At 35.7% G+C, this 235695-nt stretch overlaps 1 protein-coding gene across 6 annotated transcripts; it reads right to left on the bottom strand.

Moving 5' to 3' along the window:
* Positions 1-45067: 45067 nt before the first annotated feature.
* On the bottom strand, positions 45068-224321 carry LOC142336312 (brefeldin A-inhibited guanine nucleotide-exchange protein 3-like). 6 transcript variants are annotated; one of them, XM_075385052.1, is made up of 33 exons: positions 223298-224321; positions 220463-220731; positions 219872-219940; positions 218759-218965; positions 217655-218063; positions 215333-215492; positions 201106-201360; positions 199112-199399; positions 196634-196782; positions 191590-191781; positions 178614-178849; positions 172892-173302; positions 171247-171940; positions 161550-161879; positions 160800-160942; positions 133191-133342; positions 118291-118570; positions 116973-117857; positions 116584-116726; positions 105893-106131; positions 103149-103163; positions 101614-101766; positions 101170-101309; positions 80287-80640; positions 79422-79827; positions 79036-79279; positions 56782-57093; positions 56429-56672; positions 55868-55983; positions 53924-54169; positions 51624-51762; positions 51326-51346; positions 45068-46102 (listed from the first exon to the last, which is right to left on the bottom strand). In XM_075385052.1, the coding sequence occupies exons 1-33, from the start codon at positions 223380-223382 to the stop codon at positions 45854-45856; spliced, it is 8235 nt and encodes a 2744-aa protein (XP_075241167.1). In that variant the 5' UTR covers positions 223383-224321; the 3' UTR covers positions 45068-45853. The 6 variants fall into 6 exon arrangements, with proteins under 6 accessions (XP_075241167.1, XP_075241171.1, XP_075241170.1 ...); XM_075385056.1 differs by having other exon boundaries at positions 199190-199399; XM_075385055.1 differs by having other exon boundaries at positions 160827-160942; positions 223298-224320.
* Between the last annotated feature and the right edge of the window lie 11374 nt (positions 224322-235695).

Raw genomic sequence — 235695 nt, 5'->3', positions numbered from 1 at the left:
CAATTGTGAAAAAGTCAATTTTTATATGTAGGATTTGAATGAAATCACAAAAATCGCATCTCTCAAAAACTTTTATTAAAAAGTTTTTGCTTTCATAACCATATAATAAAAACGGTTTTTGAATGCGGAAGTGTCGATATTTATATGTAGGACTTAAATGGAAAAAATCTCAACTCTCATATAGTTCAAAAACGCTTTTGCGTTCATAACCATGAGGTAAAAAAGGCATTTAAATGTGGAATAGTCAGTTTTGATATGTAGGAAGATAACTGAAATAATAAAAGTCACATCTATATATTTACAAAAAGTTTTTGCTTTTCTAATTGTATTGTGAAAAAGGTTTTTAAATGTGAACAACCCGTTTTATATATATATATATATATATATATATATATATATATATATAGGATTTAACTGGAATAAGAAAAAATCACATCTCTCATATAGCTATCAAAAGTTTTTGCTTTCATAACCATGTAGTGAAAAAATGTTTTTTAAATGAGAAAAGGTCACTTTTTACATGCAGTGCTTAACTGGAAGAAAAAATCACATCTCTTATATAATTAAAAAACGTTTTTGTTTTCTAACCATGTAGTAAAAAGGCATTTAAATGTGAAATAGTCAATTTTGATATGTAGGATTTAAATGAAGTAAGAGAAATCTTATCTCACATATAGTTTTTTGCTTTCAAACGGCATAGTGAAACCAGGTTTTTAAATGTGAAAAAGTCATCTTTTATATGTAGGATATGTTGGAAGTCACAGAACTCATATCTCTCATAATGTTGATTTCATAACCATAAAATAAAACAAAGCTTTTAAAATTTAAGAAGTCAATTTTTATGGATAGCATTTAACTGGAATATGAAAAATCATATCTCGCAAAATCGTATACTTACAAAAAGTTTTTGCTTGCATAACCATATAGTGAAAAAAGATTTTGAATGGCAAAAAGTCAATTTTACATGCAGGGCCTAACGGGATTAAAAAACTCACATCTCATATGTAGTTACAAAACGTTTTTGTTTGCTTAACCATGTAGTAAAAAAAGCATTTAAATGTGAAAAAGTCAATTTTGATATGTAGCATTTAACTGAAATAATAAAAATCAAATCTCTCATAGCTACAAAAATTTTTTGCTTTCCTAATTATATAGTGAAAAAGGCTTTTCAATAAGAAAAAGTCGTTATATATATTTATATATATATATATATATATATATATAAATATATATATATATATATATATATATATATATATATATATATATATATACATATATATAGAGTTTAACTGGAATAAGAAAAATCACATCTCTCATATACTTACAAAAATTTTTTGCTTCAATAACCATATTGTGGAAAAAAGTTTGAAATGGGCAAAGGTCAATTTTTACATGCAGGGCTTAACGGCAATAAAAACTCACATCTTTTATATAGTTACAAAACGTTTTGTTTGCTTAACCATGTAATAAAAAAGGTATTAAAATGTGAAATAGTCAATTTTGGATATTTAGTATTCAAATGAAATAAAAAAATCTCATCTCGCATAGTTTTTGCTTTCTTAGCTGCATAGTAAAACAAGGTTTTTATATGAGAAAATGTCAATTTTAGTACGTAGTAATTAACTGGAATAAGAAAAATCACATCTCTCATATAGCTACCAAAAGTTTTGCTTCCATAACCATGTAGTGAAAAAAGGTTTTTAAATGAGAAAAGGTCACTTTTTACATGCAGTGCTTAACTGGAAGAAAAAATCACATCTCTTATATAATTAAAAAACGTTTTTGTTTTCTAACCATGTAGTAAAAAGGCATTTAAATGTGAAATAGTCAATTTTGATATGTAGGATTTAAATGAAGTAAGAGAAATCTTATCTCACATATAGTTTTTTGCTTTCAAACGGCATAGTGAAACCAGGTTTTTAAATGTGAAAAAGTCATCTTTTATATGTACGATATGTTGGAAGTCACAGAACTCATATCTCTCATAATGTTGATTTCATAACCATAAAATAAAACAAAGCTTTTAAAATTTAAGAAGTCAATTTTTATGGATAGCATTTAACTGGAATATGAAAAATCATATCTCGCAAAATCATATACTTACAAAAAGTTTTTGCTTGCATAACCATATAGTGAAAAAAGATTTTGAATTGCAAAAAGTCAATTTTACATGCAGGGCCTAACGGGATTAAAAACTCACATCTCATATATAGTTACAAAACGTTTTTTGTTTTCTTAACCATGTAGTAAAAAGGCATTTCAATGTGAAATAGTCAATTCTGGATATGTAGGGTTTGAACGAAATCACAAAAATTGCATCTCTCAAAAACTTTTATTAAAAAGTTTTTGCTTTCATAACCATATAATAAAAACGGTTTTTGAATGCGGAAGTGTCGATATTTATATGTAGGACTTAAATGGAAAAAATCTCAACTCTCATATAGTTCAAAAAACGCTTTTGCGTTCATAACCATGAGGTAAAAAAGGCATTTAAATGTGGAATAGTCAGTTTTGATATGTAGGAAGATAACTGAAATAATAAAAGTCACATCTATATATTTACAAAAAGTTTTTGCTTTTCTAATTGTATTGTGAAAAAGGTTTTTAAATGTGAAAAAACCCGTTTTATATATATATATATATATATATATATATATAGGATTTAACTGGAATAAGAAAAAATCACATCTCTCATATAGCTATCAAAAGTTTTTGCTTTCATAACCATGTAGTGAAAAAATGTTTTTTAAATGAGAAAAGGTCACTTTTTACATGCAGTGCTTAACTGGAAGAAAAAATCACATCTCTTATATAATTAAAAAACGTTTTTGTTTTCTAACCATGTAGTAAAAAGGCATTTAAATGTGAAATAGTCAATTTTGATATGTAGGATTTAAATGAAGTAAGAGAAATCTTATCTCACATATAGTTTTTGCTTTCAAACGGCATAGTGAAACCAGGTTTTTAAATGTGAAAAAGTCGTCTTTTATATGTAGGATATGTTGGAAGTCACAGAACTCATATCTCTCATAATGTTGATTTCATAACCATAAAATAAAACAAAGCTTTTAAAATTTAAGAAGTCAATTTTTATGGATAGCATTTAACTGGAATATGAAAAATCATATCTCGCAAAATCGTATACTTACAAAAGTTTTTGCTTGCATAACCATATAGTGAAAAAAGATTTTGAATGGCAAAAAGTCAATTTTACATGCAGGGCCTAACGGGATTAAAAACTCACATCTCATATGTAGTTACAAAACGTTTTTGTTTGCTTAACCATGTAGTAAAAAAAGCATTTAAATGTGAAAAAGTCAATTTTGATATGTAGCATTTAACTGAAATAATAAAAATCAAATCTCTCATAGCTACAAAAATTTTTTGCTTTCCTAATTATATAGTGAAAAAGGCTTTTCAATAAGAAAAAGTCGTTATATATATTTATATATATATATATATATATATATATATATATAAATATATATATATATATATATATATATATATATATATACATATATATAGAGTTTAACTGGAATAAGAAAAATCACATCTCTCATATACTTACAAAAATTTTTTGCTTCAATAACCATATTGTGGAAAAAGGTTTGAAATGGGCAAAGGTCAATTTTTACATGCAGGGCTTAACGGCAATAAAAACTCACATCTTTTATATAGTTACAAAACGTTTTGTTTGCTTAACCATGTAATAAAAAAGGTATTAAAATGTGAAATAGTCAATTTTTGGATATTTAGTATTCAAATGAAATAAAAAAATCTCATCTCGCATAGTTTTTGCTTTCTTAGCTGCATAGTAAAACAAGGTTTTTATATGAGAAAATGTCAATTTTAGTACGTAGTAATTAACTGGAATAAGAAAAATCACATCTCTCATATAGCTACCAAAAGTTTTGCTTCCATAACCATGTAGTGAAAAAAGGTTTTTAAATGAGAAAAGGTCACTTTTTACATGCAGTGCTTAACTGGAAGAAAAAATCACATCTCTTATATAATTAAAAAAACGTTTTTGTTTTCTAACCATGTAGTAAAAAAGGCATTTAAATGTGAAATAGTCAATTTTGATATGTAGGATTTAAATGAAGTAAGAGAAATCTTATCTCACATATAGTTTTTGCTTTCAAACGGCATAGTGAAACCAGGTTTTTAAATGTGAAAAAGTCATCTTTTATATGTAGGATATGTTGGAAGTCACAGAACTCATATCTCTCATAATGTTGATTTCATAACCATAAAATAAAACAAAGCTTTTAAAATTTAAGAAGTCAATTTTTATGGATAGCATTTAACTGGAATATGAAAAATCATATCTCGCAAAATCATATACTTACAAAAAGTTTTTGCTTGCATAACCATATAGTGAAAAAAGATTTTGAATGGCAAAAAGTCAATTTTACATGCAGGGCCTAACGGGATTAAAAACTCACATCTCATATGTAGTTACAAAACGTTTTTGTTTGCTTAACCATGTAGTAAAAAAAGCATTTAAATGTGAAAAAGTCAATTTTGATATGTAGCATTTAACTGAAATAATAAAAATCAAATCTCTCATAGCTACAAAAATTTTTTGCTTTCCTAATTATATAGTGAAAAAGGCTTTTCAATAAGAAAAAGTCGTTATATATATTTATATATATATATATATATATATATATATAAATATATATATATATATATATATATATATATATATATATATATATACATATATATAGAGTTTAACTGGAATAAGAAAAATCACATCTCTCATATACTTACAAAAATTTTTTGCTTCAATAACCATATTGTGGAAAAAGGTTTGAAATGGGCAAAGGTCAATTTTTACATGCAGGGCTTAACGGCAATAAAAACTCACATCTTTTATATAGTTACAAAACGTTTTGTTTGCTTAACCATGTAATAAAAAAGGTATTAAAATGTGAAATAGTCAATTTTGGATATTTAGTATTCAAATGAAATAAAAAAAATCTCATCTCGCATAGTTTTTGCTTTCTTAGCTGCATAGTAAAACAAGGTTTTTATATGAGAAAATGTCAATTTTAGTACGTAGTAATTAACTGGAATAAGAAAAATTACATCTCTCATATAGTTGCTCTCATGAGCATAAAATAAAAAAAGCTTTTTAAATGTTACGAAGTCAATTTTTTATATAGTATTTACCTGGAATAAGAAAAGTAACATCTCGGTTTTTAAATGTGAAAAAGTCATCTTTTATACATAGGATATGTTGGAAGTCACAGAAATCACATCTCTCATATAGTTGCTTTTATAATCATAAATTAAAAAAAAGTTTTTAAAGGTTAAGAAATCAATTTTTTTATATAGGATTTAACTGGAATAAGAAAAATCACGTCTCTCATATACATACAGAAAGTTTTTGCTTGCATAACCACATAGTAAAAAAAGGTTGAAATGAGAAAAGGTCGATTTTTACATGCAGGGCTTAACTGGAATAAAAACTCACATCTCATATATAATTACAAAACGTTTTTGTTTTCTAACCATGTAGTAAAAAAGCATTTAAATGTGAAATAGTCAATTTTGATATGTGTGATTTAAATGAAGTAAGAAAATCTCATCTCACATATAGTTTTTGCTTTCAAACGGCATAGTGAAACCAGGTTTTTAATTGTGAAAAAGTCATCTTTTATATGTAGGATATGTTGTCACACAACTCATATCTCTCATAATGTTGATTTCATAACCATAAAATAAAACAAAGCTTTTAAAGTTTAAGAAGTCAATTTTTATAGATGGCATTTAACTGGAATATGAAAAATCATATCTCGCATATACTTACAAAAAGTTTTTGCTTGCATAACCATATAGTGAAAAAAGATTTTGAATGGCAAAAAGTCAATTTTACATGCAGGGCCTAACGGGACTAAAAACTCACATCTCATATGTAGTTACAAAACGTTTTTGTTTGCTTAACCATGTAGTAACAAAGGCATTTAAATGTGAAATAGTCAATTTTGATATGTAGCATTTAACTGAAATATTAAAAATCAAATCTCTCATAGCTACAAAATTTTTTTGCTTTCCTAATTATATAGTGAAAAATGTTTTTCAATAAGAAAAAGTCGTTATATATATATATATATATATATATATATATATATATATATAGAGTTTAACTGGAATAAGAAAAATCACATCTCTCATATACTTACAAAAAGTTTTTGCTCAAATAACCATATTGTGGAAAAAGGTTTGAAATGGGTAAAGGTCAATTTTTACATGCAGGGCTTAACGGGAATAAAAACTCACATCTTTTATATAGCTACAAAACGTTTTGTTTGCTTAACCATGTAGTAAAAAAGGTATTTAAATGTGAAATAGTCAATTTTGGATATTTAGTATTCAAATGAATTAAAAAAATCTCATCTCGCATAGTTTTTGCTTTCTTAGCTGCATAGTAAAACAAGGTTTTTAAATGAGAAAATGTCAATTTTTGTACGTAGTAATTAATTGGAATAAGAAAAATTATATCTCTCATATAGTTGCTCTCATAAACATGAAATAAAAAAAAGCTTTTTAATGTTACGAAGTCAATTTTATATATAGTATTTACCTGGAATAAGAAAAGTAACATCTCGGTTTTTAAATGTGAAAAAGTCATCTTTTATATGTAGGATATGTTGGAAGTCACAGAAATCACATCTCTCATATAGTTGCTTTTATATTCATAAAATAAAAAAAAGGTTAAGAAATCAATTTTTTTATATAGGAATTAACTGGAATAACAAAAATCACGTCTCTCATATACATACAAAAAGTTTTTGCTTGCATAACCACATAGTGAAAAAGGTTTGAAATGGGAAAAGGTCGATTTTTACATGCAGGGCTTAACTGGAATAAAAACTCACATCTCATATATAGTTACAAAACGTTTTTGTTTTCTTAACCATGTAGTAAAAAGGCATTTCAATGTGAAATAGTCAATTCTGGATATGTAGGGTTTGAACGAAATCACAAAAATTGCATCTCTCAAAAACTTTTATTAAAAAGTTTTTGCTTTCATAACCATATAATAAAAAACGGTTTTTGAATGCGGAAGTGTCGATATTTATATGTAGGACTTAACTGGAAAAAATCTCAACTCTCATTTAGTTCAAAAACGCTTTTGCGTTCATAACCATGCAGTAAAAAGGCATTTAAATGTGGAATAGTCACTTTTGATATGTAGGATTTAACTGAAATAATAAAGTCACATCTATATAATTACAAAAAGTTTTTGCTTTTCTAATTGCATCGTGAAAAACGTTTTTAAATGTGAAAAATCCGTTATATATAAATATATATATATATATATATATATATATATATATAGGATTTAACGGGAATAAGAAAAATCACATCTCTCATATAGCTACCAAAAGTTTTGCTTCCATAACCATGTAGTGAAAAAAGGTTTTTAAATGAGAAAAGGTCCTTTTTTACATGCAGGGTTTAGCTGGAAGAAAAAATCACATCTCTCATATAATTACAAAACGTTTTTGTTTTCTAACCATGTCGTAAAAAGGCATTTAAATGTGAAATAGTCAATTTTGATATGTAGGATTTAAATGAAGTAAGAGAAATCTCATCTCACATATAGTTTTTGCTTTCAAATTGCATAGTAAAAACAGGTTTTTAAATGTGAAAAAGTCATCTTTTATATGTAGGATATGTTGGAAGTCACAGATCTCCTAAATCTCATAATGTTGACTTCATAACCATAAAATAAAACAAAACTTTTAAAGTTTAAGAAGTCAATTTTTATATAGTTTTTAACTGGAATGAGAAAAATAACATTTCTTATATATCTACAAAAATTTTTGCTTCCATTACCATATAGTGAAAAAAGTTTTTAATTGTAAAAAAGTCAATTTTATCTCTAAAATTCAACTTGACTAAAAAATCACATCTCTCATATAGCTACAGAAAAGTTCTTGCTATAACAACCATATATCAATAAAAAGTTTACAATTGTGAAAAAGTCAATTTTTATATGTAGGATTTGAATGAAATCACAAAAATCGCATCTCTCAAAAACTTTTATTAAAAAGTTTTTACTTTCATAACCATATAATAAAAAACGGTTTTTGAATGCGGAAGTGTCGATATTTATATGTAGGACTTAAATGGAAAAAATCTCAACTCTCATATAGTTCAAAAACGCTTTTGCGTTCATAACCATGCAGTAAAAAGGCATATAAATGTGGAATAGTCAATTTTGATATGTAGGATTTCACTGAAATAATAAAAGTCACATCTATATATTTACAAAAAGTTTTTGCTTTTCTAATTGTATTGTGAAAAAGGTTTTTAAATGTGAAAAATCCGTTATATATATATATATATATATATATATATATATATATATATAGGATTTAACTGGAATAAGAAAAATCACATCTCTCATATAGCTACCAAAAGTTTTTGCTTCCGTAACCATGTAGTGAAAAAATGTTTTTAAATGAGAAAAGGTCACTTTTTACATGCAGTGCTTAACTGGAAGAAAAAATCACATCTCTTATATAATTACAAAACGTTTTTGTTTTCTAACCATGTAGTAAAAAGGCATTTAAATGTGAAATAGTCAATTTTGATATGTAGGATTTAAATGAAATAAGAGAAATCTCATCTCACATATAGTTCTTGCTTTCAAACGGCATAGTGAAACCAGGTTTTTAAATGTGAAAAAGTCATCTTTTATATGTAGGATATGTTGGAAGTCACAGAACTCATATCTCTCATAATGTTGATTTCATAACCATAAAAAAAAACAAAGCTTTTAAAGTTTAAGAAGTCAATTTTTATATATAGTTTTTAACTGGAATAAGAAAAATAACATCTCTTATATACTTACAAAAATATTTGATTCCCTTGCCATATAGTGAAAGAGGCTTTTAATTGTTAAAAAGTCAATTTTTATCTCTAAAATTCAACTGGACTAAAAAATCACAACTCTCATATAGCTACAGAAAAGTTCTTGCTTTAGTAACCAAATATCAATAAAAGGTTTTTAATTGTGAAAATATCAGTTTTTATATGTAGGATTTGAATGAAGTCACAAAAATCGCATCTCTCAAAAACTTTTTAAAAAAGTTTTTGCTTTCATAACCATATAATAAATAACGGTTTTTGAATGCCGAAATGTCGATATTTATATGTAGGACTTAACTGGAAAAAATCTCAACTCTCATATAGTTCAAAAACGTTTTTGCGTTCATAACCATGCAGTAAAAAAGGCATTTAAATGTGGAATAGTCAATTTTGATATGTAGGACTTAACTGAAATAATAAAAGTCACATTTATATTTTTACAAAAAGTTTTTGCTTTTCTAATTGTATAGTGAAAAAGGTTTTTAAATGTGAAAAATTCGTTTATATATATATATATATATATATATATATATATATATATATATATGATTTAACTGGAATAAGAAAAATCACATCTCTCATATAGCTAACAAAATTTTTTGATTCCATAACCAAGTAGTGAAAGTGTTTTTGAATGAGAAAAGGCCAATTTTTACATGCAGGGCTTAACTGGAAGAAAAAATCACATCTCTTATAAAATCACAAAACGTTTTAGTTTTCTAACCAAACCATGTCGTAAAAAAGTATTTAAATGTGAAATAGTCAATTTTGATATGTAGGATTTAAATGAAGTAAGAGAAATCTCATCTCACATAAAGTTTTTGCTTTCAAATTGCATAGTAAAACCAGGTTTTTAAATGTGAAAAAGTCATCTTTTATGTGTAGGATATGTTGGAAGTCACAGATCTCCTATCTCTCATAATGTTGACTTCATAACCATAAAATAAAACAAAACATTTAAAGTTTCAGAAGTCAATTTTTATGTATAGTTTTTAACTGGGATAAAAAAATAACATCTCCTATATACTTACCAAAACTTTTGCTTCCATTACCATATAGTGAAAAAGGTTTTTAATTGTTAAAAAGTCAATTTTTATCTCTAAAATTCAACTGGACTGAAAAATCACATCTCTCATATAGCTACAGAAAAGTTCTTGCTTTAATAACCATATATCAATAAAAAGTTTAGAATTGTGAGAAAGTCATTTTTTATATGTAGGATTTGAATGAAATCACAAAAATCGCATCTCTCAAAAACTTTTATTAAAAAGTTTTTGCTTTCATAACCATATAATAAAAAACGGTTTTTGAATGCGGAAATGTCGATATTTATATGTAGGACTTAACTGAAAAAAATCTCAACCCTCATATAGTTCAAGAACACTTTTGCGTTCATAACCATGCAGTAAAAAAGGCATTTAATAGTGGAATAGTCAAATTTGATATGTAGGGTTTAACTGAAATAATAAAAGTCACAACTATATATTTACAAAAAGTTTTTGCTTCTCTAATTGTATTGTGAAAAAGGTTTTTAAATGTGAAAAATCCGTTATATATATATATATATATATATATATATATATATATATATATATATATAGGATTTAACTGGAATAAGAAATATCACATCTCTCATATAGCTACCAAAAAATTTTGCTTCCAAAACCATGTAGTGAAAAAAGGTTTTTAAATGAAAACAGGTCACTTTTTACATGCAAGGCCTAACTGGAAGAAAAAATCACATCTCTTACATAATTAAAAAACGTTTTCGTTTTCTAACCATGTAGTAAAAAGGCATTTAGGCATTTAAATGTGAAATAGTCAAATTTGATATGTAGGATTTAAATGAAATAAGAGAAATCTCATTTCACATACAGTTTTCGCTTTCAAACTGCATAGTAAAACCAGGTTTTTAAATGTGAAAAAGTCATCTTTTATATGTAGGATATGATGGAAGTCACAGAACTCCTATCTCTCATAATGTTGATTTCATAACCATAAAATAAAACAAAGCTTTTAAAGTTTAAGAAGTCATTTTTTATATATAGTTTTTAACTGGAATAAGAAAAATAACATCTCTTATATACATACAAAAGTATTTGCTTCCATTGCCATATAGTGAAAAAGATTTTTTTAATTGCTAAAAAGTCAATTTTTATCTCTAAAATTCAACTGGACTAAAAAATCTCAACTCTCATATAGCTACAGAAAAGTTCTTGCTTTAATAACCAAATATCAAGAAAAGGTTTTTAATTGTGAAAAAGTCAGTTTTGATATGTAGGATTTGAATGAAATCACAAAAATCGCATCTCTCAAAAACTTTAATAAAAAGTTTTTGCTTTCATAACCATATAATAAATAACGGTTTTTGAATGCCGAAATGTCGATATTTATATGTAGGACTTAACTGGAAAAAATCTCAGCTCTCATATAGTTCAAAAACGTTTTTGCGTTCATAACCATGCAGTAAAAAAGACATTTAAATGTGGAATAGTCAATTTCGATATGTAGGATTTAACTGAAATAATAAAAGTCACATCTATATATTTACAAAAAGTTTTTGTTTTTCTAATTGTATTGTGAAAAAAGATTTGAATGTGAAAAATCCGTTTCATATATATATATTTATATATATATATATATATATATATATATATATATATAGGAATCAACTGGAAAAAGAAAAATCACATCTCTCATATAGCTACCAAAAGTTTTTGCTTCCATAACCAAGTAGTGAAAAAAGATTTTTAAATGAGAAAAGGTCACTTTTTACATGCAGGGCTTAACTGGAAGAAAAATCACATCTCTTATAAAATCACAAAACGTTTTTGTTTTCTAACCATGTGGTAAAAAGGCACTTAAATGTGGAATAGTCAATTTTGATATGTAGGATTTAACTGAAATAATAAAATTCACATCTATATATTTACAAAAAGTTTTTGCTTTTCTAATTGTATTGTGAAAAAGGTTTTTAAATGTGAAAAATCCGTTTTATATATATATATATATATATATATATATATATATATTTATATATATATATATATATATTTATATATATATATAAAACGGATTTTTCACATTTAAAAACCTTAAGAATATAAGAGATGTTATTTTTCTTATTCCAGTTAAATCCTATATATATATATATATATATATATATATATATAGGATTTAACTGGAATAAGAAAAATAACATCTCTTTTATACTTCAAAAATTTTTGCTTCCATTACCATTTAGTGAAAAAGGTTTTTAATTGTTAAAAAGTCAATTTTTATCACTAAAATTCAACTGGACTAAAAACTCACATTTCTCATATAGCCACAGAAAAGTTCTTGCTTTAATACCATATATCAATAAAAGGTTTTTAATTTTGAAAAACTCAATTTTTATGTGTAGGATTTGAATGAAATCACGAAAATCGCATCTCTCAAAAAATTTATTAAAAAGTTTTTGCTTTCATAGCCATATAATAAAAAACAGTTTTTGAATGCGGAAATGTCGATATTTATATGTAGGACTTAACTGGAAAAAATCTCAACTCTCATATAGTTAAAAAACATTTTTCCCTTCATAACCATGCAGTAAAAAGGCATTTAAATGTGCAATAGTCATATTTGATATGTAGGGTTTAACTGAAATAATAAAAGTCACATCTATATATTTACAAAAAGTTTTTGCTTTTCTAATTGTATAGTGAAAAGGGTTTTTAAATGTGAAAAAGTCAATTTTTATACGTAAGAATTAACTGGAACGAGAAAAATCACATCTCTCATATAGCTACAGAAAAGTTCTTGCTTTAATAACCATATATCAAAAAAAATTGTTAATTTGGAAAAAGTCAGTTTTTGTGTGTAGGATTTGAATGAAATCACAAAAATCGCATCTCTGAAAAACATTTACTCAAAAGTTTTTGCTTTCATAGCCATATAATAAAAAACGGTTTTTGAATGCGGAAATTTCGATATTTATATGTAGGACTTAACTGGACAAAATCTCAACTCTCATATAGTTCAAAAACATTTTTCCCTTCATAATCATGCAGTAAAAAGGCATTTAAATGTGGAATAGTCAAATTTGATATGTAGGATTCAATTGAAATAATAAAAGTCACATCTATATATTTACAAAAAGTTTTTGCTTTTCTAATTGTATAGTGAAAAAGGTTTTTAAATGTGAAAAATCCGTTTTAAATACATACATATATATATATATATATATATATATATATATATATATATATATATATATAGGATTTAACTGGAATAAGAAAAATCACATCTCTCATATAGCTACCAAAATTTTTGCTTCCATAACCATGTAGTTGGGGAAAAAGGTTCTTAAATGAGAAAAGGTCACTTTCTACATGCAGGGCTCAACTGGAAGAAAAAATCACATCTCTTATATAAGTACAAAACGATTTTGTTTTTCTAACCATGTAGTAAAGGGCTTTTAAATGTGAAATATTCAAATTTGATATGTAGGATTTAAATGAAATAAGAAAAATCTAATCTCACATATAGTTTTTGCTTTCAAACTGCATAGTAAAACCAGGTTTTTAAATGTGAAAAAGTTATCTTTTATATGTGGGATATGTTGGAAGTCACAGAACTCCTATCTCTCATAATGTCAATTTCATAACCATAAAATAAAACAAAGCTTTTAAAGGTTAGGAAGTCAATTTTTATATATAGTTTTTAACTGGAATAAAAAAAATAACATCTCTTATATACTTACAAAAATATTTGATTCCCTTGGCATATAGTGAAAGAGGTTTTTAATTGTTAAAAAGTCAATTTTTATCTCTAAAATTCAACTGGACTAAAAAATCACAACTCTCATATAGCTAAAGAAAAGTTCTTGCTTTAAAAGTCATCTTTTATATGTAGGATATGTTGGAAGTCACAGAACTCATATCTCTCATAATGTTGATTTCATAACCATAAAATAAAACAAAGCTTTTAAAGGTTAAGAAGTCAATTTTTATAGATAGCATTTAACTGGAATATGAAAAATCACATCTCGCATATACTTACAAAAAGTTTTTGCTTGCATTACCATATAGTGAAAAAAAATTTTGAATGGCAAAAAGTCATTCAAAATCTTTTTTCACTATACAGAAAGTTTTTGCTTGCGTAACCATATAGTGAAAAACGATTTTGAATGGCAAAAAGTCAATTTTTACATGCAGGGCCTAACGGGACTAAAAACTCACATCTCTTATATAGTTACAAAACGTTTTTGTTTTCTTAATCATGTAGTAAAAAAGGCATTTAAATGTGAAATAGTCTATTATAATTTAAATGAAATATGTAGGATTTAAAGGAAATAAGAAAAAATCTCATCTCGCATAGTTTTTGCTTTTATAACTGCGTAGTAAAACCAAGCTTTTAAATAAGAAAATGTCAATATTTAAACGTAGGAATGAACTGGAATGAGAAAAATCACCTCTCTCATATAGTTGCTCTTATAAACATAATATTAAAGCTTTTTAAAGGTTAAGAAGTTCATTTTTAAATATATAGTATATTACTGGAATAACAAAAATAACATCTCTCATATACTTACAAGAATTTTTACTTCCATAACCATATAGTAAAAAAGTTTTTAAATGTCAAAAAGCCAATTTTTGTCTGTAATATGTTACTGGACTAAAAAAATCACAGCTCTCATATAGTCACAAAAAGTTTTTGCTTTAATAACCATATATCAAAAAAAGCTTTGTGATTGTGAAAAAGTCAGTTTCTAAATGTAGGATTTGATTGAAATCATAAAAAGTTGCATCTCTCAAAAATTTTTTGCTTTCATAACCATAAATTAAAAAACTGTTTTTGAAAGCGGAAATGTCGATGTTTATATGTAGGATTTAACTGGAAAAAATCTCTCAACTCTCATATAGTTCAAAAACGTTTTTGCGTTCATAACCATGCACTAGAAAGGCATGTAAATGTGAAAGAGTCAATTTCGACATGTATATTTTAACAGAAAAAATTAAAAGTCACATCTCCTATATATTTACAAAAAGTTTTTGCGTTCCTAATTGTATAGTGAAAAAGGTTTTTGAATGTGAAAAATCCGTTCTTTATATATATATATATATATATATATATATAGGATTTAACTGGAATAAGAAAAATCACATCCCTCATATAGCTACCAAAAGTTTTTGTTTCCATAACCATGTAGTTGGGGAAAAAAGGTTCTTAAATGAGAAAAGGTCAATTTTTACATGCAAGGCTTAACTGGAAGAAAAAATCACATCACTTATATAATTAGAAAACGTTTTTGTTCTGCTAACCATGTAGTAAAAAGACATTTAAATGTGAAATAGTCAATTTTGATATGTAGTATTTAGATGAAATAGGAGAAATCTCATCTCGCATATAGTTTTTGCTTTCGAAACTGCATGGCAAAAACAAGATTTTTAAATATGAAAAAGTCAATTTTTCCACGTAGGAATTAACTGTAATGATAAAAATGACATCTCTCATATAGTTGCTTTCAACCACAAAATAAAAAAAAGTTTTTCAAGGTTATGAAGTCAATTTTCATAATAGGATTTAACTTGAAGAAGAAAAATATCATCTCTTATATACTTACAAAAAGTTTTCGCTTATATAAACAAATAGTAAAAAAGGTTTTTAAATGTTAAAAAGCCAATTTTAATCTGTAAAATTTTACTGGACTCAAAAATCACATCTCGTATAGTTACAAAAAAATCTTGCTTTCATAACCATATATCAAAAAATGATTTTTAATTGTGAAAAAGTCATTTTGTATATGTATGATTTAAATGAAATTACAGAAATCGCATCCCCAGAAAGGTTAATAAAAGTTTTTGCTTGCATAACCATATAAAAAAAATTTTAAATGTAGAAAACTCGATATTCATATAAAGGACTTCACTGGAAAAAACTCACAACTCTCTAGAGTTAAAAAAAAGTTTTTGCTTTCATAGCTGTTTAGTAAAAAAAAGGCATTTAAATATGAAATAGTCAATTTTGATATGTAGGATTTAACTGGAATAATAAAAATCACATCTCTCATAGCTACAACAAGTTTTTGTTTTCCTAATTATTTAGTGAAAAAGGTTTTAAAAAGTGACAAAGTCATCTTTTATGTACAGGAAATGTTGAAAGTCACAGAAATCACATCTATCAAATAGTTGCTTTCATAGCGATAAAATAAAAAAAATTAAAGGTTAAGAAGTCAATTTTTAAATACAGGATTTAACTGGAATAAGAAAAGTCACATCTCTAATGTTCTTACAAAAAGTTTTGGCTTCCGTAACTAGATTGTGAAAAAGGTTTTTAAATGTGAAAAAGTCAGTTTTTACATGCAAGGCTTAACTGGAATAAAAAACTCACCTCTCTTATATAGTAAGGAAAGGTTTTTGTTTTTCTAACAATGTTGTTAAAAAGGCATTTGAATGTGGAATATTCATTTTTGATATGTAGGATTTAATTGAATTTAAAAAATTTTTTATTCATATTTTGCTTATTACTGCTTTCTGCTTTCATAATTTTATAGTTAAACTTTCATAGTAAAACAAGGTTTTAAATGTGAAAAAGTTAATTTTTATACGTAAGAATTAACTGGAATGAGAAAAATCACACCTCTCATATAGTCACAAAAAGTTTTTGCTTCTATAATTATACAGTTATAAAGGTTTTAAATGATGAGAAAGTTTTTTTTAGGTAGAATTGATTTCGAATCACAAAAGTCATGTTCCTCAATTTGTTAGATTAAATTTTTGTTTGAATAACCATATAATAATAACAGGTTTTTTCTGTTAAAATGTTCTGAATTGCCATCGTTCAGTGATACCTTCAATTTATTGAATATATATTGAAAAATATATTCAATATATATTGAAATTTTATAGGAAACACTTTCCTGAATTATGGAAGGCTTGAACACTGGTATCTCTAAACACGTTCTAGCATTATGATTCTTTTTTTCTTTAGAATTTTCTATACACAAGGAATATTGAGCACAAATATTTAATTGAACATGATCGAAAACGTATCTATAAGTAAGTTTTACTAATTACAAAAACTTCTGTTTGCACACCTTTGTTGAAGTTTTTCTAGCAATCGAAAAAATCCATCAGGGAGTTCTCCGACATTCGCTTCCTGGGCTGCCCCAGTTATGTGGTGTTTCGAATTGAATTTCTTTGGATTGTGGTGGTGTTTGGAGGTTTAAACTCGACAAAACGTTGCAATCAAATTACCGATCTCCGTTGCACACAGAGAACTGCCGTTGTTGACCGAGTCCATCAAAAAGAGAAGGACTCGGAGTGGGAGTGATTGAGATACTGAGGTCAGTTGCAGGTGTTTTTGGCTAACTTAGGGGATTGTGACTGTCTTGTGTTTCAGATGATGATTTGATTCCCCATATATCAGCCAAGTCATCGCTTGTTCGATAAATTCCAAATTGGTTTTCGAAAAGAGGAACGCAATCGCAATCACACCGATAGAAAAGTCTTCTGACATACTGACACTTTCGTCAACGTGTCCACATCGTGGTGTTCGAAGGCAGTTTGGGTTTTGGGTGGCAAAAATGCGCCAGAAGTAATTACGCTGCTTTCAGAAGGTTCTGTTTCGTTCGATAAAACAACAATTGCCTTGATGAAATTTTTCGGAATTGAACAGCGCTGGTAATCTGACCAAAATTCTCCTACTTTTTTTCTGTTGAAAAAGAACTACAGGATTTTTGTATAAAGACTGTAAACAAATGTTCCTTCACACAAAATTGAGGATTCAGCAAGAGTTTTAACGTAGTTTGATCGCGTAAAAATCCACAAAAAAATTAATACAACTCTTTAGCGAGCGAAACAAAGTAAAATGATTTAAAGGAAACAAGTCTCAAACAGCCTAGGCCTTAGTTTTCAATTTCGTACGTCTATTATGTGTATATGGCTTGCGTTTTTATTATGGATTTTTCCGAGTGTGGTCCACAAAGTTAATAAAATTCTTATCTAGTTGCTCTACACGTGTGTTCACAATTATTGTAGCTATATGAGGGTTAATAAAAATAGGATCTTATTAAAAAGTGTTAACATGTGGTTCTAATTGAACTGAGTTCTTGTGTATAGTGTTCGCAATTTACTTTAGTTTATAGAAACCTTAACTAAGGTCACATCTCTTATATAGTATGGAAACGTTTTTGTTTTTCTAACAATGTTTTTATAAAGGCTTTTAAATGTGAAATAGTCAATTTTGATATGTAGGATTTAATTGAAATAAGAAAAATCTCATCTCGCTCATAGTTTTTGCTTTCATAACTCCATTGTAAAACAAGGTTTTTAAATGTGAAAAAATCAATTTTTATACGTAAGATTTAACTGGAATGAGAAAAATCACATCTCTCATATAGTTACAAAAAAAACTGCTTCTATAATTATACAGTTATAAAGGTTTTAAATGATGGGAAAATGTTTTTTTTATGTAGGATTGATTTCGAATCACAAAAGTCATGTTCCTCAATTTGTTAGATTAATTTTTTGTTTGAATAACCATATACTAATAACAGGTTTTTTAAGTTCAAAATTAAATTTCTCTGTGTAATATTCATTGAAAAAACATGTTCCGCAACATGTTTTTTTGATAATCATACGAAAAAATTCCTTAATTGTCATTGTTCACTGATATTTTCAATTTTTGAAATTATATAAGAAACACTTTCCTGAATTATGGAAGGCTTGAAAACTGGTTTCTCTGAACACGTTTTAGCATGATAACTATTTATCTTTAAAGTTGTTTTCTTTAGACAAGGAAAATTGAGCACAAATATTTAATTGAACATGATGGAAAACATTTTTATAAGTAACTTTTACAAATTACAAAAACTTTTGTTTGCACACCCTTGTTGAAGTTTTTCTAGCAATCAAAAAAATCCATCAGGGAGTTCTCCGACATTCGCTTCCTGGGCTGCCCCAGTTATGTGGTGTTTCGAATTGAATTTCTTTGGATTGTGGCGGTGTTTGGAGGTTTAAACTCGACAAAATGTTGCAATCAAATTACCGATCTCCGTTGCACAGAGAGAACTGCCGTTGGTGAGCGAGTTGCAGGTGTTACTGGTTCACTTAGGGGATTGTGACTGTCTTGTGTTTCAGATGATGATTTGATTCCCCATATATCAGCCAAGTCATCGCTTGCTCGATAAATTCCAAATTGGTTTTCGAAAAGAGGAACGCAATCTCAATCACACCAATAGAAAAGTCTTCTGACATACTGACACTTTCGTCAACGTGTCCACATCGTGGTGTTCGAAGGCAGTTTGGGTTTTGGGTGGCAAAAATGCGCCAGAAGTAATTACGCTGCTTTCAGAAGGTTCTGTTTCATTCGATAAAACAGCAATTGCCTTGATGAAATTTTTCGGAATTGAACAGCGCTGGTAATCTGTCCAAAATTCTCCTACTTTTTCTCTGTTGAAAAAGAACTACAACATTTTTGTATAAAGACTGCAAACAAGTGTTCTTTCACATTGAGGACTCACAAAATTGAGGATTCAGCAAGAGTTTTAACGTAGTTTGATCAAATAAAAATCCACACAAAAATTAATATAACTGTTTAGCGAGCGAAACAAAGTAAAATAATTTAAAGGAAACAAGTCTCAAACAACCTAGGCCTTGGTTTTCAATTTTGTACGTCTATTATGTGTATATGGCTTGCGTATTTAATATGGATTAGACCGCGTGTGGTCTACAAAGTCAATAAAATTCTTATCTAGTCGCTCTACACGTGTGTTCATATTTATTGTAGGTATATGAGGGTAAATAAATCTAGGGTCTTATTAAAAAGTGTTAACATGTGGTACTAATTAAACTGAATTTTTGTGTATATTGTTCGCAATTCACTTTAGTTTATACAAACGTTATCTAAGTTCACTTTTGTTTTACCCAAGTTTTACAATTTTCGCTGTTTTTAGGCGTACTTGAAAGGTAATAAAAATAGGGTCACATTAGACAGTTTTAACATTTGGTACTAATTAAGTTTAATTCTTGTGCATTGTGTTTGCTTTTTAGATCGGTACATACAAACATTATCTGAGGTCACAATTGCTTTACACAAGTTTTACAATACTCACTGTTAACGGGCGTACATGAAGTGTAATAAAACTCTCATCTAAAGTCACCTTTGTAAAATATTCTTATGTGTTCCTAATTAAGTTCAATTCTGGTTCATAGTGTTTGCTTTCACCTTACTATAAACAACACTTATCTAACTTCATGAGTTCGCATGCACAGTTTTGTGTTTATTAGACATAACCGAGTACGCCCTAGGCCTACTTGAGTCTGAATTTCCAGTCATTTCATTGAATTACTTGAATGGTTACATTGTGATTTAAACCCAATTTGCCACCACCATTAGTTTGAATAGTCAAATACATGAACACTTGAACGCTATGAGAGCAAGCTGCTCAATGCTTTTACTTCAACTGAAGATACCGAATATGGAGATCGCTACTTTAATGTTTCCAAAACTGATAACCGTTTGATTAGGCCAACTCTGAAAACATACGGAAAGACAGAAACACACTTTTTTCTGAAATTTTTCAAAAAGAGTTCGAACAAAGATTCTATCTATCCTTCTAAGAATTTGGAAGATGGGTAAAAACAGCAGACAAAATTGTTGGTTGAGATAAACTTTCCACAGGGTACTGAGGGTACAAAAAGTCCATAGGGTACTGAGTTTTGACTCTGGATTAGCAAATTTGTGCATTATTACCGTCAGAACAGATTCGGCAATATACATCTCTATGGGTATAAATTGATTGTTCCAAGGGGTCGGCAATTACAACTTGTTTGTTTCTTTTACATAGAAGAAGCCTGTGTGTAACAGAGCTAATCGAATGTGAAGCATTTACAACGAGAAAAGTATCTGGTCCAAGTTTTTGCGGAAAAGTGTTGTCGGCGAATACACTACGGAATTTGTATTTTAGTTCTCTGGATTTTTGAATGAGGGCATTGATGTCATTTTCATTCACTAGATGGTTAGAATGTGATTCTTTGAAACCCGGCGCGCAAAATCCACAAAAATTTTGCTGTTTTTTTCTACAATAACGATAGTTCAGTGTTGTTGGGCAAGTCAGCAGAAAACTTCAGGTCAACCGAAGTTGAGCAATTTGTTAGCTTGGGATGAGTAAAATCGTGAGAAGCTGTTGAGTACTGGTCATTTCAAAAACCATATTAAAATGCATTGCGTATTCCGTCAAAATTATGCCATGATCATTGTCAATGTAGGCTAAATCTGATATTGTATTGAAGTACGGACGCTGATCATCATTTGCTGATAATGGCCTATCTTCCAGTGGTTTACCATTTCCATCGACATAAATCTGTTCCAAATCAAATTTGCGGAACTGAAATGGATTCTGCCTGTTGTTACTACGAAAAACTTCGTCTGTGTTCAAACGTGTTGCTATCTTCGGATTGGCTACCTTGCAAAATTGTCTTCTTGATTCCAACTGCGAAGACAAGTAGAATTCAAAAATGTATTTGTAAGAGTTTCAAGATAAGGATAGGAAGCCGGGCTAGTGAGCAAAATTGTTTTAGTGCTCGAATAACGTCATCGTTCAAAGTCATCATGCGCACATACAAATTTGCTTTGATAATTTTTACTTCATAATGCTTAACAGCTTGATCTGACATAATCACAAAATCATCAATAGATCTTATGAAAGCAATCTAAAGAGTTGCACCACTCAGTAGATGCCTGTCGCATGTGAGCAAGTCAACAGCAACTTTTCCAAAAAAAGTGCATTCGTTTGACTGTCTGACTGAAAGCTTTCTTCTATTTAGTTCAGTGCTTGATTGCGCTCTCGGGTTTTCCTCATACGAATAGCTTAGTCAAGCCAACCACTTGTTTTTGCAATTTCATTATGTGAAAACTCAGTTTCAATAAAAAAAATTTGAGCATAATTTCCTTTTGCTTTTGATGCTTTTAGTCCGTTGGCTGACACTGCACATTCAGGGAACAGTGAATGCAGCCTGTTTTTGGAGCATCAGTTTTAGTCTTATCTGCAGCAGCTGCGCCGTCATACATAAAATTTGCTTCGGACGAATGAACAATTTTACATTTTACTCCATTAATGTAATTCTGTCGCCAGCGACTTCAAATGCCAACATTGGACCATTGGGGACAAACAACAAGTGTTCTTTCACACAAAGTGTTCTTTTTTGAGGATTCAGCAAGAGTTTTAACGTAGTTTGATCGGGTAATAATCCACAAAAATTTTAATACAACTGTTTAGCGAGCGAAACAAAGTAAAATGATATAAAGGAAACAAGTCTCAAACACCCTAGGCCTTGGTTTTCAATTTTGTACGTCTATTATGTGTATATGGCTTGCGTATTTATTATGGATTAGACCGCGTGTGGTCTACAAAGTCAATAAAATTCTTATCTAGTTGCTCTACACGTGTGTTCACAATTATTGTAGCTATGTGAAGGTTAATAAAAATAGGGTCTTATTAAAAAGTGTTAACATGTGGTTCTAATTGAACTGAGTTCTTGTAAATAGTGTTCGCGATTTACTTTATTTTATACAAACCCTATCTAAGTCCACGTTTGTTTTACCCGAGTTTTACAATTTTCGCTGTTTTTAGGCGTACTTGAAAGGTAATAAAAATAGGGTCACATTAGACAGTTTTAACATTTGGTACTAATTAAGTTGAATTCTTGTGCATTGTGTTTGCTTTTTAGATCGGTACATACAAACATTATCTGAGGTCACAATTGCTTTACACAAGTTTTACAATACTCACTGTTAACGGGCGTACATGAAGTGTAATAAAACTCTCATCTAAAGTCACCTTTGTAAAATATTCTTATGTGTTCCTAATTAAGTTCAATTCTGGTTCATATTGTTTGCTTTCACCTTACTATAAACAACACTTATCTAACTTCATGTGTTCGCATGCACAGTTTTGTGTTTATTAGACATAACCGAGTACGCCCTAGGCCTACTTGAGTCTGCATTTCCAGTCATTTTGATTGAATTACTTGATTGATTACATTGTGATTTAAACCCAATTTGCCACCACCATTAGTTTGAATAGTCAAATACATGAACACTTGAACGCTATGAGAGCAAGCTGCTCAATGCTTTTACTTCAACTGAAGATACCGAATATGGAGATCGCTACTTTAACGTTTCCCAAAACGATAAGCGTTTGATTAGGCCAATGCTGAAAACTTACGAAAAGACAGGAAATTATTTTTTTCTGAAATTGTTCAAATAAGAGTTCCAGCAAAGATTCTATCTATCTTTGAAAGAATTTGGGAGCTGGGAAAAAACAGCAGACAAAATTCTTGGTTGAGAAGAACTTTCCACAAGGTACTGAGATTTCCAAAGGCTTCTTGCTTCAGAAGAAATTTCCATAGGGTACTGAGGGTACAAAATAACTATAGGGTACTGAGTTTTGACTCTGGATTGGCAAATTTGTGCATTATTACCGTGAGAACAGAATCGGCGACATACATCTCTATGGTTATAAATTGACAGTCCCAAGGGGTCGGCAACTACAACTTGTTTGTCTCTATTACAAAGAAGAAACTTGTGTCTGCCAGAGCTGTTTGTATGTGAATCATTTACAATGAGAAAAGTATTTGCTTCAAGTTGTTGGCATCGAATACACCATGGAATTTTTATTTTAGTTCTCTGCATTTTTTAATGAAGGCATTGATGTCATCTTCATCCATTAGATGGTTAATATGTGATTCTTTGAAACCGGGCGCGCAAAATCCCCAAAGTTCTGCTGGCTTTTTCTCCAATAATGATAGTTCAGTATTGTTGGGCAAGTCAGCAGAAAACTTCAGCTCAACCGCATTTGAGCAGTTTGTTAGCTTGGGATGATTAATATCGTGAGAAGATTGTTGAGTATTGGTCATTTCAAAAACCATATTAAAATGCTTTGCGTATTCCGTCAAAATTATGCCATGATCACTGTCAATGTAGGCTAAATCTGATATTGTATTGAATTAGGGACGATGACAATCAGTTGTTGATAATGGACTATCTTCTACTAGTTTTTTATATCCATCAACATAAAGCTGTTCCAAATCAAATTTGCGGAACTGAAATGGCTTTTGTCTGTTGTTACCACGAAAAACTTCGTCTGTGTTCAGACATGTTGCTAATCTTCGGATTGGTTCCCTTGCAAAATTGTTTTCTTGATTCCAACTGCGAAGACAAGTAGAAGCCAAAAATGTTTCTTTAAGGGTTTCAAGATAAGGATAGGAGGCCGGGCTAGTGAGCAAAGTTTTTTTTAGTGGCCGAATAACGTCATCGTTCAAAGTCATCATGCGCACATACAAATTTGCTTTGATAATTTTTACTTCATAATGCTTAACGGCATGATCTGACATAATCACAAAATCATCAATAGATCTTATGAAAACAATCTAAAGAGTTGCACCACACAGTAGATGCCTGTCACTTGTGAACAAGTGGAGAGCAACTTTTCCATAAAAGGTGCATTCGTTTGACTGTCTGACTAAAAGTTTTCTTCTATTTACTTCAGCAGTTGATTAGGCTCTCGGGTTTTCCTCATACTTTATTAATAGCTTTATTAATCTAACCGCGTTTTTTTGCGATTTGTTTATGTGAAAAATCAGTTTCAATAGAAAACTTTTGCGCATAATTTTCATTTGCATTTGATATTTTTAGTCCGTTGGCTGACACGGTACACTCAGGGAACAGTGAATGCAGCCCATTTTTGCAAAGGTGTGGAGCATCAGTTTTAGGCATATCTGAAGCAGCTGCGCCGTCATACATTAAGTTTGCTTAGGACGAAAGAATAATTTTACATTTGTTTTGAGGTAAATCAATCAATTGAATTATGTCGCCAGCGACTTCAAATTCCAACAATTGACCATTGGGGCAATACAGCGGACCCAATTTTTGGCGAAAGATTCCACCAAATGTGACTAGGAGAGAAGGTTTTTCCAATCAACGGAGGGAGCTGTGAGTTGCCTACGTTGGTGAAAAATTAGCGATCACCTTTCACCATTGCAAGAAAATCTGATCGACTTCTTTATAGAGCTCATGACACAGAAATGAAAGAGTTTTTGCGCTTTATTGTTGACTTATTTGAACAGCTTCGAATATGTTTTCTGGGTTGTTGTTGGCATTGTCATCGTTGCTGCGCTCCCCTCCTGTTTGATTTCTGAAGGTATTTGACACTGTGTTTTTCAAGGCTCGTTTTGATGATTTTTTCTGTGAAACTACATCTACAAGTTCAAGAACACCCTGCTTTGAAAGCTCTCTCATGATAATTTTTGCAGCTGGTAGAATAAACCGTCGAGCCAGTGGTAAAACAACGCGTCCAAATCCCGCAGCTAAAGCCCCTAACCCACTTCCCCTTCGTCTTTAGTGTCCGGAGAAATGAGGTAAAGAAGTTACCTGATAGCCATAATAGGAACCCCCTCTAGTCGGTAATTTTTTTGAATTGAAAGATTCTTATAACTCTACTTGTTTCCAAAAAGAACCAAATGTCCTGTTAGAAGCTTTATAGAAAATGCTTGTATATTATTTGATAAAAGTTTCTTGTAGTCTAAATTTCAAAAAACATTTCGATGTGGTTTCAAGTTCGCACACGCTACCGTTTTTCAGACGTCGTTTCGAATCAATGGCACACAAAAACGGAGCTTTAGCCTCCCCCACATACTGATATTCAATAATGCTTGTGTAAATGAATATTAGGCGCTTTTCCAACAAATCAGCAGAGAACTCTCCAAATTACGTCTGTGTCTTATCACTTTTAGTCAATTTAGTTGCAGTAATTGTAACCATTTTGTAAACAATGTGCACACCATGTCCATTTTGAATTCCTGTAAAACACACAGTGCTTGGCATTACCTCACTAGGAAAAATGTTTCCCTCATATTTACCAAAAATTGTTGCGTATTTTCCAGTACTCTTGATTTCTCCAACAAAAAAGTGTAGTCCAACTGTTCGCTTTATAGTGAGAATTTGATTAACATTGTTGAAATTTCCAGACATGAAGGACAAGTTTTTTCATTGTAAGGCCGAGAAGTGACAGTAGCATCAGACGAGTTTTTTGCAAGTCTTCGAATCACTTAAGATTGTATGCTTTCAAATCTGCGTTCATGAAATGCTCCAACAGCCGGAGAGTTGAATTTCATCATGGAAAAAATTGCGAAAAAAGCCAGGTTCTTCGACCCAAATATGTGGATAGAAGCTGATTAAAATCCATGCACAGTGAACTCATCGCCAAAACGGTTTCTACTCATTTTCTTCTTTCCGTTCACGAAGAGGCTGGAATTCCGAATGTTATAATTTTCCTTCTATTTGTTCCTTGTTTGCATATAAGGGAATATGATGATGGCAATAATGTCAGAATGTCTGTTATCTCAAAAACTTTGTCAGTAAACGATTGTTCGTAGCCCTACTGAAAGCTTTTTTTTTAACAATTCTGACAAAATCTCCAACAAAGAAGCTAGGTTTTTTTGGAAGAATTTTTGATCAGCAGTCAGGGGCACAAACCTCGGTACGTCTTTTTTGTAACATTGTTTGGCGCAAACTTAACTAACCCTGTATGCACGTGAGTTTATTGTTTTCACAACGTCTTATTTCACAAAATCAATTTAAGAATTAGTCTATTTTCCTTCTATGTACCTATGGATGATGTTTATCAGTGAACAAATAATCTGGTCGCCAAAAACGACTTTATTCACTAAGAGTTCTAAACAAATGAACTAATCTTGAGTCGCAGAGTCTTTTGAAAACTCCGAGAACATTTTTTCCCTTATCGACCCATACTTTTTTGGTTTGTTTATTTTTAGTCCTTTTTTGAATGCAGCTGCTTCTGTTGCATATTTTTTGTTTTCATAGGCTCTAAGGTATCGTGCGAGACAATCAACTGCTACCAAGAAGGTCCTTAACATTGAGATTGTATTTTGCAAGGATGTCAACATATGCCAAATCCAGAGACCGATTTTATTAAAATCTTTCGCAATAACCTTAAGTCTGTGAAATTGCATTCGAATCCAGCGGGATTTTGTGAAAGACCGTTTGGCATCTAAATAACACTTGACTTTTGCTTATAACAGTTTGCTTTGTTTTTGTAATCTTTTTGCGCTTCCAAACGATTCAGGAGCTCTTTTGTAGAGTTGCTCTAAAGCTTGCTCTACAAGTTAGTAGTTCTCTCAGAAGTCGAAACGAGACCAGTTTTTCTAATTGGTCTCTTTATTGTTTTTCATTTTGTTTTGTTTCTTTTTTCTGCTGAGATTTGTTTTGGGGTACCACGTTCTGTTTGCGGTCTTCGTTGCATTGGGAAAAATTCTTGTTCGCTTACATAGTTTTCCAAAATTTGGCGTAAGTGTTTGAGACGAAATCAAGTTTAAGCAGAATAACTAGCAAGATTCTTCCATCAAAACTATCAAGATGCCTCCTGATCTATTTGTTGGTTGGCTGCGCAAATTCTACAAAAAGATGAAACTTCTACATCAGTGTTTTTATCGTCAATAAACTATTTGGCTCCGCTCCCCAATAGTTATTATGTTTGATTGGAGGATTAGATCAAGTACTGTTTCCGCACGTTTGATTTTGTGACCGTCTTTTAATTTTAAGTTTTTGATTCAATTGTTGGTTTTTTGTGACAATTGGATGAATTTCGCTGTCATCACGAGAACGACACAATTTTTCCTATTCTCGTTCAAGTATTGTTGGACCTGTTTGGACCCTTCTATCTACTTTTCCTGCTTTCTTTTCACTTATTTGCTGGTTTTGTTGCATAGGGATAACTGAATAGCTTTGATTCTATATCGTGGCTTTTCAATAATTTTGCTCTTTTGTTGTTGCTTCGCTATAAACATTCGTTTTGTAATTAAAATAAACTCCTCTGTATGCATTATGATGCACTCATTTAAACATAACACGAAAGTCTAACCGTTTTTAACAGTTCTGATGCTCTACTAAGAGCGCTCTTCTTTTCCCCTTAAACTTGTTTAAACAAAGTTCTTCCAAATGGTTTTTCGTGAATGTCTATTAGTTTTTCATTAATTGCAGCATTACCGTTGACTACGTTGAGAAAGCACTTGCAGAGTAATTGAATAAGATTTTTAGAAGCTATCTTTATCAATTCTTTAAAGTTGGTGTCGCTTGACTGAAGCATTTGCCGCAGCATACATAGTTTTCTCTTTCTCATAGGTTAAATTTGTAATTATAGATGGTCCTGATGGCAGAGCATTAACATAAAGCGTCCGATGGGTCTAAAACAATTAATAAATCACCAAAATTTGTTTGATAGCTAGCTCGCATCTTTCTTTTAAAAATTGTGGGCTGCTGAGCTGACGACCAATTAAAGCAATATGCTGCACATCACGGGGAGTTTTGAATAAAGATATAAGTGTGGTATTAAGATCAATAGTTCCAGACAACTTGCTCTCTTGGAACAAATTATGTTTCACGTGAATAACACTTATTTTTTTATTCTGACCCCCTGTAGCTATGTTGGAAACTTTGTTGTTGAAAATGTCTTCACAAGAGTAAACAAACACTTAAAGGCAATTATCCAGGTCTGTAACTTGTTCAATATTAGAATATTTTAAAAACCGTATGTTCAGTTTTCTCTCCAAGGCATGAAATTTACGTTGCTCGTGCTAGTAGAAATAAAAAGACTGAAAATTAGGTGCAGATGTATTTTGAACAAACATTTTGAAAATCAGTTCTCCACTACACGAAGGACCGCACGCTGCCATAAACAATCTGTCTCTAGTTGAATTTATTTTGTTCATAATGTTGGATTCGGAAGAGCGTATCGAACAGTACAAGAAAGATGTGAAAACCAAAATGTTGACTCTTTACACTCAAGGCCGAAAAACACCAACTTTAAAAGAGAAACAACGATAAGAAACAGTATGATGACAATTTGTGCAAAATACACGACTTCAGATCTAGTTAGTCCTGAATTACAAAACCGCCAAGACTGTCTTGTTTGATTGATGTATTCGGAGACTAGATCAGTTATTCCTCCACCTGAATCTATTTGATCCTCGTGCAAACTCATTCAAAAAAAGGTTTCTCAAAATATTGAAACAAGAAAGCATAAGTTAGCTGGTAAACTTTTGGTTAGTCAACAAAAAAATAAATATGTTCTAAATTTGGAGCTTTGTCTGCTTTTTTGTAGGTCACGATGTAACTGGCTTTCACGCCACAATCTTTCTCGTAGTAAACAATCGAGTCCTGAATATTCTCATTGGTCAGAGACATCTGAACTGCTACTGGACGCTTGGGCCTAGGTAAAGGGGTTAGTCTCAAACTTCGCATTTTCTCAAGCATAGACATGGTAGAGTTGAAAGTACTCCAGTAGTGATAAAATTTTTTGAAACCTTCAATTTCAACTCTACTGCAAACAATTCGTTGATCTCTCAGTACAGTTTGTCCCCGACTATTAATCGTTTCTTCTTTAACAAATGCTACAGATAACTGATTTTCAGCCGTTATGCAACTGTACACGGTCCAACTGGGAGCTAAATCCACTTGAAGTAAAGATTGGGCTGTTTTCTTCGGACCGGCGATTCTTTCTTCAGCCAATGATAAAACAGCCTGGCTGTCTTTTCAGCACAGTTTCTGCTTTTTTGTGTGCCACTTATTGAATGAAAATAGCAAACTGGGGTCTCCCAATACAGCAACAAACTTATTGGACATAGCAGGCTCTCTAGGTTCGTCAATACTTTCTGAAGTAGTTTCATTTTCGACTCAATTGATTCAATTGTTGGTTTTTTGTGACAATTGGATGAATTTCGCTGTCATCACGAGAAGGACACAATTTTTCCTCTTCTCGTTCAAGTATTGTTGGACCTGTTTGGACCCTTCTATCTACTTTTCCTGCTTTCTTTTCACTTATTTGCTGGTTTTGTTGCATAGGGATAACTGAATAGCTTTGATCCGATATCGTGGCTTTTCAATAATTTTGCTCTTTTGTTGTTGCTTCGCTATAAACATTCGTTTTGTAATTAAAATAAACTCCTCTGTATGTATTATGATGCACTCATTTAAACATAACACGAAAGTCTAAGCGTTTTTAACAGTTCTGATGCTCTACTAAGAGCGCTCTTCTTTTCCCCTTAAACTTGTTTAAACAAAGTTCTTCCAAATGGTTTTTCGTGAATGTCTATTAGTTTTTCATTAATTGCAGCATTACCGTTGACTACGTTGAGAAAGCACTTGCAGAGTAATTGAATAAGATTTTTAGAAGCTATCTTTATCAATTCTTTAAAGTTGGTGTCGCTTGACTGAAGCATTTGCCGCAGCATACATAGTTTTCTCTTTCTCATAGGTTAAATTTGTAATTATAGATGGTCCTGATGGCAGAGCATTAACATAAAGCGTCCGATGGGTCTAAAACAATTAATAAATCACCAAAATTTGTTTGATAGCTAGCTCGTATCTTTCTTTTAAAAATTGTGGGCTGCTGAGCTGACGACCAATTAAAGCAATATGCTGCACATCACGGGGAGTTTTGAATAAAGATATATGTGTGGTATGAAGATCAATAGTTCCAGACAACTTGCTCTCTTGGAACAAATTATGTTTCACGTGAATAACACTTATTTTTTTTATTCTGACCCCCTGTAGCTATGTTGGAAACTTTGTTGTTGAAAATGTCTTCACAAGAGTAAACAAACGCTTAAAGGCAATTATCCAGGTCTGTAACTTGTTCAATATTAGAATATTTTAAAAACCGTATGTTCAGTTTTCTCTCCAAGGCATGAAATTTACGTTGCTCGTGCTAGTAGAAATAAAAAGACTGAAAATTAGGTGCAGATGTATTTTGAACAAACATTTTGAAAATCAGTTCTCCACAACACGAAGGACCGCACGCTGCCATAAACAATCTGTCTCTAGTTGAATTTATTTTGTTCATAATGTTGGATTCGGAAGAGCGTATCGAACAGTACAAGAAAGATGTGAAAACCAAAATGTTGACTCTTTACACTCAAGGCCGAAAAACACCAACTTTAAAAGAGAAACAACGATAAGAAACAGTATGATGACAATTTGTGCAAAATACACGACTTCAGATCTAGTTAGTCCTGAATTACAAAACCGCCAAGACTGTCTTGTTTGATTGATGTATTCGGAGACTAGATCAGTTATTCCTCCACCTGAATCTATTTGATCCTCGTGCAAACTCATTCAAAAAAAGGTTTCTCAAAATATTGAAAGAAGAAAGCATAAGTTAGCTGGTAAACTTTTGGTTAGTCAACAAAAAAATAAATATGTTCTAAATTTGGAGCTTTGTCTGCTTTTTTGTAGGTCACGATGTAACTGGCTTTCACGCCACAATCTTTCTCGTAGTAAACAATCGAGTCCTGAATTTTCTCATTGGTCAGAGACATCTGAACTGCTACTGGACGCTTGGGCCTAGGTAAAGGGGTTAGTCTCAAACTTCGCATTTTCTCAAGCATAGACATGGTAGAGTTGAAAGTACTCCAGTAGTGATAAAATTTTTTGAAACCTTCAATTTCAACTCTACTGCAAACAATTCGTTGATCTCTCAGTACGGTTTGTCCTCGACTATTAATCGTTTCTTCTTTAACAAATGCTACAGATAACTGATTTTCAGCCGTTATGCAACTGTACACTTCCAACTGGGAGCTAAATCCACTTGAAGTAAAGATTGGGCTGTTTTCTTCGGACCGGCGATTCTTTCTTCAGCCAATGATAAAACAGCCTGGCTGTCTTTTCAGCACAGTTTCTGCTTTTTTGTCGTTGTGTGCCACTTATTGAATGAAAATAGCAAACTGGGGTCTCCCAATACAGCAACAAACTTATTGGACATAGCAGGCTCTCTAGGTTCGTCACTACTTTCTGAAGTAGTTTCATTTTCGACTCAATTGATTCAATTGTTGGTTTTTTGTGACAATTGGATGAATTTCGCTGTCATCACGAGAAGGACACAATTTTTCCTCTTCTCGTTCAAGTATTGTTGGACCTGTTTGGACCCTTCTATCTACTTTTCCTGCTTTCTTTTCACTTATTTGCTGGTTTTGTTGCATAGGGATAACTGAATAGCTTTGATTCGATATCGTGGCTTTTCAATATTTTTGCTCTTTTGTTGTTGCTTCGCTATAAACATTCGTTTTGTAATTAAAATAAACTCCTCTGTATGTATTATGATGCACTCATTTAAACATAACACGAAAGTCTAACCGTTTTTAACAGTTCTGATGCTCTACTAAGAGCGCTCTTCTTTTCCCCTTAAACTTGTTTAAACAAAGTTCTTCCAAATGGTTTTTCGTGAATGTCTATTAGTTTTTCATTAATTGCAGCATTACCGTTGACTACGTTGAGAAAGCACTTGCAGAGTAATTGAATAAGATTTTTAGAAGCTATCTTTATCAATTCTTTAAAGTTGGTGTCGCTTGACTGAAGCATTTGCCGCAGCATACATAGTTTTCTCTTTCTCATAGGTTAAATTTGTAATTATAGATGGTCCTGATGGCAGAGCATTAACATAAAGCGTCCGATGGGTCTAAAACAATTAATAAATCACCAAAATTTGTTTGATAGCTAGCTCGCATCTTTCTTTTAAAAATTGTGGGCTGCTGAGCTGACGACCAATTAAAGCAATATGCTGCACATCACGGGGAGTTTTGAATAAAGATATATGTGTGGTATGAAGATCAATAGTTCCAGACAACTTGCTCTCTTGGAACAAATTATGTTTCACGTGAATAACACTTATTTTTTTATTCTGACCCCCTGTAGCTATGTTGGAAACTTTGTTGTTGAAAATGTCTTCACAAGAGTAAACAAACACTTAAAGGCAATTATCCAGGTATGTAACTTGTTCAATATTAGAATATTTTAAAAACCGTATGTTCAGTTTTCTCTCCAAGGCATGAAATTTACGTTGCTCGTGCTAGTAGAAATAAAAAGACTGAAAATTAGGTGCAGATGTATTTTGAACAAACATTTTGAAAATCAGTTCTCCACAACACGAAGGACCGCACGCTGCCATAAACAATCTGTCTCTAGTTGAATTTATTTTGTTCATAATGTTGGATTCGGAAGAGCGTATCGAACAGTACAAGAAAGATGTGAAAACCAAAATGTTGACTCTTTACAGTCAAGGCCGAAAAACACCAACTTTAAAAGAGAAACAACGATAAGAAACAGTATGATGACAATTTGTGCAAAATACACGACTTCAGATCTAGTTAGTCCTGAATTACAAAACCGCCAAGACTGTCTTTTTTGATTGATGTATTCGGAGACTAGATCAGTTATTCCTCCACCTGAATCTATTTGATCCTCGAGCAAACTCATTCAATAAAAGGTTTCTCAAAATATTGAAACAAGAAAGCATATGTTAGCTGGTAAACATTTGGTTAGTCAACAAAAAAATAAATATGTTCTAAATTTGGAGCTTTCTCTGCTTTTTTGTAGGTCACGATGTAACTGGCTTTCACGCCACAATCTTTCTCGTAGTAAACAATCGAGTCCTGAAGATTCTCATTGGTCAGAGACATCTGAACTGCTACTGGACGCTTGGGCCTAGGTAAAGGGGTTAGTCTCAAACTTCCCGTTTTCTCAAGCATAGACATGGTAGAGTTGAAAGTACTCCAGTAGTGATAAAATTTTTTGAAACCTTCAATTTCAACTCTTCTGCAAACAATTCGTTGATCTCTCAGTACAGTTTGTCCTCGACTATTAATCCTTTCTTCTTTAACAAATGCTACAGATAACTGATTTTCAACCGTTATGCAACTGTACACGGTCCAACTGGGAGCTAAATCCACTTGAAGTAAAGATTGGGCTGTTTTCTTCGGACCTGCGATTCTTTCTTCAGCCAATGATCAAACAGCCTGGCTGTCTTTTTAGCACAGTTTCTGCTTTTTTGTCGTTGTGTGCCACTTATTGAATGCAAATAGCAAACTGGGGTCTCCCACAACAGCAACAAACTTATTGGACATAGCAGGCTCTCTAGGTTCGTCACTACTTTCTGAAGTAGTTTCATTTTCGACTCAATTGATTCAATTGTTGGTTTTTTGTGACAATTGGATGAATTTCGCTGTCATCACGAGAAGGACACAATTTTTCCTCTTCTCGTTCAAGTGTTGTTGGATCTGTTTGGACCCTTCTATCTACTTTTCCTGCTTTCTCTTCACTTATTTGCTGGTTTTGTTGCATAGGGATAACTGAATAGCCTCGATTCTATATCGTGGCTTTTCAATAATTTTGCTCTTTTGTTGTTGCTTCGCTATAAACATTCGTTTTGTAATTAAAATAAACTCCTCTGTATGCATTATGATGCACTCATTTAAACATAACACGAAAGTCTAACCGTTTTTAACAGTTCTGATGCTCTAATAAGATTGCTCTTCTTTTCCCCTTAAACTTGTTTAAACAAAGTTCTTCCAATTGGTTTTTCGTGAATGTCTATTGGTTTTTCATTAATTGCAGCATTACCGTTGACTACGTTGAGAAAGCACTTGCAGAGTAATTAAATAAGATTTTTAGAAGCTATCTTTATCAATTCTTTAAAGTTGGTGTCGCTTGACTGAGGCATTTGCCGCAGCATACATAGTTTTCTCTTTCTCATAGGTTAAATTTGTAATTATAGATGGTCCTGGTGGCAGAGCATTAACATAAAGCGTCCGATGGGTCTAAAACAATTAATAAATCACCAAAATTTGTTTGATAGCTAGCTCGTATCTTTCTTTTAAAAATTGTGGGCTATTGAGCTGACGACCAATTAAAGCAATATGCTGCACATCACGTGGAGTTTTGAATAAAGATATATGTGTGGTATTAAGATCAATAGTTCCAGACAACTTGCTCTCTTGGAACAAATTATGTTTCACGTGAACAACACTTATTTTTTTATTCCGACCCCCTGTAGCTATGTTGGAAACTTTGTTGTTGAAAATGTCTTCACAAGAGTAATCAAACACTTAAAGGCAATTATCCAGGTCTGTAACTTGTTCAATATTAGAATATTTTAAAAACGTATATTCAGTTTTCTCTCCAAGGCATGAAATTTATGTTGCTCGTGCTAGTAGAAACAAAAAGACTGAAAATTAGGTGCAGATGTATTTTGAACAAACATTTTGAAAATCAGTTCTCCACAACACGAAGGACCGCACGCTGCCATAAACAATCTGTCTCTAGTTGAATTTATTTTGTTCATAATGTTGGATTCGGAAGAGCGTATCGAACAGTACAAGAAAGATGTGAAAACCAAAATGTTGACTCTTTACAGTCAAGGCCGAAAAACACCAACTTTAAAAGAGAAACAACGATAAGAAACAGTATGATGACAATTTGTGCAAAATACACGACTTCAGATCTAGTTAGTCCTGAATTACAAAACCGCCAAGACTGTCTTTTTTGATTGATGTATTCGGAGACTAGATCAGTTATTCCTCCACCTGAATCTATTTGATCCTCGAGCAAACTCATTCAATAAAAGGTTTCTCAAAATATTGAAACAAGAAAGCATATGTTAGCTGGTAAACATTTGGTTAGTCAACAAAAAAATAAATATGTTCTAAATTTGGAGCTTTCTCTGCTTTTTTGTAGGTCACGATGTAACTGGCTTTCACGCCACAATCTTTCTCGTAGTAAACAATCGAGTCCTGAAGATTCTCATTGGTCAGAGACATCTGAACTGCTACTGGACGCTTGGGCCTAGGTAAAGGGGTTAGTCTCAAACTTCGCGTTTTCTCAAGCATAGACATGGTAGAGTTGAAAGTACTCCAGTAGTGATAAAATTTTTTGAAACCTTCAATTTCAACTCTTCTGCAAACAATTCGTTGATCTCTCAGTACAGTTTGTCCTCGACTATTAATCCTTTCTTCTTTAACAAATGCTACAGATAACTGATTTTCAACCGTTATGCAACTGTACACGGTCCAACTGGGAGCTAAATCCACTTGAAGTAAAGATTGGGCTGTTTTCTTCGGACCTGCGATTCTTTCTTCAGCCAATGATCAAACAGCCTGGCTGTCTTTTTAGCACAGTTTCTGCTTTTTTGTCGTTGTGTGCCACTTATTGAATGCAAATAGCAAACTGGGGTCTCCCACAACAGCAACAAACTTATTGGACATAGCAGGCTCTCTAGGTTCGTCACTACTTTCTGAAGTAGTTTCATTTTCGACTCAATTGATTCAATTGTTGGTTTTTTGTGACAATTGGATGAATTTCGCTGTCATCACGAGAAGGACACAATTTTTCCTCTTCTCGTTCAAGTGTTGTTGGATCTGTTTGGACCCTTCTATCTACTTTTCCTGCTTTCTCTTCACTTATTTGCTGGTTTTGTTGCATAGGGATAACTGAATAGCTTTGATTCTATATCGTGGCTTTTCAATAATTTTGCTCTTTTGTTGTTGCTTCGCTATAAACATTCGTTTTGTAATTAAAATAAACTCCTCTGTATGCATTATGATGCACTCATTTAAACATAACACGAAAGTCTAACCGTTTTTAACAGTTCTGATGCTCTAATAAGAGTGCTCTTCTTTTCCCCTTAAACTTGTTTAAACAAAGTTCTTCCAATTGGTTTTTCGTGAATGTCTATTGGTTTTTCATTAATTGCAGCATTACCGTTGACTACGTTGAGAAAGCACTTGCAGAGTAATTGAATAAGATTTTTAGAAGCTATCTTTATCAATTCTTTAAAGTTGGTGTCGCTTGACTGAGGCATTTGCCGCAGCATACATAGTTTTCTCTTTCTCATAGGTTAAATTTGTAATTATAGATGGTCCTGGTGGCAGAGCATTAACATAAAGCGTCCGATGGGTCTAAAACAATTAATAAATCACCAAAATTTGTTTGATAGCTAGCTCGTATCTTTCTTTTAAAAATTGTGGGCTATTGAGCTGACGACCAATTAAAGTAATATGCTGCACATCACTTGGAGTTTTGAATAAAGATATATGTGTGGTATTAAGATCAATAGTTCCAGACAACTTGCTCTCTTGGAACAAATTATGTTTCACGTGAACAACACTTATTTTTTTATTCCGACTCCCTGTAGCTATGTTGGAAACTTTGTTGTTGAAAATGTCTTCACAAGAGTAATCAAACACTTAAAGGCAATTATCCAGGTCTGTAACTTGTTCAATATTAGAATATTTTAAAAACGTATATTCAGTTTTCTCTCCAAGGCATGAAATTTATGTTGCTCGTGCTAGTAGAAACAAAAAGACTAAAAATTAGGTGCAGATGTATTTTGAACAAACATTTTGAAAATCAGTTCTCCACAACACGAAGGACCGCACGCTGCCATAAACAATCTGTCTCTAGTTGAATTTATTTTGTTCATAATGTTGGATTCGGAAGAGCGTATCGAACAGTACAAGAAAGATGTGAAAACCAAAATGTTGACTCTTTACAGTCAAGGCCGAAAAACACCAACTTTAAAAGAGAAACAACGATAAGAAACAGTATGATGACAATTTGTGCAAAATACACGACTTCAGATCTAGTTAGTCCTGAATTACAAAACCGCCAAGACTGTCTTTTTTGATTGATGTATTCGGAGACTAGATCAGTTATTCCTCCACCTGAATCTATTTGATCCTCGAGCAAACTCATTCAATAAAAGGTTTCTCAAAATATTGAAACAAGAAAGCATATGTTAGCTGGTAAACTTTTGGTTAGTCAACAAAAAAATAAATATGTTCTAAATTTGGAGCTTTCTCTGCTTTTTTTTAGGTCACGATGTAACTGGCTTTCACGCCACAATCTTTCTCGTAGTAAACAATCGAGTCCTGAAGATTCTCATTGGTCAGAGACATCTGAACTGCTACTGGACGCTTGGGCCTAGGTAAAGGGGTTAGTCTCAAACTTCGCGTTTTCTCAAGCATAGACATGGTAGAGTTGAAAGTACTCCAGTAGTGATAAAATTTTTTGAAACCTTCAATTTCAACTCTTCTGCAAACAATTCGTTGATCTCTCAGTACAGTTTGTCCTCGACTATTAATCCTTTCTTCTTTAACAAATGCTACAGATAACTGATTTTCAACCGTTATGCAACTGTACACGGTCCAACTGGGAGCTAAATCCACTTGAAGTAAAGATTGGGCTGTTTTCTTCGGACCTGCGATTCTTTCTTCAGCCAATGATCAAACAGCCTGGCTGTCTTTTTAGCACAGTTTCTGCTTTTTTGTCGTTGTGCGCCACTTATTGAATGCAAATAGCAAACTGGGGTCTCCCAATACAGCAACAAACTTATTGGACATAGCAGGCTCTCTAGGTTCGTCACTACTTTCTGAAGTAGTTTCTGCAAGTTCTTTGCTTTTCCGTCCCTTTTGAATAAAATTTTGATAAAAGGAAGCGAAGAACTATGCTGTGACAAATTTATTGAAAAAAACATTAGGGGTAGTCACCGTTATCCCAGTCCAAACCATGAAGAAATTCTGAGACCAAACGATAAGATTTTTGTTCCTTCAATGATAGCTTGTTGAACGCAGCCAGAAGCAGAAACGGCACTGTTTCTGTGTAGTTTTCAGTAAAAACTTCAAATAATTTTTATGATAAAACCAGATTTTTTATGCAAAAGTCTTGAAAAACCCACACGCTGATTCAGCATTCCAGTGAAGTGAGTAAGTTCCGTCACGTGACCAAGAATCTTGTTCGATACTGGGCAGGGTAGGACATACGAATAACCCCGTCCCTTCTAACTGTCTTCAAAGACAAACCCAGAGGCGTCATGAATAATTGCATCTAATCTTATAATTTTGTAAGATTTGAAGTATTTGTCAAGCGAGGAATTATAAATGCCAATCAAACATTGATTGGCTTCTTGTGAACCCAATCATGGAAAAGAAAGGATATCTCATGTCAAGTTATGCATTTGAGAAGAAAGCATAGTGGAACTACATAAGGACGCTGGTAGGAACTAAAAATTTCAGTTTGCTTTAAAACTTAGTATAATAGAGCTTAGGGTTCCCATATAGCTGCACAATAGATACACGAGTTGTAAAATGAAGCCCTTAACCATCAGATTGCGGAAATTTGGGCCAGCCCTCTTGGTGGACACATCCTAAATTCGATTTACAATCAGCAGTAAGTTGAGTCAAAGTCAATCGTTAAGTCACGGTAAGATTAAATAAAATGTATAGTTAAAATTTATGGTTCATCAAGTCAACCCATTTTTATTTAGTCTCGTCAATACTTTTCCAATCAACCGTTGGAATCGTTGTCGTTGCGAAAATGAATTCCGGAGAGCCATAAATAGGAAAAATTGAACATGTGCTCCGATTGGAAGCGGAGATTGAATTAAATTGGACCATCAGTTATCTGAACGAAAAAAAAAACATTTAGGACTCAAATAACTTTATGGTGGATGCTTTTACTGGTGGTTTATTCCTTAGACCGGTGGATGTTTCATTAGCTATAAAGACTCCCAGGATAATGTCAGTCGAAACCGGTTAGATCGTTTCAATATACAGTCTTTGTTCGTTGGGGTAGTTTTCCAAAATAATTTCCCCCAACCTGAGATTTTTTTATAACCGAAGAAAATGAAATCCACTTAGGAAATACAGTTTTCAACGACAGTGGTGCAACGCAAATAGAGAATGTCGGCACACAAAGCGAACCACAAAATGCTGAGTCCAGCAAGGACATGCATACAGGTTTGGCACAGGAAATGCAAAATGTTAAAGAGTTTTTGACGTAGCTCCGGGCACAGTTCTTTTTATGCCAGATACCCCATGAAAACTGCAATCAGCACGCCAAAATAAGATATCTTGGTTGGTGATCAGAGCACGGCGCTTGGTTCAATTCCAAATCAATTTGGGCGTGTTCAAAATACAAAGAGCAGTTGGGCAGCCGTCGGACAAGTGTTCATCTCCCAATAAAGTCCGAAAGTAACAAATTGCCCGAGGCGTTGACACTAATGAGTTCGTACGTGCCAACCTGTCGCTTTGTTCCAATCAAATTCAGAGTAAGATGGTCTCAATTGCTATCAAATATTCTTGTTGAATGCGTTTTGGCTCCAGACGAGACAAATTGACAAAAACTTTTAGCGGTTTCAAAATGCGTTCTACGTGCTTGCAACCAAGGAGGCAAAGAACAAAAGCTCAGTCAAGACCAACGTCACCAAGAACATTTTGATCATTCGAACACCGGAAAATATGGGAAGCTTTTGTCAGAAGCTACCTCATGAAACAATAAAAAAGACAGACAAAGAACAGCAATGAAGAAGTAACGGTAAGAGTGAAACGTTGTGCTTACGAGGTCAATTTGGCCGAGCTGCTAAAGTTTTAGCTTCTGAACGTCTCGCACAAAGCTCCGATAACAAAGCTACACTCAAAGCACTGGAGAAGTAACACTCGAAAAAACCGTTAGCCGGTGTCAGTATACCTGACAACATTGCATCCAATGCGTTCCAATTTAGTGAAAACGTAGTTTTTGAACAACTGAAGACATTCAGCAAGCACGTTGCAGCCGTTCCCTCTAAGATGTTTCCAGAACACCTTCAGCACGCAGTAGGCTGCACTGCTGCTGATCGGTCTGAGTTTGCTCTGAAAGCGATAACAAAGTTTGTAAGTTTTGGTAGCAGGGGACTCTTTCCTGATTTTTATTCCAACGCACTCTGCTGCGCTTCACTCAATTTTATCCAAAAACAAAGGTGGGGTTCGTCCGATAGCAGTTGGCAAAGTGTTGCGACGCCTCACAGCAAAATGCCTGGCAAGTGAAGCTAAATCAGAAGCAGTTGAGTTGTTTGATAGTCTGCAATTGGGAGTCGGCGTTAGCGGGGGCGCCGAACCAATCATTCATTTGTCAAACATTACAAAAATTACATACGATATTATAGATAGTGCTCAGTCGTACGAAGGCGTTCTTCAAATTGGGTTCCAAAGCGCTTTTCACTCAGTCAAGCGTTCATTATTAAAAAACGACTTGTGAATTAAAAAAACGACACTATTAAAAACGACTTGTAATTTTAATCCTGGAAATGCAGCCTTCACCAGTTTCTGCTACTCCCAGCACACACCACTCTTCAATAGCAATGCAAGCATTCAAAATGAATCGGGTATTCAGCAGGGTGATCCGCGGGGACCGTTATTGTTCTCCTCGAGGTGGCCAATCATACAGAAGATCGAGACTTCATTTTCGAGTTTGTTACATCACACTTGGTACTTAGATGATTGTTTTATTGCTGGGTCTGATGATCAGATCAACCAAACACCTGAAATCGTAGCCAACGAAGGTCCTGAGAGAGGTATAATATTGAGAAAAGGCAATTGTGAGCTGTGGTCAAATAAAGATTTACCCTCCGTTGATCAGGCAGTAAGAAGGAATTTGGGAAACGGTTTTGAAATTCTGGGCGCTGCGGTTGGTTCTCAATGATCCTCACATCAACGATCTTCAATGTGCATTAGGTATCCTTCTTTAGTGTTTTTAACACCAAAACTAGTATGCTCTTTACGAACTAACACTCCATCAAACGAGATGCTCGAAGTATTGAAAAGTTTTGATGACGGCCAACAAGAAGTGTATGATCTAGTTGTCGGCCCATTTATTGGTGATGACGCATCGAAAAAATCTTCCCTACCTATCGTTTTGCCGGAACTAGGCGCAAGACAGTCACAGGAGCAATACAAAGGAGCGTTTGTTGGCTGAATTATAGCCTCAGACGATCTGGTCAACAAAATAAAGAGTAGACGTCCCTCTGGAAGTGACATTTTACAAAGTTACACAAGTGTCTGAACCGTTCATTCTATATTCGCAAACCAAGGATGATCCAAGAAGCACTTGATAAAAATAAACTTGCTGCACGTCAACCAGGGAAAAAGCACTCCAATCACTATGCCTGCCTCGTTCTGGCGCGTGGCTTGCTACGACTCCAATACTAGCTCTACACCTTTCGGCTAAGGGATTTCAATTCAGTGTCAAGTATAGGCTCGAGACCGCTGTATAAGTAAGAAAGAAAATGTCCTTATTGCACGTCAGGTACATTTGACACATTGGGTGACTATGCAGTTGCCTGCCATGGAAGGGGAGATGCGATTTCAAGGCACGATAGAATTTGCGACCGTATAGCTTCCGCTTGTTCAGCAGCAAATTTGGCCCCTGTAATTGAAAAACCTAATCTCGTTGCGGAAAACAACTCACGCCCAGGAGACGTCTATCTGCTTTCTTGAAAATCTGGCCAATCTACTGCTCTAGACATAACCGTGACGTCTTCTCTGCAATCGAACATTAATTCTGAGACGGCAGAGAAGACTGGGCATGAAATTGAAGCTGCTGAGAATAGCTGAAGATTAAAAAATGCTCAGTATGAAAATAGCTGTCGTCAACAAGGAATGTTGCGACCCTATTACGTGGGACGCAATGTGTAGATAACTATTCCTCGACACTTGTGTTGAGCTGAATCAATCTCTTGATGAGTTAGAAACAGGTCCAGAACAATTATTGAACTCATCCAATGAGAAGGGAGCCTTTTCTTTAGCAATATCATCCAGCAGGAAGGGAGTTCTGCTCACTTCAAGTTCAATATCGCGAGCAAATTAAAAAACGTGAATTAAAAGGCTGGAGGAGAGAGGTGGAAACGTCAAAGATCGGAGAAAACATCAAGATTGGCAAAAAGAAACAGTCAGCTAACATTTGAATTTTAGACCAAGATAAACCAAGATTATTTAATAATGGAGACCACGCCGATTGCAATGAATTTTTATTTTTTCGGAAAAAAAATTCTTTAATCCTCACCTAATCCGAGAGCCGAACTTAAGTGCTGTAATACTTTTTACAGGAGCTATTATACTAAACGTCAAAAGTAGGCCAGCTGTAAAGTGCTACATCAATTTAAATTGATAGTGCGTGCTATCTCAATTTTATAAGGTAGATAAAAGTGTATTAACTCAATTTGTAGTACATCAAGTTAACAAAGTTGCTACTCCAGAAGAGCTTTGGTGTAACGGTAGCATAGCTGGCCGCGGTTGTGGAGATAGTAGGTTAGAGGCCTCTAAGCTATAATTCATAGCTGTATATGGAGTCAGCTAATACCACAGTTGGTTTGTTACAAAATCTCAGGTGTAAAGTCCGAGAAGCAATTTTTTTCGCTGTTTCAAATAGCCGCGAAGCGAAAGCTTCTATTATTGGGGACATCGTGATGTTTACAAACCAAAAATTGGATTGTAATTGTGCGCTGTGTTTTTTTAAGATGTTTTCACACATTTTTCAATGACTGATCTTCTAAAACGGGTAAAACCCAGCAGGAATTAAGTTGCAATAGAGGCCCAAAGTGGGCTTTAGTAGTCCTTCAAGTGCCTAGATTTGTGCAGCTGCTGCGATGGCCTTAATTTAAGGTTAAAAAGTCATTTTTAGGAGTTTTGAGCTCAAAATAGTGCAGTTTTTATTGTTTTTTTTGTGATTTTTTGAGTTTTTTGTTTAATTAGTCTTAAACTGAAGTTTTGGAGAGTTAATAAAGGTCTTTTGTGAGACACTATTACTTGCTATGATTACTTAAAAGCTATATGTTTTGGTACTACAAACACAAACATGCAAAATTTTTGCAATTTTCTTCAAGTTTTTTGAAATTTTTTGTCAATTTCCAGCCTCAATTGCCAAGGAATCTCCTTTAAGGTTTGTTAATAGGTCACTGCATAGTTTCTGGTAACAATAAAATGGTTTTCAAAAGTTTGATAAAGGTCTGCAAATTTTTTCAGGTTTTCCTAATATTTTTTGTCAATTTTTGATTTCTGTCCAGCCTCAAGTGCCAGAAAACGAATTCCACGGTGTGACAAAAAATTACTGCATGTTTCTTAGTATTTATGGATTTGATACCAACCAATTAACATTTCGAAAGTTAAAAATTTTGCTAAAATTTAGTTTTTTAAAAACATTTTGTTCTGTTTTTATTGCCTCGGGAGCCAGCTAACCTCCTACAGGATTTGTTCGTATGATATCACAAAATTGCTAGGGGCAATGAAGTGGTTTTGAACATTTTAGTAGAACGAAGTTCTAGTTTTTGATGAAATTTGAGAAAATTTCATAAAATTACCTAGGCTTTTACCGTGTTTATCGATCTTTGTGAGCTAATTAATTCTTTAATGCTTGGAATTGGGTTATTAGATAGCCTCTATAGACGCAGAAATTGGGTCTTTCCCATTATAGCACCGCCATGAAAATATAGCCCCCCATTATGGTACAATTACCATGATTGGGGGGGCTATAGGTTATCTGACCACTAAGCTGGGGGGGGGATATAATGGGCATGACCCCAGAAATGAATCTGAAAATAATATTGTGATTTTCAGCAACATTGCATTTAAAATTGCACTTCATATCAATTTTTTTGAGTTTTTCTGTCATTTTCTAAATCTTAAATTCGGGGTAAACGCTTTAAGAGTTTAAACAATGACTATGTTTTTGTTTAGTCTATTTGATTATTTGTTTCTCAACTTTTTGGGACGATTTTGTGATTTCGTTGGCCTTGTTCAATTGATCTGCTGGTCTGGTAGAGTACTTCTAAGTTCTTTATTGAATTCGTTGGATTGTATTTCAGGACTTAACCTGCTATGTGATTTTAATTCGTCGTCTCCATCGATGAATCTTACGACCTGACTTCTTGGAATTGACTTTTTCAATGACTTCTTTTGCTTTGCAGTTAAAATTTGTGTGCGTGACGTCAATTCTGCTTTTAGGTCAATTGCGTGACTTACTTTACTCAAAAAATGACTTCTGAAACCACCTATGGAACTTAAAATTTTTCGAACATTTACTAGTTAAAGATCAATAGTGTGCATCTAAGTAGTCTCAAAATTATATGCCCTTATTCTTGAGTATTAGTCTTGAGTTTTTGATTTCGAATATGGACTTTGAAGAAGCATTTTTAGGGCTTTTACCTTATAAACCGTATGTGTCTCATAAAAATGACAGTCCCAATCTAACCCAAAAAGGTTGACTGGTGGTCGATTTGTCTATCTAATTTCTTTAGTTGTTTCAATTCATGGAAGGCCAGCGACAAGCGTCTATCGCTGCTATTTGCCGGCAATCTGGCGGCTATGTTTATCTCTCAGCGAGAGAGAAAAGTAAGTCTATAAAGTATTAAGTATAAGTAAGGTATTATTAACACACCAGGATTCGGCACATCGGTTGACGGAGAGCAAATGAATGCTTCTCTAATTTCGGAGTCCGAAACTAGCATACCATCAAACATTTACGTTTAAAAAACAGATAAAAGTAAAACTGAATTAAGATAAACCAGAATTAATCAGACTGAAGTCACAAACAGAATACAAATATATTCACATAAATTTTCAATAATAATGATTTGATTATTCGAATTGCTCTTACTCTTCTTTATATATAAACACACAAACATTGAGTTGACCTTACTAAGTTCATTGCACTTCGATAGGAGTCAAAACGCACAAATTTAAAAACGGCAGAACCCAAAACAAAGCTATTTAATAAATTTTAAATCAACATATTTACATACTATATCCACAGATATACCCTAGGAAATATTAAGCATTTAATGATCACCAAAAAATACGCGACAACTATACTAAATAGTCTTTAATATAAGTTTGAATCTCCAATTTAAAATACACTGCAATCGTTGAAATATTTAACAAGCTGATTGTGATAGCGGAAAGCCCTTATATCTTTTCACTCAATTTGAGGCAGAAACTTCGAACGAAATATTAATCACTGATATACACACAAAGTATAGGTAAATATACACAAAATTTAAATGACGAAGCGAACCTATGAAGATACCTAACTAGACCTGGCAACTGAGAATTAATGGATCTTATCCACTGGAATCGTTGTCTAAATTCGACTGAACTGTCTCGCTTTGTTCGCTGATTGATGATACAAATCAATGAGAATTTTAAATAAGCGAAAGGCTCTAAAGAATGAATATTTGTTCACATGAAATTCCGGATAAAGTTTATTCGAGCTATTTCGTCTTGTTTTGCAAATTTTTGATTTCTTTTACGCAATATCGCTGTATTTACACGAAGTTGTATATGCGTGATATTCTGTTCATGTAGTCAAAGACAGCCTGTCTTACCAGGGGGTTGGTCACGTGACACATGAGCTGGTTTATGACTGGGAATGTAACTGGGAGGAGGTCTTTAAACAGAGCGTCATTCGGGAACTGGATCAGTTGGATCATCCCCGTAATCATTTCGGTCCATGCCTGGATTTTCGCATCGGAGTCTTTTATGATTGAACTCTTCTGCTGCTGCGAAATTTCCATCTGTAAAAAGACAAAGTCAGATTCACAAACAGCCGTTCATCCAGCTGGATATCCAAATAAATACATACCCGGCAGATTGCCGGAAAATAGCCGCTGTTGATTCCCATAACCACAATTGGGATTGATAGATAAAAAAAAAACAAAATTGATTTTTGTAGAAAAACAATGTTAAAGTGCGAACTATTATGATGTCATTTTGTAGTTGAACAAACTCCTGTATCATAGAGACACGATACAGGAGCTAGTATCAATACCAACAAGCATTAAAGATGGTAACTAAGACTTACAAGAAACAAAATCGAGAAACGGGCATCTAAAACTGGGTTTTATGGGTTTATCGCGTTTCTATTTCTGATTTCGTTTTTTGATACTGGCTCTGTTCATATTGAATTACTTTGCTGCGCAACTGCTGTCTAAAAGCACTTTCAGCAGAATGAGAGAAGAGTGAAACTAGCTTAGAGAAGTCAAAAACATTTCACGCAAAATTTTGAACATGCTGTGAACTAAAATAAAGTGAAAAATTTTTATTCGACGAAAAAAAAGTTCTGACGTACAGCTCGACAAGTCCTGACGTACAACTCAAAAATTTTCATTGGCCAAACAAAAAAACTAGACCTAGAACCGACGAGTGAATTGGGAAAACCATTTCTAAAAAAATCAGATCAAAAAACAAAAAAAACAGAAAATCAATGTCAAAATGCCGCTAGCGAGAATAAAAACCACAAGCGAGCATTGTAAATTCGATTCTTACAAAAAACTAGACCTAGAACGGACTATGAGTGAATTCGAAAAACCATTTCCAATAAATCAGATCAAAATTTTAAACATAACCGACTAACGTCGGGCGACTAACGTTGCTCTCAAACGACCGGCGAGCGGTTGGCTTGGTCAGTAGCTAGCCACGGGGGGGGGGGGGGGGGGGGGGTGCACCGGGGGCTGATGGGGGCAGCACACTGGGTGGGGGGGGGGGGCAAAAGCGCGGTGGGGGGGGGGGTGGAGCCAATAGTGGGGGTGGGGGGTCAACAAAGGGGGGGGGGTGTCAACCTCTAAGAACCGCCCCTCACACCATAAGTATAAGTATAAGTCTCCAAGACAGTTTGAGCTGAAACAAACCTGAAAGGCTCTAAGAGCACATAATGCCCGCTGGGCGCTACCTGTTTATCCCGTTTTTGAGGACGAAAAGTCAAAAGCGTCAGACGAAAAATTGGTCAAGCGAAAAATCGCATAAAAAAAAAGACCGACAGGACTAATATAATTGCTACAAACTTCGTTTGAGCGCAATTAAAAAAAACAGAAAATCAAAGTCAAAATGCCGCTTGTTGACAAAAAAAGCATTAGTGAGAAAGATAAATTTGGTTCAAATAAAACACTAGGCCTAGAATGAACTACGAATGGATTGGGAAAACCATTTAAAGAAATCGGATCCAAAAAATCGAAAAAACAGTGAAAATCAAGGTGAAATTGCCGCATAAGAACAAAAAACCACTGACGAGAAAGCAATTTTTTTCAAACGCCGCTTTCTCACTCTGCTTTAGAATTAGAGCAAAAAATTCAAGCTGCAAAACCACTATCTTTTTCACTCCATTTCCTGTTTCGGCGTGACCAAAATCACTACTCCAATTTGACTTCATAAATCATGAAAATGTGTGAACAGATCTTAAAAAAAGACAGCGCCCCAATACAATCCAAATTCTTTGAATTGCAATAGGAGCACTATAACAGCCGGCTGAGAAGCTGAGGCGGCTATTAAGAAAACTGGCTGTCAAAATTGTTGATAAAAATATGTATTAAATTAAAAACTATCAATAAAAATTAATTCAGTGTCGAAAACGAGTAGGTTGCCATCGCAATGGGAGTTTACAATTACTCCATAAATGGAGGACGTTTGTCATCATTTATTAAAGAAGAAATTGAATTGCGTTAGAGTGAACCTAGTAAGGACTAATGTCTCAAGGTTATCAAGGCATTTTCATTTGAGTTAGCCAGACCGTTCAATTACAAAATGCAAAATATGTAATTATTTTGAAATGTGAGGATGCAAACGTCCCAGAAGACTCCGTGAAAACGTGTCAAAAAGAGCAACACATGATGGCAAGATTAAAATTCATCAAAAATCTTCAGAAACAAATGCTACCTAAGTCGCTATAGAAACGATAGTTGAACGCTGACGCAGATAAATTGAAGACAATTACGCCACACGAAAAAAGTAAATAAGAACTGTTATTTTTGAGGCTAACACAAAACCACAACAAGAGCAGCAAAGACGTTCGAAACTCAGAAATCCACAAAGACAAAAAATAGTTTAAAAGCGATATGGTTTCAAGTCTTTAATTCATGTCTATCTAATAATCAACCGATGACGGTTACCAATAATGACATTAAGTCATTAGGCAAACTAAACGAACAATAAAAATGGGGCAAAAAACTGCTAATATTTTTTGAAAACAATATGTCAAAGTTATAAAAAACTTTAGACATGAATTGAAACAATTAATTTGATTAAATTAAACCTCCATAGCAATCGATGAGACCTGTCACTGATAAGATTGAGGGATAAGATAACAACTACACGCAAAATTTTAAAACCGCCAATCGTGAAAAAAATATCGAAAACTGTACAAGACTAAAAAAAATTGCTGATATGTTTTACAGACAAAATGTGACAAAGTAGTTAAAAGCTTTGGATATGAATTAAAACTACTACATCGATTCTATTAGGACTGATCAATGCGCCAATATGATCAGTCATTAATGAGACTGAAAAACAGGGCAAGAAAAAGAACTACAACAACGGTCAAAACTCGAAAAATTAAAAGAAATATATCGATATTCCATTAAAACAAACAGTGTCTGAGTCATATAAAACCATTAATTGCTCTTTGATTACTTCAAAAATACGACTATGCATTATTAGAACCCAAGTATGACATTTCGAAACCATGAGTTAAGAAAATCGGGAGAAAAACATCGAAAATGGAAGTCAGGTTACTGTACGTGAAACAAATAGCATTAAAAAACCGAAAATGTGTTGAAACACCCATTTCTCACTCCAGTCTGAAAGCAGCTGGGACAAAATCATGCATCAACCGTACTTCCTTTTTCGCACCCTTTACTACACCAGCTTGACTAAAATCACCACTCTAATTTGACTTCTCATTGACATGAAAAGTTTACAGATCTAAAACAGACAGCGCCCCAATTCAATCGAAATCCTTTGGATTGTAAAAAAAGGAGAGCGCATAAATAATAGCCGTTGAGAGGCTGACGACGGCTATTAATGAACATTTAAAGAACCGACTCTTCGCAAACGACGGGTTGGGGGTATTTTTATGATAGCCAGCTTCCACTAGGGGAGGATAGTTTACTTTGCTCAGCTAATGTTTCCTTCGACAACTTAGATCGATCTGATAAAAAAGCGAGGACGTTATTTAAGAGCAATTAATGGCATATGTTGGACGTATAAAAGTACAGATCTTTCATGCTTTCGACTTAATTGCTGGTGCTTATATGGACAACAAATTTCGGCTTCGTTTTTCACATCTACAGCATTATTGCTGCTTAAAAACATATTTAAAAAATTTTCTATGAAGGTGAACCTCTTTGGAAAAAAGGACTTTTTTCGGACAAAGCTTTGCCAATTTTCTAATTTACCCAAGTTTTGATTGTTCTCTTAAGCGGCAATTAGATGATGACAAAATCTTTTTATCATCCCAATCTCCTATAAACATTTATATTTTTGCCAGCAGTAAGAGCTCTAGATGGGCTTTGAGGTACCGTGAAAATCGGACATCGTATATACAATTTCAATTTATGAATTACATGTGACTGGCCTTCAAAAGCAGTCGTTTTCACTTCTACAGTGATCAACTAGTGCAAGCGTTTTTGATGTCAAACACATCTCCCACTCCTTTTCCATAATAATGGAAGCAAAAGACAAACAATACCGCAGGCCATGTATTATTCAAAACATTTTCTATTCTTGGGTTAAGCCCTACTATCACAGACTTAAAAGAACGCAAAATTTTTGTTTTCTTCATCGACCACAGAGTTTTAGAGAGCGTGGCGGAGGTTGGAAGGGGAGTGTTGGAGGCGGGGTTTGAGTGGGGGGGGGGGGGCAAACTTTTAAGATTAAGAACCTCTCTTCACACTATGAAATTGTCTCCTCAAAAGAGTATGTGAATCACATACTTAGAGACTGGTAAGGTGTAAGGATCTAAGAGAGCCGCTCAACCAGTCTATGCCCTCCGGCCTGTTTATCCCATTTTTGAGGACAAAAGTTAAAGGTTTGGACGACAAATTGGTCAAGCGAAAAATTGCATAAAAAGACCGCATGACTAATATAATTGCTACAAAAAACTTCGTTTGAGAGTAATTAACAAGATAAATGCCGAAAGCACAGACAATACAATTGCAGACAAGATTTTCGACACTTCATAGGTGTGTGGCATTAAATATTAATACTATTCTTTAAACTGCCCGCGAGGAGCAAGATTAAAATCGGACGTATGAAAAAAATTTCGACAATACCGCAGGCCTTGTATCATTCAAAAAATTTCCTTTCCATTCTTGTGTTAAGCCCTACTATCTTAAGCTTAACCCTACGCTTAATCAAAGCAATCAAGATTATTGACAGCACATTTTTCGCACCGACCGAATATGAGGAGCACATCACATCGGATTTAAAGCATCAGTTAGCCGGCCTTGCCTCTGTTTCCCGTTTCATATTTAGATTTGAATTGAGATGATACACTCATTCAATAATCATACGCTCATTCTGTGTCTTTTTTAACAAAAAAAACAATGATGGTCTCCTGCAGCCTGCCGAATAAAAATTTTAATACAATTATAACTATTGCAATAAGAGCCTTCCTAAAGCACTGATTTGATGGATTGGCTGTCTGTATATACGAATGAAAGCATGATCATGTGGTACTTCTTGTATCATATACATGGAAAAACGCGATATTCATTAAGGAAACATTCTAAACATTTGTAGCCTTAAAACCCAATATGTCTCAGATCATGCAAGGATATAAAATGCAATTAGTCTGAACTTGAGTCAAACAGTATAGAGCTGGCAGGTTAGTTTAAAAATTAACGGTCAATCTTGGTTAAAATGATAACTGCAATTTGATGACAAACAATTTGGTTAAGAGGAATCAGATACCGTTAAAAATTAAAATGAGTTTAAAACACAAGACATGCTTTATAAGCGAGACATACCGAAATATCATCAAATTCATCCTAAACAACAATTACGTGTTGATTGAGCTATATTAATATCTTTCGTCTTGTCATGATATTTACTTCAAGGCTCCCAGTTCTGTTGAAGGTTTACGAAACTCGCCTAACTCATTCCAGTACGAGACCTCAAGTTCAACATGAACTTGTTTCTAATGAATGCAATTATTTACTTCTATCTTTTAAGTACAGCAGCTTCCAAGCACACAAGGGGTTCTCTAAACATAAATGGCCACAACTGCTCTCAAAACTCTCAAAGCGAGATGTGAAGCAATTATACCTGTTGGTAGTTGTCATCGGGTGACTTGTTAGGGTCGTATACAGGGTCCTTCATCTCCTGGAATGGCTTCCTCACAAACACAGAACGAGAGTGCTGTACTTTCCTCTTCTTGTACTCCTTCATCAGATTCTTAATAGTCCTAAACACAACCACAAATACACTTCACAATTGCCGCCTTAGATAGTTCAGCCACATTTAGTGAGACAGTTTAGCAGTAATTCAAATGAGCGCAACGGGGAGTGAGAGAATGTAGAGCAAGAAATGGTGGCCACAACCATCTGCAATTCCTTTAGATATTATGAGCATTTCTTCTTCTTCTTCTTTCTTTCAGGCGACTTTTGCAGCATTAAAAAAGTCGATGCTGATATTAGGACCGACCCCACCATCTTAGTAGTTTCAGCAGGTCCCCAGTGTAGCGAAGGAAATGGTCTGGGGAGTCTTCTTGTCCGGCTATTTCGCGTCTCTTGGCCTCTCCTCTTTGGCAGGTGACCAGGTGGTCAAATGTGTCGATTTCCCCGCAATCCTTGCAGTTGGGCTCGTCTGCGGCGCCGATGCGGGAGAGTATGGCCTGGCAGAGGGAGGTTTCTCGGGTGAGGATCTGGTTGACATTCACCTCTTCTCTTCGATTTCGTGCTTTCTTCGTCCTTGAGATCTTAGTGAGCTCCTTCCACTTTCCATAGAAATTCTTGTCTGCTTCTTTTCTCTCACGTCTGACGGCTGCTCGTGTTGTTTGATACGTTATTGGCCGGTGGTCTTGAGGTAGTCTAGCAGCTTTATTTGCTTGTGTGTCATTGTGTTCATTTCTTTCCAATCCGCAATGTGATGGGACCCACACGAACACCACTCTGTGGAGTTGGTTGAGCAATTGCCAGATTCTGACTCCTGTCTGTGTGTCCTTGTGTTCGGGGCCCGACATCAGCTTTTCAAGTGCTGATTTGGAATCATTCATCAGGCGGATACTGGAGCCGTGTTCAGGTCTCAGTTCGACTTTGTATGACAGAGCAGTCTCAATTGCAGTCAGTTCTGCTTGAAAAGTAGGAGCAGAGCTTCCTGCAGCGCTTCTGATGGTGGTTCCGAAAAACAGTGTCTCAACCACACAACCGCTTCCTCCGTTTCTTACTCCTTCCGCGGAGCCGTCTGTCCCGATGGTGATATCGTCAGGTGGAAGATCTGAGAGGAGCTTTTCTGTCATTTGGACTCGTCTTTCTTTAGACATTCGCTTGAGGTCGTTCTCGGCCACGACTAGTGGATTGGCGTCTTCCCATGGCGGGTACTCGTATAGGCATGGTTCTCTTTCAGTTGAGTCAAGGGTCTTGGTACACTGAAATTCAGTGGCCATCCTCCGCCAACATCCTCTTTAGGGGCGCCTCGGGTCTGTCTTCTCCTCATGTCCTCGTTTCCAAGATTCATCTGAACGGCTCTTCAATCTTGGCCTTGTTTGGCGTTTGGCGGTCTCATGGGCAGGAGCTTCAGGTTCCAGGCATAGTAGGCGTTCCCTCAGCAGCGTAGCTCTTTCTTGTGCCACATGTCGGAGAGGAGGGAGATCCGCACATGCAAGGACTGCTTCCGAGTTTGCTACTGCTAGGCACCCGGTCACTACCTGGCACATTTGTTTTGTTGACTCTCCATGGCGTCTCTGGTTGTCGGTTGGGCGTTGGAGAGCCAGACGCCTGAGCCGTAATCTGCGATTGATCTCGTCGTCGTGATATAGGCTGTTCTTAAATGCCTCTGGGTGGTGCCTTTGGATCGGCCTGAGATGGCTTCTAGGGCCCTCCATCTCGCAGCTATCTTCTTCTTGAGATCTTTCGCATGTGCTGCGAATTTCAGTTGGCAGTCCAGCTTCAGACCCAGGAAGACCGGGCTATGATGGTCGGGTGCCTGTTTCAGGAGATAGTCCGTCGCTTTCTGGAGTTTCCAGTTCCCTTCTGGGAGCCGGAACGTAGACGGCATCTCCTTGCTCTTTTATGAGCATTTCCATGCATTCCTTGATTGGGTAATAGGATGGTGCATTTGATGTTTGAATTCTATTGGTTGAAACCCTTCAACCAATGTTCAATTTTCCCAAAAAGAAAAACTATTGAAGGGATAAAAAGTAGGGATAGAACCAGTTGGTTTAATAAAGTCTTTCAGCCCGCAATTAACTTCAAACTTAGTAGGCAAAATTTAAAATATTAAAAGATAAAGTACCGCTTTCTCTCAGCTAATATTACTGTTTAACAGGGTATGAAAATATAGTTCGCGCAAACAATTGAGCAGCAAATTTATAGAGGCTACATTTTCAACAGTGAAAAGGTAATGACCTGTTAGTGGCAACGGTGTACATCTTGGTAGAGTCCTCGTAGAAGTCACCCGCAGAGCCATGATTGAGGGCAGTCACGGAGTTGTAGGCGCCATTGAGAGCAGAAGTGGAGGATGAGGTGCCGGGGTGCTGCAGTCCCAGTGGCGTCGTTCCCCACTCCATCGATTCCCTCTTGTTGGGTGCTCTGATCTCCAGGGGCTCATCCTCCTCTATAGGGACAATCTCTCCACTGCTCAGACCAAAGTCCCTATCGGCACAACCATTTTGTCCATTAGGATATCAAAAACAAAAAAGCGATTGAAAAGGAACAAATTACAGCGTCGTTTACATCTCCCTAACGTAAATAAGGGTGCTTCAAACACTCGTTTTCCTTAAATAGTTTTCAAATTGATGTGATGCTTGCACAAAAAAGCTCACAGTACTAATCGATTCAAAAGTTTCCTGTATAGATTACACTTTAAGTAATTTATCAAGAAATTCTAAAAGTGTTTCCGTTTTGAATTCTGGCATCATAGATAACTGTAGTTGCAAATATGGCACTGGAATTTTTCGGCATTTTAAAAATTTAAAGAAGCAAAGGTGCTTTTTATTGGTGCGTGTAGGTAATGTCGCCAAATGGCATCGTAGCTCAGCGACTTATTTCTCGAAACACGCACGGGCTAGTTTCAAAATTTCTAAAGTCTGCAATGCCTGAAATTACAACGCAAAAAACTCCTATTTGCATAGGTAGAAATTAAAATATTCTCACGAACTTCAGCAGAGTACGTAATCTATACTAAAACAAAATCTGAACTTTTCCACGCAGAAGATGGTCAAAATTCACTAAAACATAGCCGGCAGAATGCCGGAAAATAGCCGCGATAGACGCTTGTGGCCTTCCATGTATTGAAACAACTAAAGAAACAAGATAGGCAGATTGACTAAAAGTCCTTTAGTAGACCACTAGATTTTTTGGGTTAGATACGTACTGTCGTCTTTATGATACACATACGGTCTATAAGGAAAAGGCCTTAAAAAAGCATTTTCAAAATTGATTTTCGAAATCAAAAACTCAAGACTAATACTCAAGAATTAGGGCATATAGTTTTGGCACTACTTAGATAAACACTATTGATCTTTAACTAGTAAATGTTCATAAAATAAAGTTCCATATGTAAGCTCAGAAGTTATTTTTTTGAGTGAGGTAAGTCACGCAATCGACCTAAAAGCAGAAAAGTCGTCACGCAGACAAATATTAACAGCAAAGCAGTAGAAGTCACTGAAGTCATTGAAAAAGTCAGGGTAAGACGAAAAAAAATCTGTTACAAAAATCTGTTAGACGAAGTAAAAAACATAGAAGGTCAAGTCCTGACGTACAGTTCAAAGAATTTTCATTGACTAAACAAAAAACAGACTCAGAACGGACTATGAGTGAATTGGGAAAATAATTTCCAAAAAATCAGATAAAAACAGAAAAAAACAGAAAATCAATAAAAATGCCACAAATGTACAAAAATCCAGTAGCGAGAAATAGAAACTTGATTCTAACAAAAACTATGCTTAGAATGAACGATGAATGGATTGGAAAAAACATTCAGAAAAAAAAACCAATCCAAAAAGTCGAAAAAAAACAAAAACAATTGAAGTGAAATTGCCGCATGTGAACAAAAAACCACTAGCGAGAAAGCGAACTTTTGCTCAAACACCGTTATCTCACTCTACTTTAAAATTAGAGCGAAAAAAATTCACGTCGCAAAACCACTCGCTTTTTCGCGCCACTTCCTGTTTCGGCGTGACCAAAATCACTACTCCAATTTGACTTCAAAAATCATGAAAATGTGTGAACAGATCTTAAAAAAAAGACAGCGCCCCAATACAATTCAAATTCTTTGAATTGTAAAAAAAATTAGGAGCGCAATAATAGCCGCCTGGAATTGCTGACGAGGCTATTAATTACTATATATACCTGAAGAGTGATGACTTTTTGGTCTTGGGCACATTTGTCTCGTCTGGGATGAGAAGGAAGAGAGGCTGGCTTGATATCCTCTCCAGGTCCATGTCTCCTTGCTTGTCCAGGTGCATCTAAAACACAGTTCACAATTCAGTGCACAGCCAGAATTGTGTTTGGATTTTTGTGAATGATAACAGAGCTGAAGCTCAGTTTAACCACAAAAAGCAAATAGGATGAAAAACCTCAACGACAGATTTTCAGACAGCATGGATAGTATAGCTTTGTCGCCGCTACTTCCTCGAAAGTTTGGGTCAATATTCTCTTTTTGGTAGCAAATTCCAGATAATGATAAGTTTTGCAAGACATATTATATATCACTTACAATTATACCATCACGGACTCACAACGAGCTAGATGCAAGCTCACTTACTGCAAGCCATACAACCTGTTTCAACTCTCTTTCTTTGTTTTATACCTCAGGATTGCTTTAATTGCTTAAACTGAATTTTGGAGGTGACACAACACAGCTGATAAACGCTAAAACTGAGCTCCATTAACAAAAGGAACACTGATTACCTGTACATAGATGGCACAAATCTCAGCACACATGGCGTACATTCTCTTCACAATCCATTCCATACCAGAGGACACACCCACGCACTGGCCACCAGCAGTGCCTGATGCCCCAATGCTATTTACGCTACTCTTGCTGTCTGATGACGTCAGAGCACCACCTAGTGGACCCTCTTCTATCTCCTCTGGAGGAGCAAAACTCAGTTCAGGAGCTGGCTGATGACCGGACCCCGAAGAAGCTTGGAGCCTAGCAAACAATCAGTAAACATTTAATAGATTTCAAGTGCAAATTTTCCCAATTTTGAACGCATTCAACAAACAAGTTGCTTCCACAGCACTATGTAAACAAATCTTACCTTTTGAGCCTGTCCATCATATCTTGTCTGTTCTCCTGTGGAGACTTGCCCGCTCCCGAAACAGCCACTGCACTCCTCCCTGCAGAGGTTGAGTTGATCAGATTGAAGTTGGACGACCCATCTTCCTGGGTGTGATTAAGTGACAGGACAGGAGAGAGGAGGTCAGGGGTGGTGCTGGAGTACTCGCTGCTAACCTCACTCACTGACCGTCTGCTCTCAACGGGGTGGTTGTTGTGACTACATTGATAAAAGGGTGGCGTAGTTGCGGTTGCAGGTAGATAGTTCAATAATGGTTCCAATTTCAAAGTCGCCCTAAAAGGACAGAACACAAATTTGCAACTACTGCTTAAAAGTAAACTAAAAAGATCTAAGTGTGAAAATCGGATCTCTTACTAACGTAAGAAGACTTAACTGGTGAAGTAATAGGAAAAAATAATGCGAAAGGTCGATCATCATTACACTGATTTCCGCAAAAAATCAATTGCCACAAGAATGGAAAGCCAACGCGCAATCAGGTGCTTACGCAGATCGTAAGAAGAGAATAACACTATAATTATTTTTAAAAGCAATCTCTAACGAAGCCTCATTGAACAGTTCTCATGTATATAGCAAACATCGGGTATTAAACAGAAGTGTAATATAATGTGTAATAGAAAAAAGTTGCTTTTGATGAGTTTTCCATATTCCAATGTGCCTAAACATTTATCGCAGATCACGATTGCATCGACCGCATTCATGACCCCACTCAGAGAAATGGCTAACAAGATTAGATTTAAATTCAGATGGTAGACGATACAGAGAATTTTATACAGAACAATAATTTAATCACTATACCACCTTGGGCACCATACTAGTCAAATGACACTACAAGAGGTGCCCAGAGAAAAAACGTGCAATACCTAATGAAACATATCAAAAAAATCTTTATTATCCAAATAATATGCCCTAAGTTTAGTTCGAATCGATATTAACAAGATATTAAGAAAGGAACATTGCATCAAAATGTTTCAAAACTTAACAAGACGCGCGCGAGTGTACGTAGCACGGCATCTTCCAAAATACGTCTCCTGTTTGTCAAACAATTTTCTTTGTTCTGAGACGTAAGGCTCGTTTGTCTATCAAAGTTTCGAAGCTCCAACCTGAAACAGTTTTTCGGTAGCAACCTTGAATACTTTTATTTTGAAAAAAAAAGCCATTCGGAACCCTCACGGCTGATAAAACTTCATCCGATGAAAAACCAATTGCGTTTTCAATTATATTAGAATATTTTCACGGAAACTTCGCTTGAGAAGTTTGAAAAGAGCAACAGTAGCAAATTATTAGTTAACGAAGAAAATGAAAATTAAATTAAAAATTAAGGTTAATTACTATCAAGTTTTGTTTTTTGTCAAAAAGTTAATTTTAAATTGTTTTTATTTTATGTGTCCTTTATTCGCACTCTTGCGAATTTTGTACAATTTAAAGCAAATTAACATTTTTTTTCTTTCTTCAATTTTCACGTTACAAATCGAAAAAAAATGAAATTTTAAAACTGGAAATATCAGCTTTTTGTGCGTCAACGCTGGTTGATTTTGCAGTTTAGTGATTCCATATTTCAATCAATTTTGGATCAATCAGGAGAACGTATTATTAAAAGTACGAAAAGATCAGTCGAGAAGAACGGAGCAGTGTTGAAAAACATCTTTTCTTCATTTTTTCTCGGACTATTTTTTTTATTACTAAGCTTCCATAAGTGATCAGTTCAATTAACAGTCACATTGAAAACTTATTAATTAAATAAATACATGGTTTTGGAAAGTATTTTGCGTAAATAAAGAATTTTTCTACTTCGCTAAAAAAAATTACCTTTACATAGTATTTGGATTATAAACATTGAATTTATAAACATTTTTATAAACATTGATTTATAAAAATTGATTTCATCCTCCAAATTTCCCATTAATTCGGATATGAGGCGAAATAGACCGCTAATCAATATGATGATCACAGCTCGACAGCGCAAGCATCAAAGTTAAAAATAAAAATCGAAAAACAATAAAATTTTTGTTCCGTTCTTCCCTCAGTTGGTTACTTTCCATGTTCTATTATTGAAAAGATCTTAAAGAACCATTTCACACATATTCATACGCAAATCAAACTTTCTATAAATAAGGTGTACAGCGTCGGTGTAGGACTGCAAAATAGACGCAATTTAGGACTAAAATAATTGTCGTATAGCCTCAAATAGTAAAATAAGAATTATGCCTGAGTAGAGAGCAATTCGCTTGACTAAGGGAATAAGTTAAAAGAAGATTAATTCACCAACATATATGAACAAAGTATATTTATATACAGTCTACAATTGTCTTTTAAGTTTTGTTTTTATTTTACTACTGACCCAATGATCTTGCTGATTTCTTGTTCCGTTGATTGTCTCCATTCGTAGTTGATCCAAGATCCACCAAATCGTCAAAGTTGATGAACCAAACAAAATTTATAAGCAAATACTGAATAGGAAATGTAGTTTGAATTTAGTCACAAAAGTTAGCAAGGAAGCGAGGCTCAGGTGGTTGATTACACCGTAAAACAAATTATATTACCCTTTTTAATGAAGTACCAATTTCAGAGCATTCATTTAGTAGAAACACATAAAAAGTAATATGGGTATGTGATTCTGATTAAATCTGTATGCATGAACAAAATAGGAAAGGATGCTGAGGAGAGGGTTGGTAATTCCAAGTTCATGCTCCATGCGGTACGTATTACCAAAACAAAAGAAACAGAGTTCTGACGTCAAGGGTTTGATTGGCTAAACTTAAGGCATATGGAAAAGTAGGATAAAAGGAGGACTCTGAAAAATTCAAACTCAGTGTTGCGGACTTTTTGGAGCTTCAACAACGGACTTGGCCCTCTCTACAGATACCCTCTCCAGAAGACTTCAATTCAATCTTCTAGCTGCAACTCTTTTCTTCTTCCTGGTCCAGTAGCCAACAGCAGAAGTGAGGTTGCCCCCTTGCAGAGGAGAAGCACAGGAACCCGGGAGAATACCAGAAGAGCGCGAGGCTCAGCAGAAGCACTTGCTCCGAGAACGTGTTTGAGCACGCGATAGGCAATCTTACAGTGGTGGTCCCAGAGAGGCTACTGTGAGGAAGAAGGAGACAATTTCCAGCTTCAGATGGCACAACCAGGAGCTGGAGCGGGAGGAGGTGGCGGTGCTGCAGTGGCTCCAGCGGCAGGAGGCCCCCAAGCCCAAGTACCCCGCAAGTTCCCGTCGAAGTTCTTCAACTCTTTCGACCGTAGGGCGAGACACTTCCATGCTGTCTGTCAAGCGAACGGGTGGAATGACGCTCAGTCAAGAGGAATTCTGCCAACACGCTTGACTGGTCATGCAATTGACGAGTACTACATACTCCCGGCGCAGTTCCTGCAACAGGAAGCAGGACGCCCAGCACCAACACTCCAGATTCAACTCAATGAGTTGAGGAACAGGATCGGAGACTACCCGAACCTTAGGATGGCCAGGGCAGAATTCAAGAGTCTGCAACAAGGGGAGTCGGAGAAGATTGTGGACTTCTACCGAAGAGTGAGGAAAGTTAGTGAATAGGCCAAGGCAGCTCTAGCGGAAGATGCAAGGGACTTGGCTGCGAAAGAGACCTTCATAGAGGGATTGGTGGACCAGACGTGAGGGGGCACTTACTGCGGGAAGAACCCGCAACGCTGAATGCAGCATACCAGAGAGCACTAAATCTTGAAGCAGTGACCAAGGTTGAAGCTCAGAGGTACCGCCGCCGTGGTTTTGGTGTACGATATATGGACGTTGAGGGCACAGACTTGGGAAACAGTACTGCTCTAGATTCGATTCAATCATCGCTTGTGCAGTCCCTTAAGATGCAGGAGGAAATGATGCAGGTCATGAAGAATGGGTTCCAGGCAATGAAACCTCAGCGACCAGAAAGGAGCGAAAGGGCAAAACAAGACATTGAGTGCTATGCGTGCCATGAGAAAGGGCACTATTCTCGAAACTGCCCAAATAATAAGGAGCATTTAAACGAGGCTCGGCCGGGGCGAGAACATAATCCACACAGGACTGCTCCGGCCAGCAATCTGTCACCCGTTTTTGTCCTAAAACGACCCGGATCCTCGAAAGCAACGTCAGTAGGAGAAAGTAGCGGCCCATCGATACTAGTGAAAGCCAATATTGGTGGAGCTGAAAGAAGAGCTGTAGTGGACACCGGCAGTGAGGTAAACCTCATGTCCAAGGAGATAGCAGAACAGTACCCCGTACCACTACAGAAGTATGACTGGACAGTGTACCAGGCGGAGGGAAAGCAGATCCGACTCCTGGGTAAAAAGACCTTGCCAGTTTGCATGGGCGGCAAGTTTGTGTGCAATGCAGACTTTCTGGTAGCCCCGATGCTGCCAGTGGACATCATTCTTGGCACAGCTTTCCTTAAGCCCAATCAATGTTCGATCGACTTCCACCCGGGTCGATTATTCACCGGTACTACTGAATCGAGTGCTGTGGCATTCGATTGTGTATTCAAGACCGAAGTGATTGCCAACACTATCGACCGGGGGCCAAGTGAGATGAGTGGCTTCGAAGGGGGATTCTTGAACGCCAGATGCCTAAACGCGATAGAAATAGCACCCTACGGGAGACTATCTGTGGAGATTGAGATCTCGGAGAGCGGGGTAAACATGTCTCAAGGAAACTTTCTGGTCTCGAAAATGAATTGGCCCAAGAAGTCATTACTGACTATTCCTGAAATTTACTCGTGTGATGGCGGTGGCCATGGCAAAATAGTCATAGAAAACCACACAGAAACAAGAGTGAAGATCGAAGCGGGTGCCCTAATCGCCAAAGTTAGGAAAACCGCATGGCCGAAGAACCGAGAGGATCTAGAAGACACTAACTGGCTCTTCGAGTAGTTTTACGAATTCGAGAGTCCCACCCCCAATCGGTTTGCGTACCAAAACCGTGATTATGTTTCTGAACAACGCCGCAGAACGCAGAATGCCAATGGTAAAACTGATGCCCAATTTGCCCGAAACAGAGAAGAATTTAGTAGAAAATGACAACGCACTTGGACTCCATTTCAAATTATTCGGAAAACGATCAGGGGCAGTTTTTCATTGGGACAGGGGTTCAATACATGTTATTACATTAACCCCTGGTTTCAGCAGGGAGAAAAGGTATTGTACACAGATCTTTGGCGCTTGTTTTCGAACCTTCGAACCAAAGCCGAACGATACCACACAATGGAGCTGAATTGAGGAGAAGGACCTGAAGCTCCTTGGATTGAACATGGAGATCGTACACGATTTCATCATCAGATTATTTGGCGTTTCTGAGGTTAGATTTTGGATCATCCCTGACCAGTCACCTGAAGTTTTGAAGGAAGATTCAATAAAGGGAGCCCCTGCAGTGCTCTCCACAATCAGCGAAGATGCTCAGTTCAACGCTGACGTAGACAAAATCACGGAGGCACTCCTTGAGAACACAAAGGGGCCAACAACCAACAGAAAAACGTAGTGGAGCAGATTGTCTACAATTTTAGAGCCAATTTTGCAAAGGATGACAATGAATTGGGCCTGACCAACCTAGTTGAGCACAACATTGACATCAGCGACAACGCGCCAATCGAGCTACCGGCTTAAAAGACCACCCCGGCTAAGCTGGCAGAGATTAAGAAACAAGTGCAACAGATGCTCGATTTGGACATCATCCAACCGTCAAAAAGCGATTGGAGTGCTCCAGTGGTCTATGTGGGAAAGAAGGATGGCACTTCACCTTTCTGTGTAGATTTCCGCAAACCCAACGCGATCACCAAAAAGGACGCATTTCCATTGCCATTAATTGATCAGATCTTGGATTGCTTGGAAGGGGCCCAATTTTACAGCTCCTTGGACCTAGCAGCGGGCTACTGGCAAGTACCACTCACTGAGAGTGCTAGACCAAAAACAGCCTTCTCAACGCCAGATGGGGGCCACTATGAGTACAAGCGGCTACCCTTCGGACTGTGCAATGCGCCTGCAACTTTCCAGCGACTCATGAATCAATTGTTCAAAGAAGAGTTGTATGATTTTGTGACCATCTTTCTTGATGATGTCCTCATCTACAGCCAGAACCTGGAAGAGCACCTCAGACACCTCAAAATTGTTATGGAGAGACTAGCGTCAGCCGGATTGAAACTGAAGCCCTCGAAATGCAAGCTGATTCAAACAGCAGTGTCCTACCTTGGATATCACATTGGAGCGGATGGAATATGGCCAGATGAGGAGAAACTGAACGCCCTATCCAAGTGGCCTGAACCCACTAATACAACGGAAGTACGGTCATTTGTTGGCTTTTGTAGCTACTACAGACGATTTGTTAAAGACTTTGCGGGTATAGCGAAGCCCCTACATGAGCTTACTATAAAGCACCAGCAATTCTATTGGAACGAGAATTGTCAGCGTTCCTTTGAAGATCTGAAGAATAGACTCATCGGAGCACCAATTTTGAGCCATCCAAATTACGACCGACCTTTTGTTTTGGAAACTGACGCTAGCAACAACAGCATTGCAGCTGTTCTGTCGAATCTAGACAGCAATACGGAGAATCCACTTGCTTTCGCTAGTCGCGTGCTGACTCCAACAGAAGTAAACTACAGTACAACGAAAAGAGAAGCGTTGGCGGTTGTTCAAGCAGTAAAGTGGTTCCGCTCCTATTTGCTGGGTATCCCCTTTATACTTCGGACAGACCACGCTAGTTTACAATGGCTCTTTCGTCAGAATGCTGACGGAATGACATACAGAATGATCGAGGTGTTGCAAGAGTTTGACTTCCAAGTAGTTCACAGGCCTGGTGAGAAACATGGCAATGCAGACGCTCTTTCTCGGCAAACAACAAGGGAACCTGAGTGGCAGGAGGGCGAGGAAGAGGCAACAACTGGACCTTGTCCGGAACCCACGAACTTGGAGACGGCAATAGCTAAATTGCGAGAACCAGAGGTTTTTCTTTTGTCGATAACGCAGCATTCGGAAGAAAACGTGACCTCAGTGGAACTCAAAGCTAGCAGTGATGAAGTCAGGGCAAAACAGAGGGAAGACTTAGCTATTGCCACGATTCTGCAAAAAGCTACGGTACCACTGAATGACAGACAGTACAACTGCAGTACTTTTGGAGTAAACCCAATGACGAGGGAACAGGCTCAGAAGCTGGGACCTGAAGTCCTCGGGTTGTGGAATAATTGTTAGCAATTCATGATGAAGGATGGTATACTCATACGAAAGTGTGATAACCCTTGCAAAGACGGCTATCAAGAACTTATCGTTGTACCACAAGTTACAAAGCGCAGCGTACTAGAACAACTGCACGACTCCAAGGTAACAGGAGGGCACGTTGCCTTACACAAGACACTTGGTAGAACTCGACAACGGTTCTGGTGGCCCATGATGAGAAGAGACATTGATAATTGGACCAAAGTTGCAAACCATGTGCAGCGCGATCGACAGCTGGCAAAAATTTGAAAGCCGAGTTGCAACCAATCACAGTGGGTGTACGGTTCGCGAAAGTGGCTGCCGACATCCTGGGATCAGTAACGCGTAACCGAGACACGGGAAACAAATACATCTTGGTCATAACTGATTATTTTACGAAATACGTAATCACTGTCCCTCTCTCAACAATAACAGCGGCAGATGTGGCAAAAGCATTCGTTGAGAAGTGGGTTTTGCGTTTTTGGAGCTTCCGATTCGTTGCATACAGATCAAGGAACCAATTTCTGCAGTGAACTCATGACTGAAGTGTGCACCCTCCTAAACATAGAAAGATCTCGGACATCTCCATACCACCCACAAGGAAATGGGCAAGTAGAGCGCCACAATAGAGTTCTGGCAGATGTGATCAGCAAATACTGCTCAGAAAATCCAAAGGAATGGGAGTCAATCCTCCCATACGTAGAGTTCGTGTACAACACAACTATCCACAAGTCGACAGGAGAAACCCCTTTCTCGCTAGTGTTTGGAGACGAGGCCGTCTACCCTATTGACTTAATGTTCTCCAAGCCACCAGACACAGAACTTACAGTACACGAGTACACTCAACTTTTGGACGAGAAGTTTCGGAAAGCCCACATGTGTGCTCGTGAGACCCTAGGCGCACTACAACAAAGACAGAGGGATAAGTTTTTCAAGAGAACGTACGGAAAACCTTATCAGAAAGACGACAAGGTGTGGCTCTTCCCTCAACTGGCAAAGTCAAAGAAGTTCTACCTACCATGGCCTGGCCCCTATACCGTTGTACGAAAAATTAATGAAGTAAATTACGAAATTTGTTCCGAGAAGAACAAAAAGAAAAGTCAGATTGTGCACTATAACAGACTGAAGCCCTTCAAAGCACGATCAGAAAATGAGGATCAGCATCTTCGTCGATCCTCGCGAATTGCAGAAAGACTAACAACTGAACGTTACGATGCGGACCATTTGCCAAGTAGCGACGATAAATATGATGCATTACTGCAGCGTAATCGGAGGATCCACAGGAGAGTTAGGGAGCCTGTATACGACATGTGGGACGACGATAACATTGGTGGGGACATACAAGATATTTTCGCTGAACCACCCCAAATTATGGCTCCGATTCCAGAAAACAATGACGACAAAGAGCCAGCAACCAACGAAGTCTAGCACGGGCAGGAGGTAACAATTGATGAAACTGGAGAGCAACCGGTGATTGTTGCAGACGAACCGAACTACATTAACGATGATGAACAGTACCGATATCCGAGAAGAACACGACGACCAGTCGACAGAATGGGACTGTAAAACTTTTATATGTTGCATGATAAATTATTATGATTACAATATCAATGCAGAAATAACGAATGCGAATATGATACTAATTTTATATAGTGTAATCAATCTACATTTTAAAAAAATGGAGTAGTATTTTGAAGGCATGAAGTAGTATTATACAAAGTGCTAGGTCAAAGTAACCAACCAATCACAAACAGTACCAATCCTATTGGTTAGTTTTCAACTTGAATAGTATAAATAGCGGGCCTTTGCCTTTCAAAATCATTTCTCTGAGTTACTTTGTCTCGGCTTTACCTCTTTTCCTGCTTGATAAAACTTTGTGAGTGCTAAAATGCTGCGAAATCTTCTCATATACTGGCTGATTCTCTTCAAGACGGTGACTTCCTTCAAGACGATTGGCTAGAGGCAGGAGTGGTGTTCATCCCAGATACGACGGTGTTTGTGGCCTCTTCTTTCAAGACGATGAGATTTGTACCCTTTCCAGAACTCCCACGCATCGACGTTACCCAACTACAACTCGCAAGACACAACCTCGCGCAGGATGTGACCCAACAATGGGACGGAAACTACAAAGGACGCATTTGCTCTTCCACGGTTGTCACGGAGAGTTACGGAAACTTGACTGCTAGTGCTGTTAATGAACTAGAAAACGAATATCAACAGGATTATCAGCTATTCAAGGACCGGATGTCATTGTTTAGCAACCATTCCAATGTGGTACATGAGGAAACGAGGCAAAAGAGACAAGTCAACGTGCTATTGGCGGCAGGAGCGGCACTCATCCTGGGTCCGAAGCTGGAGGCAGTAGGCTGTAAACTCTTCTCTATATTCGGTTTATGCAAATCAAAAGAAGCAAGGCACATAGAGAAACTGCATGAAGAAAACAAGAGAAGCAAATGGAACGTGGACTGGCTAAACATTCAAACGGGAAGTTCAGTCAAAATTCTGAGTGCTGAGGAGCTCGCTACGCGCACTCGTGTTGAGACCATCAGAAACAATACCGACAGAAACTTAGAGTTGCTTGTCACCCAAATCAATAATATGGGGAAAGAGTGGGAACGCATGAGTGGTTGGGGGTGCAGGATAACCCAAGCGTATCGAGATGGGCTGAAAGTTAACTTGTAGATCGAGAATCTGCTAAGAATTATATCCGAACTACAGAGGCAAGTTCTCTTTGCACGTGCCATTGTGACCAACCTGAGATATGTGCTAAGCGATGCCCTAGTTTCTCTAACCAAAGGGCTATTACCGGCCAGCTTGTTACCGCCACCGCAAATTAGGGACATTGTGTCAAAGATGGAACAAACGGGATGGTTCCCCGCAAACAGCAACAGCGAGATGTCTGCATATTACGAATTCGAACTTGTAAAAAGCGCCGAAATAACATCCAAAGGACTCCATATTGAACTCGAAATTCCATTTCATTACTCCTAACAAAATACCAAGTCTATCGGACTGTGGCGATTCCACAACCACTGAACAGCGGAAAGACGGCAACAGTTTACGATTTTCAGAAAGAGTACTTTGTCGTCTCCCCACGGCAAGAATTCTTTGGGGAATTGGATAGATCTGAATTAGTCAAATGCCATGGTACTGACCGTTTTCGGTTCTGCAAAAATCCGTTTGCTCTAACAAGATCAGCGAAGAGCTCGTGTCTTAGCAGCCTCTTTTTTGACCAAAAGACTGACGCGATGAAATCGGAGATCTTAAAGCCGTCAAATTGACACTTAACCATCTACCGGACAAAAATATTGATGCCGAAAAACTACTTCAATTGGCAGAACCCTTCATACAGCATCAAAAGATGCAACGTCAGGACTACAGCGAGAAGCTTAAGCAACACGGGATAGTTCCCTTCAACAGTTTTATATTCCTAGCTATCCTGTTGGCAGTTGGTTTGGGTGTTGCTTGTGGTCACTGAAAGCTGCTAGGAAGACTTCGGCGATTTCTTGCGAAGAAACTTAAACAAGAGTCATCGGCAGTAGAAAGAGTCACATTCAGCAAAAGTAATGAGAAGGAAGAGTCTGTAGTTGAACTTCCTGCAGGGAAGCTACTCTTCTACCCAAAGATCTAAATTTTTAAAGTTGCTTAATTTTTATTTGCTTGATTACTGCTATTCAGGAGAATAGCAAGACTAGATGAGGGGTATGTAGGACTGCAAAATAGGCGCAATTTAGGACTAAATTAATTGTCGTATAGCCTCAAATAGTAAAATAAGAATTATGCCTGAGTAGAGCGCAATTCGCTTGACTAAGGGAATAAGTTAAAAGAAGATTAATTCACCAACATTTATGAACGAAGTATATTTATATACAGTCTACAATTGTCTTTCAAGTTTTGTTTTTATTTTACTACTGACCCAATGATCTTGCTGATTTCTTGCTCCGTTGATTGTCTCCATTCGTAGTTGATCCAAGATCCACCAAATCGTCAAAGTTGATAAACCAAACAAAATTTATAAGCAAATACTGAATAGGAAATGTAGTTTGAATTTAGTCACAAAAGTTAGCAAGGAAGCGAGGCTCAGGTGGTTGATTACACCGTAAAACAAATTATATTACCCTTTTTAATGGAGTACCAATTTCATAGCCCTCATTTAGTAGAAACACATATGTGCAATTTATTAAAAAGGAATATGGGTATGTGATTCTGCTTAAATCTGTATGCATGAACAAAATAGGAAAGGATGCTGAGGAGAGGGTTGGCAATTCCGACTTCATGCTCCATGCGGTACGTATTACCGAAACAAAATAAGCAGAGTTCTGACGTAAAGACTTTTGATTGGCTAAACTTAAGGCATATGGAAAAGTAGGATAAAAGGAGGACTCTGAAAAATTCAAAATCAGTGTTGCGGACTTTTTGGAGCTTCAACAACGGACTTGGCCCTCTCTCCAGCTACCCTCTCCAGAAGACTTCAATTCAATCTTCTAGCTGCAACTCTTTTCTTCTTCCTGGTCCAGTAGCCAACAGCAGAAGTGGGGTTGCCCCCTTGCAGAGGAGAAGCACAGGAACCCGGGAGAATACAAGAGCGCGAGGCTCAGCAGAGGTACTTGCTCCCGAGAACGTGCTTGAGCACGCGATAGGCAACCTTACAGTCGGTTGGCGCAACATTTTCAAGAATGATATGAATATCCACTTTTACGGTAGGTGCCCTACTTGAATGTTGTAGGTGCAATGCCTGATGTATCAGTGGATTTGTTCCTTGCTGGATTATAACTTTTATTAATGATTTTTAATTGTATTATTTACATCCACTTAGGAATATAAAATGTCATTATTATTTTCAGTTTCATTAAAAAAGGAATTATAAACAGTCTTAGTAAACGAAACTATGGGGTTTGAGTATACGTTCTTTAAAATCTTTCAGTCGGTTTTTCATTCTAAAATTATGTGTTCTTCTTTAGTTTCTGTTAGCATCTCTCTTATCTTTTAACGTTCCAATAAAACCAAATTATCCATTTGAATTAGGATTAAATATAAGTTAAACTAATAATCATCTCAATAAACTCTTAATTTACCATAAATACAATTATTTTCAAATACGTCAATAAAAATGAACTTGTCCGGCTTTACATAAAACCAGTCCTTATAAATAATATTTAGTAATTTAGCCCTTTATTCAAACAAATATATAGGTTACTATTCTTTCTAATACTTTGTCATTCAGTTGAAAACATCTCTTGCGGTTATTATGTCTACCTCATTAATAGCATTCCTTCATTGTCTTCTCTTCTGTTGGTATATCATCAATGCATCATATAAATTTATTTTTATTTTGCCTCGTCTGATCTGGTTAAATGGTAATATCAGGAGCATTCAAATTATTAACATCACAAATGATATCTTCATGTTGATCACCTGTCGGCCTCATTCTATATCATCTAATTTATCAAATTAAAAATGATTAAGGAATATATTCTTTAAAAGGTAAGTTTTACCACATTCACTTGAACACGATATCATACATCTAAACTATAAGGTATAAGGTTAATGCCAACATCATTATCTTTGTCTTCATAATTGTCTGTCTTTATCTTCACCTTTATATCTACGTTGGATAACAAAATGAAAACGTATTGATTAATATAATAACCAATATAGACAAGATATACCATATACAAACAACAGGCGCCAAAATATGATACACCATTTGATTGTATTATTTCATCGACGTAATTGCTGCGTAGTGGACTAGATCCTAGATGAATGTACTAATTTTGAAGAAATGGAGGAGTCTCAACTACGTAACTATCAAACTAGTACCAATTTTTAACTTTTCCGTTGATATGAATAAAACCCAATATGTTCCATTACTTATGGTTTATTCTTAATATTGTACTTTTTCATAAAGTCTGCCAAAGTTAAAACTTTTTTAATAGAGAAAAATTATTCGGTTTTTTTGATTTTGTCTTGTAGTCTTTTTGGTAGTTGTAGGAAATATTTTTAAACAATCGCTCCATATAAATATCAAACTTTAAAATTTGAAAAAACTAAAAAAATTCATACTTGACAAGAAGGCTCGGTAATGTGCGTACGCACATAAAGTTCCCACCCCGCTCATCCACATTCTTGACTTAATTGGCTACCAAATGATGAAGAGAAAGAAAACTTTCAAAAACAAACACATCGTTCAATAAACAACCAATGAAATACGATAAAGCCACGCTGGAGATCGATGAAAGTTCTTGATAATAAAATTACTAGAAAGGACAAAAATAAAAATAAAAAACAAAGATGATTTACAACCAAAACTATAATAAAACCTATAAAAACATAATAACTAAACCTATAAAAAAATCATAACAGAATCAAACTCGCATCAGATAAAAACCAAAAACAATTTAACCTATACTTCATTAGAAAAGATATGGGACCTGTCCAATGCGAAGGGTTAACAGGTCGACAAAAAAGAGCCAATAGGTGCGAAGTTCAAAAAAACTTTTCCATTTTTGAAAACAGTTAATTTCACAGCCATTAATGTCATTAGATATCAACTGAAACCATTAAATTGTTCATTCAATTGCGCAAAATTTCAAAGCCAATGGGATCAACGATTTTAATCGTTATAATTGAAAAAGAAACCAAAAATCCTTTGAAATGTACAAATATATAAAAATCTAACATTTTATAAAATCTCGTAGTAGCAGTAGTAACAAAGCCTAGAAACAAATGTTTGAAGTTAAAATCGTTACAAATTATAGCTCAATGGAAACTGGTTGTGACCTGTGTTACAAATCGGCCGGAAAACTAATTAAAAAGGACGTAAAAAACCGAAATTTAACTTTGAAAACAAATATTTTCAAAAGTCACAACAGACTTAGGATTACAACAAAAAGCGATGGATTAAGTTTCAACCCCTCAGGAAGCCGATTGGGCCTGTTAATAATGAGACTAAATCACGAGCCCGCAAAAACTACAAATTCATAAAGAAGCCAAAACTTCAAACAATTTTACAACATGACACTGTTCAAGGCACTATTATTGTAAGATGTTACCTGCAAGAACTGTAAATCATCAACTTTACTTCATACTAACATCAATGAGCTACTTAGACATGGCAACAAAAAGAAACCCAAAAACTGAACAGTATAGAAATCTCGAAATTTGTTTTTGAAACTAAATGGTCGAAGCAAGCAATCACAACGTATAACCAAGCGAGGAAAAATGTTCGAATCAAAAAAGTAATTGAGACTTCAAATGAGTGAGATTGAGTTACATGTTGACGAAAATAAAAGCAAAAAGGAATCAGATGAAAAAACTCTTTTTTTATTTAATTTGAAAGTCGTTAAAACAAACAGCTATAAACTGAAATCTTCAAATAATGAGTGAAACGTATTGGGGAAGCCATTAAGATCTATCGTAATCGGATATATGGCGTACAACAACGAAAAGAAAGACAAACTTCGGCAAAATAAAAAACCCACAAAGTTTTGCAAGATAACTGTGTCTCAGCCCCAAAAATGCAGACACAATTCAACAAAAACAATTTAAATATCCAGATACGCCTTTTTCCAACGTTGCGAATTTTCCGTACAATGCTTTCCTTTATTTGGACTTGCCAATAATGTGATAATTTGACAAGGAAACAAAATGAACTCATAAAATATGCAATTATGATAAAAAATAAAAGTAAAATTGAAAACTTGTAGTACCAATAAAAAGAAACAATTATTTGAATAAAAAATCGTTACCGACAATAATTTACAAATCACAGAAAGTCGGTTTCCGCCTATTTTTATTGAGACTGCGCCCGAAGTTAAGAGAAATGAGAAAAAATAGTGGCAAAGTTCAAATGTTCACCGATATTTTCTCAAAAAATCATATTCATAACTGACATTAGATAACAACTGAAAGAAATGTCTAAGTTTTTTTATATCTCCTAAAAACTAACTGGATCTTTTATTAGGGAAATTAAATCATTGAACTACAAAAATCATAAGAAATGAAGTCAAAACGCACGAAAATAGTTGGTCAAAGTCAAAATAAACCATGAGCCTAATTCTGAAACTATAAAATAATCTCGTTGGGTCTCGTTTATTTGAACAGTATCTTTCATTAATTGAGCCCTGATTTGAAATTCTTGTCCGTAATTTACATAAATATTTACATAGCGGAAATTTTTTGAAAATGTCGCACCACATTAAAATCTTTAAAAAATTTATCATAAGGATCCACGGTGAGATCAAGATCAGCCAGATATTGTTGAAATGGTTGCGAAATAGATCAATTCAAAAAAAAAATTTTTTCAGTTCGTCAAAATTAAATATTGCATTTTGTTCAATTATCGACTTTAAATTTGCAAAAAAAACTGGCGAAGTTATAATTCCAGAAGACTCGGAGTAGACCCTTTAAGCAAACGGGAGTACAACTAGCTTTTTTGAGATTAAGACGAATATGACCGCAGTTTAAAGGTGTCTACTTCCAGCAAATTTTAAGCAGATGGGCTAAAAAAAGTATTTTTTTTTCGACGAAAAAAGTCTGAAGTTTGAAAAATTTAGCGTAAATTTTAGGCAAAAAACTGGGATCTAACAATCCAGAAACCCTCCTCTATCTTTAGAGATAAAATCAATAAGACTACAGTTACAGTTAACAATTTTAACATATTTTTAGCAATATTGACGAAATTTTGGTCAAAATTGGCAAAAAAGTTTGTCAAAACTGTGAAAAAAAAACAGCTGAATTACGTCTAATATTCACAAAACTTTAAACCTCGATAACTCCCTGTAAAAAACGTAATTCGAAAACAAATCTTCTAAATTCTATATTCTAGGATATACATGCTTCTTTATGATACCGCTCACAACTCTACGATTATATTGATCGGCCAAAATTGTCTGAACAAAAAACCCATTTGAGTATATAGTTCCTCCCCCCTCAGAGAGGGGTCGGAATAATTAGTCATCATAGTGTATATGGAGCAATACGATCAGTTAATATATATTTTGTTAAACAATACGTCGAGTTATATGTTAAAGAAAACATTATTGTATATTTTGAAGATAACAGTGAGTGTGAAGGATATTTTGGTGATAAAGATAAAATAATCTGAGACTTTTCGGGATGTATACTTGTTTTATATGATATCGGATGAAATTTAGAGAAATCGATAGGCCAGTAATTTAAGACTGGTATACAAGAAATACAATTGATTCTTGTGTTTTATAAACCTGCAGAAATCATATGTATTTCCTGTTTCATATTATAACACAATTTATGTTTCATGATAAAAATGATACTTCATTCTTTAAAAATTTCAACGATACATTCAATTTTAAACATACACGTTTCGAACAAAATGAGATAGCTAACTAGCTAATGGTTATATTTGACAAGATCTTGTCTACAGATGGTTTGGTGATCATGAAAACAAGAAATTGGAGCTGATCTACTTAGTTATGATATCACAAAAAGAACAAACTTCTTTGCAAATAGTGAAAACGAAGATAATGAAGAACCACTTAGTTACAATTTAAGCCAGACTGCTAGAAGACAGCTGTATTAATAAAAAGAATGAACTTGAAGAACAGTGGACAGAAAGACAGATGTAATAAACATAACCGATTAAACGTCGGATGAATTGCTCTCGAACGACTAGTGGGAGCTCTAATCAATTGCAGCCTGCTTCAGTCGGGGGGGGGGGGGGGGGGGAGGCGGGAGGGAGAGGGAGCTCCCACATTAGAGGTTAACATATACCACTATTAAGATTAAAAGTAAAAAATGGCACCAGTTTCGGCGCACTTTTCATTTGACTTTTAGTATTAAATTGCCTCCAATTGAATTCAGCTGCTTGAAATTGTGATTGAGAGAGAACTTTAGATCACGCGAAACGCAAAAAGTCAAGGGCGTAAAAGTCACTCGAAAAGCCAAAACTGTTAAGCAAAAATTTTGCGTAACAAAAGACTTGCACGTTTAAAATAATTGCTATCAACTGCGTTCAAGAGCAATTAATAAACATAGCCAGCAGATTGCCGGAATAGATGCGAAAGAATAGGCCTGCGTGCCATATAATAGAGATAGAAACAGATAAAGATCTAAATTGAAAAAAAAGATCGACGCCGCTCAAAAAACTAGGCTAAAAAACATTCAGCGATAAATTAATAAAGCTTGTTAAAATTCATTCCGCAGAAGCCTCTTATTAGGGACCTTTACTGCACAAATGAGTTCCTTTGATCTTAAACAAATTCAATTTAAACTTAAGTTTTAAAGTGCAAAAGTCATTCTATTGAGTGAGGTAAGTCACGTATGATCAAAATCTAATCACCTAAATAACCTAAAAACTTTTGCTAAAGCGAGTGAGAAATAACGTCACGCGCGCAAATGCCGTTAGTGAGAGGAAGTCAATCAGAAAATTTGACTTTTTCAGCTTTGCTGTGTGAACAAATGTAAACGAAAAAAGAGCGTCAGACGACGAAACAAAAAAGATTGCAGGACAAGTCCTGAAATACAATCCAATTAATTGAATGAAGGACAGACCTAATGAACCTGATCAGCAGATCAATTGAACGATCCCAGCCAACAAGACAAAATCTCAAAATTTGAGATACTAAAAGAATCAAACAAACTAACCAAAAACGATCATTGCTAAAACCCTTGAAGCTTTTAACTTGAAGGCCATATATGACTCATTTCAAAATGCTCATAAACTCACGCAAACACCTTGAAAGAGATGAATCTGCCACTAAAAGTATTTAAACTGGACAAATATGACAAATGCATCAATAAACTAAGAGAAAATTTAAAAATTTCCAAAAATAGGACTATAAAAAGGTCAAAACATTTTTTTGACTATGGAGTTCTGTTTTGTAAACCGTCTACAACATTTAAAATGTTTAAAGATAGTTAAACTCAGAGAATGACAAAAAAAATTGAAACATTTGAAAACAATCAAAAGTTTTAAATTGCAAGCTTTATTTAAAAAATTCCCTACAATCGCAAAATTAAAAAATTGGAAACTACTTTATTGCCCCTAGAAACTATGTAGTAACATACTATCAAACCCTATAGGAGGTTTCCTGGCCACTGAATAAAAATTTAAAATTTAAAGAAAAAAATTGCAACTTTGTCAAAAAATTGGTAAAAGATATTAAAATGTTAAATACAATTCCATTGCCAAAAAATATTTTCTGTAAACTGTTAGCAAATCCTAGATGAGGCTTCTTGCCTCCTGGGTCTGCAAAAACTTGAATAATGACAATAAGTGTCAGAAAACTCGAAAAAAAAAACAAGTTTGGTTAAAAAGAAATTGGTAAAATTCATGAAATTAAAATGTTTAAAACCATTTCATTACCACTAGAAACTATGCAATAACCTATTATTAAAACCCAGAGGAGCTTTTTGACATCAAAGTCTGAGACAACTCAAAAAATTATACAAATTTTCAAACAATTTGAAAAAATTAGTATAAATTACCGTGTTTATGTTTGGAGTAGCAATAGATATAGCACTTAAAGTGGCCGTAAAAAGCAATTACGTCTTGCAAAGGACCTTATCAACTTTAATAAACCTCAATTTCAGACTGGTCTAACAAAAAATCCAAAAATGACGAAAAAGTGCTAAGGATTTCATTATTTTAGGCTCAAAAACTCCCAAAAATGACCTTTTAACCTTGAATTACGGCCTTCCCAGTAGCTTCACCACTCTGAGTGCTTGCGGGACTACTAAACGCGGGCCTCTAATGAAACTTGATGCCCGCTGAGCTTTACTTGTTTATCCCGTTTTGAAAGCTCAAAGTCATGAAAACAGGTGTGAAAACATCTTACAAAAACAAAAAAAAGACAGAGCACGAATACATTCCAATTCTTGGATTGTAAAAACCAAGAGCACCTCAGCTTACAGCTTCGAAGCTATAAAAAATGAACTTGAGGAACTGTGGACAGGATTTAGTTACATTAATAGAGAACAAAGATTTTGATAAAGATGTTAGTGATTTTAGGCTTAACCATTTAAATTAGGCAGACTCTGCTACTGGTTTACCCACTGAGAAATTGACTTCATTAAAGCTTGGTTGATAGAAGAACTAATAAGCTAAATAAAGACAATTTTTTAAAATTAGAAGAAGTTGAAGTTTAAAAGTCATTAATAAATAAGTGAGATTTTGGTTGTGCATAAATAAGATCACGAGGGTGGGATTTAGTGAGCAATATAATTGTTTTGAAGGTAGGAAACAAAATCTTAGCTATCAACAACCGTTTGTGCATTATAGTCAAAAACATAAGTCTAATATTATAAACCATAATGGTTGTAATGGGAAACATTTGCTTTTTTTTCTAAAAAAAATTGTTGTTTTTGAATCTGTGAATAACCAAGTAACTGATCACCAAAGTTGCATATACATGGATCAAGGCACCTGTTACGTAAATCAGTGAACTTGCTACACAGATGAAAACCGGAAGCGTAAATGTAATATAAAGATAAAAATTGTGTTGATGTATGTAAAAATATACGCAAAGTGTGTCTTGCGATGAAAAATGAATGTCTTCAACGTAGTTCAATATTAAGTAGTAGTGAAGGAAATACTGCACATATTAAAAACAAAAATGGTTATACTAATACACATAAGTGTACTAAATGCTGTGACTTAATACTAAGATTAGAACCTAAGGGAATTAATATTGTTGATATTTTGTCAAGTTGAGTGTAAATTTGCAAATGTACTTTGTTCTCCTTTGCTAGATTCCTTTGCTATTTTCTTATCCACTTAGCGTCAACTATTTTAGTTGAAAGATTGAGTCTTCCTCTACATTGTTTTACAATAACACTATTATAAACTATGTTTATTTACTAATTTACAATTTTAGCTAGTTTTGTTTAGTTATTTTTTTGCCATTTTGTTTATATTTTACTACTCTAGGTTGTTCTCTTTTTCTTTCTTTTAGCTATTTTACGATTTCAACTTTTTTGGGTATTTTTCTATTTTAGCTATATTGACTAATTTTTGGGAATTATTTTAGATAATATCTTTATTTTAGATAATTTCACAATTTTTTTTTACTAATTTAGCTATTTTTTATTACTTTCAGAATTTGCCTTTCATGCATGAGTATGATCAAGCTTAAGCATTGAATGTGTAAAATTGGTCTATCGTGCTTTTCAGCATGATATTTATCTTTTTCTAAAATTGTAAAAAGCCATTTTTCGTGTTTCTCCGAAATTGCGAAAATGGCTATTTTTATGTTCTCCTCAAAATTGTTAATAACAGTTTTTAATTGTTTTCCCAAAATGGCCACTTTTTAATGTTTTTCTACAATTGTAAAAATGGAAGAACGTGGTAAAATTATATGGCAAAACGTAAGAACGGCCATTTAGGTGTTAAACGTAAAAAAGCCATTTTATAGTGTTTTTCTAAAATTGTAAAAATGGCTATTTTTACTGTTTTCCTAAATTTATAAAAATACCTGTCCTAAACTTATAAATATAGATTGCCAAAATAGCTGCTAAACAGACTTACGCGATGTAGAATATAGATAGCAAAAGATGCATCATTGAGTTAATGTAGTCGCTAATCATCTTAAAGACTATAACGTTTTCAAACTAAAAATTTCTTTCAAAAAAATTATATTTGGGATTCGTTTTGGTCGTCAGACTATTATTAATAAAAATGAACATTATATAGGAGACTTATATTGACCCTGAAAGGGATTAGCGTGATCTCAATTGACCATAATGAAATTGGATGTCATTTGGAGAGCGAGGTAAGTCAATTATTATCAATAAAAGTTATCACATTTCAGCTTAAAAACCACCACAAATTAGTTGAAGAAATGACGTCACGCACATAAAATCAGCAAAAGAGAAGTGGAATACCGGCATGAAAAAATTTCCTCTCGAAGTATGCGGCGTGAAATGTAAAACCAAAAAAAGCGTCGGACGACTAAACAAAAAACATAGCCGAAAGAGAGAGAGAGAGAGAGAAACACTAAATAATTTAGGCTATATCTATACCTGCAAAGTTGTAAGCTGAGCATAGCTTTATTGCGCTGATTTTGGATTTTGGTTTTTTACAATTCAAAGAATTTGAATTGTATTGGGGCGCTGTCTTTTTTTTTAAGATCTGTTCACACATTTTCATGATTTTTGAAGTCAAATTGGAGTAGTGATTTTGGTCACGCCGAAACAGGAAATGGAGCGACAAAGCGAGTGGTTTTGCGGCGTGAATTTTTTTCGCTCTAATTTTAAAGTAGAGTGAGAAAACGGTGTTTGAACAAAAATTCGGTTTCTCGGTAGTGGTTTTTTGTTCACATGCGGCAATTTCACTCTGATTTTTTGCTGTTTTTTCAATTTTTTGGATCGGATTTTTTTTCTAAATGGTTTTCCCGATCATTCACAGCTCATTCTAGGCCTAGCTTTTTGTTCGAATTAAATTTTCAATTCTCGCTAGTGGTTTTTTTGTTCACATGCGGCATTTTGACATTGATTTTCTGTTTATTTCTTTTTTTTTGTTCTGATTTTTTTTTAAATGGTTTTTTATCAATTCACTCATAGTCCATTCTAGGTCTAGTTTTTCTGTTTAGTCAATGAAAATTCTTTGAATTGTACGTCAGGACTTGTCCTGCTAGGTTTTTTATTTCGTCTGACGCTCTTTTTCGAGAGAAATGACGTCACGCGCGCAAACGCCGTTAGTGAGAGGAATAGATTCAGAAAATTTGACTTCTTAAGCTTTGCTGTGTGCACATGTAAAACGAAAACAAAAACGTCAGACAACGAAATAAAAAAACCAAAATCCAAAATCAGCGCAATAAAGCTACGCTCAGCTTACAACTTTGCAGGTATAGATATAGCCTTATTTTTTAAGTGTTTTTCTAAATAGCAAAAATGGCTATTGTTTTTTTTCAAAAATTGTGTATCAGGCCAGTGACGGTAAATATAGGAATTTAGTAATATTCGCCGAAGTGGGCGTGTGCTAGATTCGTATATTTACCATTACTACTCTTTAGCGCTTCGCGTCTATTAAAAAAGTAATTTATCAAAACATCTCACTTGATAAAGTTCTGAGGCAGTTTGTCTGCCGATCTGATACACATCTCAGTTAGGACGTGCATGTAGAATGTGAAGCTGGCGCCGACTTGTCTGTACAAATTTGCAGCAACGTCAATCTTGGCCACTTTCTGGATTAAGAACTTGAGACCTGGTCGGACGTCGAAGTCTGCCGCCATCTTGTAGGAATCCAACAGACACTCCAACAAGATGTTCACCTGCTTCTTGTTCAGATTGTCCAAGAACACTGAAATGATATCCATCTCTTTAGAGTCAGTAATAGGTCTCATTAGGGATTACGTAGCCAAATTATAAAGGGCTTAGAATTAATATATTCAAATATCGAGTTGGAGTCTTATCCCAAACCCCCACAGAATCATGTATCTCACCTGGAAGGGAGGATGACTCATCCCCTGCTTCGTCTGACCTTGCTCGTGACCCTGAAATCTGGCTGGCCTCCTCGATAGGCAGCAAGTTCTGCTCAGTTTCGGTTGCTTCGCTCTTGGAACCAGACAGCAAAAGCAAGCCAAGAGTCTGCAGTAGCAACTGATGTGAAACCAATCCTACAACAATGTTTCGAAAGGGAACCCGCAAGGTGGACTGAGGTGATTGATTCTGATTGGTTGTCGATTTTGAGGCTTGTTTACTGTCTGAAGATTGATTATTGGAAGCCGAGTTCGTAGTTGGAGGGTAGATGATGAAAATGAAGGATCTCGTTTCGTCCACGTCAGGTTCCAACTTGGCATTGTCATCATTCGCCATTGCGTTGACATATTGTGAATCCAGAAGAAAAACCTAAAATATTGATTATTAAAAAGTATATCGGATCAACTTTCCTGTTATTTAAGAGGAATCAAGCTGACACTCAGAAAATTGTACGACAGCAACAAAACAACAGACATCTCCAGGGTGAAACTATTATTTTAACTAGCCCATAACTTGCAAACTAAGAGAAGGAACTTTCCGTACATACGTCAAAAAATTAAAAGTAAACTTGAAACTCAAAACCGCACTCAAAACGACAGATTAGAATAGTTGATAGTCATGACACTTCGTAAAACCCTATTTTCATAAATGCTTAGCCAATCAGCTTCAAGGAACCGAATACATCCATTAAAATTTGTCAATATATTTCATTTGACAAAATAGTCTACCATAAACACTGTCCAGTAGATTTGAATTCACTTTTATTTCAAATAGAACTTCGCGGAAAGCGATTTGACTCCAAAATTATCACATCTCGATCTACTTCACCTGTTTGGCCAACTGCTGCAACCTCAGACACTCCATTTCTGAGCAATCTCTCCTTGCAGCAACCTTCACCACCCCAATATCCCCGTTGAAATCTATGGACCCAGGATGAAAGTGCTCCATCAATTTCTTGGCAAAACAGAGGGATATGTTGACAGCCTGTCTCAGTCCATTGCAGGAGATGGTCCACATTTGTTCCGTAAAATTTGGTCCGGCTGATACGAGCAGGTGTTTTATGCACGAACAGCCAAGTCGTGCAACTGACTCGTTCGGCTGTCCAATACATTCGACGAGGAGATCCAACAGTTGAGTGAGCATAAGGGGCACGTGAGTCAGAGGAATCTTGTCGTGGACAAACTAAACATCAATAACCAAAAATTGACAGGCGACTCAATTTTTAGTAAATTTAACAGTGCTAACAATTGTGAACGTAGAAATCTTGAGCGTGAAAATCAACTTTACATTTGGAAAAGAGGGAGGGGAGGGAGGGGGGCAGTACTTAATGCCCCCGTATTTTAGCAGGTTATCTCTCAAGATAAAATATCGATGGTCAGACGAAATATCGGTAAAACGATCAATCTCATTAAAGATAACCGAATAACGTCCAGCGAAATTCTCTCAAACAATCATGGAGCGGTTGGTTTGGCTTCGGTAGCAGCTGGTCCAGCTCAGCCACTTCATGCTTTCGGGCTTTACCTGTTTATCCCGTTTTTGAGAACGTAAAGCTAAAATGGTCAGACGAAAAACCGGTCAGCAAAAAATGGACCAATATTGCCGCATACTTAGATTAAGAACAATTTAAAGCGTGCGCCAATTCAATTGAAGAAAACAGATGTATCTTGGTGACTTCTGCAAATGTCATTACAATAGGCCAATTAGTTTAAGAAATTGATTGAGCAAGTTTGAGAATAGAGTTTTCCGAAGTCTCCGCATTCCCAATAAAACTGCACATAAAACCGTTATCAACACCTCAATTCGACCGCGTACCCATCGGAAACAGTCTTTACAAGAGCAAGGAGGGTTTCCTGGAAGACAAAAACAACCCATCAAATAGAATATTATATTTAAGATATCAGCGTGGCATTGATATAAAGCTACTCTTGATCCCTATATTTTAATGCTGAGAATTGTTCGGACTGATAGGGCAAATATCTAAGTCATAAACCAAATTGATCGAGTGTATCATGAACATGAAGCTCGTCAAGGTACAACGTTATATTATCCTTTTTTACATTATACCTCCAAAGAGAATTGGCAAGCAGCCAAGCTTTATTATTATTTTACCCTTTATTATTCCTATTATTATTCCTATTATTACCCGTGATAATAGGAAATCTTAAATAACGTTGAAGGGTTTGAGAGTAGACCTAAAGTGACCTTACTCCTTCCAATAAGATTTGATATAAAAGCAGAAATGTATAGAAAGATCGTTCTGAACAAGTGATTATAGGAAAGCTTTAATAAAATAAAGAAAACTTGAAGTTTTAAAGTAAAACTTGCGTGAAATTAAACCACGCACCGCAGCTCAAAACTTACTTCTCCTTTCAATACGATATGAAGTGACGTCCATAAAAGCAGCAGAAAAGCAAAGAAAGAGCGTCATGAACCCGCGATAAAAACCCCTTTTTCAAATGTACACCGTGAAAAAATTAAAAATGAAAAAGAACCTCATACAACGAAACGAATAAAATAATCTAGCAGTACAGCAAAACATTCAATAGACTACACAAACAACTATACCTAAAATAACTGCAAATCAACTTTGAAAATCACTTCAAAAAACGGTGATAATTACAATACCGCGAGTAAACGAAAAGACCATCCAGAGAAGGAGTGTCCCAACATTTTCAAACTTGGAGTGATTAAATTTCACTCCGCTAAACCACTCAATTTTCAGCCACAATTCAAGAAATCATCATAAACTAATTTTTGAATGATGATAAAGCCCAAATTTATAGCTAGCTTTGGCTTAGTGAGGCTAGCTTATGAGAGGGGGATCAGCGACAGCAGAAAAAAGGCGCGGAGTCCAAACTATAAAAACATAGCTGGCAGATCGCCAGAAAATAGCCGCAATAGCTTCGTAGATCTGCAGTCTCAAAAAACAGTAAAAAGACAGACTAAAAAGAAATTTCTTTTTATTAAATCAGATGCTATATTTTGATTAAGAATCTGCTTAACTTATTGCTGCTTCTATCAGCTGCTCTCTAAATTTCAATTAGAGTGACACGCACTCTCTTGACCTCATCTCTCAGAATTGAAGTAAAGAAATGTCACGTAGTAAGTCATTGTTGAGAGTGACCTAAGTCACGCGTGACCAAAAACTTAATCACGCAAATGAACAAAAAACGAGTGAAAAATGACGTCGCGCACGCAATTCAGTTGAAATTGCATGAACGAATGAACAAAAAGCAGATTTGAAGTGATGACGTCAAATGGTCGTAACAAAAAACTTAACGACGAAAGAAAACATAAACCGACAAATGTCGGAAGAATTGCTCTTGAACGACAGGCGAGGCAATTTAATTCATGGTCTTTAGTATAGATCAGTTTTTCTTTATGGGTGCAAAAAACCTCGACCCCACCGGGATTCGAACCACTGACCTCCCGATCCATGGCCACCCTCACTAACCACTGCCCTCACTAACCACTGCCTAATTGTTTTATTTGTTTATCCAGTTTTGGAGGACATAAAGTTAAAACCATCAGAAAAAAATCGATCAAGCGAAAAATTTCATGATATAGCCGGCAGACTGCCAAAAATAGCTGTGATACAGATTTATGTGATGCATAATATAGATTGCAAAAGATACAGAATTGAATTGATGCAGTTGCCTACCTTTTTAAAGACAAACTTTTTCAAACTAGAAAGTTTTCAAAAATTCAAATTCTTTAAACTATTTTGGTTGCCATGCTTCGTTATTAACATAGATAATTATGAAGGAGTCCTATATTGATCTTTTAAGTGTTAAGGAGTCATCTCAAGTGTCACGCCCCTATTTCGTTCCTTATAGTTTCGTGATGATATTCCTTAAATATCCATAAATAAGTGCTTTATATTAATTAAATATTCAATTAGTTTCAAGGCCATATATAGCCAGTATTTCCATCTAGGCCTGTAACCCCTAATTTGTTTATGTTTACGAGAAACAACCGCAGATTGACAGTTTTACTAGCAAACACTTCAAGTGCCTAAAAGCCTCAATATTTACTTTTTTGAGTTTCTTGATGATAAATTCACATAATCAGTAAATAACTTTATGAGAGATTATGTACTTGGTGAAGTAATTATTCTGATAAAGTAGGTGCTAATACGGAATTGTATATGTACTGAACAAACACCAAGAGACGTACAAAAGCCGGAAATTGCCCAACTTGTAAATCAGTAAATATTTGCGAAGGACCAATACAACTCGAGGCACAGTCCTGCGGAACCCACTATCACCAGAACACCGGAGAACCAGCCTAAAAATCAGTTGCCTATCACCTTATAAAACTTGATAAACTTGAGAAACTTCTTGCTAAAGTTATTGAATAATTATTGCTAAAATTAATTAAAGATTGAACTGGAAATTCTCTTGAAAACCTCCAAGTTTGGTAAACTTAGTTACAGAAGAAACAGCGACTAACTAAACACTAAAATGCAAGGCAAACTAGTGGATATATCACGCATCCGAACCGCTCAATAAAAGGCTATTACTAGCTAATTTTATTCAAAATATATCTGCTAAAAATCGTACTGTGAAACATCAAAATAAGTCCTTGTAAAATGGCAATTATTCAAGTTAATTACTCCTCATATAAACCTCAATAACACCACGAGGACCACTACTAAAAATCAGTGCGTAACATGGTGACAGGAGTTATTAACTGTTTTTCAGTTTAACGGACCAATAATTCGATTAATTCCTTGATATTTTCGACATTTCCTTTCTTTATTCTGTTGTTTTCTTTCTTCTCTTCTTCTTCATTACTTTAAGAGCCTCCAATCATCCAGAACCACATCCAACACTTCCTTTCCGAGCAAGATGATAACACAAAAAGCAGTAACAAAGGAAAGAATGGGTGGAAACTGTGTTTGTATCTCTGTGGACTAAATGCAACGGCAATGCAAAAGTGTTCGAGTGCACAATAACTGGAACAAACTCAACCACAGCCGCCACAACGGACAAAAACAACACAGGGTATTTGCAAACGAGGATATTGTGAGTAAATGAATTTGTAAAATTAATTTTGGTGCTTTATTTATGTCAATTTATAAAGAACAAATTCTCCCCGCTATTAATAATTGCCGAGCTTCCCCCAATTTTGTTGAACATATTGAAGGAAACCACATTAATTATACCCAAAACAACAGTAAAACGCAAGCTCAGATAGTAACCGCTTTCTCCTCTTCATTTTATAAGTCCATTGTAATTTATGTGCTAGATAAAGATGATAAACGTGTTGCAATTTATTGGACAGCAAAAAGTCTAAATCAAAAAGTTCGCAAATTTGGCCTTATTCGTAACAAATTTCAATCTGACAGAGATATTAACCTTGATAACATCATCACTGATTATCAGATAACATCAGAATAATAAATTACTGAAACCATCACTTAATTATTAACTAAAAAGAGGGCAAAACAAAGTTTAAACAAAAAATAAAAAACAATCATATTTTATTTCCCCGCCCAGCTCCGGAGGTTAATGAATCAAACAGTGACTTCGGTCAATTATGCTGTTGCCTATTTGAGTGCAGCTTCCACAAGGCCTGTGCGGTCGTGGTCCCCACGAATTTTCCTAAACTAAGGGGCACTCTTTAGAGGTGAGACTTCGGCGGCCCATACGGCTTCAACGATATAAGTCTGACGATTCGACCGGAGCTTTAGGAATAGGTTTATAAGCAGCCCACCTTTATTACTTTCTGAACGAATGGTTTCAGTAGTTTCTTTTCTGATATTCTTGTGCTATTCATTTAACTGTTTTCATCTCTTAAAACCCCTTAATCTCTCCATTAAGTTAAGTTAAGTGTGCTATTTAATACTTTAGAACGAAAGTAAGACTGATTGAACGAAAAGTATATAATCTAATCGGGTAAAAAGCAAAATGGCACACGCGCAGATCAACATCACGCCTTTTTCCGGATCAGAAACGGACAATTTTAACGAGTTTGAACAACTAATAACAGGTGCAATCGGAGTTGCAGCAATCGCAAACGCGCAACAAGCGAACTTTCTGCAATTACATTTAAAAGGAGACGCTTTACGATACTTCTTAACCCTACCAGAGGCTACCAGACTAGTCTTTGAAGACAGTATAACAGCTCTAAGAAAGATTCACGCAGGATGACTTGAGAGAGATCAGAATCAAAAGTTTAATCCAAAAACAGACACTGTTAAAAATTTCTTAGTAAAGTTAAGAACTGAAGCCAATAAAGCATATCCAGCACCTGAAATAGTAGTAGCGCCAGCCGGAGCAGGTGACCCAGAAGCTCGTAGATTCGAAAGAGAGACAGCAGCAAGAGATTCTGCCCTACAGATGTCAGAAAATCGAAAAAATGAGCAAATAAAGCGCTTCTTTATTAAGTCTATGCCAAATTGGCTGAAGCCTAAGCTTCTAGAAAGGCCAGATACAGATACCATTGATCAATTATGCACCTTAGCTAGCCAACAAATTGCAATAAGGGAGATGTGTAACAGAGAAGAGTAGTTTGACGACGGATTCAATGAAATAACGGAAACAAACACTGATAAAATGTTAAAAGCAATAACTGTTATTTCAAATAATCAAAAAGAACTTCAGCAGAAACTTGAGCAGAGAACAGCACCTAAAAATGAGCCACCAGAACAAGGCCCAGTAAATATTTTTACACCACATTATCCACAGCAAGTTTATAAACAAAGTTATAGACAAAATTTCCGCCCTCAATACCAAAATTATCGACCAAATTACCCTCAATACCAGTCTAATTATCGTCCAGTTCAACAAAATTATCGGCCCCAGCAACAGTATGCCCCTCGTGCTAATAATTACCGAGAGTTTAGACCAAAATTTAATGCCCCTAGACCGTTTCATTATAACGAACAGCCACAAACTCGTAATTAATGGACCGAACCTTCAGATAGTCCCCCATTTGTTCATCCAGCTTATGTTAATAGACCTGTTTATCGGTTCCCAACAAAAAATACCCCACAAAACCTTCTTAGACAGGGTATAGTTTACGATAGTCCAGCTCCAGCACAAAACCGATATAGTATTCAACAAGCAAACCAGTTTAATCATGCAAGTATTCCTCAAAGCAGAAATATGAGAGGTATGAATTTCCCATTTAATCAACAAAAAAACTAATAAAGCCACCCAACTTTAAAAAACAAAATAAAAACTCAGTTAACCATTATAACGAAAGCACGTCTAGTCCTAGTTTAGATAAAGTAATAGAGCCAGTTTATATTAAAAGTAACAAAAAGCGTAGAAAACGCAAAAGTAATAATAATAAAAGTAAAGTTAATAATTCTGTGCAACTCCCAACACAAGTACCTCAATCCGCACCAAAGCAAACACCACATGTTCAGCAATTATTCAGCATTGTCCCACCTTTAGGCAGAACATTGTCCTATGTTAAAGTTAAATTTAATGGAGAATTAGAAAGACGCGCACTAGTTGATACAGGAGCATTTGCAAATGTGATAAGTCGTGAATTCTACAAGGAAATAATTAACACAAATATTAACTCAATAACAGAAATAGAAAAACCTGATCTAGATAAAGTTAAAATGGCAAACGGCAACATAGTTAAAATTGATAAAGCAATTAAAATTACATTTAAATTGGGCACACAAACATTTACAGAAGATTTCCTTGTATTAATTGTCACAACTCCCGTAATCCTAGGCAACCCATTCTTCGTTAAACATAAAGTTAGCATCTGCCCAGGACAAAGTTACATTAAATTCCCTGATCAAACACTACAAATAAATGAAATAAAGCCAGAAAAGCAACCCAGAAGAGTTGTAAAACGGAAAAAATTCGGAGTTTATACACAGAAAAAGCAAGTCTTACAGCCAAACCAACAAGCAGTATTAGAATGCAAGCTTTATGACAAACTAGAATCATTCACTTACCTCTGTGGGGTAATAATTCCAAACGAAATATTTGAAAAAGACAGTGAAGTAATATTAACATCCTCTTTAAGTAAAGTTGCTGAAAACAACATCCTGTACATCTACGTCCTGAACATTACTGATCACCCAATTAACATAAATAAAGGCGAAGAAATAACCAAATTCTCGTTCTTAACGTCTGATCAAGCAGAAAAGTTGTTAGAAGTAGATCCTCAATTAATAAATGTAGCAAAAATGAGTGAAAATTATTTAACAGAAATAAATCAACTAATTCAAGTTACAGACACCCCAAAAAGAAAGGCTCAACCAGCGAAACCAGCACCAGAATATGAAAAACTATGGTTCCCAACGCCTGAAACGTGCCCAGATCCGACAAACTTGTCGCCTTTGCAGAGAGATATTTATGAGCAACTGCTAAAACTGCAAGAAATGGAGAAATTAGATCCAAAGGGTAATAATCAGGATAAAATAACATTTTTGAGCAAGTTTCCGTGGGAAAAATCAGCCCTCAATGATGAACAAAAAGCAGTAGTAGGCGAACTACTAGTTGAATTGAGTGATATCTTTGCGAAACACAGATTTGACGTCGGATATAATACAGATTTAAAAATAAAGTTAACTCCAGAAAGAAGCATACCAATTTACGAACAAGGCCCTCCAACACCCGTCCATTTGAGAAATGAGCTACAAGTAGAGCTCGCACTAATGCATTATTACGGACTGATAACAACTTTGTCTCAATCAAGATATAGTAGTCCACTTTTCGCACAACGAAAGAATTCAGGAAGACTTAAGACTATTAATTGACTTGAGAAAAGTAAACCACTTGTTGAAAAATGACTACGTGAATACGAATTTCCCGATTTCAAACACGAGTGACGCAATAAACTACTTTGCCGGAAAAAAATGGTTTACGAAACTTGACTGTTCTCAAGCATACCACTGTGTGCAAATGGCAGACGATGTATCAGTGCAACTGCTAGCATTTAACTTTGCTTCGAGAACCTATGCATATAAATGTCTTGCACAAGGATTGAATAAGTCAGTAACAGGATTCAATTCCTTTATTAGACATTACTTGGATCCATGTTTAGCATCAGGAAACTGTACCCAGTTTATGGATGATATTGGAAATGCAGTAACAAATTTTGAACAATTGGTACCCTCTTTACGAGAAATTTTTACGTGTATACGTCAATCTGGATTGAAACTGTCGCCCGAAAAGTGTGAAATAGCAACAGATACGATGAAATTCCTTGGAAATAACATCAGTGCAGAAGGAATATCACCAGAAAAATCAAAAATAACTAATTTTCTTGATAAATTCAAAATGCCAAAAACAACAAAGCAAGTAAAACGACTAATTGGCTTCACGCAATTCTTCCGTAATTGCATACCTAATCTAGGTGAAAAACTAATGTCATTTTACAAGCTCCTTAAGAAGGATGCAGTAATAGAAACCACAGAAGAACATGTAAAGGCATTAGGAGTAATAAAGAAAGATTTAATGGAAGCAACGAATGTAACTTTGCGATTGCCAAAACCAGGGCTACAGTATGTAATTCTTTGTGATGCTAGTTACCACGGTGCAGGTTTTGTACTAATGGTGGAAGACTACGTAAACGAAACAGGAAAGAAAGAAAAGAAAACATACGCTCCCGTATCGTTTGGATCGCATTTGTTTAATGCTACGCAATTAAAGTTCTCAATTTATTACAAAGAGTTCCTAGCCTTGTACTATGCACTGGATTACTTTTCACACTACATTTGGGGATCAAGCAAACAAGTAATTATACTCACCGACAACAAAAGCCTTACACAATTCTTTCAGTCAAAAGTAATACCGCCATCTCTTTGGAATTGTTTAGACAGAATACTCGCCTTTAATATAGTAATTGCTCACATTCCTGGACGCGCTAATTACGCAGCGGATTTTCTCTCGCGAATGGAAAATGACAAAACAGCAACAATGTCTTTAAAGTTAACAGATAGAATTCCAGTCAGAGAAATAGAAATAGATACTGAAGCACAAAATCCTGATATTGAACTGAACGTATTATTTGACACTGAAAACTTTAGTAATGAAATTAATAACGATGAACTTGATGTACTTAAAAAGCTTGGATATTATGAAGATTACAAAAAACGTCAAAGTAACTCACCAATCACAGAAATACAAGGGCTATTTAAACTAAAAAGAAAAACAGAAATAAATTCAATTGAGTACCCAAATCCATTAGATGAGTTTCCAGACCTTACAGACAACTTAATTAGCCTTAACTTAGCAGATGAGCAGCAAAAAGATGCAGACATTAGAACAGTAATAAGCTGGATTCAACAACATAATCAACAACCAGATTTAAAGTATGCTTCAACCAATTTAAAAAAGTATCACAAACATTTAAACAGATTAATTCTTGAAGGGAATGTCTTATACCGGAATTTTTATGATGATACTGGAAAAGTACTTCATAAACAATTCTGTGTACCTAAGCATTTGTGGAAAGAGACTATATATAGGCTCCATAATTCACAAACAGCAGGTCACTTAGGCATTAAAGCAACAATTCAAGAATTCAGAAAGCGATTCTATTACCCAGGCTTCACCGAACATTTCATAAGTTTCATCAAAAACTGCCTCACTTGTCTTCAACTTAACAGAGTACCAAAAAGCCATATTACACCAAAGTTACAACCAGTCAGTTCACTACAATCATATCCAGGAGATATGCTCCAAATTGATTTAGTAGGCCCCCTAAAGTCATCGCAGTATAAGTATGTTTTGAGTGCAATAGATGTCTTCACAAAGTACCTATTCGCAGTTCCATTAACAAATGGATACGCTGACACAGTAGCCCGAGAACTAGTAAAGGTGTTCTTCCAACACAGCTACATTCCTCAAACAATACTTAGTGACTTAGGAACTAACTTTACTTCTGAATTAATGTCAGAATTAGCAAGTTTACTAGAAGTAAAGTTAAAACATGCCTCACTAAAGCACCCTCAGACTATTGGAGCAGTAGAACGATCTCACGGACCACTGAAACGAATTCTGAAACTTAATACAGAAGAACAATGGAAAGACTGGCATAAATATGTTCCTCTTGCAACCTTTATTCATAATACTTCATATCATTCAGCGACAAATTGTTGTCCTTCAACTTTATTCTATGGCAGAGAACCCATCAAACCCCTTGACATACGGTTCTCCAGAAAAGTAATGGAGGCAGTAGCAGTAAATTCTGATTTCGTTAATGAACTGCAAGACGCCATGATGCAAAATTATGGAGAAAACAAAGAAAAATTAACGACTGCTTACCTGAAGTACAAAAAGTATTATGATCAAAAAGCATCAGCTAAACCGATTCTGGAGAAATCATTCTGTTTACTTTTAAACCCTAAGCTACTAGAACAATCAACAGTAATCGCTTCCCAAGTTCAGAAATGGCTACCGCTTTATAAAGTGGAAAAAGTCCTTACTGACTCTAACTACATCATTCGAAAAGTAAACACGAATTACACCCAATGTGTTAATCGAATCAGATTGAAACCAATCCAACCAAGTGAAACTCCTGAAGATCTCGAAGTTATCAACCCTGTAAACTTTCAACCTGATCCGTCGAGAAGACAACACATGGAACCTGACCTATTTGATAAACATCTCCCAGAATTAATCAATGAGCAAGAAACAGAGATACAACAATCCAAGAAAGTGAAACAAGATCCAGTCAGAGTGACCATAAATGTTCCCCTAGGTGGACCATTAGCAGGACCAGCAGTAGCAGCACCTCCAGCAGCACCACCGGCCCCACCAAGAATAGTAGCACCAGCAGTTAGACCACGAACTGCCCCCCCAGTCCATCTTCCAGTATTTGATTCCTCAAGTTCAGACGAAGCAATCCCAAATTTATTTGATGAAAATAGCAGTTCAGATGAAAATTTAGCTGACCTAAACCTGGACGCAGAACAAATTGCCCGAATACCAGTTAATCCGTTAATTGCTGACGAAATTAGACCTCAAGAACCAGAAGTTCGCGTTCCTCTTGTATCATCCTCATCAGACGATGAAATGTTTCTACCAGCTCAACAGCCACAGCCGTCAATAGTACCATTTGATATTGAATCGCCTCCAGAAACACACGAAGAGCAATTTGCTTTAACTGATAGAAAAATAAGAGCGCGACCTTATAATCCTAAACGAAAACCAGAGAAAAGTGCATTCAAACCACTAGACTACCAACGGCGAAAAAATGTACGCGGATTTAAATTTGATAGAGAAATAATGTTGCATAAAGAAGATAGAACAAACCCTTACCTAACCAACCAAGTTAGAAGATCAGGCAGTCCTAGACCAAAAAATGCACGTGCCAGACTGGAACAAGAAGAAAAACGTGAAGCAATAAAAGCATCAGCACAAGCAGCACAACAGTCAAATACACCAAGCAGAGAGACAAAACTGGAGCAAGTTAGAGCAAGTATAGCAAAATATTCAGGGAGAAAGCCCAGCAGTTCAGCAAATAAACCAGTAACTAGATCTCAATCGAAAAAATCTTCACCAGGCTCATCTAATCAAAATTTAAACCATTTTAGTCAAGAAATAAATGCAACATATCTAAGTTCTCCAACAGATATCTTATATTCACCACACTCTTTTGCACACTGTATATCAGCAGACCTTGCAATGGCAAAGGGATTAGCCCGACAAGTCAAAAGCTGGTACCCAGCAGCCCCAAGTGCAATTAGACTTAGATATCCACCTGATATTGGCTCAGTTTTAATCTACTTCGACCCTATTTCTGAACGTTATATCTTCAGTTTAGTTACCAAATTCAGATACTACCACAAACCCACTTACGAATCAGTATTAGCAAGTCTCTATGAACTGAGAGAAATAGTAATAGATGCAGGAATTACACACTTAAGCCTTCCAAAACTCGCCAGTGGCTATGATAAATTAGATTTTAACATCATTTTTGAGCTTATATGTCAAGTCTTCGACCCTCTACCCATAACAATCTATATCCATTAGTATGTACAGACCCAGTACAGTCTAGCAGCACCCTTCATCCGCCCCAAAAGCCCAACAAGCCTGAGCAACTTAGCCCTAAAGCCCAAAAATTGCCAAAAAACCGAAAATTTTTGACCTCAAAATCCAGTTATTTTGATATATCTCCAAAACTACTTGTCCGAACCTGGATTAACCTATTGTTCTGAAAAGCCCTTATCCAGCAGAAGCGATTCCAGCTATTATTGACCCCATTCGACCCGTTCTAAGTACCAAAAACTTAGCCTAAAATCGACCCTTCCGAAATTCCTAGGTTCAACTCAGAAAAACAGTCATAAAATTGTGAAAAATGCCCCGATCACCCCAAACTTTTGCGCTGCAGCATTTTTCAAGCCGAAGAACCGACATGCAAATTTTGAAGCGATTTGGAGAACTTTAAAAATCGAGTGACGCTGGAGCCCTCAATTTTTGACACTTTTCGAATCCGCTCGAATTCAATGATAACTCGCACAAAAAACCCCCAATTGACCCATTTTATAGCCCTAGACCATCCTACTGCTCACGCTTGACATGCCAGTACCCAAAAATCCCGTCAAAAATCAATAAAAGTTGAGTTATGACAAAAATACCGAACCCTACCAAAGTGTGCTAAAATTGATTAAAATGTAGTGTAAATTATATCCCAAAAATATGCCAAAAACTGTCCCAAATGCCTCCAGCAGCTACTCCCAGCTGCCAACCACATGGTACAACCTCAAACAACCGCTAAAACCCAATATTTCCAAGTATATGTTGAAAAATGACGAAAAAACGAAAATTGCGCTTCTGCTTCAATTCACTGCTTCAAAAATTTTGTCATTTTATCTCCCACATGACCCGATTGAAGCCACTTATACCCCCTACAACCCTAGTGCAACCCCCCACTAGCTTTGTAGTACCATGAAAACCAGTCCCAGCTCATCCCAGTATCAACCATGAAGACTTAAACCCAAATAAGCTCTGAAATTGCCACAAATTTGTCAGGAAAAATCCAGTTATTTCCCATTAGAGTCAAAAATATTAACTTCTGACAAAAATTAACCATACCATCAGCACTCCCACATCTATATCTCTCAGAATATGCACTCCCAGCCCCCTAGTGCCAATACAAGCTGAGAAAAGACTGCCAAAGTAACGAAAATCACAAAAAATCGAGTGTAATTTCCAGAAAAAGTGACCAAAAATGCATCTTAATAACCGAATATGCCCAATTTTATTGTTAATTCAGTTAGCCCTACTCATAAGCAGTCCAACCATAGCAATATCAATCATTTTGAACAAGTTTTTCATAACCTCATAGCCAATAACCTATCCCCTATCTGAGCCTTTTCAAAAAACCCAGGTTCACTGCAGCAAAAACGTTATAACTCGCGAAAAAATAGTTGAAACTGCCCAAATTTTTGCGCTGCAGGGTGTTTTGAGCCGATAAGCGATTCACCAATTTTGAGCTCAATCGGAGCATTTTAAAAATTGAGTGACGCTGGGCCCCTCAATTTTGGAGACTTTTTGAAAATTCACGCACATGTTCATAAAATCCAAAATATTGATCGAAAACCCGATATTATTAGCTTAAAACATCCGCATGCTCAAGCTCTACACGCTCATATCAAAAATATTGAAAATTTTTAAGTAAAATGTTGAAATAATAGTAAAAAACTGAAGCCTACCAAACTCTTCTCAAATTTGCCAAAATAGAGCCAAAATTAGACTATAAAAATAGTATCAAATAGCCGAATTATGAGCCCATATCCAATATTCAGTCTCCCTAGTAGTTGTCGAAGCCTAATAAATCCATACAATTGCATAGAAATTTATAAATGTTGAAAAAAGTGAAAAAATCGAAAATTGCACATATTTCACAAAATTTGTTCCGAAATTCTAAAGTGAAAAACCCAATATATTATAGTCAAATAATGCATTAAACCACACCAATAGCTGCCACCAACATCGTACTCACTAGTATGACCCACGATTACCGCCAAAAATCAATCATCTTCAATCCATGTCAACTTATGCACAAAACATGATGCATCACAAGTAAAAATTCAGTAAATTTCACAGAAAATCTGGCATAAAACCTAAGTTACTCAACTCCAAACCTACCAAAATGCTACCTCTGATAGCCACAGATATCAGTAACAACAGTTAGCACCTGATTTAGGCCACTAGAGAATCACCAGACTGACACATGTCTCAAAGAAGCTCAATTAGTGGAAAAATCATGCTTGAAAATTTGCATTTTGGACCCAAAAATCAACGTTATGACCCGATAAATAGCTTCAAACCCTATAATTCAGTAACATACATTAGTACCAAGCACAGACAGTACCATTTTAACCATTCAATACCGAAAATGTATGAACAGTGAAGACTTATTTAGATCGAAATTTGATGATTCAAAAATAGCCAGGTTCAGATCACGAAAACAATCATAACTTTGCGAAAAATGCTTAAATTGCGCCACATTTTTGCGCTGCAGGGTTTTTTGAGCCCTGGAAACGATCTACCAAATTTGAGCCCAATCGGAGCAATTTAAAAATTGAGTGACGCTGGAGCCCTCAATTTTTCGTTTTTTCAGACATCAGTAAAAAAGTTGACCAAAAAGTGTCCAAAAACCTGAATTTATTGCATAGTTATTCCCCACCGATGTCTACTGAGTGGGCCAAGCCAAAAAATTTGCCCAAAGTTCAATCAAAATTGAAAAATTCACATATTTACCACACCAGCCCTGATGCGGAAAAATCACCAAAATTACGAAAAAATTACATGTGAAAATTAGTACCAAATACTCTTCCAAACCAGTTCAAATTACACACAAGCGCTGCTAACAACCAGATTAAGTATCTAGAACCATTAGAACCAGTCTATGATCAATAATTGACAAGTAAATTAAAGTTAATGCCCAAAAATCAAAAAAGTCGTTATGTCACCAAAATTTCACTTTCACAAATATGTCATTATAAAGTCACACACTGCAATAAAAATGTAACCACACGTTCACACACTTCACAGCTGCTAGTCCCAACAGTCAAAACCAATTAACAAAGCTAAAATTGACAAATAATAAGTAAAAACTCACCTACAGATGAAACTAAACTACATGATGAATATAATTGCACCGACACTAGTCAATTCTCATCGGCGCTATCCTCAGCTACGGTACCACCACCACTAGTACACTGACCGGACTGACCCCTTGTCCTAGTAGAACGAGTTACGTACCGCTCAGCATCGTCCAACCTGTTTAAATGTCATCATAATAAATAAAAAGCCTCAAAATTATATGAAAAGCACGATAAATATTCACAAAAACAGTTAAATACTCACTTTGGAAAGTCCACAATTGGCTCACAATGGTACCGATACTCATTGTCGATGAACTTCCCGATGCACTGGATCAGTACAGCAGGAGCGGTGGTTTTAGCATTGATTGAATGCCTGTAACACACCCAGCCGCCCCCCATTTCCTCAGTATACTGCCAATAAATATTGACGTTGCATCCCAGGAAAGAAGCCATACCGACAAACTAAACAACAAAACCTCAAAGAGTACCTACCTACACATGCACATATCAAAATTACCAGTAATTACGACAAAACTTTACCCAGAACTCGGCCAACGACCCATTATCTTCACTCTCAGCAATCTCATACTCCGACACAAAGTACCCTAACTGGTCCTTTACAAGCTCAGAGAACCCAGGCGAACGCATCTTGGCCACAATAGCCAAGCGTAGAGCGCGAACATTATGCTTGGGAACCTTCTTGTCTGCAACAAACCAAACAAACGTGAATTAAAGTAACAAAACTTAGTGAAAATTGCGACAAAACACAACAAATACCTGACTTCCGACCAGTTAAAGTGTAGTACAGAGCACTGAGAGCACACAGACCACCAACTTCGGCCCTCACACCAGCCGCACCAAGCAACTTTGGAGTTTTAAATGACACTATGTCCACATGCTCAGCATAAATGTCATTGTAAAACTCGTACCCCAATTCGGCACACACATTTGCACGCAGATTTGCACGGAAAAAAGTGCAATGCACCTCTTTACCGCGCATCTTCTTCACGAAACATGGCACACACTAACAACTAGCTCTAAACAATAAGCATACACCACTCCACAATTAATAATACATGTAACAAACTAAAGAAAAACAAATAAAAATATCAATAAATATTATAAATATATGCAATTACCTCTCAACAGCGGCCTGCAATCCCCCCATCGACCGTGGAAAGAAGAACCCAGCAGCTTTCAGGCAATCGACTTGTGACCGCACACGAGTAATGTGCTTTGCAGAAGCACTAAACCCGACATGAAGCGAAGACAACTCCTGAGACACCATCTGCTGAGCTGGAATTTCCTTCTCCTGAACTTGCATCTCGCTGCCCACCTTCACTTTCACTTTGTACATCAACACCTCCCGATGTACGGCCAATTCTGATGTTCCCACGTTCTTTGTCCCCAGTACCATATGTTCTGCTTTGTCCCGATAAGTTCGTCGCTCCTCAGATGACCGAACAAATGATGGATACATCCATTCAGACTGAGTCAACGACTTGCTTCGCAAGAAAGTCAGAAAATCCTCATACTGGGCAACATCCATGATTCACAATAACTATCTGAAAGTTTCAAAATTGAGTCAAACTAGTTAGTAAGCGAGCAAAAAACTAAAGTGTTAAGTCAAAAATGAACAATCACAGGAATGAAAACACACAAACAGAACAAATTACGCAATAAATGCCAAGGACATTTAAATACCATGCTATAATGACCGCTAATAGTTAATAACACATGCCGCAAAACACACAACAACGCTTTGAACACACAATTACAACCTTCACTAGCATTCACTTATTTACTACGCCTCTCTAATTCTTCCTTTTGTCCCCTACTTATATCCTCAACCCCCCCCCCCCACAAAACAAGTCTTGATATATTAATTACTACCATATTCCTAGCACCATGTACGAAGTATATTAGTAGCACCAGTCAATATTACATGTAAAACTACAATATTAAAGTCAGTCCTAACAGTCCTTACACAGTTATATTAATATTAATATTACACAATATTACAGCTATTAATATAGTTAAATAAAATAAAAATAAATAATAAGTCACACTGAATCTTCCTCGACAGCCTCCCCTGATCTTCCCACTTCCCTCCTCCTCCTCCTCCTTCGATTTGCCCACACTCCCAACAATCCAGATACTAACGATAATAATAAAAAGAATACTAATATAATAATAACCCACCACTCAGTCCCACCACTCCCACTGTCAATAACTACATTATCTACTGCTGTCATATTACATTTCGGATGGATCAACCTCGACCAGTGAACAGCGTTCCTTCCGACAAACCTGGTCCCATTTGTGCAACATCCAATAATTAAAGAAGAAACAGTGATATTAAAGCACATGGTGCAATATTGTGGGCAAAATAATCTGAAAAACTCGAAAAAACATGTAAAGACTGCATAATTCGACCCCCCCAACCACTACCCCCATCATCACACACCCATCATTCAACCAAATAACCACACGTCAACATGTTTAAACACCATATTCAGTAGCAATATCAATAAATACACACATCAGCACACATCACCTAAAAGTAAAGTACACCTGAAATAAATAAACATCACATAAACAAGTGCCATATTGAGAAAACTAGACCTAGAAGCTTGAATCCAGTAGACAAACGAATGAAAGGAACCACCCTAACATGTGATAACAGCAATAGTTGGTCATAAAACCAAAAATATTGCAAAAGTTTCACAAAATCGAGTTCCATTTGAATATTTGACCACTGAGGGAAACTTTCAGCCAAACATTCAGAGAATAAAACATATTGCTGTCCATGAACTGCACATACAGCACCACAAGTTTCCGTTCATTATATACTCGAGAGGCAGACAAATTGCCAAAGCTAGTGAAAGACAATGAAAAACGAAACTGAAGAGCTCGTACAAAGAGTGATGAAAATTGTTTTCCCTAGACATTTTTCCTTTCTCCCCGAACAGGACCTTAAGCGTCAAAATGAAGGACAATAAAGGAAAGCAGCTCCTGGCCTTGCTCAGAGTGAGCAGACTGACCTAAAACATATCATCCAGCAAAGAGTGAAGTAACTACCATGCATCGATACAATGCAGTAATCCATAAAGGCTTCAAGGAAAGCCAAAAGGCGGAAAAGTATTGCACGAGTAACATGCATCTCTGTAGTTCCTACTCCCGACGACAGCATTACGACTGACAACCACCTGGACAAAGCAATTGACGACCAGAAGTGAAAAAGAGACATCAGTTTTGTTCATAGGGAGAGCAATCTTCAAGTTTTCCTTCAACTCTTCAACTGTCCAACTACAAAGTGCATCTTCAACTTGAAACAGACAAATTTGATACAGAAGACGAACAAACTACCACAGAAGACGATGAACCGGACCACCAAGCTCAACCCCGAGATGAAAGTATTCTTTAAGTTCAAGAAAATCTTATATAGTTCGACAAGTATTATTCTTTTAACAGTTAAAATATCCCTTCATTCAATAAGTTCTATAAATCAGTGCTCTATCCATGAAAACAACTAGTGCTTTAAACCATTCATTCAACCAGTATCCTTCTTATCCTGCTTTTAACAGTTTAGAGCCATTATTCAAATAAATAACCATGATTATTTCCAGTGCTAATTCAATGTCCCCTCTTAATCTTAACTTTCAACTTATGTCTTCACTCTTTACTCTGAAATTAGCGCACTTTACCTTCTTTAATGTTTCTTTAACGCCCTTTATCTTGTCTTAATTTTCTTCATCTTAACTTTATCTTAACTTAAACTTTATTTCTCTTAACTTCTTTAATTTTCTTTAACTTAAATGCTTTCGTTCAAAACTCTTTTCTAAGAAAACATAAATTGGGTGGCTCCACTAAAATATGTTTATAACCTCATATTCGTGCAGATTATTTGTTTTATAGAAAAATTGTAAAACCCCAGTTCTTTCACTAAAATTTTCATGGAAAATTTTCATAAAGTCGGGTAGTGTCACGCCCCTATTTCGTTCCTTATAGTTTCGTGATGATATTCCTTAAATATCCATAAATAAGTGCTTTATATTAATTAAATATTCAATTAGTTTCAAGGCCATATATAGCCAGTATTTCCATCTAGGCCTGTAACCCCTAATTTGTTTATGTTTACGAGAAACAACCGCAGATTGACAGTTTTACTAGCAAACACTTCAAGTGCCTAAAAGCCTCAATATTTACTTTTTTGAGTTTCTTGATGATAAATTCACATAATCAGTAAATAACTTTATGAGAGATTATGTACTTGGTGAAGTAATTATTCTGATAAAGTAGGTGCTAATACGGAATTGTATATGTACTGAACAAACACCAAGAGACGTACAAAAGCCGGAAATTGCCCAACTTGTAAATCAGTAAATATTTGCGAAGGACCAATACAACTCAAGGCACAGTCCTGCGGAACCCACTATCACCAGAACACCGGAGAACCAGCCTAAAAATCAGTTGCCTATCACCTTATAAAACTTGATAAACTTGAGAAACTTCTTGCTAAAGTTATTGAATAATTATTGCTAAAATTAATTAAAGATTGAACTGGAAATTCTCTTGAAAACCTCCAAGTTTGGTAAACTTAGTTACAAAAGAAACAGCGACTAACTAAACACTAAAATGCATGGCAAACTAGTGGATATATCACGCATCCGAACCGCTCAATAAAAGGCTATTACTAGCTAATTTTATTCAAAATAAATCTGCTAAAAATCGAACTGTGAAACATCAAAATAAGTCCTTGTAAAATGGCAATTATTCAAGTTAATTACTCCTCATATAAACCTCAATAACACCACGAGGACCACTACTAAAAATCAGTGCGTAACATCAAGTGACCTTAATGAAATTAGAAGTCAATTAGAGAGCACACAGTTCAGCTTAAAACACACCGCCAATTAGTTTAAAAATCACGTCACTCACATAAAATCAGCAAAAAAGCAGTGAAATAACGGCATGAAAAGATCAATAAAACTGCTCTTTAGGCGTTTGCGACGTGAAAAATGTAAAACATTAACGACAAACAACCGACTAACGTCCAGCGAACTGCTCTCAAACGACCGGCGAGCAGTTGGCTTCGTCAGTAGCTAGCCACCGGGAGGGGGATGCACCGAGGGGCTGGTGGGGAGGGGGGGGGTCTTCAACCTCTAAGAACCGCCCTTCACACCATAAGTCTCCAATACAGATTCTGCGAATCGCATACTTGGAGACTAGTGAGCAGAAGGGCTCTAAGAGCACTTAATGCCCGCTGGCCGCTACCTGTTTATCCCGTTTTTGAGAACGAAAAGTCAAATGGGTCAGACGAAGAATCGGTCACGCGAAAAATCGCCTAAAAAGACAGACAGGACTGATATAATTGCTACAAACTTCGATTAAGAGCAATTAAAGAGCGTCAGTGGACGAAGCAAAAACAAAAACCAAAATCACTGCAAATTAGCTCTTCTCAGATTACATCGTTACAGCTATAAAAATAAAGGCCGCAGGACTAATATTAGTGCCACAAACTTCGTTGCCGTCAGAAGGCTGCATGTTTCCGACCTATCAAGAACGTACAATGAGCAACTCATATATCAAGTTGAAGTCAAATATCAATGACAATTTACATTGCTGGATATTAGTAAATATTGAATACTGTGCGTTAAGAGGTGAAATCTCACATGGTTGATGTGGTCGACAACTAGATCGGTGGATAGTCCAGTGGCATGTCTGAAGTTAGCCACTGCTGTCTCCCAGAAGCCCCTCACACAGGATCCTCTCCTCAGCCACGAGTGCAACATCGGAAGCAACAGATGAGTCACTAAAAACAAGGTGCGTGAAAACAGAGTAGATCCTTTTGAGAGATCTTTTCTGTTTTGGTCCAAGTAGCTTTCGTGACGGCCCAGTTGCAAATCAACAGATGCGACTTCTACATTACATTACAGTGAAAAAAAAGACGTTTTGATTGACCGAAAACGTTTATGCCCACTAAGCGCGGGGATTATTACGCCAGGATTAAGGTTTTTTTAGTTTTGACTAAACACTAATGTGGGAGAGAGAGAAGAGATGAAACAATGCCTAATATCATAAGAGCCTAGAGCTTATGTAGTGAGGTCGTCTCGTACCAGCAAACACTGCAAATTCTGGTCCAGGTACAGCAGCTGCAGCTTTGAGCAGTTCGAAGAGAAGTCCCAGTGTCTGAGGTTGGTACTCTTTTGGGCAAGTTGTCACAGCTCCAGTCAATCCCTCCAACAGAAGGTACCACACTCTTACTATTCCTGCAACACACAACTTACCATTTCTCCAATAAGCGCAAAATAAACTTTTCCCAAGAAACATTAGTAAAAGTAAATTTTTAAGTTTCTGGAAGGAAAACATCCAGTTTAAGTTTAAATTGAGAGTCTTCAAAGTTAAGCTTGTCTACGAAGAAACAATGGAAGTGTGGTTTTCGAACTGTTGATCTTTAGTAAATAGTCTTTATTTGTTGACCTTTTCCGTTTTGCCCCCCCTCCCCCCCCCCCCCCCCCCCATCAATTTTGCACCCTCGGTTTATATCTGTTACAGAATTTGAAAGGCTTTAAATACTATTTACATCTACATATACGGATAATACACACATAAAATACCACACATAGCGAAGTTTTGGAATTATTACATAAAACTTAATTTCTAAATAAGAGTAGTTTAGTTCGGGCGAAAAATCAAGCGTGAAAAGTCACTCAAGAACTGAAATCAAATGCTCTAAAAGAAAACGGCCAAGCAAAAAATTGTGCATAAAAAAGACACACAAGTTTACAATAATTGTTTTAAACTTCATTCGAGAGCAATTAAAATATGGCACGTGAGCGTGGTGGTTGCAAATAAAATGCACGCAAAAAGGTCCAATTCATTTTCATTTAATTGGGTTCCAATAGTAACTATCGGTTTTGTTTTCAAGAGGAAAATGTAAATTTCTGGACGCGCAAATCGACTGGTATACATGGCTATGGGGGGGGGGGGGGGGATAACGGAAAAGATCCGACAACAAAAGCAGAAAACAACTTGCAAGAATTGCTTTTCATTAAATTTTTATCGCAAAAAGTTTTTTTTCGCTTTTCTTTAAATACGAAAACGAACCAAATTAAACCCAGCCTCACATCAATCATTACGAAGCAAGTAGTTTCTTTTAAAAAGATATATCGCACTTGTGAAGGTTATCCGCTTTGAATTATATCAACGCGCCAAACTGACTGAAATGAAAGAAAACTAAAAGGCAATTAGTAAGCCCCGTCCCGCAGCTTTCTAGTTGCTTACTAAAAAAACAGGTAGCATATTAAAATTTACGTATATCATGCCTTTTAACAAGTTTGGTTTTCCAACTCAGTTCTTATGTAATCTCTGTAAATGACAGTCCAATTAAATTTATAGAACAATTGAAAATCGCATAGTTAAGTACTGCTACTATATAGTAATCTCAGTTGAAACTTGCTGCGAACATCATCAAAAAATTGATGATATGGAAAACTTTAAAAAAATGACCAGTTAAACTTGGTTAAATAGCTCCGAAAGCAACAAAATGCACTCTTTGAATCTCTCTAGAACAGTGAATACTTTTGTACAGAAGATTACTTTCTCCAGAAAACAGTTGAATGAAAGCGCATATTTATTCATTTCTACGAACCTGTTGAGCGTTTTCCTGAAATACGTTTCATGTCAGCAATCACAGGGCAGTGATCTATTTACATAGCAGTTATGCCACGTACGCAGAAATTTGGTTAAATAGCTGTGGTTAACTAGAGTTCAAGATTAGAATGCCAAGATGCACTTCAGAAAAAAAAACAAATCTAAAATGAGCCAACACAAGGTGAAACATCCGCTGAAAGAGAAAGCTTTAATATATAAAAAAAAGCTTTTAAAAAGTATAGACCTCAGAAACCTTAGAATGTTCGACAAATCTACGGGCTCTGTTTTAGAGTGCTATATTTCTTGTTCCTTTTGACGAGAAGTTCGATTTATCTTATTACATGTCTCAAAATCGGCGGGAGATGATATAAAAGGCTATTCCGGAAATGATCGAGTTTTCTGGGACGTTTTATTTTGAAATTTTTTGAAATTTTAATGCTTTCTTTTGTCGCAGATAGTTCATCGCTTATCTGCTCATTTTACATTGGTTTTCACTGATTTCTTCAATGTCTAACAAACTTTCGTTCAATACATTAAACTATTATTTGTGAAAGCGGCCTGGATCGAAAGAACTTTCATTCATTCTTTGAACAATTGATCAAATCTGCTGTACAATTCTTTCATACAGCGAAAAAAGACGTACAACCCGAAAAAATTTGGTAATGCAAGCTGAGAGCAATTAACAACCAGCTTCGTTTGAGAGCAATTGAAAATCGCTCAAAGGGGGCAAAAAAAAGTAAAAATGCACTTAAAAATACCTAAAGCCTTTTTTATTTAAGCTGTTCTAACGACACAGTGACGTACTAAAAATCACTACCCTACTAAAACCACTTTGACCGAAAAAGTTTACGTTAAAACGGAAAACTGCTTCAAAGAAGGCGCAAGTTCAAATAATAAAAGAAAATAGCCAAAAAAGAATAATTACAAGTTTACAAACAAAAACGTTCTTTCATGCTATCCAGATCAGAAAACTATTCAAACAATAGAAGGCGAGCCTTAAAAAGCTCAAAAACATCTCTTAGAATTTTTTTAGAAGAAACACTCATTAGAAGAAAAAACTGTTCATAAGAAAGACAACAAGATAAATTTCTCAACTTTTTGTCAAATTTCATAGAACAAAATTCCCCTCTGGCAAAACCTTACAATTATTAATAGAAAATGCCGGCAAGCAATAAGCTTCAACTCAGTTATCAAAAAAGCACCGAAACAAAAAAATGTTACCACAAAGCTTTGCTACGAAAATATTATGACAAAAATAACAACTCAGTCTACAATAACTTCTTAGATAACATTGAAAATTGAAAACAGCGTGAACAGAAAAACTTCATCGCTTAGCAAACATCTTTGACACCTATATTTTCCGCTTTGGTTCAAAAGAAGGCAAGAGCGAATTAAACACACACACATTCTCTCTCTCTCTATCTATCTCTCTCCCCCAACTCTTCAAATTGGTGCACCAAAAAAAGGTTTTCAAAATTAATTCACTCTGAACTTTTATTCACTCCCTAAAAATTACTCAAACTGTAACAAATTTCTCAAATTATTCAGAATCTGAGAAAAATTCCTTTGTATCGAAAGGCTTTAATCAATTTGTGATAGGAAATGCCGAAGTTCATTGAGCTTAAATTCAGTTGCAAAAAAACTAACAAAAACATTAAAATTCAACATAACCGGCAGATTACTGGAATAGCTGCATAAAAACAACTTGAAAAAGTCGCAGGTGAACAAAAAGAATCACTCGGTTAGCAAAAATTGTTTTACACCTACGTTTTTAAGAAGGTACGAGGAAATTAAAAACTATCTTTTCTCTGCTCTTCTACTTTGTTCAGCTGAACTTTTGCTCTTTTTTTGTTCAACCACATAGACATGACCGACTAAACGTCGGAAGAATTGCTCTCGAACGACAAGTGGGAGCTCTAATCAATTGCAGCCTGCTTCAGTTGGGGAGGGGGGGCGAAATGGGACTAAGAAGTTCAATAGTGGGCTTCAAATAACCACATTAGAGGTTAAAATATACCACAATTAAGATTTAAAGTGAAAAATGGCCCCAGTTTTGGCGCAATTTTCATTTGGTTTTAGTAGTAAATTGCCGCCAATTGAGTTCAGCTGCTTGAAATTTTGATTGAGAGAGAATTTTAGATCACGCGAAACGCAAAAAGTTAAGGGCGTAAAAGTCACTCGAAAAGTCAAAACGGTCAGGCGAAACGGTCAAGGCACACACGTTTACAATAATTGCTATGAACTTCGTTCAAGAGCAATTTAAAAACCATAAGCCTCTTCAAGTCTTAAAAAGCGCCCCAATAGAACTGAAAAAGACAAAGAAAAAGAAAGATCCCTATGACGGATACACGTCAGCAGTTATTCAAATTTTGCTGACAAAACAAATGAACAACACGAACTGACGCCATCAATCTATCATAGTTAATTTTTCTTCCAGGAGCAGAAACTTCTTTCGACATTTCGCCTCGAAATAAAGACTTAACTGCAAGATAATAGATACGACGCAATCTACAGGAACAACGCAATGGGATCAATTTATCAACAACCAACTTTTGAATTTGTTTGTTCGCTGGAATATGTTATTTTAACATTTAAGAATTATTTGAATGCCGACTCGTATCAACAACAAATACTGTTAGTTATCCGCAATGTTTAGTTTAAATCTAATGAGCACAAAATTTGAATCAGCCAGATCACTAACTATATGCAATTTTGACTTAAAAAATTGAAACCTTTGCCCACCTGTTTCATCATCCATCTGTTCTAAATCAGACGGCATGAACACACCATACACTACATTCACAGTCTGACTACATCTTATGCCTCCTCCACTATCTTCAGCTGTCGTATCGTCATTTACGCCACTATTCCTATCAACCCCTGGCTCATTGGAGGCTTTTCTTTCTGATGACTGCACCTCTTTCGAATTGCCACTGCTGGCGCCAGCTTCAACTGCCAGACGGGATGTCAATTTTACCGACCTGGAATCATTGTGAGAAACAAACTCACTTTATATAGAGGAACAAGAAGCACAAATTAATTTAGAAATGGGATTAATTATTTCGATACTCAGCATATTTATGCTTTTTAATAAGAATATTATTCTAAAATAATAGTCAACGCATAGTACAAATACTTCAACATTAAACATACAGTTCGATCGTGCTTTATGAGCAAAACAGCTGCACATAAAAATTTTAGCCTTACATTTCTAAGTTCAAAATACATCATGTGGAAATCAGCCGAGCACCTCTTAAAACGCTTAAACCAAGGTACTTCAAAATCCAGTGTCCCTAAGAATCGTTTTCACAAGAAATTCAATGTTCACAATTTTCTCAACTTTTGAACATTTGAAGTCGATTCACGTTTTCCCATTTGGAAAGATGAAAGCAATGAATACGTTATTTACCCTTTCTCCATTTTTCCCTCATTAAATTTGTTAGATCTTCTTCAACATCATGTTCGCTTCAAACTCATTATAATGCGAAGAGACATGTTAGTAACCACTGACTTCTATAATGCGATGAATTTTGAATCACCCTTAATTCGGCTTTCCCACTCAATCTCAAGCAGGCGCATTCTCTGATCTTCAAATTTTTCAAAAAAACCAACAGATTCTAATACATTTCCATTTTCTGATGCATTTTTTTATAGAACACAGACTATCTCCACTTGTTCAAAATCAAAATTCGATCACCATGGTTATCAGATAAAAGTTTATGACATCTTTCTACTCAGAATGTGCCATTATCAGAGCATTAGAAAACAAATTCTCGTTCGCCGAGCAGAAAATAGAAGTCTCCAAAGAATTCAAACAACACCCACTAGCGGTGAGACTTGATAAGTTAAAAATCTGACTATTCTCGAATTCAACAAAGCTACTGTCATTGGATCGGAGCAAACAATCGGTTGCAAGCATAAAATGGATTCAAACTTATCCTTAAAATGCAACTAGCGCATAAAGTACTCGATGAGGTCCAAACTTCTAACCTGATAGCTTCCAAAAAAAGAACACTTTATTAACCAAAACAGTCATAACAAGTAATAGAGGGTTTAACAATTGTTATAATACTGCCTGGAGTGTGGTTATTTATTTTAGTACATAAGTGTAATTAAATTAAATTTAATTAATTCTTAGCTCGACCAGTTAGTGTTGATTCTTGAGTCATGGTTTAGTAAACTTTTTTAAATCTGATAGATTTCCAACTAACCGACCCATAAGTTGTATATTGTTTATTATCAAAAAAAGATTTAATATAAAACTTTTTCAATTCTTTTGTGAAAGTTTTTTTCTTTTCCAAACCCCTTAATTCTTTAGGAAGTGAATTCCAATCCTTTGATGCAGTTTTTAAAATTGAACGTTCTAATTTTTGAGTGTGGCATATAGAGTCAAAAAATAATTCACAGCTTCTAAGGTTTTGTCTGATGCACCAAGTGGGCAAGGTTGTGACATCTAAAGGATTAAACGCGGGTAAAAGAGTTTCTCAGTTTCCACAGAAAAGTGGTTCTTTTCAATTTGATTAAATATTCAACAGGGAGAATAGAATGCTTTATCTTGAGATCTTTTGTTGAGTCCGTTCTATTTCTAGAGTAACAAGCACGAATGGCCCAATTTAGTTGCTTTTCAAGCGATATAAGCAAATTTTTGTCTATTGATTGAATTAACAGTAATGAATAGTGTAGATGGCTGATAACAAATGCGTTCAGAACCGTTTTCATTAGAAACGTTGGTATCCGATTACGGAGTGTATAAATTGTTTTAATTCCATCCGCCATTTTCTTTAAAAGATGCTTCACTTCGTCTTGGAAACTGAGATTTTTGTCAATATGTACCCCAAGATACTTGACGCTTTTGGACTTTGTAATAATTTCGTTCCCGATTTTTATTGATTCAGATTCGCTGAAATTTCTGTTGCGGCTGAATAGTATGAATTCAGTTTTTGATGGATTCAATTGTAGTTTTAGACTTGTGAAATACTTGGTCAGCAAAATTACACTTTTTTCTATAATCGTTTTGCACTCTCGTTGTATAGGAGCGGAAGCAAGGAGTAATGTATCATCTGCATACTAACCACCTCGCAGTTTTTATCGATTTGATCTCCTAGATCGTTAATATAAATATTAAACAACAGAGGACCAAGCACTGTCCCCTGAGGCACATCACGTTCTAGAATAATCTCATCTGAATTTACGTTATTAATCAGAACTTTGTTTTCTCTCCGAGATGAAACTTTCTATTAGTTTTATGGTTTTAGAGTAAACACCTAATCTTCCTAGCTTTTTTAAAAGGATAACATGGTTTATTGAGTCAAATGCTTTTGAAAGGTCTAGAAAGGCAGCAGCTACAATTTTGTTTTGATCTGTTTTATGTCTTATAAATTCAGTAGTGTAAACGAGAGCGTCAGTTGTTGAATGTATTGAGAGCGACTTAGTAGTTTGTTTTTTTTGTAAGTACTCTGTCAGTTGCTCTTTGATTAAGATTTCAATAACTTTTGAAATGCAGGGTGTTATTGATATAGGTCTGTAATTGTCTGGTTCCTTGGTGTTACATCAGCGGTTTTCAGAATCTCAGGGAAGGTAGAGTTGTTTATGCATTCATTTATAATGAAACATAGATGTTTTTTGACTACAGAAACTGCATCTTTTAAGGCCCAAGGGAGTAGCGCTGAGGGTCCCTGTGGTTTGTTTCTATTGAGCTTCTTAATGCACTGTAAGCATTCAAATTCTGTAATACATCTAACAGAAAAAGTTTTGGCTGATCTACCCGCAAAGTCTTCGATATTTTCGCAAGTTTCATCTTGTAATATGAACTTTCCTAGCTGTGAAAACCTGTAGTTAAGATGGTTTGCAATTTTTTTGGGCTCGGTGACATAATCATTGAAGACATTTCTTAAACTGTAGATATGGCTTCTTGTTCTAGTTGAGTTTCTGATTTCATTCATAAGGTTCCAACGTTTTCTGCTATTATTAGATGACATAACTAATGACTGATAGAATTTATTGAAATCACTGTTAGATGAGCAGAACAATTTCTGTTTCAATTCGGAGATGGTTTTGAAATTTTTCGATTTTAAACTAGAGTCACACTCTTTTTGTAATTCTTCGTTTCTCTCTTTCAACCAAGTTTGTGAACGAGCAAAGCATGATTTGTCGTTTCTGATGAACACATTTTTAGTGGCGCGTGTTTTTGCAGTACTCTAGTGAAAATTTTGGTGAAAGATTTAAGCATTTCATTTGCATTATTTTGTTGGTATATGACAGACCAGTTTGCTTTTTTCAAATCATCAAAAAATTTTTCTTTGTTATATGTATTTCGGTCATAGATTTTTTTCTTCTCTACCAGTTTTAATGGGTTTGTTTCTTCTTTCAGTATAGTACACAGGGAAAATGATAAGATAGAATTGGAGTGTCGCACACAATGGTTTTTTTTACTTAAATATCGGAAATAAAGTAATCGATTAACGTTGCAGTCTTGCCCGCCTTGCAAATACGAGTTGCCTCAGTTTTGTTTTGTATTTCTAGATGGTATGGTAATAAAATTGAGTCTAACTTCTCCTTTTCCCTTGAGTTTAGAAAATTAATGTTGTAATCACCCATGAGTATTATATTATGACCTTTGACTATTGCATTATCAATGTTTGTAGCCAATTGTTCCAGAAAGATTTCCGTTTTGTTTTTGTTGGGAGAATAAGTGACATTAAGATTGTGTTTTGAGTTTTCCGGTTGTTTACTTTCATTTCTGCCCATATACTTTCAAAGTCAACTGAGAACTTATTTAGAGCCTTTCTCAATTTTGGGGAAAAGATTTTTGGTATAAGCAGCATTACACCTCCGCCCTTTTTTGAAATGCCCTCTTTCGCTCGGTCAAATCTAAAACACACATACTGGTCTTTCTTAGGGTTATAAAAGTCATCATGATAGTTGCTAGTGAGCCATGTCTCTGTAAAACAAAAAATAGTGTTCTCTGGCAGTTCTCCAACAATTTCATTTAATGCCCGTCTTTTATTTACAATGCTTCGACAGTTAACCTGGAAAATTTTAAGGTTTTTTTGTCCGCATTGCATTTTGTTTTAGCCTCTGCAAACAACACAATTGGGCCGGGATTCAACTATGTCGCCACAGCTGATCATTAAGATTAGGATGAATAATGCGTACAGTATGTTGCAGTTTATTACTAAAAGAGTAAGCACTTCTATTGGAAATCTTTTTTTCAATGCCAATACATTTTTTAAGCTTAGCGTTTTTGAATTGTATCAGTGTTCCTCTGTTCTTATTGCTGTCGCGGGAAATCTTGAGGACAACAATAAGAAACAAAGGAAAATAAAAACTTTTGGTCGAGCTAAGACAAAGAAAGAAAGCATTTAAAAATACAATATTGTGCGGTTACCTACATAGGGAACCGATCAGATACTTTACACTAAAAGCCATAACTGCTGTTAGAACCATTGAATTTATAAGCATAAGAGTTAGCGCGATAAGGCAACTGATTATTGTAAGGATTATTATGAGTAATTTACTGCTCTTTGGAAAAGTTGGTACCTGTTTTGTCTGGTAAATTGAGCTCTTACAAGTTTCAATGGTTGCATCGCTTGCGTATTATCAGTGGCTCCTGATTGAGGAGCCCCATAGGACTGAGCAATTCGACCATTGGATGATAGCAACAAGTGAGAAAGTAGCCAGTTTTTCAATAATGGAACGCCATGCTGATAATTGAAATGAACATTGTCATAGAACAAACAACTATAGCTCGTTGAGTCACCAGTTTTTATTGCAGCGCTTTTAACATAATCGTTTAGGGGCAAAATTTTAAGCCGATCAACGTTGTAATAGTTATCATGAAGTAATGAATGAAATTTATCTATAATATTGTTCTTCTGAGTGTTATGTTCAAGATCTTTTAAAGGTGGTATTTCACAGAGTACAAATGTTTCTGGTGTGAATTTTTCAACGCAAAGATTAACCAGTTGTTTGAATTCTTCAAAATTTACTTCAGCAGATTTAGACGTATGTTTCAGCACGTTATTGGTTCCGTCTTGTAAGACCAAAGTTTTCAATTTTTTTGCCTCGTAATCCTTCAGTACTCTCAATTTTTCATTTGTTGTTGACCCCCGATAAGCATGCACCCCAATATCAGCAGGTATTGTTGTATCTCGCTCTAGTTTTCCAATAATGCTGCTCCCAATAACTAAATTTTCGTTAACATCCTTAATTGAAATTTTTTGGAAATCTCTTACTTGTTCACTGTTGTCTGTTTGGATAGCTACTTCGACCATAGCATGTTCCCTATTGTCTTGACCACTTACCACCTTGTTGTCCAGTAATTTTTCCGCCAGCTGAGTGATAACTTTTTCAATAAACGTTTCCTTTTCTTGTAATTTTTTGAAATATCAATATATATATATATATATATATTTTGTACATGTCTTGTTTATTTAAGCTCAGGAAAGCTTTTTCGTCAAGAAGAGCCATAGCTTTTTAAGTGTTACAGTATCGTCCGTTTTCAGATGTAGGAAAGGGTTGCTTAAAGCTTGTTAAACATTCAAAGATACGTTTATAGATAGGGACTAATCTTCAATAGAGAAGTTTGCGTTCGTGACGCAATCTTACGCAGAGCATTTTAACACATCTTGCGCTTTTAAATGTACGATTTCTATGCTGCTAAGATGAAAAGTACTCATCAAAAATAAGAGGTTGGTTAACGATCTGGATATCTTGGTTCCATAGTAACGACTAAAACATCACTAACTAATATAAGAAGAATGGGTCTAGAAAAATATAAACCGACTAACGTCGGACAAATTGATCTTCAGAGGGCGCTGCAGCCTATATTTTCTATAGATGCAAAAAAATCCGTCCAAGGAGGTGTTCGAACCTCCAACCTACGTCGTTATCTCTAAATATTTAACCATTCGATTATCAGGCCCTTGTGCTACATTATCATACAATGGCTTTTGCTTTATTATCAGCGGTTTTAGAAATGTTCTAGAGTAAAATGTCCAAGCAAAAACTTTACATGAAAGAAACAAAAGCTCGAAATAGTTGCTTCAAACGTCCTCCAAGAACAAACATAGAAGAACGACTACCGGAAAACAGACGCGATAGACGGTTGTGGCCTACCATGGATTGAAACAATTAACGAAATAAGATTGACAGATCGACCACCAGCTTTTTAATGGACCAATAGATATTTTGGGTTAGATTCCGACTGTCATTCTTATGATACACATTTGCTTTACAAGGAAAAAGCACTAATGGCGCTTCTTCAAAATTAATATTCGATATTAAACTCAAGACTCTATTACTCAGGAATTAGGGCACATAAGTTTGGCACTACTTAAATGCACACTATTGACCTTTAATTAGTAAATGTTCAGAAAATTTAAAGTTCCATAAGTGAGTTCGAATGTCATTTTTTGAGTGAGGTAAGTCACGCAATTGACCTAAAAGCAGAAATGACGTCACGAACACAAAATTTAACTGCAAAGCAGTAGAAGTCACTGAAGAAGTCAGTTCCAAGAAGTCAGGGTAAGACGAAACAAAAATCTGTTAGACGAAGAAAAAAAATTAGGCGCGCAATAATAGCCGACTGGAATTGCTGACGCGGCTATTAATTAAACATAGCCGGCAGATTGCCGGAATAGCTGCGAAAGAATGAAAAATTTATCGAAGCAGCTCAAAAAGCTATGCAAAAAATTAAACGATAAATTATGGAAGCTTGTTAAAATTCTTGCTCAGAAGTCTTTTCATTAGGGACCCTTATTACACATATGAGTTCCTTTGACCTTAAACTAAATCAAAATAAACTTAAATTTTAAAGTGCAAAAGTCATTTTATTGAGTGAGGTAAGTCACTTATGATAAAAATCTAATCACGCAAAAACTTTTGCTAGAGAGAGAGAGAGTGAAAAATGACGTCACGCGCGCAAAAGCAGTTAGTGAGAGGAAGAAGTCATTCAGAAAATTTGACTTTTCAGCTTTGCTGTGTGAACAAATGTAAAACGAAAAAGGAGCGTCAGACGACGAAACAAAAAAACATAGCGACAAGTCCTGACGTACAATTCAAAAAATTTTCATTGACTAAACAGAAAACTAGACCAAGAACGGACTATGAATCGATTGGGAAAACCATTTAGCAAAAAATCCGATCCAAAAAATCGAAAAAACTGTAAAAATCAAAGCGAAATTGCCGAATGTGAAAAAAAACCACTAGCGAGAAAGCGAATTTTTGTTCGAACGCCGTTTTCTCACTCTACTTTAAATTCAGAGCAAAAAATTTCACGCCGAAAAACCACTTGCTTTTTCGCTCCACTTCATGTTTCGGCGTGACCAAAATCAATACTCCAATTTGACTTCAAAAATCATGAAAATGCGTGAACAGACCTTAAAAAAAACATAGCCTGAAGAATTCCGGAAACGACTCGAAGGAGAAAATTGCCCATACTTATAACTTAACAACTGAACAACTATTGTGAACCGTGAACCTCCACAAACGCCATAAAAAATTTAAGGAAGAATAGAAACGGCTTTCAAAAACGAATTGAACAAAAAAACTAGAAAAAATAAAATTTTTTTTAACTTGAGTTTTTTTTACAGTACAAGGAAATTGTACAGCTTTGTTGCGGTGATTTTGGTTTTTTGTTTTGTTGTCTGACGTTCTTTTTCGTTTTACATTTGTTCACACAGCAAAGCTGAAAAAGTAAAATTCTCTGAATCGATTCTTCCTCTCACTAACGGCCTTTGCGCGCGTGACGTCATTTCTCACTCTCTTTGAGAAATGATGTAACGCGCGCAAATGCCGTTCGTGAGAGGATGAAGTGATTCAGAAAATTTGACTTTTCAGCTTTTACGTGTGAACAAATGTAAAACGAAAAAGAGCGTCAGACGACGAAACAAAAAAACATAAACGGGAAAATTCCGGAAGCGACTCGAAGCGTAAAAACTTTAGAAAAAAACGAAATTGCAGCTGAAGTCATTACCTTTTGTATCAAAGCATAAACTCATCCCCCGGTCTCATCCAAAAATTGGAGAAATTTAAACCATTGTCACCAAAAGAAACAGAATGCAGCAAAAATATATATTTGTTTGGTAACGTTAGAAAAAGTGCAACATAATTAGGATGGTCAAAACACTGATAGGCTGAAAAATTGCCCTCAAATAAGGCTGAAGAATTATTTGAGGTCAATTGCCGTCAAATAATTCATCATTCTAATCTCAAAAAGACCGCGAAAGCAAACGGCAGCTAACAATAATAACTTAAGTAAAGAAACTAAGTTAAATTTTTCAAAAAAAAAAACGCAAATATAAGAATCAGAAAACTACTACAGTAAAAGTTCTTATCCTTGCAATTAAAACAAAAAATTTTTCCTTATCGTATATATGCTAGACAACATGATTTCAAACTAATTCAAGAATTAAAAATCCAAGAAAAGCGACAAAACAACATTCGAAGGCAAGAAACCGTTTAAGAACAATACCAAGGCCAGAACAAAAAACACAATAAAAAATGATGTGAGAATTTTGGAAAAGGCTTGCTAGCAAATTCTCAGCACTGCCTTATGTTCAATGAAATAATTGCATACCAATTAAAATAAGAAAATCTAAGAAAAAGCTGATATCACTCAATTCTTTAATAAATGAAAAAAACAATAAACCAATACAAAAGTAGGTGCCAAGAGAGAGCTAGAATGAAACAAGCTAGACTGTGAAGAACATGGACACAACGTACGAAACACCGTAACAGACTAAATCTTATTTTTGAAAGTAAAAAAATCAAAATAAAAAAACAAGAAAAACGAAACATTTCATTTTTCAGCATTCGAGACATAGAAATCAATGAGCCATCCGAGACAAGGACCTGTCCCCCTGAACGGAACAAAAAAGAAAAAGCAGAAAGCACACACACGAAACATTGAAACATTTTGCAAAAAATTGTTGTTAAAAAATATTTAAGACTGCATTTATAAAAAAATTTTTAACTGCTTTTCAAAAATTTAACGCTTAAAAATGGTTGAAGTTTTTATTGAAAGGAAATTAAATCCCCTCATGTTGCGGAAAGAGACTAATTCTTGTAATTAAAACAAAAATACAGACAAAAAACTGAAGAAAAATTGAAAAAACTGCAAAAATCTGATTAGCATATGTACAATTTTTTAAAAACAAAAATACATCGAGGTAGACAGAGGCTTGGAGCATATGAATTATCAACAAGAAGTTGCCATATTAACCAATTTTGGACAAAAAGACGGCTAAAAGATCCAAAAATGAAGAAACTAATAGAAAAAATGCCAAAAATAAATTAAAAAATAAAGAAATAGGTGCCTATTTTGAATTAGAAAACCAATACTCATCTTCGAGTCGTAAAAACCAAGGACACCGCAATATAGCTCCGTTCAGCTTACAGCTTCGCAGCTATAATAAACAGTAAAATAGCCCCCAGTCTGATTCTAATTGGAAAACATAAGCTCTCAAACGACCGGCTAATTTCGGTACCGGCCAACTGGGGCATAGTAATGCGGAAGAATTTGAGGTGAATGGACAAGAGGGGGAGGGGGTCTAAATTTCCAGGTGCAAGATGGTGGACAGGGGTGAGTGGGGTCACACCCCATGAATTTATGTCTCCTCAAAACAGTTTCGGGGAGACGCATAATTAAAGACCAGTAATGCATCAGGCTCTAAAAGAGCTGCTCAGCCCGTAAATGCTCTCAAGGCTTTACTTGTTTACCCCACTTTTGAGTGAGAAAAGTTAAAAGCTTCAAACAAAAAATCTGGCAAGCAAAAATGGCATTCAAAGAGACCGCATGTATAAATTATACAAACTTCGTTTGAGAGCAATTCGTCAACCCCGATGTCTTGTCGTGATAATTTGTTCGGGTGTGATAGTTTCACATCAGGTTACTGCCACTAATGGCCGCTAATTCATGGCTAAATGCACATCTTTTAAGATTCAAGTGGGTTTTTTCCGTGGGGGAATTTTCCTTGAGGATTCTTTTCCTATCAAGAATTAAGAGGATTTTGTTTCCGAAACCGCTCACAAATTGCTCTCAAATTACCAGCTGGTGGAGAGATCAATTGAAGACTGCTTCAGCAAAGGGGTGCCTTCCAATAAATTCGCTAGATCTAATATCGGCGTCCTTTTCATTTGATTTTCAAGGAATAAACAGTTGCGATTGAGTTCTGCTGCCGATTGAGTTACACGAAAAACTTAAGAAGTCAAGCGTAAAAGTCATTTGATCGGAAGAAAAACGGTTAGACGCAAAATCGGTTTGATAAAATAATTGCAGCAAACTTTGTATGAGAGTTTCCTAAAACAAATGTGGCACATACGGAACTCGCAAGTATGTATATATCTACATCGTGACATTTTTAAACCATGGAGCGTATCAAGAACTCACGATAATTTCTAAGTTCCGTAACATAGGTTATGGGAATTAATACCTGGATCCCCGGAACATGGGTTTCAGAGGCATCTTGTAGATAGAGGAGAGAATGTTGGAACAGTAGAGTAGTCTCTCCAGAGCAGGAAGACACAGTTCTGCTGACTGCTGACCGTTGTTCGCATCCCCTGTCACTGTCGAATCCTAAACGTACCAACCCAATTATTTTTATATAAACTATAGAATACATGAAAATTTGGAAAACACTCGGCTTGTAATTGAGCAGCATTACACATATCTGCATCCCCGTTTCACCTCAAATTATGCGCCTAGTGTTTTCATTTCGATCTTCGGGCTCAATCTAGTTTGAAAAGTTCGCTGCATGTTCAAAATTTTAATACCGCAAAAAAGAGCAATGAAATGCATCAGCTCAATATTGAAATCGGTCACCTGATCGCTTGCAGCGTCGTCTTCAAACGGATCAAAATCGCCAGAGCCCTTGACAAACTTCAATAGACACAGAATGCAATCGATAGCCGCATTTGCAAACACGTACACATTATCAGTTCCCAGAAAGGCGTCAAAAACATCGAAAACAGGAGACACTTTCGCATCCATTCGTTCCTGCATCTGCAATTGGCTCTCGTCGTTCGAGTGTTTCTGAACCCTTACAGCGCGCAGAGATCCAAACAGAGGTCGCCAACCCGATTTTATATTTTCTTGACATGCCTCGACCAGTTCGCAAATAGAACAGATGACTTGATCTTGTATATCTTCATCACATAGTTCCAATCGTAACATGCTCTCGAAAGGCTTGAACAATGCCTCATGGAAGTTGAAATGTGAATGTTCAGGGCAATTATTCAGAATCTCGGTTAAAATATTGTGAATTGATGACACAGCTTTTTTCGAAACTTCGATATCTCGATGACAAGAGGCTTCTACAAAATGAGGCGCCACAATGCTCCATGCACGCATAACGTGCAATATTGGACGTTTAGTTCTGATACATTTGAGGATAATTTCTCCCATTCTGAATAGATGCAGAGCTGTGCAACTTTTCCCACTAGTAAGAATCGATCGACTAGACATTGTCGGAATTGCAATTCCACAATCATCGGCGGATGACAGCTTTGAGAACAGTTGTAATTGGGAAGCTAATCTGAGTTCCTTTAGGAATTGCAGCAACGCTTGAAGGTTCAAATGAACAGCAGCGTCTTCAAAAAGTTTGTCAACTTCAGCACTCAGGCAGCAAACAACTCTGGCTGCATTTGTGGGATTCAAAGTGCCTCCACCAATAAGATTGCTTCTCTCCAGACCAATCTCCACCCTTGCCTTAAAAGGTAAATGGATTAAAGTGATAAAGCAGTTCGATAGGTCTGAAATCGTTAAAGAATTACCTCAAGCCTATGTTCAATACTACGTACCAAAACTTAAACCAAGAGCTGTTAAAGTAGTATGAACAATATAGATATAAATGTGCTCCCGAAAGTCAGCAGCATATGTACAACCGTCCCAGATTATCAAAATTTTCATATCAATTTTTCAATGAAAATGAGAGCGGATGCTAAAGCAACATTTAATGATGCCAATGCTAAAGAAAGCTAATATGCTCCTTGCATTTACAAAAATGCTGAAATTTCTTGAACTATTGCAATTTCAAAAAAGGTGGGATATCAAAGCAGTTGCAAGGCGGTGCTACTGGGAAATTTAATTTCTAAGTTCAAAATAGAGCAATATTATCTCAGTCCCTGACAGTTATTTCTACCTGAGTTACTATCTCGACCACACTTGATTCTGTTTGCACACCCTGCGGTCCACCCGCAGCTGATGAGGATGACAGTTGAGATATGTCAAAGGAGAGGTCTCCGTGGTCAGTGGAGTCGAAGGAGTGGTTGTGAACATCGTTCATTTGCTGGAGACTAGTTGCTGTGTTGGCGTTGGTAGTACTAGCTGATGGCTTGGTCTTTCCGAAAGTGGATGAGAAAGATTGTACGGCACCGCTACTGAAGCATGCCCGCTCCAACTGAGCAATATAAGCTGAACACCTAAACAGGAGGAAAACATTGATTCTAACAAAACTAAAAATGCTCTGCAAAAATTATCAAACGATTAAATTACCAACAAACTCATCGCAGAATGAATTCAGATTCCAATTAGAATAAAAAAAACTCCGTGGAAGACTTTTCATTAGAAATCTTTATTATACATATAAGTTGACCTAAATAAAAATTAAACGTTATTTTTGAAGTGCATATTATTGAGTGAGGTACCTCACGCATGATTCAAATCTAAATATAGCAGGCAGAATTGAAAAGAATTGAAAGAATTGAAAAAGAAAAAGAAAATAGACATTGGAACAATTTTTTCAAAGTTTTAAAAAGTGTTCTAATTCGATGTGCAGTATTAGTTAGACTCCAAAACTATACCAAATCAGCTTCCAAACTGAAAATTATTCAGTTTAATACTAATGCCAGTTAGCAATCGCCTTAATGACCTTTGATAACCTAATGCACTATAACTTTATGACCAGGATTAATCGGTTCATCTCCTTTCTTTAGATTTTGCTCTTTTGACAATTGACCGTATTCAAACGAAATTCAAACGTAAAAATCGAGAATTATGTAAACCAAAACACGCGATAAAAAGAAGATTTTAAAAACTTAACAGGAGATATCCCAAATTACAATCCAAAGAATTGAATTAACTGGCTCGACAAAATTTTTTAGCGACATCAAACACATACTCGACAAAGCCACTGAACCTATACGCGCAAATATCAACAAAAAATCTAGAACAATTAGAAAATTTCCAATATTTAGTGTTTTAGGAATCCCTACAATTAACTGACTATGAAATCGTAGAATCAGTACATAATACAACCTCGTGGGAGTTAATGACAGACAAAGCAAAAACGAGTCAAAAAGCTTTAACAAATTTGCGAAATTGACTTGTCAAAAATACTTACGAAAGCGTAAAACTAAGAGAACCTCGCAACTACAAGTCAAAACCCTAAACAACAGCATACCAAAAAACTAGAGGCCAAAAATCCTTTTTCCGTAGTTCCAGTGACTAAAAAGGGACAATAGAACTACGAATGACGACAAGATTCACCAATTATCAGGTGAATACAAATTCATACAATTGTCGGGAATTTCATCATTGCACCAACCTATTAGAACAAATAGACAACTGAGAAGACTTAGAGTTCATTTGACGTATTTGTGATTGAGTTTTAACGTTTTCTCTTTTGCGTAATTTTCGATCAAAAATGTGCTTTTTAAATATTTTTTGAAGATTTTGGGGCAGAATTCATATTGTTTAATTATCAAAACCAATCACCTATTGCTCTCTATAATAAGTAGTTATCATTGCAGATATCACCACATGGGTTACTGCGATATCAGGAAGGTGTTGTTTTCCGTTCCAGGTAGCTGTTGGCTTTGTCAGTAGCCAACCACGTTTTAGTGAGGCTAGCTTTAGCTTAATTGAGGGGGCGTTAGGTGTGCTTAGCGGGGGGGGGGGGCAGATGGGGGTGGGGGCAGTAGTGGGGAGGGCGGCAACGGTGGGAGGGGGTTATTTGGCTGCACGGGGCACTTACGGCCAGAACGACGGACAGTTTCTGTGAATCGCATACTTGGAGGCTACTGAGCTGAACGGCTCTAAGAGAACTTAATCCCCGCTGGCCGCTACCTTTTTATCCCGTTTTTGAGGATCAAAAGTCAAATGGGTCAGACGAAAAATCAGTCAATCGAAAAATTGCATAAAAAGACCAGGACTAATATAATTGCTACAAACTTTGTTTCAGAGCAACTAAAAAATCTCTTGTCGTCTACGCAGAGTCGCTCGAAAAAGTATGACAACAATTTTGCGATAATTCGGGATAACTCTCAAAAAAACATAGCCCTAAGATGTCCGGAATCTAGCCGATTACTCTGACCAATGTTTGGATTCAAGCAAATAGAGAAAGAGAGAAGAGAGAGAGAGAAACATTGATAGCTTAAAGGTCTAAGTCTTTAAATATTCGTTTTCACGCCTTATTGGCTTTTATCCCTTTTCTTTTAATTTCGCTTCAAGACTTGAAAGAATTTGCGTTAATTTGCTTAATGAATTGCGAATTCCATTCATTTGAAACAATGAATGATGTAAGTCAAAACTCAAACCTGAAAGTGATTTATGTAAAAGGAAAAAAAGAACGAAAAAAGGAGAGCGGCTAAATAATAGCCATTTAGAGGTTAATGGCGGCTATAAAACACCGTTTGGTCAGTTTCTAATTTTTATAGGCTTTATCTTGATCATTATTATTGTTATGGCGTTTTTGTAAAGTTGGCTGTGACTGTTTTGCGTTCTCAAATTCTTAGGCCGATTGAAATTTTATTTATTCTTCCAGAATTATCCGCTTGCTAGATTCACAGCATCTCCAAAATTGCCTTTTTTCTGTTTAGACCACATGTATAACTTTTGTGTCAGATTGGAGTAATTTTCAGACCGATTTTGCCCTTTTAATCAATAAAACAATCAGTTCAGGCTCTTAGTATCAATTGGGCCACAATAAGAGAAGGTAGACATGGTTTTCAGTTTAAAAATATTTAGATAATAATTTCATCGTTAGAACAAATCCAACATCAATTAATTATCATGTCGACAATAAATTATTTCAATTAGTCATCGTAGTAACAGCATTTTATACAATTTAATTGAAACTAGCAGGTTCACAAAACCCTAATCAGAAAATCATTTACACGAATAGAAGATTTAAAAAAATCGGAGGTTTCTGTTTCGCACCAACTCGGGCTCAAACCCATGCCCCTCGTTTAACAGCCATAGGTCTCACAACTTAAGCCATCTATGCGTATTGCACTTGACTTTGCTCTTGCTACAGCAAATTTCTGGACAATGGCGTTTGTGACTTGCTTGTTTTTGATATACTGCATGCTTAATCAGCGTAAAATCTGACCCTCGACCCTCAGATTAGCAGTCCTCCATCTTAACAACTGCGGTATAACTACATACCACCGTTTCTCAAAATCGCTTTTATCGCTTCAAACATTTTTCAGATTGAGAGCATTTGAGATCACGCAAAAATCAAAACGTAAAACGTGAAAAAATAAGTCGAAAGCTAAGAGTGTGCCAAAATGGCGCAGAATCTTTACAGCTAAAATTTACAACTAAAAGTTCTCAGAAAAATACCTTTACAATAAGAACTTCAAAATTAGTTCGAGAGCAATTGAAAAACACGTAGTACCCAGGACAGTAAATCCTCCCTCTGGGTGAGCAAACTTTCGAGCCCTCTTAGCCTCGTGGTAACTGCACCTGAATAACAATCTTTTGTACCAGGTTCTGCTCTCACCCATCTAAGTTGAGCCTTTTAGGTCATTGAAATCTCCAGATATGTTCGCTTAACCATGCTGCACAATGAGGCTCTTAAACATGCGGTTCGATATGCCCCTTAAACATGCAAAAACTTTCTCCGATTCTAGAGCTCACGCGTTTAATGTATAGGATAAGCTTTTTTCTTCCCCCAAACAAAGGAACATAAAAGGAGTCAGCGTCGCAAGAAAAGCTCTCGAACAACAGGCGGCACGGTGTTGATTAGAAAGTTTCATTTCTACAAGAGGAAGGGTACCCGACACAGTTTCGAACACCCGACCCCCCGATTAGCAGTCCTCAATCCTACCAACGACTACAAACCACCGCTCCTCACAATCGCTTTTATCGTATCAATAAACATAATTCAGATTGAGAGCATTTGAGATCTCGCAAAAATCAAAAATAAAGCGTGAAAATTAAGTTGAAAGCTAAGAGTGTGCTAGAATGGCGCAGAATCTTTACAACTAAAATTTCACAGAAAAGCACGTTTACAATAGGAACTTCAAAATTAGTTCGAGAGCATTTAAAAAACACGTAGTGCACAGCACAGTAAATCCTCCCTCTGGGCGAGAACACTTTCAAGCCCTCAGCCTCGTGGTAACTGCACCTGACTAATAGTCTTTTGTCCCAGGTTAAGTTTTCACCCATCTACCTTGAGCTTTTTAGGTCATTGAACTCTCCCCATGTGTTCGCTTAACCATGCTGCTCAATGCGGCTCTTGAGCATGCGCTTCGAGAGGCCACTTGAACATGCAAAAAATTGTCCAATTTAAGAGCTCACGCGTATAACATATAGGATTAGCATTTTTCTTCCCCAAACACACAAAAACATGAAACGAGTCGGCGTTAAAGGAAGTGTTCTCGGACAACAGGCGGCATGGTGTGGATTAGAAAGTTTCATGTCTAAAAAAGGAAGGTAATCTGAGACGGGTTCGAACCCTCGACCATCAGAATAGCACTCCTCCATCCTACCAACTGCGCTATAACGACTACATGCCACCGTTTCTCACAATCGCTTTTATCGTATCAAAAAACATGATTCAGATTGAGAGCATTTGAGATCTCGCAAAAATCAAAAATTAATCTTGAAAAAATAGGTTGAAATTTAAGAGTGCTAGAACAGCACAGAATCTTTACAGCTAAAACGTCTCAGAAAAACACACGTTTACAATAAGAACTTCAAAATTAGTTTGGGAGCAATTGAAAAACATGTAGTACCCAGGACAGTAAATCCTCCCTCTGGGTGAGCATACTTACAAGCCCTCTTAGCCTCGTGGTAACTGCACCTCACTAAGTCTTTTGTCCCATGTTTGGTTCTCACCCATCTACTTTGAGACTTTTAGGTCGTTGAACTCTCCCGATATGTTCACTTAACCATGCTGCTCAATGCGGCTCTTAAACATGAGCTTCGATAGGCCTCTTAAACATGCAAAAAACTGTTCAATTTTAGAGCTCACGCGTTTAACACATAGGATTAGCATTTCTCTTCCCCCAAACACAGAGGAACATAAAACCAGTCAGCGTCGCAAGAAAAGCTCTCGATTAACATTCGGCATGATGTTGATTAGAAAGTTTCATTTCTACAAAAGGAAGGGTACCCAACACGGGTTCGAACCCTCGACCCTCAGATTAGCAGTCCTCCATCCTACCAACTGCGCTGCTATAACGACTACATACAACCGTTTCTCACAATCGCTCTTATCGTATCAATAAACATAAATCAGATTGAGAGCATTTGAAATCTCGCGAAAATCAAAAAAAGAGTCAAGAAAAAATAAGTTGAAAGCTAAGAGCGTGCTAGAATAGCGCAGAATCTTTACAGCTAAAACTTCGCAGAAAAGACGTTTACAATAGGAACTCCAAAAATAGTTCGGCAGCAATTGAAAAACACGTAGTACCCAGGATAGTAAAACCTCCCTCTGGGCGAGCATACTTTCAAGCCCTCTTAGCCTCGTGGTAACAGCACCTGACTAACAGTCTTTTGTTCCAGGTTCGGTTTTCACCCATCTACCTTGAGCTTTTTAGGTCATTGAACTCTCCCGATATGATCGCTTAACAATGATGCTCAATACGGCTCTTAAGCTTGTGCTTCTAGAGGCCCCTTAAACATGAAAATTGTCCAATTTTAGAGCTTACGCGGTTAACATAAAGGATTAGCCTTTTTCTTCCCCCAAACACACAGGAACATGAAACGAGTCGGCGTCACAGGAAGTGCTCTCGGACAACAGGCGGCATGGTGTTGATTAGAATGTTTCATGTCTACAAAAAGAAGGTTACCTGAGACGGGTTTGAATTCTCGACCCTCAGAATAGCAGTCCTCCATCTTACCAACTGCGCTATAACGACTACATGCCACCGTTTCTTACATTCGCTTTTATCGTATCAAAAAAGATAATTCAGATTGAGAGCATTTGAGATCACGCAAAAATCAAACAGTAAAAGAGTGACAAAATAGGTTGAAAGCTAAGAGTGTACAAGAATAGCGCAGAATCTTTACAGCTGAAACTTCTCAGAAAATAACATTTATAATAAGAACTTCAAAATAAGTTCGGGAGCAATTGAAAAGCACGTAGTACCCAGGACAGTAAATCCTCCCCCTGGGTGAGCATACTTTCAAGCCCTCTTAGCCTCGTGGGAACTGCACCTGACTAACAATCATTTGTCCCAGTTCTGTTCTCACCCATCTACTTTGACCCTTTTAGGTCATTAATTCTCCCGATTTGTTCGCTTAAAAAAACTGCTCAATGAGGCTCTGGAAACTGCGGTTCGATATGATCCTTAAACTAGCAAAAACTTACTCCAATTTTAGAGCTCACGCGTTTAATATATAGGATTAGCCCTTTTCTTCCCCCCCCTCCCCCAAACACACAGGAACATAAAACGAGTCAGCGTCGCAAGAAAAGCTCTCGAACAACAGGCTTCATGTTGTTGATTAGAAAGCTTCATTTCTACAAAAGGAAGGGTACCCGACACGGGTTCAAACCCTCGACCCTCAGATTAGCAGTCCTCCATCTTACCATCTGCGCTATAACGACTACATACCACCGTTTCTCAATCGCCTTTATCGTGTCACTAAACATATTTCAGGTTGAGAGCATTGGAGATCACGCAAAAATCAAACAGTAAAGCGTGAAAAAATAAGTTGAAAGCTAAGAGCGTGCTAGAATAGCGCAGAATCGTTACAGCTAAAACTTCGCAGAAAAATACGTTTACAAGAAGAACTTCAAAAATAGTTCGGGAGCAATTGAAAAACACGTACCCAGGATAGAAAATCCTCCCTCTGGGCGAGCATACTTTCAAGCCCTCTTAGCCTCGTGGTAACTGCACCTGAATAACAATCTGTTGGTCAATAAACACTTGACCCACAGATTGGCAGTCCTCCATCCTACAACGACTACCTACCACCGTTTCTCTTATTCGCTTTTATCGTAGCAAAAAAGATAATTCAGATTGAGAGCATTTGAGATCACGCAAAAATGAAAATAGTAAAGCGTGAAAAAAAAAGTTCAAAGCTAAGAGTGTGCTAGAATAGCGCAGAATCGTTACAGCTAGCAGGCCCGCAAAACCATAACCATAAAAATATTTACACGAATAGAAGGTTTAAAAGAAGTGAAAGTTTCTGTTTCGCACCAAATCGGGCTTTAACCCATGCTCCTCGTTTAACAGCCATAGGTCTCAGCACATAAGATTATCTATGCGTATTGCGCTTGTCTTTTGCTCTTTCTACAGCAAATTTTTGGAAAATGGCGTTTGTGATTTGCTTGTTTTTGCTAAACCGCATGCTTTACGAGCACAAAAAACGTGCATATTAGAAGCTTAAAATTGATGGTAAAGCGCGTCTCGAAACGCATTTATTACGCTAGTTTGCATGATTAAGGACCTCTAAAACATGTTAGGATAGAAGCGCTGTTTACCATTGTGCTCAATTGCGGCTGGTATTCACTATAAAAAAATGTAAATTAGAGAATACGACTGAAACTGCTCAAAACTTCATTTGAGCTTCATAGCAATTTTATGGATAATCGTAATAGAAAACTGCTTCAAACTTCAAATTACCATTTTTCATCCGCTAAACACACACAGGGACATAAACCGACTCCCGTCGCAGGAATTGCTCTAGAACAACAGACGGTATGGTGTTGATTAGAAATTTTCATGTCTACAATAAAAAAGTTACCTGAGACGGATTTAAATTCTCGACCCTCAGAACACCAGTCCCCCATCTTACGCACCGCGCTATAACCACTACAAACCACTATTTACCACAATCACTTTTATCTTGTCAATAAACATATTTCAGATTGAGAGCATCTGAGATTAAGCAAACATCAAAAAGTAAAGCGCGAATGACTTAGTTGAAAGCTAGGAGTGTTCTAGATTAGCGCAGAATCTGTAAAGCTAAAACTTTCCAAAGATCACATCACACATCTATATATTAATTCAACGTCGACAGAAAGCCACTGAACACCATGTTTTAACGGCCCCTAAACATGCTCTTCAACAAAAGCGACTGGCAACAGTCGGATTTGAACCGTGGTCTTCGAGTTAAGAGGCAGAAGCGCAATGAGTTCAGCTAAGGAGCAGATGAGCCGCGTATTTATTGATGTTTTTGTTCATTAACGTCGCAACCGTTTCTACTTTCTCCAATTCCCTCCTCTTTTTTCACACTTTTTGTGCTCCATGCCTTTCCTCCTGTCACTATATATTTTCTATCGAATACCTATATCTCTATGCTTAAGCTCCTGATCCACATGTTTTAAGTCTTCTTAAAGATGCAGCAAAGCGTTTTGCAATTATTGTGAAAAGGGCAATGACTGAAAACTTCCTCTCTGCCGTTTCTGTCTCTATTTTCTCCCTCTCTCTCTCTCCTTTTCTCTCCTGCTTTTTTCTTTCCTTTTTGTGTTTCCTTCCTGTGTCTTCTCTTCTGCTATTGTCTTTCTTCTGTTCCTTTCTGCCTTTCTTCCTTAACAAGTTTTTCTGAGAAAACAACTGGCAACAGTCAAGTTTGAACCTGGGTCTACGGGTTGAGGAGCGTGAGCGCAATGCGTTGAGCTAAAGAGCAGTTGAGCCTCGTATTTATCGGGATTTTTGTCTATTAACGTTGCATCGGTTTCTACTTTCTCCAAATCCCTCCTTTTTCACTTTTTCGTGCTCCATGTCTGTCCTCTATCTATCTTCTATGTTCTATATATTAAACGTAAATCAAACACGCATACCACCATGTTTAATTTCCTCATCTTCACATGTTTTAAGGCTTCTTAAATATGCAGCAAAGCGTTATTCAATTATTGTGAAAAAGGTCAATGACCAAAAACTTGCTATTGCCAAAAAGTCAATGACAAAAAAATTACCTAAGCCGTAAAGGTCAATGACTGAATAGTCGTGGATGTAAAAAGGAGTCATTGACCGAAAAGCTGCCTATGACCAGAAGGCTCTCGTTGTCAAGAAGTCAATGACCGAAAAGTAACCTATGCAATAAGTGCCAATGACTGAATAGCCGCGGAAGTAAAAGTAGGCCATTGACCAAAAAGCTGCCTATGACCTAAAAGTTGACTGTGCCAAAAGGGCAGCGACTGAAAAACTGCGGATTCAAAAATTGGTCAATGACTAGCTCTTAGTAATGTGACGGTGACAAGCTTTTGTGTAACGTTTTTACTTTCTCCCTTCCATTACACATCTTTTTTTTTCTTTTCTGTATTTTTTCTACTTTGCTTTTTGTTTCTGTCTTTATTTTGTCTCTTGCCCTTTTCTTTTTTCCTGTCTTTTTATTGCTTTCCTCCTTCTTAGCTGTATCTTCTGTTCTTTTTTCTGCCTTTCTTTCATTTTTCTCTTTTATTTGTCCCTTTCTTTTTTTGTTTTCGCTTCTTTCATTTTTTTCTATCTTTTTTCAACCCCTTTCTTTCTTTTTCTCTTTTTTTCTCTTTCTTTTTGCGTCTCTCTTTTCGCTTCTTTCATTTTCCTTTTTTTTCTGTCTTTTCTCTATTTCGTTTTTTTTCCTTTTCGCTCTTTCTTTTCTTTAGTTCTTTCTTTTCTTTCTTTTCTCTAACTTGTTTCTTTTTTATTGGTTCTTTTCTTCTGCCTTTCTTTTTTGCTCATTCTTTAATCTCTTTCCTTTCTTGTTCTCTTTTCCTTTCTTCTTTTTTCCTATTTTTCTTTCTGTGTCTCTTTCTTTTACCTCTTTCTTTTCAGTTCTTTTCCTCCTTTCTCTTTGGGTTTTTCTTTTCTGTTTTTCTCTTCTTTCTATCCTGTCTTTTTTCTCTTTCTTTATCTCTCGTTTATCTCTCCTTGACTTTTGCTTCTCTCTTACTTCTGTCTTGCGTTTCTCTTCTTTTCTTTTTTGATTTTCTCTGTTTTGTCTCTTTCTTTTTGTCACTGTCTTTTGTTTCTCGATTTATTTTCTGGTTCGAATCTTTTTCATTCCTCCTTTATTCTCCAACTTTCTTTTCTCCTTTTCTCTCCTGTCTTTCTCTTTCATTTCTCTTGCTTTTTTGTTTTTCTTTTCTATTTCAATTGTCTTTTTTCTTTCCTCTGTATTTTTTCTTTTTTTTCTCTTCTTTTCTCCCTTTTCTCTCATTCTTTATGTTATTTTTCTCATTCTTTTGTCTTTCTCTTTTCTTTCTTTCCTCTTTCTTTTTTTCTCTTTCAGTACTGTTCTCATTTTCTGCTTTTTCACTTTCTTTTTCGGTCTTTCTGTCTCTTTCGTTTCTTTCTTTTTGCATTCCTTGCTGTCTTTCGTTTTTCTTTCTTCGCTCTTAGTTTTCTCTCCCGCTTTTCTCTTCTATATTTCTTTTCTGTCTTTCTTTTCTCTCTTTCTTTCTTTTCTCTCTTTCTGCTTTTTCCTCTTTCTTTGTCTTTTTTTGTCTTCTGTCTCTTTCGTTTCTTTCTTTTTTCATACCATTCTGTCTTTCTTTTTTCTTTCTTTCCTATTTGTTTTCTCTCCTGTTTTTCTCTCCTATCTTTCTTTTCTGTCTTTTTTCTCTTTCTTTTACCTCTTTCTTTTACTCTTTCTTTTCTGTTCCTTTTTTCTTCCTCTCTTCTCTTTTTGTTTTTCTCTTCTCGCTTTCTCGTCTTTCTTTTCTGTCTTTTTTCTCTTTCTTTATTTCTTGTTTATCTCTCTTTCTCTTCTGTTTTTCTCTCCTACTTCTGTCTTGCTTTTCTCCTTTCTTTTTTGAGTTTCTCTCTTTTGTCTCTTTCTGTCTGTCAGTTCTCTATTTGTTTAGGTTTGATTCTTTCTTCCTTTTCTCTCCAACTTTTTTCCTTTTCTCTCCTCTCTTTAAGCAAAGCCAAAAAAGTCGAACCCAAAATTGCTGGTGCTTGGGGTAATATACTACGGTGACATAATACATATGGCTGTTAAAAGAGGGGCATGTGTTCCAGCCCGAGGTGGTACGAAGAGAATCTGATTTAAGAATTTCTTTTCTTTTAAATGGTGTTCTTGCTATGCTTTTGCGGGCCTGCTAGTTTACAAAAAATACTTCAAACTACGTTCCGGAGCAATTAAAAAAGACGTAGTAAAGAGGACAGTAAATCCTCCCTCTGAGTGAGCATACTTTCAAGCCCTCTTAGCCGCGTGGTAACTGCACCTGACTAGCAGTCTTCTACCTAAGGTTCGGTTCTCAGCTTCAGTTCGGATCTACTTTGAGCCTTTTAGGACATTGACGTCTTTCGATATGTTCACTTAACCACGCTGCTCAATGCGGCTCTCAAACATGCGCTTCGAAGGGCTCTTAAACATGGAAAAATTTTGCCCCATTTTAGAGCTCGCGCGTTTAATAAATAGGATTAGCAATTTTCGTTCCACAAACACACACAGGAACATAAAACGACTCAGCGACACAAGAAGTGCTCTCGAACAACAGGCGGATTTGTGTTTATTAGAAATATTCATGACCTTAAAAGGGAGAGTACCAAACACAGGTTTGAACCCTCGACCCTCAGAATAGCCGTCCTCCTTCTTACCAACTGCGCTATAACGACTACATACCACAATAGCTTTTATCGTATCAATAAACATAAATCAGATTGAGAGCATTTGAGATCACGCAAAAGTCAAAAAGTGAAGCGTGAAGAAATACGCTGAAACCTACGAGTTTGCTAGAATCTTCACAGCTAAAACGTCTCAGAAAAACAGGTTTACTATAACAACTTCAAAACTAGTTCGAAAGCTATTGAAAAACACGTAATACCCAGGACAGTAGCTCTTCTCTCTGAGCTAGCATATTTTCAAGCCCTCTTAGCTTCGTGGTAACTGCACCTGACTAACATTCTTTTGTCCTAGGTTCGGTTTTCACCCATCTACATTGACCATTTTAGGTTATTGAACTCTCCCGATATATTTGCTTAACCATGCTGCTCAATGCGGCTCTTAAGCATGCGCTTCGAGAGGCCCCTTGAACATGCAAAAAATTGTCCAATTTTAGAGCTCACGCCTTTAATAAATAGGATGAGCAATTTTCTTTCCCCAAACGGACAGGAACATAAAACGAGTTGGCGTCGCAAAAAGTCCTCTCGAACAACAGGCGGCATGGTGTTGATTAGAAAGTTTCATGTCTACAAAAGTAAGGTTACCCGACACGGGTTCAAACCCTCGACCCTCAGATTAGCAGTCCTCCATCTTACCATCTGCGCTATAACGACTACATACCACCGTTTCTCAATCGCCTTTATCGTGTCACTAAACATATTTCAGGTTGAGAGCATTGGAGATCACGCAAAAATCAAACAGTAAAGCGTGAAAAAATAAGTTGAAAGCTAAGAGCGTGCTAGAATAGCGCAGAATCGTTACAGCTAAAACTTCGCAGAACAACACGTTTACAAGAGGAACTTCAAAAATAGTTCGGGAGCAATTGAAAAACACGTACCCAGGATAGAAAATCCTCCCTCTGGGCGAGCACACTTTCAAGCCCTCCTAGCCTCGTGGTAACTGCACCTGAATAACAATCTGTTGGTCAATAAACACTTGACCCACAGATTGGCAGTCCTCCATCCTACAACGACTACCTACCACCGTTTCTCTTATTCGCTTTTATCGTAGCAAAAAAGATAATTCAGATTGAGAGCATTTGAGATCACGCAAAAATGAAAATAGTAAAGCGTGAAAAAAAAGTTCAAAGCTAAGAGTGTGCTAGAATAGCGCAGAATCGTTACAGCTAGCAGGCCCGCAAAACCATAACCATAAAAATATTTACACGAATAGAAGGTTTAAAAGAAGTGAAAGTTTCTGTTTCGCACCAAATCGGGCTTTAACCCATGCTCCTCGTTTAACAGCCATAGGTCTCAGCACATAAGATTATCTATGCGTATTGCGCTTGTCTTTTGCTCTTTCTACAGCAAATTTTTGGAAAATGGCGTTTGTGATTTGCTTGTTTTTGCTAAACCGCATGCTTTACGAGCACAAAAAACGTGCATATTAGAAGCTTAAAATTGATGGTAAAGCGCGTCTCGAAACGCATTTATTACGCTAGTTTGCATGATTAAGGACCTCTAAAACATGTTAGGATAGAAGCGCTGTTTACCATTGTGCTCAATTGCGGCTGGTATTCACTATAAAAAAATGTAAATTAGAGAATACGACTGAAACTGCTCAAAACTTCATTTGAGCTTCATAGCAATTTTATGGATAATCGTAATAGAAAACTGCTTCAAACTTCAAATTACCATTTTTCATCCGCTAAACACACACAGGGACATAAACCGACTCCCGTCGCAGGAATTGCTCTAGAACAACAGACGGTATGGTGTTGATTAGAAATTTTCATGTCTACAAAAAAGAAGGTTACCCGAGACGGGTTTGAATTCTCGACCCTCAGAATAGCAGTCCTCCATCTTACCAACTGCGCTATAACGACTACATGCCACCGTTTCTTACATTCGCTTTTATCGTATCAAAAAAGATAATTCAGATTGAGAGCATTTGAGATCACGCAAAAATCAAACAGTAAAAGAGTGACAAAATAGGTTGAAAGCTAAGAGTGTACAAGAATAGCGCAGAATCTTTACAGCTGAAACTTCTCAGAAAATAACATTTATAATAAGAACTTCAAAATAAGTTCGGGAGCAATTGAAAAGCACGTAGTACCCAGGACAGTAAATCCTCCCCCTGGGTGAGCATACTTTCAAGCCCTCTTAGCCTCGTGGGAACTGCACCTGACTAACAATCATTTGTCCCAGTTCTGTTCTCACCCATCTACTTTGACCCTTTTAGGTCATTAATTCTCCCGATTTGTTCGCTTAAAAAAACTGCTCAATGAGGCTCTGGAAACTGCGGTTCGATATGATCCTTAAACTAGCAAAAACTTACTCCAATTTTAGAGCTCACGCGTTTAATATATAGGATTAGCCCTTTTCTTCCCCCCCCCCCTCCCCCAAACACACAGGAACATAAAACGAGTCAGCGTCGCAAGAAAAGCTCTCGAACAACAGGCTTCATGTTGTTGATTAGAAAGCTTCATTTCTACAAAAGGAAGGGTACCCGACACGGGTTCAAACCCTCGACCCTCAGATTAGCAGTCCTCCATCTTACCATCTGCGCTATAACGACTACATACCACCGTTTCTCAATCGCCTTTATCGTGTCACTAAACATATTTCAGGTTGAGAGCATTGGAGATCACGCAAAAATCAAACAGTAAAGCGTGAAAAAATAAGTTGAAAGCTAAGAGCGTGCTAGAATAGCGCAGAATCGTTACAGCTAAAACTTCGCAGAAAAACACGTTTACAAGAGGAACTTCAAAAATAGTTCGGGAGCAATTGAAAAACACGTACCCAGGATAGAAAATCCTCCCTCTGGGCGAGCATACTTTCAAGCCCTCTTAGCCTCGTGGTAACTGCACCTGACTAACAATCATTTGTCCCTGGTTCGGTTCTCACCCATCTACTTTGACCCTTTTGGCTCACTGAACACTCCCGATATGTTCGCTTAACAATGCTGCCGAATGGGGCTCTTAAGCATGCGGTTCGATAGGCCCCGTAAACATGCAAAAATTTTCTTCATTTTTAGAGCTCACGCGTTTAATATATAGAATATCACCCTTCTTCTTTTTGACAAAACTAAAGCAAAATTGTCATTAACGAGGGCCGGAGCATAATATGCGACCGCACATTAAAAAGGCTGTTTTATAATACTAGAAGTTGGAATCTATTGAACTCTGCAGTAGTCACTTCAAATTCCAGGCATAGAAATGAAATATTCTGAGCCCTTCTCCATTAATGCCCAAACTCTTCAGAGACATCATAAGAGTCATCTAGCTTACACATCCTCAGTAGATGAATAGTATCGGGACTTGGCGAAGAAACTAACTTGAATATGAATTTCCAGCAATCGTGGCAATGACTGCCGATCTCCAGTCCCACACTCAGAAGGGCTTCCATGCTCAGCACGTGACTAGCGTGCAGCTTCAGGGGCAGCCCGGGGGTCGCAGGATTTGACGCGCCACCAGAATCAGTGGAGATCTGAAAAACAGTCCTTATAAGAGGGATACTTTCAGCTAACTTTAACTTGGCTATTACAGCTTTTCACCAACCAAACTCCAAATAGCTGGTTGGTTGTAAGAAAATATCTTCGATAGTGTTGTTGATAAGGTATTGAAACATACCCGGCAGATTGCCGGAAAATAGCCGCCGTTGATTCCCATAACCAACATTGGGATTGAAAGATGAGAAAAAAAATGAGATAGTGAAAAAATGATTTTTGTAAAAACAATTTTAAAGTGCGAACTATTTTGATGTCATTTTGGAGCTGAACATACTCCTGTTTCGTAGTGAGACCACACAGGGGTTAGTATAATACCAATAAGCATTAGAGATGGTAACTAAAAACAAAGTTAGAGTAACGAGCATCTAAAAGCGGGCTTTAATTTGATATTGACTCTGTTCATTTTAAATTTCTTTGCTGAGCAACTGCTGTCTAAAAAACACTTATAGCAGAATGAGAGACGAGTGAAACTAGCCTAGCGAAGTCAAAAACATTTCACTCATAATGTTGAATAAGCTGTGAACTAAGGTAAAGCAAAAAAATCTTCTTCGACGAAGTAAAAAACATAACAGGACAAGTCCTGACGTACAATTCAAAGAATTTTCATTGACTAAACAAAAAACAGGACTTAGAACGGACTGAGTGAATTGGGAAAAGCATTTCTAAAAAAACATACCCAGCAGATTGCCGGAAAATAGCCGCCGTTGATTCCAATAAGCATGATTGGGATTGAACGAATAGAAGATATTGAAAAAAAAAAGATTTTTGTACAAAAAAATTTTTTAAGTCCGATTTATTTTGATGGCATTTCGAAGTTGAAGATACTTCTGTTTCTTAGAGAGAGGCTACAGGGGCTACTATCAACACCAATAAGCATAAGAGATGGTAACTAAGACTTATAGGAACGACGTTCAAATAGCGGGCATCTAAAATTGGGCTTTATGGGTTTATCCCGTTTCTATTTCTGACTTCAATTTTTTATACTGACTCTGTTCATTTTGAATTGGTTTGCTGAGCAACTGATGTTAAAGTTCACTTTTTGCAGAATGAGAGAAGAGAGAAACTAGCCTACAGAAGTCAAAAAGATTTCACGCAAAATGTCGAAAAAGCGGCAAAATGGTAAAGCGAAAAAAAGTTCGACGAAGTAAAAAAAAGGAGCGCAATAATAACCGGCTGAGAAGATGAGGACGGCTATTAATCAGTTAAAAAAACAGAAAAACAATGTCAAAATACCGCATGTTAAGAAACAAATAGCGAGAAAGGGAAATTTGGTTCAAGCAAGAAACTCGGCCTAGAATGAACTACGAATGGATTGGGAAAAACCATTTAGAAAAAAATCCGATCCAAAAAAATAAAAGAAAAGTAAAAATTAAAGTGAAATTGCCGTATGTGAACAAAAAAAACCACTAGCGAGAAAGCGAATTTTAGTTCAAACACCGTTTTCTCACTCTACTTGAAAATTAGAACGAAAAAATTTCACGCCGCAAAACCACTCGCTTTTTCGCTCCACTTCCTCTTTCGGCATGAGCAAAATCACTACTCCAATTTGACTTCAAAAATCGTGTAAAAAAAGACAGAGCCCCAATACAATTCAAATTCATTGAATTGTAAAAAATTAGGAGCGCTATATTAGCCGAAGCTGAGAAGCTGAAGATGAAAAAAGGACCAAAGAAGAGAAGACTTTTACTAATTGGTATGACGTCATATTTTGATTTAGAAGAAAATGTCTAATTATTGTAGCGTTTCTATTAGCTGCCCCCGCACAAAAATCTAGAGTGCCATATACTCAGATGATCTCATCTCCAACTTAAGTAAGCGAAAGTCAGAACATGACGGAAATCATTTTCGAGGGTGAAGAGGTCACTGTGACCGAAAATGTAATTACGCGAATGAACAGAAGACTCGCTACAACAAAGGTGAAAACGTCACGCACGAAATACCATCAAAATAGCATGGAATGAACAAAATGTAAATTTAAGCGTGACACCACAGATCGTAACAAAAAAGACTTCCGGAAAAGACCAATAGATTATTTTTTTTCAGTGGAGTTTCTTCAAACAGTAACAATCAGATCTTCTGAAAAGAAAGTAGAGCACTTATAATAAAAATCAAAATAATAGAAAAACGCCATGAAAAGGATTAATAAATACAAACCGTCAGATGAATTGCTCTTGAACGGCACACGGGGTTGTAGCTTAAAATGTTTTATGGGTGAAAAAAGACCGAGGCACTCCAAGTTGACAGTCTGGCATCCCAACCACTCGGCGACAATGTCTTTGATTTCATTTCACTTAAAACCGCTTTGAAAAACGAACTTTATTTCATAACGAGGTCAGCTTAAATCACTCAAAAATGTCAAACTCAAGAAAAAGTCACTCAAGAAGTCAAAGAATGCTGTAGAACAAGCGCAAAAAAGATCAATAAAATTGTTGCGTAAAAAAAAACGTAGAATACCAGAAACCACAAGAGGAGTTGTGGATTAGGACCTCTTACTCAATAAAAACTAACCCTAACTTTTTCAGCAGTGTCAAAAATGAAAACATACACGGCAGATTGCCGGAAAATAGCCGCCGATGATTCCAATAAGCATGATTGGGATTGAAAGAATTAAAGATATTGAAAAAAAAAAGATTTTTGTACAACAACATTTTTAAGTCCGATTTATTTTGATGGCATTTTCTAGTTGAACATACTTCTGTTTCTTAGAGAGAGGCTACAGGGGCTACTTTCAATACCAATAAGCATTAGAGATGGTAACTAATATAACTAATACTTATAGGAACGACGTTCAATTAGCGGGATCTAAAATTGGGCTTTATGGGTTTATCCCGTTTCTATTTCTGACTTCAATTTTTTATACTGAGTTGGTTCAATTTGAATTGCTGTGCTGAACAACTGATGCTCAAAATCACTTTTAGCAGAATGAGAGAAGGAGAGAAACTAGCCAAGAGAAGTCAAAAAGATTTCACACAAAATGTTGAAAAAGCGGAAAAATGAGGTAAAGCAAAACATTTTTTTTTGTTCGACGAAGTAAAAAGAACATAGAAGGACAAGTCCTGACGTACAATTCAAAGAAATTTCATTGACTAAACAAAAAACTAGATATAAAACGGACTATAGTGTATTGGAAAAACCATTTCTAAAAACAGCAGATCCAAAAAAATAAAAAAAAATAAAATCAATGTAAAAATGCCGCATCTTAACAAAAAAACCATTAGCGAGAAAGGGAATTTTGGTTCAAACAAAAAACTAGGTCTCTAGAATGAACTATGAATGGATTGCAAAAACCAATTAGAAAAAAATCCAATCCAAAAAACCGAAAACAGTAAAACATCAAAGGGAAATTGCCGCATGTGAACAAAAAATTACAACCGAAAAACCGAATTTTTGTTCCGACACAGAAAAACCACTTGCCATAAAACCACTCGGTTTTTCGCTCCACTTCCAAAATAGCCGCCGATGATTCCAATCAGCATGATTGGGATTGAAAGAATTAAAGATATTAAAAATAAAGATTTTTGTAAAAAAATTTTTTAAGTCCGATTTATTTTGATGGCATTTCGAAGTTGAAGATACTTCTGTTTCTTAGAGAGAGGCTACAGGGGCTACTTTCAATACCAATAAACATTAGAGATGGTAACTAATACTTATAGGAACGACGTTCAATTAGCGGGATCTAAAATTGGGCTTTATGGGTTTATCCCGTTTCTATTTCTGACTTCAATTTTTTATACTGAGTTGGTTCAAATTGATTTGCTTTGCTGAACAACTGATGCTCAAAATCACTTTTAGCAGAATGAGAGAAGGAGAGAAACTAGCCAAGAGAAGTCAAAAAGATTTCACACAAAATGTTGAAACAGCGGAAAAATGAGGTAAAGCAAAACATTTTTTTTTGTTCGACGAAGTAAAAAGAACATAGCAGGACAAGTCCTGACGTACAATTCAAAGAAATTTCATTGACTAAACAAAAAACTAGACATAAAACGGACTATGAGTGTATTGGAAAAACCATTTCTAAAAACAGCAGATCCAAAAAAAATTAAAAAAAAAATAAAATCAATGTAAAAATGCCGCATCTTAACAAAAAAACCATTAGCGAGAAAGGGAATTTTGGTTCAAACAAAAAACTAGGTCTCTAGAATGAACTATGAACGGATTGCAAAAATCAATTAGAAAAAAATTCAATCCAAAAAATCGAAAACAGTAAAACATCAAAGGGAAATTGCCGCATGTGAACAAAAAACCACAACCGAGAAACCAAATTTTTGTTCCAACACAGAAAAACCACTCGCCGCAAAACCACTCGCTTTTTCGCTCCACTTCCTCTTTCGGCGTGACCGAAATCACCACTCCAATTTCACTTCAAAAATCATGAAAATGTGAACACATCTTAAAAAAAAGACAGCACCCCAGTACAATTCAAATTCTTTGAATTGTAAAAAATAGGAGCGCTATAATAGCCGGCTGAGAAGATGAGGGCGGCTATTAATAACGAAAAACGATCTCATTTCCTGTGACAAAATAGTCGACAAGAGGTGGAGTCCAGACTAATACTCTCGTGTACTTGCGATATTTCCCTGATCGAACATTTGCTCTGTATAAAACAGCAGGCACAGCCGAAAACAAAAATTGAAATAGAAAAATTGAAAATGTCCAACAGATTGCCAGAAAATAGCCACCATCGATTCCCATAACGTTGAGAGTTAAAGTTGGGAGGACTAGACAAAAGCGGGTCCAAATTGACAGGTGGAGGAGGGTGGACGGATAAATGTTTAAAGGGGTTGGTGACAGGGGTAGAGGTGACTGAAGGAGCTAACTTTAAAAACTGCCCTTCAGACCATGAAATTGTCACAGTTTAGGTGAATCGCATACTTAGAGACTAACAAGGCTTAAGGTGCTAAGGCTTAGCTCAATCACTGAGTGCCCTCTGGGCTTTTCAAGTTTATCCCGTTTTTGCAGATAAAACGTTAAACGCATCAGACGATTAAACCATTACGTTTGTAGCAAGGCAACAAAACTCATAAGAAAACTCATAAAAAAACTAACAATTGATCATGAAAAACTAATCTGAAAGGATGAAAAAGAAGAATGTGAGTTTGAGCAAAATTTATTGAACTTAGCCACTTTTCTTCCAATAAAGCTAATTTAAATTGATACAAATCTAACACAAAATTCATCAAAACCAATACAAAAAATTAGTTTAACCAATAAAAAGTTATGCATACAGTACAAAAAAACTTGAAAATACAAAAACCGTTAAAAAGCCTCTAAAACGGCGAAATCGCGAAAATAGCTAATGTTTGCTTTAAAAGTCTGATATATGATTGAGAGTGTCAAAAAAATCTCACAAAAGTGCAATTGCTTGTTTTAAAAAACCATTTTACTTAAGTAAAAAGAAAAAACCAGCTTCGAAAAAGCTGCATGCGATGAAAGAACTTTGCGCGTTCAGCGAGAATTTTTTCTCATCTACTTTTCTCGCCCTCTCAGAAATGCGGTATGATCAGAAAATCACTCTCAGCCGTTCAGATCACTTCAATTCGTTCAGCTGTTTGACCTAAATACTTAATTTTCATGTGCAGCATTGACTTTTACATAATTATTATTACGCACCAAAAAATTATCGCTCAAAAAAGACGCTCCACCAAAGACCCAACACGTTGGAATGTAGAACACCAGGAAAAAAGCAATATAGCTACGCTCAGGTTCGCAGCTAAAAAAACAAAATTCAATTGACACTATCTGAAAATAAATACTCAGTTTAGGAAACGGAGGACTGCTTCCAAAATACCTTAACTCACTACTTAAAACTGACTCAAATGAAAAAAAAAATAACAACTGACAAAATTCAGGCCTCATATCTGATCGCTTTCTCAGTCCACTTCTTATTTCGGATTGATTTAAAACATGACCGACTAACGTAGGACGAATTCCTCGCGAACAACAGGCGATGATTCGATTCTGCTGTAGCCTAGTCGGTAGCGCGGATAATAACAATTGAGGCAAGACTGACAAAGGGGAAAGGCACATGAGGTCGCACACTTTAAAAATAATTTCTGGCACTTTGCGTACCGGAACCGGGCGCATCATTGAGACTAGCAAGGCTCGCCGATAAATTATCACAACTTAATACCTCCAATGCTCTGGTGTGTCATCTATTTATCCTGTTTTTTGTGGAGAAGTTAAATCGTTCTCGCGAGCCAAAGAACAAACTAGGAAAAGTGGGCAGAAGAATATTTTATATAAAAACAGACAACTACAGCAATTGCTTCAAATAAGAAATTGGTTCACACATTTGGTTCGTTAGAGGCCAATTGCTCGGATCAATCAAATAAAGCGCATTACACTTTGTGGAAAAATAGACGAAACAATTGCTCGGGTTCGGGTAATGAAAACTGTGAGCGCAATAATAGCAGCAGAAAAGCGGAGGAGGGAAGGTCAAAACCTCCAAAATAGCCATCAAAATGGGGTCAAAATTTCAAGCTAAAGAATCACCCTTCACACCATGAGATTATCTCCTCGAAACAGTTTTGGTGAATCGCATTCTGAGACACTGGTTAGGCACAAGGCTCTAAGGGAACTTAATCCCTCCAAGCGCTACCTGTTTATCCCATTTTGAGGAAGAAATGTCAAATGGGTCAGACGAAAAATCGATCAATCGAAAGATCGCATAAAAAAGACCACAGGACTAATATAATTGCTACAAACTTCGTTTGTGAGAAATTAATCAAGAAAAAAATTGCATAGAAAGACTGTTACGCACTGATTTTAATAGTGTTCCTCGTGGTGTTATTGTGGTTTATATGAGGAGTAATTAACTTGAATAATTGCCATTTTACAAGGACTTATTTTGATGTTTCACAGTACGATTTTTAGCAGATATATTTTGAATAAAATTAACTAGTAATAGCCTTTTATTGAGCGGTTCGGATGCGTGATATATCCACTAGTTTGCCATGCATTTTAGTGTTTAGTTAGTCGCTGTTTCTTTTGTAACTAAGTTTACCAAACTTGGAGGTTTTCAAGAGAATTTCCAGTTCAATCTTTAATTAATTTTAGCAATAATTATTCAATAACTTTAGCAAGAAGTTTCTCAAGTTTATCAAGTTTTATAAGGTGATAGGCAACTGATTGTCAGGCTGGTTCTCCGGTGTTCTGGTGATCGTAAGTTCCGCAGGACTGTGCCTTGAGTTGTATTGGTCCTTCGCAAATATTTACTGATTTTCAAGTTGGGCAATTTCCGGCTTTTGTACGTCTCTTGTACATCTCCTCGAAACAGTTTTGGTGAATCGCATTCTGAGACACTGGTTAGGCACAAGGCTCTAAGGGAACTTAATCCCTCCAAGCGCTACCTGTTTATCCCATTTTGAGGAAGAAATGTCAAATGTGTCAGACGAAAAATCGATCAATCGAAAGATCGCATAAAAAAGACCACAGGACTAATATAATTGCTACAAACTTCGTTTGTGAGAAATTATTCAAGAAAAAAATTGCATAGAAAGACTGTTACGCACTGATTTTAATAGTGTTCCTCGTGGTGTTATTGTGGTTTATATGAGGAGTATTTAACTTGAATAATTGTCATTTTACAAGGACTTATTTTGATGTTTCACAGTTCGATTTTTAGCAGATTTATTTTGAATAAAATTAACTAGTAATAGCCTTTTATTGAGCGGTTCAGATGCGTGATATATCCACTAGTTCGCCTTGCATTTTAGTGTTAAGTTAGTCGCTATTTCTTCGATAACTAAGTTTATCAAACTTGGAGGTTTTCAAGAGAATTTCCAGTTCAATCTTTAATTATTTTTAGCTAGAATTGTTTAATAATTTTAACAAGAAGTTTCTCAAGTTTTATCAAGTTTTTATAAGATGATAGGCAACTGATTGTCAGGCTGGTTCTCCGGTGTTCTGGTGATCGTAAGTTCCGCAGGACTGTGCCTTGAGTTGTATTGGTCCTTCGCAAATATTTACTGATTTTCAAGTTGGGCAATTTCCGGCTTTTGTACGTCTCTTGATGTTTGTTAAGTACATATACAAGTTCCGTATTAGCACCTACTTTATCAGAATAATTACATCACCAAGTACATAATCTCTCACAAAAATTATTTACTGATTATGTGAATTTATCTTCAAGAAACTCAAAAAAGTAAATATTGAGGCTTTTAGGCACTTGATATGTTTGCTATTAAACTGTCACTCTGCGGTTGTTTTTCGTAAACATAAACAAATTAGAGGTTACAGGCCTAGATGGAAATACTGGCTATATATGGCCTTGAAACTAACTGAATATTAATTAATATAAAGCACTTAATTATGGATATTTTAAGGAATATCATCACGTAACTATGAGGGACGAAATAGGGGCGTGACACTACCGGACTTTATGAAAATTTTAAGAAGGAACTGGGTTTTTACAGTTTTTCTATAAAACATATAATCTGCAAGAGTATGAGGATATAAACATATTTTTGTTGGAGCCACCCAATTTATGTTTTCTTAGAAAAGAGTTTGGAACGAAAGCATTTAAGTTAAAGACAATGAAAGAAGATAAGAGAAATAAAGTTTAAGTTAAGACAAGGTTAAAATAAAGAGGGTTAAGACAAAATTAAGGGTTTTGAAGGAACATTAAGGATGTCAAAATGCGCTAATGTTGAGGAAATAGTGAGAATAGAAGGAGTTAGGGTTTAGAGAACACATTAAGATTAGCACTGAAATTTATCATGGTTATTTCACTGAATAATAGCTCTAAACTTTGAAAACATTTGAACTGGCTGAATAAGTGGTTAACAGCTCTGGTTAATTTCTGGGGTTGGAGTACTGGTTTATTGGTTTAAATCACTTATGATTAGAACTTAATGAATGAAGGGATACTGAATCATTTAAAGGGTCAATACTTGTTGAACTATTTAAGACTTTCATGAACTTAAAGAATACTCTCATCTCGGGGTTGAGCTTGATGGTCCAGTTCATCGTCTGTGTTGAATCGGTCCATGGTGTTGAGTGACATGGTAGAAGTTGCAAGCATGGAATTTCGCCGTTGTCGCTTGAGGGTTCCAAGTTCTTCTGGGGAAATGACTGTTGGCGGTTGCTTGAGTTGTTTGGCTAGAGTTGTGACTACATCTGCTTTCAGATGTTTGGGTACGGAAACTTCTGGGTTTAGCGGTACATTGGTTCCGTTAAGCTTCATGAAATTTGGTACCATTCGTCGTACAAAGGCTACTTTATGGTATAAGAACATGAAGAGAATATGTAGGGCTAGATTTCCGATAAAGACAATGATTGTTAACGAGAGAGAAAGTTTGATCGGAACGTAAGATTCAAGTTTGTCAATTAGTGCTGGTTTAAATGACTTCATTTCAGTGGTAATTGGCTTTGCTATAGCGTCTAGTGATTCTGTTGATAACTTTCGATTCGAGTAAATAAATTCTGTTTTCAATTTCTTCAATAAATCTAGAATTTGCGTCAGTGCTGGAATCATATTTCGGAAGTTCGTTTATGTTTGGTACTGAGTCAATTAAATGTGCAAGTGGATCTGGTAATTTTACATTAATTCTCGTTGCTGGAAGGTACTGACAGCTTTGTAAACCAGCTCGAATTTTAATGTGGTCACTGAACATTGTATGTCCACATTTAAATGTGATTAAACAGATGTTACAACCTTTATGAGGAACATTGATGTGTCGGCCATTTTCATCCGTACCAATCTCACTAAGGGTATAATCACTTGAAGCTGATGTTAGGAGCCAAATTCCGTATCCAAGGTTCTGTGCTCGTTCTGGGTTGGGTAACACAACCTTCTCTGTATCACATACTTTCAATGCTGAGATTGTGTAGTGAAACTTGAGGGTTGCTAGACACGAGGAGAATCCAAGGTGGGTTTCCATTGTCTCATGACAGATTCGGTATCGTGGCGGTCCAAGACAGTTGTCATACTGAGCTTTGGTCAGTACGGTAGTTTCCATCTGTCCTTCTGATATTGCTAAGTATTCTCCCTCTATCACATATCGTAAGGCATCTACAGAGTCCTTCTGAGGCATAGGGATTACTATTGCACGATAAACTTCAAACACTGTCTGACTAGAGGCTAGGGGAATGGCTAGTGTCAGTAAAAGTCCGTCTTCAACTGTAGAAATCTCTTGTACTAATTTCGCATCGTAGTACGAAAGTATGTCAGTCATGGGTATTGCCAAAGTTAGACGATCTGGGGCGTTCTTTTGGCTGTCATGGACTTTTGGCTGTGTCAAAGTTAAAGTTCAATTGTTGCTGTGATAATTGAATTTCCATACAGGTGGCTAGTGCATTCAGATTATGGTCTACAATTGCAAATTGTTCCTCAACTAGTTTCCAGTTTCTGTTCTGGTTTTCTTGCATTTCGTTTTGAACTTTATAAACCTTTGCAAGTTCGTCAGCAACTAGGAAAAATTTCTCATCGGTCTGTGAACTGATTTCCATAACATAGCCGTTAAGGCTATTAAAGCTGTTAGCTAATCGATCGATGTTTTAAGCGTTTTGAGACGTGCGCTGACAAGATCCGAAAATTCCTGTTATTCCACCGCATCCTCCGCTGCTCATTGCTATTCCTGGGCCGAAAAGTCCAATTCCAGCAACTGCGGTTGCTATAGCAAGCGGGGCGGCTCTTTTCTGTCGGTTTTGAGGATCTTCTTACACTCTGGTGAGGAGTTTTTCGGTCTCGTTGCGTAGTTTGAGGACTTCAATTTCGGCTTCTATTGTTTCTTTGAGTATCTTTGTGTAAAGCCAATCAACATTGAAGGCGTCTGTTTGATTCCGATATGTAGTGCTGTATGTCAGGTTGCAAAACTCTGATTGCGTGATCCACTTTTTGGAGAGTTCATTAAGTAGAGTCTCTACTTGTCTGATCGTGAAAATATAACGAGGAAACGGTACTAAAAATTCCACATTAATGAACTTTTCGGTAATTAGGATCTTTCCTTCCTTATGGAAGATGATTCCTTTATCCAGAGCTGCTGCTGTGTTAATCGGATTCTCAAAGGTGGGGCCGAAAAGTACGAGATTCAACACAATTGTAAGTAACATTTTCGTATTTCAATAATAATAACTATGTTTCAGTACAATCTTCTACTGATGTGGCTCTTCTAAGTGTTTCAACTGGTTCAATTTGGTCTTCCGGTGTTTATTTGTTCATTTATGTACGTTGCTTGGGCTTTTAGTTCTAGCTTTCTCAATATGGCACTTGTTTATGTGATGTTTGTTCATTTCAGGTGTACTTTATTTTGTGATCATGTGTATTGATGTGTATGTTCATTGATATTACTACTAAATATGGTGTTTAAACATGTTGAAGTGTGGTTATTTGGTTGAATGATGGATGTGTGATGATGGGGATAGTGGTTGGGGGGGGTCGAATTATGCAGTCTTTACATGTTTTTTTCGAGTTTTTCAGATTATTTTGCCCACAATATTGCACCATGTGCTTTAATATCACTGTTTCCTCTTTAATTATTGGATGTTGCACAAATGGGACCAGGTTTGTCGGAAGGAACGCTGTTCACTGGTCAAGACTGATCCATCCGAAATGTAATATGACAGCAGTAGATAATGCAGTTATTGACAGTGGTAGTGGTGGTGGGACTGAGTGGTGGATTATTATTATATTAGTATTCTTTTTATTATTATCCTTAGTATCTGTGTTGTTGGGAGTGTGGGCAAGCCGAAAAAAGAGAAGGGGGGAAGTGAAAAGATCAGAGGAGGCTGTCAGGGAGGATTCAGTGTGACTTATTATTTATTTTTATTTTATTTAATTATATAATTGTTGTAATATTATGTAATATTAATATTAATATAACTGTGTAAGGACTATTGGGACTGATTTTAATATTGTAGTTTTAGATGTAATATTGACTGGTGCTACTAATATACTTCGTACATGGTGCTAGTAATATGGTAGTAATTAATATAGCAAGACTTGTTTTGTGGGGGGGATTGAGGATATAAGTAGGGGACAAAAGGAAGAATTAGAGAGGCGTAGTAAATAAGTGAATGCTAGTGAAGAGTGTAATTGTGTGTTCAGAGCGTTGTTGTGTGTTTTGCAGCATGTGTTATTAACTATTAGCGGTCATTATAGCATGGTATTTAAACGTCCTTGGCATTTATTGCATAATTTGTTCTGTTTGTGTGTGTTTTCATTCCTGTGATTGTTCATTTTTGACTTAACACTTTAGTTTTCTGCTTGCTTAATAACTAGTTTGACTCAATTTTTAAACTTTCAGATAGTTATTGTTAGTCATGGATGTTGCCCAGTATGAGGATTTTCTGACTTTCTTGCGAAGCAAGTCGTTGTCTCAATCTGAATGGATGTATCCATCATTTGTTCGGACATCTGAGGAGCGACGAGCTTATCGGGACAAACCAGAGCATATGGTACTGAGGACAAAGAACGTGGGGACGTCTGAGTTGGTCGTGAATCGAGAGGTGTTGTTGTTTAAGGTGGAAGTTAAGGTGGGCAGCGAAATGCAAGTTCAGGAGAAGGAAATTCCAACTCAGCAGATGGTGTCTCAGGAGTTGGCTTCGCTTCATGTCGGGTTCAGTGCTTCTGCAAAGCACATTACTCGTGTGAGGTCACAAGTCGATCGCCTGAAAGCTGCTGGGTTATTCTTTCCACGGTCGATGGGGGGATTGCAGGCTGCTGTTGAGAGGTAATTGCATATGTTTATAATATTTGCGTATAACTTTGGTGTTTTTCTTTAGTTTGTTACATGTATTATTAATTGTGAGGAGGTGTGTGCTTATTGCTTAGAGCTACTCGTGAATGTGTGCCATGTTTTGTGAAGAAGATGCACGGCAAAGAGGTGCATTGCACTTTTTTCCGTGCAAATCTTCGTGCAAATGTGTTTGCCGAATTGGGGTACGAGTTTTACAATGACATGCTGAGCATGTGGACATAGTGTCATTCAAAACTCCAAAATTGCTTGGTGCGGCTGGTGTGAGGGCCGAAGTTGGTGGTCTGTGTGCTCTCAGTGCTCTGTACTGCACATTAACTGGTCGGAAGTCAGGTATTTGTTGTAATTTATCGCAATTTTCAGTAGATTTAGGTCTTAAATTCTCATTTAATCAATCTACGCTTGGCTATTGTGGCCAGGATGCGTTCGCCTGGGTTCTCTGATCTTGTGAAGGACCAGTTAGGGTACTTTGTGTCTGAGTATGAGATTGCTGAGAGTGAAGATAATGGATCGTTGGCCGAGTTCTGGGTAAAGTTTCTTGTTATACTTGGTAATCCTGGTACGTGCATGTGTAGGTAGATATTATCTGAGGTTTTGCTATTTAGTTTGTCGGTATAGCTTATTTCCTCGGATGCAACGTCAACATCTATTGGCAGTATACTGAGGAAATGGGGGGCGGCTGGGTGTGTTACAGGCATTCAATCAATGCTAAAACCACCGCTCCTGCTGTACTGATCCAGTGCATCGGGAAATTCATCAACAATGAGTATCGGTACCATTGTGAGCCAATCGTAGACTTTCCAAATTGAGTATTTAACTGTTTTTGTGAAAATTTATCGTGTTTTTTATGTAATTTTGAGGCATTTTGTTCATTATAATGAGATTTAAACAGGTTGGACGATGCTGAGCGGTACGTGACTCGTTCTACTAGGACAAGGGGTCAGTCCGGTCAGAGTACTAGTGGTGGTGGTACCGTAGCTGAGGATAGCGCCGATGAATATTGACTAGTGTCGGTGCAATTGTATTCATCATGTAGTTTAGTTTCATCTATAGGTGAGTTTTTACTTATTATTTGGCAATTGTAGCTTTGTCAGTTGGTTTTTACTGTTGTAACTAGGAGCTGTGGTGTGTATGAGCATGTGGTAACATTTTAATTGCAGTGTGTGACTTTATAATGGCATATTTGTGAGAATGCAAAATTGATGACATAATGACTTTTTCATTTTTGAGCATTTACTTAACTTTACTTGTGAAGTACTGGTCAGAAACTGGTTCTAATGGTTCTAGACACTTGTCCTGGTTATTAGCAGCGCTTGTGTGAACTGGTTTGGAAGAGTATTTGGTACTAATTTTTACTTGTAATTTTTTCGTAATATAGGCCATTTTTCCACATCAGCGCTGGTGTTACATATATGTGAATTTATCAATTTTTATTGAACTTTGGGCAAATTTTTTGGCTTGGCCCACTTGATAGACATCTGTGGGGAACTATTATGCTATAAATTCAGGTTTTTGGGCACTTTTTCATTGCTGTATGAGAAAACGAAAAATGCGAAATTTTGAGGGCTCCAGCGTCACTCAATTTTTAAATTGCTCCAATCTGGCTCAAAATTGGCAGATCGCTTCAGTGGCTCAAAAACCCCTGCAGCGCAAAAATTTGGCGCAATTTGAGCATTTTTCGCAAAGTTATGACTGTTTTTGTGATCTGAACCTGGCTATTTTTGAATCATGAAATTTCGAGTTGCATAAGTCGTCACTGTTCATACATTATCGGTTTTGAATGATTAAAATGGTACTGTCTGTGCTTGGTACTAATGTAGTTTACTGAATTATAGGGTTTGAAGCTATTTATAGGGTCAGAACATTGATTTTTACATCCAAAATGCTAAATTTTAGGCATGATTTTTCCACTAATTGAGTTTCTTCAAGACATGTGTCGGTCTGGTGATTCTCTAGTGGCCTAAATCAAGTGCTAACTGTTAGTACTGATATCTGTGGCTATCAGGGGTAGCATTTTGGTAGGTTTGAAGTTAAATAACTTGTGTTTTGTGCCGGTTTTTCTGTGAAATTTACTAGATTTTTACTTGTGAAGCATCATGTTTTTTGAATAAGTTAACATAGATTGGAGATAATTGATTTTTGACAGGAATTGTGGGTCATACTAGTGAGTACTATGTTGGTAGCAACTATTGGTGCAGTTTGGTGCCTGATTTGACTTTATTATGTTGAATTTTTCACTTTAGAATTTTGGGCTAAGTTTGATCAGAAATGTGCAATTTTCGATTTTTTCATTTTTTTCAATATTTATGAATTTCTATGCGATTGTATTGGTTTATTGGGCTTGGACAACTACTAGGGAGACTGAATATTGGATATGGGCTCATAGATCGGCTATTTGGTACTATTTTTCTGGTCTAAATCTGGCTCTAGTTTGGTGAATTTGAGAAGAGTTTGGTAGGCTTCAGTTTTTTGCTATTATTTCAACATCTTACTTAACAATTTTCTATATTTTTGATATGGGCGTGTAGAGCTTGAGCATACGGATGTTTTAAGCTAATAATATCAGGTTTTCGATCAATATTTCGGATTTTATGAACTTGTTCGTAAATTTTCAAAAAGTCTCCAAAATTGAGGAGCCCAGCGTCACTCAATTTTTAAAATGCTTCGATCGAGCTCAAAATTGGTGAATCGCTTTATCGGCTCAAAAAATCCTGCAGCGCAAAAATTTGGGCAGTTTTGACTATTTTTTCATGAGTTATAACGTTTTTGCTTCAGTGAACCTGGGTTTTTTGAAAAGGCTCAGATAGGGGATAGGTTATTGGCTATGAGGCTATGAAAAACTTGTTTAAAATGATTGATATTGCTATGGTTGGACTGCTCATGAGTAGGGCTAACTGAATAAACAATTAAGTTGGGCATATTCGGGTATTAAGATGCATTTTGGTTTTGTGGACTGGTTTTTATGGTACTGCGAGGCTAATGGGGGGTTGCACTGTGGTAACATTTTAATTGCAGTGTGTGACTTTATAATGGCATATTTGTGATAATGCAAAATTGATGACATAACGACTTTTTTCATTTTTGAGCATTTACTTAACTTTACTTGTGAATTACTGGTCAGAAACTGGTTCTAATGGTTCTAGACACTTGTCCTGGTTATTAGCAGCGCTTGTGTGTAATTTGAACTGGTTTGGAAGAGTATTTGGTACTAATTTTTACTTGTAATTTTTTCGTAATATAGGCCATTTTTCCACATCAGGGCTGGTGTTACATATATGTGAATTTTTCTATTTTTATTAAACTTTTGGCAAATTTTTTGGCTTGGCCCACTTGATAGACATCTGTGGGGAACTATTATGCTATAAATTCAGGTTTTTGGGCACTTTTTGGTCAACTTTTTCATTGCTGTATGAGAAAACGAAAAATGCGAAATTTTGAGGGCTCCAGCGTCAATCAATTTTTAAATTGCTCCAATCTGACTCAAAATTGGCAGATCGCTTCAGTGGCTCAAAAACCCTGCAGCGCAAAAATTTGGCGCAATCTGAGCATTTTTCGCAAAGTTATTACTGTTTTCGTGATCTGAACCTGGCTATTTTTGAATGATGAAATTTTGAGTTGCATAAGTCGTCACTGTTCATACATTATCGTTTTTGAATGATTAAAATGGTACTGTCTGTGCTTGGTACTAATGTAGTTTACTGAATTATAGGGTTTGAAGCTATTTATAGGGTCAGAACATTGATTTTTACATCCAAAATGCTAAATTTTAGGCATGATTTTTCCACTAATTGAGTTTCTTTTATTCTATTATTTCAACATTTTACTTAACAATTTTCTATATGTTTGATATGGGCGTGTAGAGCTTGAGCATACGGATGTTTTAAGCTAATAATATCAGGTTTTCGATCAATATTTCGGATTTTATGAACTTGTTCGTAAATTTTCAAAAAGTCTCCAAAATTGAGGGCCCAGCGTCACTCAATTTTTAAAATGCTTCGATCGAGCTCAAAATTGGTGAATCGCTTTATCGGCTGACAAAACCCTGCAGCGCAAAAATTTGGGCAGTTTTGACTATTTTTTCATGAGTTACAACGTTTTTGCTGCAGTGAACCTGGGTTTTTTGAAAAGGCTCAGATAGGGGATAGGTTATTGGCTATGAGGCTATGAAAAACTTGTTTAAAATGATTGATATTGCTATGGTTGGACTGCTCATGAGTAGGGCTAACTGAATAAACAATTAAGTTGGGCATATTCGGGTATTAAGATGCATTTTTGATCACTTTTTCTTGAAATTACTTTCGATTTTTTGTGATTTTCGTTACTTTGGCAGTGTGTTCTCAGCTTGTATTGGCACTAGGGGGCTGGGAGTGCATATTCTGAGAGATATAGATGTGGGAGTGCTGATGGTATGGTTAATTTTTGTCAGAAGTTAATATTTTTGACTCTAGTGGGAAATAACTGGATTTTTCCTGACAAAATTGTGGCGTTTCGAGAGCTTATTTGGGTTTAAGTCTTCAGGGTTGATACTGGGACGAGCTGGGACTGGTTTTCATGGTACTGCGAGGCTAATGGGGGGTTGCACTAGGGTTGTAGGGGGTATAGGTGGCTTCAATCGGGTCATGTGGGAAATAAAATGACAAAATTTTTGAAGCAGTGAATTGAAGCAGAACCGCAATTTTCGTTTTTTCATCATTTTTCAACATATACTTGGAAATATTGGGTTTTAACGGTTGTTTGAGGTTGTACCATGTGGGTGGCAGCTGGGAGTAGCTGCTGGAGGCATTTGGGACAGTTTTTGGCATATTTTTGGGGTATAATTTACACTACATTTTAATCAATTTTAGCATACTTTGGTAGGGTTCGGTATTTTTGTCATAACTCAACTTTTATTGATTTTTGACGGGATTTTTGGGTACTGGGAAGTTAAGCGTGAGCAGTAGGATGGTCTAGGGCTATAAAATGGGTCAATTGAAGGTTTTTTGTAGGAGTTATCATTGAATTCGAGCGGATTTGAAAAGTGTCAAAATTTGAGGGCTCCAGCGTCACTCGATTTTTAAAGTTCTCCAAATCACTTCAAAATTTGCAGGTCGGTTCCTCGGCTTGAAAAATGCTGCAGCGCAAACATTTGGGATGATCGGGGCATTTTTCACAATTTTATGACTATTTTTCTGAAGTGAACCTAGGATTTTCGGAAAGGTCAATTTTAGGCTAAGTTTTTGGTACTTAGAACGGGTCGGATGGGGTCAATAATAGCTGAAATCGCTTCTACTGGATGAGAGTTTTTTTAGAACAATAGGTTAATCCAGGTTCAGACAAGTAGTTCTGGAGATATAACAAAATAACTAGGATTTGAGGTCAAAATTTTTCGAATTTTTGGCGATTTTTGGACTTTAGGGCTAAGTTGCTCAGGCTTGTTGGGCTTTTGGGGCAAATGAAGGGTACTGCTAGACTGTACTGGGTCTGTACATGCTAATGGATATAGATGGTTATGGTTAGAGGGTCGAAGACTTGACATATAAGCTCAAAAATAATGTTAAAATCCAATTTATCATAGCCACTGGCGAGTTTTGGAAGACTTAAGTGTGTAATTCCTGCATCTATTACTATTTCTCTCAGTTCATAGAGACTTGCTAATACTGATTCGTAAGTGGGTTTGTTGTAGTATCTGAATTTGGTAACTAAACTGAAGATATAACGTTCAGAAATGGGGTCGAAGTAAATTAAAACTGAGCCAATATCAGGTGGATATTTGAGTCTAATTGCACTTGGGGCTGCTGGGTACCAGCTTTTGACTTGTCGGGCTAATCCCTTTGCCATTGCAAGGTCTGCTGATATACAGTGTGCAAAAGAGTATGGTGAATAAAAGATATCTGTTGGAGAACTTAGATATGTTGCATTTATTTCTTGACTAAAATGGTTTAAATTTTGATTAGATGAGCCTGGTGAAGATTTTTTTCGATTGAGATCTAGTTTGGGTTTGCTCGGGTTTGTTTGCTGAACTGCTGGACTTTTTCCCTAAATATTTTGCTATATTTGCTCTAACTTGATCAAGTTTTGTCTCTCTACTTGGTGTATTTGACTGTTGTGCTGCTTGTGCTGATGCTTTTATTGCTTCACGATTTTCTTCTTGTTCCAGTCTGGCACGTGCGTTTTTTGGTCTAGGACTGCCTGATCTTCTAACTTGGTTGGTTAGGTAAGGGTTTGTTCTATCTTCATCGTGTAACCATATTTGTCTAGTTATTTTAAATCCTTGGACATTTTTCTTCTGTTGGTATTCTGGTGATTTGAAAGCACTTTTTTCTGGTTGTCCTTTAGGGTGATAAGGTCGGGCTCTTAATTTTCTATCAGTTAACGCAAATTGTTCTTCACGTGTTTCTGGAGGCGAGTCACTATCGAATGGTTCTATTGACGGGCGAGGCTGTTGAGCTGGTAGGAACATTTCATCATCTGATGAAGATGATACGAGAGGAACACGAACTTCTGGTTCTTGATGTCTAATTTCGTCAGCAATTAACGGATTAACTGGTATTCGGACAATTTGTTCTGCTTCCAGGTTTAGGTCAGCTAAATTTTTGGCTGAACTGCTATTTTCATTAAATAAGTTTGGAATTGCTTCATCTGAGCTTGAGGAATCAATTACTGGAAGATTAACTGGGGCAGTTCGTGGTCTAACTGCTGGTGCTACTACCTTTGGTGGGGCCGGTGGTGCTGCTGGAGGTGCTGCTACTGCTGGTCCTGCTAATGGTCCACCTAGAGGTACATTTATGGTCACTCTGACTGGATCTTGTTTCACTTTCTTGGATTGTTGTATCTCTGTTTCTTGCTCATTGATTAATTCTGGGATATGTTTATCAAATAGGTCAGGTTCCATGTGTTGTCTTCTCGACGGATCAGGTTGAAAGTTTACAGGATTGATGACTTCGAGATCTTCAGGAGTTTCACTTGGTTTAATTGGCTTCAGTCTGATGCGATGAACACATTGTGTGTAATTCGTATTTACTTTTCGAATGATGTAATTAGAATCAGTAAGGGCTTTTTCCACTTTATATAGCGGGAGCCATTTCTGTACTTGGGAAGCTATTACTGTTGATTTTTCTAGTAGCTTAGGATTCAAAAGTAAACAGAATGATTTCTCCGGAATCGGTTTCGCTGAAGCTTTTTGATCATAATACTTTTTGTACTTCAGGTAAGCGATCGTCAGTTTTTCTTTGTTTTCTCCAAACTTTTGCATCATGGCATCTTGCAGTTCATTTACAAAGTCCGAGTTTACTGCTACTGCATCCATTACTTTTCTAGAGAACCTAATTGCGAGGGGCTTTATGGGTTCTCTGCCATGGAATAAAGTTGAAGGACAACAATTTGTCGCTGAATGATAAGAAGTATTGTGAATGAATGTTGCTAATGGTACATATTTATGCCAATCCTTCCATTGTTCTTCAGTATTGATCTTTAATATTCGTTTCAGTGGTCCGTGAGATCGTTCTACTGCTCCAATAGTCTGAGGGTGTTTTAGTGAGGCGTGTTTTAACTTTACTTCTAATAAACTTGCTAATTCTGACATTAATTCTGAAGTAAAATTTGTTCCTAAGTCACTAAGTATCGTTTGAAGAATGTAGCTGTGTTGGAAGAACACCTTTACTAGTTCTCGGGCTACTGTGTCAGCATATCCATTTGTTAATGGAATTGCGAATAGGTACTTTGTGAAAACATCTATTCCACTCAGAACATACTTAAATTGCGATGACTTTAGGGGGCCTACTAAATCTATATGGAGCATATCTCCTGGATATGATTGTAGTGAACTGACTGGTTGTAACTTTGGTGTAATATGGCTTTTTGGTACTCTGTTTAATTGGAGACAAGTAAGGCAGTTTTTGATGAAACTACTGAAGTGTTCGGTGAAGCCTGGATAATAGAATCGCTTTCTAAATTCCTGAATTGTTGCTTTGATGCCTAAGTGACCTGCTGTTTGTGAATTATGGAGCCTATATATAGTCTCTTTCCACAAATGCTTAGGTACACAGAATTGTTTATGAAGTACTTTTCCAGTATCACCATAAAAATTCCGGTATAAGACATTCCCTTCAAGAATTAATCTGTTTAAATGTTTGTGATACTTTTTTAAATTGGTGGAAGCATACTTTAAGTCTGGTTGTTGATTGTTTTGTTGAATCCAATTTATTACTGTTCTAATGTCTGTATCTTTTTGCTGCTCTTCTGCTAAATTAAGGCTAATTAAGTTGTCTGTAAGATCTGGGACCTCATCAAATGGATTTGGGTACTCAATTGAATTTATTTCTTGTTTTCTTTTAAGTTTAAATAGCCCTTGAATTTCGTTTAATTCGTTATTGAGGTGCTGCTTTTTGTACTCTTCGTATAATCCCAGGGTTTTTAATTGTTGAAGGGTTTCATCCGTAACTTGGTTTCCAAGTGCTTGGTGTTCATCAAATAAGGCATTCATTTCTTTATCAGGGTTTTGTGCTTCAGTATCAATTTCTATTTCTCTGACTGGAATTCTATCTGTTAATTTTAAAGACATTGTTGCTGTTTTGTCGTTCGCCATTCTAGAGAGGAAATCTGCTGCGTAATTAGCGCGTCCAGGAATATGAGCAATTACTATGTTAAATGCGAGTATTCTGTCTAAACAATTCCAAAGAGATGGTGGTATTACTTTTGACTGAAAGAATTGTGTAAGGCTTTTGTTGTCAGTTAGTATAATTACTTGTTTACTTGATCCCCAAATGTAGTGCGAGAAGTAGTCCAGCGCGTAGTACAATGCTAAGAACTCTTTGTAGTAAATTGAGAACTTTAATTGCGTAGCATTAAACAAATGCGATCCAAACGATACGGGAGCGTATGTTTTCTTTTCTTTCTTTCCTGTTTCATTTACGTAGTCTTCCACCATTAGTACAAAACCTGCACCGTGGTAACTAGCGTCACAAAGAATTACATACTGTAGACCTGGTTTTGGCAATCGCAATGTTACATTTGTTGCTTCCATTAGATCCTTCTTTATTACTTCTAATGCTTTTACAAGTTCTTCTGTGGTTTCTATTACTCATCCTTCTTCAGGAGATTGTAAAATGACACAGAGTTTCTCACTTAGATTAGGTATGTAATTACGGAAAAATTGAGTGAAGCCAATTAGTCGTTTTACTTGCTTTGTTGTTTTCGGCATTTTAAATTTAACAAATTTCGTTATTTTTGATTTTTCTGGTGATATTCCTTCTGCACTGATGTTATTTCCAAGGAATTTCACCGTATCTGTTGCTATTTCACACTTTTCGTGCGACAGTTTCAGTCCGGATTGACGTATACATGTAAAGATTTCTCGTAAAGAGGGTACCAATTGTTCAAAGTTTGTTACTGCATTTCCAATATCATCCATAAACTGGGTACAATTTCCTGAAGCTAAGCATGGGTCCAAGTAATGTCTAATAAAGGAACTGAATCCTGTTACTGACTTATTCAATCCTTGTGCAAGACATTTATAAGCATAAGTTCTCGAAGCAAAGTTAAATGCTAGCAGTTGCACTGATACATCGTCTGCCATTTGCACACAGTGATATGCTTGAGAACAGTCAAGTTTCGTAAACAGTTTTTTTCCCGGCAAAGTAGTTTATTGCATCGCTCATGTTCGAAATTGGGAAATTTGTATTCACATAATCGTTTTTCAACAAATGATTTACTTTTCTCAAGTCAATTAATAGTCTAAGTCTTCCTGAATTCTTTCGTTGTGCGAAAAGTGGACTACTATATCTTGATTGAGACAAAGTTGTTATCAGTCCGTAGTAATGCATTAATGCTAGTTCTACTTGTAACTCATTTCTCAAATGGACAGGTGTTGGAGGGCCTTGTTCATAAATTGGTATGCTTCTTTCTGGAGTTAACTTTATTTTCAAATCTGTATTGTATCCGACGTCAAATCTATGTTTCGCAAAGATATCACTGAATTCAACTAGTAGTTCACCTACTACTGCTTTTTGCCCATCATTGAGGGCTGATTTTTCCCACGGGAATTTGCTCAAAAAGGTTATTTGGTCCTGATTATTACCCTTTGGATCTAATTTCTCCATTTCTTGCAGTTTTAACAATTGCTCAAATATTTCTCTCTGCAAGGGCGACAAATTTGTCGGATCTGGGCACGTTTCAGGCGTTGGGAACCATATTTTTTCATATTCTGGCGCTGGTTTTGCTGGTTGAGCTTTTCTTTTCGGGGTGTCTGTAACTTGAATTAATTGATTTATTTCTGTTAAGTAATTTTCGCTCATTTTTGCAACGTTAATTAATTGACGATCTACTTCTAACAACTTTTCAGCTTGGTCTGATGTTAAGAATGAGAATTTTGCTATTTCTTCGCCTTTATTTATGGTAATTGGGTGATCAGTAATGTTCAAGACATAGATATAAAGGATATTATTTTTAGCAACTTTACTTAAAGACGACGTTAATATTACTTCGCTGTCTTTTTCAAAGATTTCGTTTGGAATTATTACTCCACAAAGGTCAGTGAATGATTCTAGTTTATCGTAAAGCTTGCATTCTAATACTGCTTGTTGATTTGGTTGTAATACTTGCTTTTTCTGTGTGTAAACTCCAAATTTTTTACGTTTTACAACTCTTCTGGGTTGCTTTTCTGGCTTTATTTCATTTATTTGTAATGTTTGATCAGGGAATTTAATGTAGCTTTGTCCTGGGCAGATGCTAATTTTATGTTTAATGAAGAATGGGTTGCCTAATATTACAGGAGTTGTGACAATTAAAACAAGGAAATCTTCTGTAAATGTTTGTGTGCCCAATTTAAATGTAACTTTAATTGCTTTGTCAATTTTAACTATATTTCCGTTTGCCATTTTTACTTTATCTAGATCAGGCTTTTCTATTTCTGTTATTGAATTGATATTTGTATTAATAAGCTCCTTGTAAAACTCACGACTTATCACGTTGGCAAATGCTCATGTATCAATTAGTGCGCGTCTTTCTAATTCTCCATTAAATTTAACTTTAACATAGGATAATGTTCTGCCTAAAAGTGGGACAATACTGAATAATTGCTGAACATGTGGTGTTGGCTTTGGTGTGAATTGAGGTACTTGTGTTGGGAGTTGCACAGAATTATTAACTTTACTTTTATTATTATTACTTTTGCCTTTTCTACGCTTTTTGTTACTTTTTTTATAAACTGGCTCTATTACTTTATCTAAATAAGGACTAGACGTGCTTTCGTTGTAATGATTAACTGAGTTTTTATAATTTTTATTTTGTTTTTTAAAGTTGGGTGGCTTTATTAGTTTTTTTGTTGATTAAATGGGAAATTCATACCTCTCATATTTCTACTTTGAGGAATACTTGCACGATTAAACTGGTTTGCTTGTTGACTACCATATCGGTTTTGTGCTGGCACTGGGCTATCATAAACTATTCCCTGTCTAAGAAGGTTTTGAGGGGTATTTTTTGTTGGGAACCGATAAATTGGTCTATTAACATAAGCTGGGTGAACAAATGGGGGGCTATCTGAAGGTTCGGACCAATATTTCCGGGTTTGTGGCTGTTCGTTATAATAAAATGGTCTAGGGGCATTAAATTGCGGTCTAAACTCGAGGGGCATACTGTTGCTGGGGCCGATAGTTTTGCTGAACTGGACGATAATTGGGCTGATATTGATAGTGATTTGGTCGATAATTCTGATATTGAGGGCGGAAATTTTGTCTATAACTTTGTTTGTAGACTTGTTGTGGGTAATGTGGTGTGAAAATGTTTACTGGGCCTTGTTCCGGTTGCTCATTTTTAGGTGCTGCTCTCTGTTCAAGTTTCTGCTGAAGTTCTTTTTGATTATTTGAAATAACAGTCATTGCTTTTAACATTTTATCAGTGTTTGTTTCAGTTATTTCATTAAATCCGTCATCAAAGTACTCTTCTCTGTTACACATCTCTCTTATTGCAATCTGTTGGCTAGCTAAGTTGCATAACTGATCTATTGTATCTGTGTCTGGCCTTTCTAAAAGCTTAGGCTTAAGCCAATTTGGCATGGACTTAATAAAGAAGCGCTTTATTTGCTTGTTTTTTCTGTTTTCTGAAGTTTCTAGAGCAGAATCTCTTGCTGCTGTCTCTCTTTCGAATCTACGAGCTTCTGGGTCGCCTACCCCTGCTGGAGCTTCTACTATTTCAGGCGCTGGGTATGCTTTATTGGCTTCAGTTCTTAACTTTACCAAGAAATTTTTTACAGTGTCTGTTTTTGGATTAAACTTTTGATTCTCTAACTTTATAATTCTGATCTCTCTCAAGCCATCCTGCGTGAATCTGTTTCTTAGAGCTGTTATACTGTCTGCGAAAACTAGTCTGGTAGCCTCTGGTAAAGTTAGAAAGTATCGTAAAGCGTCTCCTTTTAAATGTAACTGTAAAAAATTCGCTTGTTGCGCGGCTGCGATTGCTGCATCTCCGATTGCACCTGTTATTAGTTGTTCAAACTCGTTGAAGTTGTCCGTTTCTGATCCGGAAAAGGCGTGATGTTGATCTGCGCGTGTGCCATTTTGCTTTTTACCCGATTAGATTATATGCTTTTCGTTCAATCAGTCTTACTTTCGTTCTAAAGTATTAAATAGCACACTTAACTTAACTTAATGGAGAGATTAAAGGGTTTTAAGAGATGAAAACAGTTAAATGAATAGCACAAGAATATCAGAAAAGAAACTACTGAAACCATTAGTTCAGAAAATAATAAAGATGGGCTGCTTATAAGCCTATTCCTAAAGCTCCGGTCGAATCGTCAGACTTATATCGTTGAAGCCGTATGGGCCGCCGAAGTCTCACCTCTAAAGAGTGCCCCTTAGTCTAGGAAAATTCGTGGGGACCACGACCGCACAGGCCTTGTGGAAGCTGCACTCAGATAGGCAACAGCATAATGACCGAAGTCACTGTTTGATTCATTAACCTCCGGAGCTGGGCGGGGAAATAAAATATAATTGTTTTTTATTTTTGTTTAAATTTTTGTTTTGCCCTCTTTTTTTAGTTGATAATTAAATTATGGTTTCAGTAATTTATTATTCTGATGTTATCTGATAATCAGTGATGATGTTATCAAGGTTAATTTCTTTATCAGATTGAAGTTTGTGACGGATAAGTCCAAATTTACGAGATTTCTGATTTAAACTTTTTGCTGTCCAATAAATTGCAACACGTTTGTCATCTTTATCTAGCACATAAATAACAATAGACTTCTAAAATGAAGAGGAAAAAGCGGTTACTATCTGGGCTTGCGTTTTACTGTTGTTTTGGGTATAATTAATGTGGTTTCCTTCAATATGTTCAACAAAATTGGGGGACGAGCGACAATTATTAATAGCGGGGAGAATTTGTTCTTTATAAATTGACATAAATAAAGCACCAAAATTAATTTTACAAAATTATTTACTCACAATATCCTCGTCTGTAAATACCCTGTGTTATTTTGGTCCGTTGTGGCGGCTGTGGTTGAGTTTTGTTCCAGTTAGTGTCCACTCAAACACTTTTGAATTGTTGTTACACTTAGTCCACAGAGACACAAACACAGTTTCCACCCATTCTTTCCTTTGTTACTGCTTTGTGCGTTATCAATTTGGTCGAGAAGGAAGTGCTAGATGTGATTCTGGATGATTGGAGGCTCTTAAGGTAATGAAGAAGAAGAGAAGAAAGAAAACAACAAAATAAAAGAAGAAAATATCAAATTTATCGAGGAATTTATCGAAATATCGGTTCGTTAAACTGGAAAACAGTTAATAACTCCTGTCACCATGTTACGCACTGATTTTAATAGTGTTCCTCGTGGTGTTATTGTGGTTTATATGAGGAGTAATTAACTTGAATAATTGCCATTTTACAAGGACTTATTTTGATGTTTCACAGTACGCTTTTTAGCAGATATATTTTGAATAAAATTAGCTAGTAATAGCCTTTTATTGAGCGGTTCAGATGCGTGATATATCCACTATTTCGCCTTGCATTTTAGTGTTAAGTTAGTCGCTATTTCTTCTATAACTAAGTTTATCAAACTTGGAGGTTTTCAAGAGAATTTCCAGTTCAATCTTTAATTATTTTTAGCAAGAATTGTTTAATAATTTTAACAAGAAGTTTCTCAAGTTTTATCAAGTTTTTTTAAGATGATAGGCAACTGATTGTCAGGCTGGTTCTCCGGTGTTCTGGTGATCGTAAGTTCCGCAGGACTGTGCCTTGAGTTGTATTGGTCCTTCGCAAATATTTACTGATTTTCAAGTTGGGCAATTTCCGGCTTTTGTACGTCTCTTGATGTTTGTTAAGTACATATACAAGTTCCGTATTAGCACCTACTTTATCAGAATAATTACTTCACCAAGTACATAATCTCTCACAAAAGTTATTCACTGATTATATGAATTTATCTTCAAGAAACTCAAAAAAAGTAAATATTGAGGCTTTTAGGCACTTGATATGTTTGCTATTAAACTGTCACTCTGCGGTTGTTTTTCGTAAACATAAACAAATTAGAGGTTACAGGCCTAGATGGAAATACTGGCTATATATGGCCTTGAAACTAACTGAATATTAATTAATATAAAGCACTTAATTATGGATATTTTAAGGAATATCATCACGTAACTATGAGGGACGAAATAGGGGCGTGACAAAGACCAACACAACGGAATAATTGCAACAAATTTAGTTGTGAACAATTAACAATTATACTGCAATTTGTGAACAAGTCTTTGTAGAGCATTACTTTTCTTACTTTTCGTAAAAGTATGTCATGGCGAACCTTTCTGTCCTTGGATTTTGAAGAGTAATGGTATGGGTCGGAGTGAGTGGTGTACTCAATTGCACAGGAGGCATTAGTGATGAGAAGAAACACTGATGAACACAATGATGGCACCCCTGAAATAATAATCACCTTCCTATTGAATCAACTCCAATGCATGGATTCACATTTCTCTTCCTTAATAATACATGCCAGTTGTCAGAAACTGAACTAAGCATAGTCTTGGAGCCATTCCACAATTATGCTACACTCTTTCAGGACGCTACTCAAAATGTGCCATAGCCCTACTTATTACCCAATATGATAAACAAAATATATTGTTTCATCACTTCCCAAGTTGAGTTTATAACCCCAGTTCGAGATTACGTTTTGTTATATGACTATGACACGGTAATAGATAAAAAAATAGGACGCACAATGTTTGGGGTCTTATAAGTTGTATGCCCACTGCACCAAATAGATCAGAGGAGCAAGCAGAATTTATCCAGTGTATTTGCGTATCTACTTGGTTATGTGAAAAGGAACACCCCCATTCACACTCACCCCTCATAAGGGAGATACCCCTTATAAGGATATAAAACAATTTTAATAACTAGTCTCACCACTTGCTGGCGTCGTGAACCATTATTAATGCGAAACACGCGTTAGTTTGTTCACACAGGCTTCTGAAATTTTATTCACTCTGGGAGGTGGAGAGGGATTCCCAATTACTAGAACACTTACCCAAAGAACAGCTGAGCTGCGCGGCACTTCTCAAACCGTCTAAACTGAGACAAATCGCCTCTCGATCTCTCTGAGTGATTTCTTTCGTTCCCTCTACAATCAACATGGCGATACTTGTCACGCCAGACATGGTTTTGGACCTCAGAGGCTGGGCCAGGACGTCTAGAATTGTGTCCCAAACTGCGAGAAGAATCCTTCGGGAAAACTTCAAACCAGCATTAAGTGCTTGACTGTGCTCATTCTGGATTCTCTTTTTAAGACTGGCGTTTGTTTTGTCACTCATGTGAAGCATCATTCCTCCCAGTTCAAGATTTCCCATCCCATCAATGTCTAAAAGCATCAAAATTAACTCAATGCATAGTTGGTTTAACAATTCAAACATTTTTTTTTTCAAAAGTTGATAATGCACCAGTAGCCAGCCTAGTAACGGATTTATACGCGACAGATCGCCTTGACTTCCATTTAGAACAAACCCAAATGCACAACTATAAAGATCTTACGTGGAAAGAGTTCTGACTTAGAAACTTCTTTCCAAGCAAATACTGCTGTTTGTCAAATATAGAAAAAACATTTTTCAAATTAACCTCTAAAATGAATTTATGAACATAACAGGGAGGCTCAGTTACGTGCGTATGCAAATAATGTTCGGACCACACTCAACCACATTTTTGACTTAATTATCTATCAAATGAGGAAGAGATCGAAAACTTTGAAAAACTCTTATATTGTTCGAAAATAGTTGTTGTATCCAAATAAAAAATTGCTTTGAACTCAAACCACTAAACGAATTAAAAAATTCTTTAGAGCGTCGATGTACCTGCCATTAGCAAGACTAAAAAACAAGACAAACAAAATCATATAAGAACAACGATTAATTACGACAAAAACTAAATGTCCCTCTATTTAAAAAACTTCACAACTTCAAAAAAGCATCAAACAAAACCTAAATTAAAGCAAATCACTCAAATTTTATCAAAAAAGATATGGGATCTCTCTTTATTGAGAAAAATTAACTGGTACACTAGCTATCAAATAGAGGTAGTAAATAATTTCACATACAGCTCCAAAACTCCAAAAAACAATGACACCTGTCATTTAACATATTGAAAATTAAATTATGAGACAAAAGAAACACATAATACATGAAAAGAAAAGTATTTATTTTTGCGAGAAAACGGTGCGCAAACAGTTAAAATCCTAATCTATTCACTCAAAACACTAAATATAATCAACCGTATCTTCCTCAAAGGCATAAATACGATTTTCGACTTGTTAATAATGTGATGAAGTGACAGGATAACAAAAAAAAAAACAAAATCGAAAAAGTCCAAAATCAAACAAGAACATAAACCGACAAATGTCGGAAGAATTGCTCTTGAACGACAGACAAGGCAATTTAATTCATGGTCTTAAGTATAGATCAATTTTTCTTTATGGGTGCGAAAAAACTCGACCCCACCTGGATTCAAACCACTGACCTCCCAAACCACGGCCACCCACACTAACCACTGCGCTACGGCTCACATAAGTTTCCTATGCTGCAACCGATTTTATATTAGCAACAAGCTTTACTTCGGAGCACTAGAGACCACTCAAAATGGTGAACGAAAGCGTAAAAAAGTCACTTGAGAAGTCAAAGAATGTTCTGGAAGAAAAACGCAAAATTGTCTAGCAAAAAATTTGCATAAAAAAGACACACACGTTTACAACAAGAGCAATTAAAAACTCCAAAGCCATTATTTAATAGTTAAAACCGCAATGCGCCTCCGTTCTAATTCATTTGAAAAGAATGCGACATGTCTCATTGTTGGAGCTAAGCTGCAGTGTGACAAAAATCAGATAAACAGCAAAGCTTTAAATATTGTTTTTTGTTTCGAAAAATAACATTTCTGAAAAAGTCATAACAACCATAATAAGCTTTTTATTAAAAAACTAACTTAATTGATTAACTTGTAGCTATCTAGACAGCCATTTCGACCGGTAAATAGTGAGATAAACTAAAAAAAAGACTACAAAATGACAACACTTAGAGGTAAACAATAATTTCAAACAATTTTACGCAAAAACAGTGTTGAAAAAAAAATGTTAATGCCTTTCGCTCAATTTACAATTTGTATTCATTCTCCCTCATTTGCACGTGAATTTGATCTATTAATAATCAACTTTTGATTTGAAATCATTCTGACCTGTTAGCAACAAAAATCCAAAAGGGGCAAATCCCTCTCTCTCTCTCTTTCTCGCTCTCTATCACTTTCTTTCTTTGCTGATACTACGCTGCAAGGTGACAAGAATAAAAAAAGTTGCAAACCTCAAAAAATCGTTATTTTTTATTTGAAAACAAACATTTTTGAAAAAGGTATAACAACTACAAGCTTTCAGCTAAAAATAACTAAATTGATTAACTTGTAGATGCCTAGGAAGCCATTCCCAACTGTCATTAATAAGATTAAAACAAAACCACGAATATAGGCACAAATCCAAAACTAAAACAATTTTACGCAAATACTGTTTTTTGAGCAAATTTTTTTTTTAAATTTCAACTTAAAATGCAGTATAAGTTTTCTGGCGCCCCTTTCCACGTAAACTTGATCTAATAATAATTCGCTTGTGAATTGAAATCATTCTGGTCTGTAATTAACATATGTAATGTAAAGGCAGAATATTTAAAATAACAGCGCCCCATTTCAATTCGAATGATTTTCGGACTTCGATCAAACAAGAGCTATCTCTAGAATTGCTGCTAGTCCATCAACACGTAATTGCTCAAAATGTTAACAAAAAACCTATTTGACAAAAATATTAAATATATCAAAAACAAATTATCAATTTTGGAAAATTATTGAGTTATATCAGCAAAAAAACATTATGTATCATCTGAAAGCATTAGATAGTTTAACTAACTGATCCTCAGAAAGCGAAATAGACCATTGACATATTGGCCTTAGTTATGAGGCTAAAAAGCAAATGCTGGTAAATATCAGGTATTAATTAAACAATTACAAAAAATTTTTGCCGGAGCCGTAAACACCGAGAGCATTACTCTAAAACAAAATTTTCAATCAATGGGCCTCAATAGAACATACATGGGCTCTCTCATTATTCGAACCTTTAAAGGATAACAGTTTCGCCTGTAATTTCGATAATAAAAATGCAGCAATATTTGGAAAACGAAGGAGCCAAAACACAATCCGAATAATTTTTATCGCAAAAATCAACAATAAGAAAACTGGCCTTGCTATTTCTGTGTACCTGTTTAAAAAAGTTGCTCCAAGAAAACGCACAGCAGATTTCTTGACAAACAAAAATATTAGTATACGGAAAAAATTATTAAGTTTTGGTAAGTATCGATTTCAATTAGCGAGCCTCCGAATTAATAGTTCCAGAACACTGTTCTGAGAACCGGAGGCACAAATAGCTCTCATCTAAGTAAGAAATAAAGATTCGTAAATAGAATGCCTTATATAAGATGCCTCAAAACTTCCGATCCTGGATCGTATTTTTTACGGTTTTGCTTAAAGTAAATCTAACTTGCAGTTTTTGTCATATTTAAAACATAGCCGGCAGATTGCCGGAAAATAGCCGCGATAGACGCTTGTGGCCTTCCATGAATTGAAACAACTAAAGAGACTAGATAGACAGGTCGGCCACCAGTCCTTTAATAGACCAGTAGACTTTTGGGTTAGCTTCATACTGTCATTTTTATGAGACACATAAGCTCTATAAGGAAAAAGCCCTAATATGGCTTTTCAAAATTAAGATCTCTTCCGTTAGTGCCCCCTCAGCTTAGTGGGCGCATATTATTTGCACCCCTCAGATGCACGTGCACTATTTTTTACATAATTACTTACTAAGTAATGGCACGTGCTCTGTAACTGGGGTGCGCATAACGTACTGGGGGCACATACGGAGAAGATCCTAAAATTAAAATTCAAAATCAAAAACTCAAGACTCTAATAATCAAGAATTAGGGCATATATGTTTGGCACTACTTAGATGCACACTATTGACCTTTAACAAGCAAATTTTCATAAAATTTAAAGTTCCATAAGTGAGTTCAGAAGCCATTTTTTTTAGTCAGGTAAGTCATTGAAAAAGTCAATTCCAAGAAGTCAGGGTAAGACGAAACAAAAATCTGTTAGACGAAGTAAAAAACATAGCAGGACAAGTCCTGAAATACAATTCAAAGAACATTCAATACTACTCGGACGTACTCTACCTGACCAGGATGTGGATTGAACAATGCCAGCCAGAACACAAACAAAATCATCTCAAAAGATTAGTTTTAAACAATAATATACTCATTGCGAAAACTCTTGAAGCTTTTAAACCTAAAGCAAATTTTTTCCTTTTAAAAAAAACTGACAAAAATATGCTCGAAGCCAATTTTGGTTTCTGAAATCGGTTCAGTATTATATCTGCAAGACCTGAAAAATATTCATTGGCCCTTGAAGATCGATTAACTCGAAAATGAACAAAAAATTTAAAGAAATTCATTGCAAATTATAAGTAAATTTTGCTAACAATCGAGACATAAATATCTTCAGAAGTATTTCTGTGTCTCTAGAGGCTATCAAGTAACCCAAAAATACTCATTGGCTCATAGATCGATAGGCAATAATTTTTAGAAAAAATTCAAAACAAAGAATTTCGTTCCATTAAAATGTTGAAAGCCATTCAAATGCCCCCATTAAACTATTTAATAGCATACTATCAAACCCGGGATGAGGTTACCTGGCTACTGAGGCAAGAAAAAAATACAAATGTTATGAAAAAACTTGAAACAAATTGCAAATTTAATAAAAAAAAATTCTAAAAGTTGAAAGGATAAATTGTTGAAAACAAATCCATTGAAACTAAAAACCATGCAGTAACTTTTTGTCAGAAAGTACAATATGTCTTCTAGCACTTCAGAATGGACGACTATCAAAAACTGATAAAAACTTTATAAAGCCTTAAAAAAATTGCAGATTTTATCAAAAAATGCTGAAATTCGAAAATGCTGAAAATGTTAAAAACCATTCCATTGTTACAAGACACTAAGAAATGCCCTATTACCAAACCTCAAAGGAGATTGCCTGGTCCCTAAAGCTGGAAAAAGTGAAAAAATGACAAACAATTTCAAAAACATGAAAAAAATGCGAAATTTGTCTAAAAAATTGCTAAAATTTGTGATATTCAAAAGTTCAAACCTATTCCAGATTTTATCAAAAAATGCTGAAATTCGAAAATGCTGAAAATGTTAAAAACCATTCCATTGTTACAAGACACTAAGAAATGCCCTATTACCAAACCTCAAAGGAGATTGCCTGGTCCCTAAAGCTGGAAAAAGTGAAAAAATGACAAACAATTTCAAAAACATGAAAAAAATGCGAAATTTGTCTAAAAAATTGCTAAAATTTGTGATATTCAAAAGTTCAAACCTATTCCATGGCAACTAAAAGTTTTTCAGTAACTTATTATCCAACTACTGATGAAGGTTTTGGCCCCTGGAACTCATACAATATGAATAAAGAAAATAAATGTCAAAGAATATGAAAAAAATTGCAAGTTTTGTCAAAAATGCTAAAATTCATGATGGCAAAAACATGAAAACCATTCCGTTACCACCAGAAACTATGCAGTAATCTATCATCCAACCCTCTATCAAACCCTAAAGGAGGTTTCTTGACACCTAGGGCTAAAAAACTCAAAAAATGACAAACATTTTCAAAAAGCCTGAAACAAATTGCAAAAATTAGTATCATTTTGCGTGTTTGTGTTTGTAGTACCAAAACATATAGCTCAAAAATGGTCAGAACAAGTAATTTTGTCTCGCAAAAGGCCTTCATCATTTTTCAAAAACTTCAACGTAAGCCTAAAAAAAAAACTCAAAAAATCACAAAACACAAGAAAGAAAAATGAAAAATTGCAACATTTTGAGCCCAAAAACCCCTAAAAATGACATTTTAACCTTTAATTAAGGCCATTCCAGCAGCTGCACCACTCTAAGCACTTGAAGGACTACTGAAGCTCACTTTGGGCCTCTAATGAAACTTAATGCCCGCTGGGCTTTACCTGTTTATCCCGTTTTGAAAGATCAAAGTCATTAAAAAATGTGTGAACACATCCCAAAAAAAACACAGCGCACCAATACAATTCAAATTCTTTGAATTTAAAAAAAATTAGGAGCGCTATAATGACCGCCTGGAATTGAGGACGCGCCTATTAACGAAGAAATTACCATTGTTTGGGAATTTGTGTTCTCCTTCTCGTCAGATTTCCAATTTTTACTCTAAAGTTTTACATTTACTCAACTTGTTGTTAGACAAAAATGATATGACAAATAGCAGGTCTATAAATTTAAAGTTACGACTGTTGTTGCGTTTCTGCTCCGATCAGTTTCATACCTTTTAGTTGGCATTAATTAGGTCTACTAGAGGTTGACAATGAGTGTTTGATTTAAACTGAAAATGTAGAAAGAATTAAATATAAACGGAAGATTCAATAACTGCTTTTTGATTATTTTATTTTTCTCTTTGCACAAATTTCAGCTTCCTGATCGTTCCATGTCCATCATTGTTCCAATCCAGAGTTGAGTGATATTAGAATACTTGTCCAGCGTAGAATTTCAAACTAAAATGATTTGCTTGAAATGCGCTTTTCCGGGGAGTTATGCAGGTTTATTTTATGAGCGTTAGCCTCACTCTCGTTGTTTTATTCACATTTTCCGTAATTTTTGCTCAAATTGGCGAAAAATATGATCAAGTTTTTAACGAACGTGTTTTTTGTTTTACGCTTAAAGTTAAAAGAGGATAGTTGAATTGTTTGAAATGACTCTTTTAATCTTTTTGGCTCAAAATTCGGTTAAAATTTTTGAAAATTCAGGATTTTTCATGAAAAATGACACCAATTATGCTTCGTTAGGCCACGTTGTCAAATTTGGCGGGCAGCGCAGACATGAACTGCTGACACAATCTTTCCTTCCTCAGATGAGGGCTATTTGGGCCTTCAGTTATTAGGAAAATGTTCTGGAACTAATAATTTGGCAGTTTTTTAATTTCAATCGATATTTATCAAAAATGCATATATTTCTCATATACTGAGACTTTCGATTAACGAAAAATCTGTTACACACTAAATTGGAACAATTACGTTTTTTAACAGCCTCACAGCAAAAAAACATACCCGGCAGATTGCCGGAAAACAGCCGCCGTTGATTCCCATAACTCTATTGGGATTGAAGGAAAAGAAAATATCAACAAACATTGATTTTTGTTAACATTTTTAAGTGCGATTTTTTTTGATGTCATTTCGTAATTGAACATACTCCTGTCTCTCGGAGAGAGGCTACAGGGTCTAGTATCAAAACCAATAAGCATTATAGATAGTAACTAAAACTTATGAGAACAAAGTTCAAGTACCAAAACATATAGCTCAAAAATGGTCAGAACAAGAAATTTTGTCTCGCAAAAGGCCTTCATCAATTTTTAAAAACTTCAACCTAAGACTAAACAAAACAAAAAATCACAATAAACATGAAAAATTGCACCATTTTGAGCCCAAAATTTCCGAAAAATGACCATTTAACCTTAAATTAAGGCCATCCCAGCAGCTGCACCACTATAAGCTTTTGAAGGACTACTAAAGCCCACTTTGGGCGTCTAATGAAACTTAATGCCCGCTGGGCTTTACCTGTTTATCACGTTTTGAAAGATCAAAGTCATTAAAAAATGTGTGAACACATCCTAAAAAAAACACAGCGCACCAATACAATTCAAATTCTTTGAATTTAAAAAAAAAATTAGGAGCGCTATAATGACCGCCTGGAATTGAGGACGCGGCTATTAACGAAGAAATTACCATTGTTTGGAAATTTGTGTTATCCTTCTCGTCAGATTTCCAATTTTTACTCTAAAGTTTTACATTTACTCAACTTGTTGTTAGACAAAAATGATATGACAAATAGCAGGTCTATAAATTTAAAGTTACGACTGTTGTTGCGTTTCTGCTCCGATCAGTTTCATACCTTTTAGTTGGCATTAATTAGGTCTACTAGAGGTTGACAATGAGTTTTTGATTTAAACTGAAAATGTAGAAAGAATTAAATATAATCGGAAGATTCAATAACTGCTTTTTGATTATTTTATTTTTCTCTTTGCACAAATTTCAGCTTCCTGATCGTTCCATGTCCATCATTGTTCCAATCCAGAGTTGAGTGATATTAGAATACTTGTCCAGCGCAGAATTTCAAACTAAAATGATTTGCTTGAAATGCGCTTTTCCGGGGAGTTATGCAGGTTTAATTTTTTTATGAGCGTTAGCCTCACTCTCGTTGTTTTATTCACATTTTCCGTAATTTTTGCTCAAATTGGCGAAAAATATGATCAAGTTTTTAACGAACGTGTTTTTTGTTTTACGCTTAAAGTTAAAAGAGGATAGTTGAATTGTTTGAAATGACTCTTTTAATCTTTTTGGCTCAAAATTCGGTTAAAATTTTTGAAAATTCAGCATTTTTCATGAAAAATGACACCAATTATGCTTCGTTAGGCCCCGTTGTCAAATTTGGCGGGCAGCGCAGACATGAACTGCTGACACAATCTTTCCTTCCTCAGATGAGGGCTATTTGGGCCTTCAGTTATTAGGAAAATGTTCTGGAACTAATAATTTGGCAGTTTTTTAATTTCAATCGATATTTATCAAAAATGCATATATTTCTCATATACTGAGACTTTCGATTAACGAAAAATCTGTTACACACTAAATTGGAACAATTACGTTTTTTAACAGCCTCACAGCAAAAAAACATACCCGGCAGATTGCCGGAAAACAGCCGCCGTTGATTCCCATAACTCTATTGGGATTGAAGGAAAAGAAAATATCAACAAACATTGATTTTTGTAAACATTTTTAAGTGCGATTTATTTTGATGTCATTTCGTAATTGAACATACTCCTGTCTCGCAGAGAGAGGCTACAGGGTCTAGTATCAAAACCAATAAGCATTATAGATAGTAACTAAAACTTATGACAACAAAGTTCAAGTACCGGGCATCTAAAAATGGGCTTAATGGGTTTATCTCGTTTCTATTTCTGACTTTGATTTTTTATACTGACTCTCTTCATTTTGAATTGCTTTGCTGAGCAGCTGCTGTTTAAAAGGACTTTGAGCAGAATGACAGAAGAGTGAAACTAGCCTAGAGAAGTCGAAAAGATTTCACGCAAAATGTCGAAAAAGCGGCAAAATGGGTAAAGCAATAAAAAGTTCGATTAAGTAAAAAAAATAGGAGCGCTATAATAGCCGGCTGAGAAGATGAGGGCGGCTATTAACAAGAACAGTTTTCCCATCGTTGATTTTCGCGAACGGAAATGATTTGGCTCTGTCCTTTTTAAAAAAAATTCTGCTTTTTTTTATCGCAATTACAGACGAACCTGTTGAAGTCAGACACCTTAATCTATATTTTGTATGTCACTGAAATAGAGTTATGAAGTTAGTTTACATTCAAAAATGTATAGTTCCAGTGAAAGATAATGGTTAGCTTTGTATTGATTGAGTTCATATTGTAAAAAAAACTCGATCAGACTTCAAAAAGAAGGCCGGTTCGATTGTCCTGATTATCCCTCCCTGTTGTATCATTATTTAGTAGTGTTCGCCACCATAAGTTCGATGGGAACTCTTAGCAATTAATTGGGCGATAACTGGTTTGAAACGTTTGCCGTACCTGTGAGCATCATGATGAGAGCATTATTGACCCGAGGATCTTGAGTCGTATATCCTCCTTCGCCTAGTATATTGCAAGAGATGATCAACTTGTAGAGTTCACTCAACCAGGTCGAGGACAAATACACTAACACTCCACTTTCATGCACTTCTTCTATGAATTGTTTTTGAGTGAGCGGCAACCGCCCCCCATTGTTCTCGTAATAACGGCTGCCTATCAACTTCAAATTCAAGAGCAGGGTATAATAAGTGGCTATGTATACACCATCTGCGTTGAGTATCAACATTGAGTTATTCGACGAGTTACTGTTCGAGGAATCCGATCGTTCAAGAGACTCATTTGGACCTCGCAACAGATATGAACTCTTCGACTGCTTCTGCTGTTCAGCAACCTCTGCGCAGAAATCGGACGCAAACTTTAGCAATAAATGATCAACTTCAATTCGCTCTGTGACCCGGAGAAGACTAGGTAACTCTGAAATCAGGTGCTGGACGTAGTCATTTGCACACTGCCGTTCTTCCTCGACCTTTTCTTGGGCAAGTCTTTCAACTTCGACGCGACGTTCTAAGGCTTGCCTTTCACTTTCAATATCAGGTAACGTCTTCGTGAGCTTTACACCTTGTTCCGGGTCATCCGTTATGTCAAACATTTTTGCAGCTCTGTCATCGTTGACTTTGTTATCGGGTTCAGCTGACTAAAATCGAACGCGAATTAAGAACCAAAAACAACCAACTACTGTCGTAATAATTGCCCCAAAACAATTCCAACTGCCGCCTCAAGTGAAAAGATAACTAACTTTTTAAAAAAGGTCAAATTCAACGGTTAACAGTTTAAAATTTAACGATAACCAACAACGCACACGAAGTGAAGGTGCAAAGAAAAATCATGACTTTATTAGAATATTCTAAAACAGACGTAAAATCGACATTCGCGACCGTAAAGTGACAAGGTTTAAAAAGACATTAAAAAAGATACTAATTGCTGTAAACTTCGTTTTGGAGCAATCAATCAGAATTTGAGTTACCAAGAACAGAGTTATAAGGAAAAGATCACATTAAGGAAGAAAGGACTGGAACAGAACTATAGCTACGCTTTTCATTACCACCTGGTCTACGTTTTCAAGCAACCATGCAGCAACTTTCGAGTCTTTACTTTTAACCACATCCAATTCGCAGGGAATATTTCCGTTTTCTCCATTACTCACTGGACCATCAACGGGGTAAGGTTTGTCATTATTTGCAAGGTCAATTTGAGACGATAAATTCAACTTTGAGACCATAAATTGGGGAGCAACGGGTGGAAGGTTGAAGAGCAAGAAGCGCTCTTCTTCTGTGGGTTCAAGCATTATACAACTACTACTTGTGCTCATACTCATCACATCTTGAGGCATTCCGTTCCCATCTTTATCTGATACATTAACCAAACTTTGTCCATCATTGTTAACTAAAAGAATCGAGCCAGACTTTGTTGAAAAAGGACTACCACCAGTGTGTTGTTGTTGCCTGCAACACCCACGCCCATAAACTTCCTCATTTTTGCCAACTCCTTCACCGCAACAGGCATTCACAAGGGGCATGTCATCATCACTAGCCACATTATAACTAGCATCATAAACCTCTCCACCAAAACTACTGCCATAATTTACCCCGAACGAGTCATAGTTAAACTGGTGCGCAGAGAAACCATCGAGTGCTGGTGATCCCCGAGTCACGCTACCAATGGACTCGGCAAACTCTAAAGGACTGTGCTGAATTACTCTGTTGTTTCCAGCGTCAACTATCGGAACCACCTCCGCAGCTTCCAGATCCTCGTCCAGATTTCGGATATCTCTGGATTCCTTGATGAAATGGTCAGCTTCATTAACTTCCACAGAAATAACATCTCGAGGATTTCCTGGCTGTATTGGTTCTATAAAAACGTTATCTTCATCTTCATCGGTGACAAAGTTATTCTGGTTGTGAGTGAGGGTCTCTTCGTGATCGTCGGCATCATCCGATGTAGTTCCAAGGGAGCGTAACTCCTCGCAAGAACCCGATCTGACCGATTCAGAATCATGCTAATTCAATTACAACGTTAGTAAAATTAGAAATACAAATGACATACGGGCAACCTAAATCAATGGATCGTCACAAACACTAAATGACAACAAAACTCGTGCAAATAAGACAACACAGCTTTTTTGAAGGTATAAATTGCCCACTTAATTACTTCAAACATGAACCGACGAACATCGGACAAACTACTCTCGAACGACAGGCGGGGCTATTTAATTCAGAGGGGGTTGTAGCCTACATGGATTTTTATCGGTGCAAAAATTGCGACTAGGTAGGGATTCCATACCGCAAGCTACATCGTTCTAGATTGGAGCTTTTTAACCACGTAATTTCTCATGGCCTTGTAATTTCGTATCTTACAATCGATTTTGAATAGGAGCAATTGAGATCACGCTAAAATCAAGAAGTCAAGCATGAAAAAGTCTTTCGATAATGGAAAACCAAAAAGTTCTAGAAGAAAAGCGCAAAAAAGTATTACAAAAAAGACACACGATTACAATAATTGCTCCAAACATTGTTCGAGAGCAATAACACGATCATCTAAAAAAAAACTTGAAGTTCAATGAAGTGAGCGCACATTATAAAAACAAAGCAGGCAGATTGCCGCAATATAGCTCCAATGGAACTCCTTGACCATCCTTAAAACTGAATTCAAAAAGATAGCAGGTTTGTGTCAGAGCGCAATTTTTAAGGTCAGTGAGACCCGTCAAATTTTAGATGCACCAGATGAGGACTCTTGGAGGAGTAAAGTTTGGGACTCAGTTTTGGTGCACTCTATTGGTCTTCATTAGTGAATGTAACTAAAAAGCTCATTAAGCGAGTGCAAACAGTCAAATTTTCGAGTGAGTTAAGTCAAAAGCCTATCACCCAATTGACCTAAAAGCTGAACGAGGAAAAATGACGTCACCAATGCAATTTTAATTCAAGAACGTTAGCGATGATCGCCAAATGGTCGCAAGAATCACCGATGGAGACGATTAATCACAAAAACAACAGAACAAGTCCTGAACTACAATTCAGACTTTTCATTGACTAAACAAAAAACATCTAGAAAGGACTAGGTTTGGATCCGGAACAGCATTCAGAAAAACTATCAAAACTCCAAAGCGCAGTGAGTCAAACTGTTCCAAATGAACAAAAAATTACCATCCAGAAAGCCAATTTTTATTCAAAAACCGTTTTCGCAATCTAATTTAAAAATAGAGTGAAAAACATTCACGTCCCAAAACCATTCCCTTTTTTGGTCAATTTCCTTTTTCAGCGTGATCAAAATCACTATTCCAGCTTGACTGCAAGAGTGGTCTTAACCAAAAAATTGTCTTTTTACAAGATAGTATCTACCCGAACAATTAAAGAAAAAATTACTCTTAGTTATAATAAAAGTAAAAATGTAAAAAAAAAAACAAATCAAATTATCAAATTTGAATTGAGAAATTAGAAAAATTCAAATTCCCTTTTACATAATGCAAGCACACACGCCTACCAAAAGCTTTCGTTCATGCAATAAGGAACACTAAGTTAGTGAGCCTATCATAGCTTGCCTAATTTTTTGGGCTATTGCCCAAAAAATTAGGCAAACTATGATAGGCTCACTAACTTCCCCATTTTTGACAAAAATGAACAAACGGCAGAAACATTTCCGAAAAATAGCCGCCTTTCATCCAATCGACACATATCGACATTGAAACAAAAAACAAAAAAATACAAAATGGACAGAATTTAATTCTAAAAGTCAACAACTTATTGGATGTGCAGTTTCAGTTAGAACCATGTCAGCTTCTAAACTAAAGGCCATTAAACACAATACTCATGCCAACTAGCAATGTCGCTAATTAACTGTGATAACCTAATGCCTTTTTGACATAATGACCAGGCTTTATCGGCTTATCCCATTTCTTTCAGTTTTGCTCATTTGACCTCGACTGTATTCCTTACATTGTTTAATTCACGGAAAGAAATTAAAGACTATTCAGTTGCAACAATAAGTGCGGTAAGACTATTCAGTAAGAAAGGAGTAAAACGTAAAATTCGAGTGATTATTGTAATTGTTGACTCAAGTAAAACAAAAAACTTGATCGAAAGTTAAAAGGAATTAATAGGCATAGCAGGAAAAGTCCTGAAAAACAATCCAAGCAATTGAAACATAACCGACTAACGTCAGACTGATTACTCCCAAAAAGCGCTTGAACATTGTGCAGGGGTGGGAATGGGTTGAAGTGAGGGGGGCTGATGTGCGAGAGTGGCGAAGTAGGGGGGGGGGGTGGGTGGGAGGGGATAAAGTCAAAGACCCCGCTTCACACATTCAGTGTACGTCTCCAAAACAGTTTCAGTGAATCGCATGCTAGGAGACTAGTGAGCTGAAAGGCTGTAACAGAACTTAACGCCTACTGGGTGCTACTTATTTATCCCGTCTTTGAGGACGAAAAGTCAAATGGGTCATACAAAAAACCGATCAAGCGAAAAATCGCATAAAAAGAGACCACATGACAATACAACTGCCACAAACTTGGACTTAGAGCAATTAATTAACTATTGGCTTGACCATTAATAATTTTACTGCAACATGAAAACCTAGTCAACAAAACCCACGAACCAAAATGCACAAAATAGAAAAAATCCCATTCATTTCAGTTTTGCTCATTTGACCTCGACTGTATTCCTTACATTGTTTAATTCACGGAAAGAAATTAAAGACTATTCAGTTGCAACAATGAGTGAGGTAAGACTATTCAGTAAGAAAGGAGTAAAACGTAAAATTCGAGTGATTATTGTAATTGTTGACTCAAGTAAAACAAAAAACTTGATCGAAAGTTAAAAGGAATTAATAGGCATAGCAGGAAAAGTCCTGAAAAACAATCCAAGCAATTGAAACATAACCGACTAACGTCAGACTGATTACTCCCAAAAAGCGCTTGAACATTGTGCAGGGGTGGGAATGGGTTGAAGTGAGGGGGGCTGATGTGCGAGAGTGGCGAAGTAGGGGGGGGGGGGTGGGTGGGAGGGGATAAAGTCAAAGACCCCGCTTCACACATTCAGTGTACGTCTCCAAAACAGTTTCAGTGAATCGCATACTAGGAGACTAGTGAGCTGAAAGGCTGTAACAGAACTTAACGCCTACTGGGTGCTACTTATTTATCCCGTCTTTGAGGACGAAAAGTCAAATGGGTCATACAAAAAACCGATCAAGCGAAAAATCGCATAAAAAGAGACCACATGACAATACAACTGCCACAAACTTGGACTTAGAGCAATTAATTAACTATTGGCTTGACCATTAATAATTTTACTGCAACATGAAAACCTAGTCAACAAAACCCATGAACCAAAATGCACAAAATAGAAAAAATCTGATAATTAGAAATTCTTGTAGAAGATTTAGAAACTCAGGAAGATTTAGTGTTTAGAGAATCACTAAAAAACACTTGAAATAATCACTCAATGCTTTCTTATAACAATTACAAAAATAAACATGTGTGGGAATTAATGACAGAAGGAACAAAAACGAGGCAAAAACTAAAGAAATTGGCAAAAGTCATTTTTCAAAGTCAAAAACTTTCAAAATAATATCTTTCAAAGTCAATGGCATCCAAGTCAAAGGACTTCAAAACTACATGTCAAAATCTTAAACTACAGCAAATGTGTAAACTTGAGACGTCATCAAATACCTCTTAGCAGTTTAAATGGTTGATAAAGGGATGGTAGACCTACAAATGAAGGCAAGATACACAATTTCAATTAAACATTTCGAAAACAAACAGTATCTCTGTCAACGGCAAAGTTAGCTAAAAGTTGCAGCCAAAAATTGACCAAAGTTAAGCTGTACTAGAAGGCCAATAACAACATTTTTTAAATCTAAACGATAAGACCACATGAAAAACAATATGCACAAAGAAAACAGTCAACTTTTTAGAACGGCGGGCGTCGGAACAGTACAAGCGACTGCTAGCAACAGAAGCTGCCATATAGGTGTACTTATTGCTCACTAGAAATTAATGAAAACTTTCACTAGTCATACTAAATGATAAGACATCGGAAAAGCAACATATTTTTGCTCATTAACTCGCAGAAAACTTAATTAACTCAATGAGAACACAAATGAGAACACAAATTAATAGCATTAATCATATTAATAGCAAATTATATTAAGAGCATTAAAGAGAAGAAACACTGCACGCAGAAGTCAGATAGCAGAATAAGAGAAAATCGCTTTCAAAAACCGAAAACTTGTTCAAAGATCAATATCTCACTCCACTTTAGCGGTAATATGAAACGAAACGCGTTTCAAATCTATTATCTTTTTCGATCCGTTTACTACAACAGCATGATTAAAACATAAACCGACTAATGTCGGAAGAATTGCTCTTGAACGACACCGGTGGAAAAACATTTGACCACGTCGGTATTCGAACTATTGACCTCCCGATCCCTAACCACAAGCAGTGACCACTCGGCTATCAGACCCTTCTTGCTGCCATGCTGCAACTGATTATATATTAGCAACAAGCTTTACTTCGGAGTGAGAGCAAAAGAGATCAATCAAAATGAAGAACGAAAGCGTGAAAAGTCACTTGAAAAGTCAAAGAATGCTCTACAAGAAAAACGCAAAAACGGTCACGCGAAAAGTTTGCAAAAAAGACCAACACGTTTACAATAATTGCTATGAACTTCGTTCAAGAGAAATCAATCACCAGTCTAATTCGACTTCTCTCTGGTGTAAAAAAGACAGAGCAATAATATAAACAGAGTAATTTGGATTGCTAAAAAGAGAAAACCTAAATAATAGCAGCTGAGAGGCTGAAGGCTTTTATTAAAAATCTCGAAATAAACTCAGAGCTCAAAAGACCATCAAAACAGAGCTAATACTATTTTGATAGCCCATTGAAACTTTTAGAGCGAACAACATTAGTTATAACTAAAGAAAAACTTTGTAAAAACAGCACATTAACAAATATTCGCTCGCTTACAGACAATGGTTTCACACCTCCATTTCTCTTTCTCTCGAAAACAGTTATGAACAAAAAAACCACTATTTTCGCTCAAAACTTCAAATCTGCTCTGAAGTTAAACAACTCTGCTCTGAAGTTAAACAACTAAATTTTTCACCCTTTTATTTTCTTGCTTTTAAATTCACTGCAACAAAGTTGACAAAAAAGACTTCTCTTATACTCCTCATCGAGTCGTAAAAAGTCAGCTCCCCAATACAACTCAAATTCGTTGAATTGTGAAAAAAATTGAGATCAATAATAACCTCGCTATCGCTTCGCGCCTATTAATGAGAACAACAATAACCGCGCTTTTCAAGGCAATACTTACAATATTGCTATGAGCTGCTTCATCATCATCGCCGTCCTCGTCGGCTGAATCTACCAGGTGACTGAAATCCGTGGCCGGAGCCTCGCCAGCACCGCCGGTTACAGCTGCAGAAGTGACTGCCAGACTGGTGACTGAGCCACCGACTGACCCTTGCGAATGAGACAACCCCAAAGAGCCCCGCATCTCTTCGCCCAGCGATCTGTCCTCGTCTGATTTTAAACAGCCGATAGCTGGAGCTGAAAAACACAATCCATTTACATTTCATATTTTCAAAGCTTTAAAGCTGCTAAATTGGATTGGAACAAAAGGTATGATTTCACAGAGAGCGAAAATGTCATATAATTTAGCCCAAAAACGACGCGAAGAACCAAAATTAGTACATCTCTTGAATTCACTACCGAAAGACAAAAAGATAGAAAGTCAGTTGCAAAAGATAAATTGAGCATGGAAGCATAGAAAATGACCTTGGATTCTTAACAAATAAATAAAGGTTTTATAGGTTTATTCGCCATCCTGGGCAATGTCACCAGGTTTTAAAAAAATAGATAATAGCCGGCTAAGTAGCTGACGTGGCTATTGATAAATTGAAAACCATTTATGCCTCATTCTCGGAAGCCTCCAAACAAGTTTCTCCGACCCTAAAAGCAAGACTAAAAAGAGAACTATCTGAGTAAAAAAGCAAGAATACGTTAATTGCGAAGAACCTTCAGTCAAGAATATAAGTTATAATCTTCAGTTTATATGAAGATTGCTTTAAAGCTAAACAGTCATGTAAAACAGCCCTGCACATGTCTTGCGGCTTAGGTCAGGTCTAAATAGTTCAATAAGAAATATTTCATTTAGTTAGAACAATTTACCTCTAAAAAGTGAACAAAGAGGCCATTGAGTGAGTTAGGCCCCATAATGTTAAATAACAGTAAACACTTATTGAGAGACCAGTAAAGTCACTAAAACATAACCGACTAACGGCACGCGAAGTGATCTCAGACGTCTGACGAGCGGCTAGTTTCATCAATAGCTAGCAGCTGCTTAGGGAGACTAGCTTTAGGGAGTGCTTGGCGCGTGCGAGGGAGTCCAAACTCGAACTCTCCTTCACACCATGAATTTTTGTCTCTTAAGATTAGAAATGCGTACGCACATTGGGATAAAAACAAAAAAAAATCAAGAGATAGAAATAGACAGGCATTTTTCCTAAGTTTCAAAAGTGTTCTAACTCAGCTTCTAAATTTAAAGCTATTAAGCTTAATTTCAGCTAGCAAACGCTCTAAGGAACTTTGATAACCTAATGCACTAAGACTCAATGACCGCGCTCTATTGTTTTAAATCGGTTCTTCTGATTTGCCCTTGCAATTCATTATATTGGGTAATATTGTTTGAATGATTTCTAAACTCTCATAGAGTTGAAACACTGAGCCAGGCATGTCACAAAGTACAAGTGAAAAAACCGACATGTATAATACAAAAAACATGAGTGAATGGTAAAATGAACTGGAAAAATAGGAGAGCGCCTCCGAGAGGCTGCCGTGACATTAACCATAATATGCTTTTGTTTGGAAAACTAGGGCAACAGAGCTGGTTTTAGCCAATTTTAATAAATGCACCCAATCGGACTAATTAGTCCGCTACGTGCCTTTCTAAAGATCGACAGACAAGATGCCAGTAAAAACAAATGCTTTTCATTTATATCTTTAAGATCAATTACAATCACAACAGCAACTCCATGTCCTTCACGCGAAAAAACTGCTCATCAGGTCTTTCATGACCAAATGTCAAATGGTAAGACGGAAAACATTCAGGAGAAAATTCTGTGGCAAGAGAACTTCGTTCGAGAGCAACTAAACACAACCATCGAAATGTCGAAAATAACTCTGAAAAAGACTAGCCCGGAATATGAAAAAAAGATACAGATCTGAATTGATCGAATTGCCGATTAAACCTATGTCAAAATCTTTGATTAACATTTTCAAAAGTTTACCGCCTTTACTGATAACATAGCCGGCAAATTGCAGGAAAATAGCCACCTTTGTCCCACTTGACGCACATTGGGATAAAAACAAAAAAATCAAGAAATAGACATAGACAGAAAACTTTCATAAGTCTCACAAAGTGTTCTAACTCAGCTTCTAATTTTAAAGCTATTAAGCACAATTTCAGTTAGCAATCGCTCTAAGGAACTTTGACAACCTAATGCACTAAGACTCAATGAACAGGCTCTATCGTTTTACATCGGTTCTTCTGATTTGCCCTTGCAATTCATTATATTGGGTAATATTGTTTGAATGATTTCTGAACTCCATTCAGTTGAAACACTGAGCCAGGCATTTCACAAAGTACAAGTGAAAAAAAAGACATGTGTAATACAAAAAACGTGATTGAATTGTAAAATGAACCCGAAAAAAAGGAGAGAGGCGCCGCGAGGCTGCCGTGACATTAACTATAATGTTCATTGTTTGGGAAAATAGGGCAACAGAGCAGGTTTTAGCCAATTTTAGTAAATGCACCCGATCGGACTAATTAGTCCGCTACGTGCCTTTCTAAAGATCGACAGACAAGATGCCAGTAAAAACAAATACTTTTCATTTATATCTTTAAGATCAATTGCAATCACAACAGCTACTCCATGTCCTTCACGCGAAAAAACTGCTCATCAAGTCTTTCATGACCAAATGTCAAATGGTAAGACGGAAAACATTCAGGAGAAAATTCTGTGGCAAGAGAACTTCGTTCGAGAGCAACTAAACACAACCATCGAAATGTCGAAAATAACTCTGAAAAAGACTAGCCCGGAATATGAAAAAAGATACAGATCTGAATTGATTGAATTGCCGATTAAACCTATGTCGAAATCTTTGATTAAAATTTTCAAAAGTTTACCGCCTTTACTGATAACATAGGCGGCAAATTGCAGGAAAATAGCCACCGTTGTCCGACTTGACGCACATTGGGACAAAAAACAAAAAAATCAAGAAATAGAAATAGACAGAAAGTTTTCATAAGTTTCACAAAGTGTTCTAACTCAGCTTCTTATTTTAAAGCTATTAAGCATAATTTCAGTTAGCAATCGCTCTAAGGAACTTTGATAACCTAATGCACTAAGACTCGATGAACGCGCTCTATCGTTTTACATCGGTTCTTCTGATTTGCCCTTGCAATTCATTATATTGGGTAATATTGTTTGAATGATTTCTGAACTCCATTCAGTTGAAACACTGAGCCAGGCATTTCACAAAGTACAAGTGAAAAAAAAAGACATGTGTAATACAAAAAACGTGATTGAATTGTAAAATGAACCCGAAAAAAAGGAGAGAGGCGCCGCGAGGCTGCCGTGACATTAACTATAATGTTCATTGTTTGGGAAAATAGGGCAACAGAGCAGGTTTTAGCCAATTTTAGTAAATGCACCCGATCGGACTAATTAGTCCGCTACGTGCCTTTCTAAAGATCGACAGACAAGATGCCAGTAAAAACAAATACTTTTCATTTATATCTTTAAGATCAATTACAATCACAACAGCTACTCCATGTCCTTCACGCGAAAAAACTGCTCATCAGGTCTTTCATGACCAAATGTCAAATGGTAAGACGGAAAACATTCAGGAGAAAATTCTGTGGCAAGAGAACTTCGTTCGAGAGCAACTAAACACAACCATCGAAATGTCGAAAATAACTCTGAAAAAGACTAGCCCGGAATATGAAAAAAAGATACAGATCTGAATTGATCGAATTGCCGATTAAACCTATGTCAAAATCTTTGATTAACATTTTCAAAAGTTTACCGTCTTTACTGATAACATAGCCGGCAAATTGCAGGAAAATAGCCACCTTTGTCCCACTTGACGCACATTGGGATAAAAACAAAAAAATCAAGAAATAGACATAGACAGAAAACTTTCATAAGTCTCACAAAGTGTTCTAACTCAGCTTCTAATTTTAAAGCTATTAAGCACAATTTCAGTTAGCAATCGCTCTAAGGAACTTTGATAACCTAATGCACTAAGACTCAATGAACAGGCTCTATCGTTTTACATCGGTTCTTCTGATTTGCCCTTGCAATTCATTATATTGGGTAATATTGTTTGAATGATTTCTGAACTCCATTCAGTTGAAACACTGAGCCAGGCATTTCACAAAGTACAAGTGAAAAAAAAAGACATGTGTAATACAAAAAACGTGATTGAATTGTAAAATGAACCCGAAAAAAAGGAGAGAGGCGCCGCGAGGCTGCCGTGACATTAACTATAATGTTCATTGTTTGGGAAAATAGGGCAACAGAGCAGGTTTTAGCCAATTTTAGTAAATGCACCCGATCGGACTAATTAGTCCGCTACGTGCCTTTCTAAAGATCGACAGACAAGATGCCAGTAAAAACAAATACTTTTCATTTATATCTTTAAGATCAATTGCAATCACAACAGCTACTCCATGTCCTTCACGCGAAAAAACTGCTCATCAAGTCTTTCATGACCAAATGTCAAATGGTAAGACGGAAAACATTCAGGAGAAAATTCTGTGGCAAGAGAACTTCGTTCGAGAGCAACTAAACACAACCATCGAAATGTCGAAAATAACTCTGAAAAAGACTAGCCCGGAATATGAAAAAAGATACAGATCTGAATTGATTGAATTGCCGATTAAACCTATGTCGAAATCTTTGATTAAAATTTTCAAAAGTTTACCGCCTTTACTGATAACATAGGCGGCAAATTGCAGGAAAATAGCCACCGTTGTCCGACTTGACGCACATTGGGACAAAAAACAAAAAAATCAAGAAATAGAAATAGACAGAAAGTTTTCATAAGTTTCACAAAGTGTTCTAACTCAGCTTCTTATTTTAAAGCTATTAAGCATAATTTCAGTTAGCAATCGCTCTAAGGAACTTTGATAACCTAATGCACTAAGACTCGATGAACGCGCTCTATCGTTTTACATCGGTTCTTCTGATTTGCCCTTGCAATTCATTATATTGGGTAATATTGTTTGAATGATTTCTGAACTGCATTCAGTTGAAACACTGAGCCAGGCATTTCACAAAGTACAAGTAAAAAAAAGACATGTGTAATACAAAAAACGTGATTGAATTGTAAAATGAACCCGAAAAAAAGGAGAGGCGCCGCGAGGCTGCCGTGACATTAACCATAATGTTCATTGTTTGGGAAAATAGGGCAACAGAGCAGGTTTTAGCCAATTTTAGTAAATGCACCCAATCGGACTAATTAGTCCGCTATATGCCTTTCTGAAGATCGACAGACAAGATGCCAGTAAACAAATGCGTTTTCATTTGTATCTTCACATTCAATTACAATCAATTACAATCACAACAGCTACTTCATGTTCTTTAAGCGAAAACAATGTTCATCAGGTCTCTCATGACCAAATGTCAAATGGTACGACGGAAAACATTCAGGAGAAAACTCAGTGGCAAGAGAACTTCGTTCGAGAGCAACTAAACACAATCATCGAATCGTTGAAAATAGCTGCGAAAAAGACTAGCCCGGAATATGAAATAAAAGATACAGATACAGATCTGAATTGATCGAATTGCCGGTTAAACCTATGTCAAAATCTTTAAAAATTTCAAAAAAAGTTTACTGCCTTTACTGATAACATAGCCGGCAAATTGCAAGAAAATAGCCACCGTTGTCCAACTTGACGCACATTGGGATAAAAACAAAAAATCAAGAGATAGAAATAGACAGAAAATTTTCATAAGTTTCAAAAAGTGTTCTAACTCAGCTTCAAAATTTAAAGCTATTAAGCGTAATTTCAGCTAACAATCGCTCTAAGAAACTTTGATAACCTAATGCACTCAAACTCAATGACCGGACTTTGTCGTTTTATATCGGTTCTTCTGATATGCCTTTGCAATTCATTATATTGGGTAATATTAGTTGAATGATTTCTAAACTCCATTCAGTTGAAATAGTGAGCAAAGCAAGTAAAAGAAATACAAGTGAAAAATACGACTTGTGTAAAACAGAAAACGCAACTGATTGGTAAAATGAACTGGAAAAAAGGAGAGCGCCCCGGAGAGGCTGCTGGTGGACGTTAACCATGATGTGCTTTGTTTGGGAAACTAGGGCAACCGAGCTGGTTTTAGCCAATTTTAATAAAAGCACGCAATCAGACTAATTAGTCCGTTATGTGCCTTTCTACAGATCAACAGACAAGATGCCAGTAAAACCAAGTGAGATTTCAATTATATCTGTCAGTTCAATTACAATCACAAAAACTAGTTCATGTCCTTCAAGCAAAATAACTGTTTATCAAGTCTTTCATGACCAAATGTCAAAAGGTAAGACGGAAAACATTCAGAAGAAAACACGGTGGCAAGAGATCTTCATTCGAGAGCAACTAAAAACAGCCATCGAATTGTCGAAAATAGCTGTAAGGTAAACTAGCTCACATTATGAAAAAAGATAGAGATACAGATCTGAATCGATACAACTGCTGATTATACCTATGTCAAAATCTAAAATATTTTTAAAAAAAATGGTTGCCTATCTACCTTTGGCCGTGATGCATCATTATAATTCCTATAAAAACGAGAATTACCATTATAAAACCGTCTTTCACTTTCATGGACCGTGAAAACGACTAGTGTAACTTCACGTGACTTTAACTTCACTGATAACATAGCCGGCAAACTGCCGGAAAATAGCCAAAATTGAACCGCTTGACGCACATTGGGATTGAAGCAAAAAAAATAAGAGATGGAAATTGACAGCAGTTTTCCTAAGTTTTAAAAGTGTTCTAACTCACCTTCTAAATTGAAAGCTATTAGGGTTAATTTCAGCTAGCAATCGCTCTAAGGAACCTAATGCACTATTACTTAGTGCCCAGTCTTTAAATCTTTACATCATCTCTTTTGATTTTGAACTTTTGACTGACTGTATTCACTACATTACGTAATTCCATGAGTGAAATAGTTCAAAATGCAGTCAGTTGAAACAATGAGGGAAGTCAGAAGTCAAGCGTGAAATTTGTGACTTAAAAAAAATAAAAAAAACTTGATCAAAAGTTAAATCGAATTTTAAAAAAGGAGAGCCCCTAAATAACATTGACCACGTGGAACCGAGGGTTGCTAAGACCATTGCTGAAGTAATGGTGCAAGAGAAGCAGGAATTATCCAACTATGATTGGTCTGAGCACCCATATTTTGTCCCTTTCGCCGCTCGTTGTAACAACTCACTGCTACTTGGGATACAGGTATAGAGAGCCGTTTGATCCCTTCACCAGCAAAGAACTTGCCTCAAGGTGTCTCCCATCTCAAGGCAACTGGCTTTATCCGCCCGCGCTTATTTGAATTTCTTCACCAAGCACTGGAAAGTCAGAGCACTGGGCAGAAATCACATTGCGTCAACAACGTTTCACCAGCCATCGCAATGCTTTGTTTTAATTAAGCAGTCGGATTCCCCTCTTCAAACCATAAACAGCCGCCGATAGCCCCCTTGATACCCATAGGCCGCCCTTGACGAAAAAAGAAGAAAAGATACAAATTGGCAGCCTTTTCAAAGTGTCAAAAAATCTCTAATTTATTAAGTTTCAGTTAGATGATAACACTAATGCTTAATGTAAGGGCAGCTAGCAACCGCCATAATGAGCTCTGATAACATGATGCACTAAAACTAAAAGACCGGACTTTATCTTTTAAATCAGTTCTTCTGATTTGCCCTTGCAATTCCTTATATTGGGTAATATTTCTTTGATGATTTCTAAACTCCATTCAGTTGAAACAGTGAGCAAGGCAAGTCAAAAACACGACTTGTGTAAAACAAAAAACGTGATTGAATGGTAAAATGAACTGGAAAAAAAAGGAGGAGAGCGCCTCCGAGAGGCTGCTGGTGGACGTTAACCAAGATGTGCTTTGTTTGGGAAACTAGGGGAACCAAGCTGGTTTTCGTCAGTTTTATTAAATGCACTCACTCAGACTATTTAGTCCGCTATGCGCCTTTCGACAGATCGCCGGACAAACTGCCAATGAAAACAAATGAGATTTCAATTTATATCTCGAAATTCTATTACAATCACAAAAAAATTCATGTAATTCAAGCAAATACTCAAGACTAAATAGTCTGGGAGATTAGTAGTTTAGTTTTGATCTGTGATTGCTGGAAGTCAATATGATAGTCTTATAAGCTCACAAAACATCACGATTGACCTAAAAACAATAACGAATGCAGTGACAAATGCCACAGACAAAATCAGTCTCTGTGTTAACTTTCCATTACTTCTGGTTGAGTGACCAACTGATCGCAACAAAAATCCAGTCCTCAAACAGAATAAGCAATGACTTCAAAAATCATGAAAACGTGTTAACAGATCTTAAAAAAGACAGCGCCCCAACTGATCGCAACAAAAATCCAGTCCTCAAACAGAATAAGCAATGACTAAAGAGACAAATTAGACCTTGAAATGATTAGGAATAAAAAACAATAGAAAAAACAGTCGGTATATAGCCGAAAAAAAGCTGCCGTTGACGCGCTTGGTGGCCATCGGGATCGAAACAGAAAAATAAAAATAAGAGACAAATTGACCGAATTGTTTTCCATTTTTCTTTGTGACAAAAAGTGTTCTAATTTGGCGTGCAGTTTCAGATAGATTCTAAAAATATACTTAATTCAGAAAATCAATGTCAAAATGACGCAAAAAACCCTTAGCGAGAAAAAAAAATTTGGTTCAAACAAAAAACAATGCCTAGAATGAACTATCAATGGATTGGGAAAAACAGTTAAAAAATTCGAATCCAAAAAAATCGAAAAACCAGTAAAAATCACAGCAGAATTGCCGCCTGTGAACAAAAAACCACTTGCGGGAAAGCGAATTCTTGTTCAAACATCGTTTTCTTAGTATAGTTTAAAATGAGAGCAGAAAATTTCACGTTCACTCGTTTTTTTATTCCATTTCTTGTTTCGGTGTGACAAAAAACAGTACTCCAATTTGACTTCAAAAATCATGAAAACGTGTTAACAGATCTTAAAAAAGACAGCGCCCCAACTGATCGCAACAAAAATCCAGTCCTCAAACAGAATAAGCAATGACTAAAGAGACAAATTAGACCTTGAAATGATTAGGAATAAAAAACAATAGAAAAAATAGTCGGTATATAGCCGAAAAAAAGCTGCCGTTGACGCGCTTGGTGGCCATCGGGATCAAAACAGAAAAATAAAAACAAGAGACAAATTGACCGAATTGTTTTCCATTTTTCTTTGTGACAAAAAGTGTTCTAATTTGGCGTGCAGTTTCAGATAGATTCTAAAAATATACTTAATTCAGCTTCTAATTTGAAAGCTAATAAGCTTAATACCAATGTCAGCTAGCGAACACTCTAATGAACTTTAATAATCTAATTCTCAATGACTTAATTACCGGGCTCTACCGGTTTATCTCCTCTCTTTTCATTTTCCTCTTTTGACTCTGACACTATTCACAACATTGCGTAATTCAATGCTTGAAAAAAAATAAAACACATTCGGTTGAAACAATAGAGTGAGGTACGTCGGACGTCAAACGTGAAAATCGTGACTTATGTAAAACGAAAACGTAATCAAAAGGTAAAGCCAATTAAAAGCATAGCAGGACAAGTTCTGACGTACCATTCATAAAATTTTCATTTACTAAACAAAAAACTATACCTAGAACCGACAAGTGAAGTGCGAAAAACATTTCTAAAAAATCAGATCAAAAGAATAAAAAAGAGAAAATCAATGTCAAAATGACGCAAAAAACCCTTAGCGAGAAAAAAAAATTGGTTCAAACAAAAAACAATGCCTAGAATGAACTATCAATGGATTGGGAAAAACAGTTAAAAAAAATCGAATCCAAAAAAATCGAAAAACCAGTAAAAATCACAGCAGAATTGCCGCCTGTGAACAAAAAACCACTTGCGGGAAAGCGAATTCTTGTTCAAACATCGTTTTCTTAGTATAGTTTAAAATGAGAGCAGAAAATTTCACGTTCACTCGTTTTTTTATTCCATTTCTTGTTTCGGTGTGACAAAAAACAGTACTCCAATTTGACTTCAAAAATCATGAAAACGTGTTAACAGATCTTAAAAAAGACAGCGCCCCAACTGATCGCAACAAAAATCCAGTCCTCAAACAGAATAAGCAATGACTAAAGAGACAAATTAGACCTTGAAATGATTAGGAACAAAAAACAATAGAAAAAATAGTCGGTATATAGCCGAAAAAAAGCTGCCGTTGACGCGCTTGGTGGCCATCGGGATCAAAACAGAAAAATAAAAATAAGAGACAAATTGACCGAATTGTTTTCCATTTTTCTTTGTGACAAAAAGTGTTCTAATTTGGCGTGCAGTTTCAGATAGATTCTAAAAATATACTTAATTCAGAAAATCAATGTCAAAATGACGCAAAAAACCCTTAGCGAGAAAAAAAAATTTGGTTCAAACAAAAAACAATGCCTAGAATGAACTATCAATGGATTGGGAAAAACAGTTAAAAAAAATCGAATCCAAAAAAATCGGAAAAACCATTAAAAATCACAGCAGAATTGCCGCCTGTGAACAAAAAACCACTTGCGGGAAAGCGAATTCTTGTTCAAACATCGTTTTCTTAGTATAGTTTAAAATGAGAGCAGAAAATTTCACGTTCACTCGTTTTTTTATTCCATTTCTTGTTTCGGTGTGACAAAAAACAGTACTCCAATTTGACTTCAAAAATCATGAAAACGTGTTAACAGATCTTAAAAAAGACAGCGCCCCAATACAATTCAAAATCTTTGAATTGTAAAAAAAAACAGAGCACCAATACATTCCAATTCAATGCAATATAGCTCCACTCAGCTGTTAAAAATATGCAAAAACCAATTGATTTAATAAAAAGTCTTTCAGCCCGAAATTTACTTCAAAGTTAGTAGGCAAAATTTGAAAAATTAATAGTGAAAGCACTCGCTTCACAGCTATTAAAAACCATAAAGCCTCTTCGAGTCTTCGCTCCACCAAAACTTCTCTTCGAGTCGTAAAAAGACAGCGCCCCAATACAACTCAAATAATTTGAATTGTAAAAAAGGAGAGCGCCTAAATAATAGCCGTTGAGAGGCTGACGGCGGCTATCAAAAATAACCATCTAAAATGGGAGTACTGCTCGCGAAAGAATGGTGGGAGTTCGAATCTATTGCAGCCTGCTTCAGTAGGAGCAGGGACTTAATTCACTACGGACGCTTCAAATGACGTCATTAGAGGCTCTTGTATACCACTATAACCACTAACAAAAATTAAAGAGAAAAAAGTTACACCAATTTCGGCGCTTTTCATTTGCATTTATCTGCCGCCACTTGAGTTGAGCTTCTGACACTTGTGAATGAGAATTTTAGAACATAACCAACTAAAAGTCGGAAGAATTGCTCTCGAACGACTAGTGGGAGATCTAATCAATTGCAGCCTGCTTCAGTCGGGTGGGGGGGGGGGCTAAATATGACAAAGAAGTTCAATAGTGGGCTTCAAATAATCATATTAGAGGTTAATATATACCACTATTAAGATTTAAAGTGAAAAATTGCACCAGTTTTGTCGCACTTTTCATTTGACTTTTAGTATTAAATTGCCGCCAATAGAGTTCAGCGGCTTGAAATTGTGATTGAAAGAGAATTTTAGATCACGCGAAGAGCACAAAGTCAAGGGCGTAAAAGTCACTCGAAAAGTCAAAACCGTCAAGCAAAAATTTTGCATAAAAAAGACACACGTTTACAATAATTGCTACGAACTTCTACGTCAAGGGCGTAGAAGTCACTCAAAAAATCAAAACGGTCAAGCAAAAACTTTCCATAAAAAGGACCAAACCGTTCATAATAATTGCTTCAAAAATCGGCCGACACCAATAAAAAAGTAAAAACAGAAGTTAAGTTGAGGCACTTTAGTGAAAATTTAAAATAACGAAAACGAATCTTCGTAAAAACAATGTTTTCCCACTTCAATTTTAAATTGGAGTGAAAAATATTATACCTGCATAGTCACTCAGTTCGCTCCATATCCAGTTTTGGCGTTTCGAATTGTTCAAAACTTCTTCGAATTGTTCAAAACCACGATGAGGCGGCCATTCAAGCCTCAAAATAGTTTCAAGGCTAGTATAAACATATACCCGGCATATTGCCGGAAAATAGACGCCATTGATTCCAATGAAACAATCAGACAAATCTGAAAAAGAACGAAAAAATACAAAAAACTCTTGCTATTGTGATTGAATTTTAGATTTAGGCAAACTACGGTTTCTTAGGATACAGTGAATAGTATCAATACCAATATTCATTAGTGAATTATACCAAAGTTCAAATATCGGGCACCTAAAAACTTGGTTCATTCTTCTCTATTTTTTATTTCAATTTTTGATATTGATTCCGTTTAATTTAGATTACTTGAGCAGAATGAGCAAAAAACGAGCCTAGAGAAGTCAAACAACCCGACAAACGTCGGATGAATTTCTTGCTCTCGAACGCCAGGCACGGCAATTTAATTTTTATGGAACGCAGCTTAGAGAAGTAATATGGGTGCTAGAAAATTGAATCCTGAGGGTTTCGAACCCTGGATCTCTAGGATGTCAGTCTGACATCTTAACCACCAAAAGCCCAAAAACAGTTAAGCAACAATTTTTCATAAACACGACACGCACGTTTACAATAACTGCTTCAAAAATATCAAGCGAAACAAATGTTTGTTTGACGGAGTTAACGAAATTAGGAGCATTATGACAGCCGTCTGCGAAGATGATGTCCGCTACTAATCGAATTCAAAAACAATTCAGGTCAAACTTCTAGTCCGGTTCGGATCATACCGAAATCGAGAGTTCATTTGTGATGCAGCGCTTTCAGAAATTTTTGGTTTTAATCTTGTTTGGGAGTTATATAGGTCGAAAAACAACGGAGAGCAGTCAATTATTATGCAATTGTCCGATTAGGAGTTAGGAACAAGTTTGTCTGCGGAGACCAGTAGTATTTTTTACCACCATTGTTTGCTGCTACTGACCAGGAGGAAGCACAATAGACTCGGGCGAACTCCTCTCATGGTTGACACCATCACCAATTCCGATATCTTCAGTACTGCCATTCTTCAGAGCATCACTGATGTCAACATCTTCATATCCCTCCTCACTCTCTCCAGCACCCTCTCCTCCACCACTGGACAATGACTGCGGCTGCTTCCTGTTTCCACCTCCGCCTATGAAAATGTTTTGATTTGGTATAATAACAATAACACAAACAGTCACTACCTCAAAGCATTTCAACAAACCACGATGTCAATAAACAGGATCAGATAAAGTTCTACTTTTCAGATTACCCGAAGCAATCATCAACACATTTTATCAGAAATTTTAGGTTACTTAGATCAGTCAATGGACAGAAATTTGAAGAACATTCGTTGCACATTATCCGAAAAGAGCTGCGATTGCTTCGTAGACCTACAATCGCAAAACAATAAAAACATCAAAAGCGCCAAATGCATGCTGCAACAACTTGCACTGATGCGTTGTAAAAACTTTGCATTACTGTAGATTGTGCCTTCATTATTCGCAATTTTATACTTTATCATCGCGAAGATTCGTTTGCTTGTGTAAATGTATACTGAATTAGGAATTCTTACACTTCCAATTGGGAACGGGTGTGTAAGGGGGTCAAAAGTCCTAAAAAAATTTTTTCACACGTTCAAAATAATGAATCCCTGTAAATCTTAGTTTGCTCAAGTAGATCAATGCAATATAACGCTTCCAACACCACTTTAGAAAATAATTAGTTTGTGAAATTGAAATCCTTCGTTTCAGTTTTGTTATCTACCAATCGAGGTAAGTTTGATAATTATTCGACAGGTGAGAGTGACTATCTTGATCTAAATCTTGACAAGCTTTTTGTTTTAAGCGTCGAAAAGAGTTTTGTGTGCACTTTAACTTAGAATAAACAACTATAAATTCGGATTTTAATACTGAGGCTTCACTGTATTACGTAATTCAGTGAGTGAATGGATTTAAAATCTATTCAGTAGAAATAGTGAATGCGGTAGGTTTACAACGCGGAGGTCGTGACTTATGTAAAATGAGAAACATGACCAAACTGTGTAAAAACATAACCGGACAAGTCTTAAATAGAATACAATGTATTAAATCAACAATATTTATCTGGCAGTTTAGAAGACCATGGCAATCAACAAAACACACGATCCCATCTGCGCAAAAATACAAAAAACTTTACCAACAATTAAAAATTCTGTTTCCAAAACTAAAATTTTAAAAACAAGCAATAAGAACCAGACTTCATCTAAACAAAGCCACTACGCTTCCTCAGAATGAGTGAGCAGTAAAATGCACTTCTGGAAATCAATACTAGAAAAATCAGAAGTTTCAAAAACTGAGAAATTTGTAAAAATCGGTAAAAATTTAAGAAAATTAGTTGTAGTCTCAAAGAATGAACAACACGAAATTACATACTTATATCCACAATCACATGAAAATTCATAAGTCATAAAACTATTTGGAGCATGCCAAAAAAGGAACAAAGAAAACAAAATAAAGGCAAGATTCAAAAACTCGCCGAAAATAGAAACGATATCTGCCAAAATTAATTAATACGACTAATCAAAACCCAATAATCAACCTTTGAAGATTCCACTAATTAAATTTCTCTATTCATCAATACCAAATGATGAGAACTGTCTTCAACGAGACTAATTGATGAAACAACAAGAAACTAGGACAATGGGGAACTCTAAAAAATCATTGATAATTGTTGGGAACAAATTGTGACAGTAGTTAAAACCTTTAGATATCAATTAAAACTACTTGATATTTTCTACAACGCTTTATGAGTTTGTCAATAAGACCAGTCATTAACCAGACTCTGAAGAAGGACAACAACAATGAGAACAAGAGAACGGGCGAAACTCGAAAAATGACTCATTTTATTAAAACAAACATTTCTAAATCATGTAAACCATTAATTGCCATTTACTGGAGTTCAAAAACAACTATGCAATCTTAGAGCAAGCGTATGACCTCTTGAAATATTTATATAAAAACAGCTGGTTGCCGGGATAGCTGCAACATAGACTTGCGTACCGAATAACACAGGTACAGATACATACAGAAACATAGCCGACAAACTGCCGGAAAATAGCGGCAATTGACCCAATTGACCAACATTGCGATTTAAACAGAAAAAGAAAACACAAGAGATAGAAATTGACCGAATTTTTCTAAGTCTCAGAGTGATCTTATTTGGTGTGTAAATTCGGCATATTCGGTTAGATTCCACAATAACACTTAACACAGCTTCTAAACTAAAAGCGATTAAGCATAATACTAATGCCAGTTAGCAATCGCTTTAATGAACTTTTATAGCCTAATGCACTATGACTTAATGACCAGGCTTTATAAGCTTATCCTGTTTCTTTTGATCTTTTGATATTGCCTTTTTGACTTTGACCGTATTCACCACATTGTGTAATTCAATGCGTGAAAGAATTTGAAATCCGTTCAGTTGAAACAGGTGTGATGTAAGTCAGAAGTAAAACGTGGAAATCGTGACTTATGTAAAACGAAAAACGTGATCAAAAGGTAAAGCGAATAAAAAAACAGCAGGAGAAGTCCTGAAATACAATCCAAAGAATTGAATTAGGAAGTTAGAACAAGTGCGTCTGACCAGCGTGGCAATTAACATTGGCAGCTAATACTCGCTGAGCTTCACCTGCCCGCTGATCTTCACCGGTTTATCCCGTTTTGAGAGTTCATGAAAGTCATGAAAGAAAGCGTGAAAACATCTTACCAAAAACAGAGCACCAATGAAATCCAATTCTTGGATTGTAAACAAAAGAGCGCCTAAATAGTAGTCGTTGAGAGGCTGACGGCGGCTATTAAACAGATAGATATAGGTCGAATCGGATTAAACTGTGTGATGAATATTGAACGATAAATTAAAACGGCTTGTTAAAAATCACTCCGCGAAAGCACATTAGGGGGATTTATTGCTCATGAGTTTCTTTGACCTTTAACTAATTTAAATTAAAATTTTATAGTGCCAAATTCATTTTTTATTAAGTGAAGTAAGTCGCATATGATCAAAATCTAATCACGCAAATGACCTAGGAACTATTGCTACAGCGAGAGCGAAATGCCGTCACAAGCCATTAGTGAGAGGAAGAACACATTCAGAAAAATGAATTTTCCAGCTTTGACATGTGAACAAACTTAAAACAAAAAAGAGCGTCAGACGACGAAACAATGAAAATAAGAAAAAGAACATCAAAAATAAGTCGAATCGCCGAACGGGAATAATAAGCTTTAAAAACAATAAGTTCGCACATCAATTTCTCACTCCACTCAGTTTAAAAGCAAGTTGAGAAAAAGTGGAAAAAATGTAAAAACAAAGCCGGAAAAATTCCGGAAACAACATGACTCGATGAAATGCCTCTACCAAAAACTACCCTTTCAGAAAAAACTACTACATACCAAAACCACCCACGGCAATAAAAAAATATTTGAAGTCAAGCCATGAGAAAATATTCTTAAAGACAACTTGAACTAACTAGAAAAAATTAAAGTTTTCATATCACAAGGGCACATAAAGCCAAAGAAAAACTCATTTGAGCAAATTGAAATACTCAAATAGCTCCTTCCTCTCAAACAAAAGAAAAGACTTCTCCAATACTCGCCTTCGAATCGTAATAAAAAGATAGCGCACCGTTAAAAAATATATACACAGCAGATTGCCGGAAAAGGAAGATAGCCGCCATCGATTCCCATAACCCCGATTGGGGATATCAACAAGAGACAAAATGGAAAAAAACTGATTCACGTAGTAAAACACTTTTAACGTGTGAACTACATCATTTTGATTTCATTTCGTTCTTAGACATACTTCCGTTTCCTAATCAGAGGATGCCGGGGCTAGCATCAAAACCAATAAGTACTAGAGTAGTCAACTAAATGAATTTTATCAATATTAACTGAAATTAAAGTCTCTTCATGATAAGCTCCCACAACATAGGCTATAAAAAATTTGTAATTTCTTTAAAAAATGGGCCCCGGTTTTTTCACAGTTTGAAAACTAAGAATAATACAAAGTGGATTAGATATGATGAAGTCATTCCAGCATTCTATAGCTCTGGCGAAAAATCTGTTCTTAAGGTAATGTGATTTGTATTTGACGTCGAAATAGAAATTTGTTCGTTTTTTGGTACTCAGTGAAGGAATCACTAGATTTATGAAAGGTGGAGCTCTATTTGATAGAAGTATGAGCAAGTAAGTGGCTTCTCTAATCTTCAAAAGAAATTCAAATGGAAACATCAGCTTTAGGTCATAAGAAGTGTCATATTTTTTTCTGTTGAAGCAAGACTTGACTGCGCAGTTTAACTTCTTCTCAAATGACATTAGAGAAAAACACTTTATGCTTTAGGTCAAAAAAGTGTCATTTTTTTTCTGTTGAAGCAAGACTTGACTGCCCAGTTTAACTGCTTCTAAAGTGACATTCGAAAAGAACGCTTTATACCACTCAATAAGACAGCTCTATAGTGGAAATGACTAACAAATAGTTCATTCATAAGTTTAAGTCTGGTATGAACTGGAAAGAGCTCTTGATCGCATAAACTGCTCTTATTCCACACGTCATTTTTCGCGACACAATTTTCAATTCCTCGTGGTAAAGTAGGTTTCTGTCGAGAAAAACTGCTAAGTATTTCACTGAATTTTTCATTGTCAACTTTTCACCAGTAAAAGTCATAGAAGATGCGTTGGTTTAAAAAAATTGACTTTTCGCAGAATTAGATTTAGACTATTTCTCAATTTCAGATTTATACAATTTCAGGCTATCTTTACACAGGATCTTTAAGGTTTTTGTTCGCTATGTCAAGTTCTCTATTGAAAGCGTAAACTAAGGTATCAACTGCGTATTGAACAACGTTGCATTGGTTATTGAAACAATCCAAATCCTTTGGATTGTAAAAAAAAAAGAGAAAAAGGCCTAAAATAACCTTGCATGAATACCGGATTGGTTTATGATCACCAACTTTTGATTTAAACTCTCACCAGCTAGATTGTGGGGTACATTTGCAGCTCCTCTGTTGTTTATTGAAGATGATTGACTCGAGGAGTATGGTCTGTCGATTTGCTCGATGCCAATTATCTCCTCATCAATGGTCGCGCAGTTGTCCCAGTATGTCTGACCAAACTCTTGACTAAAAATAATCCTTGTTCATCTCTTATCAAATCCGCGTTTCCGCTTCAATATAATTGCTGCAGCACAATTTATGTTTGTATTGTAGCCGAATACCACTTCTATTTGTCCGGGGGTTTTGATTAACATTTCTTGGGGTCACAAATGACACCAAAAAATTGAGACCAGCATTGAGTTCCGTCCTGCATTACATGAGGTCGGAACAAAAAAGAACAATTTCTTAACTGCATTAAAAAACCATATAATAATCAAATAAAGTCAAGCTGCTATAAAATTTGTTCACTGAAAACAATTGAGCAACACAAGAAAGTAAAGTCCCTATAACTGTCAATTAAACACCATTTCTAAAATAAATTCCAAAAAATTTCAAGGGAGCTATGCGCGACATTCTATACCATATATATCTTATGCTGTGTAAAACTGGAAGTAAATGGATAGAAAACAGATTAAGATACTTCCCCTGTATGGGCTAAAAACATGTCAAACATTTACCTCTCAAATCATAAACATACCCGGCAGATTGCCGGAAAATAGCCGCCGTTGATTCCAATAAGCATGATTGGGATTGAACGAATAGAAGATATTGAAAAAAAAAGATTTTTGTACAAAAAAATTTTTTAAGTCCGATTTATTTTGATGGCATTTCGTAGTTGAACATACTTCTGTTTCTTAGAGAGAGGCTACAGGGGATACCATCAACACCAATAAGCATAAGAGATGGTAACTAAGACTTATAGGAACGACGTTCAAATAGCGGGCATCTAAAATTGGGCTTTATGGGTTTATCCCGTTTCTATTTCTGACTTCAATTTTTTATACTGAATCTGTTCATTTTGAATTGCTTTGCTGAGCAACTGATGTTCGAATTCACTTTTAGCAGAATGAGAGAAGAGAGAAACTAGCCTACAGAAGTCAAAAAGATTTCACGCAAAATGTCGAAACATACCCGGCAGATTGCCGGAAAATAGCCGCCGTTGATTCCAATAAGCATGATTGGGATTGAAAGAATAGAAGATATTGAAAAAAAAAAAGAATTTTGTACAAGAACATTTTCTAAGTCCGATTTATTTTGATGGCATTTCGTAGTTGAAGATAACGTACTTCTGTTTCTTAGAGAGAGGCTACAGGGGCTAATATCAATACCAATAAGCATTAGAGATGGTAACTAAGACTTATAGGAACGACGTTCAAATAGCGGGCATCTAAAATTGGGCTTTATGGGTTTATCCCGTTTCTACTTCTGACTTCAATTTTTTATACTGACTCTGTTCATTTTGAATTGCTTTGCTGAGCAACTGATGTTCAAAATCACTTTTAGCAGAATGAGAGAAGAGAGAAACTAGTCTAGAGAAGTCAAAAAGATATCACGCAAAATGTTGAAAAAGCGGCAAAATGAGGTAAAGCGAAAATTTTTTTTATTCGACGAAGTAAAAAAACATAGCAGGACAAGTCCTGACGTACAATTCAAAGAATTTTCATTGACTCAACAGAAAAACTAGACCTAGAATGGACTATGAGTGAATTGAGAAAACCATTTTAAAAAAATCGGATCGAAGAATAAGAAAAAAAAACAAAAAATCAATGTCAAAATGCCGCATGTGAACAAAAAAACCACTAGGGAGAAATGAAAATTTAATTCAAACAATAAACTAGGCCTAGAATGAGCTGTGATTGGATTGCGAAAAACCATTTAGAAAAAAACCCGCTCCAAAAATCGAAAAAGTAGTAAAAATCAGAGTGAAATTGCCGCATGTGAACAAAAAACCACTAGCGAGAAAGCGAATTTTTGTTCAAACACAGTTTTCTCACTCTACTTTAAAATTAGAGCAAAAATAATTCACGCCGCAAAACCACTCGCTTTTTCGCTCCATTTCCTGTTTCGGCGTGACCAAAATCACTACTCCAATTTGACTTCAAAAATCATGAAAATGTGTGAACAGATCTTAAAAAAAAAAAAAAGACAGCGCCCCAATACAATTCAAATTCTTTGAATTGTAAAAAATAGGATAGCTATAATAGCCGGCTGAGAAGATGAGGCGGCTATTAAAAAGCGGCAAAATGGTAAAGCGAAAAAAATTTCGACGAAGTAAAACAAAAAATAGCGCAATAATAGCCGGCTGAGAAAATGAGGGCGGCTATTAATTAATAAATATGCTCGCTCGATTACATACTGGTCGGTAAAAGCATTGCTTAAATTATTGACCCAATAGAGATCTCAGCGAAACAGTCTATACTAAAAATCAAATAAGCAAGAAGCTGAATATGAAACCAAACGTATGCGTAAGATGAACTGAACTATTTCAAAATCTCTCATCATAGATTCAACTCACCGAAAGTAATCTTCGTCTGCTCGGCTATTGGTGTTAAATGTCCTTTTCTGAACTAATTCTTTTGAAAATCTCACGAACTTCTTGGTCTTCACTGACAACTCGTCAGGACTCATCAACTCCAGATTGTCAGCCCATCGTGATATGATTTCGTCTATTTGGTACTGCTGGAAACCTACACCAGAGCTGATTTTTGCCAGTGTTGATAGAAATGACACAATGCAGCCCACAGCTTCACTGCTCACGTGCGAATTGCAACTGTATACCGACTCACAAATTCCGTCCATCACACTAACCGAAAAATCAAAATAAAATAATTTCACTAATAATAGTAAGCTGAAAAAAGTACGAAAAGTCTGCTTTTCGACATGATTATAGTAACGTACTGTAAAAAATGTTTAAAACTCTCTGTTCTACTCTCATTCGATACTTAAATTGTTTGGTTGAGAGTCCTTCGATGCCCCCCCCCCCCCCCCCCCCCAAAAAAAAAAAAATTTTGTTTACATTTTTGCAGATTCTTTGCGATATAACTCCAGAAAAACTGATTTTCAGACCCTAGAGTTGTTTTCAGCACAAAGGTGATTATTACTACAATTCAATGAATCAGTAGGCTCATCATTATTAATTAATTTGTTATGAAGATTTTTAATTAAAAGCACCAACATAGCATGTCTCCTGAAAATGATGAACAAAGCTTAACTCGTTTGTGAGACGAAGAAAATGGAGTTGCTCTGTTCGGTTTTGCTGAGCAACTGCTGTTTAAAATCACTTTGAGCAGAATAAGAAACGAGTTAAACTAGCCTAGGGAAGTCAAAGATTTCATGCAAAATGTGGGACAACCTGTGAACTATGGTAAATCGAAATATTTTTGATTGAAGAAAAAGGGCTTCAAAAATAGCCAGCTGAGATGATGGCGGCTATTAGACATAACCGACTAGCGTCGCAAGAATTGCTCTCGACAGACTAGTGAGAACTCAAATCTATTGCAGCCTGATTAATTCGGAGGAGTAATTAATTCACTAAGGGGGCTTTAAATGACGTAGGAGATGTTATTATATACCACTATAATCAATAATAAAATTTAAAGTAAAAAAACTACACCAACTTTGTCGCACTTTTAATTTGACTTTTAATACTGAGCTGCCGTCACTTGAGACAGCTGCTGACACATGTGAATGAGAGAAATTTAGATCAGCCAAAACGAAAAGGTCGTTTTTCAAAACGAAGGTGCAAAAGTCACGTGAAAAGTCAAAACGGTCAAGCAAAAATTTTGCATAAAAAGACGTTCGAAACCAATTAAAAGCAAAGCTCCGACGAACTTCACTCACAATGGGCAGATTTATTGTTTTTCTAATGGTAGAGAATGCTCTTTTGGACGAATCTGGTGCAGTGATTACATGAAAAATGTTTTCAGGTTACATGTAAATGAACCAGTAGCAGCAAACCAAAAGAGCCCGAATGGACCTGCAACCGAGACAATTGAAAAAACGACCAAATGTGTTAAAAATATCACTTGGTCAGGCTTGATAAGGCTCGGGATTGATTTGGATAATCTTTCATCAGGGTGTATTTTTTTGCGATATGTAAGTGCAGGCATATTGTAAAGTGGATCAGTTTCTAAGGACTAAATGTTCGCCGCGAAACCAAACTGACTGACCCGTTGGCGTAACTCTAATGAATCATCACTTGTCATGTCACCTGCTTTATTCCAATTGGATTTAAAATCGAACGTGCGTTTGGGGTGTGAAAAAAAATATGCTGGGTGGTCACAAACGCAACATCTGTTGTTTCGGCCTCCCAGCTTAGTGGGTATAAAATGTTTTGGCTCCCGAGACCAAGTGCTATTTTTTACACAGCAAAGCTCAATATAACAACAGATAATTTGTAAATTGGGGTTACGAAAACCACTGGGTGGCCGAAACAGAACGGGTCCCACACACGAAAGATCTAAATATCCAACAAAAACGAACACAAGAATGTCGCGTCGTGCTACTTACAGTTTGAGCAAATCAGTGTCATAATCCCTCCTGGCCCTGTTCTCATTCACTCTCGTATCCTGTATTGTGGGACCACAAATGTCCAATACCCTCATTGGACTCTGCAGGTATTCATTCACAGCTCTCAATGCTTCCAGTCTGTAGTTGGGAGGTGGGAATAGGAGAATCCTGTGGAACAGACTCTGCAGAACTGGGCGCATGGAACTCAGACATCCGACCAGACGTAATAGCTCTCCTGCGATAGCGTAGATATTCCTAAAAATATATATAATACGACTACACTTCCGCGTCACAATCACAGACGAAGTCATGTACAAAACCAGAAGCATAAAATTGACTTCTTCGCCATTTGTCAGCAGATAACTATCAGTTTTGAAGCTGGTTTGAGACAACTTTCAGCATTCCTGGAACTTCATTACAGCCTACTCATGTATGCATAATATTGATGTGTCTGGTGGGAACAAAACACACGCCTACATTCTATATTTTCCAGAATTGAAGTTTCTAGAACCTATGTACACATTCCAGGCTAAGATCAACCTTTCTCAATTAACTGAATCCAAATTTAAGCCAACTTTTCGTAACGTAATTTTTATGATATAGATGTGATTATAATTGAAAGCAAGCAACACGTCATTCTGAGACAAACGAATGGGATACTTTCAGAGACAGGACCCGCCAAATACTACCGGAGAGCAAAGGGGCACCACGCACAACACATCCGATCTCATTTCACTACAGACTGTCCAGTGTATCGAAACAAAGCCAAAAATTATTTCAAATGGATTAAAAAAAGCCTTCCATGCGCCGCATGAATGTAGTAGATCAATGCAAAAGATTTTCTCGTTGAGTAATGTTCGAATATATAACCAGGCACAATATGTAGTGACAATGAGTAAAATTTTGACGAGTTGCGGAGTTGATACATAGTATCGAATTTCCCGTATGCAAATTTTTAAAGCACTGTATTTTCTAACGTTTCTTAAGCGCATCCTATGATTTGCATGCACAAATACAGGCCACTGGATTGAATACTGTTGATACTTTGTCAGACGGTTGTTACCGCAATTTGGCGATTATTTCCGAGGCGAAGCCGCGTTGTTGAATAACTGCAAGAGGGCGATAACAACCATATGGCCGTGTTTATAAATCAGCTCTTGTTGCGATTATAACAGTTGCATTACAACAGTTGCAGTTGCGAAAGCGTTATATTAGTTAGACCACAATTTTACGCCATTCTTCTATCCCCACAGTTGTTCTACAAACAGTTGCAATAAAGAGGAGGCATTAACTCTAACGACACCCGACTAACTTCGGATAAATTGCTCTCGTACGACGGACGGGGGCAAAATAATTTAGAAAGGTGTAGCTTAGAGATGTATTACGGGTGCAAAAAAGACCACAGGAGATCGGACGAATGCCCTCAAGGTTGACAGTCTGACATCTTCATCCTCAGCTAGAAAGTCTTCCACTTCCTTTTGCCCGTAAAGATCGTTAAATTCAGAAAATGAAAACTTCCAAAAAATTTTAAAACAATTGCAAAATTTATCAAACATTCGTGATACTATCTTGAGAACGATTTCGTTGTCTGCAGAAATTATTTAGTAACCCAAATGCAAGCCCGAAAAAAGTTTTACTGGCCCTTAAAGATTGATACACTTGAAAAATGATAGTTTTCAAAAACATAGCCGGCAAATTGCCGGAATAGCTGCGAACGAATAGACCTGCGTGCCATATAATAGAGATAGAAACAGATACAGATCTAAATTGAAAAAATCGACGCCGCTCAAAAAACTAGGTAAAAAACATTCAGCGATAAATTAATAAAGCTTGTTGAAATTCATTCTGCAGAAGCCTCTTATTAGGGACCTTTACTGCACAAATGAGTTCCTTTGACCTTAAACAAATTCAAACTAAACTTAAGTTTTAAAATGCAAAAGTCATTTTATTGAGTGAGGTAAGTCACCTATGATCAAAATCTAATCACGCAAATAATCTAAAAACTTTTGCTAAAGCGAGTGAGAAATGACGTCACGCGCGCAAATGCCGTTAGTGAGAGGAAGAAGTCATTCAGAAAATTTGACTTTTCAGCTTTGCTGTGTGAACAAATGTAAAACGAAAAAAGAGCGTCAGACGACGAAACAAAAAAAAACCAAGAGCACCGCAATATAGCTTCGCTCAGCTTACAGCTTCGCAGCTATAATAAAAAAAAGCAAATTCCATTAAAAACCAGCTAAAATTCGTAATACTGAAATCTTGAGAACAACTCCATTGCCACAAAAAAACTAACTATTCAGCAAACCACTCTCAAACCATACATGAGTTTACCTGGCCCCCGAGGCTAAAAAAACTAAAAAACAACAAAAATTTTCGAAAAACAACAGCTGCGATGTTTATATCCTCAAAAATTATTTGGATCAAAACAAGTTATCCATTTACCCAAATTTGAGCCTGAAAACTATTTCACTGGTCACTAAAATGTCAAAAAAATTGAAATTAGCAAAAAAGCAAAATTAATTATAAGTAGCCGAAATTAATGATATCCAGATTGTGAAAATCGTTTGTGTTGTTAACACCATTCCACTAACCAATTTTTTAAACCTAAAAAAGTTTCTTTGCCCTATGAAATTAGGAACGGCTGTAAAATGACATAAATTTTAGAACTTAAAAAATTAGCAAAAAATGCTTTGACTCTGGAGCTAAAGTTGGCATAAAAGACAAAAAAAAATCAAATACATTCGCATAAAAAGATATTCCCTATAGCATAATAGCCATATCAACCTTGACAATCTTTAAAAACCAAACGTACAAAAAATTAAAGAAAATTGACAAAACAAGGAAAAATTGCTTCATTCAGGTCTCAAAAACAACGAAAACTGACATTTTCACCTGGAATTTAGGCCCAGTTTCAGCACATTAAACACATAAAAGGCAAGTACAGCCAGCTGAGGTCATATTGTAACTTAAGGAGGTCGGGCGAGGTAACTGCATGGGTAGGTGTAGGGGATTAGGGGTGGTGGGGGGGGGGGGGGTAGATAATTGAGGCGGGAAGGGTGGGGGTGGTAGTACGGAAGGTGGGTGCAAGCAGGGGGTAGATTAGTTAGGTGCCCAGGGGTAGGTAGGTAGGGGGTAGATGTGGGGGATTGGTATGTGCAGGGGGTTGGTGGTGGGGGTATTGGAGATAGGTATCGAGAAGTGAAATCAAAAGAATGTTCTATAAAAAGGTCAAGCACAAATTTTGAATGAAATACACACACACACACACACACACACGTCTAAAATAATTGCTGCAATCTTTGTTCGAGAGCAATTAAGCAGTCTTAAGCCGCTGTTTGAGACTTTTTAAGTGTTAACGGGGCGCTCGCATGTCATTCCATCGATAATATGGGCAACTGTTGTCACAACCAGAGTTGATTTACATCAATTGACTATATCACATACATGCATATATCTCGCATAATCGCTGTGCTGTTCGCAAATCGGCTAAGTTGGCCAACCTCGGGTATTGGATTTTTTAACCTTAAATATTGAGATACAATAAGTAGTAAAAAACGATAGATGCGTAGTAAAATAAGATCAGAGAGCAGAAATAGATCAGAGAGGTCAAGATTGTAATTCATGCAGAACCAGAGGGCAGAGCTTGCAGCATTGTTACTCACTCTGAGCTGATAGATAATTTCTTCGACATCAGTCGGAACAGTTTGAAGAAGCTGTACACGCAGAAAACATGCAATCTTATCTAACGACCAATAAAATAAAAATGATGAAATTATTATATGGTAAGTGCATGCTAACGTTATAGAATGGGGGAAGTCGAAACAGCTAAAAAATACAAAATATTTAAATCTCGAATTGCGATAGCCATACGTTTATTGATCATTATTTTCAAAAAGGACGCTCGCTAATGAGCGATGGCACATAATGCTCCGACCACACTCATCCACAATGTCTCAATTGTCTACCAACTGAAGCAGCTATAGATGGCCTTTAAAGAAATGGTTCATTATTGTTCCGACCCTCTTGAGGGGGGAGGAACTATATACTCAACTGGGTTTTTTTTTGTTCCGTGAATTTTCGCCGCTCGATATATTCATCGTAGAGAGTTGAGACTGGTATCCTTAGAAAGCTCATCCAGCGTAGAATATGGAATTAAAAAGATTTTTTTAATTTTCGATTTCTACAGAGAGTTATCGAGGTTTAAAGTTCTGAGAAAAGAAGAGTGAATTCACGTTGTTTTTATTCACATTTTCCGGAATTTTTGCCTAAATTTTCGTCACTTTTGCTAAAATTTGTTATAATTTTTAAGAACAGTGTCGTTGATTTTATTTTTGAAGACGAACAAGCATTGTTGATTGTTTTGATTTAATTTTTTTGGTCAAAAAATCTGGATAAACATTTCAAAATTTAGACTTTTTCATCAAAAACAGCACGAAATAAGCTAATTTAGTCCACTTTGATTAAATTTGCCGACAGTACATCCCCAAACAACACTCAAAAAATCTTTGTAGACTCAGAGGGGGGCTATTTCTACTTCAGAGTCCGCTGAGAGTGCACTGTAGTTAAAACCTTGCCATTTTTTGCCAACTTTACTCGTTGATTATCAAAAATGCAGAATTTATTTTGAGTTTTCAACTAACAAATTATCTATATCTACAACATTCGAAAAATCAGTTATTCCTAAGGGACAATAAGTATTATTAGGGCTTGTTTTTGGCCATTCTAGGACTGTTACAATCCAAAAAAATCGGGTTTTAATCAGTCGGTCTTTTTTTTTTAAAAAGAAAAAGACTTTTTTTAATAATAAAAAACAGAACATATCAAATCAAAGCTCAGGAGTGACAGGTCCAACCGATTTGCTTGTTAAGCAGCTCGAAGCTAATGCATTAAGTTTTTTAATTGAAAATTTATGGTCGTTTCTTTTTTAAAAATAATTGACCTTTCAATAAATAATGGCTTAATTAACTTTTTCTCTACTTTTTTCTTAATTTGTACAACTTCCAGCTTAATGTCAGCAAAAAACGACCGCTTCTTCTTTCTACTTATTTAACATTTATTCTCAGTTGCAGTTTTAAGCCTGAAATTATTGTTTTCTGGCTTTGATACCACAAGATTTCAGATTTTTTTTGTTTTGATATTTGCCAGTTTTTCACGTTTTCTAATTTTGTCACATTATCACATTTTTGACGGTTCTCATGTCACCTCATTAGCATTCAGAATAAGGCACAATTGAACATATTAAAATTCTGAAAGATATACATCATCGTTTTAACGGCCTCGACGCCTCTTTCTTGAAGAAATCAATTGAATTTTTTAATTTTGTCTCTAACTCTCATTTATACTTTGTCAATTCGGTCGTATGAAATTACCTGTATAGTGATAGCTTTCATTGGCTTTTCATAGAAGAGTAGAAGAACCGATATTCTGATATTAGTAGATAGCTGATGGCTTTCATGACGATCAAAACAATCGTTTTCCAAAATTTAAAAAAAAATTTTTTTCAACTTCGCAATTTTGTTCTTTTTAAGTTTCTTTTTGTTACCTAATCTCGTTAGTTAACTACAGGTCAAATATAACATTATGGGTGTCAAAGGAATAAGAGGGATTGGTGTCCCAAAATCTTTTAAAGAATTTGTTATGACCTTACTGGCTTCGACAACGGTTTTTCACAAAAAAAAAGTAAACTAATGTGATTTTCGTCATATTTGACGTTCTTTTTGTAGATGCAAGAAATATTCTGGATAATTACAGGTCTCGAGGGCTTTTTTTGAATAAACGACCCTTTTTAAATAGCTCTTTTTGTTATTAATGCCTTTCATGACATTAAATGTAATTTTGTTTCGAAAAAAAATTACATACTTTAGCACTTCGCTTTTTTGTCTGCTTGCTACATAGTCTTACTAATGAATAGCCACGTACTAAATTATAGCTGTTTGAAGAAGACGCAATCAAATGTATTTTGAGTGCCAAAAATTGGCTTGACGGTTTTGACAGCGTTTTCTGGCAAGTTTCAATTGAAATTTTGTTTGTTCTTTGTTGTTCTTTTTAGCCGCTTTAAAAAATGAATAAGGACAGGTCCTAATGCCCTTCTATAGAAGTAGTGGAAATCATAAATTTGTGGTAATATTAATTGATTCCTAATGGTATTTATTACTTTGAAGTTAACTGTTTCAAAAAAATAAGTTTATTTTTTTACTTTACTGTTTTTGTTCTTTCTTGTATAATTGTTACCAAACCTTTTTATGGACTGGTCGCATATGTTTTCTGGGGATTTATAAGTTATTTTTGTTTAGTTTTGGGTTTATCTGACGGTATGTTGATTTTGTTATTAAATTTAGTTTTTAAGAGGGACATAAATTTTTTGATGTAATTAATGTTTGTTGTTGTTGTTGTTTGATTTTGCTTTTCGTCTTGACTCGCTTTCTTAATATTGACATATTACAGCAATCTAATGCATCAACTTTTACTCCACTGAGTCATTTGCTTTGGAGGCTATCTTATCGTTGATACAGAATTTTTTGAAAAAAAATTGGGCTTTTTTGGGAATCGCAAAAAATAATTTTTGGGTTCTTCTATCTGTTCCTCATTTGGTAGACAATTATGCCAAATTTGTGGATGGGCGGGGTCGGAACCTTATGTGCCATCGCACATTACCGAGCCGCCTTGTTTGTTATTTCAAATTTCAAGTGATAACCTTTAAAACGGACAGACCTCTATTTAAAAAATGGCTCATACCAGCGAGATCAAATTAATTGATTTTACTAGAATAAACACTCGCATAAACGATACAACAAATCGACATGACACGAAATCAATTCTAATGCAATTTCTCAAGTAGAAAAAAACATCTTTATCAAGTGAACATTTAATTAAACCAAGTGGACTCTATTAAATTTCAATTAGATTTCAAGTTCTCAATTTAGACTTATAAGGGAGTCTGTATCAAAACAACTCATATCCTATGTCACTTATATCATAACGACTTATATCGAAACGACACGAAAACAACTCTAATGCAATCTCTCAAAGAAAAAATATTTTATCAAGTCAACGACCAGTTATACCCAGTGACCTATATATATTTTCAATTAGATTTTAAGTTATCAATTTAGACTTATAAGTCAGAGTAAATTAAAAAAAATGACTTCGAAATTGAGAATACAAAATCAGATAAATTCAAATAGAGATTACCCAATCTATATAGGCACGAGTGGGTTAAGTCATATTTGTCATTTGAGCTTATCAAACAACTGTTTTAGCAAATTGGTTATCGATTCACATAAATACAAACACGCAGAAACGAAAAACAGAAAAAATACTGAATAAAACAATTTCTTTGAATAATGTTGGTGAAAAATTTGAACAACCAACCACAGCTTATTCTAAAAACAAACTTCGAAGCACACGCACATAGGTTTGAGTAAGAAGCAGTAGGACTCCTTGTTAATGAGATTAATTTACGATTTGACAAAACAATATAGAAGTACAATTTTTTTACAAATCTTTTTTGAAAAACATTTCTTTGAAACCCGGCCTCCACATTGACAGCCTGACATCTTAAAAACTCAACTACAACGTTTGGTTTCCACTCCACTCACAACTGGCTTTAGCAACAAACCTGAATTCAGAACGAGACTAATCAAAAATGAAATTTTGCATAAAAAACAGGTTTACAATAATTGCTTCAAACTTCGTTCGAGTGCAATTAAAAACTATTAATTACCAAATGGACATAATCAGAAGACAATTATGCCAATTAAAAAACGATCGAATTTGTCGGCCATCAGCCTCGATATGGCATCAGGGTTAAGCAGTGAATGTTGAAAATGATATCATTGGGCGAAAATTAACAAAAATTTAATAAAATGGCAAAAATTGTGAACAAAACCAGTATGAAAAGTGGAATATTCAGGAAAACTTTAAACCTCGATAACTCCTCGAAAAAGACGGGATGTTCAAAAAGCTCAATAATTTTACACTAAGTTACAATAATTTTGAACCGTAAACTAAGATACTTGGATAGACTTAAGCCCCCGTGGCTTCATTAGTTTGTCTCGATCTCTCGACTTCTCTGAGAACAATGAACGAAATCCGAGAAACGCAAATAGAATAAGTTTATTTTTAATTGCCGATAGTTGTCATTTGGAGCACCATTTGAGCTAGAATAGTGAAGATTGATTTGAATCCGATGCCTAATATTTTGCACGTCACCAGTTTCAACTTTTGAGTCTCAACAACGCAAATACTGAAACAAAGTATTTTGATGGCGGCAATTTGTCTGATTTAAAACGTGGCGTAAAACTACAGAATGGTATACTGATTTTTAAAAGACTTCTTATTTGACGTCATCGAAATCACATTACTTTTCAGATCAACTATTGAACATACTTGACCAACTTCTGTCTGAATTCCCCTTGGTCAATTGGGCAGATAAAGAAAATATTCAAAATATTGTAATGAGCATTGTTCGAAAGCTGCAAAACCTTACTCATAATCGAAGTCTTCATTATAAAAGGAGGTATCATTTTGGCAACACAATGGACAACGAGTGGTTACATCATTCGAATACATAATTTTGAAGTTAATATTTGGAAAGTGTGTTGAAAAACTTGCGATGCATCGTTAACAACTTGCTATATTGAAACAATGGCTCAAAAAGCAAAAAAAAACTAAAATACATTTTTGCTCTGGTTTCGTAATAATCATCAGTACAATATCGTAACAATATCAAAAAGTTGCAAACCATTAAAAATTTCTGAACATAGACGCCAGATGGCCGGACAATAGCCGCGAAAAATATCGTTCAGACTTTTACTTTAACAGAACACCGTGACGAATATTAAAAACGTGCTATCCAAAAAAAATTCGATTTCAAATTCTATTGTTATTTTCAAATCAAATTTAAAGGATACCCGGCAGATTGCCGGAAAATAGCCACCGTTGATTCCCATAACCAAGATTGGGATTGAAAGAAGAGAAAAAAATGAAAAAACATACTCTATTTCGTAGTGGGACGACACACGAGCTAGTATCAATACGAAGAAGCATTAGAGATGGTAACTAAGAACAAAGTTCAAAAAACGGGCATCTAAAATTGGGATTCCAGGGCTGATCCTGTTTCCATTTCTGAATTCGTTTTACGCAAACTGTAAACTAAGGTAAAGCAAAAAAAATAGTACGACAAAACATACCCAGCAGATTGCCGGAAAATAGCCGCCGTTGATTCCAATAAGCATGATTGGGATTGAAAGAATAGAAGATATGGAAAAAAAGATTTTTGTACAAAAACTTTTTTTAAGTCCGATTTATTTTGATGGCATTTCGTAGTTGAACATAACGTACTTCCGTTTCTTAGAGGGAGAATACAGGGGCTACTATCAAAACCAATAAGCATTAGAGATGGTAACTAAGACTTATAGGAACGACGTTCAAATAGCGGGATTGAAAGAATAAAAGATATGGGCTTTTTATAATCTAAAATTGGGCTTTATGGGTTTATCCCGTTTCTACTTCACTTCTATTTTTTTCCCGACTCTGTTCATTTTTAATTGCTTTGCTGAGCAACTGATGTTCAAAATCGCATTTAGCAGAACGCGAAAAGAGAGAAACCAGCCTACAGAAGTCACAAAGATATCACGCAAAATGTTGAAAAAGCGGCAAAATGAGGTAAAGCGAAACATTTTTTTATTCGACGAAGTAAAAAAAACATAGCAGGACAAGTCCTGACGTACAATTCAAAGAATTTTCATTGACTAAACAGAAAACTAGACCTAGAACGGACTATGAATGGATTGGAAAAACCATTTAGAAAAAAATCCGATCCAAAAAATCGAAAAAACAGTTAAAATCAAAGTGAAATTGCCGCATGTGAACAAAAAACCACTACCGAGAAACCGAATTTTTGTTCAAACACCGTTTTCTCACTCTACTTTAAAATTAGAGCGAAAAAAAATTCAAGCTGCAAAACCACTCGCTTTTTCCTTCCACTTCCTGTTTCGGTGTGACCAAAATCACTACTCCAATTAGACTTAAAAATCATGAAAATGTGTGAACAGATCTTAAAAAAAGACAGCACTCCAATACAAATCAAATTCTTTAAATTGTAAAAAAACGGAGCGCTATAATAGCCGGCTGAGAAGATGAGGGCGGCTATTAATAACGAAAAACGATCGCATTTCCTGTGACAAAATAATCGACAAGCTCTGAAGTCCAGACTAATACTCTCGTGTACTTCCGATATTTCTCTGATCGAACATTTGCTCTGTATAAAACAGCAAGCACAGCAGAAAACGAAAATTGGAATAGAAAAATTGAAAATGTACACCAGCCAGAAAATAGCCACCATCGCTTGCCATAACGTTGAGAGTTAAAGTTGGGAGGACTAGACATCAGGCGATTAAACCATTAGGTTTGTAGCAAAGTAACAAAACTCATAGAAAAACTAAAAATTCACAATTGAGCATGAAAAACTAATCTGAAAGGAAGAAAAAGAATGTGAGCAAAATTTATTGAACTTAGCCACTTTTCTTCCAAAAAAGCTAATTTAAATTGATACAAATATAACACAAAACTCATCGAAACCAATACAAAAAATAGGTTCAACCAATGAAAGGTTATGCAGACAGTGCGAAAATACAAAAACCGTTAAAAAAAGTCTCTAAAACGGCGAAATCGCGAAAATAGCTAAAGTTTGCTTTAAAAGTCTAATATATGATTGAGATTGTCAAAAAAAACCTCTCAAAAGTACAATTGCTTGTTATAAAAAAACCATTTTACCAACATAACTGGCAGATTGCCAGAAAATAAACTCAATAGCTTCGTAGATCTGCAGTCTCAAAAAACAGTAAAAAAGACAGACTAAAAAAATTCGTCTTTTCATTGAAGTTGAAGGCTGATATATATTTTGATTAAAAATCTGCCTCTATCAGCTGCTCTCAAATATCCTCCACTTAGAGTGACACACACCCATTTAACCTAATCTCTTTGAATTAAAGTAAATAAAAGTCCAGTTCAAAGTGAGGAAGTCATTTTTGAGAGTTAGGTAAGTCAAGTTTGACCAAAAATTAAATCACTCGAATGAACAAAAAACTCAATCCACTGAGAGCGAGAAATAACGTCACACACGCACTTCAGTTGAAATTGCATGAACGGATAAACAAAAGGCAGATTTGAAGTGGTTGTGACGTCATATGCTCGTAACAAAAATCGCGACGACGAAATGAAAAACATAGCAGGACAAGTCCTGAAGTACAATTCAAAGAATTTTCATTGACTAAACAAAAAGCTAGATCTACAACGGACTTTGAATGAGTTGGGAAAACCATTTAGAAAAAAAAACGCGATCCAAAAAAACAAAAAAAATAGTACAGATCAAAGTGAAATTTCCGCATGTGAACAACAAACCACTAGCGAGAAAGCGAAACTTTGTTCAAACACCGTTTTCTCACTCTACTTTAAAATTAAACTCGCTTTTTCGCTCCACTTCCTGTTTCGGCGTGACCAAAATCATTACTCCAATGTGACTTCAAAAATCATGAAAATGTGTGAACAGATCTTAAAAAAAAGACAGCGCCCCAATACAATTCAAATTCTTTGAATTGTAAAAAAAATAGGAGCGCTATCATAGCCGGCTGAGAAGCTGAGGCAGCTATTAAACACTTAAATATTCTTTCTGAGCGAGGTGAGACATGTATTATCGCACGAGTGAACTAACACCTCATAAAGAAAGAAGTTAACTAATGACGTTACGCTCAACTATTCAGCTGGGCAGAGGTGCCAATGAGTAAGGAAGTCACTCTGCGACTTCTTCGCCAGTGACCAAATGGTCCAACAAAAAAACGAGGATTTAAAAAGTCGCGATGAGAATAATAATAGCGTCATACATAGAATAATAATAGCCGCTATAGCTTCTAAGCAGTACCTAATTGTGGAAATTTTGATATTGGTAAAATGTTGGACAAATTCAATTTTTTTTTCCACAAGTAAGAGTAAAAATAGTAAAACGACAGAAATAGAAAATCGAACTCAATATACACGCGAACAACCTTCAAGTAAAAATCATTTATTTCTGAAAATTATTTCAGATAAATAAATAGTCGTTTACTGAGAACAGCTTATTAGCCTATTACTACTGCAACCAACCATCTATCAAAACATTACATAAGAACGGCAAAAACCAATCATTATTTATGAATCTGGTTCTCCTGAAGGTAGCCAAAATAATTCGGCAATGAATAATTATTAGTGTCACAGAGTCCACTTTTACCAGTTGACCCAAGGACTTGCCATCATGCGGGATGTATCTAGTTGTATCTACATGTAAAAAAACGTGACAACAGTCTTCAGAGCAATAAAAACTTGAGAAATAGTGCTTTCGCATTTAATTTTTACTGTTCGCGTATCTCATTGAGAGCAAGGAATTAAAATTCATTTATTTGCCACAGTAGGTGAGCTAAGTCAGAAGTCAAACGTGAAATAAGTGACTTAAGTAAACTTGAAAGAGCATCAATTACATTCAAGACAATAGCAAGGCCACAGCTAAACAACGACCCAAACAGTTGAATTGGAAAATCTTGACTTGGCCATCAGACCGAAAACCAATTCTCATCTCTACACAGAAGTTTAAACAGAAAGGAAGTTCAAACAGACAATGCAAAAAAGAGCTATTTCAAACATTCATAAACATCACGTTTTCAATCAGACAAACGCTAATAGACACTGTAAAAACTCGGGTGTACGAAAATTAAGAACAAAAAACTCCTTTGGGCCACTGAAAAACATAACCGACTATTGCCGGGCGAACTGATCTCAGACGACTGGCTCAAAATTCAGCGTTCTAAGGATCACTAAGAATATCGCTTCCCTATAATAGCCGGCTGAAAAGATGAGAGCAGCTATAAATAACAAGAAGTTGAAAAAGAACCCAACACATAGCAAACACAAATTGTTTTAAAATTTCATTGCCACTAAATTTACAATCAAAAGCTACACAAGTACGTAACTGCGAAAAATCTATTAGGCCATTAAGGACTAGAAAGAAAAGAATCACATTTGATCAAAAAAAAATTTTAAAAAATAAATACACGTTTTAAATATTTTTGTAGTTAACTGGAAAACCAAAGAAGTCCACCAACAAACTGCAGAACAAACATTTTGACTGCAAACAAATTCTTTGCTCCTTCAGCCGACAAAAAGATACTTTAAAAATTGGGCATATAATAACGTTCTGCACTTACCCGGCGCACCTGTTATTTTTTACTTAGTAAATTTTCATATAATACAAAATTATAATTGAAGGTCATGAAAAACACTTGGAGGACACTGGATTCAAAATGATTCACACTGGAAAAAACACTGGATTCAAAATGATTCAAAATTGCAAAAATCGCTAATTATTGGCAAAAAGTTTTGGATGTTGATAACTTTGAAACCAATGTCAAGTAATTTGCCGGCTAACAGATTTGGACGACCAAAAGAAACAGGAAAATTTGGGTGCTCAGGAGTAGGTATATTGTTGGGCGTGAAACCTATTTCAGCTACCTAACACAGCCTGTATGCAGCCCAGATTACATGCCCATAGCTCGAGTTGGAAAAATGTTCCACATAATACATCATAATATGACATACATTGCTCTCGAATTTCATATTTTTGTTTGCGAATCAAAACCAATCCTACAAAAGATAACAGGCAGAACAAAAAATCACATGCGCAATTTGTTGGGTCGTTTTTGCAGTAAACAAAACTGCAAAAACGACCCAACAAAATTACTCATTACTTGCTTTGAGTCAGAATTAGGTTTGAAAAACTTAAAAAATGTGCATCTCAGGATGCAACTTTCTGTGACATTAAATAATTTTGCATTTGTTGGCATATTCTCGAATAGATTAAATTGATAGTTTGTGCCATAATCAGAAAACATCTGACGTCGGAAAACTGCTCTCGAGCGACCAGTGGGAGCTCGAATCTATTGCAGCCTGCTTCAGTAGGGGGACTAAATATACTACGGGGGGTTTGAAATGACGTCATTTGAGGTTATTATATACAACTATAACCAATGAGAATTAAGTGGAAAAAATTACATCAATTTCGTCGCACTTTCATTTGACTTGCAGTAGCGAACTCAACGTTTGAGTTCAGCTGCTGACACGTGTGAATGAGAGAGAAATTTTGATCACGCAAAAGGAAATTACAACATCTTTGGCAACTAATTACAATTTTCACAGGACTCACCTGGCGTTGGGGCCAATCATGCTGGGAGGCGAATTGGAGACTCCTGATCCTCTGCCAATCTCAAAGGATGCACTCCCAGTTGGAACAGTCATGATGCCACTTGAACTGTTAACACTTCCTGATCCTTTTCCACTTCCTCCAGCTCCACTTTGTTCACTACCTAAACCAAAAACCACAATTTCAACAAAAGCACACCAACAAAACAATAGTGGATGCAGGGTATAGCCCTCTCACTAGCGTATAGCCCCCTAAAACCGTAAATTTACGATAAATTTGGTGGCTATTATGGGAAAGACCCGTTCAAACAACCAAAATGTTTTTGAATCAGTAACGACGATTTCCATAATTTAAACTTTATCGGACAATTTACAGCCATCAGACAACATAAAATTTGCATTTGCCATTTATACTCATTTAATACTCTTACCCATTATAACAACCACAGAGAGGGATATAATAGAGAAAAGCCCCGCTAATTTGTTTCAAACATAGCCGGAAATTAGCCGCCGTTGGCGCGCTAGACGCACATCGGGATTGAAACAGAAAAAAAAGCAGAGATAGATGTTGACAAAGTTTTTCAAAGTTTCAAAAATTGTTCTAATTCAGTGTGCAGTTTCAGTTAGATTCTAAACCTATACTTACTTCCGCTTCTACTATAATATCAGCAAGCAATCGCTCTAATAAACTTTCATAAGCTAATGCAATATGACTTAATGAATGGGCTTTATCGGTTTATCTCGTTTCGTTTGATTTTGCTCTTTTTACATAGAACGTATTCACTACATTGCGTAATTCAATGCGTGAAAGAATTTAGAATACATTCAGTTGAAACAGTGAGTGAGGTAAGTCAGAAGTCAAATGTGAAAATCGTGACTTATGTAAAACGAAAAACGTGATCAAAAGGTAAAGCGAATTTTAAAAAACATAGCAGGACAAGTACTGACCTACAATTCAAAGAATTTTCACTGAATAAACAAAAAACTAGACCCAAAACGGACTACGAGTGAAATGGAAAAAGCATTTCTAAAAATCAGACAAAAAATTAAAAAAAAAACAGAAAATCAATGTCAAAATGCCACATTTGAACAAAAAAAACCACTAGCAAGAAATGAAATTTTAGTTCGAACAAAAAACGATGCCTCAAATGAACTATGAATGGATTGGGAAAATCAAGAAAATGTGTGAACAGATCTTGAACATAGCCGAAAGAATTCCAGAAACGACTCGAAGTGAAATCCACTTTAACGCCATCCAATTTCTCATCAGACATAACGTGCCTCCACTAATTTATGATCATCTTGTAAAAAACCATAAAACAAAAATTAAAAACAAGAGAATCGAATCCGTTATATGATTTAAAATCTGATCAAATTTTGAAATAAATCGAGATCCCGAAAAAACTATCTCTGCCAAAAATTACTTCATCAAACCTACTAGCACCTACTAAAACCACTTATGAGAATTTTTTAAAAATACTTGAAGCCAAATCATGACAAAATAAGCTCTTACAAACAACTTGGACTAAAAAACTTGAAAAAGTTAATAAATTTTTTAATATTACAAAAGCACATTGATCGAAAGAAAAATATCTTTCAGCCAATAGGGTATCCAGATGCTCGCAAAACAATAGGCAAGTCATAATAGGCTAAGAAACTTTGCTAAAAACTGAAAAAAAAAACGAAAAACTGCAAAAAACTAAGAAAAATAGTTCCAATTTTCGCCATTTTTTTGTCATATTTCTCAACAAAAAAAATAATCCATACCCACAAAAATGTAACCCATTATTATCACAAATTTGCTCAAGTCATAGGGGTCTTTTCAATACCTATTTGAGGCAGTAAACCAAAACAATCGTCAAAAAATTGCAAAAATAGTCCAAAAATAAGCAAAATACATTGAAAACCTCCGAATTAGCATATAACTCATATGATTTTCTAGAAACCTTCAAACCACTACCAAAACCAGCCTAAAATAAAATCATCATAAACCCAACTCACGTGTTTCATGTGCTTCAAAATTCACTCCAATAAAATTGATATGAGTTATATCAATTCATGCGCCCCAATACAATTCAAATTCTTTGAATTTAAAAATTCTTTGAATTGTAAAAAAGAGAGCGCCTAAATAATAGCCGTTTGAGAAGCTGACGGCGGCTATTAATAACATAAATAAAATTATTCATCTAAAAGTTTCGAATTGTTCTGTTTTATTTGGAACGAACTCATCAAAGCCATTAAATGATGGATTAAATTTTATAATTGTGGCCAGGGTTGCATTAGCAAGGATGGCAGCGAGACTAATTCCGAGATAATAGATTCAAACCTTCATGTGTATTGGTGACAGTCTTCAGATTTCTAGGATTGCCCAAAATAGCAATCAGAGTAGGACACAAATTCTGCCAAACGAACTCGAGAAATTGAGGCGAGCAATTGATTGAAGTGGGAAGACAACGCAATCCAGTCAGCAAACTGTCCAGACACAGTTCCAGTTTCTGCGAATTCAAAAGCGCATTGCCCGATGATGCCTGCTCCTGGAATGTCTCCACTTTTGATACCAGAAACTTCAGGGTCGCAATAACATCGTGACGCAACAAGTTCATGCCTTTCTGCTGAGAATGGAAAAAATGGGGGCTCTCCAGCTCTGCGTAAAATGGGTTGGTCTCTTGGGATTCAAGGTCATCCTCATTGATATCATCCTGGGAACTTGATTTGCTCCCTGTGTCATGTGATGTCTAAAATGAACAGAATGTCTTTAGAATGTTTGATTTAGCAATTGATATGTCAAAACCCTCTCCTATTAGCAACACAAAACACCAAGTCATCATTGCATTCGAATCATGAAAGAATTTGAATCTATTTAGAAGACATCGTCTCAATTTTGGTGGTTACATAACATTTTATCCAATGCCAACGGTGTCAGAACAAAATAAGAACCAATTATCAAAATACACATGTCAAAAACACTACATCGAAATGCACGATTTTTTTCAAAAAAATGCCATTAATATACCCAATATATTGCATTGCAGTTAAATTAATGCAAGGACCATTTGTGTAAAATGTCACGTAAACGCCATAATACCCAAAAACAAGGCTGATTCTTTTAATATTCAGGTTCAGTAGTCCAAGTACAACTTAGCAGCTGTTATTAAATGAATATTTAAGGTATCATCGTGCCTACTCGTTTACACTAAATTCACGTTCGATTGTGATAGTTTCATATCAAATCCAACGGGCCGGTAAGGTAATTACATTTTAAATTGCCTCGGTTAGTTATGATTTTGTTAAAAAGAGTTTCTGACGATTTGGACTAGGGTGAAAAATTGGGCAACTATTCGTTTTTCGGCATATTGAGTATTTTGACAGAGATCTAGCATCTACCAATACGTGTAACAACGGTCGATTCTGAGTAGACAAAAAGGCAAACCTCGCTTTGTGATTGAGGCTGTTTCAAGTTGTTGACACTGTTGTTTGTGGCTGTGTTGTGGTTCTGTTGCGACTTGATTGTGGCTGCACAGCTGTTCTTCTTATCATGCAGTTGGTAGCAGATGGAGGTTATCATTTGGAGCAGAGCACCTCTGATGGCTGTCCTTGTACCACTCAAGAGACTTGTTTTTTGCACAGAGAGACACAGCTGAAAAAACAGCAAAATTATTGTGATGCTCGAGCGTCTGTGCTTTTGCACAGCCAGTTCCCACCATTCACAACAAGATAATCAGAAGCATGTATCCTATGATAGATTAAAACTCCAATCAAATAAGTAAAAAATTTTTTAAAAAAAAACTCAGTTTTTGCATTGCAGCTATTTATCTATGGGCAGCGGTACTGCGCCTGAATTAGATCCACAAAGAACGACAAAATGACTCGAAATGGTTCGAACAACCAAGAAGGAACCATTCAATCTCACTAAAAATTCCATTTTCTTGAGCGAATTCGCTTGGCTAATTTTTTATTGAAAGTTTTATTGAAAAAAGACAGCATGATATTTAATTTGATTTTTTTAACTTAAAGGGGATGGGTGGAAAATCAAAGTTTTTGTGTTTTGGATTTTTTGTTCAAAATAAACATTTTAACTTCGTTCAGGCTCAGCTTAGCTAAGTCTAGTTTACTGGTCATTGAATGCTATGGTTTGATTCTTTTCATAAAATCCATGAAGGCACGATTTCGCATAGGTTAAAGATGCAGAAGCAGACCTTCAGCTTCACAAAATAATATTTAAGGATCTATTTTTGTAAAATTGTCCAATTTTAATTCCTCCAAGACCTTTAGATTTTGTACAGTGATATAAACAGGGCTCATAAAATAATTGTAAAAAAACCGACTTTGAGGAAATTGCAAAAAGGCCAAAAAAGCACGGACACTTTCACAACTATTGTTGCGTTTGATATCAACTACTCTATGACATGACCACAAAAAATTAGTCTGCCTAAAATTGAAATTGGGCAAAAGGTGATTCAATATTTGAAGACGAAAAAACGCAAATAAGAGCTCCGCTTCACTTCATTTCTCGGCCCATACAAAGGAAACTAATGACTAGTACCTCAATGACTGAACACATGCTCTTCTCTGTGATGAGGAATGCTTCTGAATTGAAGAAGTTCAGCAGGAACTGAAACAGAGAAAATTGAAAGAAGCAAATTAGGTGAGGAACTGCCTCCCTTTCCCCTGGGTAGAATTGACCATCCATAAATGCTATTAAATCTTCATAATTGATAACATTTATCGCGGCTAGTCCCCGCTCTTAGGCTGCATAAATCTATGCGTGTGTGATAGTCTGATGACTTTTTTTCGCGGGGGGGGGGGAGGGGGAGAAACAGTTCCAATTTATTAGGAAGGGTAGCATTTTAGACTCCTAATTCTGAACTACGCTAAAAAAAACTAAGCTAAGTCAGCCCAAAGGCCTGGGCTGTGCCAGGTGCAAGAAGTAGCCAATGAAATCCATTTCGCACAAATCGTACTTCGGACAAATAACAGCTTCAACACTTCAATTATAATAAACTTAGCCCCAATTAAGGTCCACAATTGTTTTTCTAATGTTGTGCCTTGAAGCAAAAATAAATTATTGGATGCATCGGATCAACTGTTGGATCATAAAGGTCCTAGGGTTAGAAACTCAATAGTTGCAAAATACCTTCATAATTGCAATCATTACATCATCAGGCAGCTGATAACTGCAGCTGAGACACTTCAACACCTGAGCAGTCAGCTGTTCCTCATAGTCCTCCTCTTGAGCAGACGAGTAGAATCTCTCATCTGAGACTAACTTCTTCAGGCCATCGATTGCGTATCCACACAATTTACTGTTCTTAGACTCCAATGCTATTTGCAAGGGGGCTAAGCTGGTGGCACGAATCTCCGTTTTAGTACCCTCTTTTACTTTCTCATCGTTTTCTAGCAGCTCTGCAACATGTTCAAAATGTGAAATTGTAATTTCTGTTGGTCGAGTGGTGGTTTACTTTCAAACTTTTTGGCGAGCATAAACAACTTGAGTAAAAAAAACGTAATTTAAAGTTACTGAGTGTTGAATTGTAGAGAAAAGAGAAAAATAATTTTGTAGCCCTTAGAGGCTACTCTCGATTTTTATTAAAGTGGGTTGAAGTTTAATTAAAATTAATACAATTGTTAAAAAATACAAAGTATTTAATTATAATTATATTGGATTATATAAATTTGTTTGAAAACAAAACACAGAGAAAATTTCCTTACAAAAGCAAGTAAAAAAATAAATTATTCTTTTCTTCTCGGTACCCAATTTAGTTTTTTTCATTTTTGCAGTTCGGCAGATTTCCGATAAAATCAGAACAGAAAAAACATGGGAATCGAGAAGTTCAGGACAAAATTTGTTTAAAATGAACAGAAAAGCAAACATCTTTTACCTTTTTCTTTCAACTCATAAATTATTTTTATAAAATATAGTACCTGGTAATTAAATTTTCTGATTTATTTGCCCAATTTGTGTCAAAATGAACAACTGAGCTACTCCTGATTTACAAGAAATCTATAGAAAGCAATATTTGTCCAGAGAAAGAGGAAATGACTGAACATAAACCGACAAATGTCGAAAGAATTGCTCTCGAACGACAGGCGGGTGGAAAAACATTTCACCCTACCGATTCGAACCATTGATCTCCCGCTTCATAACCATATGCACTGCCGACTGTGCTATTTGTCCCTCATGGTTGCTATGATGCAACCGTTTTATATTAGCAACAAGCTTTACTTCGGAGTGATAGCAATAGAGATCACTCAAAAAAGAACAACAAAAGCGTGAAAAAGTCACTTGAGAAGTCAAAAAATGTTCTAGAAGAAAATCACAAAATGGTCAAGCAAAAGATTTGCATAAAAAAAGACTAACACGTATACAATAATTGCTATGAACTTCGTTCAAGAGCAATTAAACAAAATTGAAATATTTGGGTATCATCATGATGGTTTCTCTGGCGTCCTGACTAAACTATTTTGCGTTTCAATTATGGAGTTTATATGATAGACCATTTGTTTCACCAGAAATAGAAAAGGAGCTTTTGTGAACTAAAAGTCCTATTTTGAAGCAAAGTAACTTTTGAAAAATTCTGTGGCCATTTATGCTGCCCTGGAACACAAAAACTGAAAGCCTTACGGAAACCTTCAAAAAAAATATTCATGACTCCTTTATATGCACTTGAAAAAATAAGGCCATTTTTCAGTGCGGAAAAAAAAATTTGCTTCTAAATTGCTCCAAAAACTAACCAAAAGCAAGCCTTTAAAATAACCAAAGGTTTTATATGAACATTTATAGCACAGCTGATAACATGAGCAGCTTCGAAAAAAAACACAACAGTCCATTACACAAAACCGGGAAGAATGTTTTTCAGCACTGCAACGTTTTTTGCTAGACTCCAATACATACCTTCTCTAAGTAACTCAAAATAAACGAAAACATTGACTTATAGAATCCAAAAACGTGAGCTTATTATTATTCACATAACGTTAGTAATTCAAAGGAAAATGTCAAAAATTTCAAAATCATACTTTTTCTTCGATTGGTCCAATAAACATTGATTTCTGCTGTTTTGTTGGATTCTAATTGTACAAAATGGAAAACTCCCACTATATGACGCATCAACTAAGTTCAACCTGAAACAAAATCCTTAACAAACAGAGAAAACTGGCCAGTTAATTTTTAATGAGTTCTTGTTATTCGATAACATTTTCCGGGGAACAATTTTAATTTGATCTTGAGTCACATTGACTGGTAGATGACTCGAGTCGTTCAAACTTTTAGATCACAAAAAACATTCACTTTATTTTTTGCCACTGTTAGCGTGTAATCTGAGTGCTCTTATTTGTTTATGCAAATTACTGTCTGCGTTATTTTTATAACTAAAATTTCTGTGTTATTACTGTCTGTGTTATATAAAATTTCTTTGCGACTAATTGCTTGTGTTGAACTTAACTTTGAGAAAACCTGTTATATAATGCAAAATAATTGACAATGCATGTTGTTTTAGGTCTGTTAAAACTATATCAATATGATGGTTGTGATTTTTTTTTCAGTTTTCATTTGAAAGAAAATGGTAATCAAGGTTGCTCTGAAAATGTGTCAATTTCAGTTTTGCAAAATTGATAATCAAAAGAGCTTTTCCTCTCAGAGCAAGGAAAAGCTATTTACAATTTTGAGACTCATGCTGGATTATTATGTGCTACACACAGTCTCGCAGTAGCCGTCTTGATTTGTTTATGCTACAATTTTCTGCACTTTGCTGGCAAAATGTATAGGAGTAACTGTTGCTACTATAATAGACAATTCTTTATAAATTATCTTAATAAACCATCTTTATACAGTATCTTAAAAACATAAAATAAATTTCAATCGCAATCAACAAATTGTTGAAGTAGGAGAGTCACATCGGCAGACACATTGTATCTGAACCAGAATGAACAGAAAAAATTCTCAGAAAGAAAGAAAGACTACTTTCGCACTAACCAACAGCAGTTGTACACGCCTCCTTGATGGGTTTATTCTTCGCAGCAGCCTGGTCCTTCACCAACATACACAACAGTGTCTCCATTGTGTATTAAACAAAAGTTATCCCAGAATAAACAGCACAAAATAAGTTCCAGCAACTAAATTTCTACGCGCACATTTTTAGGTTAGCACAATAGCTAAGCTTGAGTATAACGACCAGATTATCATATAGCTCAGCAAGGGCGTTTGATCAAACTCGCAACCAAATGAACGCATTCTTCTGAAAATCCATGTCAGGTCGCCATTTGCCAACTGCGTGACACACAAACCAAATCCGCACTCTGAAAAAGAAGAGTTTTCCTAAAGAACTTCAATTTTCTGAGCTTATATTATGTTCACCCACATCACAAAGTAACAATTTGTTTCCTCCAACGACTAATTGTGGCTATGCATAAACCAGTGTCATAAGGTATTACCCGCAGTTCTCACAGTCAGAAAAACTTGTTGATTTTTGATAAATTAAGAAAAAACACTTCCCACGCTGACGATGAGCAAAATTAAAAATGCATCAATCTAACAAAAATCAAATATAACTTCAAAGGCGCAGTTTTGTCAACTGAATGAAAGCAATACTTAGACGTAACAGAGTCAGTAGATGTTTAAAATACAGCAAATCTTTTAGTATAATAAAATGTACTAATAAAATGTAAATTAACTAATTCTTGTATCCGGAAAATCCAACTGAAAAAATGTGCAAATATAAAAGACATTTTGTATTGAAACCATTTGAGCGGATAATATGAAAAAGAAAGAGATGGAATCATTGTTTGCAACAAGTTGCTGAGTTCACTAACATCCAAATAGCCGAAACAGCATTGAGGTACAAAAACATCAATTCACATATATACAAACTATTAATAATATTGAACGACACATCCTTGTACAAAATTTAAAATTGAAGCAGAAAAACAGACTGCACATTCTCAAAAAGGTATACGGGAAAATCAAGACCAACGAAGATGACTTAGTAGAACGGGTTATATCATTAAAACTGTATAAAGTTGTCAAAATGAGTCACAAAACCCTGCCAATTTTCTCAAATCGCACTTGATTTGGTTACTCAAGTTATCCAAAAATCACCGAATTTCACAAAAAGAAACTACTAGTAAGCCCTTCAGTAAAATATTTTAAACAATTTGAAACTAATTAATTCCACAATAAAATTTCCTTCGTTTGTAAATTCAACGCTTGCAGGATCACAGGCGGCCTCCGCCGGTGCGTGACTTTAGAACGAAAACTATTCGCTCTCAGACATATTGAACAAAGATATTACATAAAATGTACGCTTGAAATCCTTTCATTAAAAATTCAATTAAACTAAAACTTCTGAACATTACGTAAGTTGCTTCCCAAAGCATGTTTCTCAAATCATGTACTGCCTAATTGTTTAGTCGATTTCCAATAATCACTATAATAAATACTCTATTCAAGCATATACGAAGGTTGTTCAAGTGTTCGGCTCGACTGCTTCGGCTATAATTTAAGCTTGTTTATCACAAACTTTGCTTTTCTATTAAAGCTAGCTCGAATTCAGATGATTTCTCCCATTTTGTCCAAACTTTTCAGTAAAAACTGACCTAACAACTGCTCACTGAGTTTTCCTTTAAAAAATGAGGGCTCGATTTGTCTTCTTTTTCTGTTGCAGTGGTCTAAAAAAGTCAGTTTGGAGCATTATTGTTTACTCTAGACATTTCAATTTTTCTTTCCAAAATTTTGCTTTTCTATTTCCAAATCGTTTCCGATACTGTCAACTTCCAATTAGAAAAAGAAGGTGCATGAAAGGAATTTTCTTTAAACTAAATGAAGGATTGCTACCCTTTCAGCTGTTTTCCTCTAATTGTTCCCACCCCCACTTTAGTGGGGAGGGAGGAACTATATACTCAACCGGTTTTTTTTTGTTGAGTTTATTTTGACCGACCGATATATTCATCGCAGAGAAATGTGAGTGGTATCATTAAAAAGCCCGTCCAGCGTAGAATACGAAATTAAAAAGATTTTTTCGATTTCTGTTTTTTACAGGGAGTTATCGAGGTTTAAAATTTAGTGAACATTCGACTGTTTTTGTTCACAATTTCAGCAATTTTTGCTAAAATTTGGCACAATTTCACTAATATAATGCATAAGTTAAAATTTTTAAAGGCAGAGTGTTGTGGTTACCGTTAGAGATAGAAGAGCTTTGCTGAATTGTTTGACTGATTTTTTTTTTGCTAAAATTTTTGATAAAATTTTCAAAATTCAAACTTTTTTCATCAAAAATGGAACAAAATATGCTTTTTTGGTCCACTTTGTTAAAGTTTGCCAGACTTAGTGACCTCGAAACCTTAAAACAGACTCCCTAATCTCAAAAACAGCGCTAATTGCAATTAGGCGCCGCATGAAACTCTTCTAAAAAAAATTTGCCGTTTTTTTTCCAGATTTAACTCGATAACTCTACAAAATGCATCTTTTTTTTCAATGATTGAATAATTCAACTCAACGATTGGTCTAATTCGCAAATACTTGGAACACTTGGTCGGTTTGCTGAGCGCGCGACAAAATCAGGGAGATGTTCGATAATATCATGGATTCTTAGAACCAGAGATTTTTTGGTTTTTATTTTGATGCTGCCTTTTTCAAAATATTTTGCTTTTGTTTTTTTAATGTTAATTACTAACAATATTTTTTTATTCACAGCTCCGTTAATGACAGCTCCCATTTACGTAAATTTGAGGCCGAATGGAGATACAGTTTGTTTTCAGAGAACCAAACGGTTTTTATGACTTTGAGGAAGAGTTTTATTAAAAATTAAAAGACTTCTTGTCTTTTGCCTTCAATTGTTATTCTTTTGGCAGTCTGATTTTTAAGTTTAACCACTCAAAGATCTAAATGTCTTCTTAAGAAGGTGCAAGTGAACTTTTTCTATTCATTCGGTTGTTACCTAATGTCTCTTATGTTATTGAATGTATTTGTTTTAAGGAAATTTCTGTGATTTTTTGAACTTGTCAATTTCTTATATTATTTTAGTCAACATTTTGCTTATTCTTAGTAAGTACAGGTCAACCTCTCCTCCTTAAAGAATAAAAACTAATTTTGTGGCCAATTGTTTTAACAGAAGGTTTTCTTGCTTTTGGTACTACGAGTTTTCATACAAAGTTTTCTGATTTTTGTGCATAATTGCCCATTTTCGCTGTTGTTTTTGTTTCTTTTGTAAATTGTCACATTATTTAACAATCTAACTGAAAAAAACTTTACAACATGTGAAACTAAACATAATTGTTGTTTTCATAACATATGGTTTGAAGGGCTGCGACACCGTTCTCTTGCATAAATTGGTAGAGTTCTTTATTTTTGCCCTTTAATTTTTGTTGTCATATGCCAAATATTGTGTAACTAAAGGTCTCAGTTTTCCAATTATAGATAATCAAGTAAACCTAAATAACTGATAATGGTAAATAACTAATGGCTGTTTTGACTTTCGAATTAAATTTCTAAAAAAAAAGTAATAGTATTCTTCAACTTATCCCTTCTTGTTCTGGTTTGCGTTTTTTTTCGCATTTTACAATGTTGTATCATTTTCGTAAATTAGCCTCATTATTTAGAGCTCTTTTTAATGTTTTGTTGAATCAAACAAAAGATTTTCTGTTGTTCAAACTTTTTTTTCAGGGCTTAGACAATTTGTTCCAGAAGAATTCTGTTAAGTTTAGATACTTTTCAGTTTTTGTGGTTATTTTTGTTGTCATTTTGTGATAGTCGTTTTACGAAAAAAATATTATGATGGTCAAAGGAGATGCAAATGAAGATGTTATATTCTCGCGGTTAATATCTTATAAATTTAATGGCTTCAGAGCTGTGGTTTCGTAAAGTTGTTTGTGAAACTTAATAGTTCAGCTTGTGTTTAATGTTATTTTATAGTCTTATGATTTAGTCTCATTAACAACAGTCGCAATTAGTTTTCCGAATAGTTGAAAAAAAACTGTTCACTCTTTTAGTCGAAAGCTTTTGTTGGCTATGAATTTTGAAAATATTTGTTTTTAATAAAAACAGAGATAGACTTTTGAGATCTGCCATTTTTTTTCTGTTGAATTGTAGCTAAGCATCTTTATATACAACTCACATCATTTATCTTTTGAAATACAATTTTCTCATAACTGTTTTATTTTCCTCAAATGGTCTTTCCTCTTGGAACAACCAGTTCTCATAAAACCAGTTTTCGTGATTTTTGCAAATTTGCCCCCCTTTTTTGCGGGTTTTTGTTTTCTTTTCACAGTATCACAATAATGGGCGTCATTTGATTTACAAATGTTGTCACCTGAAACTAATGCAAACGAAGATTTTTATTGTTTTTAGTGAACAGCTTGATATTTAATTGATTGGGGGGACATCGTTTTCGTGCAGAAGTTTTCGTGCAAATTTTTCGTTTTTGCCTGTATTTGTCGTTTCTTTGTAGTCGTATGACATATCCTGGATAATGAAAGGCCTTAGTCGCTCTCTATTGAGATATAAAAGACTCTCAAGGATTTCATTTGATGCGTAATGTTTCTAATCAGTTCGAATTTAATTCTTTTTTTAAAAAAAAGCATTGTTTTAATAAACTTTTGCAGCTTTTGCTGATTTCTAGTCGACTTGTTGCCAAGTCGCATTGAGGAAAAGTCCCATATTTTGTTCCAAAAAATACTGGTTAATCTTCTGAGTATAAGTTTTATCTGATGCCATTTTGATTTGATTATTATGGTTTTCAAAAAACGGACAAGGAATTTTGGTCGTAATTAATATTTGTAACTATTTGATTTTTATTGCCGTCTTTTCTGGTAGTCATATTATGGTAGCCACAGGTCTCATAGGCCCTCTAGAGTAGACTGTTTTATTCTTTTAGTGGTTTATTGAACGATATGTTGATATGTTATATTTTTTATCTCTTCCTCATTTGGTAGACAATTAAGTGAAAAATGTAGATGAGCGGGGTCGGAACTTAATGTGCGAACGCACATTACCGAGCCTCCTTGTTTTATTCAAAATTGATCCTTCCTTAATTCTTAAAATTTCCAGGCCTATTTTTCATTCTGGTTTATTACCGCAAGTCAGTAAATGGAGCAGCCAAAATCAAACAATGAACAAATTTAATTGAATAATTCAATTTACAGCTGATCAATTTTCATGATTTTGAAAAAAAATGTTCATAAAAAAGGTATTTTTGCTTTGCAAGTTTCGCTTTTTTGTCTTTTTGTTACCCAGTCTTATTAAATACCGGTCAGATATCACGTTTTTGGTATTGAAGGAAGGCGCATTTAAAAAAAATAATTTTTTGAGAATTTGTGATTTTAACGAATTCGACGCCGGTCTTTAATTGCCTTTCTTCTGGTATTCGTATGAGAATTTCTGAAAAATAAGAGGTCTCAAGGGTATGGACTCTTGCTTTGGAGGAACAAATGAGACTATTTACTGATTTTAGTTGTTAGATGATAATTTTCATGACATTAAAGGTAACTTTTTCAAGAAATGCAAAAGGTTTTTTAAAAATTTTTCATCTCCGCTTTTTGCCTATTTGTTATCTAGTCTTAATAATAACAGGTCACATATCACATTTTGGCGTCGAAAAGAGACGCAACTTGAGATATATATCTTATAGAGGATAAGAAATGTATTTATTTTTAAAAATTTTTCATATTCTCTTCTTTTCGCCTATTTGTTACCTAGTCTCATAAATAACAGGTCACATATCACACTTTCCCGTAGAAAACCGACGCTATTGGAGCTATCGATTTTTAGTAAAAGAATTATGTTTTTAATAATTTCAGCAAAACTTAAATCGTTGTTTGATTTTTTTCTGTATTTGACGTTTTTTAAACGTATGACAAACTTCGATTTGGGGCAGGTCTCAGTGGCTTCAGTCGGGGAATAAAACACGTTTATATATTTCAATTTAGACCTGATAGATTTTCTTGAGTTAAAAAATACAATTCATATATCACTTTTGCGGCATCGAAGAAAGGCGCATTTGAAAAAAGCTAGTTTTTTAACTGAATTTATGGCTTAACAGCTTCGACGTTTTATGCCAAAAAATTTAATTTTTTAAAAAAATTCTGTCTGTGTTTGAGTTTCTTTTTGTAAACGTATCACATAATTTGATTAATGACAGGTCTCAATGGCAACAGTTGGAGGAATGAAGAGCCAATTTAATGACTTGAATTGATAGCTGATAATTTTCAAGAACTGAAAAATATTTTCGAAAAATTTAAGCATTTCTCGACTTTGCTATTTCTGTTATTTTCCGTCTATTTTCGTTAGTTATCTACTCTCGTGACATATCTATTCTCGTCACAGGTCACATTTCACACTATTGGCGTCGAAAAAAGCGCAGTTGAACAAATCCAATAATTTCAGAGAACTGATTAGGGCTATAACGGGTATGACACTGGTTTTTCGATTTTTTTGATTTTTCGGGATTTCACGTTATTTTTGTTAACTTATGACATTTTCTGATTATTGAAAGGTATCAAGCGCTTTGGAGGAATAAATTTAACTGTTTAATTATTTTAATTTATTGCTCATTGTTTTAATGACTTTGAAATTAATTGTTTTAAAATTATTTTTTTCAACTTTTTTAACTTTGCATTTTCTGTTCTTTTTGTCAATTTGTTACCTAATCTCATTAATTATAGTTCATATATCAAGTTGCTGGCATAGAAAGAAGGCGAAATCTAACCTATCTGATGTTTTCAGTTAATTGATTTTGGTTTTAACGGCCTCTAGAATTGTTTTTCGAGAAATATTATATTGATTCTTTGTCTGTATTTGACGTTTTTTCTGTAGAAGTAGGGCATTTTCTGATCAAAAAAGTCTCAATAACCTCATTTAGAGGAATGAACAAACCTTGTTTTCAATTTTTAGCTAATGATTTTCATAAACTTTAAATTGTTTTTGAAAAAAAAACGAACGTTATTTATCTTTGCCCTTTTATTGTCTGCTTGTTAGTCTCATTAATGGGTGGTCATATATCACTTTACTGGCGTTCAAAAAACGCGCAGACAAAGTTTCCTATAGTTGGGGCAAGTATTATGGTCATAACGGCTTCGACGCCATTTTCTCGCAAACATTTTCTGAGTTTTTTTTCGGTATTCGTTGTTTTTCTATTCGTATAAAAAAATTAAACATACCCGGCAGATTGCCGGAAAATAGCCGCCGTTGATTCCAATAAGCATGATTGGGATTGAAATAACAGAAGATATTGAAAAAAAAGATTTTTGTACAAAAACATTTTTTTAAGTCCGATTTATTTTGATGGCATTTCGTAGTTGAACATACTTCTGTTTCTTAGAGAGAGGCTACAGGGGCTACTATCAATAACAATAAGCATTAGAGAGAGGTTACTAATACTTATAGGACCGACGTTCAAATAGCGGGCATCTAAAATTGGGCTTTATGGGTTTATCCCGTTTCTATTTCTGACTTCAATTTTTTATACTGACTCTGTTCATTTTGAATTGCTTTGCTGTGCAACTGATGTTCAAAATCACTTTTAGCAGAATGAGAGAAGAGAGAAACTAGCCTAGAGAAGTCAAAAAGATTTCACGCAAAATGTTGAAAAGGCGGCAAAATGAGGTAAAGCGAAACATTTTTTTATTCGACGAAGTAAAAAAAAAATAGGAGCGCTATAATAGCCGGCTGAGAAGATGAGAGCGGCTATTAATAATGACAGGAACCAATCTCTTATCTATTGGAGTACATCGAATGTATTTATTGATCTCAGTTCATAGCTAATGGTTTTTAATACTTGGAAACCAATTGTTTTAAAAATTTATGAGCGCAACTTTTAAGCCGCTTTTCTTGTTTTTTGTCACCGAGTCTCATTAGAGACTGGCTGCATATCTTTTCTAGTGATGACCAATGAACTAATTATTTCTTTAGTTGAGGTTTATTTAGTCTTTGTTATTAAGTTTTTCTATAAATAGAAATCGAGTTTTGGATGTTATTCATGTTCGTTGCTGTTATTTTGCTTTATTGTTTGTCTTGTCTCGTATTCGTAATAATGGCAAATCTCCACGACCCTCTCCAGCGGCAATTTTTTCGAATTCCACAGCTATTTGAGTTTGAAGCAGGTTCTTATACATAAACCCCTTATTTTCAAAAAAAAACTTTGAATTTTTGAAAGTTTTCTATTCCTTCCTTTTTTTGGCAGACAATTAAGCCGAAAAAGTGGATGAGTGGCGTCAGAACATTACATGCAAACACACATTACTGACTCTTTTTCTTCGAATTTCGCCTCTTTCGAGGAGTAATCCTCGTTAATATTTGATCATATCACACTATTTTGCTCCATTTTCGCATCATTCTGGTAAAAATGTAATTTGGGCAACTTTTGTTTTATCATTATTGTTATCAAATGACTGTAGCCTAATTGTTATAACACTTTACGTAGATTACAGTTTTCCGAAACTCAGCTGACTTTCACCTTTTTCGTTTGAGATATTTATCTACCTTTCAATTAATTGTTTCATTTTGCTAAATTATGTGAAGAATTTGCAGAAACATATTTTAGGACTGAAGAGAATTGCAAAATATTATTCAATCACATACCAAGATTGATCAGGTGTTCAGCTCGCCTGTTTCGGCTATAATTTAAGATTGTTTATTACAAATTTTGCTTTTCTATTGAAGCTAGCTCGAATTCAGATGGTCTCCCATTTTCTCCAAACTTTTCAAAAAAAAACTGAAATGAGGGCTCAAGTTTTCTTCTTTTTCTGTTGCAATGTTCTAAAACCAAATTTGGCCAATATTTCTAAATCAAATTGCATGCAATTTCCAATGAGCTTTACATAATTTCATTCGTCACTGCGATTCGCCTAAATGCTTTGAAAACTTTCACGACAACTTGATCGAAGGAGCACTCACTTCTGACTTGTAAGCAAACCTGTTATAAAATTACTCACAAAATTTCAAAAGTTTCCAAAAAAAATTAACGGAGTTTGAAAATATTAATCCCGCCTTTCTAACTGCCAAAATATTCCCACACCGATTGACAAAGAACACCACAAACTACAAAGTCAAATCATCCATAACTTGACTTCCAAGCTCTTGGTTCCGTAAAATTAGTGTGACTGCTATTTCACTTTTAAAATTTTTCCACATATGTTCAATAATTTAAACTTCGTGTGAACTACCCCTGATCCTATTTCAAACACAAAATGCCAGGATAACAAACAAAAATTTGAAATTCAAAGAACTATCGTATTTGTCGTCAACGTTATTATCTACTTCGGATAACTCGTTTAATGTATAAGAATGTACTAACCGAGGCAGCTGTCCTGTGTAAAATCTTCAGTTATTGACTTGAAGCCCTTTTGGAGAATTATTTTTTATTCTAGACATTAATTTTTCTTTCCAAATTTCTGAGTTTCTATTTCCAAATCGTTTCCGAAACTGTCAACTTCTAATTAGAAAAAGTGCAAAAAAGGACTTTTCTTTAAACTAATTGCACGAATGCTACCCTTTTAGCTGGTTTCCCTTAATTTTGTTCAAAATTGATCTTCTTTAATTTTGAAAATTTTCTGGCCTATTATTTATTCGCGTTCAATACCCCAAGCCAGTAATTGGTGCAGCCAAAATCTGCTGAGCAGCACAAAAGCAGGCATCACACGCCACAAACGACATATTTTGGTTCTCGATTTTTGTGTATATTTGAAGTTCTTTCTTTAAACGTATGGCAAACTCAGTGGATTCCTTAGGGGAATGAAAAAACTTAATTGAATAATTCAATTTACAGCTGATCAGTTTTCATGATTTTGAAAATAATTGCTTATAAAAACGGTACTTTTGGCTTTGCATCTTTTGTTTTTTGGCTTTTTGTTACCTAGTCTTAATAATTAAAGGTCAGATATCACGTTTTTAGCATTGACGCCGGTTATTTCACTTTTGTCTTTAAGTACCTTTCTTCTTGTAGTCGTATGAGAATTTCTGAATAATAAGAGGTCAAAGTTATAGACACTTGTTATGAAGGAACATATCAGCCTACTTTCTGATTTCAGTTGATAGCTGATGGCTTTCTTGACTTTAAAGATATTTTTTTCAAGAAATGTAAAAGGTTTTTCAAAAATTGTTTGCCTCTGCTTTTTGCCTATTTGTTACCTAGTCTTATTAATAACAGGTCACATATCACATTTTGGCGTCCAAAAGATACGCAATTGGAGATATCTATCATTTAGTTAAATAATTATGGTTTTGATGATTTCAACTAAAAGTTAAATCGTTGTTTGATTTAACGTATGACAAATTCCGATTTGTGGCAGGTCTCAGTCGCTACCGTAGGCTAATAAACAAACACGTTCAGATATTTCAATTTAAAACTGATAGATATTCTCGACTGAAAAATAGATGTCAGATATCATTTTTGAGGCATCGAAGGAAGGCGCATTTGAAAAAAGCTAGTTTTTTCAACTGAAATTATAGATTTGACGGCTTCGAAAACGGTTTTATGTCAAAAAATTTAATTTTCTCTATATTTTTGTCGGTTTTTGAGTTCCTTTTTGTAAATGTATCACATAATTTGATTGATGACAGGTCTCAATGAATTCCGTTGGAGGAATCAATAACCTATTAAATGATTTCAATTGATAGCCGATGGTTTTCATGAATTTGAAAATATATTTTCAAAACAATAAACCATTTCTTGACTTTGCCTGTGGTATTTTTTGTCTTTGTTAATTAGCTACACTCGTTCAATATCTATTCTCATCACAGGTCACATTTCACATTATTGGCTTCGAAACGAGTCGCAGTTGATCATATCCAAAGTTTTCAGCCAATTGATTATGGCTATAACGGCTATGGCACTGGTTTCTCGATTTTTTTTTTATTTTCCGGTATTTGACGTTATGTTTGTGACATTTTCTGATTAATGACAGGTATCAAGGGACTCCTTTGGAGGATTAAATGAACCTGTTTAAAAATATTAATTTATTGCTGATTGTTTTAATGACTTTGAAAGTAATTGTTTTGAAAAAGTATTTCTTAATTTTGAATCTTCTGTTCCTATTTGTCCAATTGTTACTTAATCTCGTTACTTAGGTCATATATCAAGTTCCTGGCATAGAGGAAAGACGAAGTTTAACATATCTGATGTTTTAATTTAATTCGTCATGGTTTTAACGACTTCTACACCGATTTTTCGAAAAAAACTATATTGATTTTTTGTCTGTATTTGACATTCTTTTTGTAAACGCAGGGCATTTTCTGATCAAAAAAGTCTTAATTACCTCGTTTAGAGAAATGAACGAACCTATTTTTTGTTTTCAATTTTTAGCTAATAATTTTCATAACCTTTAAATCAATTGTTTTTGAAAAAAAAACGAATGGTTTTTAACTTTGCTCTTTTATTGTCCGCTTGTTAGTCTCATAAATTTATATTTATCGTATTTGTCGTCAATTTTATTATCTAATTCGGATAACTCGTTTAAAGTATGAGCACATACTAACCGTGGCAGCTGTCCTGTGTAAATTCTTCAGTTATTGACTTAAAAAAAGTCCTTTGGGAGCATTATTGTTTACTGTAGACATTTATTTTTCTTTCCAAATTCTTGCTTTTCTATTTCCAAAACGTTTCAGAAATTGTCAACTTCCAATTAGAAAAAGAAGGTGCTTGAAAGGAATTTTCTTTAAACTAATTGAAGGATTGCTACCCTTTTAGCTGTTTTCCTCTAATTTTATTCAAAATTGATCTTTCTTTAATTTTCAAAATTTCCTGGCCTATTATTCATTCTAGTTTATTACCCCAAGCCAGTAATTGGTGCAGCCAAAATCTACTGAGCAGCACAAAAGCAGGCATCACACGTCACAAACGACATATTTTGGTTCTCAATTTTTGTGTATATATGAAGTTCTTTCTTTAAACGTATGGCAAACACAGTGGATTCCTTGGGGGAATGAAAAAACTTAATTGAAAAATTCAATTTACAGCTGATCAACTTTCATGATTTTGAAAATAAATGTTTATAAAAAAGGTGTTTTTTGCTTTGCATCTTTTGTTTTTTGTCATTTTATTACCCAGTATTAATAATTGAAGGTCAGATTTCACTTTTGTCTTTAATTACCTATCTTCTTTTAGTCGTATGAGAATTTCTGAATAATAAGAGCTCAAAGTTATGGACTCTTTTTATGGCGGAACATATGAGCCTACTTACTGATTTCAGACAGTTGTTTGATTTAACGAATGACAAATTCCGGTTTGTGGCAGGTCTCAGTTGCTACGGTAGTAGAATAAACAAACACGTTTAGATATTTGATTTTAAAACTGATAGATTTTTATGACTTCAAAATACATGTCAGATATCGTTTTTGAGGCATCCAAGGAAGGCGCATTTGAAAAAAGCTAGTTTTTTTTAACT

This window comes from Convolutriloba macropyga, chromosome 3 (assembly GCF_964194025.1).
Source record: "Convolutriloba macropyga chromosome 3, txConMacr16.3, whole genome shotgun sequence".
Lineage (NCBI taxonomy): Eukaryota > Metazoa > Xenacoelomorpha > Acoela > Convolutidae > Convolutriloba > Convolutriloba macropyga.
Note: the sequence above shows the minus strand (reverse complement) of the source record. Positions and strands in the feature narration are given on the sequence as shown.

What these genes read in the sequence shown, in the direction of transcription:
- LOC142336312 (XM_075385052.1), bottom strand. Translation starts at nt 223,382, where the DNA reads ATGGAGACACTGTTGTGTATGTTGGTGAAGGACCAGGCTGCTGCGAAG. An exon ending in TGTCACCAATACACATGAAG is followed by an intron (nt 215,493 to 217,654) that starts GTTTGAATCTAT and finishes TTTTTGGTTTAG; the next exon opens with GTAGTGAACAAAGTGGAGCT. An exon ending in TCTCATCATGATGCTCACAG is followed by an intron (nt 161,880 to 171,246) that starts GTACGGCAAACG and finishes TGATGCTTTTAG; the next exon opens with ACATTGATGGGATGGGAAAT.